General features: G+C 36.3%; 1 protein-coding gene and 2 long non-coding RNA genes across 3 annotated transcripts in view; 1 reads left to right on the top strand and 2 right to left on the bottom strand.

Moving 5' to 3' along the window:
* The window catches only part of LOC128648345 (uncharacterized), a 13970-nt gene extending 867 nt beyond the window's left edge, over positions 1 to 13103 (top strand). The window contains exons 2-6 of the long non-coding RNA XR_008400585.1: positions 9572 to 9741; positions 10775 to 10831; positions 11019 to 11078; positions 11854 to 11925; positions 12699 to 13103. This is a non-coding gene — a long non-coding RNA (uncharacterized LOC128648345). The remainder of the gene's footprint in view (positions 1 to 9571; positions 9742 to 10774; positions 10832 to 11018; positions 11079 to 11853; positions 11926 to 12698) is intronic.
* On the bottom strand, positions 9254 to 12868 carry LOC128648346 (uncharacterized). The gene is made up of 5 exons (XR_008400586.1): positions 12750 to 12868; positions 11817 to 11940; positions 10992 to 11086; positions 10748 to 10839; positions 9254 to 9720 (listed from the first exon to the last, which is right to left on the bottom strand). It is a non-coding gene; the product is annotated as an uncharacterized LOC128648346 (long non-coding RNA).
* Positions 13104 to 54406: 41303 nt separating the features above from the next.
* On the bottom strand, positions 54407 to 256277 carry LOC128650448 (glycosyltransferase family 92 protein F13G3.3-like). The gene is made up of 2 exons (XM_053704392.1): positions 256140 to 256277; positions 54407 to 57345 (listed from the first exon to the last, which is right to left on the bottom strand). The coding sequence occupies exon 2, from the start codon at positions 57322 to 57324 to the stop codon at positions 56053 to 56055; it is 1272 nt and encodes a 423-aa protein (XP_053560367.1). The 5' UTR covers positions 57325 to 57345; positions 256140 to 256277; the 3' UTR covers positions 54407 to 56052.
* Between the last annotated feature and the right edge of the window lie 32081 nt (positions 256278 to 288358).

Raw genomic sequence — 288358 nt, 5'->3', positions numbered from 1 at the left:
TGTTAGAGGACCGCTCATGCTGCAGTCTCACTCTCTAGTATGTGCATGACAGCATCAGACAAACATACCTGTCCTTATAATATAAATATCTTATTGTTAGAGGACCGCTCATGCTGCAGTCTCACTCTCTCTAGTATGTGCATGACAGCATCAGACAAACATACCTGTCCTTATAATATAAATATCTTATTGGTAAAGGACCGCTCATGCTGCAGTCTCACTCTCTAGTATGTGCATGACAGCATCAGACAAACATACCTGTCCTTATAATATAAATATCTTATTGTTACAGCACCGCTCATGCTGCAGTCTCACTCTCTAGTATGTGCATGACAGCATCAGACAAACATACCTGTCCTTATAATATAAATATCTTATTGTTAGAGGACCGCTCATGCTGCAGTCTCACTCTCTCTAGTATGTGCATGACAGCATCAGACAAACATACCTGTCCTTATAATATAAATATCTTATTGTTAGAGGACCCGCTCATGCTGCAGTCTCACTCTCTAGTATGTGCATGACAGCATCAGACAAACATACCTGTCCTTATAATATAAATATCTTATTGTTAGAGGACCGCTCATGCTGCAGTCTCACTCTCTAGTATGTGCATGACAGCATCAGACAAACATACCTGTCCTTATAATATAAATATCTTATTGTTAAAGGACCGCTCATGCTGCAGTCTCACTCTCTCTAGTATGTGCATGACAGCATCAGACAAACATACCTGTCCTTATAATATAAATATCTTATTGTTACAGGACCGCTCATGCTGCAGTCTCACTCTCTCTAGTATGTGCATGACAGCATCAGACAAACATACCTGTCCTTATAATATAAATATCTTATTGTTAGAGGACCGCTCATGCTGCAGTCTCACTCTCTCTAGTATGTGCATGACAGCATCAGACAAACATACCTGTCATAATATAAATATCTTATTGTTAGAGGACCGCTCATGCTGCAGTCTCACTCTCTCTAGTATGTGCATGACAGCATCAGACAAACATACCTGTCATAATATAAATATCTTATTGTTAGAGGACCGCTCATGCTGCAGTCTCACTCTCTCTAGTATGTGCATGACAGCATCAGACAAACATACCTGTCCTTATAATATAAATATCTTATTGTTAAGGACCGCTCATGCTGCAGTCTCACTCTCTAGTATGTGCATGACAGCATCAGACAAACATACCTGTCCTTATAATATAAATATCTTATTGTTAGAGGACCGCTCATGCTGCAGTCTCACTCTCTCTAGTATGTGCATGACAGCATCAGACAAACATACCTGTCCTTATAATATAAATATCTTATTGTTAGAGGACCGCTCATGCTGCAGTCTCACTCTCTCTAGTATGTGCATGACAGCATCAGACAAACATACCTGTCCTTATAATATATATATCTTATTGTTAGAGGACCGCTCATGCTGCAGTCTCACTCTCTCTAGTATGTGCATGACTGCATCAGACAAACATACCTGTCCTTATAATATAAATATCTTATTGTTAGAGGACCGCTCATGCTGCAGTCAGTCTCACTCTCTAGTATGTGCATGACAGCATCAGACAAACATACCTGTCCTTATAATATAAATATCTTATTGTTAGAGGACCGCTCATGCTGCAGTCTCAGTCTCTAGTATGTGCATGACAGCATCAGACAAACATACCTGTCCTTATAATATAAATATCTTATTGTTAGAGGACCGCTCATGCTGCAGTCTCACTCTCTAGTATGTGCATGACAGCATCAGACAAACATACCTGTCCTTATAATATAAATATCTTATTGTTAGAGGACCGCTCATGCTGCAGTCTCACTCTCTAGTATGTGCATGACAGCATCAGACAAACATACCTGTCCTTATAATATAAATATCTTATTGTTAGAGGACCGCTCATGCTGCAGTCTCACTCTCTAGTATGTGCATGACAGCATCAGACAAACATACCTGTCCTTATAATATAAATATCTTATTGTTAGAGGACCGCTCATGCTGTAGTCTCACTCTCTCTAGTATGTGCATGACAGCATCAGACAAACATACCTGTCCTTATAATATAAATATCTTATTGTTAGAGGACCGCTCATGCTGCAGTCTCACTCTCTAGTATGTGCATGACAGCATCAGACAAACATACCTGTCCTTATAATATAAATATCTTATTGTTAGAGGACCGCTCATGCTGCAGTCTCACTCTCTCTAGTATGTGCATGACAGCATCAGCCAAACATACCTGTCCTTATAATATAAATATCTTATTGTTAGAGGACCGCTCATGCTGCAGTCTCACTCTCTCTAGTATGTGCATGACAGCATCAGACAAACATACCTGTCCTTATAATATAAATATCTTATTGTTAGAGGACCGCTCATGCTGCAGTCTCACTCTCTAGTATGTGCATGACAGCATCAGACAAACATACCTGTCCTTATAATATAAATATCTTATTGTTAGAGGACCGCTCATGCTGCAGTCTCACTCTCTCTCTAGTATGTGCATGACAGCATCAGACAAACATACCTGTCCTTATAATATAAATATCTTATTGTTAAAGGACCGCTCATGCTGCAGTCTCACTCTCTAGTATGTGCATGACAGCATCAGACAAACATACCTGTCCTTATAATATAAATATCTTATTGTTAGAGGACCGCTCATGCTGCAGTCTCACTCTCTAGTATGTGCATGACAGCATCAGCCAAACATACCTGTCCTTATAATATAAATATCTTATTGTTAGAGGACCGCTCATGCTGCAGTCTCACTCTCTAGTATGTGCATGACAGCATCAGACAAACATACCTGTCCTTATAATATAAATATCTTATTGTTAAAGGACCGCTCATGCTGCAGTCTCACTCTCTAGTATGTGCATGACAGCATCAGACAAACATACCTGTCCTTATAATATAAATATCTTATTGTTAGAGGACCGCTCATGCTGCAGTCTCACTCTCTAGTATGTGCATGACAGCATCAGACAAACATACCTGTCCTTATAATATAAATATCTTATTGTTAGAGGACCGCTCATGCTGTAGTCTCACTCTCTCTAGTATGTGCATGACAGCATCAGACAAACATACCTGTCCTTATAATATAAATATCTTATTGTTAAAGGACCGCTCATGCTGCAGTCTCACTCTCTAGTATGTGCATGACAGCATCAGACAAACATACCTGTCCTTATAATATAAATATCTTATTGTTAGAGGACCGCTCATGCTGCAGTCTCACTCTCTCTAGTATGTGCATGACAGCATCAGACAAACATACCTGTCCTTATAATATAAATATCTTATTGTTAGAGGACCGCTCATGCTGCAGTCTCACTCTCTAGTATGTGCATGACAGCATCAGACAAACATACCTGTCCTTATAATATAAATATCTTATTGTTAGAGGACCGCTCATGCTGCAGTCTCACTCTCTAGTATGTGCATGACAGCATCAGACAAACATACCTGTCCTTATAATATAAATATCTTATTGTTAGAGGACCGCTCATGCTGCAGTCTCACTCTCTCTAGTATGTGCATGACAGCATCAGACAAACATACCTGTCCTTATAATATAAATATCTTATTGTTAGAGGACCGCTCATGCTGCAGTCTCACTCTCTCTAGTATGTGCATGACAGCATCAGACAAACATACCTGTCCTTATAATATAAATATCTTATTGTTAGAGGACCGCTCATGCTGCAGTCTCACTCTCTCTAGTATGTGCATGACAGCATCAGACAAACATACCTGTCCTTATAATATAAATATCTTATTGTTAGAGGACCGCTCATGCTGCAGTCTCACTCTCTCTAGTATGTGCATGACAGCATCAGACAAACATACCTGTCCTTATAATATAAATATCTTATTGTTAGAGGAGCGCTCATGCTGCAGTCTCACTCTCTCTAGTATGTGCATGACAGCATCAGACAAACATACCTGTCCTTATAATATAAATATCTTATTGTTAGAGGACCGCTCATGCTGCAGTCTCACTCTCTAGTATGTGCATGACAGCATCAGACAAACATACCTGTCCTTATAATATAAATATCTTATTGTTAGAGGACCGCTCATGCTGCAGTCTCACTCTCTAGTATGTGCATGACAGCATCAGACAAACATACCTGTCCTTATAATATAAATATCTTATTGTTAGAGGACCGCTCATGCTGCAGTCTCACTCTCTAGTATGTGCATGACAGCATCAGCTAAACATACCTGTCCTTATAATATAAATATCTTATTGTTAGAGGACCGCTCATGCTGCAGTCTCACTCTCTCTAGTATGTGCATGACAGCATCAGACAAACATACCTGTCCTTATAATATAAATATCTTATTGTTAGAGGACCGCTCATGCTGCAGTCTCACTCTCTCTAGTATGTGCATGACAGCATCAGACAAACATACCTGTCCTTATAATATAAATATCTTATTGTTAGAGGACCGCTCATGCTGCAGTCTCACTCTCTAGTATGTGCATGACAGCATCAGACAAACATACCTGTCCTTATAATATAAATATCTTATTGTTAGAGGACCGCTCATGCTGCAGTCTCACTCTCTAGTATGTGCATGACAGCATCAGACAAACATACCTGTCCTTATAATATAAATATCTTATTGTTAGAGGACCGCTCATGCTGCAGTCTCACTCTCTCTAGTATGTGCATGACAGCATCAGACAAACATACCTGTCCTTATAATATAAATATCTTATTGTTAGAGGACCGCTCATGCTGCAGTCTCACTCTCTAGTATGTGCATGACAGCATCAGACAAACATACCTGTCCTTATAATATAAATATCTTATTGTTAGAGGACCGCTCATGCTGCAGTCTCACTCTCTCTAGTATGTGCATGACAGCATCAGACAAACATACCTGTCCTTATAATATAAATATCTATTGTTAGAGGACCGCTCATGCTGCAGTCTCACTCTCTAGTATGTGCATGACAGCATCAGACAAACATACCTGTCCTTATAATATAAATATCTTATTGTTAGAGGACCGCTCATGCTGCAGTCTCACTCTCTCTCTAGTATGTGCATGACAGCATCAGACAAACATACCTGTCCTTATAATATAAATATCTTATTGTTAGAGGACCGCTCATGCTGCAGTCTCACTCTCTAGTATGTGCATGACAGCATCAGACAAACATACCTGTCCTTATAATATAAATATCTTATTGTTAGAGGACCGCTCATGCTGCAGTCTCACTCTCTCTAGTATGTGCATGACAGCATCAGCTAAACATACCTGTCCTTATAATATAAATATCTTATTGTTAGAGGACCGCTCATGCTGCAGTCTCACTCTCTCTAGTATGTGCATGACAGCATCAGACAAACATACCTGTCCTTATAATATAAATATCTTATTGTTAGAGGACCGCTCATGCTGCAGTCTCACTCTCTCTAGTATGTGCATGACAGCATCAGACAAACATACCTGTCCTTATAATATAAATATCTTATTGTTAGAGGACCGCTCATGCTGCAGTCTCACTCTCTAGTATGTGCATGACAGCATCAGACAAACATACCTGTCCTTATAATATAAATATCTTATTGTTAAAGGACCGCTCATGCTGCAGTCTCACTCTCTCTAGTATGTGCATGACAGCATCAGCCAAACATACCTGTCCTTATAATATAAATATCTTATTGTTAGAGGACCGCTCATGCTGCAGTCTCACTCTCTCTAGTATGTGCATGACAGCATCAGACAAACATACCTGTCCTTATAATATAAATATCTTATTGTTAGAGGACCGCTCATGCTGCAGTCTCACTCTCTAGTATGTGCATGACAGCATCAGACAAACATACCTGTCCTTATAATATAAATATCTTATTGTTAGAGGACCGCTCATGCTGCAGTCTCACTCTCTAGTATGTGCATGACAGCATCAGCTAAACATACCTGTCCTTATAATATAAATATCTTATTGTTAGAGGACTGCTCATGCTGCAGTCTCACTCTCTAGTATGTGCATGACAGCATCAGACAAACATACCTGTCCTTATAATATAAATATCTTATTGTTAGAGGACCGCTCATGCTGCAGTCTCACTCTCTCTAGTATGTGCATGACAGCATCAGACAAACATACCTGTCCTTATAATATAAATATCTTATTGTTAGAGGACCGCTCATGCTGCAGTCTCACTCTCTCTCTAGTATGTGCATGACAGCATCAGACAAACATACCTGTCCTTATAATATAAATATCTTATTGTTAGAGGACCGCTCATGCTGCAGTCTCACTCTCTCTAGTATGTGCATGACAGCATCAGACAAACATACCTGTCCTTATAATATAAATATCTTATTGTTAGAGGACCGCTCATGCTGCAGTCTCACTCTCTCTAGTATGTGCATGACAGCATCAGACAAACATACCTGTCCTTATAATATAAATATCTTATTGTTAGAGGACCGCTCATGCTGCAGTCTCACTCTCTAGTATGTGCATGACAGCATCAGACAAACATACCTGTCCTTATAATATAAATATCTTATTGTTAGAGGACCGCTCATGCTGCAGTCTCACTCTCTAGTATGTGCATGACAGCATCAGACAAACATACCTGTCCTTATAATATAAATATCTTATTGTTAGAGGACCGCTCATGCTGCAGTCTCACTCTCTCTAGTATGTGCATGACAGCATCAGACAAACATACCTGTCCTTATAATATAAATATCTTATTGTTAGAGGACCGCTCATGCTGCAGTCTCACTCTCTAGTATGTGCATGACAGCATCAGACAAACATACCTGTCCTTATAATATAAATATCTTATTGTTAGAGGACCGCTCATGCTGCAGTCTCACTCTCTCTAGTATGTGCATGACAGCATCAGACAAACATACCTGTCCTTATAATATAAATATCTTATTGTTAGAGGACCGCTCATGCTGCAGTCTCACTCTCTAGTATGTGCATGACAGCATCAGACAAACATACCTGTCCTTATAATATAAATATCTTATTGTTAGAGGACCGCTCATGCTGCAGTCTCACTCTCTCTCTAGTATGTGCATGACAGCATCAGACAAACATACCTGTCCTTATAATATAAATATCTTATTGTTAAAGGACCGCTCATGCTGCAGTCTCACTCTCTAGTATGTGCATGACAGCATCAGACAAACATACCTGTCCTTATAATATAAATATCTTATTGTTAGAGGACCGCTCATGCTGCAGTCTCACTCTCTAGTATGTGCATGACAGCATCAGCCAAACATACCTGTCCTTATAATATAAATATCTTATTGTTAGAGGACCGCTCATGCTGCAGTCTCACTCTCTCTCTAGTATGTGCATGACAGCATCAGACAAACATACCTGTCCTTATAATATAAATATCTTATTGTTAGAGGACCGCTCATGCTGCAGTCTCACTCTCTCTAGTATGTGCATGACAGCATCAGACAAACATACCTGTCCTTATAATATAAATATCTTATTGTTAGAGGACCGCTCATGCTGCAGTCTCACTCTCTAGTATGTGCATGACAGCATCAGACAAACATACCTGTCCTTATAATATAAATATCTTATTGTTAGAGGACCGCTCATGCTGCAGTCTCACTCTCTCTAGTATGTGCATGACAGCATCAGCCAAACATACCTGTCCTTATAATATAAATATCTTATTGTTAGAGGAGCGCTCATGCTGCAGTCTCACTCTCTCTAGTATGTGCATGACAGCATCAGACAAACATACCTGTCCTTATAATATAAATATCTTATTGTTAGAGGACCGCTCATGCTGCAGTCTCACTCTCTAGTATGTGCATGACAGCATCAGACAAACATACCTGTCCTTATAATATAAATATCTTATTGTTAGAGGACCGCTCATGCTGCAGTCTCACTCTCTCTAGTATGTGCATGACAGCATCAGCTAAACATTCCTGTCCTTATAATATAAATATCTTATTGTTAGAGGACCGCTCATGCTGCAGTCTCACTCTCTCTAGTATGTGCATGACTGCATCAGACAAACATACCTGTCCTTATAATATAAATATCTTATTGTTAGAGGACCGCTCATGCTGCAGTCTCACTCTCTAGTATGTGCATGACAGCATCAGACAAACATACCTGTCCTTATAATATAAATATCTTATTGTTAGAGGACCGCTCATGCTGTTGAATAAATAACATAATAAAGAAGTAGCTAATAAAAATACAATGCAATTCTAACACTTCATTAAAATGTATAGAATTATTTTTATACCAATTATTTGTTTATGGTCACCTGTGTATGTGACAGATATCATCCAATCACAGACTATGGGGCATATGTTGTATCAAGCTCCGAATGGAGCTTGATGCCCCGTGTTTCTGGCGAGCCTGCAGGCTCACCAGAAACAGCAGTTATGAAGAAGCGGACAAATACAACGCGATCGAGTGCGATCGGGTTGATTGACTTGACACCCCCCTGCTGGCGTCCTATTGTCCGTGAGTCTGCAGGGGGCGGCGTTGCATCAGCGGCTCTTGTGAGCTGCTGGTGCAATGCTGAATAGGTTGAGCGTATTGCTCGCCGTATTCAGCGAGGTCTGTCGGACCTGATCCGCACTGTCGGATCAGGTCCGCCAGACCTTGATAAATATGCCCTATATGTATACCCTGTGAGCTTCTGCACATGCTCAGGAAGTTATTACATAAAAAGACTGTAAATTTATATAAATGAAGTAAATTATTAAATGTAAATACTTAAAAGGACATGAATCAATGTTTCTTCCACGATTCATATAGATAATTCTATTTTAATTAAATAACTTTCAAAATAGCGTATATTATTTGATTATCTTCCTTCTCTTGTTATCATTTGTTGAAATGTTTTTCTAGGCAAGCTTTGGAGCAGCAGAGAAGCTATTTTCTCGCTGTTGATTGGTGGCTGCACATTGCATATACATATATTTCAATTTTGATTGGCTCACCCAGGTGTTTTGTTAGAAATTATTTGTGCATTGCTGTTCCTTCAATAAATGATACCAAGAGAATGAAATAAATTAGAAAATCGAAGTAAATGCAATTTTTTTTTTAAATATCCTCTAACTGAATCAGGCAAAATATTTGGTTTTCTTTTCATGTCCCCTTAACTTTCCAATTATCTGATCTAGCTGATTCTGAATCATAAAACTTTATTTTGACTTTATAGTCCATTTCAATGTATACCAGATAAGCAAACACTGTACTAACTTTACAAAAACAAACAAATTTATTTGTTACATAACTAAATTTTACATTCATATAAAACAGCAATAACCTGTGAATTTATATATATATATTTCTATTAATCTATCCATCTCTATAATATAACTTTTTAAAACTATAAAAATCCATGGTAAAGGTCAGGCACTGTCAGTCATTTCCAATAGCTCCGCTGGTATTCTTTGGATGTATCAGATGCAAAATGTAAGCAATCCTTATTTTCAAATAAAGTCAGTATAGTTTTTCAAATTTTTTTTTTTTATTATTTTCTAACCAAAAATATGTTTTTATTTGATTTATAGGTATTATGATTGCAGGGCCATTGTAAAAAAGAAGCTGTCATTGATACACTCCACAAAGAGAGTGCGTTTCAACAGTTGGGAGATGGAGGTGCGGGACAAGCTTCTTGAAGAGTCTGTTGGTGACGGAAGCTCAAGTAGGAGAGACGAATCTGTCAGGCAAAAGAGAGCTGGTGAGTAAAATTAAATATATGATTACTTTGATTACTTAGCATGGGTGTAGAAATAAAAAAAATTAAAAGGGAATAAAGTGGAAGACAAGACAATCGATTTATCCTTTAGCTATTACAATTTACTTTTTTGTTTTTTTTTGTTTTAAACATATAAAGAAAGACCCATATCTGTAAGGCAAAAATCATGTATGACGGGGGTTGCATTCTAGGCAGCATACATAGTTACATACACATATGACATAACTCAACTTCCATCATCCACATACATTTCTTGTGTATGTGAATTGTGTATGTGAAAGATGGAATATGAATGCATCTGGCATAGTTGTATATGACAGAATCAAAATCACACTTTATATAAGGCCGGTGAGGTAGCTCAATTGGCAAAATGCCCTGACTACAAAAGCCTGTTCAAAGATACAAAGGTTCAAATCCTAGCAGGGCCAACTCAGCCCTTAATCATTCTTATGTCACTCAAATGAGTACCATTAAATTTATTAATAATAACAACTATAACTATTCACCTGCCGTTTTTTTTTAATTTTGAGAGCGAGCGCTAAAAATGCGCTTCAAGAGTTTGAGTCCCACTGTGAGAAAGGCGCTATATAAATACTAATTATTATATATATATCATCCTTCTCCCTCACCATGGCCCTTCTGTTGTGTTCCCCTCACTCCCCTATGCCCCTTCATTTGTTGTTCCCCTATATCCTTTTTCCTCATGTCACCTTTCTTCTCTTTCCCTCCCAAGGCCCTTTTTTTTGTCTTTCCCTACCTCACCAATACCTGAATTTTATACGCTGTGGCCTTTGCATCCTTTTTCTGTAATGTGACTTCAATTATTTAAAATATAAAAAATCGACCATGACATTAAATGCCTATTATGGGCTGTTGACAAGATTTTCTATATATATTTCACTACCTGGCCTGTATCGTTTTTTTTTTTTAAATTATGATTCATTCATCACTAATAACTTTTGTTCGCTAATACACGTGTTAGACTTACCTGTCTCTTATCCTTGATGTTTTCCAGATCACCGAAAATACTCTGCAGGGTGATCAGCCCCAAGCACGCCTCAGCCTAGTTCTGGTAAGTACCTAAATAAGGAATACAAAGTAGGTTTTAGAATAAAAAATGGATTGAAGATTAGATTTCTACTCCAAGAGTATTACATTCAAATAGTACCCTGTCCCAGTTCCCTAGCCCATCACTAATAACTATTGTTCACTAGTACACGTGTTAGACTTACCTGTCTCTTATCCTTGATGTTTTCCAGATCCCTGAAAATACTCTGCAGGGCGATCAGCCCCAAGCACGTCTCAGCCTAGTTCTGGTGGTAAGTACCTAAATAAGGAATACAAACATAGGTTTTAGAAAAAAAAATGAATTGAAGATTAGATTTCTACTCCCAGAGTATTACATTCAAAATGTATCCTGTCCCAGTTCACTATCCCTGTTACCTTTTTCTTGGCAAGTTACTTTCCATGATCAAGTGTTGTGCTTAAAGATATAATGAACCAAACATTTTTCTTTCATGATTTCATACTAGAATCTGCTAGAACAGCAAATTAATCTACTCAATTATTTGATACTCAGTTTTTCTTTGTTCTAATATTATCTTTATTTTACAAACCAATAATGTAAGCCTGGTCCCCGGGTATATTTTTTCTTTCCAACCCATGCATAGTGGCATAGTGCTTGCTTACATTCTTGATTTATAAAATAACAATAATAAGAAGACAACAAAACAAATGTTATGATAGGACTATAAATTTATAAAGCTGCTTTATATTTCCTGCTCTTTCAAAATATTGAAAGTCAAATATTTGTTTTATTATCCATTGTATCGCGATTTTCATCTAATGACTTTCATCAGCCTGATAATGATTCTGCCGGCCATCCACTTGTTGCGACTATCAGCTGACCATTCTCAGCCAAATGTATGGCACAGTATTCACCTTTTCATTAAATTATTGTTTTTTGCTATGCTTTACCATTTAAAAAAAAAAAAATCTAATATTCAAAATAAATATTGATGTCTTCACACAAACGTATTATCTATAATTTAGTATACCTTGGCTTGTGCTGATTTTATTCTATTTATTTAACAGTGTTAGTAACTCGGATTCAGATCCCACCAGTAGCAGCCTCTGGAAGTGGAGAGATGCCCACTACTCCTCCACGTAAGTTATAACAAACTGAAAATATAAACAAACAGGCAATAATTATCTGGACATTTTATGTAATTATGCCTTTACTATAGCAAAAATAATCAGCTACAAATGATTTATTACGCAATTTTTCTACAAATAAATTTGTTAAAGGGATACTAAACCCAATTTTTTTCTTTCATGATTCAGATAGATGAGATTTTAAGCACCTTTCTAATTTACTCCTACTATCAATTTTTCTTTGTTCTCATGCTTTCTTGATTTGAAAAAGCAGTACTGTAAGCTTTAGAGCCGGACCATGTTTTGTTCAGCACCTGGGTAGCACTTGCTGATTTGTGGCTAAATGTAGCAAACCAATCAGCAAGCTCTACCAAGGTGCTGAACTAAAAATGGGCCGGCTCCTAACCTTTTATTACTGCTTTTTCAAATCAAGATAACATGAGAACAAAGAAAAATTGATAATAGGAGTAAATTCGAAAGTTGCTTAAAATTGCATGTTCTATCAGAATCATGAAAAGATGTGGGGTTAGTATCCCTTTAATTTAATATAACTTTTATTTAGATTTGACAGAGAGATAAAATCTGTCTATCCTGGATATTAAAATATATTTGAGCGAATAATGTATAATAAAAGTTTGTGGATAGTCTGTTGCTGTCTTTTTCTTAGATATTATGGAAGAAATCTTTTAGCAAGAGTCTTTTTATGTCTGTACAACATGTCCACAAATACATTGGTTTTCATACAACAAAATAATAACATTTGATTACTGTTTCATCTATTTCAGAACTACGAGGCATGTCTGCAGGGGGAAGCCATAGCAGTCAACTGCATTCACCTGCTCTTAGTGTAGAGGAAAGTCCTGTAGTAATTATTCAACAAACATGCTTCACACCATCGTCACCTGTCAGCGTTGTCCAACCATCAACAGAAGATCATGCCCCCATTGTGGATGAGCAGACAGCCCAGAATCAACCTCCTCAACTGGAACAAGACAAGCCGACAGAACCGGAAACACAACATCGGTATAGCCGGACTGAAGAATTACTTCTGGAAAATTTACTGGCAACAAAAAAATTGACAAAAGCGGTCAACAATATGAGAAAGGATTTACATAGACACATAGACAATAATTTTGGATAACAGTCTCCAAAACTCCCACTAACTAATAAAAAAATTGGCTTAACTCGAACTGTAACTAATGTGTGACAATGCTTACAACAGAAACTTTTCGTGTAACGTGTAAATATGTGTTAACAATTGGAAAATTATGATTAAGGTGCACTTATTAATTATAAACGATTTTAAAAAAAAATGGATACACTAATACAAATGCTTGAACAAGCTTGTTTAGGCTAAATCAAGATATAAAAAAATAACAAAAAATATAAAGAAAGTCAATACAAAGTTGAAATTGTAATAAAATCAACCATCACACCCTTGGGAAGTAAAATCGCTGTGACATAGAAAGTTATTTTTTGCTCGCCATTCAATGACAAATCATCACATAACATTTCAATGTTTATTATGAAATATTTAAGGTTGAAGGTCACATGACGTTACCTTCAAATTACTAATATAAATCAAAATATTGGTATTTTTTGGCCTTAGCTTTTAAGTTTAAATTATTTGGAATTTGTTTTACATTTTTGGATAAAATACCCTGCTGTAGTGGGAATAAAATATATTATGTCTCAAAGAGGGGTAGGAAATATTGAATTTGGGAAGTTACTTGATTGATGACCTCTAGCTAACTACAAAATATCATCAAAATAAGAGATCTTTTGCTTTAGGAACCATGATGATTTGTCATATAATGACAACCAGCAAAGCCGGATTAGCCTAACGGGATACCAGGAAATGTATTGGTGGGCGGCAGCAGCTATGGCTAGAAAAGCTACAATTTAAACTGCTGATTAATGGATGTAATTGGGCTTTACAGTGCATATAGCAAGAATATAGGGAAAAAAATAATTAAAAAATAATAGACTATAATTCTGAAACTAAATATTGTGGGGAAGGAGTATCCCAGTAATATCACCTTTGAGAAAAATTGAATGTGTGCATTATACTGAGTGAACGGAAAATAGGGCTGTTCGCCCAATTTTCCAGGGATGATTTTAATTCCCAGTCCAGTACTGACTGGCACACTGCACAAGTGGGTCAGCAGGAGATTATATCCAATTTTTAATCAGAATCAAAGCTGAGAGCTCGGTAACCCAGCTTTGGAAGATTTATTTTTAAAAATGTCATCTGCTCCAGGAGCTGGGGGGACAACTGTGCACGATGAGGTGAAAGTGTATTTCCTGTGATTGAAAATACACATTCACTGTGGACGCTGGTTGGGGGACAGGAAACTAGCTCTTGGGCTACCACAGACAGGACAGGCCACAAATACCTCTTTTCATCCCAAAATGTCAAGGGATCTGTACTGGGGGGCAGGGGAGGTTGAGATAGGTAAAGCTTAACCATGTCGGCAGCATTGCTCTCTTTCATCGGGGGATCTCTAATGTCTCCAACCAATGTGCCCAGTGTATCAACCCAAATAGTAGCTGCTGTGGTGGGACGAGGACAAGCAGCAGTGCTAGAGCTTTTGGTTTTAGGTGACAGAGTATCACTATCAGACTCCGGCATCTCTTCATCTTCCTCTACAGGTGACATTTTTTATGTCTATCACGCACCCTCTGTATCAATTTGTCCCTCCATGAGGTCAAGCTATTTGTACGGAGTGCTATCTTTCCCTTTACTCTAGGATCACAAAGTGTGGCTAGCATGTAGTGAGGGCTACTGTCGATGCACTCTTTTATGCGCCGATTCAGTTGCTCCTTCAACCTCCTTATAAGGGCAGCAACATCATCATGAAGATTACCACCAGGCAATACTTCCCTATTAGTAAGGAAATTATCTAATAGGTTCGAGAGGTGAGTGAAGAGGGGAATGACTTGTGCCAGGCTAGCGTTCTCTTGACTTAAATTTTCTGTCACCACCCGAAAAGGTGTGAGGACTGCCACTACCTGTTCAATCATGGCCCAGTCATCCCTTCCCAGTGGTCTGTCAATGCCAATGGAATGTTTGTATGCCATTGCATGGATTGCCTTTTGCTGTTCTAATATATGCTCCAGCATATCTAATGTGGAGTTCCATCTAGTACTCACATCTTGTTTGAGCCATCTTGTTTGAGCCGGTGCTCTGCAAGTCCAAAATTTTTCTGTTCCTGCCTAAGGAGATGGCTATCTTTGACACTATGATGGAAGTGGCCAGCTATTTTTTGGCAACACTCCAAAAGTGTTGCCAACCTTCCGGTGTCGTGATCGAGGGCAGCCTTAACAACAAGATGCAGTACATGTGCCCAACAGCTTATACCCACAAACCCACCATCCCGTAGCGCCTTTAGCATATTGGCTGCCGCATCGGTGACAACAAAACCCATTTGTGCCTTAATCCCTGCCTGCTCTCCTAGCCACTGAGCCACCATATTATTCAGTGCATGTCAGATGTTCTGTGAGCTGTGCTGATGATCCATCACCTCAGCATGCAGGAGAAAGGAGCGGTACCCCTTGGCTACTGCACCAGTCACTGAGTCTGAGGTTTTTGAGCCTGAACTTTTGGCTGATATAACTGGTGGTGACACATTTGGCAGCCACCAATGTGCCGTCAAAGACAGGAAGGCATGTTGGCCACTAGGAGCACTCCATAGGTCAGTGGTGAAGTGCACTGACTGTCCAGCAGCCTTTACCAGCTCCTCCTTCAAAACAACAACGCATGATCGGTAAAGTGAGGGAATTACAGATCTACTGAATGTGGTACGAGAAGGAACTTTATAATGGGGTGCAACTGCCTCCATAAGTTGTTTAAAGGGGTCCCCTTCCACCATATTAAAAGGAGCCCCTCCAACCGCTATGAGCTGGCCAATGAGGTGCGTAATTTTTCGCACCTGCTGTCTTGACATCCGACTGGAATGAAATACACCAAATTGCTCCATTGTGGGCTGGGTGGATTTCATGGGAGGTTGGCTGACACTGATAGCAGCTGCACCAGAAGAGGCATGATCACCATGCCCCTTGTGATTCCTACTGGTGGTGACTGTGACACTGCTAGTAGTAGTTCCCCTAGTAGTGCTGGCTGGAGCAGAGACACCACTTTCTTCCCTTAACACCATTGGCTTGTGATGGGTTTCGAAGGTGTTGGTTCATTCCTGAATTGGTCAGATGCCCCAACACTCTACCCCGGCTGACTTCCCTACCACACAATTTGCATTTGGCTTGGCGACCATCACCAATAGCCTCAAAATGCTCCCACACTTGTGCACGACGGGTACCTTTGCCACTGTGCAGTGAAGAATCTTTTGTGACAGTTTCTTTGGCCGCACATGCTGTAGCAACTTCTTTTATTTTTGTTATTTCATGGCCTTCTCTCTATGATGTAACAGGAGGAGGCCTAAACATTGAAGGGATGGAGGAGGTTAGTGGCCTACCAGTAGTGTACAATCTGGCTGGGAGACTCAACACGAGCTATTGGAGAGCTCGGTGACACTCGTGGTGACGATGTTGGAGATGGAGAGGAATACAAATCTATAGAATACTGTGAATGCTGGGTAGGTGAATAGTGAATTTGATCATCTGGTTCAAAATTATAAGATGACGCTGATTCGTCCATGTCAGTAAACATGGATTTATCACTAGCGACATATGTTGGGGAGCCCTCTTCTCCCTGGTGACTACTGGTGCCCTCTTCAGGTATATCAATGGCAGATGGGCTATCAGTAATGTTGGCACTGGCAGTAGCAGTGGTGGTGGCGGCAGTATCAGCATGAGAATTTTTTTCTTCCTCATACTCAAATACTTCACGTTTGGGCTGCTTAAATGAATGTTCACTGGAAAAAGCCTGCGTTGGTACTGTTTGGCTTCTACTGTAAAACATTTTAGTTGGCAACACGGTACTAGAACTGGACATAGCAGAGGTGGTGACACAACTGGCACTAGTGATTGTACTAGTTGTTTTGGGGGGAAGCTCCGGAAAATTAAGCCGCCGCCGAAATGCAGACTGCTTCCTGGTCAGAGGAGGACCTATCAACCCTGCTAGAGGATTGTGAACTTGAATTTTTACTTACAGCCCTTTGAAATTTAGAGGGTGGACTCAGATGACTACTAGTACTACTGCTAGTGAGTCTACGAGTGCTTTGACTACTGCTGCTGCTAGCTCTGCTTGAACCAATAAACTTTACCTGAGGCTGCTTCATTTGCCTCTCCTTTGTAGTATCAGGTCTATTGTGAGACCTAAATGAGGTTTCACGTGTGGAGGGTGGATGACAAATGTCTGTGCCTGGCAATGAGGATGTGGATACTGTGGAAGGATTTGACACAGACAGTAACGGTACACATGTGGTGTCACTGGTGGTTACTGTGTCACTGCTACTGGTTGTTTGAGGAACATGAGGTGGGGGAGGTCTATCCATTACAAATAGTTAGGTAGTTGTCTACTAATTATATATATTTAAAAAATATAAATTGAAAAATTAAATAATACTAATTATTACTATAGATTTAGCCAATAATAGAGATTGGATAATGTGTCTTCTGATGATGCTGATGTGTTTAAAAAAAAAAAAAACCTATGCTAAAGTACAAGTGTGCCTGCTGTAATGTAATATAGGAAGACAGCAAAGCAAATAAAGAACTCTGATAAACAAACAAAAAAAAATAATTAAATTGTGTGTGGATATCTATCAAAAATGATGAATAGTATACATACACACACACAAAAAAAATCCTATGCAAAAACAACAAATGTGCCTGTAATGTTATATACGTTTACAGCGCAGAAAATAAATTAAACTACAGTTAAACAAACAAAAAAAAAATGTTATTAAATTCTGTGTGGGGATATCTATCTGCAATGATGAATAGTATACATACACACACACAACAAATAATAATTAGATTTATCCACAAAGAGTAAATAAGGCTGATGTCTGTGTCTTTTGCTGATGTGTTCAAAAATCAAAAAAATCCTATCATCATTCAGCAACCTGTGTGCCTGTTATCTAAGTTTAAGACAGCACACACACAGCAATAACTAAATCTCTGTCTTAAAGGGACAGTCAAGTATAAATTAAACTTTCATTATTCAGATAGGACTTTTAATTTTAATTGACTTTCCAATTTACTTTTATCACCAAATTTGCTTTTTTCTCTTGGTATTCTTAGTTTAAACTAAACATAGGTAGGCTCATATGCTAATTTCTAAGCCTTTGAGGGCTGCCTCTTATCACATGCTTTTTAAATCTCTTTTCAACACAAAGAGACAGAAAGTACACGTGGGCCATATAGATAACACTGTGTTCAGGCACAGAAAGTTATTTAAGATTTAGCACAAAACAATGCTAAATTTAAGACAATAGATAATAAACAGTCACAGTCATGTGATCAGGGGGCTGGAAGAAGGTTCCTAGATACAAGGTAATCACAAAGGTAAAAAGTACATTAATATAACAGTGCTGGTTATGCCAAACTGGGGAATGAGTAATAAAGGGATTATCAATCTTTTAAAACAATAACAATTCTATGGTTGACTGTCCCTTTAAACAAAAACAAAATAATTGCAGTGAGCTCAGCTCAGCTCATACAGATAGAACTCCAAAAAAGTCACACAAGACAATCAATACAATAGTACACAATTATAATATTTATTTTTAACTAACTACTAACTAACTAGTACTCTAGTGAGAAGTTCAAAATAATAACAATTATTAATGCAAGAACTATAAGATAAAGAAATATATATTTGACTGTTGTAAAAACTTTCTCCTCTCCCTTGAGTCACAATTTCAGCCAAAAATAATAATATAATAAGCAAAAATACGCAGACCAGTAAATCTCTAGGACACTGTGCCTTCTTCTCTTCTTAACTGTTCAACTTCACAACAAGTTCAGGGATTGTCTTCTGCTGCAATGCTGACAGAATGGAAGGCCTAGATTTAGAGTTCGGCGGTAGCCGTCAAAACCAGCGTTAGAGGCTCCTAACGCTGGTTTTGGCCGCCCGCTGGTATTTGGAGTCAGTGATTAAAGGGTCTAACGCTCACTTTACAGCCGCGACTTTTCCATACCGCAGATCCCCCTACGCCATTTGCGTAGCCTATCTTTTCAATGGGATCTTTCTAACGCTGGTATTTAGAGTCGTTTCTGCAGTGAGCGTTAGAGCTCTAACGACAAGATTCCAGCCGCCTGAAAAAAGCAGGAGTTAAGAGCTTTCTGGCTAACGCCGGTTTATAAAGCTCTTAACTACTGTACCCTAAAGTACACTAACACCCATAAACTACCTATGTACCCCTAAACTGAGGTCCCCCCACATCGCCGCCACTCGATTAAAATTTTTAACCCCTAATCTGCCGACCGCCACCTACGTTATACTTATGTACCCCTAATCTGCTGCCCCTAACCCTGCCGACCCCTATATTATATTTATTAACCCCTAACTTGCCCCCCACAACGTCGCCGCAAGCTACTTAAAATAATTAACCCCTAATCTTCCGACCGCAAATCGCCGCCACCTACGTTATCGCTATGTACCCTTAATCTGCTGCCCCTAACATCGCCGACCCCTATGTTATATTTATTAACCCCTAATCTGCCCCCCACAACGTCGCCGACACCTGCCTACACTTATTAACCCCTAATCTGCCGAGCGGACCTGAGCGCTACTATAATAAAGTTATTAACCCCTAATCCGCCTCACTAACCCTATCATAAATAGTATTAACCCCTAATCTGCCCTCCCTAACATCGCCGACACCTACCTTCAATTATTAACCCCTAATCTGCCGACCGGAGCTCACCGCTATTCTAATAAATGTATTAACCCCTAAAGCTAAGTCTAACCCTAACACTAACACCCCCCTAAGTTAAATATAATTTTTATCTAACGAAATAAATTAACTCTTATTAAATAAATGATTCCTATTTAAAGCTAAATACTTACCTGTAAAATAAATCCTAATATAGCTACAATATAAATTACATTTATATTATAGCTATTTTAGGATTAATATTTATTTTACAGGCAACTTTGTAATTATTTTAACCAGGTACAATAGCTATTAAATAGTTAAGAACTATTTAATAGTTACCTAGTTAAAATAATAACAAATTTACCTGTAAAATAAATCCTAACCTAAGATATAATTAAACCTAACACTACCCTATCAATAAAATAATTAAATAAACTACCTACAATTACCTACAATTAACCTAACACTACACTATCAATAAATTAATTAAACACAATTGCTACAAATAAATACAATTAAATAAACTATCTAAAGTACAAAAAATAAAAAAGAACTAAGTTACAGAAAATAAAAAAATATTTACAAACATAAGAAAAATATTACAACAATTTTAAACTAATTACACCTACTCTAAGCCCCCTAATAAAATAACAAAGACCCCCAAAATAAAAAATTCCCTACCCTATTCTAAAATACAAAAATTACAAGCTCTTTTACCTTACCAGCCCTGAACAGGGCCCTTTGCGGGGCATGCCCCAAGAATTTCAGCTCTTTTGCCTGTAAAAAAAAACATACAATACCCCCCCCCCAACATTACAACCCACCACCCACATACCCCTAATCTAACCCAAACCCCCTTAAATAAACCTAACACTAATCCCCTGAAGATCTTCCTACCTTGTCTTCACCATCCAGGTATCACCGATCCGTCCTGGCTCCAAGATCTTCATCCAACCCAAGCGGGGGTTGGCGATCCATAATCCGGTGCTCCAAAGTCTTCCTCCTATCCGGCAAGAAGAGGACATCCGGACCGGCAAACATCTTCTCCAAGCGGCATCTTCTATGTTCTTCCATCCGATGACGACCGGCTCCATCTTGAAGACCTCCAGCGCGGATCCATCCTCTTCTTCCGACGACTAGACGACGAATGACGGTTCCTTTAAGGGACGTCATCCAAGATGGCGTCCCTCGAATTCCGATTGGATGATAGGATTCTATCAGCCAATCGGAATTAAGGTAGGAATTTTCTGATTGGCTGATGGAATCAGCCAATCAGAATCAAGTTCAATCCGATTGGCTGATCCAATCAGCCAATCAGATTGAGCTCGCATTCTATTGGCTGTTCCGATCAGCCAATAGAATGCGAGCTCAATCTGATTGGCTGATTGGATCAGCCAATCGGATTGAACTTGATTCTGATTGGCTGATTCCATCAGCCAATCAGAAAATTCCTACCTTAATTCCGATTGGCTGATAGAATCCTATCATCCAATCGGAATTCGAGGGACGCCATCTTGGATGACGTCCCTTAAAGGAACCGTCATTCGTCGTCTAGTCGTCGGAAGAAGAGGATGGATCCGCGCTGGAGGTCTTCAAGATGGAGCCGGTCGTCATCGGATGGAAGAACATAGAAGATGCCGCTTGGAGAAGATGTTTGCCGGTCCGGATGTCCTCTTCTTGCCGGATAGGAGGAAGACTTTGGAGCACCGGATTATGGATCGCCAACCCCCGCTTGGGTTGGATGAAGATCTTGGAGCCAGGACGGATCGGTGATACCTGGATGGTGAAGACAAGGTAGGAAGATCTTCAGGGGATTAGTGTTAGGTTTATTTAAGGGGGTTTGGGTTAGATTAGGGGTATGTGGGTGGTGGGTTGTAATGTTGGGGGGGGGGTATTGTATGTTTTTTTTTACAGGCAAAAGAGCTGAAATTCTTGGGGCATGCCCCGCAAAGGGCCCTGTTCAGGGCTGGTAAGGTAAAAGAGCTTGTAATTTTTGTATTTTAGAATAGGGTAGGGAATTTTTTATTTTGGGGGTCTTTGTTATTTTATTAGGGGGCTTAGAGTAGGTGTAATTAGTTTAAAATTGTTGTAATATTTTTCTTATGTTTGTAAATATTTTTTTATTTTCTGTAACTTAGTTCTTTTTTATTTTTTGTACTTTAGATAGTTTATTTAATTGTATTTATTTGTAGCAATTGTGTTTAATTAATTTATTGATAGTGTAGTGTTAGGTTAATTGTAGGTAATTGTAGGTAGTTTATTTAATTATTTTATTGATAGGGTAGTGTTAGGTTTAATTATATCTTAGGTTAGGATTTATTTTACAGGTAAATTTGTTATTATTTTAACTAGGTAACTATTAAATAGTTCTTAACTATTTAATAGCTATTGTACCTGGTTAAAATAATTACAAAGTTGCCTGTAAAATAAATATTAATCCTAAAATTGCTATAATATAAATGTAATTTATATTGTAGCTATATTAGGATTTATTTTACAGGTAAGTATTTAGCTTTAAATAGGAATCATTTATTTAATAAGAGTTAATTTATTTCGTTAGATAAAAATTATATTTAACTTAGGGGGGTGTTAGTGTTAGGGTTAGACTTAGCTTTAGGGGTTAATACATTTATTAGAATAGCGGTGAGCTCCGGTCGGCAGATTAGGGGTTAATAATTGAAGGTAGGTGTCGGCGATGTTAGGGAGGGCAGATTAGGGGTTAATACTATTTATGATAGGGTTAGTGAGGCGGATTAGGGGTTAATAACTTTATTATAGTAGCGCTCAGGTCCGCTCGGCAGATTAGGGGTTAATAAGTGTAGGTAGGTGTCGGCGACGTTGTGGGGGGCAGATTAGGGGTTAATAAATATAACATAGGGGTCGGCGATGTTAGGGCAGCAGATTAGGGGTACATAGGGATAACGTAGGTGGCGGCGGTTTACGGAGCGGCAGATTAGGGGTTAAAAGTGTAATGCAGGGGTCAGCGATAGCGGGGGCGGCAGATTAGGGGTTAATAAGTGTAAGGTTAGGGGTGTTTAGACTCGGGGTACATGTTAGAGTGTTAGGTGCAGACGTAGGAAGTGTTTCCCCATAGGAAACAATGGGGCTGCGTTAGGAGCTGAACGCTGCTTTTTTGCAGGTGTTAGGTTTTTTTTCAGCTCAAACAGCCCCATTGTTTCCTATGGGAGAATCGTGCACGAGCACGTTTTTGAGGCCGGCCGCGTCCGTAAGCAACTCTGGTATCGAGAGTTGCATTTGCGGTAAAAATGCTCTACGCTCCTTTTTTGGAGCCTAACGCAGCATTTGTTTGAACTCTCGATACCAGAGTTAAATTTATGGTGCGGCCAGAAAAAAACCCGCGGAGCGTTAACAGCCCTTTTACCGCCAAACTCCAAATCTAGCCGGAAGTCTGATAATGTCTGCCTTCTGCTTAACACAACAGCACAGATAAGCACAGCCCTTGAGGAAAAGCTATAGCACATTGCACTGCATGTGACAGTAATCCAACCCACAACATTTAAATAATATAATTATTGGACCAGAAAACGATCACTGTGACAGTAATCCAACCCCCAAAACAAAAGGAATGATCTGATTGGACAAGAAGATATATGACACTACACTCATTTTAATAAACTAATCAATTCGAATCGATTCGTTGTCACTCGTTATTAGTAGTATACCATGCTAGTCCAAAAACCTAAATAAATATTTTATATTTTCATTTGTTCAATAAATAATTACATAATCATTCAGATCTCACTTTCTTCTAACTATTTTGTGGTTCTTTGGATTTAATAATAAGATTTATTTGAAGAAATCATTTTAAAACTGCGCCACGCGCACGTCCGAATGAAAACTAATATATCGGAACGATTAGAATTTTTCGGAACAAATGCATTCGGATTAGTAGTTACGTCACGTGTAACTAAAATCGAACTGCGCCACACACATCTGAATGAAAAAGAATACGTCCGAACGATTCGAAGATTTCGGAACAAATGCATTCCGATTAGTAGTCACGTCACATGTAAATAAAAAAATCAAAATGCGCCACACACATCCGAATGACAACGAATACGTCCGAACGATTAGAAGATTTCGGAACAAATTCATTCGGATTCGTTTCTTTCGGAAACCATTTCATTCGGATATTCGAATCGGTCCAAAGCTCCGAATTCTACCAAATTCGGACGAATTCGAATTTGGAACGAAACGAATCGCACATATCTAATACATATTAATTAGGCTTGCACCTGTATTTGTTCCTTTAAAAGGAACCTAGTGGCATAGTGATGTTAACTATGATTACGGGAGTTACCTGAAACGCGTCAGTGACGTCATTAGGGCCGAGGTCGTAGCCTCAGATTTTAGTATGGCAGGTTCACTTACTTGATAGTGGTCTATTGCTGTCTATTTTTACTTTTTGGAATAAAGATATACCTTTTATACAGTCACAGTGGAGCCGGTCTGGGTGATTTTTCATTCATCTGTTTGTACCGTTCATTAAGTATAACTGTAAGGCACCTGGAGCTCTGTTTACGGAGTGTTAGCACGCAATCAGCGGTCTGGCTGTGTTGATGAACAGCAAGCTGAATACATCAGGTGAGACGCCGGGGGCACTTTCTGTGGAGCACGGCTTTGAGGAAGAGTACAATTGAATATCATCGTTATTATATGATACTCTGAAACTGTGTTTTATCATGTTTTATATATGATCGTTTGGAATCATTGGCAACATTTGAGCTTCAAAGCATAAAACTAACATTTATTATAGACTGTCATGGTTTCCCCGCCTCATCTCATACCACATATGTGTACGAAGGATAGCTGCTTTCGTGTTTGTGAACTTTTTTAATTCTAATTTTAATATAAAGTTAGGGGGGCATTAGGTTTAGGGGTTACTAGTTTAATTTAGTTTATTGCGATGTGGGGGGGCTTTTGGTTTAGGTGTTAATAGTTTACTTTAGTATATTTCATTGTGGGGGGCATGCGGTATAGGGGTTAATAGGTTTATTATAGTGTCGGCAGTGTAGGGCTTAATAACTTAAGTATAGTGTGAGCGGATGGCAGATTAGGGGTTAATAATATTTAAATAGTGTTTGTGATGCGGTTTAGGGTTAATAACTTTATTATAGTGGTGACTATGTCGGGGAGCAGCAGAATAGGGGTTAATAGTTTTTTTTTAGTAGCGCCGTTGTAGGGAGCAGCAGATTAGGGGTTAATAACTTTAATATAGTATTTGCGATGCGGGAGGGCCTCGTTTAAGGGTTAATAGGTAGTTCATGGGTGTTTAGTGTACTTTGTAGCAATTTAGTTATGAGTTTTATGTAACAGTTTTGTAGCGTAAAACTCATAACTACTGCTTTTAGATTGAGGAACGGATCTTGTCGGTATAGGGTGGAACGCAGGTTTTTTAGCCTCACCGCAAAACTCGTAATGGCAGCGCTATGGAAGTCCCATAAAAAAACGTAATTTTTACGTGTGTGGGACTGACGTTGCGGTACAGGCTAAAAGGTTTGCGGTACAGCTATACCGACAAGACTTGTAATGGCTGCAGTCCGGTTTTAATGCTGAAATGACCATTTTTCAGCGTTAAAACACAAACGCACAACTCGTAATCTAGGTGTTAGCATTATTGTAACATCATATGATCACATATCTTTAGTAAAAATGTATAAGTGAAGCCTTAAAGGGACAGTAAAGGTTGAGAATAATGTTATATAATTCTGCACACAGAATTATATAACATTATTTAAGCGGTAACTTAAAAAATGTAAAAGTATTTTCAGAATTTTCATTGAACATTGGACTCCACTCCAGGATCTACTGAGCAGGTTTTGAATATCCAAAGCACTTCACGGGCTTGCTGGTTAGTCATAGCATGCCCGGTCGCACTATTGGAATAAATTTAGCTTGCTCCCGCTCTGGTCTAGTAGTAAAGAAGTATACTGAATACTCTCCAACAAACTGCCTATTGATATCTGCTAAGGAAAGCTCACTATAGCAAGCTAACCCTTCTCTCTCTCTTCTGCTTTCAGGTATGTGCATTGGGTCTATTGTACTCTGCCTCACTTTCTCTTTTGGTATGTGAATTGGGTCCTGCTTCATCTCCTGCTAAATTCACTGTTCTCTGTGGCTATTGTACTCTGTCTAACTCTCTCTTTGGTCTGTGGCCCCTATTTATCAAGGTCTGGCAGACCTGATCCGACAGTGCGATCAGGTCCGCCAGACCTTGCTGAATACGGCAAGCAATATGCTCGCCGTATTTAGCATTGCACCAGCAGCTCACAAGAGCTGCTGGTGCAACGCCGCCCCCTGCAGACTCGCAGCCAAACGGCCGCCAGCAGGGGGTGTCAATCAACCCAATCGTACTCGATCGGGTTGATTTCCGGCGATGTCTGTCCGCCTGCTCTGAGCAGGAGGACAGGTTATGGAGCAGCGGTCTTTGTGACCGCTGCTCCATAACTGCTGTTTCTGGCGAGCCTGCAGGCTCCATACGGAGCTTGATACATATGCCCCTCTGTCTGTAGTCTGTGAAATATGTTCTGTATTTACTGTCATGATATCCTTATTGTCTTTTTAGCTATGTGATGTTTAAACCTTGTCAATACTTGTTATAATTCCTAAATGTATAAGTTCACTTATGTTATAACCTCAGCCTCCTGCAAATTCTACTGTTTGTTTATGTTATCATATCTTACCCTAAAACAAACTTTCCCAATTGGCCTTTTGACTGTCTTTCATCATGTTATTAAAAATGTAGTGGACTCAGCTGGATGTTCTGTCCTATAAATCTAACACTTCTATGGGGAAGCATTGCTGGGGTGTAGCATTGGTTTAGTTATCATTATAATAATATCATATGTTCCCATCTCTTAAGTGAGACTTTATAAGTGAGGCATTAAAAATAATTTTACAAGAATTAGAACAAGGAGTGAGCAAGGGACAAGGCAGGTACTGTTGCATTACTTTGTTTTATGTGTTTCACTGTTTCCCTTTTTTTTTAAAATGCTCAACATCTTCATGTTCCTTTTTGCTACCTATTGTCTCTATAACAAACTACTCTATTCAATTACTCCTCGCCGTCACCACCTGCACTCTACATTAGCCCATCTCTTTACCATCATCACACTTGTGTTCTCATGAACTTCACACATTCCTAAACTCTCTCTCTCTCTCTCTCTCTCTCTCTCTCTCTCTCTTTTCTGCACCTCATCCTAAAACAGTATCATTACTGTAAATCAGTATTTCATCTTATGTTAATCTCCCTCTTGCTCATACTAGCTTCTGGAGATATATACCCTAATCCTGGTCCCCCACAGCTTCCTAGCCTTGCACATCCAAGTGCGCCTTTCCAAAGACTTAGAAAACAAAACTCTGGTAACCTTACTAAAATTCCTCTTGTCTCTAAAGCCAACACCCCCTTCCCTTGTGCACTCTGGAACTCTCACTCCATTTGTAACAAGCTTACTTCTATCCATCTTTATCTCCCACTCCCTCAACCTTCTGGCTCTCACAGAAATCTGCCTCTCTCTCCTTTAGACACAGCATCCACTGCTGCCCTGTCACATGGGGTCTCTAATTTAGCCACACTTCTATGTCTGGAAATAGACAGGGCGGTATAGTAGGTATTTTACTTTCCTCTTTTTGCACCTTTCAAAAAATAAAACCAATCTCTTCCCTCACATTTTCCTCATTTAAAAACCCACATAATTTGCTTATTCTCTCCCCTCTCCATACATGTTGCAGTCAATGCTACATGCTACATGCTGCACTCAATTTCTAGACAATTGTGCTGCCTGGCTACCTTATGTCCTCTCCTCAGACACCCCTGCCCTTCTTGGGGACTTCAACCTCCCTGTTGATAATCCCCCTGCCTCCTCTGTAAAACAACTTCTGCAACTCACTTCCTCTTTTGATCTGTCAAAATGGACTTACACTCCTACTCACAAAGATTGAAACTCTCTTCATTTGATTTTCAGATATTAATGCACTATCTCAAACTTTACAAACTCCCCTTTTCCTTTATCTGACCATGATCTCCTCACTTGCAATGTTATATTACTCCCTACAGCTTTCCCTCCCTACTACCCCTCACACCAAACTCCACAGAAGCATTAATTCACTAGATCAGCAACAGCTCTTTAGCTCTCTCAAACCTCTCCTCTCTTCCATTGCCTCCTTTTCCTGCCCTGACCAATCTATCTGCTTCTATGGTTCCACCCTTACATCGATCCTTGACAATTTGGCACCTCCTACCATAGCTTGGAAACTCATCCTCAGCCCTAGAATACTCCTCTGACATGCCACCTACTCAGATGTTCCCGTACTGCTAAACGACTCTAGAGTTCAGCTGACTTTTTTCACTACAAGTTCATCTTCAACTTCTACTATTTTGCCCTTAACCTTTCTAAGCAAGATTACTTCTCTACTCTTAACTCTTTCTTCAAACCCAAAATGTCTGTTCTCCACTTTCAATACTCTTCTCTCTCCGCCCTCACTTCCTTATACAACTTCTCTGTCAGATCAAGATTTTGCTAGACACTTCAATAACAAAATTGACTCCAGAAGCAAAATTATCTCTCAACATACTACCAGTCTCCCATCCCCTCACAATCTTTCCATCATCCAAAACCAACAAAGCCATAAAATCAGCTCTTTCACCCCTATCACTGAGGAAGACGTTTCTGCCCTTATAGTGCCCTCTCACCTCACTACCTGTTCCCTCACAGCTACTCCTCTAACTCTCTACTATACTTATACACATTTTCAGCCTCACCCTCAGCACCAGTATATTTCCCTCATCTCTAAAACCTGAACTGCCCAAACCTATCCTCTAAAAAACTTCTCTTGATCCAACCTCTATATCTAACTACTACTCTATTTTCCTCCTCCCCCTTGCCTCAAAGCTTATTAAAAATCTAGTATATGCACATCTACCCCATTCCCTTACATTAAACTCCCTCCTTGACCCACTGCAATCTGGATTTCATCTCCAACACTCCACAGAGACAGCAATCATTAAGGTTACCAATGACCTATTTACAGCAAAATTGAAAGATCTGCTAATCCTCCTTGATCTTTCTGTAGCCTTTGATACTGCTGGCCACCATCTTTTGCTCCAAACCTTCCTTTGGCATTTGTGAAACAGCACTTTGTGGTTTTCTTCCAACCTGTCTAACCAGACCTTTCGTGTAACCTTTTCTGGGGCATCCTCTGCCCCTTTACCACTTTCTGTTAGGGTACCGCAAGACTCTGTCCTTGGTGCCTTTCTCTTCTCAATCTACACATCATCATTAGGTTCCTTAATAAAGTCCCACAGGTTTCAATATCATTTGTATGCTGATGACACCCAAATCTACATCTCTGCACCAGACCTATCTCCTTCCTTGCTAACGTGTGTCACTAACTGTCTTTCTTATATCTCATCCTGGATGTACTCTCACTACCTTAAGCTAAATCTCTCAAAAAAGGAGCTCTTTAATTCCCCCCTTCTTTCAAAATATCCACCCCCCCATTTTTCTATAACTGTCAATAACTCCATCATTACCACTATCCTGCATGACCGATGTCTTGGGGTCACATTTGACTCAGATCTTTCTTTCAATCCTCACATTCAGTCTTTGGTCAATTCCTGCAGCTTTCACCTTAAAAAACATCTCTAAAATTTGACATTTCCTTAGGCAAGAACAACTAAGATTTTAATCCACTCTCTTATCCTTTCCTGCCTTAACTACGTCAACTCCATCCTCTCTTGTCTGTCTAGCTCCTTTACAATCATTAAATGTCTCTGCCAGGCTCATCTTCCTTACACATCACTCCTCATCTGCTGCACCTCTCTGCCAATCCCTTCATTGTCTTCCTCTTGTCTCCCGAATTAATCACAAAATTCTGACTCTGGCATACAAGGCCCTCAACTGCACTGCTCCCCCTATATCTCAGACCTTGTCTTCTGATACATTCCCTTCTGTCCCCTTTATTCTGCTCACTACCTCCTCCTCTCTTGTTACCACCTCACATTCCCCTCTACAATGCTTCTCCAGACTTGCCCCTATCTTGTGGAACTCTCTGCCTCGCTCCACAAAACTCTCCATTAGTTTTGAAAGTTTCAAGCACTCTCTAAAACTCTACTGTTCAGGGATGCATTCAACCTAAACTAAACTTTCCTAACCCCAATTCCTTTCTTCTTTTGTTATCCCTTTGAACCCTCTTAGCATGTAAGCCTATGAACCTTACTGTTTTCAGATCACCTTCATAAAAGCTGTCTACAACAGCACAACGCTCGATAGGGCCTTCTATCCACTTGATCCCTATAAATGTTACTTTGCATGTTAATAACTGATAATAATAATGTCACTCAGATCTACATATGCAAGGACTGAGGATGAGTGTGTGATTTGCAAGCTATGGCACCAGTTGACAAAAATGATGTCTGTGAAACAATGTTACAGATAATAGCTGAATAATGAAAGAGTCCGGAATCCCATCCATAGATAAGTTTTAAAAGTCAAACTTTATTCTTCCATAGAATTAGAAACAAGACAGGTAAGACAGGAGGAATAGTCTAACCTGTCCTGTTTTTAATTCTATTTTAAAACTTATCTATGGATGGGATTCCGGACTTTCATTATTCATATATTATCTCTACAAGGGGACTACGAGGAGTTCCCTTAATCATCGGATCCTATCCAGCTTTCATCTCCTGCTTTTACCCTTACCAAGGTTAACTAACAGCACTGAGGACACCCCCCCCCCCTATTGAGACCAAGTTTGCTGCCTCTTTACCTGAATTGGCTCCTAATAAGTTGGATGTCATCGACTAACCCATGGATTGGGCCTTAGACCAGTGGGGGTGTGGTCATACATGCTTCGCTGTCAGAGGGGATCTAGAGAGTTTTCAATGTAAACGCCAGCATTGAGCAGTGAGCGGTATTTGATATTGAGCAACTCACTTTAGAGGAATGGCTAACCGAAGTATATCAGCCTTTTATCTTGGTCTCAACTTCAGGGTGAGTGACGCTATACTAGTGCTTTCCTTTACAGGTTTCAAGTGTGCAGTGGGTCTTTGTATAATCAAATAAGTCAGTGGGGGGTACACTATGCGCCTGCCTCGATAGACCTTGGCTTTGGAGATTGACTCCTAGTAGTCAACAAAATACTGGTCAGATAAAGTTTGGAAACCAAAGCGCCAAAAAAGGCTGGGTCTGAACAATTGCAAAATCAAATAAAATTACACTTTATTACAAAGCATGCATGGATCCATGTTACAAACATACAATTAAAATATACATAAAAACAAATTGGCTCTGATGAAAGATTAAAATCACAGCCACTATCCTCATTCAGGTGTCAGGTTGGACCGAATTGGACTGATGTCTTAGTAGCTACTAAATAACATGAGCCTCCTGATAGGAGTTAAGTTAGGCTGTTACTTAGATATGGGTGATCGATAGTGATGCTTACTTACACTCTGCTATGTAACCAGAGATGTCTGTTGTGGATAATAGCTTTCTAAGTGCATGAACTATACATATGAGAAAACTATGCAAATAAAAACTTTAGTGAAGAATGTGTAATACGTCAGTGTATGGTTATGTTTGGTTATGTTTCAATCTATAGTGCAAAATTCCTTCCAGGTGAAAAAATTCCTCCCTGGTGAAAATTTTTTGTTTGTGCTTGTGAAGAAATATAAGTGAAAATAGTTCCAAAAAATTCAAATGTGTAAGAGCTGATTCAACTAAAACTGAAAACTGTCTGTCACAAACACAAAAATAAAACAAATACAATATCAACTCCAGCAGGGTTTAAACAAACAAACAAGCGTGTATGTAATGGGAAAAAAACACATATACGTGATAGTCACTAATTGAAGAAAGTCCTCCCAAAAAACGGTGTTATAATCCAAATGTTAGTGTTAAATCCAAACCATCAAAAAATAATCACTTGCAAAAAATCACTTGCAAAAAATCAGTGGCCACTGTTAAAAACAAAACAAGACATGCAGAATTGTGAAAAGACCTACAAATAGATCTTCCTAGTGAAGGTATCCCTTGGAGAGGAAGTGCCTGCAACCACAGCAGGACCGGAGGGTTGTTTTGGGGTGTCACGGTCTCCTCAGAAGCCCGGCAATCCCAAGTAACACCTATAATAATAAAAATAAACACACAATAGTGCAGAGGGTATTGCCCAAGTGGAATGAATGAAAATAAACTCACCAGTCGACGCGTTTCGGTCTATGCTAGACCTTTTTCAAGACCTTGCTGATAGAAAATGATTGGCCACAGGGGCTGTATTTACTTTGCATCTTATATTACTTTTATGCTCCGTAATGCGGTCCCCAATCCGTCTAGTGGACTCGCCAACATAGGCCCATCCACATGGACACTTAATCAAATAAACAACATAATTGGTATTACAAGCATAATAGTCCCTGTATTTGAATTTTTGACCAGTATGAGGATGTACAAAATATTGGCTTTTAATTATAGAGCTACAATTAACACACCCTATAGACATGGAAAACACCCTAAGCTCTTTTTAGTAATATAAACCTGTTGAGGGATCCTGCCAGGGCTGATGTCAGCTTTAATAAGCACATCTCTCAAACTCTTACTACGCTTATATGCTGGCATCGGATACTAATCCACAAAGGGTATTTGGAGGGTGCTCAATGCCAATAAATTAATGAATATGTAAGAAGCACCATGAGGCGCACTCGCTTACAGAATGTACGAATACTGAGTAGGTAAAGTTACATAGATCAGTGGTCACCAACCAATGAGAAGATGTTAGTGGTCCTTGACACCATCAAGAAGGAATTCATCTCCTCTGATTATGTCACCCCTGTTGTGCCACAACTCCCTACAGTGCCTGGCTGGACATCAGTAAAAACCATCTCCCTACGCACGTTGCGTAGTACTGCTAGATTGTATTTTTAACATCTCTCGCCCAGCGCGCTGCTCAGAGGAAGATGTTTCCATTCTAAAGCCAGCAGAGGTTGGTATAGTCTTGACTTGAAATAGTGGAATTAAAGTATATAAAAAAAGAAAATCTTAAAAAAAAATTCTCTCTTGTATTTCATTTATTTTCTTCCCTTTACCTGTCTTTTGTAGTAGTTTTCCTATTTCCTTCAGATGGACGTACATCACTGTTTGTCTTCCTCCCCTCCATCTTCTATTTTTTATTAACTATTAATTATTTTTCATTTTAATAATTATATTCCACCTGAATTCCAGTAATTGCCATCCAGCAGATCAGCCATATCCCACCAGTATTATAGTAATTGCTGTGGTTAGCTCACATCCATTTTGAGAACTTTCTGATATAAACTTAATTTATGACTCCGATGTCTGTCCATGATCAAAAGTAGTTTTGAATAATTCCTAACTGGGGAGGTCACTTGGAAGTCTTGTGGTCCTTTTAAGCATTATTCTTTTTCCCCACTTTCTGCCTCTCTGTTTCCAGTTAAAAAGTTGGCACTCACCCCTCATCTGTCATTTGGAAGTATTCTCTCAGTTCTGTCGTTAAATTAGTTAATTCCAAAAAAATATTCTTAAACATTTGTAAATATATTCATAATGTAAACTTTGCTATGGTTATACTAGTTATGTACAATATGTGTGTGTGTATATATATATATATATATATATATATACACACACACATTATAGAGGTTTGTACCTTTTAAAAAAAAATCATCTTAGTGGTCCACGGGATTCAAAATTGTGAGTTTAGTGGTCCCTGAGGTCCGAAAGGTTGGCGACCCCTGACATAGATAACACCGTAAAAATTAACTTTTATTAATGTTAAAATTAAAAATCCACTCTGTCCCCATTGATATTCACTCTGGTCATGGAACCACTAGTGGAGGCCATTAGGAGTAACTTGGATATACAGGGAGTCGAGATTGAGGGAACTACACAAAAGGTTGCGCTGTTTGCGGATGACCTGACTATTTTCTTAAAAGACCCCGTTCGGTCTCTCCCTATTCTTTTCCAATTACTAAACAACTTTGGGCAAATTAGCTACTATAAGCTGAATTTTAGCAAGACGGACGCTTATACCATTAATATGATGGACAAAGAGCTGGAGAATCTTAAGAAAACATACCCCTTTATTTGGTCCTAACATAGGATTAAGCACCTAGGAGTATACCTTTCGTGCAGCATATCTACCATTATTGAGTCCAACTTTTACCCGTTATTACAGCAGTTCCAGAATAGTGCAGATACATGGAATGTCCCCTGTATCTCTTGGCTGGGTCATGTAGCAGCATTTAAAATGGCACTACTCCCCAAGCTCACATACCTCTTTCATTCACTCCCTATCCCAGTCCCTAAGTCACTCATAGGCAAATTTCAACAAGCTTGGAATAAGTATATCTGGAGAAATACACATTCCAGAGTAGCTATCCGAATAATGCAACAACCACTTTGTAAAGGGGGAGCTGGCGCCCCTAACATAGCTACTTATCATGAGGCCTCGCGGCTAGCACATATCCTTTCTTGGAATGTTACCTCATGTCTTAATAAATGGCAGGCACTGGAGCAAGCTACTTTGCCCAATCCACTTTTATTACCAGATCTTATATGGCTTCCCAAACCCGTCAGATCTACATATAAAATACAAAATACAATTATCCTGCATGTTCTTTGCTTCTGGGATAGATTGCACTCATTAAAGCAAATTGCCCCACATCCTTCCCCTATACACTCCCTATCGGGGCTTCTGGCGGTACTCAGAGACTCGCACCCGCAACTATGGTAAGAGCGGGACATTATTTGTACAGCTGACTTGTTCCCCAGAGGGCGATTTATAGCAACCTCACAATTTGTATCAACTTATAACCCATTACTCCTTCTACAATTCGAATTCTGGAGATTACGTAGCCTCTTAAAATCTTGGGGATTTCTTGGCAGACCATTGCGCGATCCAACTGTATGGGAAAAGAGCTGGGCTGGTGGATTGAGGACGCCGGGGTGCTCTCGGTCTCATATAGAGACCTGCTGAATTCTCCTACCTTTTATAAGTCAGCCTACATTATAGCTTGGGAAAGGGACTTACAATTCTATGCAGAACAAGCGGATTGGTCTAGGGCCGTCACGCAAACTAAGCAAGCGCTTCACTGTGTAACCCAGTTAGAATTATACGTTAAAGTATGTACCCAATAGCACCTTACGCCGCTCAGGCTCTTTAAAATTTCCCACTCTAACTCCCCGCTCTGCTGGAGAGAGTGTGGGTTGGTGGGATTGCCCGCCCTTATATGGTGGGAATGCCCAGTGATACGACCTTTCTGGACTGTGATCCTTAATAAATGTGTAACTCTGGACCCCCCAATTAGCAACTCCCCACAAACTGTTCTATTCCATTTAAATATTAAGACAACCTCCATTCCCACTGACTTCCTGAGTATATATTTGTTTTCAGCGGCCAAATTAGCAATTGCTAGGCTTTGGAAACAAAAGACAATTCCAAGGTGGGGCGACGTAGCTAAAATTATTACCTACTTTGAACACATGGAGAGCCCAATATTCACCCACCAGAATAAGGTGCTCTTACACTTTCAAATCTGGGATATTTAGAAGCAGTTGAATAACCCATTAAGTAGCTCTCCTGGAAGTACTGATTAAGATATGGAACAGTTAGGCATAAGCAGAATGAGGGTCATATTCCAGTGACTTGTGCCCACTTCCCTTACCCCCCTTTTTTTTTCTGATGATTGTCTCTCTCCGTCTCTGCTTCCTCCTTCCGTCCCCTCTTCCTACTCACTTTCTTCTCCCTCCCTTTCTATTCCATATTCTTCTCCCTTCCTTTTGGGTCGCCTGTACAGATAATTATTGAATGACAAACAATATCCTATTTTCATTTGTATCTACTTTTCACAGCTATCCTGAGATTTACAGTATTACTAGAAAATGTTGAGGCCGATTGTTGTAATAGTGTTACCAAGTTGTAAGTTCAGCCATGTAATGTATATGTCGCAATATTATATATTATGAAAATTTTGTTCTATATGTAAATACTGGTTTCACGCTAAATGTATCAGTTTTACCCTGGTGTTAATTGTAACTTTCGACCTCAATAAAATATTATATTTAAAAAAAAATAAAAAATCCGTAAATATGGAAATATATCAACAAGACAAACACACATAAAAGAATAAAAGAAAAGTATAGGACCCGTGTAGGCTGTAGGGTACAAAGAAAGTACTAAATAACCATAGGTTACATCAATTAATAGGACTAAATGCAATCAGGGGAAATCTAGCCCCAATAACAACAGATAGATGTAGTTACTGAACAAAATAATGTTTACATATCAAACAGGGACACGGTCCCAAACATATTTATTATTCCATCAACCTCAGTAACCTAAATTACCATATGTGTTATTCAATTGAATACCGCACAAGTATTTCTAATTAACCATATGTGGAACAATTTTCACACATATATAAGTACAGCTCACACCAGGTTACATTTGCCTGATATGCATTTCGCCTCAGCTTATTCAAAGGCGAACCTGAATGTAATTTCCCCTACTTTTAAATAGTGAATTATAGCCAATCCTGAGGTCATACACACCCTCTCTATAGCCTATCTAACTTAAGAACCCATTATTGGTTGAAACGGGTCATGTGACCAAATCACGTGGTCCAGATGTCATTGACAAATTCTTATCTTACATGCACCTCTACTCCTATTGGATAATGATTGATAACAAGCTAGCCAGAACATAAATATTTACTATGTAGTTCCTCAAACTGTACAGTCAGATACAATTTCTCTTTATTTATTAATCAAATTGCATATTTGATAAGCGGAACTGTTTTCCTATATAAGGTACTCAGTGGGTTTAGTATCCGAAGGATATATCCTTATGAGCAGTATTCTTGGATCTAAAATTACAGATCAGTTTTATAAATTATGTATCAGATCATAATCTGTAATCAATTGATGTGAATCATATATAGCTAGTCACATGTCATGAGAACTGACTATAATCATAGAAAACAGATCTTTTGCGCTTAAACAGCTAGACACTTTAACACTCCTATGCAGCTAAGGCCACAATCAGAGGGCTTCTGATTACTAAACAAGCACATCTCAGGAAGCAAGCTGGCCTTACCCTCTCCCAGGCCCACATCAAATTGAGACAACTAGAAACACAAATTAGGAACACAATAAATAGAGACATTACATCTCAAATCACTGAAGTTAAGAACCAGATTTCTCAGCTTGAACTTCGTAGAACCCAGATTAATCTCACAAAACTAAAACAACTGTTTTACCACAAAAGTAATAAGGCTGATTCCTTACTAGCCAACAAAATAAGAAATAGGGCAGGGGCCTCACAAATTCACTGCATACGAACCTCAAAATCCCTTCTCCAAGTTCCGTCCCAAATTGGGGAGGCATTTGCTGATTACTATACTAAACTATATAATATAGCCACATCAGAATCCAATCGGTCCACACCACGGGAGGTTTTGCGCACTTATCTCGAGACCCTATCACTTCCCACACTCTCCCTTGAACAACGTGACCTTCTTAGTTCCCCCTTTTCGCTCTCTGAGATTCGGTCGATTATTAAAAATGCGAAATCCTTTAAGTCTCCTGGCCCAGATGGTTACCCAGTTCATTTCTATAAAATATTTGCTCGGGAGCTCTCCCCTTTACTGCTGAAGTTTTACAGCTTAGCTAGAAAAGAGGGCCACTTTCAGAAAGAATTCCTGGAAGCCAGTATAGTAACCATTCTAAAACCAAATAAGGACCCAACCCTTTGCGCCAGCTATAGGCCCATTTCTTTAATTAATACGGATATAAAATTTTACTCCAAGATTCTGGCCAATAGGCTTGCTAAGTTTCTCCCCTCACTTATTGACCCTGACCAGGTGGGTTTTGTGCCCCAAAGAGAGGGCCCTCACAACATGAGAAGGCTCCTCAACATTCTGTCTCTCTACTCGGCTCAATAGGCCGCTTTTGGTCATCTCTCTTGATGCCGAGAAGGCCTTTGACCGAGTTACATGGCAATACCTATGGGCGGTCCTTGAACGCTTTCGTCTCCCTAGTAATTTTATAGGTGCATTCAAAGCCCTATATTCGACTCCCACAGCTTCGGTTGGTGGTCTAGGTTTCCGTTCTCCCTCTTTTCCCATTACAAATGGCACTAGGCAGGGTTGCCCCCTGTCGACGCTGCTGTTTGCCCTATCTATCGAGCCCTTGGCAGAACAAATAAGAGCTGACCCTATGTTTCAGGTTGTCACTCTATTTGGCACCTCACACAAAATCGCACTCTTTGCGGATGATGTCACCCTATTTTCGGCTCAGCCCATGCAGAATATTCCTACACTATTAGACACGCTTACCTCTTTCGGTGCTCATTCTTATTATAAATTGAACCTGTCAAAAACGGAATTGTATACACAAGGTTTTACAAGTGCACAATTGGCCTCCCTGAGAAAAAGATTTAACTTCACTTGGACAGATCATTCTGTTTAACACTTAGGAATTAAACTATCTAGTAGTTTCTCCCAAATTATCAAAGATAATTACCTTCCTTTTCTCGCATCACTTTGCTCTTTGAGGAGAGACTGGAACATGCAGCATGTATCCTGGCTAGGTAGAGTTACGGCCCTGAAAATGATGTTCCTCCCTAGACTCACCTACTTGTTCCCCTGCCTTCCCATTAAGATTCCCAAATACCTTCTGCTCCAATTCCAGAGTGGCTTCACAAAATTTATCTGGCAGGACAAACCTCCCAGAGTTGCACATAAACTTCTCCAACTCTCTAGAACTACTGGAGGTATAGCCTCTCCATCGGTTTTCCGATACTATGAGGGTGCCATGCTCACCCATGTGTCTCAATGGGGAGTCAAATCATCTTACTCCAAATGAAGAGCAATCGAGCAAGCCTCCTTACCTCACCACCTCAACTTCAAACCGAATCTTTCTTGCCCGTTAACCGTGTGGGAGTCCACCTGGGATAGGGGGGCCAGGCTCTGTAGGTCCCTTCACCGTACATTACACGCTACTAAGCGGCTCGCAAAGCCCTGAAACACCAGCCCATCTGGCCCGATGGGAGACAGTGCTAAGTATGCGGGTCCCACCTGAAAGGTGGGAGCGCGCCTTTTCCTTGACTCAGAAGGCCATTCACTGTACGACACTGTACGAAGTATACTTTAAACTCCTATCCCACTGGTACTATGTACCTACTAGGTTAGAAAAAATGTTCCCGAGTGCGTCTCCCGAGTGTTGGAGAAAATGCGGACATAGAGGTAATGCGCTTCATATCTGGTGGGAGTGCCCTGTGATTCAGCCTTTGTGGCGGCAATGCTTTGCAGCCCTCTCTCATGTTGGAATTTCCCTTTCTAAGTCGCCTGCCTCAGCCCTCCTTCACTTACACCTCCATGATTTACCCAAACACCTTGCATACATTTCTATGTACCTATTTATGACCATTAAACATGCTATAGCTTGTTTATGGAAAAAGGAGTCGCCCCCTAGCTGGGCTACAGTTTGTAACACTATGGCATATATATATATATATATATATATATATATATACCATGGAGAAGGATATCTTTTATAAATTAAACAACTCTGACCTATTTGAACTGGTTTGGTCAGACTGGAAGGAACAAAATGATACTGACTGGAAGCCTAACACAACCTCTAGTGATGCCTAATTTGGGATCTTGCCCCTGCAGACGATAATGACCTATACAAACTGACCTAGTGGAAGCACTATGCACCCTCCCTTCCTCCCTGCTCCCCTCTACCCCTCTCTACTCCCCCCAACTTTTATGTTCTACCCTTAATATATATTTATGTGAGTCTAAGAGAGAAAGTAAACTCTCTCCTCAAACCCAAGTCACTTTCAAACCCTTCTATTGGAAACTCTGGGGGTTATCCTTGAGCCCTTCTAGTGAGGCCTTATAGATGGCCCTAACAGCCTGATCAACCTCTCTTTGTTATGTAACATGCTTTCATTAACCCTGTGATACACCTGTGCTTGTAAATGTAATTTTTAGTTAACAATGCATAACTTTGCAAATAAACTTTGTTTATAGCATGCTTGTCTCAATAAAAGCTGCTATGTAAATGTTAGATTTAAATGTTAGTATTAACATTGCTATAAAATGTTTGATTAAAAACTATACCAACAGTAAGAAATACATTCTTTCAGAAAGACACTTATAACTTACTATAAATTAAAGATATCTTTTAAATCTTTCATAAATACCCCTATATATATAAAGGAGTATAACCTTACATCTATATCATATTTATAAAGGATGAATATAAATCTTTCATATGCTTATCCTGCAATATTCAAATATATGTTTTAATAAACTTCTTTTACAATATATAATATTTATAACTATGTTTAGTGGAATTAAAACAGTAACAAATGATGTTATATGATTTTCTGTACTGAAACTAAAATGGAGGATTGTTTAACCTTGTATTATAAAATCCTAAAATGGATGCTCATTGCAATAATTACAAGTGCGTATGTCTAAACTCTTGTATAACAGATTTTCAAGGCCACATTGTTGATGTACAAAACTGTTGAAGATAGAAAAAGCTAGACAAGTTTTGTTGATGTTAAAATGATGCTAAAAATACATATAAAAAGAAAACAATAAATGATGACGTCATCCAAATAAAAAACTATAAATACACCTTGTTGTAAACATGAGGCAGGTGACTCTGACAGGATATTATAGAGCATCTCTAAGGATAAGATTTGGTTGCAAAGAAGTCATTTCAAGTGGTATGTAAACAATTGTTATAGAAAGCAAGTTTAACTGATAGTCTTTTAACTCTGAGTGTACTTTGGATTTAAATGAATTTTAATTTTATATTACTTCTGTAAGCTGATTTTTCTGTATAATAAAAATTTATTTTTAAACAATGTTATCCTCTCAAGTACCATTTCTTTATTGTACTCAGTAACTTTCTTTGTAAGAAATGAGACCTGTTTCACTGATATAATATTTCAAGTTCAGTGCTTGGAAATCATATTTCAATATAACTGTGCTTTAAGACCTTATAAGTGAATTAGGTGTGAACCACTACAATTGGCGTCCCTGGGTGTTTTGAGAGATAATATATGTTTTATAATAATTATTATAATTTTACCTAGGTCCTCTTATACGTAAGAGATGGTACTAGAATATCATGGCTAATCAGGATTTGCAGAATCTTTTAAAACTCAATTATGTGTTTAAGATGCAGAATGGTAGAGTCATTGGAAATTATGAGGTTATTGCTTTGGTTTAATGTGTAGTGTGATAGGAGCGCCTAAAGGTGGATTCCTGCTGCTAAAAAAGTTCTTCCCTCAAAGAGAACTAAATGGTGGATAAGAGAAAAAATGGGGTTTATTTAGCAGCGCTAATAGAAGCTTGGAAATGATGATACCAATCTAACTAATGTATTATACAATCTTGTTTATTTAAAAATTCTTATAACACATAAAAACAATAATTCTAGATATGGGAATGATGATTCTGATCTTATATTTTCGTTTTAGTTGAGGTAATTTTAAGTTCGCACGATCTAAATGTATATTATTTAATAAAGGCACTTTAGAATTGAGAAATATATAAGTTGAATTGTATGAATGCTAATAAAGCAGAAATGATAAGTTCTCTTCCTTGTGTATGAAGTAACCAAATAACAACACAGAAACAATCATTACCAACTTAAATAAAGTCCACCTTTACATTGGAAGCCACACAGGTGTTGATAGAAATCAAAAGGAAATGAAGGAACCAATCAAAACACATTCATACCTTTAAAAACCCAGAAGCTAGCAGGATAAGCATTCTTGATAAAGCCCAGAAGGGTGAAACGCGTTGAATGGAACCTGCTACACTCTACTAAACTTCATTTACCACTGTCACAAAGCTGTGTGACCCTGAAACTTTAAACTTTTCTCCTGACCCTGCAAGTTAAAACCTTTGGCAACTTCAGGGAACACGGTGTTACTGCTAAACACTGACCAAAGATTTCTTCAAACCTCAAGAAGTCTGAGGGAACCCAGATGAAAGTAATATTTGGGCTATAAGAAGAAAGGAAAACAAAAAAGGATAACTACATTAACAGAACGGATCATCACCCCTGACCTCTGAATCAAAGAGAAGGTCAGGTGACTTATCAGAAGCACCAGGATCTAACAGTCTGTAAATCCCTCACAGTGAAGAATATCAGCGGTTGCAACCAGGACAGAATAAGGTACCTCCAAACTAATTTGCACTGCGGTTTTTTAAATCACGCAAACTGAACTTTAAAGACATCAAGGTATTCATATGTTAAATTAACCATTTCCATTAACCCCGATTGTTTTGGCCCAAAATTCAGAATAACGGCTGTTTTTTGCCTTTTAACTATCCAGCACACCTGAGCCAATTATATGTCCAAGGAGAGTAACTGTGTAACTTTAAAACTGTATTTGTTACTAAAGAACTGCAAAGCTGTTACGCTAAATTTCTAATCACAGTTGTACCGAAGCCGTTACGCTCACCTTCTAATTACAGTTGAACATTAGCGCTGAATCTATTTGCTTTTAATATATTAAGATTGATACATTTGTGCCTTTTAAATATCTAATTCACCAATTTGTTGCTTGCCATATGTTATCTATAGAATTAATTCCTTTATACATGGAATTCTAGGGTTTATCAATATATGGTTCTAGTCTGTTTTTAAAAGTGTTGAATAAGGGAGACGTCCCTTTATTAATTAGGAATAGCATTTGCTGTTGTTTTTATGTGTTATAAGAATTTTTAAATAAACAAGATTGTATAATACATTAGTTAGATTGGTATCATCATTTCCAAGCTTCTATTAGCGCTGCTAAATAAACCCCATTTTTTCTCTTATTGCTTTGGTTTAATGCATTTAAACTTTGCTAATGCTGCTGGAGTAGTTTTGCAACAACCTATATATCTCACTATAGATGCAGATTTTGATCCTGCAACAAATAGAAATACAAATGTTTCTTATGATGGTATAGTAGAGATTTTAGGCAGACCTCCTGTTATTGCTACAGGAATACAAAGACATTGCCCTAAAAGCTTTAGCCTGAATTGAGATGTGGGGTGCTCCTAGATCTGGTTAGTACAGTCCAGTAAAGGGAAAATAAATAATACCAGCTGCAGAATATGAGCAAGCTGAGAGGGAAAACCTTTTTAATGTGATACAATTTTTAGGTTATATGTAAGCTCAGGTTTTCTGGAGTGTCCGGCATATAGCAAGTTTTTTTGTTTTTCTTTTGCTGAAGCTGCAGGAATTCCTAAATGAAATATAAAAACAACAATTGGAGTGATGCCACGCAATCCGAAGGACATAGCTTTGTGGTTAAATGACAGAGTTCATGCATTAGCTGGAGTTTATCCAACTTATTATCTTCCACAAAATAGAACGTTAGTTAATGCTATTTTATTCTCTGGTTTGTGTGTTTTTATATTTGAGGCAAGGAAGTGGAATTCAGTGATTTATGCATATTATGTAAATACACAAGGTACTTTGGCTTCACTTGCTGATATTTTAGGAATGATGAATATAAATAGTGGCATTGTAGCAGCATATTTATTAGAGCTGAGATTTACAAAGAATAATCACGACATGGTATGGGGTTGTTTAAAGCCAAATGTTAAAGGACAAGGCTTAATTTTGGATATAGAGAGACAAATACTCTCTGTACCTATAGCAGAGAGACCTAAATAAATGCCTGATATATATTAAGACATACTTATACACTTGTAGGTAAGGACCTGACTGGAGATGCACTAGTAACTTCAAATAGCAGAGAAAAGGAAAGAAAAGGAGAAAAGATTTTCCAGCAAAGGAAAAACAGAGCTCAGTTTGTCAAAAAAAGAATGCAAGAGAACAATATCCACAGAAACAAACTAAATTTAACCCTCCACTACCTTACTCCCAAGCACCTCCATCTTACACCAATGAAAATCAGTTTATTACTATTTAGAGCAAATCTTCAGATTTGCCTTATGAGGAGTTTCCTCACAGGACATTGAGACCATTTATAAAAACTCCAGATCGGTATGGATTTGGAAATGGTAGTGTAAGATATAGAGGAAAAGGTACAGGGGGTCAGGATAGATATCAGGAGCGTGAGATTCGTTCTACTGAAAGGGGTGAAATTTCAGTTGCCGCAGCTAATACTAAAAAAGTAGGGCAAATAGAGAAATCACTACCAGACATCCCAGAAGAGTCTGAAGGTGAATGAAGTAAATTAACAGTAGAATATGGGGGAGAGACATATGAGGGGTATTTAGATACACAAGCATAAATATCTGTAGTACAATCAAATATTTTAAATGAAGATGTATTAGCAAATATAACTATACAGACTTTAGAAGGTGAAGGTACTTATCCCTCATGTAATACACAGGTAAAAATAAATGGTAAAAGAGTGCACTTAGAATTAGTTCAGCATCCAAAGCTTGATTCTGATTTTCTTATAGCTTATAAAGATGTAGCACATTTTATTTCATTGCAGCAGGAAGATGAACTTCCTTTAACTACTAGAGTTGTGGAAGAAGCATTTATGAAAATGCAATTAGATCATACTGCAGTATCTGATGTTAGAAACTTAGATTTTTGCTTAAAGAAAAATGTTAATATATTTCAGAAGTGGGAAAATCAGGTTGGACATCGTAAAGGAATCAGTCATCATATTGCTACAGGCACAGTAGTTCCTAAGGAACAGGCACAGTATAAAATCAATGGTGTAGCCATTCCCTATATACAGGGAGTCATTGGTGATTTACTTAAACAAGGAGTACTAAAAGAACAGTACAGTCAAATGAACTCAGCAGTCTACCCTGTTCCCAAACCGGATGGTTCTTGGCGAATGGTATTAGACTATAGAGAAGCTAACAGAGTTACACCACGGGTGGCAACACAAAATACACATGCACCTTCTATTTTACACAATTTGCGAAGGAAAAATTTTAAGACAAAGTTAGACTTGGCAAATGGTTTTTGGAGTCATCCTATTACTCCAGATAGTTACTGGATAACAGGTTTTACTTGGAGAGGCAAAGCTTTGGTATTTACCCGATTACCTCAGGGATTTTTGAATTCGAGTGCGTTATTTACTTCAGATGTAGTCAATTTATTGTCTAAATTTCCAGAAGTGGAGGTGTATGTGGATGACATATATTTTTCACATGATAGCGAGGAAGAACACATAGCAGTGTTGGATCAGGTTTTGACTATATTACATGCTGCAGTTTATGTAGTATCTCTTAAGAAATATCAAATTGCAGGACATACTGTTACTTTCTTGGGATTTGAAATTTCTAAAGGGGGAGAGGATTATCTGATAATTATAAAGAAAAAATAGCAGCTTTAACACATCCACATTCTCTAAAACAATTACGTAGTATAATTGGTTTACTTACTTATGCAATGTTTTTCATACCTGATTTCAATGTGTTAATTGCACCTCTGCATGCTGCAGTCTCAAGGGAGATAAAATCTAAAACAAAAAGACCAAGGATACTTTTTAAATGGACGACTCAGGAAGAGGATGCACTAAATGCATTATTAGAGGCAGTAAATAGAACAGAGTATTTAGCTCAAAGAGATAGTACTAAGGATCTATCAGTTTACATAAATGTATCGCCGAATGCAAGCTATATAAGGTTATATAATGTAAATGAGACAATTCCAATAGCACTTCTATCTTATGTATATTCACAAACAGAGATAAAGTTTACTCTGATAGAGAAGCTTTTGGTAGCTGTTAATATAACACTGTTAAAGTCAAGACAGATTGCACAGGGGAAAGATATATATGTACGTACATCAGTAGCATCACTTGATAACTTACAAAAGCAAACTATACCAGACAAGGAAGCACTAAAGAATAGATGGATAAAATGGTTTCCTATTTTGGAAGACCCACAGATACATTTTATTCATGATAAGAATCTGACACCTCTAGATAATTTACCAGCTCCAAAGCAACCCTCAAGTTGGAATTTACAAACTTATCCAAATGATCGTTATTCTGCTATATTTTATACTGATAGCTCTGCAATAATCTCTAGTAAAGAGAAAGTAAATAAATCTGCTGGAGCAGGAATTGCAAAATATTCTCCCACTCTGACTTTGTTGCGTTCATGGCAAATCCCTTTAAGGGATCATTTAGCTCAATTTGCAGGAATTTCTGCATTAGCATTTGCTATGAAGGAAGCATTGTTAGATAAAGGACCAGTTTTAATTGTAACTGATTCTGCATACCTGGCAAGATCTGTATTCCAGGATTTACGAATCTGGAAATCTAATGTGTTTTTTTTTAACTGCAAAGAAAAACCATTAAAGCATATTGACAAATGGAAAGCAATTGCTGCTTATTTGGATCTAAAGCCTGATATTGAAGTAGTACATGAACCAGCTCATAGAAAGCTAGGTTCTTCTTTGCATACAGAAGGCAATACATTTGCAGATACTCTTGAACAAAGTGTAAGTCAAAAATATGCAGTAAATGCAGTTAAAACTCGAATGACAGCAACCAGTAATCTTGACACAGAGTTAAATGCTTGCTTGGATAAAACCAGACCTAATACACCTGGTTATCCTAAAACATATCTTTATGAATTTAAAGACAAACATTGTATGGTTAAGATTGGAGACAAATAATTGATTATTCCCCCTGTCATAGACAGATGGAACATAACAGAGATGGCCTATTCTAGTATTGGACATCCTCATTTAGGGCGAGATAAAGTCTTATTTACCCTAGAGTAAAAATATTGGTGGCCTAATATGAAGGAAATGGTCATAAGAGTTATAGGGAATTGTAAAGCATGTCTCCTTTTTAATAATCCAAATCACCAGAAACAACCATACATTGTTAAAGAAATTCCTAATTAGCCATTTGATCTGATTTATTTAGATCACATAGGGCCTTTACCTACTTCACATGGGTATAAATATGTGTTAGTATATGTTGATGCTTGTACAAGGTTCATATGGTTATACCCTGTTAAAAGTGCCACGGCTAGTACCACGCTTGATAGTCTCAATTCCTTAGTAAGTATTGGTAAACCTAAAGCCCTACACTCAGATGCTGGACCAGCTTTAACATCTACTCAAGCACAAGAGTGGGCTAAGTCTTTTGATATAAAATGGGAAATCAGTGCACCTTATCATCCCCAAAGTAGTGGGGTTGTTGAAAGGAAAAATGCTGAGGTAAAACGATTGTTAACCAAGTTACTAACTAACCGCCCAAAAACAGTGGTATCCCCTGTTAACTTATGTACAAGTAGGTTTAAACAATATACCTTCTGTTATTTCTGGGAAAACACCTTATGAATTGTTATATGGTATACCTATGAATACAATTTTTAATACTGAGTACCTTTCTGCACCAGGGAGATTAGAGCAATTATCTATTTTACAAGAAATACGTGATTGTTTTGCACAACCTGCTTTTACACCTAACCTTTTATGAGCTTGGACACCACAGGTTGGTCAGTTTGTCCAGGAAAGAGTTCAAGCAGTGAAACCTTTATGGCCAAGGTGGAAACCTACAAAGGTAAAACATGTCATTAACCTAAGGACTTTGATTATACAAGACAAAAAAGACAAAGACAGAATTGTCAGCATTGATAACTTAAAACCTGCTTCTAAATTTGAGTTAGAAGATGACAAACCCTCTGATTTACTCTCAGTGGGTTACTCTGAATGAAGCAAACCGGATTAATAATCAATTTCAAATGATGCCATTTTCTTCAAATCCAGAGACTATAACACCTTTTATTATGATGTTAAAGAAGGAGATCAAATAAATGAAGTAGATTCATTTGATACACCAACACCAGTTACAAGATCTAATCCTGTTTTACCTATCATAAATACTATGCTATCAGCACGGACACTAATACAACAACAAGGACTGAAAATGTTAAAGAACTTGTTCAATTATAAAAACCTTAAAATATTGAGATATACAGTACTGATACTTTTTATTCTTCTCCTTATCTTGATATCAACCTGCATGGTAGTTTTTCGTCTACAGTGGAATAATCTTGCAAAGAGACCTGGAGCTGTTCTGGCATGGAATCAAACAAAAGCTCAAGAGGATGCTGTACCAACGATATCAAGACTAAAAAGAGCTGTACATTACAATCTGCAACCTGTAGAAATAAAGATGAATGGGCTACTGCAAATAATTTATTGGAAACCATTTCCAAAACCTATAATACAAAAACAAAAAGTATTAGGAATATCTCAAGTCATATTGATAGATTCAACAGTAATATCAAAGAAAGCAAAGATCACAACTCAAATGGGAAGAACATTGGTAAAAGATCACATAAATGGGCAAATGGAAATGATACAAGTAAAGACTTTGGAATATGATTTGCCTTTGCAAGAATACTGGAAACAAAAGACATACAGAGAAAAAATGTGTTTTTCAACATTTGCACATTGCTATTATGTGGACTTTCAAGGGACAAGGAGATGGCCTGCAAAATAAATAAAAGCAGATCAAAGTCCATGTCCTGGGATTACAATTGACAAAGTCAAGTATAAAGAATATCCTATTTTTTATCTAAACACAGGACAATTAACTCAAAAAGGCTTCTTTCCTGAAAAAACAAACAGATCCTCGCATTGCATTCTGGGAAAGTGCAAAGGAAGGAGTACAGGATTCCTGGAGGAGTAGAATCCTATAATGGAGCAGTGTTTTGTACTAACACACTTTATTCAGAATGGTGGACACCAGAGTTACATACAGATGAAGGATACCTGCAACTATTTGAGAAGCTTCAGCTTGAAGTAGTGAATCAACAGACAGGAAGACTGCGAGAGTAAGCATTACCTACAGAATGGAATGAGAAAGGAAAAGATGAAATGTTTTTGAATCTAAAAGAATGGGATACATGTACAAAGCCAAGATATGCAGCTTTCTTAAATACAATGTATTACAGTCACTCATGCAAAGAAAAGAACAATCTTTGTAATATAACAGTTGAAGATCTAATTAAAAAGGGCATTTGTGACTTGGAAACAAACTATCAATGTACATCCTGTTGTTTCTACCTTAAGGAATCAAGGACATATTTTTGTTTTTAATCTAAAGACATTGATAAGGGATTCCTACATTATGTAGGTATACCTGGGTTTTGGTGCGTGACAAAACATCACATTATTAACAAAAATTATGTAATATGTTCCCTGTTTCAGAAATGTCTCATAGATAAAATATCCAGTAAATGTAGTAATTGCAAGTATGAAACTACGAATGGATGTAAATATATCAGTTGATGACGTACCATGTAAATATGCTAAATGTTATAAGCAAAATGTGACGGATATGACTTATGATGAAGCTGTTTGGGGAACAAATAATATATTTGATAATGTAACATACATTACAATAGAGAATATAATTCCAGATGATTGTAATACAGAAGAAAAAACAAATAAAAGGCAGTTAATGTCTAATGCTGAAGTTCAGATATTGACAGCGCATTTATTAAAGTGAATGTCAATTTTTAATGTTTGGATGATATAGTTATGTACAGAATCATCCTATATAGCATACCGCCACAATCATTTTTTAATATAAGTTATTATTTCTTTATAATTTTATATCCTAAATATCGTTGATGTACTTTACCCGCTCCTCCCACTCACTGTTTCCTAATTCTCCTCGAAAATACGTAAACAGCGGTCCCACCCGCTGTTTACGTATCGGCATTGCGCGCTCCCATTTAGATTAGCCATTGCGCATGCGTTACTCCTGTTTCCGCTATTTAACCACATAGTATTCATTGAATGAGTGTATTCAATGAAAACTATCGTGGCGAAGGAGCGAAGGACAGGATAGGAAATAGGGGCATAGTTGGTTAGATAGAGAAGAGAAAGTACTTGTATACGGAGCCCTTTCATATCAATTTACCCAGCGATAATAATGTTAGGAAATGACAAGACTCTGTATACATTTCTATAGCGCATGCGCGAAATGTGCACGAGCTTAGAATAGAAGTGGTTTGCAGCGCAATCGAACGCATGCGCAATAAGGAGTTATTACGTCATGGTAAGGGGGTGGGTCCCCCTGTGGTTAGAGCCGTTATTGGCTATGAAGACGTACGTTAGAAACAACAGGAAGGGAGCGCGAATGCGGGGAGGAGGATGATTACAGTGAAAAAGAATATAAAGTATTGAAAATAAAGGTAACAAAGTAAAATGTGAGGAATTGATGAATGAAAGTCAAGTTTTTTATAGACAAATGTTACAAAGATGTTTAGACCGGAGGCTGACTTTACATTCACTTTAAGTGATGCAGTATTAATTGTCAGTGAAATTTCAGATATTAATGATGAAGATTTAAAAAGAGGATTGATGATCTTAAGAGATCACATGATAACTATGCTAACTGCAGCGATGTCTGATTTTACAATGGTAGATGAAGAAATGAAAGCAGTAGCAATACTAAATTATTTAACAGCTATGAGATTAATTTTACAAGAATGACACATTGATATTACACTATTAAATGTTACAGAAATTTCTACACAATTAAGTCTAACGGTAAAACAAACAGAAATTATGCTGCATATTTCAAAATCAATGATTTATAATATAAGAGAATTGAAGCGTAGAATAACAAATAACCCAGAAGATTGTGTATGGGAAATATATATATATTATGAGATGATAATACCTGGAAATGTATACACAACAAATTGGGAGATTGTTAATTTTGGACATATAATTAATTCTCCTGATTATATGGCATTGTTACAAATTCAACAACCATATCAATATGTTTCACAGTATTGTGATAGCTGGAAATATATTGAAACAGAAAACTGTATTGATCTAGGTTATTTAGTATGTGAAAATGTCTAGAAACGAAAACCATATGGTGTTGATAAACAAGACTCTGATTGTATAGTTAGTTACACCTGTAAAATCACCATACACTCACATAGAACCAATTCATAATGGGTCATATGTTGTAATTGCTAGTCAAAATGATTGTAATATCCCTATGTTACAACAATGGTAACAGTAAATGAATCTGTAGAGTATTAAAATACAATTTTAACGCCACCTGTGATTAAAATATACATGCTAGGTCACATTTAACAATGCAGGTACCCCATATTACATTGCAAATTCCATACATGACAGCACTCTGGGCTCATTTACATAACATGCAAGTGAGATTGGGCTCCTCCCATAAAGCAATTGAGAATTTGGTTAAAGGGACACTCAGGTTAAATTTAATTTTCATGATTCAGATACAGCATGAAATTTAAACAACTTTCCAATTTACTTCCATTAAAAAAAAATGTGCACAGTCTTTTATATTTACAATTTTTGAGTCACCAGATCCTACTGAGCATGTGCAAGAATTCACAGACTATACGTATATGCATTTGTGATTGGCTGATTGCTATCACATGGTACAAGGGGAGTGGAAATATACATAACTTTGAAATTTGTTATAAAAAAATCTACTACTCATTTGAAGTTCAGACTAAGTGCTATTGCATTGTCTTGTTATCTTGCATTTGTTGATTTTGCAGATCTAATGTGTTGACTGGTCCTTTAAAAGGGCACATGCAGACCTCTTAAGAATTGACTTGCATGAAGGGGACTTTCCTACCTGGATTAGAACTTTAGGTAAATCATTAATTCCAATAATGCCAGCATTGGTTAATGTTATTTCAAAAATTGGAGAAGGTTTAGCTACAGTGGGGAATGGTATCTTTGGAGACATACTGGGAATATGTACTATGTATTAATAGCCATAGTATTGTGTATCATTTTATTTAGAATTTTTGTCCTTTCTTCCTAGGAGAAAATCTCAGTAAAAAAAAAATAATAAGCAATTATTTGTCAACCTGTTTTCTTTTGAATGAAATACAAGAAAAGAAACGGCAAGCTTATTATCATGTTATGCTATAATTCATATATGCTATATGTATATATCTTGTTAAGCTATAATTTATATGCCAATAACATCTGTAGAAGTAAGGATTTATTATTTTTATTGTAAATGTAACCAGTATAAACTTATTGGTTAGAAACATTAATAATCCTTCTTTATTTTCACAAAGAAAACCTGTGGATTACAATTTATTATCAACCTTTTTATTTTTAATTTTTTTTTTTGCAAGCTTTTTAACTTAAAAGCTAATTGACTTAAAAAACCTTGGATTACAAATTGTAATCAGCGTCTCTGCATTAAAGCAGAATCAAGAATGAGGAATGTGCACGTTTTTTGTTTCTTTTCCTCATTGAAAAGGAAAGTAATAAATTTACTCCTACGACACACATTTTTATGAGGATATTTCTCCAAGCAAGAAATACCATGCTAACTGGACATCTATAACTCATCCACTAATGAATCATACACCAATTAACCAGTTTCTATCAAATGGATATTTTGGAGAATTTATTTACAACATATTCCTAAATGGCAAGTCATCTTCCAATGAGGAGGATTTAACCTTTGTTACCTTGGGATTTACAGTTATTTAACGTTACAATCTTGTAACTTATAAAAGGAATACTAATATGCTTCAACAAAGCTTTATGGAGATTTTTATTTGTATGAATCCGTCATATACTTACATTGGCTGGGATCCAACTGTTTTTCTTGCTGGCGCATGAGTAAAACGTTTCTGTTCAACTAACAGTTTGCTTCAAACTTCCCATAACGGATTACAAACAAAATCCTGATTCTCCAATCCGGAGAAAAGTTTGCTGCAATAATTCCATAACGGATTACAAACAAAATGTTGATTATCTTGTTCAGTGGAAAGTTTGCTATAAAAATTTCCATAACGGAATACAAACATGATGTTCTGTCTGGCTCAACACTTCATGGATTAATTACAGATATACTCCTACTTGAAGAAGATTATGAAAAAGTTCAGTTTCATTCCTGTATCATTAATGTCTGACTTTATTTTGTATGCATTAATAAGGACACTGATTTCATGTCCGTTACTCTGCTGAATCCCGGACATTAATGACGCATTTCTTTTTCTGTGAGAACGAAGGGCTGGACACTTCCTTATCTTTTCCTCAAGAATGTATTGGAGGGGCTGTAACGGGATTTCATTAACCCTGTGATACACCTGTGCTTGTAAATGTAATTTTAAGTTAACAATGCATAACTTTGCAAATAAACTTTGTTTATAGCATGCTTGTCTCAATAAAATCTGCTATGTAAATGTTAGTTTTAAATGTTAGTATTAACATTACTATAAAATGTTTGATTAAAAACTATACCAAAAGTAAGAAATACATTCTTTCAGAAAGACACTTATAACTTACTATAAATGAAAGATATCTTTTAAATCTTTCATAAATACTCCTATATATAAAGGAGTATAACCTTACATCTATATCATATTTATAAAGGATGAATATAAATCTTTCATATGCTTATCCTGCAATATTCAAATATATGTTTTAATAAAGTTCTTTTACAATACAGGCAGTCCTCGGGTTACAGACATCCGACTTAAGTACAACTCGTACTTACATACAGAGAAAATAGAGCTTTATCGACAATCCTTCTTTCCAGGATAATCCAAAATACTGAAAATCCAATTGTCACAAGGACAGAAAGTGATGTGAAATTTTCTGAACAGGGGCTCAGATAGCAAAACAAACTTTATCCTATGCTATCCAAAACAAAAAAAAATGTTTGGCTAGAGTTTCACCTAAAAAAAGTGCCTGTTCCAACTTACATACAAATTCAACTTAAGAACAAACCTAAAGTCCCTATCTTGTACGTAACCCGGGGACTGCCTGTATATAATATTTATAACTATGTTTAGTGGAATTAAAACAGAATTAAAACAGTAACAAATGATGTTATATGATTTTCTGTACTGAAACTAAAATGGAGGATTGTTTAACCTTGTATTATAAAATCCTAAAATGGATGCTCATTGCAATAATTACAAGTGCGTATGTCTAAACTCTTGTATAACAGATTTTCAAGGCCACATTGTTGATGTACAAAACTGTTGAAGATAGAAAAAGCTAGACAAGTTTTGTTGATGTTAAAATGATGCTAAAAATACATATAAAAAGAAAACAATAAATGATGACGTCATCCAAATAAAAAACTATAAATACACCTTGTTGTAAACATGAGGCAGGTGACTCTGACAGGATATTATAGAGCATCTCTAAGGATAAGATTTGGTTGCAAAGAAGTCATTTCAAGTGGTATGTAAACAATTGTTATAGAAATCAAGTTTAACTGATAGTCTTTTAACTCTGTGTGTACTTTGGATTTAAATGAATTTAATTTTATATTACTTCTGTAAGCTGATTTTTCTGTATAATAAAAATTTATTTTTAAACAATGTTATCCTCTCAAGTACCATTTCTTTATTGTACTCAGAAACTTTCTTTGTAAGAAATGAGACCTGTTTCACTGATATAATATTTCAAGTTCAGTGCTTGGAAATCATATTTCAATATAACTGTGCTTTAAGACCTTATAAGTGAATTAGGTGGAACCACTACAGTTACTTACACCTTGTTAGCTTGAGGGACAGGTTGGACACTAGATTATGACGGGTAAAATACACCACGGCCTACCAAGTAATTTTGTTGTTTATTGTATGCCTTATGGGTTTCGAGTGACCTACTTTTGTTTATATATACGTGCTACTGTTCTGTTATTGGAAAAGTTTATTCAGATTTTGTATTGCAATTTTATTATCTTTAATAAAATATTTAAAACCTTTAAAAAAAACAAAAACAAAAAAACACTCCTATTAGGAGAGAACAGTAAATGTCTTATTAAGTGTCTCTTTTTAGATGAGTGTCTTAGAACTCAAAATTTGATAATGTTCCAAGTTAACAGGCTCCAGTCTGATCAGAGTGTGACAGAAAAATCCATAGTACAATTCGATATCAGAGTATCGTCAAGTGTGCACCTTCCCACCGTTCTTCACAGATCATAATCTCTTTATGTCTACCATTGTATGTTGTGACAAATCTCACTTTGTTGTCAAAAGTATCTGTTTTCTTTTTTGGTATCAGTAGGCTCTGTCTATTAGTGTGTACTGCTCGATGGTAAGCCTTCTTAATCACTTACAAGTGTATCCTTTGACTTAAGTCTCTGTTTCAGTTCCTTGGATCTTAAAGACAATGAGTGACATAAGATGAGATACAGATTTGCAGTTTTGAGAGTGTCAATGTGGCACAGAGAGGTGAGAGGGAGTTTAGGAAAATGTGAGGTGAACATAAAAGAGATGGGCTAATAAATGTTTCAGGTGGTGAGGGGAAGTAGTACATGAATAATATAGTTTTTTGTGGAGACAAGATGTAGCAAAAAGGAATATTAGTACTGTATATGGAGCATGGATTACATGTTGATAATAATACTTTGCAGAATTTGATAAGTGAAAAATAGCTCTGAAAATATGATTGTACTCAGTAGAAACAGGACTGGCACATGTAAAATATAGGGCTTATAAAAAATCAAAATGGAAAACATCTCATCGGCAACTGATAGATAGTGCTCAACTTCTTGTACAGAGCGGCTTCTTTTTTATGAACAATACCAGTAAACACAGATGGGGAACAGTATGTACCTATGCAACTGGATTTCTTATAATGTAAAGCCATATGATCATTTCTGGTTAAGAGGAGAATATTAAATAACAAAATCAATGTACTGAGTTGTCCTTAGTGATGAGACAAGATTGTTTTTAGGTGCAGCTGCTGTTATTTTCCATGTATGATGTTAACATTTTAAATCAATAGACTAAAACTATATAGCACTCATGTGTTTAAGTGAATATTATTAATTACACTGTCTACCTTCTCCACTATGAGCGCACGGTATCTCCAGAGAATGTTGTCTTCAAGAAGAGACTCTGGGGAAAACTCTGGTCAGACTGAAACTATATAGATATCATGTGTTTAAGTGAATATTATTAATGACACCATCTACCTTCTCCACCATGAGCGCACGGCATCTCAAGAGAATGTTTTCTTCAAGAAGAGACTCTTGGGCAAGTTTTGGTCATAATGTAACTATATAGATATCATGTGTTTAAGTGAATATTATTAATGACACTATATACCTTCTCCACCATGAGCGCACAGTATCTCCAGAGAATGTTGTCTTCAATAAGAGACTCTGGGGCAAGTTCCGGTCACACTGTAACTATATAGATCTCATGTGTTTAAGTGAGTTTTTTTTTAATGACACCATCTACCTTCTCCACCATGAGTGCATGTATCTCCAGAGAATATTGTCTTCAATAAGAGACTCTGGGGCAAGTTCCGGTCACACTGTAACTATATATATCTTATTTGTTTAAGTGAATATTATTAATGACACCATCCACCTTCTCCACCATGAGTGCACGGTATCTCCAGAGAATGTTGTCTTCAATAAGAGACTCTGGGGCAAGTTCTGGTCGTTCTGTTTTTCTGCAATGAAAAAGAATTCCAACTTCACTGTTAAAATCTGTAGATTTTCCAACATACTTCAAAGCTCTGTGAATTGAGGTCTGAAACATCTTCCTTGGGTTTATTATCATTTTCTGCTTATCAAAAGCTTTGAGGTTTACAGGTTCTCTATAGTTGTGAAGAAACATATTCACCCCAGGAACATTATTCCACTTGTTGTCAATAGTGCCATTAATATGTGCTGGAAAAACATGATTGCTGAAACGGAAGACACTGGTATTTGGATGATTTTTCTGAAGACTTAACAGTAGTAAATTCCAGTCACGATGACTTGTTGGAAGAATAATTTCATCAATGTCATTTAGAAGAATAAACTTACTTTTAAACATGTTTCTATATATACAATCATTTAGTGCTGCAGCTTGACCATAATAACTAATTTGACTGTTTGGATCAGAGGAGTAATTCCACATAGCAGACGTCCGCAGGTATCTGTCTATTGGCCACGTTACAACATCTAGGAATCCTTCCTTAACATAATATTGTAAGACCTTCTCAACATTCTCATGACATCCGTTCTTATAAATTGTTACTCGGTTTGCTCCAAGTAGTTTATACATCTCAAAGCTCTGAATCATCTGTAATACATTATTATACTCTCCATAAAGCGCAGATATACAGACGGTAAAGTTTGCAGAGAATGGTCCAACATCACGGTTTTTTACCTCAAACCTAGGAACATAGTTAGTCATTTCTGTTTTGGACCAATGAACAGACACAAACTCATAAACACAGTTAGGAAGCTCCTCACACAGAAGATCTGCTGTACCATATGGAAATCCGTATCTTTCAATATGAAGGTCTATTTGTGCCACAACAAGAATATTATCCTTGTTTGTGCAATGAAACCTGCAATAAAGCTCCTTCACCGATTCATGGATTATTGCAAGTATTCGCACTGATTCAGTTCTTCGAGAGTCATAATATGCAGATATGATGTAGGTCTTGTTATCTCCAAGTGCTGTTATCGACTTGTTGCTAATATCAACATTATCTCTTCGAGTTACATTCTGTTTAGTTTGTTGGTGATGTAGGTAGAATGAAAGAGTTAAAACAATACAAATCACTAAACAGCACAGGAAGATTGTGAACTTCAGAGTAGACAACATGCTTCCAACAGATGATCAAAGCTGTAAAAAGGAAAGAAAGTGTTATTTTACAGAAAAAGAAATTCCAAAGAAAACAATTTTAGAATATAATATAATTTTACTGACTTTGATAATCCTAGTGCTGTATCCTTAAAAAAAATCCCCAAAACCTTGGTCAAGAGTTTATTATTTAATTTTTAAACTGAAATAGACAAATTCAGTTAAAAAGTATTATATATTAGAGTTGTGCACTGGTGAAAAATTCAGTTTGGCCTAAATCTTTCGGATCCAACATTAAAAAATGTCATGGCCAGATAACAAGTGGAGTGTTATTTAACACTTCTGCTCGAGCGTTAACTGCACTACAAGTAAACTTTTTGTGCATGTCAGGTTGCACTTGTATTATGAGTTGAAGATAAAAATCTATCGCTCACATGATAACCAGATGTGCACAAAAAGCTGAACTTACAGTATCACTTGCAGAATATAGACAAAAACTTATAGTTTTCTGTGCCTCGTGTCAAAACCGCACAAGCTCACTGGAGGTGAATGATAGCCCAACACAATCGTTCCCAATATAAATATACAAAGTGCAAAGTAGGAGCGTCGTATTCATAAGAAGAGTGGCTAAAGTGCGGCATAGAAATGTATTATATATGCAAGTGTAACTTTATATAGAACATGCATACAGTACCTGGCAATATGTCTGACCATGTTCAGTTACAGGATACGCAAATTATAACAGTTATATTCAATTATAAGCAAGAACACGTGCTTGAGAAACTTACGCCTAGATTTAGAGTTTGGCGTTAGCCGTCAAAACCAGCGTTAGAGGCTCCTAATGCTGGTTTTGGGCTACCGCTGGTATTTAGAGTCTTGTAGGTAAGGGTCTAACGCTCACTTTGCAGCCGCGACTTTTCCATACCGCAGATCCCCCTACGCCATTTGCGTATCCTATCTTTTCAATGGGATCTTTCTAACGCCGGTATTTAGAGTCTTGGCTGAAGTGAGCGTTAGAAATCTAACGACAAAACTCCAGCCGCAGAAAAAAGCCAGGAGTTAAGAGCTTTCTGGGCTAACGCCGGTTCATAAAGCTCTTAACTACTGTGCTCTAAAGTACACTAACACCCATAAACTACCTATGTACCCCTAAACCGAGGTCCCCCCACATCGCCGCCACTCTAATAATTTTTTTTAACCCCTAATGTGCCGACCGCACACCGCCGCCACCTACGTTATCCCTATGTACCCCTAATCTGCTGCCCCTAACACCGCCGACCCCTATATTATATTTATTAACCCCTAATCTGCCGCCCCCAACGTCGCTGCTACCTTACCTACAATTATTAAACCCTAATCTGCCGACCGGACCTCACCGCTACTATAATAAAGTTATTAACCCCTAATCCGCCTCACTCCCGCCTCAATAACCCTATAATAAATAGTATTAACCCCTAATCTGCCCTCCCTAACATCGCCGACACCTAACTTCAAGTATTAACCCCTAATCTGCCGACCGGACCTCACCGCTACTATAATAAATTTATTAACCCCTAAAGCTAAGTCTAACCCTAACACTAACACCCCCCTAAGTTAAATATAATTTAAATCTAACGAAATAAATTAACTCTTATTAAATAAATTATTCCTATTTAAAGCTAAATACTTACCTGTAAAATAAACCCTAATATAGCTACAATATAACGAATAATTATATTGTAGCTATTTTAGGATTTATATTTATTTTACAGGCAACTTTGTATCCTCTTCTTCCGACGTCCTAAGTCCGAATGAAGGTTCCTTTAAATGACGTCATCCAAGATTCTATCAGCCAATCGGAATTAAGGTAGGGAAAATCTGATTGGCTGATTGAATCAGCCAATCAGATTGAGCTCGCATTCTATTGGCTGTTCCGATCAGCCAATAGAATGTGAGCTCAATCTGATTGGCTGATTGGATCAGCCAATCGGATTGAACTTGAAGATTTTTCCTACCTTAATTACGATTGGCTGATAGAATCCTATCAGCCAATCGGAATTCGAGGGACGCCATCTTGGATGACGTCATTTAAAGGAACCTTCATTCGGACTTAGGACATCGGAAGAAGAGGATGGATCCGCGCCGGAGGTCTTGAAGATGGAGCCGCTCGTCATCGGATGAAGATAGAAGATGCCGCTTGGATGAAGATGGAAGTCCGGATCTCCTCTTCTGCCCAGATAGGATGAAGACTTTGGAGCCTCTTCTGGACTTCTTCTTGCCGCTTGATAGAAGACTTCAGCCGGATGATGGATCTCCAGCCCCCGCTTGGGCTTGGATGAAGATTTCGGAGCCTGGACGGATCGGTGATACCCGGTGTGGTGAAGATAAGCTAGGAAGATCTTCAGGGGCTTAGTGTTAGGTTTATTTAAGGGGGGTTTGGGTTAGATTAGGGGTGTGTGGGTGGTGGGTTGTAATGTTGGGGGGGTTTGTGTTTTTTTTCCAGGCAAAAGAGCTGAATTCTTTGGGGCATGCCCCGCAAAAGGCCCTTTTAAGGGCTGGTAAGGTAAAAGAGCTTTTCTATTTTAATTTTAGAATAGGGTAGGGCATTTTTTTTATTTTGGGGGGCTTTGTTATTTTATTAGGGGGCTTAGAGTAGGTGTAATTAGCTTAAAATGGTTGTAATATTTTTATTATGTTTGTAATTAATTTTTTTATTTTTTGTAACTTAGCTTTTTTTATTTTTTGTACTTTAGTTAGTTTATTTAATTGTATTTATTTGTAGGTATTTCATGTAATTAATTTATTGATAGTGTAGTGTTAGATTTAATTGTAGGTATTTTATTTAATTAATTTATTGATAGTGTAGTGTTAGGTTTAATTGTAACTTAGGTTAGGATTTATTTTACAGGTAATTTTGTAATTATTTTAACTAGGTAACTATTAAATAGTTATTAACTATTTAATAGCTATTGTACCTAGTTAAAATAATTACAAAGTTGCCTGTAAAATAAATATTAATCCTAAAATTGCTACAATATAATTATAATTTATATTGTAGCTATATTAGGGTTTATTTTGCAGGTAAGTATTTAGCTTTAAATAGGAATAATTTATTTAATAAGAGTTAATTTATTTTGTTAGATTTAAATTATATTTAATTTAGGGGGGTGTTAATGTTAGGGTTAGACTTAGCTTTAGGGGTTAATACATTTATTAGAGTAGCAATGAGGTCTGGTCGGCAGATTAGGGGTTAATACTTGAAGTTAGGTGTCAGCGATGTTAGGGAGGGCAGATTAGGGGTTAATACTATTTATTATAGGGTTAGTGAGGCGGATTAGGGGTTAATACATTTATTATAGTAGCGGTGAGGTCCGGTCGGCAGATTAGGGGTTAATTATTGTAGGTAGCTGGCGGCGACGTTGTGGGGGGCAGATTAGGGGTTAATAAATATAATATAGGGGTCGGCGGTGTTAGGGGCAGCAGATTAGGGGTACATAGGGATAATGTAGGTTGCGGCGGTGTACGGAGCGGCAGATTAGGGGTTAAAAAAAATATGCAGGGGTCAGCGATAGCGGGGTCGGCAGATTAGGGGTTTATAAGTGTAAGGTTAGGGGTTTTTAGACTCGGGGTACATGTTAGGGTGTTAGGTGCAGACATAGGAAGTGTTTCCCCATAGGAAACAATGGGGCTGCGTTAGGAGCTGAACGCTGCTTTTTTGCAGGTGTTAGGTTTTTTTTCAGCTCAAACTGTCCCATTGTTTCCTATGGGGGAATCGTGCACGAGCACGTTTTTGAAGCTGGCCGCGTCCGTAAGCACCGCTGGTATTGAGAGTTGTAGTGGCGGTAAATATGCTCTACGCTACCTTTTTGGAGCCTAAAGCAGCCATTCTGTGAACTCTAAATGCCAGCGGTATTTAAAAGGTGCGGGGGGAAAAAAAGCCAGCGTTAGCTACGTGGGTCGTTACCGACAAAACTCTAAATCTAGCCGTTAAGAATTAAACAATAGAGAAATAAATCATAAAGGCTTGCGTGCGATCGTGCACAGTGTGCTAGAAATAAGTGGTTTGTGAAATAAATGTCAAAACAATATAGCTACTTGTATATAAAAAAGTAACATAGATAAAAAGGAAAGAAAAAGAGTGCCTAAGGGCTACTTTGTAGCAATGTGAAAAATGCAACACTGTCTATTGTAGATCACTGCATGTGCTAACAAACTTTCAGCGTTAAGGCTCTTTTTCACTACCGCTGGTATTACGAGTCTTACAGGTATATCTGTACCGCACACCTTTTTGGCCGTAACGCAACGTAACTACAGCAGCTTTCAAAAAGTCCTTTTTCAATGGGACTTCCATAACACCAGTATTACGAGTTTGCCTGTCTCCCAAAAAGTGAGCGGTACAGCCTATACCTACAAGATCCATACCGTAAACTGAAAGTCAGTAGTTATGGGTTTTATGTTACAAATCTGTACCATAAAACTCATAACTTAAGTGTTACAAAGTACACTAACACCCATAAACTACCTATTAACCCCTAAACTGAGGCCCTCCCGCATCACAAATACTAAAATAAATTTATTAACCCCTAATCTGCCGCTCCCGAAATTGCCGCCACTATAATACATATTTACCTCTAAACCGCCGTACTCCCGCATCCTAAACACTAGTTAAATATTATTAACCCCTAAGCCTAACCCTAACACCCACTAACTTTAATATAATTAATAAATAAAAATTACAATCATGAACTAAATAATTCCTATTTAAAACTAAATACCTATAAAATAAACCCTAAGCTAACTACAATATAACTAATAGTTACATTGTATCTATCTTATGTTTTATTTTTATTTCACAGCTAAGCTTCAAAAACTGTAAGTGGATCTTCGGGGGTTAGCGTTAGGGTTTATTGGGTGGGTTTTATTTTTAGCTTAGGGTTTTGGCTGAAAAAGAGCTAAATGCCCTTTTATGGGCAATGCCCATCCAAATGCCCTTTTCAGGGCAATGGGGAGCTTAGGTTTTTTAGTTAGCTTTTTATTTGGGGGGTTTGGTTGTGTGGGTGGTGGGTTTTACTGTTGGGGGTTGTTTGTATTTTTTTTTACAGGTAAAAGAGCTGATTTCTTTTGGGCAATGCCCCGCAAAAGGCCCTTTTTAGGGCTATTGGCAGTTTAGTGTAGGCTAGGGGTTTTTTTTGTTTTTTTTGGGGGGGTTATTTTGATAAAGCTATTAGAGTAGGTGTAATTAGTTTAAATATTTGATCATTTATTTTTTATTTTGTGTAATTTAGTGTTTGTTTTTTTTGTAATTTATATTTAATTAATGTAATTTATTTTAACTAATCTAACTAGTTAAAATAAATACAAACTTGCCTGTAAAATAAAAATAAAACCTAAGATAGCTACAATGCTACTATTAGTTAGGTTGTAGCTAGCTTAGGTTTTATTTTATAGGTAAGTATTTAGTTTCAAATAGGAATTATTTAGGTATTAATTGTAATTTTTATTTAGATTTATTTTAATTATGTTAAAGTTAGGGGTGTTAGTGTTAGGGTTAGGTTTAGAGGTTAATAACTTTAGTATAGTGGCGGCAATGGTGGGGGCGGCAGATTAGGGGTTAATAAGTGTAGGTAGGTGGCGGCGACATTGGAGGCGGCAGATTAGGGGTTAATAAGTGTAGGTAGGCAGTGGCGACATTGGGGCAGCATATTAGGAGTTAATAAGTGTATGTAGGTAGCGGCGATGTTGGGGACGGCAGATTAGGGGTTAATAAGTGTAGGTAGGTGGTGGTGATGTTAGGGGCAGCAGATTAGGGGTTAATAACTGTAATGTAGGCGTCGGCGATGTCGGGGGCAGCAGATTAGGGGTTAATAAGTATAATGTAGGTGGCGGCGATGTCGCTGCTACTATATTAAATGTATTAACCCCTAAACCTAAGTCTAACCCTAACCCTAACACCCCCCTAACTTAAATCTATTTTTAATAAATCTAAATAAAATTACTATAATTAAATAAATTATTCCTATTTAAAACTAAATACTTTCCTATAAAATAAATAATATAGCTACTATATAACTAATAATTACATTGTAGCTATTTTAGGATTTATTTTTATTTTACAGGCAACTTTGTATTTATTTTAACTAGGCACAATAGTTATTAAATAGTTATTAACTATTTAATAACTACCTAGCTACAATAAATACAAAAGTACCTGTAAAATAAAACCTAACCTAAGTTACAATTACACCTAACACTACTCTATAATTAAGTTAATTACCTAAACTACCTACAATTAAATACAATTAAATTAAATAAACTAAATTACGAAAAAAACAAACACTAAATTACAGAAAATAAAAAAGAAATTACAATATTTTAAACTAATTACACCTAATCTAATCCCCCTAATAAAATAAAAAAGCACCCCAAAATAATAAAATTCCCTACCCTACACTAAATTACAAATAGCCCTTAAAAGGGCCTTTTGCGGGGCATTGCCCCAAAGTAATCAGCTCTTTTACCAGCCCTTAAAAGGGCTTTTTGCGGGGCATTGCCCCAAAGTAATCAGCTCTTTTACCTGTAAAAAAAGAAATACAATACCCCCCCCAACATTACAACCCACCACCCACACACCCGTACTCTAAAACCCACCTGATCCCCCCTTAAAAAAAACTAACACTACCCCATTGAAGATCACCCTACCTTGAGCCGTCTTCACCCAGCTGGGCACCAGTGGTCATCAGATGCTGCATAAGAGGACATCCGGACCAGCAGAAGACTTCATCCTATCCGGGCAGAAGAGGACATCCGGACCGGCAGACATCTTCATCCAAGCAGCATCTTCTATCTTCATCCATCCGACAAGGAACCGCTCCATCTTGAAGACCTCCAGCAAAGAACATCCTTCTAGGCCGACGACTACCCGACGAATGGCTGGTCCTTTAAATGACGTCATCCAAGATGGCGTCCCTTGAATTCTGATTGGCTGATAGGATTCTATCAGCCAATCGGAATTAAGGTAGGAAAAATCTGATTGGTTGATTTAATCAGCCAATCAGATTGAAGTTCAATCCGATGGGCTGATTGGATCAGCCAATAGAATTGACCTCGCATTCTATTGGCTGATCCAATCAGCCAATCGGATTGAATTTAAATCCGATTGGCTGATTAAATCAACCAATCGGATTTTTCCTACCTTAATTCCGATTGGCTGATAGAATCCTATCAGCCAATCGGAATTCGAGGGACGCCATCTTGGATGATGTCATTTAAAGGACCAGCCATTCATCGGGTAGTCGTCGGCCTAGAAGGATGTTCCGCGTCAGAGGTCTTCAAGATGGAGCTGTTCCTCGTCGGATGGATGAAGATAGAAGATTCCGCTTGGATGAAGACGTCTGCCAGTCCAGATGCCCTCTTCTGCCCGGATAGGATGAAGACTTCTGCCGGTCCGGATGTCCTCTTCTGCCCCATCGGATGACCACTGGTGCCTGGCTGGGTGAAGACGGCTCAAGGTAGGGTGATCTTCAATGGGGTAGTGTTAGTTTTTTTTAAAGGGACATAATACTCATATGCTAAATCACTTGAAACTAATGCAGTATAACTGTAAAAAGCTGACAGGAAAATATCACCTGAGCATCTCTATGTAAAAAAGGAAGATATTTTACCTCACAATCTCCTCAGCTCAGCAGAGAAAGTTCTGTGTAAAAAGTTATACTCAGCTGCTCCCAGCTGCAGGTAAAAATATAAAAAAATGAAGAAATGAACAGCAGCCAATCAGCATCAGCAGTGCTGAGGTCATGAACTCTTACCGTGATCTCATGAGATTTGACTTAACTCTCATGAGATTTCATAGTAAGCTTCCTTTACCTGATTGGTGAAATAATATGAGAGTGCACGAGGCTCATCCCTTCAGCTGTCCTAGGACATACATACTAAAATGCTGCTTAGAAATCCTTTACAATGGGAGGTGGCTACTGAGGAACTTTTGAGGTAAAATCTTTCTTTTTTACATAGAGATGTTCAGGAGATATTTTCTAGTCAGCTTTTTACAGCTATGCTGTATCACTTTCAAGTGTTTAAACATTTGGGTATCATGGCCCTTTAAGTGGGGATCGGGTGGGTTTTATAGTAGGGGTGTGTGGGTGGTGGGTTGTAATGTTGGGGGGGTATTGTATTTCTTTTTTTACAGGTAAAAGAGCTGATTACTTTGGGGCAATGCCCCGCAAAAAGCCCTTTTAAGGGCTGGTAAAAGAGCTGATTACTTTGGGGCAATGCCCCGCAAAAGGCCCTTTTAAGGGCTATTTGTAATTTAGTGTAGGGTTATGAATTTTATTATTTTGGGGGGCTTTTTTATTTTATTAGGGGGATTAGATTAGGTGTAATTAGTTTAAAATATTGTAATTTCTTTTTTATTTTCTGTAATTTAGTGTTTGTTGTTTTTCGTACTTTAGTTTATTTAATTTTATTTTATTTAATTGTAGGTAATTTAGTAAATTAATGTAATAATAGTGTAGTATAAGGTGTAATTGTAATTTAGGTTAGGATTTATTTTACAGGTAAATTTGAACTTATTTTAACTAGGTAGCTATTAAATAGTTAATAACTATTTAATAACTATTGTACCTAGTTAAAATAAAAACAAAGTTGCCTGTAAAATAAAAATAAATCCTAAAGTAGCTACAATGTAACTATTAGTTATATTGTAGCTATATTAGGGTTTATTTTATAGGTAAGTATTTAGTTTTAAATAGGAATAATTTATTTAATTATAGTAATTTTATTTAGATTTATTAAAAAAAGATTTGTTAGGTGGGTGTTAGGGTTAGGGTTAGACTTAGGTTTAGGGGTTAATACATTTAATATAGTAGCGGCAATGTTGGGGTGGCAGATTAGGGGTTAATAAATATAATGTAGGTGTCGGCGATGTTAGGGGCAGCAGATTAGGGGTTCATAGGTATAATGTAGGTTGCGGCGGTGTCCGGAGCAGCAGATTAAGGGTTAATAATATAATGCAGGTGGCGAGGATGTCGAGGGCAGCAGATTAGGGGTTAATAAGTGTAAGGTTAGGGGTGTTTAGACTCGGGGTACATGTTAGGGTGTTAGGTGTAGACTTAGAAAGTATTTTCCCATAGGAAACAATGGGGCTGCGTTAGGAGCTGAGCGCTGCTTTTTTGCAGGTGTTAGGTTTTTTTTCAGCCAGCTCAGCCCCATTGTTTCCTATGGGGAAATAGTGCACAAGCACGTTTTGCCATCTTACCGCTACCGTAAGCAACGCTGGTATTACAGGGAGAAGTGACGCTAAATTTGCTCAACGCTCACTTTTCTGAGGCTAACGCAGCCATTCAGAAAACTTGTAATACCAGCGTTGTTTAAAGTGAGCAGTGGAAAAAAAAGGCTTGTTAGCAACGCAAGTTTTTACCGACAAAACTCGTAATCTAGCCGAAAATGTTATAGGAAATATAATGTTATAAGAAATATAATGTTATAGGAAATATAATGTTATAAGAAATATAATGTTATAGGAAATATAATATTATAAGAAATATAATGTTATAGGAAATATAATGTTATAGGAAATATAAAGTTATAGGAAATATAAAGTTATAGGAAATATAATGTTATACGGAATATAATGTTATAGGAAATATAATGTTATAGGAAATATAAAGTTATAGGAAAAATAATGTTATAGGAAATATAAAGTTATAGGAAATATAATGTTATACGAAATATAATGTTATAAGAAATATAATGTTATTAGTGATGTCGCGAATAGTTCGCCGGCGAATAGTTCCCGGCGAACATAGCATGTTCGCGTTCGCCACGGCGGGTGAACATATGCGATGTTTGATCCGTCCCCTATTCGTCATCATTGAGTAAACTTTGACCCTGTACCTCACAGTCAGCAGACACATTACAGCCAATCAGCGGCAGACCCTCCCTCCCAGACCCTCCCACCTCCTGGACAGCATCCATTTTAGATTCATTTGGAAGCTGCATTCTTAGTGAGAGGAGGGACAGTGTAGCTGCTGCTGATTTAATAGGGAAATCGATAGCTAGGCTAGTGTATTCAGTGTCCACTACAGTCCTGAAGGACTCATCTGATCTCTGCTGTAAGGACAGCACCCCAAAAAGCCCTTTTTAGGGCTAGAACATGTCTGCTTTTTTTTTTTTTTTCCTGTGTAATCTAATTGCAGTTGCCTGCCTGCCAGAGTGTATGTCAGGCTCACAGCGTATACTGTTTAAGGGGAGTTATTTGAGAAAAACAATGCGCTAGATAAGATCAAAGCTACACATAAAAAGCAGGCAATCCCTAAGCCTGAAAACAATCAGAGGACAAAATGAGGATATATGTGAGCGCCACTAAGTGTTAAACACAAATGGCAATAGATCTTTTTGATAATGGCTTCTGTAACACAATCTATTTTATTAAATTTAATTGAAGTAAGAGGGTCCAAAGAATAATTGTAATATGAACAATAAAAAGACTATAGATAATAAATAATTATTTTATTGGTAAAATTTAATTATTAATTCATAAAAAGATTAAAGTTTATAGAAAAGGTAGAGTATACACAAAAGCAATATTAATAAATCTCCCTATTGGTACCAATCATATATCTAAACTAATAATGATGCTAGTATAAAAAAGAAATTATATATAAACAATCTAAAACAACTTTAAAATGTAATCCTGTGTTTAAAAGTTATAACAGTCAGTAATGCTAACAATCTGATTCTAAGCTTATACTTAGTAATCCTCTCCTGTTAACTCTTAAGTCTATGCAAACAGGGTTTCAAATTGTTACCACAGTAAGCCAGCAGGTGACAGTGAAAATAAAAACTCCAGTTGTCCGTTTGGAAAACTATTTGCAAAATACCTTTTCAATATATTGATTCCACAAAAGGCACTTCTATTCAAAACAGTTTCAAAACCGAAACTGGTTTCACAGCGAAATCCGCTGCCAATGCTCGTCAGTTTAGGGAAGACGCCAAACACATAATCCCGTGTCGGTTCCTTGGACACGCCCACAAGTGCGGGAAATGACGTCAGCGGTTTGGTTCCTGACTCCCTTGGCAGCGTCCTTAGTAACGTCCTTGCTCGTGTATCCTCAGTGTATCATCCGTGTATTGGTAACGCGTTTCAGCTCCTTGGAGCCTTTGTCAAACCATACCGGATGGTACTGTTAGGATCCTTTTATACCTCTGGAATCAATACTAATTTAGTCTGTTATCAATTAAGACATTATACATGTTGTTAGCGCTGGCTACAGAATATCCATTACTTTTTCGATTTCATACTTTTTGTACATAATATATTGTTTGTATAAAAACAGCTTTCCACATAAAACATTAGCGGCTAGATTTAGAGTTTGGTGTTAGCCGTCAAAACCAGCGTTAGAGGCTCCTAACGCTGGTTTTGGGCTACCGCTGGTATTTAGAGTCGTGTAGGTAAGGGTCTAACGCTCACTTTCCAGCCGCGACTTTTCCATACCGCAGATCCCCCTACGCCATTTGCGTATCCTATCTTTTCAATGGGATCTTTCTAACGCCGGTATTTAGAGTCTTGGCTGAAGTGAGCGTTAGAAATCTAACGACAAAACTCCAGCCGCAGAAAAAAGCCAGGAGTTAAGAGCTTTCTGGGCTAACTCCGGTTCATAAAGCTCTTAACTACTGTGCTCTAAAGTACACTAACACCCATAAACTACCTATGTACCCCTAAACCGAGGTCCCCCCACATCGCCGCCACTCTATTAAATTTTTTTAACCCCTAATCTGCCGACCGCACCCGCCGCCACCTACATTAACCCTATGTACCCCTAATCTGCTGCCCCTAACACTGCCGACCCCTATATTATATTTATTAACCCCTAATCTGCCGCCCCCAACGTCGCCGCCACCTACCTACAATTATTAACCCCTAATCTGCCGACCGCACCTCACCGCTACTATAATAAAGTTATTAACCCCTAATCCGCCTCACTCCCGCCTCAATAACCCTATAATAAATAGTATTAACCCCTAATCTGCCCTCCCTAACATCGCCGACACCTAACTTCAATTATTAACCCCTAATCTGCCGACCGGATCTCGCCGCTACTCTAATAAATGGATTAACCCCTAAAGCTAAGTCTAACCCTAACACTAACACCCCCCTAAGTTAAATATAATTTAAATCTAACGAAATAAATTAACTCTTATTAAATAAATTATTCCTATTTAAAGCTAAATACTTACCTGTAAAATAAACCCTAATATAGCTACAATATAACGAATAATTATATTGTAGCTATTTTAGGATTAATATTTATTTTACAGGCAACTTTGTATTTATTTTAACTAGGTACAATAGCTATTAAATAGTTAAGAACTATTTAATAGCTAAAATAGTTAAAATAATTACAAAATTACCTGTAAAATAAATCCTAACCTAAGTTACAATTAAACCTAACACTACACTATCAATAAATTAATTAAATACAATACCTACAAATAACTACAATTAAATAACTAACTAAAGTACAAAAAATAAAAAAGAACTAAGTTACAAAAAATATTTTTTTTTTTACAAACATTAGAAAAATATTACAATTTTAAACTAATTACACCTACTCTAAGCCCCCTAATAAAATAACAAAGACCCCCAAAATAAAAAAATGCCCTACCCTATTCTAAATTTAAAAAGTTCAAAGCTCTTTTACCTTACCAGCCCTGAAAAGGGCCATTTGCGGGGCATGCCCCAAATAATTCAGCTCTTTTGCCTGTAAAAAAAAACATACAATACCCCCCCAACATTACAACCCACCACCCACATACCCCTAATCTAACCCAAACCCCCCTTAAATAAACCTAACACTAAGCCCCTGAAGATCTTCCTACCTTATCTTCACCATGCCAGGTTCACCGATCCATCCTCCGAAGTCTTGATCCAAGCCTCCGAAGTCTTCATCCAAGCCCAAGCGGGGGCTGGCGATCCATAATCCGGCTGAAGTCTTCTATCAAGTGGCGGCTGAAGAGGTCCAGAAGAGGCTCCAAAGTCTTCATCCTATCCGGGAAGAAGAGGAGATCCGGACTGGCAACCATCTTGATCCAAGCGGCATCTTCTATCTTCATCCGATGACGAACGGCTCCATCTTGAAGACCTCCGGCGCGGATCCATCCTCTTCTTCCGACGTCCAACTGAAGAATGAAGGTTCCTTTAAGGGACGTCATCCAAGATGGCGTCCCTCGAATTCCGATTGGCTGATAGGATTCTATCAGCCAATCGGAATTAAGGTAGGAAAATTCTGATTGGCTGATGGAATCAGCCAATCAGATTCAAGTTCAATCCGATTGGCTGATTGGATCAGCCAATCAGATTGAGCTCACATTCTATTGGCTGTTCCGATAGTAGCGGTGAGGTGTGTTCGGCAGATTAGGGGTTAATTATTGTAGGTAGCTGGCGGCGACATTGTGGGGGGCAGATTAGGGGTTAATAAATATAATATAGGGGTCGGCAGTGTTAGGGGCAGCAGATTAGGGGTTCATAGGGATAACGTAGGTTGCGGCGGTGTACGGAGCGGCAGATTAGGGGTTAATAATAAAATGCAGGGGTCAGCGATAGCGGGGGGCGGCAGAATAGGGGTTAATAAGTGTAAGGTTAGGGGTGTTTAGACTCGGGGTACATGTTAGGGTGTTAGGTGCAGACATAGGAAGTGTTTCCCCATAGGAAACAATGGGGCTGCGTTAGGCGCTGAACGCTGCTTTTTTGCAGGTGTTAGGTTTTTTTTTCAGCTCAAACTGTCCCATTGTTTCCTATGGGGGAATCGTGCACGAGCACGTTTTTTAAGCTGGCCGCGTCCGTAAGCACCGCTGGTATTGAGAGTTGCAGTTGCGGTAAATATGCTATACGTGAGGACTTCCGGTGGGCGCGCACTACAGGAGGACGCAGGGTTGCTGAGCTCCGTGTATATGAGCTGGCAAACTTGCAGTATTCTCCCCAAAGTGCCCGGTAACACTGCAAACCTTGGCAGGGAAACATTTCTACACCTGCCCGGTCACCATAAAGTGAGGAGCTCGTCATTCTGCTCCCCCATCGGCAGCCAATTTAAAACACCAGCTGGGACAAGATCGCGGCGGCGATCAGAGAGACCGGACCTTCCCCTATAACTGATAACGGTCAATTGGAGAAAAATAAAGCGCTGAAATCAAAGATTAGGTGAGGAAGAAAACCAGATCCCTAATAAGACACAGACCGATGAATCGGATCCTGCTGCTGGTGAGTTGCGCAGCAAACTTACGGCGGCCATATTGGAGACAGGCCCTAGTGTTCACAAGCAAGTGCTGGGAGTCACAACGCCCCTGAATCACCTCGATCTTGCTAACTCTCTCTCTCTGGGACTTAACTCTTCATCTGCTAGAGAGGGGAAATAGGCTGCGCTACATACAAGGAACTCACAGTAAGTAACTGCCATATTTCAGACTTGGAAGGAGAGCAGGCAGCTATACACGTGGGCTACGCATCACAGCTCAATCTACAGAACTCTTAACACAGACCCTGACAAATTTAAAAAAAAAAAAAGGTTGTCGCTGAGGCAGTAACTGTTCCCATACAAAAAAAGGGATAAAAACCTGAGACACTGGGAGGTATTGTGGGAACTGACAAACGCAGCAGCGGTACTGCAAGGGCTCAATTGCAGGTCCCCGCAAATAATAAGAATAAAGAGGTGGCACCCATATGTCTAGTTGTTAACCCTGCAATAACATTAATCATATTAGGCCAGTGACTGCAGAGATAAGGGGCTAACTTGTTGACCCAGATAATCCTGGGCAAAGAACTTCTTCCCTTTTTTATATACTTTTGATGATGGTCATGGAGATGGAGTAGAGGCACCTGGTCTCCCTCCCCCTGTAAGCCCCCCCTGGCTTCACCTCCCCCCTCAAAATCGCATATCCTCGGCCAGGGTTTCTGAATCAAAGTGGAGTGAAAGGATGACAGCTTATTAAACATATCCTGAAAAACATCTGGAAAACACGGTTATCATTGGTCGCTATCTCAACGGCCTACAGGAGCAATCGATATCAGAGTAGTCAAGGCAGGAGAGGTTCGCCTCCTTTTTTCTTCTTTAATCCTACCGCACCACTAGCCCTGCTGTGTTGGTGGGTGCTGGGGCGGGCTTAGTACTGCATGCAAAGATACTATACTTTATACAATAAAAGAACTGACAAGATGGCAAGCAAGCAACGTCAGAATGATAGAAGACTTAAAAGTCAGGCGGAGGTTCACTCGCCACCAGCAGCAGCATCTGAACTAATGGAAACATCTCAACAGGAAACACACCCAATTGTATCACAACTCTCAGCGCTGTTCCTTCCCAAAATAGAGCAACTGCAGACAGGGCTGGACACGATCACAACAGATCTGAAGGCATTCTCATCTAGACTCACTACAGTCGAGCAAAGAGTCTCTGATGCTGAAACTCAACAGAGAGAATCCACACTAAATGTTGCACAGCTCCAAAGACAAAATAAGCTCCTCCAGGAGAAGTTAGATGACCTAGAAAATAGGTCGAGGCGGAACAACATTCGAGTGGTGGGCCTCCCCGAGACCATCCCAGGCTTGGATCTCGTTGACTTTGCAGAACAAATACTTCCCAAGTTACTGGGCCTGACAAATGCTGCAATTCCCTGTGTAGTTGAAAGAGCTCACAGGATTGGTCCTCAGCAACAAAAAGGGCAAAACACGCAGCCCAGGCAAGTTATGATTAAATACCTCAACTTTAAGGACAAGACTTTGCTCCTTAAGGCATATAGGCAAACATCGGACTTGACCCATGAGGGTAGCAGAATTCATCTATTCCAAGACTACTCCGCTGAAGTATCAAAAAAGAGGAGAGAATTTACACCATATTGCAAAGAACTACTGGAAAGCGGGGAATCTATTGCTCTCTTATACCCAGCCCGCCTTAGGATACAAACAGCACAGGGTCCGAAAATATTTGAAAATGTTACACAACTTAAAGTCTTCATGAGGACCCACAAACAAAAGAGAAACGCCCACCTGGAGGAGGAAGCTAACGAAATTGAGGAAGATGACGACTAATGGAACTGTGTCCAGATAAATTCAAACTTACTATGAAACTCTTGCAAGACTCTTGTTCGAGGAAAGGAAATGACTTGCAAAGGCCGATAATAGACCTTTCTGTTCTTACTTAGAGTTGACCAGGCCTGATATGGCCTCGGTTCTATATCCTTTTCATGAGGGGTACGGGGGGGGGGGGCGGGGGTGGGTGGGAGGGGGACTTTTGAATGTTCTTACTGTTACATTGTTTTGTTGTATCTGTTTGCATTGCTCTGCCATATCTGTTTGTATTTATTTTGTTCTGTTTTACTTGTTTGATATCATTTCTAGCAGGGTCTTATTGAAGTAGTAGTTGGTCTTGTTGCTGCCTCTGTTTTACCAAGCCGAATTTGTCAGAGAGTTGGAGTTAATACTCCACCCACATCCTGCAGTCAGGTAATTTTCCGGGGTGTCCGCTCAAGCATATTTCTCCTATAGGACGACAGTACAAATCTTACATACAGAGAGGGAGTTGAGGCACACTGCAATCATGGGAGTTCATATTGTATCCTGTAATGTGGGTGGCATCACATCACCCATAAAGCGGAAAGCTATCCTTAAATATCTTAAATCCAGAAAGACAGACATAGCCATATTAGAGGAAACTCACCTAAAGCCTAGTGAGCATCAGAAACTCAAGCAGCAATGGGTAGGAGAAGTAATATACACTCTGTACGAAAATAGCAGAGCTAAAGGAGTTGCTTTCTTATTCAGAAAGGGCTTAGATTATAAGATCACCCAAACCCTTTTGGACCCCTTGGGACGCTTTGTCCTTCTTAAAATAACCCTGGAGGGACTCTCTTTGATACTAGGGGGCATATATGGGCCACACACTCATAAAAAAGAATTCTGGGGTGATTTGGGAACACGCATTTTGAAGATAGCGGATGCACCAGTGATTTTGGGAGGGGACTATAATATTGCACCACAGGTACCTGCAGATAGGTATAGAAATCCACAGCGGACTCTAACTGGCCCCAGCAGGCTGAGCAATGTGAGAAGAGACTCCATAATCTTAAAGAAATTTAAAAAAGCTCTCCAAATCATAGATGTTTGGAGGGAGAGGAATCCTGAAACAAAAAGCTATACTTGCATTACACCCACTAAAGATACTCTCTCCCGTATAGACCTCTTTTTGACGTCCCCAACTTTAAATGCTAGGATCCTAGAGACAGACATAGATAACCCGACTATCTCAGATCATGCCCCAATTTCACTCACATTAAAAACGGACATGACTCAAATACAGAGAGACAGATGGACCTTCCCAAGGTATCTGATGCACGATGCGAACTTAAAAAATCACCTAGTTTGTAAATGTTTAGACTACTGTAACTTAAATACTAGGCATAGCAATAACTCGCTCCTCTTCTGGGAGGCAGGTAAGGCAGTGCTAAGGGGAGTGGTTACCTCCTATGTGATTGCCTCTAAGAGGCAAAAACGTATGAGAGAGGATCTGTTACTAAAACAACTTCTCAACTCGAGGAATCGATATCTGCGTAATCCCACGGAAACAAATAGACTTAAATATAGGTCGGTTAAGGATCAGAGAGACTCATTCCTTTTACAAAATGCAGCCAGAGACATGACAAAGGCAAGTGCCAGATTCTACAGACATGGGAATAAAATAGGAAAGATGCTAGCTAGAGTAACCAAGTTAACCAGAACCCCAAACATCATAACAGCAATTAAAGATCAAAGTAACATAGTAACAGATACGAAGAGTATACAGCAAATATTCCAGAGATATTTCACTGAGATATACAAAATCCAAGAAGTAGATCCCTTGTGTAGAAGTAATTTTTGGGAGAACATTACACTCCCCCAGATATCAGAGAGTCAGCGTCGATCAATAAATACCTGTATCTCGGTTGAGGAAATCGAGAGAGCTATAGATAACTTATCCCTGGAGAAAGCACCGGGTCCTGATGGACTCCCGGGGGAGTTCTACAAGCTGCTCCGAAACGAAGTGGCAGGAACCCTGGCCAAACTCTTTAACCACATCTTGGAGGGCAAGGTAACACTTCCAGGGAGATTTACTGAGGCCAACGTGAGTTTAATACCCAAACCAGGTAAAGACCCACTTAGTCCAGCTTCGTACAGGCCAATCTCACTCATGAACTCAGATTACAAGGTCCTTACAAAAATCTTAGCAGATAGGTTGGCACTGATCTTGCCAGATATAATACACGACAATCAGACAGGATTCATTAAGGGTAGGTCAGCAGTAAAGAATGTTAGAACACTCCAGATTATCCTGAATCACTATTGGAACATGCGAGCACAGAAGCATACAACAGGGATAAATGAGGCCTGCGTTCTACTTGTAGACGCGGAAAAGGCTTTTGACAAGGTCCTATGGGACCATTTATTTTTTACTATCACTAAGTTCGGGTTTGAGGGACCCTTTGTCGAAGCGTTGCACATGATATACTCCAACCCACAGGCAGCAATTGTAGTCAACGGGGCTCTTTCACAACCTTTCACCTTGGAAAGAGGCACAAGGCAGGGCTGCCCTCTATCACCCCTCCTCTTTGACCTAGCTCTTGAGCCCTTGGCTACAGTAATTAGAGCCCGAACTGAGGGACTTAAAATGGGCACAACCACTCTCCATCTGTCGCTGTTCGCAGACGACATGGTTCTCTACGTGCAAAATCCCCAAACCAACATCCCTAAATTAATGGACATTATTAACGACTTTAGTCAAATATCCGGTTATAAAATGAATACAGACAAAACCGAACTTATCTGGCTAACGGATAATAAAAATATACCCACCTTTCAATATAATTTCAAACTTGCAGGGAACACTTTTAGGTATCTAGGAGTGGAACTTTCATTGAACCCCACTGACTGGTATAGGGTCAACTATGCCCCACTTAAAAGAGAAGCCACAGACCTAATAATTCATTGGACAAGACTCCCACTCTCTATTTCTGGTAGGATAGGCCTTGTTAAAATGATTTTGTTCCCCAAAATCCTGTATAAACTGCAAATGCTACCAATGGTGCTTAGTAAGGTAGATTTGAAATTTTGGAACTCCCTCTTTCTCTCTTTCATATGGGCCAACAAAAAACATAGAATCAAATCAAGCAGAATGACAAGTAATGTCGAATCTGGAGGTATGGGAGTACCAGACATCGAGCTATATAGCTTGGTGACCCAGGTTAAATATGTGATGGACTGGCTGACAGGGGGGAATCACTTCACAGTTCCTGATTTGGAGTGCCAGCTCGCACACCCATGGACTCTGGCCATGTTGCCACACTTACATTACCTGAAGGCTGATAAGCAGTTCTCACAATTTCCCCTAATACAACAACCTCTATATGCGTGGAGGAGAGTATGTAACAAACTGAAATTTAACCATGAGGTATCCAATTATATACCATTGCAAGGGAACCCTAACTTCATCCCCGGGATGACTACACAAGTTTTCAAAGACTGGGAAATTAGAGGGTTAAGGGCGACATCTCAGTTGATGGAGGGAGATGGAAAGACACTACACACATTTGCATACTTACAGGACAAGTACACCCTGCCAAGATCCCACCACTTCGCTTAACTGCAAGCTAAACACTATGTGGCAGAACTGGTGAGATCCGAGGCCTCTTGGGGGAAAGACCATATCATCTACCAGTTGTGTACCTTGTATGCTCAAGGGAACACATCAATCACTCCAATATACAAATCACTGACAAAATCAATCAATGAAAATACATTAAATCACGTTAGAGACAGATGGTCCATGTTACTAGGTATGGAGATTACAACGGTCCAAGTTAAAAACAGCATTCTTAGGGTACAACAAGCCTCGTTGTCAATGGACCACAGGGAATCACACACTAAACTTTTTTTTTTTTTTCAAAAGAATTTTATTCATTTTCAAACTTGTAGAAGTAACAATGAGGGACACGCAGGTCCCAAACACAAACATCAATGGCATACAGGAGTATATGATTACGGATCAAACCAGGGGACCCAAAGATAAGAAATAATACAGTAGTGATAAGATTAGATGGACTCCCCTGGTGGAGAGATGACATCTCACATCAGTCTGAGAACAAATGGGATATCTGAAAAGGAACCTATACAACACAACGCATGTCTTGAAATCAGAACAAAGTCTAGGGGGGGGGGGGGGGGGAAGGGGGGGGGGGGGGAAAGGAGGGGGGGGGAGCAGAGAAGAGGAGAGGGAAGAAATGGAGGAAGATGGTAGATAGATCAAGGAGAGTCAGGCTGTAGGCTTTAGGACATGACAGGAGGGCTCCAGGAAGTATCAAACTTGTCTTTCCAATCGGCCCAAGCAAGTTCAAATATATCTAGTTTGTTTAAGTCGAAATATATAGTCTTTTCCATGGTGTATAAGAAGGCCATGATTTTTTCAATCTCGTTCCATGAAGGGGGTTTTTCTTTTTTCCAGGACCTAGCCAAATTAGTCTTAATAGAGGCTAATAAGTAGGTACTGAAGATACCTTGATGCTTAGGTAAGTCCTGTAAGCCCAGGTGGAGCAAAGCAGTAGGCGGGCCAGGCGGAATTCTGATTCCGAAATCAGTAAGGGCGCGGAAACCTTGAGACCATAAGGAAGTGATTTTAGGGCATTCCCACCAGATGTGGAGCATGGTGCCCTGCAGACCACAGTTCCTCCAGCAAAGAGGCGACACTCCTGGGTACATCCTTGCCAGCCGTGTGGGGACCAGATACCAGTGAGAAATCACCTTGTAATAGGTTTCGAACATAGTGATACAGTGGAGGGTTTTCTTTGTCAAAAGGATGGCCCTTTGCCAGGCGTCCACCGAGATTTGAGAGTTCAGTAAAGCATGAGAAACAGGGATCGGTACAGCGCCAGAGGCCAAGGGACAAATATACAAAACTGCCGATACGTTTAAAAATGTGGATTTATTACAATCAGATAAAATAATAAATTGTACAATAAGATAAAACCAAGTTAAGTAGTGGCAAAATTTGCCAAACAAGTATTAAAACATATGTAAAACCATAGGACGGTAAGTGGATTTAAAAAGCTATAAATTCAGAAATAACTTGGCATTCATGTAATTAATGTAGAAGTCTAGGGTACATAAAAAGGTTGGTAGCGCTGTCTGAGAATTCAATGGGTATAATGTGGTGGGTTCGTGGAGTGGGTTATGGATCCATATATAGTGTACACTGTGGTGAAGTGTGGGAGGTGCGTGCACAGTGGTGCAAAATTTTGAGAAGAACCCTTTTAAGAGTAGACCTGGATGTGGATGCTTGAGAGCTACCAGAGAGCGAATACAATGTAGCAAAATATAACACAGTAAAATAGGTTACAGGTGGAATGTGAGAGAGTGCAACACAGTCAAAATAATAAAACTGGATGTAAAATCACAAATGAAAAATACACATGATTCAATATCAAATGGGAACTAGGACTCCGACATAAAAACAAAGGATATCCAATCAAAAATAGTGAGGGGTCCTAAAAAAACAAATAGGATGAAAAAATGAAAGTCAAATAAATAGTCAATGAAAAATCCAAAAATTGATGCTCAACAAAGGTGGGATGAAGAACAAAGTCAGTGCAAAAATCGGTGAAAAAAGACAAAAAGAAGGCAGGCATAAAAAGTTAATCCATTTGTTATCCAAATTGTGACCAATAGGTGATCCAAATATATCGCAAGGGTGATAAAAAATGTAAAGTCTAATCACAACAAAAGCCAGGTGAAAAAAAGAATATAAAACAAAGTGTAATGGGTGAGACAAGATAAATTCCAGGGATCCCAATGAACTTTAGGCAATCAGCGGCTCAATATTGTCGTCCCTAGTAGATTCCTGCAACCCAAAATAACAACATAGCGTAATACAGTAAGAAATAGTAATAATCAAGTTGAAAAGATGCTTACCAAAGGGTCTACGCGTTTCGGTCCTAAAAAGACCTTTTTCAAGACTGATCCTGTGGTAAGCAAAGCATCTTTAAATAGGGGTTTACTGGAATACCCGGATGTGGCTTACAGAACATTCCACTTCCGGTTCCGCTCGGTTTTTGGATATAAATTGCTTTAATTTGTTAGATATATGGATTATTTGTCAATATATTTGTCATATAAGGGGTTTTTCAGTGAACGTGCTAATGGCAACATTATTGCATGTATTTGGATGTATCAAAAAACGGAAAGCGAAAGTCGTGACTTCACTTCCGGTTTACGGACCAGACTGGCATGCCTCTGTATCCTCACCTGATTAAACAACTGTTGCAGCATGCTAACCAATTAGCGGCGATAACCCCAGACCCCCTGCCTTTTGGGTACTTGCAAAAAGAAACACAATTGTCAGTTGGAGATGCCATATGTATCTCTTAAATGTATTTTGCAGCACTTATAGTAATCGAAAGTAACTAAAAATAAAAATAACTAAAAATAAAAATAACTAAAAATAAAAATAAAATAAACTATAATACAGAGCACGGTCACTGTTTAGACCATCTTTGTATATTGGAGGTTTCGAGTGCCCTATTTTGGACTCAACGGATCTTGATGTATATTCATACATGTGTACAGTATATGACATTATCATAATATCATGGCCCAATTTCTTATTAGGCAGGGTATTTTGGTCAAATAACAGTACATCTTGTTATCCACGTTTTGAAAAGTGGATTGATATGATGCCTTGGGTTATCGTGAACTGGTACTAGGCAGTGGTTTTGCTATAATTTTTGTATGGTATAGAGACCGATCGTTCATAGGTGGTGCCTATGATCAGATTGCTTATTGGTAATATTGAGGAGCCGTTTTTCGCTATAGAACAAAAATCTATTGGATGTGGTATATCATTTACTTAAGAAGATAGCAATTAGGGTTGGCAATGGGTACTCAAATATATTTTTTATTTTAGTATTTGTTAAGTGTGAGGTTAATTTTAGGTGTATCTTAGCGATATATTTTTGTGAGGTTAATTTTAGGTGTATCTTAGCGATATATTTTTGCGATATATTGTCTATCAAGAGGCAATAACTTAGAGAAATAGGAGCAGACTAGATTTTGAGGTCAAAATTGGGGATATTCTATATTTAGTTGTTACTTTAATGAGAAGATAATATCGGATGTAAATTACATATAGGGAGAACTGATGAATGTGTATGAGCAGGGATTGATGAACCCAACGTTTTAACATTGGACCCGACGAGGGTATTTGTATACATTGCATTTATGTAGAGGGAACTTCTATTATGTAATCGTAGGGTAATATACCATTAGTCCTGTTATATCTAGGAGTGCATGTAGTAATTCTTTTAGGAGGGAAGGTTTTCCTAACTCACTTTCTAAGGTTCAGATGAGTTTAAGTAAGATGTTTTTATGTATGTGGAAGGAAAGTTGGTGAGACCTAACGTTTGATTTGAATCATAGGTGGGCATAGGAGTGGATTCTCATTATTGATTAAAGAGGTGGGCCAGGTCCTCTTTATTGTTTAGACCTTTTGGGTGTAGGCAGTCCAGAAGGAAAATCCATTTCGACTCTGCCCTGAGAAGGATTTTGTCAAAGTCCCCTCCCCTCCAATTTTTCATTATTTTTTGTATGCCCATGAATCTCATCTCCTGTATTCTGCCATTGTGTTTATCTGAAAAATGTTTATATAGTATGGTGTCCTTATTTTGTTTTTCGATCAGTAATATATGCTCTCTCAGCCTATCTCTGAGGCTTCTTGAAGTCTGGCCGACATACTGGAGGCCACAGGAACACTCGATAAGATAGATGACCCCTGTGTCTTTGCATCTGATAAGGTCTTTAATTGTAAATTCTTCTCCAGTTTGGAATGAATGGACTTGTTTAGTCTTAATCCCTCTCTTGCAGGCTTTACAAGAGTGGCATGGGAAATACCCTTTCAGTGGTTTTCCCTGTAAGTCGTGTGTTTTTGTTTTTTTCTTTCGAGGCAAGCTTGGAGCTAATACGTTTTTTAGGTTACTTGTTTTTTTATATACAAAGCTGGGTCGATCAGGGAGTAAGTTCCCAATGATCTCGTCGTCCTTCAGCAGATGCCAGTGTTTTTTAAAAATTTTTTCCAGAATATATCTGTTACTGCTGTACTCTGTGATTATTGGTACATTGAGTCTTCCTTCTGTCCCGTATCCTTTCTTTTCTTTGTACTTTGTTAGGTCTTTCCTTTCCACCTTTCTTACTTCCTCTATCTTGAGGTTTAGATCTTCTTCCTTATAGCCTCGTTCTACAAACTTTTCTTTTAGACGGGTCACTTGTTTCTCCCAAGTTTGGATGTCCGAACAGTTTTTTCGGACTCTTAAAAATTGACTTTTGGGGATGTTGTTTATCCATTTTTCATGATGGCAACTGTTATAATGCACATAGTTGTTACTATCAACTGTTTTGAAGTGCGTGGACGTTTCCCATTTGCTATTGTGGACTTCTATTTTTAAGTCCAGGAAGACTATTTCTTTTGGGCTCCAAATATGGGTAAATTTTAGATTTAGAACATTTTTGTTCATAATCTCAATAGTATATATGAGGTCTTGTGTTGTACCTTTCCAGATGATAAGAATATCATCGATATATCTGCGGTAGAGGACCAGGTCCGCGCTCGCTGGGCAGGAGTCCCAGAATATACTCTCCCATTTGCCCATATATAAGTTGGCGTAGCTGGGCGCGAACCTGGTCCCCATAGCTGTACCGCAGATTTGTTGGTAGTATATTCCTTCATTGCAGAAGTAGTTGTGCTGTAGAATGTGTTGAATACTGTTCAATATAAACTTGGCCTGATCTTCCAACATCAAGGGATCTTTATCCAAGAACCATTTTATTGCTTCAAGTCCCTCTTTGTGGGGTATGCTGGTATATAGGGCGGCTACATCACAGGTGGCCATGATGTAGCCTTCCTCCCACGGGATCTCTTCCAGGATGTTTAGAACCTGTGTGGAATCTTTTAAGTATGATGGGAGGGCCTTTACGTACTTCTGAAGATGTTGGTCGACGTATTCGGACAAGTTACTTGTGAGTGACCCGATTCCAGAAATAATCGGACGTCCGGGAGGGTCTATCAGGGTTTTGTGTATCTTGGGTAAATGGTATATTATAGGTGTCATCGGATGTTTTATGTCTAGATATCTATGCTCTTTTTCGTTCAAAATGCCGGAATTTTTAGCTGTTTTGAGAAGTTCCTTGAGTTCTTCTTGATATTGTTTCACAGGATTATTCCTAAGCTTTAGATATGTTTTTTGGTCGTCGAGAAGACGTTGGTTCTCTGCATTGTATTTCTCCCTTTCGAGAATGACGATGCCTCCGCCTTTATCGGCTGGCTTAATCGTTAGTTGGTTGTTCGCCTCAAGTTTCCTGATGGTCTCTGTATGTTGTTTGGTTAGGTTGTGTTTAATCTTTTTCAAACTTTTTTGTTTGACATCTCTAATATCTTTGGTGACCATGATTTCAAATGCGTCAATGGCATTTCCTTTAGCATGGGTGTCAACCCCTTATATGACAAATATATTGACAAATAATCCATATATCTAACAAATTAAAGCAATTTATATCCAAAAACCGAGCGGAACCGGAAGTGGAATGTTCTGTAAGCCACATCCGGGTATTCCAGTAAACCCCTATTTAAAGATGCTTTGCTTACCACAGGATCAGTCTTGAAAAAGGTCTTTTTAGGACCGAAACGCGTAGACCCTTTGGTAAGCATCTTTTCAACTTGATTATTACTATTTCTTACTGTATTACGCTATGTTGTTATTTTGGGTTGCAGGAATCTACTAGGGACGACAATATTGAGCCGCTGATTGCCTAAAGTTCATTGGGATCCCTGGAATTTATCTTGTCTCACCCATTACACTTTGTTTTATATTCTTTTTTTCACCTGGCTTTTGTTGTGATTAGACTTTACATTTTTTATCACCCTTGCGATATATTTGGATCACCTATTGGTCACAATTTGGATAACAAATGGATTAACTTTTTATGCCTGCCTTCTTTTTGTCTTTTTTCACCGATTTTTGCACTGACTTTGTTCTTCATCCCACCTTTGTTGAGCATCAATTTTTGGATTTTTCATTGACTATTTATTTGACTTTCATTTTTTCATCCTATTTGTTTTTTTAGGACCCCTCACTATTTTTGATTGGATATCCTTTGTTTTTATGTCGGAGTCCTAGTTCCCATTTGATATTGAATCATGTGTATTTTTCATTTGTGATTTTACATCCAGTTTTATTATTTTGACTGTGTTGCACTCTCTCACATTCCACCTGTAACCTATTTTACTGTGTTATATTTTGCTACATTGTATTCGCTCTCTGGTAGCTCTCAAGCATCCACATCCAGGTCTACTCTTAAAAGGGTTCTTCTCAAAATTTTGCACCACTGTGCACGCACCTCCCACACTTCACCACAGTGTACACTATATATGGATCCATAACCCACTCCACGAACCCACCACATTATACCCATTGAATTCTCAGACAGCGCTACCAACCTTTTTATGTACCCTAGACTTCTACATTAATTACATGAATGCCAAGTTATTTCTGAATTTATAGCTTTTTAAATCCACTTACCGTCCTATGGTTTTACATATGTTTTAATACTTGTTTGGCAAATTTTGCCACTACTTAACTTGGTTTTATCTTATTGTACAATTTATTATTTTATCTGATTGTAATAAATCCACATTTTTAAACGTATCGGCAGTTTTGTATATTTGTCCCTTGGCCTCTGGCGCTGTACCGATCCCTGTTTCTCAGTAATATTTTTTTCTGGGGGAGGTTAGACCCCATTTTTCGGTCACAGCTTAGGGCATTCTTAGCGCTGGAATACCACCACTATTTCTATTGATTCTCTTTTCTAACCGGCATCCTAGCAGCTTTGAATATACCAACTGCCAATACTATGGATACTCTGTTGTCAATTAGACAAGATATTGATTTTGACACATCGTATTTAGAAAAAGGAGAAGATGACTGTTTAGATGTCCAGACTATTTTTAAGAATCTAGAGAAATTATTAGTATCAGAGGTGAAGTATAAGGCAGACATATCATTCTTACGAAAATGCATTGAACTTAACATTATACCTAAGGGCTTAATGGTCACTAAAGATTGTGCCTTTCCAATACACAAACCCAAATATTCCTCTAGATGGGCAGAGGCTTTAGCCACTGCCTCAGTCACCCTAATGAACATCATCATAGATTATAGGGATGAACTATTAAATGACACGGACATTGAAATCAAGGAGGATGAGCAGATATTGATGAACTTAGAAAGTTCTGGCATTGACATTTCAGAAAAGAAATTAAATTTAGTTAAAAAAGTAACTAAAATAAGAGAGGATGTCATCACAAAGAAGACCAAAAAATTAAAGAGAGAACTAGACGAAAAAAGAGCTAGTGATAACGAATTAATTGAAACCACAGATCACACACAAAACATTGACCATATGGGAGGGAGTACATCGGTAAAACCTGACGATAATAGGGCATATGACAGACAACCAGAAGTTATGAATCAGAATATACAGCAACCGGGGCAGAATAGGTTTCGCCCACAAAAAACACATGTGAACAGATTTCAGAAAGATAGGCTACATTCAGAATATAGTCCTACCAGACCAGAATGGCATAGAACAAACCATAGAGAAAATTCTAATTATAGAAAGGAGGAACAGAGGTACTGGGTACCACAACACTATAGATCCGAACCTTACTATGGGCACTATGAGAGCCCCCAAAGGCCATGGGAAAGGGCTCCCTATCAGAAAGCCTTTAGACATAACTACAGAGATAGAGAACACTACGGCCAAACGAATTATTCATCATGGAACTACAGAAGAGGCCCAAGACGCCACTATAGAGATGATAGGGGAAATTATCCCCAAAACTATTATGATGTCCAAAAACATGGAGGAGATCAAAACAATGACTACATCACTAGTTCGAGGCATGGGAATTGGGCAAATTCTGACATGCCAAGAAGAGATGGAACACATGGAGAATATGGAAAAAGTTCTTATAAACCACATGATATGACGAACTGTAGAAAACCTGATATGTCTGACAGACAGAACGAACATCCCAATAGAAGCCTGTCGAATGCCGACACAAACTCAGGAACGATTTTAAACCAAATCACCTCATCTTCACATTTTTTAGAAATGAATCAACCAGCAGTAAAGGACAAGAGAAAGAATTAGAGGAGGAGACCTCTGAACCACTAAGGAGACAAAAAAAGAAGACAAGAGGCAAACGTGGGGGAAATAAAACAAAGAGAAATAAGACCCCAATAACAAGCGATGGGGCAATTGATAATAAGGATCTTACACAAATACCTACATCATCTCGTGGATCCGACAAGAGGGCCACTGAAGATGGAATCTTCAACCTTAGTTCATATGAAATAAAAAAAGAAGAGAAGGAAGTTCTGAAGTATGGCCTCTCTTTTGCCCCAGCAAGGAGCATGGATAAATTCCAAACATTTATGAGTACCAAGGATTTCATAAGGAAATTAACCTTAAAAAGGTACTTCCAAAAAACTGCTCTTGATACAACGATACCCAGAAGCTACACCTCAGCTGATGCTGAAGATCCATATATCCACACGGGACTCAAACCAAAGTCCAGCTTCTATCCCACCCATGCTAAAGGAAATGCCATTGACGCATTTGAAATCATGGTCACCAAAGATATTAGAGATGTCAAACAAAAAAGTTTGAAAAAGATTAAACACAACCTAACCAAACAACATACAGAGACCATCAGGAAACTTGAGGCGAACAACCAACTAACGATTAAGCCAGCCGATAAAGGCGGAGGCATCGTCATTCTCGACAGGGAGAAATACAATGCAGAGAACCAACGTCTTCTCGACGACCAAAAAACATATCTAAAGCTTAGGAATAATCCTGTGAAACAATATCAAGAAGAACTCAAGGAACTTCTCAAAACAGCTAAAAATTCCGGCATTTTGAACGAAAAAGAGCATAGATATCTAGACATAAAACATCCGATGACACCTATAATATACCATTTACCCAAGATACACAAAACCCTGATAGACCCTCCCGGACGTCCGATTATTTCTGGAATCGGGTCACTCACAAGTAACTTGTCCGAATACGTCGACCAACATCTTCAGAAGTACGTAAAGGCCCTCCCATCATACTTAAAAGATTCCACACAGGTTCTAAACATCCTGGAAGAGATCCCGTGGGAGGAAGGCTACATCATGGCCACCTGTGATGTAGCCGCCCTATATACCAGCATACCCCACAAAGAGGGACTTGAAGCAATAAAATGGTTCTTGGATAAAGATCCCTTGATGTTGGAAGATCAGGCCAAGTTTATATTGAACAGTATTCAACACATTCTACAGCACAACTACTTCTGCAATGAAGGAATATACTACCAACAAATCTGCGGTACAGCTATGGGGACCAGGTTCGCGCCCAGCTACGCCAACTTATATATGGGCAAATGGGAGAGTATATTCTGGGACTCCTGCCCAGCGAGCGCGGACCTGGTCCTCTACCGCAGATATATCGATGATATTCTTATCATCTGGAAAGGTACAACACAAGACCTCATATATACTATTGAGATTATGAACAAAAATGTTCTAAATCTAAAATTTACCCATATTTGGAGCCCAAAAGAAATAGTCTTCCTGGACTTAAAAATAGAAGTCCACAATAGCAAATGGGAAACGTCCACGCACTTCAAAACAGTTGATAGTAACAACTATGTGCATTATAACAGTTGCCATCATGAAAAATGGATAAACAACATCCCCAAAAGTCAATTTTTAAGAGTCCGAAAAAACTGTTCGGACATCCAAACTTGGGAGAAACAAGTGACCCGTCTAAAAGAAAAGTTTGTAGAACGAGGCTATAAGGAAGAAGATCTAAACCTCAAGATAGAGGAAGTAAGAAAGGTGGAAAGGAAAGACCTAACAAAGTACAAAGAAAAGAAAGGATACGGGACAGAAGGAAGACTCAATGTACCAATAATCACAGAGTACAGCAGTAACAGATATATTCTGGAAAAAATTTTTAAAAAACACTGGCATCTGCTGAAGGACGACGAGATCATTGGGAACTTACTCCCTGATCGACCCAGCTTTGTATATAAAAAAACAAGTAACCTAAAAAACGTATTAGCTCCAAGCTTGCCTCGAAAGAAAAAAACAAAAACACACGACTTACAGGGAAAACCACTGAAAGGGTATTTCCCATGCCACTCTTGTAAAGCCTGCAAGAGAGGGATTAAGACTAAACAAGTCCATTCATTCCAAACTGGAGAAGAATTTACAATTAAAGACCTTATCAGATGCAAAGACACAGGGGTCATCTATCTTATCGAGTGTTCCTGTGGCCTCCAGTATGTCGGCCAGACTTCAAGAAGCCTCAGAGATAGGCTGAGAGAGCATATATTACTGATCGAAAAACAAAATAAGGACACCATACTATATAAACATTTTTCAGATAAACACAATGGCAGAATACAGGAGATGAGATTCATGGGCATACAAAAAATAATGAAAAATTGGAGGGGAGGGGACTTTGACAAAATCCTTCTCAGGGCAGAGTCGAAATGGATTTTCCTTCTGGACTGCCTACACCCAAAAGGTCTAAACAATAAAGAGGACCTGGCCCACCTCTTTAATCAATAATGAGAATCCACTCCTATGCCCACCTATGATTCAAATCAAACGTTAGGTCTCACCAACTTTCCTTCCACATACATAAAAACATCTTACTTAAACTCATCTGAACCTTAGAAAGTGAGTTAGGAAAACCTTCCCTCCTAAAAGAATTACTACATGCACTCCTAGATATAACAGGACTAATGGTATATTACCCTACGATTACATAATAGAAGTTCCCTCTACATAAATGCAATGTATACAAATACCCTCGTCGGGTCCAATGTTAAAACGTTGGGTTCATCAATCCCTGCTCATACACATTCATCAGTTCTCCCTATATGTAATTTACATCCGATATTATCTTCTCATTAAAGTAACAACTAAATATAGAATATCCCCAATTTTGACCTCAAAATCTAGTCTGCTCCTATTTCTCTAAGTTATTGCCTCTTGATAGACAATATATCGCAAAAATATATCGCTAAGATACACCTAAAATTAACCTCACAAAAATATATCGCTAAGATACACCTAAAATTAACCTCACACTTAACAAATACTAAAATAAAAAATATATTTGAGTACCCATTGCCAACCCTAATTGCTATCTTCTTAAGTAAATGATATACCACATCCAATAGATTTTTGTTCTATAGCGAAAAACGGCTCCTCAATATTACCAATAAGCAATCTGATCATAGGCACCACCTATGAACGATCGGTCTCTATACCATACAAAAATTATAGCAAAACCACTGCCTAGTACCAGTTCACGATAACCCAAGGCATCATATCAATCCACTTTTCAAAACGTGGATAACAAGATGTACTGTTATTTGACCAAAATACCCTGCCTAATAAGAAATTGGGCCATGATATTATGATAATGTCATATACTGTACACATGTATGAATATACATCAAGATCCGTTGAGTCCAAAATAGGGCACTCGAAACCTCCAATATACAAAGATGGTCTAAACAGTGACCGTGCTCTGTATTATAGTTTATTTTATTTTTATTTTTAGTTATTTTTATTTTTAGTTATTTTTATTTTTAGTTACTTTCGATTACTATAAGTGCTGCAAAATACATTTAAGAGATACATATGGCATCTCCAACTGACAATTGTGTTTCTTTTTGCAAGTACCCAAAAGGCAGGGGGTCTGGGGTTATCGCCGCTAATTGGTTAGCATGCTGCAACAGTTGTTTAATCAGGTGAGGATACAGAGGCATGCCAGTCTGGTCCGTAAACCGGAAGTGAAGTCACGACTTTCGCTTTCCGTTTTTTGATACATCCAAATACATGCAATAATGTTGCCATTAGCACGTTCACTGAAAAACCCCTTATATGACAAATATATTGACAAATAATCCATATATCTAACAAATTAAAGCAATTTATATCCAAAAACCGAGCGGAACCGGAAGTGGAATGTTCTGTAAGCCACATCCGGGTATTCCAGTAAACCCCTATTTAAAGATGCTTTGCTTACCACAGGATCAGTCTTGAAAAAGGTCTTTTTAGGACCGAAACGCGTAGACCCTTTGGTAAGCATCTTTTCAACTTGATTATTACTATTTCTTACTGTATTACGCTATGTTGTTATTTTGGGTTGCAGGAATCTACTAGGGACGACAATATTGAGCCGCTGATTGCCTAAAGTTCATTGGGATCCCTGGAATTTATCTTGTCTCACCCATTACACTTTGTTTTATATTCTTTTTTTCACCTGGCTTTTGTTGTGATTAGACTTTACATTTTTTATCACCCTTGCGATATATTTGGATCACCTATTGGTCACAATTTGGATAACAAATGGATTAACTTTTTATGCCTGCCTTCTTTTTGTCTTTTTTCACCGATTTTTGCACTGACTTTGTTCTTCATCCCACCTTTGTTGAGCATCAATTTTTGGATTTTTCATTGACTATTTATTTGACTTTCATTTTTTCATCCTATTTGTTTTTTTAGGACCCCTCACTATTTTTGATTGGATATCCTTTGTTTTTATGTCGGAGTCCTAGTTCCCATTTGATATTGAATCATGTGTATTTTTCATTTGTGATTTTACATCCAGTTTTATTATTTTGACTGTGTTGCACTCTCTCACATTCCACCTGTAACCTATTTTACTGTGTTATATTTTGCTACATTGTATTCGCTCTCTGGTAGCTCTCAAGCATCCACATCCAGGTCTACTCTTAAAAGGGTTCTTCTCAAAATTTTGCACCACTGTGCACGCACCTCCCACACTTCACCACAGTGTACACTATATATGGATCCATAACCCACTCCACGAACCCACCACATTATACCCATTGAATTCTCAGACAGCGCTACCAACCTTTTTATGTACCCTAGACTTCTACATTAATTACATGAATGCCAAGTTATTTCTGAATTTATAGCTTTTTAAATCCACTTACCGTCCTATGGTTTTACATATGTTTTAATACTTGTTTGGCAAATTTTGCCACTACTTAACTTGGTTTTATCTTATTGTACAATTTATTATTTTATCTGATTGTAATAAATCCACATTTTTAAACGTATCGGCAGTTTTGTATATTTGTCCCTTGGCCTCTGGCGCTGTACCGATCCCTGTTTCTCAGTAATATTTTTTTCTGGGGGAGGTTAGACCCCATTTTTCGGTCACAGCTTAGGGCATTCTTAGCGCTGGAATACCACCACTAGTTCAGTAAAGCATCCCAGATCTGCAAATGCGGGGCAGTTTCAGGCGGGACAGTACCATCGAGAGTCCCATAGTGGAACGATAATGGTCGGATAAGTCTGTGACCCGTCTTCCAGACAGACTCCCACGGGGTGGACTGTCGAGAGGTGGTGGGGAGAAAACCCCAGCTTCTCAAGAGGCTCTTAATCCTAATGGTCTCAAAAAAGAGGACCGGAGGAATATCCCCAGGGGAACCCAGGAGAGTTGGGTCTATAAAGCCATCGGGCTGTGATGCGGACCAAAAGTCCGAGACCCGCCGAATCCCTAGCCTGGCCCATATATTCGGGTGGGTATCCGCCAGTCCAGAAAGCAGACCAGCCACCGAAGTGATAGGGGAAGGGTGGGGGGCAATTAGTTGGCGGTGCCGGATCTTGTCCCAGACCTGAAGGCATTCTGTGATAACTAAATTGCTGATACCTAGAATTCTGCGGCTGTGTGGAGGGGTCCAAATAATATCCTTGAGCAGGACATTATGGGGTAGAGAGGCCTGTTCAATCTCGCGCCATTTATCACGGGACTAAAGAACTCCCCACTGGGAGATGTGGGTAAGCATGGCCCCCTCGTAGTATTTTACCACAGAAGGGGAAGCCAGGCCTCCTAGGTGTATAGGAAATTTCAGATTTTTTTGTGCTATCCTGGGGGTCGAGCCCTTCCAAATAAATTTTGTTATTTCACTCTGAAACTGTAGCAAGAGTGGCATAGGGACTCTGATGGGGAGGCACCTAAACAAGTAGGTGAGCTTAGGGAGGAAAGACATTTTAATAGAGGCTATACGCCCCATCCATGAGATGGACTTGTGATCCCAAGCGTTTTTTAAGGATCTCAGTTCTGACAACAAGGGGATGTAATTGTCCTTGACCATTTTTGAGGCGTTGTTAGATATTCTAACCCCCAAATGTGTGACCTGCTCCTGCGACCATTTGAAGTTATAGCTTTTCTTTAAACTATTAATGTAATTGTGAGGGTATCCCCACCAATATATCTCTGCCTTTTGAGTGTTCAATTTATAAAATGAGAGGTCGCCAAAGGTCTGTAGAACATCCAACAGTCTGGGGACAGCTCTACCGGGGTCCGCAGTGAAGATTGTGATATCATCTGCGAATAATGCAATTTTTTGCAGAGTGCCTGAAAGCATTATCCCTGGAATGGACGCATCATCGCGGATATGGGCAGCCAAGGGCTCGATTGCCAGGGCAAACAACAGCGGAGATAGGGGGCACCCCTGTCTAGTGCCATTGGAGATGCTGAAAGGATCAGACTGAAAGCCAAGACCCCTGACAGCAGCCGACGGGGCAGAATATAGCGCCTGAATAGCCCTGCATGTCGACTGGGGGAAGTTAAAGGTTCTGAGGGTTTCCCACAAGTAGGACCAGCGGATTCGGTCAAAAGCCTTCTCGGCATCCAAAGAGATAACCGAGAAAGGCTTCTGCATTCTGGTAGATTCACACACAATATTAACAAGACGCCTAGTATTGTCCGGCCCCTCGCGCTTGTGAATGAACCCTACTTGATCCGGACCTATAAGGTGCGGGAGAAGCCTGCTGATACGATTGGCAAGAATTTTAGAGTAGACCTTCACGTCTACGTTAATTAAAGAAATTGGCCTATAGCTTGCACAGGAGGAAGGGTCCTTATCTGGTTTTGGCAGGGTGACTGGCTGCTTTTAAGAATTCCTCCCTCAGGGAGCCTTCTTCACTTGCTAAGGTAAAAAACCTCTGCAAGTAGGGGGATAGTTCATTGACAAATACCTTATAAAACTGGGCAGAGAAGCCATCAGGCCCTGGAGCCTTAAAGGGTTTTAGATTTTTTATCGTTAGCTTAATCTCCGCCAAAGATAAAGGGGCTGTGAGGGAGTCTTGTTGCTCTGTAGTAAGAGTGGGGAGGTTAGCGGAGGTCAGAAAGTCTCTGATATCCTGACTAGTAGTTGGGGTGAGAGTCTCCGAATTTTCAATATTGTAAAGTTTGGAGTAAAAGTCAGCAAAGCATTCTCCAATCTGAGAGGGCCTCTTATGCAATTTACCATTATAATTAATCTGGGAAATGCGGGAATTACTATGCTTATGCCTGAGCCTATTAGCAAGCATAGTGTCAGGTCTATTACCTTTGTAATAGTATAATTGTTTTAGTTTGCTGAGATTAGTTTGTGTACGGCGGAGCTCTAGGAGGTTGATATGCTCCTTAACTGTAGCAATCTGCGCTGCCACATCAAGGCTAATGGAAGCGCGATTGAGGGACTCCAAGGATCTGAGTTTTGCGTGTGCCTGTGCAAGGGTAAGGCCTGCTCGCTTTCTCAGTGCTCCTTGTTTGCGAATGATAAGGCCCCTGATAGTTGCTTTTATCGCGCCCCAGAGAATATCGTCTGAGGTCTGGCCGTTGTCATTACAAACTAACAGTTCAGTCAGGTCCCGTCTTAATTCCTCCCTGAACGGAATATCGGCCAAAATGTGTCTAGGAAGGCACCAATTGGATTTACTAGGTGCTTTATCTGAGGGGAATAGATCTGCCGTTACAAGGTCATGGTCCGACCAGGAACAGAGTGGGATACTGGAGCAGGAGACTGAGTCCAAAGACCCAGCCTGACAGAAGATATAGTCCAGTCGGGAGTAAGTTTTGTGGGGGATAGAGAAATGAGTAAAGTCCCTATCGTTAGGATGTAGACTTCTCCAAATGTCGAAGTATCCATATTGCGACATTACTGCCCTAAATTGGGCAGAGACATATGTCTCTTGCGAATGTTTACTGCCCGCTTGAAGCTGTTTGCGGTCGAGAGTTGGCTCCCATGTCATGTTGAAGTCTCCCGCGATCAAAACCCTCCCTTGCCTAATCGTATCAAGTGTCTGCAAAATAGTACGGAGAGATGCAGGCTGACGGGAGTTGGGAAGATAAATGGAGACCAATGTATGAAGAACATGATCCAGTTTACAAACCAGAATTGTATATCTGGCTTGGGGATCAGTAAGTGCATAAATTTGCTCGTAGGCGATCCTGTTGTGAAGCAGGATGGCCGTCCCTCTAGCTTTTTTGGAGAAGGGTGAGTGTTCCAGGACTTTATAGGAACGAGAGTGAAAATATTGAGGGGCGCCCGACTGCCAGTGAGTCTCCTGCAGGAAGACTACGTCAGGATTGTGGAATCTAAGTTCACGAGACAAAAGACTCCTTTTAAAGGGGGAGTTAAGCCCCCTGACATTATGTGTGAGCACCTTTAAAGAGTGCGCCATCTCACTACCGTGGCCTGGGGACAGGGGATAGGATGGAAATCGAAGAAAGGGGGTTAGAGGGGGAAATTAGGACAGGAAGTCAGTTCTGAGGTGTTGTAATAGGAAATGAGGTGAAAATAGTTCACCTAAGTGGAACCCTGGCGTTGGTCTACCTATGTGGGGGGGGAGCTAGGAATAGGTACAGGGAGAGAGCCGAGACTATCGGCCCCTCACTGTGCACAAGGGAAGGAAACAAATAAATCTATAAACATATATTAAACCTGTGAAAACAGTAATGGATATGTACGTACAACAACAACAAACCTGAGTAAGGTACGAAGCATCCAGATTAGGTAAATAGAAAATCAGTCATAACATGTTGAGGAAAAAACGGTACTTGTGCTATCTAAAGGGTGGAGGTAATACTATGCCTATTCATTTAGAGATGAATGACCTGTGCTGGGTTGACCACATAAAGTATTAGAAAGCATGTATAAACCCTGGTAATGCAAATATGCACACAAATTACAAGAAGGAAAAAATAATAATATTGACTGTAACTTTAGACCCGACATGGGCCGCTAAGAGTCCAGTACAAGCTAAGTACCGCTGTCGCTGTAGGGCCATCCATAAAGAATGGACCCTATGTTAGAACATGATGACAGATTAAAGTTGTTGTTGACCAATGGTGCCCTGCATTCAGGAGGAGGGATCTTGGGGACCCCGGGAGTCCTGTGCCTGCTGTGTTTTTTGCCTTTTGGAGCGCTGATCCTTAGCGGTCCATTCTGGGGCAGTAGCCCTCAATTTTGCCTTGATGGGAATAGGTTCCGTCGTGTCCCCTTTGGTAAGACCCCACTGTTCCAGCAATACAGTGCCCTGTGCTAGTGAAGAAATTATGTGGGTTTGATTGTCCCTTGTAATCAACAACTTAGACGGATATCCCCATCTGTAACGGATGCCAGCATTTCTGAGAGCCAGTGTGACTGGTTGGTACTGCCTTCTGAATTGTAGGGTGTGAGCCGACAAATCGGGAAGAAGCTGGATGGTTTGAAACTTTTCCGGCAACTGAGGCTTACGGGAGGCGGCCTGCATCAGCTTGTCTTTAAAGAGGAAACTGTGAAAACAGGCTATAACGTCTCTTGGCTTTTCTTGTGAGACGGACCTGGGGCGTAGAGCTCTGTGCACTCTTTCAATAGTGGTAGTTAGGCCCTCCATAGGACCCAACAGGCTACCGAAGAGCTCTTGGAGAAAACCTTGCAGATCTGTTGGTGTAATGTCCTCCGGTATACCCCGAAATCTTATATTATTTCTGCGGGCCCGATCCTCGACATCCGCCAGCTTAAACTCAAGCTGACTCAGCTGGTCAGCCAAAGATTCAGAGTAGGCCAAAAGGTTTGATTGATCCGTAACGATATCATCTTGCCGCCTTTCCAGGGAGTCCACCCTTTCACCTATTTCCGAAATATCTTTTTTGAGCTCAGCATGATTTTTTTGAATTTCTTTGGTGATGGAGCGGGTTTGGTTAGCGAGCATCTTCTGAAGGGTATCCTCAGTAATGAAGTGCTGAGACCTGGGGTTTAACAGGGCATCATGTTGGGAACCATCACCTAGAGGCTCTGACCCACTCAGGCCGTCATTGGAGTCATCTTCCAGCTCCTTGCGTGGTAGGGAGAAGTGGTCTATCACCGTTTTTTTCACTGATCCAGGTGTTTTAGTGGTTCGTCTGATCGTATGAGGCATTTTGAATTTGTGGCAAAAAGAGAGTCAATGAGACAAAGGCGGACACAGGACAGGTAGAGCGGTGGTGGCACCAGAGGTTAGATTCACAGGGGGTTACAAAAATAAGAGCATGAGCAAGTAATCACATTATGCAGTACACAGAGAGGGGCCCAGACGGCCTCCCCGACCCCTACCCCTCCATGACGGCCACCCTGCTAAGGATTAAATGACCACAGGTCTAGTTTGTAAAAAAGGATAGGCCGCCACCGGGGGGCGAGGGCCAGCGAGACCCCCCAGACACAGGTCAAGGGCAAATTCACTCCAAAAGTTATGGATAAAATTGTGGTAAGTCCCCTTCTGGCCCGGGAATAGGGGGTACGACCTTACGGAAGGGAAAAGGGGAGAGGGAAGTGACCAGCCCAGACAAGCAGGGCCGGAAAGGGGGGGCCAGTTGGGGTTCACCTGTTAAATGAAAACCAATACAATGCAATACAATAATGGTCAGAGTGGACCTCAGCAAATATTCTAGTGTTTCTTTTAAGCCACGTGGGTGAAGGATGAGGCAAGCTACGTTCTGTGTTAATGAAAGTGCAGTATGGTGTAGCCTAAGTGTGCGTGATGAGTGTGTGTCAGTATATAGAAGGTTAAAGAGGTAAGTTCTATGTGGCTGTGCAATAAAGGAGAGTGTTCTAGGTCTAGGCTGGCTTAGGTGTGTTAGCCAGGGGTATGCTGTGTTGGCGTGATAGGTAAACCTGAGAGGTAGTCAGTGTGTTATACCAATCCTGAGAGGTATCTTGGTGTCTAGAAAAGGCAAAGGTAATCAGTGTGACTATCCCATATGATCAGTACTCATAAACCAAAGAGCAACACACACCAGTAGCAACACAGTAAAAATAAATGCACTCACTCTGTTTGCAACAGAGAACATTTGGCTGACGCAGCAGCTAAATAGAAAACAGAGGGTAAAGCACCTAGTATCCTAAGTTGTTACTCAGAGCATGGAATTGAGGTGTTTAAGGCTAATTTGTAATGGAGTAAACCTGCAGAAAAGGTTATTGATGAACCTGTATGATTAAAGACCACTGAGGGGATCAGACGGGGCTCCTGGTATATGATAAGGTCCAGTTCTGTCTTATAGTGGGTGCTTCCAAACCCCAAGAAAATTGAGAGCCCAACTTATTTCTATCATCCACTTAGACCTGTGGGCAGATGGGGGTAGTAGCTGTGGCAGTCTCTGGGACACAAATAGGCTATAGTCCGGTGTATTTCAAGGTTAGCAGTGCTGGGATGTGTACTGAGATATGTTAAGGCTAGTTCTATTTTCTCCTCAGGCTAGATGCTTGTGTAAAGGAGGCTACCCAGAGATGCCAGCATGAAATAGTGGCAGATTATATGGGCCTAGCAGATATATGAAAAGGCCTTCCGGATTCCCAGTGTTATATCTGTCCTGAAATTATGAGGCTTCAGAGATAATGGGGGGAGACCAAATATGTAGGTGGCCCACACAAATAAACCCCAAACAGTGTGTCCCCTCAGTGTGTCAGACTTGCCCTCCTTATCTTACCCCACCTCAGGCCGGATGTGGAGGCCTGCGCTTCGGATGTGTAGGTCATGGTTCATGTGCCTCAGCAGTCGGAGAGAAATCGAGAGGCAGCTTCAGCTTGTTCAGCAGGCTTCAATCAGGCAGAAGCCGCAGGCGGCAGAGCTCACCGGACTTCCTCCTCTCACAAAACAAGGCCGCACCGCTCCGTGTTAGGAGGGCCTCCAGCAAGATGGCCGAACTTCGCGCCAAAAGTGTTAGAGGTGCGTGAGGTCCCGGGATCGCCAGGAAAGAAGGTAGGAGCCCGCTTGCTTGAGATTGTGCTGGGTACTGTGGCCACTCGGGATGGCAGGCTATGTGGCCATATGCGATGCTTCAGCGGGGAGGTGGGACTCAGGCGGAGTGGGGTTAGAGGGTGTGGGAACAAAGTCCCCAGACGAATATGCAGGAGGCAAACCAACCTCTTAACTTATAGAGAGGCAGTGATCTTCTGCTCCGGAGCGGATCCCCGACCCTCCGGAGCACTTGCAGGGCCCTACAGAGAGGCCGAGTGACAGCCAAGTGGCAGCCAAGTCTTTACAGGCGTCCGGGGTCAAAAAGTAGTTGCAAAACTCCCTTTTCTTAGTTTATCAGTGAAGGGTTACTACCTTAGAAGGATGTCCAGTAAAATTGCCCCAAAATATAGGCAGTTAATATGCTGAAAATGCACTTTTGTACCCAAAATGACGAGAGCTTCCCTTCTGCACATCTGCTCTTGATGGCAGTTAGCTCCGCCCCCCTCACACACTAAACTTTTAGAGATGGCCTATATCACACCCAGGTTGTACAAAACCTGGGAGACAGGATCCTCTGGGGTCTGTCCGAAATGTGCTCAACCCAATGCAGACTTAACACACATGATCTGGGCTTGCCCGAGGTTAACAAAGTTTTGGGGGATGACTCAATATTGGTTACGAGCCATTAACATTCAGCTTCCTTCGCTAACGATGGAATCTGTAGTATTTCTAAACTGTCGAAATCTAAATAAGACAAACATACAATTTACACACATGGTGATCTTACAGGCAAGAAAGGCAGTGTTTAGAAACTGGCTAAAACAGGAGGCGCCCACATTAAATCAACTGAAAAGAGAGGTACACCAACAAATGCTTTATGAACAGGCAGACACCTTGGGAGATGCGCAAAAACGCACAAAACGATTTATGACTAAATGGGAAGTTTACCTGCATACATTAGAACAGAAACAGCAGATGCAAGTGCTATACCCAATCCGCAATACCAACTACATTCTTGAGGCTCAGTTGAGAGGCGAGTGGCAGTTGGATTTTGATGCATATACCCAGTGATCAGGTCCTAGGTTCCAGTATACTCAGTAAGCACTTAGGCGAAAAATTTTAGCGACACCCCGGGTAGAAGATAGAAAGTGGAAGGGAAGGTAATAGTGGAGAGGATAGAATGGAAAAAGGAAAAAGAGGGCGTATGTGGGTTCAGTTCATTGCATTTTTCCAAAAATAATATGTTCTCACTACAAGTATTGTACTTTTGAAAATATATTGTTGTCTGCATGGTATCATTGTTAATTTGTAATATTGATTTATTTATGTGCCAGATGGACTGGACTTGATGTATGCTCTTTGAATAAATAAAGTTTTTTAAAAAAAAAAATATGCTATACGCTCCTTTTTTGGAGCCTAACACAGCCCTTCTGTGAACTCTAAATACCAGCGTTGTTTAAAAGGTGCGGCCAGAAAAAAGCACGCGTAGCTAACGCACCCCTTTGGCCGCAAAACTCCAAATCTAGGCCTATGTATTTAAAAGAAAAAAGAAAGAAAAAGAATAAAGGCCATAGGATTAAAATTTCGAAAAGTGCATAATTTTGAATGAATTAATAATTAGTAAAATTAATAAAATTAAAGGAACTTGTTTGTTTAAGAAAAATAAATATACGGGTGTTTCTATCTCAAAAGTTAATTATAATAGATATATTTAAAATCATATTAGAAACATATTACTATTCATAATGGACCTAAAAACAGTTGAAATCATAATTATAACTGCAAAAATTTATAAATTTAATACATACATAGACGCAAATAAATTTATCAGATCTCTAACATTGAAGAGATATTTTGCAAAAAATGCTTTAGAGAGGGAAGTACAACAACCTATAAAAATTATTCCTAACACCAATGGTTTATACATTCCGGTTTAAAGAATAAATCCTCATTCTACCCCAAACATGAAAAGGGGCCAATACTAGAGACCTTTGAAAAATTAATTATAAATGATATAAAAAATATACCGGAAAAGAAAATAAATAATGTTAAATATAATTTGTCAAAGAAACAAGAAAATTTGATTAGAGAATTAGAAAATAATAACGAAATAATTTTTAAAAGTGCAGATAAGGGGGGCGGGATTGTTATTTTAGATAAAATACACTACATGAGAATCTGTGATAACTTACTCAAAGATGCAAATACCTATAAAAAGAGTAAAATTAACCCCACTACGTTTTATACTTGGGAATTAAAATCACTATTAAATAAATATAAAACTTTTGAAATCATAAACGAAAGAGAATATGATTTCCTTTATAAAAAAAACACCAAGAATCCCTGTTTTCTACATCTTACCTAAGATACACAAGTCCCTTACGGACCCACCGGGCAGGCCAATAATATCAGGCATAGATTCAGTTACTGCCAACCTATCACAATATGTGGATAGATATCTACAAAAGTATGTAGTATCTCTTGATTCATATTTAAAAGATTCAACAGAAGTAATAAAACTTTTAGAAGATGTAACATGGACAGATGAAATGTGGCTAGTAAGTTGCGATGTAACATCACTCTATACAATAATTGAAAACTCAAAAGGTTTAGAGGCGGTTAAGTATTTCTTAAGCAATGACTCCACAATTAAAAAGGAACAAAGAGAATTTATTTTGGATAGCATAGACTTTATTTTGAACCATAACTATTTTCAATTTGATGATTCATATTATTTACAAATATGTGGGACTGCTATGGGAACTAGGTTCGCACCCAGTTACGTGAATCTTTTCATGGGTCTATGGGAACAACAATTTATAGCTACCCAAGAACTGGGTGCGAGCCTAGTCCTCTTTAAAAGATACATAGATGATGTAATTATTATTTGGAGAGGGACATCAGAATCTTTAGAGAATTTCTTTAATAATATGAATAATAATAACCATAACATCAGATTCACTAAAGAAATGAGTAAGGAATATTTAAATTTTCTAGACTTACAAATGTATGTAGAGCAGGGAAAACTGAATACAAGAACATATTTTAAACCGGTTGACAGCAACAACTTCATACATTCAACCAGCTGTCACCACTGTTTATGGAAAAATAATATCCCTAAGGGTCAGATGATGAGGGTTAGAATAAATTGCAATAAGAAGGATGATTATCTAACTCAAGATATATATAAGATATAGAAAAAATAGATAGAAGATCCCTACTAATAAAGAAACAAAAAGAACCAGATGCTGTCCAAATCAACACAATCAAAGTACCATTTGTCACAGAATATAATGCCAATCATAAAATAACAGAAAAAATTATGAATAAACACTGGCATGTTTTGAAGCAAGACAAAATATTAGGACCTCTAATTAATGAAAGACCCCATTTTGTTTATAGAAGAGCAAACAACCTGAAAAATAGGTTGGCCCCCACCACTATAAAGAAAAAACGTAATAACGATAGGGACCTAAAAGGAAACAAAATAAAAGGCTTTTTTCCTTGCTTTATCTGCAAATCTTGCAGACACTCACAAAAAAGAAAAACAGTTATTTCCAATATAAATAAAAAGGAATTTAAAATCCATGATTGTATAAGGTGTACAGATAATAATACGGTGTATGTAATCCAATGTAAATGTGGCCAACACTACGTAGGAGAGTCGGAAAGACCCCTACGGGAAAGAATTAGAGAACACATCCTATCAATCAAAAATATGGATAAAGAAAGAAATAAAGATCTACCGGTCCCTAAACATTTTTAAACAATGTAATGGAGGAAATTTAAAATGTTTCCAATATATGGGGGTAGCCAAACTGCCCAAACAAACAAGAGGAGGGGATACACATAATAAACTTTTGCAGTTAGAGAGTAAATGGATTTTTAATCTGGACGCACTACACCCTCAGGGTCTTAATCTAGAAATTGAACTAGGGAGCTTTTTTAAATAATAATTTTTTAAATAATTTTTTTAATAATTTTTTTCTAAATAAATAAAAAATCATCTAGTTTTTTAACAATAGCTTATTTTTTTTATAAAATTGCTTTTTTAAACTAATTAAATGCCTTGAATATATATTTAAAATTCCCTACATTTGTATCCCCTTACGAACACGCTTTCCTTATAAATAGATATTGACTAAATATCTAAAATATAAACAGTTATAATTATGATTTCAACTGTTTTTAGTTCCATTATGAATAGTAATATGTTTCTAATATGATTTTAAATATATCTATTATAATTAACTTTTGAGATAGAAACACCCGTATATTTTTTTTTCTTAAACAAACAAGTTCCTTTCATTTTATTAATTTTACTAATTATTAATTCATTCAAAATTATGCACTTTTCAAAATTTTAATCCTATGGCCTTTATTCTTTTTCTTTCTTTTTTCTTTTAAATACATAATGTTTTATGTGGAAAGCTGTTTTTATACAAACAATATATTATGTACAAAAAGTATGAAATCGAAAAAGTAATGGATATTCTGTAGCCAGCGCTAACAACATGTATAATGTCTTAATTGATAACAGACTAAATTAGTATTGATTCCAGAGGTATAAAAGGATCCTAACAGTACCATCCGGTATGGTTTGACAAAGGCTCCAAGGAGCTGAAACGCGTTACCAATACACGGATGATACACTGAGGATACACGAGCAAGGACGTTACTAAGGACGCTGCCAAGGGAGTCAGGAACCAAACCGCTGACGTCATTTCCCGCACTTGTGGGCGTGTCCAAGGAACCGACACGGGATTATGTGTTTGGCGTCTTCCCTAAACTGACGAGCATTGGCAGCGGATTTCGCTGTGAAACCAGTTTCGGTTTTGAAACTGTTTTGAATAGAAGTGCCTTTTGTGGAATCAATATATTGAAAAGGTATTTTGCAAATAGTTTTCCAAACGGACAACTGGAGTTTTTATTTTCACTGTCACCTGCTGGCTTACTGTGGTAACAATTTGAAACCCTGTTTGCATAGACTTAAGAGTTAACAGGAGAGGATTACTAAGTATAAGCTTAGAATCAGATTGTTAGCATTACTGACTGTTATAACTTTTAAACACAGGATTACATTTTAAAGTTGTTTTAGATTGTTTATATATAATTTCTTTTTTATACTAGCATCATTATTAGTTTAGATATATGATTGGTACCAATAGGGAGATTTATTAATCACAGCGTATACTGTGCCCACTTGCCCAGTGCCACCACTCATATCTGGTGTAACAGTAGTGTACATTTAAAAAACAACAACACTTTTTTGACTGTGAAATAATAGCAGACAGCTGCCAGTACCCAAGATGGCCGCCAATAAGGCAGATGGGGAGGGTTAGAGAACTGTTTTGGGGGGGATCAGGGAGGTTGGGGGCTAAGGGGGGGATGCTACACCATTGCATATGTAAATATGCTAAACAAAATTAAAAATTGTTTTTAAAAACCTTTTATATTAGTACTGGCAGACTTTCTGCCAGTACTTAAGATGGCGGGGACAATTGTGGGGTGGGGGAGGGAAGGGAGCTGTTTGGGAGGGATCAGGGGTCTGATGTGTCAGGTGGGAGGCTGATCTCTACACTAAAGCTAAAATTAACGCTGCAAGCTCCCTACAAACTACCTAATTAACCCCTTCACTGCTAACCATAAAACACGTGTGATGCACAGCAGCATTTAGCGGCCTTCTAATAATCAGAAAGCAATGCCAAAGTCATATATGTCTGCTATTTCTGAACAAAGGGGATCCCAGAGAAGCATTTACAACCATTTGTGCCATAATTGCACAAGCTGTTTGTAAATGATTTCAGTGAGAAACCTAAAATTGTGAAAAATGTAAAGTTTTTTTTAATTTGATCGCATTTTGCGGTGAAATGGTGGCATGAAATATACCAAAATGGGCCTATATCAATACTTTGGGTTGTCTACTACACTACACTTAAGCTAAAATTAACTCTACAAGCTGCCTACATGCTCCCTAATTAACCCCTTCACTGCTGGGCATAAAACACGGGTGGTGCGCAGTGGCATTTAGCAGCCTTCTAATTACCAAAAAGCAATGCCAAAGCCATATAAGTCTGCTATTTCTGAACAAAGGGGATCCCAGAGAAGCATTTACAACCATTTATGCCATAATTGCATAAGTTGTTTGTAAATAATTTCTGTGAGAAACCTAAAGTTTGTGAAAAAGTGAACAATTTTTTTTTATTTGATCGCATTTGGCGGTGAAATGGTGGCATGAAATATACCAAAATGGGCTTAGATCAATACTTTGGGATGTCTTCTAAAAAAAAAATATATACATGTCAAGGGATATTCAGGTATTCCTGACAGATATCAGGGTTCCAATGTAACTAGCGCTCATTTTGAAAAAAAGTGGTTTTGAAATAGCAAAGTGATACTTGTATTTATTTCCCTATAACTTGCAAAAAAAGCAAAGAAAATGTTAACATTGGGTATTTCTAAACTCAGGACAAAATTTAGAAACTATTTATCATGGTTATTTTTTGGTGGTTGTATGTAGATGTGTAACAGATTTTTCAGGGCCTGCCAGGGCACAGTGTCACACCAGTGCAACTCATATGTGGTGTAACAGTAGTGTACATTAAAAAAAAATACAATTTTGACTGTAATAGATTGAATAGCAGTTAGTTGTCTGCAAGCGTGTGTGTCAGGCCTACAGCGTCTACTCTGCCAACTTCTGCCAGTGCACAGTGCCACTCATATCTGTTGTCACAGTAGCTTGCTTGCATGCATAGTACTACTAATGGAAAAAAAAATGACAGGAAGAGGCAGGCCACCCCGCAGGGGCCGTCGTGGTCGTGGTGCTGTGATTCCCTTTGGCCCTAGAATAATGCCCAGTGTTCATAGGCCACATACCCTGAACTCGAAAAGTTCTGAGGACATAGTTGACTGGCTAACACAGGACACCCAATCTTCTACAGCTTCCGCTCGGAACCTTGACGCACCATCCTCCTCCAGCTTAGCTTCGGGCACCTCTGAAGTTACCACTCGCCCGCCTGCCGCCAACACCAACACTAGCACCACAGCCGTTTCACTTGATCTGTCAGAGGAGTTATTTACACATCAATTGGAAGAAATGAGTGATGCGCAACCATTATTGCCAGAGGATGTAGATAACAGGGATATGTCTCAGTCAGGCAGCATTACACACATGGACGTACAGTGTGATGATGATGATGTTGTACCCGCTGCGGGAGTATGGTCTGTCACTGTGAAGTGGGCGTAACCCTTACACTACCTGATCGATACAACATCATACCTGATGTTTTAAAGCACGTTATTCCAAACAATTTAGGAATGTTAGGTGATTTATGCCCTTTATGGATTAAAACCAGACTCTGCATCAACTATGTAATTTTCCATGTGAGTTTTGCCATGGATCCCCCTCCGGCATGCCACAGTCCAGGTGTTAGTCCCCTTGAAACAACTTTTAAATCACTATTGTGGCCAGAAAGAGTCCCTGTGGGTTTTAAAATTTGCCTGCCCATTGAAGTCTATGGCGGTTCGGCCGGTTCGCCGGTTCGTGAACTTTTGAGGAGGTTTGCGTTCGCTGTTCGCGAACCCAAATTTTTATGTTCGCGACATCACTAAATGTTATAGGAAATATAATGTTATAAGAAATATAATGTTATAGGAAATATAATGTTATAAGAAATATAATGTTATAGGAAATATAATGTTATAGTAAATATAATGTTATAGGAAATATAATGTTATAGGAAATATAATGTTATAGGAAATATAATGTTATAAGAAATATAATGTTATAGGAAATATAATGTTATAAGAAATATAATGTTATAGGAAATATAATGTTATAAGAAATATAATGTTATAGGAAATATAATGTTATAGTAAATATAATGTTATAGGAAATATAATGTTATAGGAAATATAATGTTATAAGAAATATAATGTTATAGGAAATATAATGTTAAAGTAAATATAATGTTATAGGAAATATAATGTTATAGGAAATATAATGTTATAAGAAATATAATGTTATAGGAAATATAATGTTAAAGTAAATATAATGTTATAGTAAATATAATGTTATAGGAAATATAATGTTATAAGAAATATAATATTATAGGAAATATAAAGTTATAGGAAATATAATGTTATAGGAAATATAATGTTATAGGAAATATAATGTTATAGGAAATATAATGTTATAAGAAATATAATGTTATAGGAAATATAATGTTATAGGAAATATAATGTTATAGGAAATATAATGTTATAGGAAATATAATGTTATAAGAAATATAATGTTATAGGAAATATAATGTTAAAGTAAATATAATGTTATAGGAAATATAATGTTATAGGAAATATAATGTTATACGAAATAAAATGTTATAAGAAATATAATGTTATAGGAAATATAATGTTATTAGAAACATACCGCTAGATTTAGAGTTTTGTCGGTAAAAAGCTGCGTGGCAAGACCAGAGCAGACGTGAATCCATTGAGCTCCTGCATTGCTATAGTAAACTTTAGATTTAAAAGCCTTTTTTTTTTCTTATTTTTTTTTCTCATTTACCCTAAGTCTTAATGAGCTGATAAGACTAGCTTGCCAATAGCTGTTTGTGGGACCTTTACTGACTGTAACGAGGGGCGCTTGCTAGTAACCCCTGTTGGAGGCTCCTGGAGGAGTAATTTACCGCCCTGAAAAGCTGCCTCACCACACGGACTAGCTCATCTCTTCAGGGGTGCTCCGATCGCTGAGGACAGCACCCGGATCCCAAGCATAATTGGTGGTGAATGGACATAGTACCCACATTACCTGTACATCCGTGGGGACTCAGAAGTTAAAAGGCGCGAAGACCGCCATTCTGGAGTGACGTCATCAGGCGGCGGCGGGGAAGACAGTGGCAGCTCAACCTGTGGAGTGATAGCGGTGCCGTGATTTGAGACACTTGCGGAGGCTCTTCTGCTGGGACACTGCTGGGCAGGTTGGTGGACACTGTGGGGGAGTAGAGGAGACCAGGAGGGGTAATTGACTCTAGCGCATTGTGTTCAGGAGGGTCGGGGCTCCGCTCCGGAACGCTCACCCACGTGACTCCTGAGCTCTGAGCCCATAATAACCTGCTTATAAATCAGCCTTACTCACCAGCCTAATCTGCTTAAGTTTACCGCAGCCATAACACCGGTCACAGTTTCAGAGACCTACACAGATCCCTACTTGCAGGCATTGGGGGTGGGCTCACGGGACTCGGCTCTGCTGCCACCCTAGCTTTTGCAGCGACTGAAGTACAGCCTCAGTGTTGAACCCCACTATAACCCTGGCTGCATTCATTACCAGTGGACGCCCTGAACCCAAACTTAACTCCTGCTGCCCCAGATACCACACCTAATCACTATATCTGGAGTCATCTATTCACTAACACTGAGGGATCTACAAAGAGTAGCAGGGCAGGCCTTTTCTCTCTCAGGCTCCTCCACCTCAACTTTTGATATAAGCCTGAGTGGCAGCAGCACACTGACAGCTTTGAAAGCCATCCATCTCTTACCTTAAGTCAGGAATATTTCTGTGTGCTTTGTGCAACTACCTGCAATCTACAGTATGTTTCCCCATTAAAATAACTGCAGATATTGAAGCCCTATCTATCACACCTGCACCACTCCCAGTGGCCACCCCCTCCACCCAGAAATAGGAGTTTTCTGTCTATACCCACAACAGCTCGTGGGCTCAGGGAATCACTGCTACATCCCACATCACTCTGAACTTCCTGACTTGCCACAATTTAAAAGCCAAGATCCCTATCTACATCCCAGATTGACACAGCTCTATAGTGTCTCTCCTCCTCCTTTCCCGCTCTGCTTCCCAGGGCGGGTCATAACCTACATCCCTTTCCCGGCTGTGCCCAGTGGAGGCATTTTTTCCCCTGAGGAGAGACACGCTCTGCCAAGGTTCGCTGCTCCCAGGAGCCATCTGACCTCTGCACTGCTGCCTGCTTGCCCTGCAGTCAACCGCTGAAGCAGCTTTGTAAAAGGTACTTCTCCTTACTACCTGACATACGCAACATAGCCATGATGTGCTAAACCCTTTGACGCCCCTCCCTGCCGGTGTAAACCAGCTGAACCTACCAGGTTTCCCTCCCGAGACCCTTTCCCTGCAAACGCCTCTTAACACATCACCCACTATCTGCTACAGTCTCTGGTATACAATGTCACAGCAAGCCAAGAGGAAGTCAAAAGGACTGCACCCTTCAAAGCATACAGTCCGGGACCATTTTCAGCCTATCAGGGACCCACTGCCGGACATCTCGGATGATGATAGATCTGTCTCGCCTCCTCTATCAGAGGGGAGGGCTAGTGTGAGGAGCTCACCACCCTCCCACAGGCATGCTGAAATGATCACCATGGATTCCATGAAACTATTACTGGATCAGCAGACTCAGTCATTCACGAAAAGATTTGACAAACTGGAGAGGTCCTTCGATGACCTCAGAAAGGACATTGTCACAGTTAATGAACGAACGGACATAATAGAACGCAAACAGGAAGACCTGTTAGTGGACCATACAAACTGGGTCAGCTATACACAAAATTTGGCAGATCAGGTGTCCTCCTTGGAGGCGAAATTAGCAGACCTAGAAGACCGTTCCAGACGGAACAACATTAGAATCTGGGGAATCCCAGAGTCTGTGGGTCCTCAGGAACTAGAAAAATTTGCCCAAGCACTATTTAGATCTATCATAGGACCATCAGGGGAACAAGATGCGAGAATCGACAGAATCCACAGGGCTGCTAGGCCGCAAAACCTCCCTATGGATAAACCCAGAGATACCATAGCCAGGTTACATTATTTCTCCTTCAAAGATAGACTCTTGAAAGTCACCTTAAGACAACCCCAACTCCCGGACCAATTTAAAGACATCTCACTATATCCTGATCTGTCCTCATTCACGCTTCAACAAAGAAGAAGTTTCAACGAAACCACTAGAGCTCTGAGGGCCCACCAAATTCGATACAGATGGGGATTTCCTACTAAATTAATCATCACCAAAGATGGTGCCCAGCACACTGCTCTTACTCCACGTCAGGCGCAGGACCTGCTGAGAGTCTGGAACTTACCATCTGTAAATGGAAATGAAGATCCTCCCCGACCACAGAGAGCAGGGCCCCTGCTGAGAGTGGGGGCCCAAGCCTGGAACCCGGACAGACAAGAGGCACCTCGACAAGATCCTGGTCGATGACCCATAACTCCCTACACCACCTGCAGTGGCCTCATGATTACCTACCTGCCCCTCTGGGGGTGTTGTGTAGATTCCCTATTATTGCCCAACCTCCAAAAGGCTTGTGACATCTCCTGGCACCATAGCGGTGCTGAAGAACTGGTAATGTACAACTGACTGACCCTCTTGTATATTACTCCTTGCTCCATGTTTCCTTTTTTCCTTTCCCCAACCACAAGTTGCTTGAGTCCTGCTTATTTTGTTCCCACACCTCCAGAAGACTGAGATATGGAACGCCTTTAATAGACCATTTCTCCATGAGGACTGTTATTACTACCGAGACCTGGAGGTAGCCAGGGAACTGGCAACGTACATGTGAAAGATCATCTAGTTCAAGTTAAAATGTTTGCTGTTAATATGAGTTAAATTCGCAATGTTTGTTTTATACGATGTCTCACCTATGATGCCAAATTAATGTTTTACATAGTGGTGCCTCTGATGACTATGTTGTCTCCTCCCGACTCTCCTCATCTCTATCATCTTTCCCTCTACCCTCCCCTCTCCCCATACCCTGCTCCTCCCACTACCCTCCCGACTCTATCACCTTTCCTACTACCCTATTCCCTCTTTCCCCTAACATTCCTCCCTTCCCACCTGGAATGTTGATACCCCCTACCAACCGCATACACCCACTCCCTTCCCCTCTACTCTTCCCATCTCCCTAATCCTGCTGCCTCACTCCTTCTTTCCTCTCTCCCCTTTCCCCTCCTCCCTTCGCCTGAGCCTTTCTCCGCTCAACTCTCCCATTTTTGCCAATGTTGTTTGTCCAACCCACTATCGCTTCCTCTAGACTTGAGAGAGGACTGCCCTAGTGGGGGGTGCTGGGGAAGAGATATGTTATATGGGCAATGTTAAATGCCGAGAACAGTTTGTATTTAAAGTCTATATGAGTTTAACTTGCACTGTTAGTCTTGTATAATGCTCCACCGGCGATTTCAGGTTAATGTTTTACATAAAGGTGCTTTTGATGGTTATGTTTTCTCCTTCCATCTCTCTTCATCTCTATCATCTTCCCCCATCTCTCCCCTTCTCCCTGTACCCTGCTCCTCTCACTACCCTCCCCAGCTCCAATATCTTCCTCACTATCATATTGCCTCCTCTCCCCCATCTCTCCCTCCTCCCCTGGACTGTTGATGGCCCCCGCCATCCGCCTATCCCCTCCCTTTCCCTCTGCTCGCTCCTCCTTTTCTCTCTCCCCTTCCCCTCCTCCCTTCCCCTCAGCCTTTCTCCGCTCAACTCTCCCATTCTTGCCAGTGTTGTTGTTCAACCCATTATCGCTTCCTCTGGACTTGAGAGAGGACTACCCTAGTGGGGGGTGCCGAGGAAGAGATATGTTTTATGGGCAATGTTAAAAGCCGAGAACAGATTGTATTTAAAGTCTCTATGAGTTTAACTTGCACTGTTAGTCTTGTATAATGCTCCACCGATGATTTCAGGTTAATGTTTTACAGAATGGTGCTTTTGATGATTATGTTTTCTCCTTCCATCTCTCCTCATCTCTATCATCTTCCCCTCCGCTCTCCCCTTCTCCCTGTACCCCGCTCTTCACACTACCTTTCCCAGCTCCAATATCTCTCCCACAATCATATTACCTCCTCCCCCCCATTTCTCCCTTCTCCCCTGGATTGTTGATAGCCCCCTGCCATCCGCCTATCCCTCCCCTCTCCTTCTGCTCTCTCCTATCTCCCTAACCCTACTCCCTCTCCCCTCCCACTGCTCTGCCCCTTTGGTTCTCTTTTTTAACCTCTCTCTGTCCAACCTCCCTGTTTCTTTACCAGTGTTGTTTGCTCAGTCCATCATCATTCCCCCTGGACTTAAGGGAGGATTTCCCTGGTGGGAAGTGCTGGGGAGGAGATCTGCCATATGGGTATTGTCAAGAGTTGGGAACATATTGTTTTTCAGGTGTATTCTGATTTATTACATCATCTGTTTCCCTCTAGGTATTGCTTCATCGCACCCTACCTCCTCTCACCCACCTTTTTGCTCCCTGATCTCCCCCCAACCTTATCATCAGAATCCGCTCCACCTCACTTGTCCCTTCTAGGTACTCTTACTCTGTGCCCATCTCGGGCCTATTCATTACCTTTTACCTCTCGGTGATATTACAAATCATGTGTTACAATGGCAGCTGTCTATATACATGCTTGTACCTACCCTTTCTTTAAGACCTACATGAGCTACCTGACCCCTGACACAGGCCTTCAGCAACCTTTAGACTCTCCACCCCTTCCAACTACCTATGGTCCGAAATATAACATAGGTGCATTGCTCTCTCCTAATCTGCCTAGACTCTCTGCCACCTTCCCTCCCCCCTCCTTCTCCATTGCATTTTCCCATTGTCCCTTCTCCACTTCGCCCTTAAGGTTACCTGGCCACAGGTTCCTATGTAGGATGATTAGTGATAATATAACGCACACCGGTGGTGGAGGGGAGCCTCCAAGTTCTCTCCTCCTTCACTACCTCTCCCCCCCCCCCCCACAGGGGTTGTATTCTCGGTGCGGTTAGGGATTATTTATTCTATCCTCCGCACTCCCTATTTGGCAGAGTGTAGTAGCTGCTGCCCAGCCCGGAGAACCTGGTGGAATCTAGTGTGTACCCTCCCTTAGCTCCCATAGTCTTTGCCTTGCACCCCCTTCTCCCCCCCCCCCCTTTTTTTTTTTTTCCCTTCACAATGAAAGTGGGCACGCTGAACGTTAGAGGCCTGAATTCCCCCACAAAGAGAAGTTTACTCCTCAAATTTTTGAAAACCCAACGTCTCGACATTGTGTACATACAGGAGACCCACTGGACGGAGTCTCGGGCCGCCATGTTCCACCCCAGAGATTTCCCGGTTCGCTTGTCCTCAGCGTTCCACAAAAAAGCCAGGGGAGTTACTGTCCTAATTGGTAGACATGTCTCCTACGAGCCCATCTACCTTGAAACGGACCCTTCTGGCCGTTATATAATATGTGTCTGCCGATTGGATAACAATCTGGTCACGCTAGTCGCTCTGTATTCCCCCAATGTCAACCAGACTCGCTTCCTCGGCAACCTGCTAGGTAAGGTAGGCCGACTTAAACAGGGCCATGTTATTATAGGTGGTGACTGTAATCTAGTGTGGGACCCGCGCAGGGATAGAAAGTCACAAAGAAAGGGACCTCCACACCGAGGAGAGGAACATTACTCTCACCTCTTTAGGAATGTTGTCTCACAACACTCATATCACGATGTCTGGAGGGCCCTACACCCTGATGTCGACGACTACACCTGTTATTCGTCCCCCTCTCGGTCTTTTTCTCGGCTCGATTATTTTTTTTGTCACTCATGGACACTGCAGACGGTTGCGGCGGCCAGGATCGTACCTTGTGTATGGTCAGATCACGATGCAGTAGTTGTAGATATCACTTTCTCTCACTCTAGGGAGGGTGGACACTCTTGGCGTCTACCAGAACACCTCCTCGCGGACCCTCAAGTCCCACTTTGGATACGGGAAATAGAGGGGTTTCTGAGCATAAATGACACGGGATCTACATCTGCGCTGACCCTGTGGGCGACGCTTAAGGCCTACCTCTGCGGGCTCTTCATGCAGAAGTCCTCAGAGATTAGACGACACAAAGGAGCCAGCTTAGCCCAACTATATCATGACTACTCTATCTCTAGGACTCAGCTTAGAGGAGCTAGAACAGACTCCCTGGTCAGGAGGGTCCAGACTCTCAAAAAGCAGATCGAAACTTGTGAACTAGAGAGAGTTCAGAGGGGACTTTATCTTCTGAAACAGAGATACTACCACAAAGGGGATAGGGCGGACCGACTCCTGGCCCACAAACTCCAACAGAAAACCTTACTAAACAAGATAGCTTATATCAAAAGAGATAGCAGAAAAATTTATTCTCCTAGTGATATAGGAGATGTCTTTGCAGACTACTACAGTGGTTTATACCAGATATCTGCTGACCCCTGTTCCCACTATGGGCCGGCACACGCTATCCCCAAGTTCCTAGACAAACTTCAACTGCCGCAGGTTCCAGATGATATGAGGGATCTTCTCACTGTCCCTATCACAGTGGAGGAGATTGAGAAGACGATTAAGAGTCTTAAGGCACATAAATCTCCAGGGCCGGACGGCTTCGATGCCATGTTTTATAAAAAATTTGTTACCCCACTATGTCCTCTTCTTACTCGTGTGTTTGGTGAGGCCATGGATGCTGGTAGCTTCCCCCGGGAATTCTTAGAGGCATCAATCATAACTATACCCAAACCTGGGAAGAGCCCCGAGCTCTGTGAGAGCTACCGCCCAATATCTCTCATCAATGGAGATGTAAAGCTATACGCAAAAATTCTAGCCTCAAGGCTAAATAAAATCCTTCCGGGTCTGATCCACCAGGATCAGGTGGGATTTACCCCGGGACGCCAAGGCTCAGACAATACCAGGCGTCTGTTGAATATCTTTTCTGAGACAGCCGCACTTAAGATCCCACTGGTTACCCTGTCGTTAGATGCTGAGAAAGCATTTGACAGGGTCCGGTGGGAATACATGATCGAGGTTCTGCGCTCTTTTGGATTCCCTCCTGCTTTTATCACGGCGGTAATGGCCCTATACTCAGGCCCATCCGCTAGAGTCAGAGGACTGGGGTTTGTATCTAGAGCTTTTGAGATCAAGAATGGCACGAGACAGGGGTGTCCCCTGTCGCCACTTCTTTTTGCTCTCATGATGGAACCGCTGGCAACGAGACTCCGGGCATCCCCCTCTATCCAACCCCTGGTGTTGCATGATATCCCGCAAGTCCTAGCGCTATTCGCGGATGACTTGACAATCTTTTTAGCAGACCCAGAAGAGTCGCTTCCTGAATTGTTCAGGATCTTGACCGAGTTTGCTAACCTAACATATTACAAGCTCAATTATACCAAGACTGAAGCCTACGCTATTGGTCTAGACGAGACCACTCTGGAGACCCTAAGGAGAACATATCCATTTAAATGGTCAACCGAAGGACTGAAACATCTGGGGGTAATGCTCTCTCATGACCCTAAACGAATAGTGACCGCAAACTACGGGTCACTGCTCAAGGAGTTCCAACAGACTGTCTCTAGTTGGAGGGTGCCGGAGGTCTCTTGGACGGGTAGAGTTGCGGCTGTAAAGATGCTCTTACTCCCAAAGTTGATCTATTTCTTTCGGTGCCTCCCGGTTCCTGTTCCGGCATATCTTCTCAACCACTTTCAATCTATCTTTACGAAATACGTGTGGAAAGGGCGCCACGTACGGCTACCCCTGACCCAACTACAAAAGCCAAAACGATGCGGAGGCCTGTCGATGCCAAACATTACATTATACTACAAGGCTGCTATGCTCTCGCATATTACCGCCTGGGGGGTGAAGGATTGCTCTGCAGGGTGGTACCAAATAGAGCAGGGCTCGCTGCCCGCTGAAGTGGACTTGGCCACTCTTATATGGATCCCAGATCATGCAGAGGTGCTGAGCGGAATACATTGCCGCACAATCAAGACCTGCCTGAAGCTTTGGAGAGAGCTACGGCCTCTTGACTCGGTGGCCCCGCACCCCTCCCCTATACACTCTATCAAGGCTTTACTACAGTGCCTTCCTGAATCGCACCCCAGGAAATGGGAAGCCTTAGAGATCAGACTACTCTCAGACCTATATAGGGGAGACGTCCTGGCTATTCCACCCCAAGCTTATCCGACGGACAACTTCCCTAGAGAGTTGCAATTCGAATACCTCCGCCTAGTTTCGCTCCTTTTATCCTGGGGATTTCAGAAAGCTAACATGAGAGTTCTCACCAACTGGGAGAGGAGGTGGTTGGCTGGTAGACCTCTACGGGGCTCCCTATCGTTCCATTACAGAATTCTCCTTAACTCCCCTCACTTCTTAAAAACCAGGTCCACAGAGGACTGGGAGAGAGACTTGGGGGTAGTGACATCAGATGGTAAATGGCAGCGTGCTCTCCAGGATGTCAGCGCAGCGGTGCGCTGTTCCAACCTCTTCGAATTATATCTTAAAATCCTACTTCGGTGGCATTGGGTCCCGACCAGGTTGCACAGAATATATCCCTCCAGGTCAGCGGACTGTTGGAGAGGATGCGCCCAGCGAGGTACCCACCTCCATATCTGGTGGGAATGCCCCAAATTGAACCAATTTTGGACTCAGGTAGCGAGGCTACTTCTGAGGTTGGGTCTTGTCGACGACCTCACAGGAGATACGGCGCTCTTTCATCTTGGACTGCAGGGCCTCCCAAAGTCATCCCGCCTACTAGGTGTTGTCATCCTCTTAGCGGCAAAACTCGTTATAGCTAGGCAGTGGATGAAACAAACCCCTGTTACGCTTACCCCAGTCCTTGAGTCCTTGGATTACATTCAAAACATGGAAGAATACGCGTTATGGGTCGAAGGTCGTTTTGACTTCTATTGCTCTATATGGTTGACATGGGAGGAGTTTAGGAGACCTGACGATGCCGGCGTTTTGGTAGGCGAACAGATAGTTGTGCAGCCCTAGAGACTGGGCTGTGACCCTGGCGGCCCGATCACTCCTCCAACTTTCAGTGGCCCTTCTCTCTTTTTTTTTTTTTTTTTTTTTTTTGTCCCATTACCTCTTTCCTTCTCCCACCTTTCCCTTCCCCCCACCTCCTGACCATGGTTCTCTGGGATATACCCCTTCCCCTTAACCATAAGTTATCCTCCAGTTGTTTCCCGCATCAGAATTTAACAATTATCACAATGTTTGTCTTAAGATGATGGCAATTACTTAAAACTTAGGCCTAGATTTGGAGTTCGGCGGTAGCCGTCAAAACCAGCGTTAGAGGCTCCTAACGCTGGTTTTGGCCGCCCGCTGGTATTTGGAGTCAGTGATTAAAGGGTCTAACGCTCACTTTTCAGCCGCGACTTTTCCATACCGCAGATCCCCCTACGCCATTTGCGTATACTATCTTTTCAATGGGATCTTTCTAACGCCGGTATTTAGAGTCGTTTCTGAAGTGAGCGTTAGAGCTCTAACGACAAAATTCCAGCCGCCTGAAAATAGCAGGAGTTAAGAGCTTTCTGGCTAACGCCGGTTCATAAAGCTCTTAACTACTGTACCCTAAAGTACACTAACACCCATAAACTACCTATGTACCCCTAAATCGAGGTCCCCCCACATCGCCGCCACTCGATTAAAATTTTTAACCCCTAATCTGCCGACCGCCACCTACGTTATACTTATGTACCCCTAATCTGCTGCCCCTAACCCCACCGACCCCTATATTATATTTATTAACCCCTAATCTGCCCCCCACAACATCGCCGCCAGCTACTTAAAATAATTAACCCCTAATCTTCCGACCGCAAAGCGCCGCCACCTACGTTATCCCTATGTACCCCTAATCTGCTACCCCTAACACCGCCGACCCCTATATTATATTTATTAACCCCTAATCTGCCCCCCTCAACGTCGCCGACACCTGCCTACACTTATTAACCCCTAATCTGCCGAGCGGACCTGAGCGCTACTATAATAAAGTTATTAACCCCTAATCCGCCTCACTAACCCTATCATAAATAGTATTAACCCCTAATCTGCCCTCCCTAACATCGCCGACACCTAACTTCAATTATTAACCCCTAAACTTCCGATCGGAGCTCACCGCTATTCTAATAAATGTATTAACCCCTAAAGCTAAGTCTAACCCTAACACTAACACCCCCCTAACTTAAATATAATTTACATCTAACGAAATAAATTAACTCTTATTAAATAAATTATTCCTATTTAAAGCTAAATACTTACCTGTAAAATAAATCCTAATATAGCTACAATATAAATTATAATTATATTATAGCTATTTTAGGATTAATATTTATTTTACAGGCAACTTTGTATTTATTTTAACCAGGTACAATAGCTATTAAATAGTTAAGAACTATTTAATAGTTACCTAGTTAAAATAATAACAAATTTACCTGTAAAATAAATCCTAACCTAAGATATAATTAAACCTAACACTACCCTATCAATAAAATAATTAAATAAACTACCTACAATTACCTACAATTAACCTAACACTACACTATCAATAAATTAATTAAACACAATTGCTACAAATAAATACAATTAAATAAACTAGCTAAAGTACAAAAAATAAAAAAGAACTAAGTTACAGAAAATAAAAAAATATTTACAAACATAAGAAAAATATTACAACAATTTTAAACTAATTACACCTACTCTAAGCCCCCTAATAAAATAACAAAGCCCCCCAAAATAAAAAATTCCCTACCCTATTCTAAATTAAAAAAGTTACAAGCTCTTTTACCTTACCAGCCCTGAACAGGGCCCTTTGCGGGGCATGCCCCAAGAAGTTCAGCTCTTTTGCCTGTAAAAAAAAACATACAATACCCCCCCCCCAACATTACAACCCACCACCCACATACCCCTAATCTAACCCAAACCCCCCTTAAATAAACCTAACACTAATCCCCTGAAGATCTTCCTACCTTGTCTTCACCATCCAGGTATCACCGATCCGTCCTGGCTCCAAGATCTTCATCCAACCCAAGCGGGGGTTGGCGATCCATAATCCGGTGCTGAAGAGGTCCAGAAGAGGCTCCAAAGTCTTCCTCCTATCCGGCAAGAAGAGGACATCCGGACCGGCAAACATCTTCTCCAAGCGGCATCTTCGATCTTCTTCCATCCGGTGCGGAGCGGGTCCATCTTGAAGCAGGCGACGCGGATCCATCCTCTTCTTCCGATGTCTCCCGACTAATGACGGTTCCTTTAAGGGACGTCATCCAAGATGGCGTCCCTCGACTTCCGATTGGCTGATAGGATTCTATCAGCCAATCGGAATTAAGGTAGGAATTTTCTGATTGGCTGATGGAATCAGCCAATCAGAATCTAGTTCAATCCGATTGGCCGATCCAATCAGCCAATCAGATTGAGCTCGCATTCTATTGGCTGATCGGAACAGCCAATAGAATGCGAGCTCAATCTGATTGGCTGATTGGATCAGCCAATCGGATTGAACTTGATTCTGATTGGCTGATTCCATCAGCCAATCAGAAAATTCCTACCTTAATTCCGATTGGCTGATAGAATCCTATCAGCCAATCGGAATTCGAGGGACGCCATCTTGGATGACGTCCCTTAAAGGAACCGTCATTAGTCGGGAGACATCGGAAGAAGAGGATGGATCCGCGTCGCCTGCTTCAAGATGGACCCGCTCCGCACCGGATGGAAGAAGATCGAAGATGCCGCTTGGAGAAGATGTTTGCCGGTCCGGATGTCCTCTTCTTGCCGGATAGGAGGAAGACTTTGGAGCCTCTTCTGGACCTCTTCAGCACCGGATTATGGATCGCCAACCCCCGCTTGGGTTGGATGAAGATCTTGGAGCCAGGACGGATCGGTGATACCTGGATGGTGAAGACAAGGTAGGAAGATCTTCAGGGGATTAGTGTTAGGTTTATTTAAGGGGGGTTTGGGTTAGATTAGGGGTATGTGGGTGGTGGGTTGTAATGTTGGGGGGGGGTATGGTATGTTTTTTTTTACAGGCAAAAGAGCTGAAATTCTTGGGGCATGCCCCGCAAAGGGCCCTGTTCAGGGCTGGTAAGGTAAAAGAGCTTGTAACTTTTTTAATTTAGAATAGGGTAGGGAATTTTTTATTTTGGGGGGCTTTGTTATTTTATTAGGGGGCTTAGAGTAGGTGTAATTAGTTTAAAATTGTTGTAATATTTTTCTTATGTTTGTAAATATTTTTTTATTTTCTGTAACTTAGTTCTTTTTTATTTTTGTACTTTAGCTAGTTTATTTAATTGTATTTATTTGTAGCAATTGTGTTTAATTAATTTATTGATAGTGTAGTGTTAGGTTAATTGTAGGTAATTGTAGGTAGTTTATTTAATTATTTTATTGATAGGGTAGTGTTAGGTTTATTTGTAACTTAGGTTAGGATTTATTTTACAGGTAAATTTGTTATTATTTTAACTAGGTAGCTATTAAATAGTTCTTAACTATTTAATAGCTATTGTACCTGGTTAAAATAAATACAAAGTTGCCTGTAAAATAAATATTAATCCTAAAATAGCTATAATATAATTATAATTTATATTGTAGCTATATTAGGATTTATTTTACAGGTAAGTATTTAGCTTTAAATAGGAATAATTTATTTAATAAGAGTTAATTTATTTCGTTAGATGTAAATTATATTTAAGTTAGGGGGGTGTTAGTGTTAGGGTTAGACTTAGCTTTAGGGGTTAATACATTTATTAGAATAGCGGTGAGCTCCGATCGGAAGATTAGGGGTTAATAATTGAAGGTAGGTGTCGGCGATGTTAGGGAGGGCAGATTAGGGGTTAATACTATTTATTATAGGGTTAGTGAGGCGGATTAGGGGTTAATAACTTTATTATAGTAGCGCTCAGGTCCGCTCGGCAGATTAGGGGTTAATAAATGTAGGCAGGTGTCGGCGACGTTGTGGGGGGCAGATTAGGGGTTAATAAATATAACATAGGGGTCGGCGATGTTAGGGCAGCAGATTAGGGGTACATAGGGATAACGTAGGTTGCGGCGGTTTACGGAGCGGCAGATTAGGGGTTAAAAGTGTAATGCAGGGGTCAGCGATAGCGGGGGCGGCAGATTAGGGGTTAATAAGTGTAAGGCTAGGGGTGTTTAGACTCGGGGTTCATGTTAGAGTGTTAGGTGCAGACGTAGGAAGTGTTTCCCCATAGGAAACAATGGGGCTGCGTTAGGAGCTGAACGCTGCTTTTTTGCAGGTGTTAGGTTTTTTTTCAGCTCAAACAGCCCCATTGTTTTCTATGGGGGAATCGTGCACGAGCACGTTTTTGAGGCTGGCCGCGTCCGTAAGCAACTCTGGTATCGAGAGTTGCATTTGCGGTAAAAATGCTCTACGCTCCTTTTTTGGAGCCTAACGCAGCATTTGTTTTAACTCTCGATACCAGAGTTAAATTTATGGTGCGGCCAGAAAAAAGCCCGCGGAGCGTTAACAGCCCTTTTACCGCCAAACTCCAAATCTAGGCCTTAGTTTCTTCTCTATATGATCTATATTGTGAATCCTTAATCCTGAGAGTTCTGTCTCCCGATGAGTACCAGTTTACAGGTCCCATAAGTGGACCTAATATACACTGTTGACGCTTGCATGTTATGTTAATTTATTATAAGAAAAGAGGCATTATTAAGGTCAATACCACGCTCCCATTATTGCTCAGTGTATCTATGTTCGAAAGAAGGAATTACTGTCATGTAATACTGTTTGAGATATTGTCCTTTATACTGTGTTTGTACTCTGACTTGTTTCATTGCCTCAATAAAAATAAAATTTATAAAAAAAAAAAAAAAAAGCTGCGTGGCTAACGCTGCTTTTTTTGCCAACGCACCCTTCCAACAACGCTGGTATTTAGAGTTGTCTGAGGGGCTGTGTTAGGCTCAAAAAAAGGGTGCGTTGAGCTTAACTTAGCTCCACTTCAACCCTCAATACCAGCGTTGCTTATGGTAGCGGTAAGCAGCTAAAACATGCTCATGCACGATATCCCCATAGGAAACAATGGGGCAGCGTTCAGCTCCTAACGCAGCCCCATTGTTTCCTATGGGGAAAAACTCTCTAAGTCTGCACCTAACACCCTAACATGTACCCCGAGTCTAAACACCCCTAATCTTACACTTATTAACCCCTAATCTGCCGCCCCCGCTATTGCTGACACCTGAATTATACTATTAACCCCTAATCTGCCGCTCCGTAGAATGCCGCAACCTACATTATCCCTATGAACCCCTAATCTGCTGCCCCTAACACCGCCGACCCCTATATTATATTTATTAACCCCTAATCTGCCCCCCAATGTCGCCGCTACCTTACCTACACTTATTAACCCCTAATCTGCCTCCTAAACACTAGAATAAATAGTATTAACCCCTAATCTGCCCTCCCTAACATCGCCGCCACCTACCTACAATTATTAACCTCTAATCTCCTGCCCGCACCGTCGCCGCTATTATAATTAATTTATTAACCCCTAAACCTATTTCTAACCCTAACACCCCCCTAACATAAATATAATTTAAATTAAACGAAATAATATTCCTAAAATTAACTAAATTAATCCTATTTAAAACGAAATACTTACCTAGAAAATAAACCCTAATATAGCTACAATATAAATAATAATTACATTGTAGCTATTTTAGGATTTATATTTATTTTACAGGCAACTTTGTATTTATTTTATTAATTATAGTAGCGGCGACGGTGCGGCCCGGGAGATTAGGGGTTAATAATTGTAGGTAGATGGTGGCAGATTAGGGGTTAATACTATTTATTCTAGTGTTTGCTAGGTGGGAGTGCGGCAGTTTAGGGGTTAATACATTTATTATAGTGGTGGCGATGTCCGAACAGGCAGATTAGGGGTTAATAAGTGTAGGTAAGGTAGCGGCGACATTGGAGGGGCAGATTAGGGGTTAATAAATATAATATAGAGGTTGGCGGTGTTAGGGGCAGCAGATTAGGGGTTCATAGGTATAATGTAGGTGGCGGCGGTGTCCGGTCGGCAGATTAGTGGTTAAAAAAATTTATTAGAGTGGCGGCGATGTGGGGGGGGGCCTCGGTTTAGGTGTACATAGGTAGTTTATGGGTGTTAGTGTACTTTAGAGCACAGTAGTTAAGAGCTTTATATTCACGCGTTAGCCCATAAAGCTCTTAACTACTGACTTTTTTTGTTGTTAGGAGTCTTGTCAGAAGATGCTCTACCGCTCACTTCTCCCAAGACTCCAAATACCGGCGTTAGGCAGATCCCATTGAAAAGATAGGATACGCAAATGGCGTAAGGGGACCTGCGGTAGCCTGGAATCGTGGTAGGGAAGTGAGCGGTAGACCCTTTCCTGCCTGACTCTAAATACCAGCGGGCGGTAAAAAGCAGCGTTAGGACCCCTGAACGCTGCTTTTGATGGCTAACAAAGAACTCTAAATCTAGGTGATAATGTTATAAGAAATATAATATTATAGGAAATATAAAGTTATAAGAAATATAATGTTATAAGAAATATACGCCTAGATTTAGAGTTTTGCGGCCAAAGGGGTGCGTTAGCTACACGTGCTTTTTTCTGGCCGCACCTTTTAAATACTGCTGGTATTTAGAGTTTACAGAATGGCTGGGTTTTCAGTGCGTTAGGCTCCAAAAAGGGAGCGTAGAGCATAATTTAACGCCACTGCAACTCTCGATACAAGCGGTGCTTACGGACGCGGCCAGCTTCAAAAACGTGCTCGTGCACGATTCCCCCATAGGAAACAATGGGGCTGTTTGAGCTGAAAAAAAACCTAACACCTGCAAAAAAGCCGCGTTCAGCTCCTAACGCAGCCCCATTGTTTCCTAAGGGGAAACACTTCCTACGTCTGCACCTAACACTCTAACATGTACCCCGAATCTAAACACCCCTAACCTTACACTTATTAACCCCTAATCTGCCGCCCCCGCTATCGCTGACCCCTGCATATAATTTTTAACCCCTAATCTGCAGCTCCGTACACCCCCGCCACCTACGTTATCCCTATGTACCCCTAATCTGCTGCCCTAACATCGCCGACCCCTATATTATATTTATTAACCCCTAATCTGCCGCCCCCAACGTCGCCTCCACCTAACTACACTTATTAACCCCTAATCTGCCGACCGGACCTGATAAATGTATTAACCCCTAATCCGCCTCACTCCCGCCTCAATAACCCTATAATAAATAGTATTAACCCCTAATCTGCCCTCCCTAACATTGCCGACACCTAACTTCAAGTATTAACCCCTAATCTGCCGACAGGAGCTCACCGCTACTCTAATAAATTTATTAACCCCTAAAGCTAAGTCTAACTTTAACCCTAACACCCCCCTAAATTAAATATAATTTAAATCTAACGAAATAAATTAACTCTTATTAAATAAATCATTCCTATTTAAAGCTAAATACTTACCTGTAAAATAAACCCTAATATAGCTACAATATAAATTATAATTATATTGTAGCTATTTTAGGATTAATATTTATTTTACAGGGAACTTTGTAATTATATTAACCAAGTACAATAGCTATTAAATAGTTAATAACTATTTAATAGTTACCTAGTTAAAATAATTACAAAATTACCTGTAAAATAAATCCTAACCTAAGTTACAATTAAACCTAACACTACACTATCAATAAATAAATTAAATAAACTACCTACAATTATCTACAATTAAACCTAACACTACACTATCAATAAATAAATTAAATACAATTCCTACAAATAAATACAATTAAATAAACTAACTAAAGTACAAAAAATAAAAAAGAACTAAGTTACAAAAAATAAAGAAATATTTACAAACATTAGAAAAAAATTACAACAATTTTAAACTAATTACACCTACTCTAAGCCCCCTAATAAAATAACAAAGACCCCCAAAATAAAAAAATGCCCTACCCTATTCTAAATTACAAAAGTTCAAAGCTCTTTTACCTTACAAGGGCCCTTTGCGGGGCATGCCCCAAAGAATTCAGCTCTTTTGCCTGTAAAAAAAAAAACATACAATACCCCCCCCCCCAACATTACAACCCACCACCCACATACCCCTAATCTAACCCAAACCCCCCTTAAATAAACCTAACACTAAGCCCCTGAAGATCTTCCTACCTTGTCTTCACCTCGCCGGGTTCACCGATCGGTCCAGAAGAGGGTCCGAAGTCTTGATCCAAGCCCAAGCGGGGGGCTGAAGAGTGACGTCCATCCTCGGGCTGAAGTCTGGATCCAAGCGGCGGCTGAAGAAATCCATCATCGGGATGAAGTCGGAAGTCCATTATCGGGATGAAGTCGGAAGTCCATCATCGGGATGAAGTCTTCTATCAAGCCGCATCTTCAATCTTCTTTCTTCCGGAGCGGAGCGGAGCCATCTTCTTCCCAGCCGTCGCGGATCCAACCTCTTCAAGCGACGCCTACTAGCCGAATGACGGTTCCTTTAAATGACATCATCCAAGATGGCGTCCCTCGAATTCCGATTGGCTGATAGGATTCTATCAGCCAATCGGAATTAAAGTAGGAAAATTCTGATTGGCTGATGGAATCAGCCAATCAGAATCAAGTTCAATCCGATTGGCTGATCCAATCAGCCAATCAGATTGAGCTCGCATTCTATTGGCTGTTCCGATCAGCCAATAGAATGTGAGCTCAATCTGATTGGCTGATCGGATCAGCCAATCGGATTTAACTTGATTCTGATTGGCTGATTCCATCAGCCAATCAGAATTTTCCTACCTTAATTCCGATTGGCTGATAGAATCCTATCAGCCAATCAGAATTCGAGGGACGCCATCTTGGATGACGTCCCTTAAAGGAACCGTCATTCGTCGGGAAGTCGTCGGAAGAAGAAGATGGGTCCGCGGTGGAGGTCTTCAAGATGGAGCCGGTCGTCATCGGATGAAGATAGAAGATGCCGCTTGGATCAAGATATTTGCTGGACCGGATCGCCTCTTCTTCCCGGATAGGATGAAGACTTTGGAGCCTCTTCTGGACCTCTTCAGCCGCCGGATGATGGATGTCTAGCCCCCGCTTGGGCTTGGATGAAGATTTCGGAGCCTGGAACGATCGGTGATACCTGGCATGGTGAAGACAAGGTAGGAAGATCTTCAGGGGCTTAGTGTTAGGTTTATTTAAGGGGGGTTTGGGTTAGATTAGGGGTATGTGGGTGGTGGGTTGTAATGTTGGGGGGGGTATTGTATGTTTTTTTTTACAGGCAAAAGAGCTGAATTCTTTGGGGCATGCCCCACAAAAGGTCCTTTTAAGGGCTGGTAAGGTAAAAGAGCTTTGAACTTTTGTAATTTAGAATAGGGTAGGGCATTTTTTTATTTTGGGGGTCTTTGTTATTTTATTAGGGGGCTTAGAGTAGGTGTAATTAGTTTAAAATTGTTGTAATTTTTTTCTAATGTTTGTAAATATTTTTTTATTTTTTGTAACTTAGTTCTTTTTTATTTTTTGTACTTTAGTTAGTTTATTTAATTGTATTTATTTTGTAGGAATTGTATTTAATTTATTTATTGATAGTGTAGTGTTAGGTTTAATTGTAGATAATTGTAGGTAGTTTATTTAATTTATTTATTGATAGTGTAGTGTTAGGTTTAATTGTAACTTAGGTTATGATTTATTTTACAGGTAATTTTGTAATTATTTTAACTAGGTAACTATTAAATAGTTATTAACTATTTAATAGCTATTGTACCTGGTTAAAATAATTACAAAGTTACCTGTAAAATAAATATTAATCCTAAAATAGCTACAATATAATTATAATTTATATTGTAGCTATATTAGGATTTATTTTACAGGTAAGTATTTAGCTTTAAATAGGAATAATTTATTTAATAAGAGTTAATTTATTTTGTTAGAATAAAATTATATTTAACTTAGGGGGGTGTTAGGGTTAGGGTTAGAATTAGCTTTAGGGGTTAAAAAATTTATTAGAATAGCGATGAGCTCCGGTCGGCAGATTAGGGGTTAATGTTTGAAGTTAGGTGTCGGCGATGTTAGGGAGGGCAGATTAGGGGTTAATACTATTTATTATAGGGTTATTGAGGCGGGAGTGAGGCGGATTAGGGGTTAATAACTTTATTATAGTAGCGGTGCGGTCCGCTCGGCAGATTAGGGGTTAATAAGTGTAGGTAGGTGGCGGCGATGTTGTGGGGGCAGATTAGGGGTTAATAAATATAATATAGGGGTCGGCGGTGTTAGGGGCAGCAGATTAGGGGTACATAAGTATAACGTAGGTGGCGGTGCTTTGCGGTCAGCAGATTAGGGGTTAATTATTGTAGGTAGCTGGCGGCGACGTTGTGGGGGGCAGATTAGAGGTTAATAAATATAATATAGGGGTCGGCGGTGTTAGGGGCAGCAGATTAGGGGTACATAAGTATAACATAGGTGGCGGTTGGCAGATTAGGGGTTAAAAATATTTAATCGAGTGGCGGCGAAGTTAAAGTTAAAAGCTCTTTTACCTTACCAGCCCTGAACAGGGCCCTTTGCGGGGCATGCCCCAAGAAGTTCAGCTCTTTTGCCTGTAAAAAAAAACATACAATACCCCCCCCCAACATTACAACCCACCACCCACATACCCCTAATCTAACCCAAACCCCCCTTAAAAAACCTAACACTCAGCCCCTGAAGATTTTCCTACCTTGTCTTCACCACGCCGGGTATCACCGATCCGTCCAGAAGAGGGTCCGAAGTCTTCATCCTATCCGGCAAGACGAGGTCCAGAAGAGGCTCCGAAGTCTTCATCCTATCTGGCAAGAAGAGGAGATCCGGACCGGCAAACATCTTCATCCAAGAGGCATCTTCTATCTTCATCCATCTGACGAGGAGCGGCTCCATCTTCAAGACCTCCGGCGCGGAACATCCTCTTTTCCCGACGACTAGACGACAAATGAGGTTCCTTTAAGGGACATCATCCAAGATGGCGTCCCTCGAATTCCGATTGGCTGATAGGATTCTATCAACCAATCAGAATTAAGGTAGGAAAAATATGATTGGCTGATTGAATCAGCCAATCAGATTCAAGTTCAATCCGATTGGCTGATCCAATCAGCCAATCAGATTGAGCTTGCATTCTATTGGCTGATCGGAAGATTTTTCCTACCTTAATTCTGATTGGCTGATAGAATCCTATCAGCCAATCGGAATTCAAGGGACGCCATCTTGGATGACATCCCTTAAAGGAACTTTCATTTGTCATCTAGTCATCAGGAGAAGAGGATGTTCCGCGCCGGAGGTCTTGAAGATGGAGCCGCTCCTCGTCGGATGGATGAAGATAGAAGATGCCGCTTGGATGAAGATGTTTGCCGGTCCGGATCTCCTCTTCTTGCCGGATAGGATGAAGACCTCGGAGCCTCTTCTGGACCTCTTCTTGCCGGATAGGATGAAGACTTCGGACCCTCTTCTGGATGGATCGGTGATACCCGGCGTGGTGAAGACAAGGTAGGAAGATCTTCAGGGGCTTAGTGTTAGGTTTTTTAAGGGGGGTTTGAGTTAGATTAGGGGTATGTGGGTGGTGGGTTGTAATGTTGGGGGGGGTATTGTATGTTTTTTAAATGCAAAAGGCCCTTTTAAGGGCTGGTAAGGTAAAAGAGCTGTAAACTTTTTATTTTAGATTAGGGTAGGGCATTTTTTTATTTTGGGGGGCTTTGTTATTTTTTTAGGGGGCTTAGAGTAGATGTAATTAGTTTAAAATTCTTGTAATCTTTTTTTATTTTTTGTAATTTAGTATTTGTTTTTTTTGTAATTTAGTTTAGTTGATTTAATTGTAGATAATTGTAGGTAGTTTATTTAATTAATTTATTGATAGTGTAGTGTTAGGTTTAATTGTAACTTAGGTTAGGATTTATTTCACAGGTAATTTTGTAATTATTTTAACTAGGTAGCTATTAAATAGTTATTAACTATTTAATAGCTATTGTAACTAGTTAAAATAAATACAAAGTTGCCTGTAAAATAAATATAAATCCTAAAATAGCTACAATATAATTATTAGTTATATTGTAGCTATATTAGGGTTTATTTTACAGGTAAGTATTTAGCTTTAAATAGGAATAATTTATTTAATAAGATTTAATTTATTTCGTTAGATTAAAATTATATTTAATTTAGGGAGATGTTAGGGTTAGACTTAGCTTTAGGGGTTAATACATTTATTAGAGTAGCGGGGAGGTCCGGTCGGCAGATTAGGGGTTAATACTTAAAGTTAGGGGTCGGCGATGTTAGAGAGGGCAGATTAGGGGTTAATACTATTTATTATAGGGTTTTTGAGGCAGGAGTGAGGCGGTTTAGGGGTTAATACATTTATTATAGTGGCGGAGAGGTCCGGTCAGCAGATTAGGGGTTAATAAGTGTAGGTAGGTAGCGGCGACATTGGGGGGGCAGATTAGGGGTTAATAAATATTATGTAGGTGTTGGCGATGTTAGGGGCAGCAGATTAGGGGTACATAGGGATAATGTAGGTTGCGGCGGTGTGCGGTCGGAAGATTAAGGGTTAAAAAATTGTATTAGAGTGGCGGCGATGTGGGGGGACCTCGGTTTAGGGGTACATAGGTACTTTATGGGTTTAGTGTACTTTAGAGCACAGTAGTTAAGAGCTTTATGAACCGGCGTAAGCCCAGAAAGCTCTTAACTCCTGGCTTTTTTCTGCGGCTAGAGTCTTGTCGTTAGAGTTCTAACGCTCACTTCAGCCAAGACTCTGAATACCAGCGTTAGAAAGATCCCATTAAAAAGATAGGATACGCTATTGACGTAAGGGGATCTGCGGTATGGAAAAGTTGCGGCTGGAAAGTGAGCGTTAGACCCTTACCTACAAGACTCTAAACAACAGCGGTAGGCCAAAACAAGCGTTAGGACCCCCTAACGCTGGTTTGGACGGCTAACGCAGAACTCTAAATCTAGGCGTATGTATGCTCACTATAGATACTGTTTATAATATAATAATGTATGCTCACTATAGATACTGTCTATAATATAATAATGTATGCTCACTATAGATACTGTCTATAATATAATAATGTATGCTCACTATAGATACTGTCTATAATATAATAATGTATGCTCACTATAGATACTGTCTATAATATAATAATGTATGCTCACTATAGATACTGTCTATAATATAATAATGTATGCTCACTATAGATACTGTCTATAATAATATAATAATGTATGCTCACTATAGATACTGTCTATAATATAATAATGTATGCTCACTATAGATACTGTCTATAATATAATAATGTATGCTCACTATAGATACTGTCTATAATATAATAATGTATGCTCACTATATAGATACTGTCTATAATATAATAATGTATGCTCACTATAGATACTGTCTATAATATAATTATGTATGCTCACTATAGATACTGTTTATAATATAATAATGTATGCTCACTATAGATACTGTTTATAATATAATAATGTATGCTCACTATAGATACTGTCTATAATATAATAATGTATGCTCACTATAGATACTGCCTATAATATAATAATGTATGCTCACTATAGATACTGTTTATAATATAATAATGTATGCTCACTATAGATACTGTCTATAATATAATAATGTATGCTCACTATAGATACTGTCTATAATATAATAATGTATGCGAACTATAGATACTGTCTATAATATAATAATGTATGCTCACTATAGATACTGCCTATAATATAATAATGTATGCTCACTATAGATACTGTCTATAATATAACAATGTATGCTCACTATAGATACTGTGTATTATATAATGATGTATGCTCACTATAGATACTGTCTATAATATAATAATGTATGCTCACTATAGATACTGTCTATAATATAATAATGTATGATCGCTATAGATACTGTCTATATTATAATAATGTATGCTCACTATAGATACTGTCTAACTATAATATAATAATGTATGCTCACTATAGATACTGTCTATAATATAATAATGTATGCTCACTATAGATACTGTCTATAATATAATAATGTATGCTCACTATAGATACTGTCTATAATATAATAATGTATGCTCACTATAGATACTGTCTATAATATAATAATGTATGCTCACTATAGATACTGTCTATAATATAATAATGTATGCTCACTATAGATACTGTCTATAATATAATAATGTATGCTCACTATAGATACTGTCTATAATATAATAATGTATGCTCACTATAGATACTGTCTATAATATAATAATGTATGCTCACTATAGATACTGTCTATAATATAATAATGTATGCTCACTATAGATACTGTCTATAATATAATAATGTATGCTCACTATAGATACTGTCTATAATATAATAATGTATGCTCACTATAGATACTGTCTATAATATAATAATGTATGATCGCTATAGATACTGTCTATATTATAATAATGTATGCTCACTATAGATACTGTCTAACTATAATATAATAATGTATGCTCACTATAGATACTGTCTATAATATAATAATGTATGCTCACTATAGATACTGTCTATAATATAATAATGTATGCTCACTATAGATACTGTCTATAATTTAATAATGTATGCTCACTATAGATACTGTCTATAATATAATAATGTATGCTCACTATAGATACTGTCTATAATATAATAATGTATGCTCACTATAGATACTGTCTATAATATAATAATGTATGCTCACTATAGATACTGTCTATAATATAATAATGTATGCTCACTATAGATACTGTCTATAATATAATAATGTATGCTCACTATAGATACTGCCTATAATATAATAATGTATGCTCACTATAGATACTGTTTATAATATAATAATGTATGCTCACTATAGATACTCTATAATATAATAATGTATGCTCACAATAGATACTGTCTATAATATAATAATGTATGCTCACTATAGATACTGTCTATAATATAATAATGTATGCTCACTATAGATACTGTCTATAATATAATAATGTATGCTCACTATAGATACTGTCTATAATATAATAATGTATGCTCACTATAGATACTGTCTATAATATAATAATGTATGCTCACTATAGATACTGTCTATAATATAATAATGTATGCTCACTGTAGATACTGTCTATATTATAATAATGTATGCTCACTATAGATACTGTCTATAATATAATAATGTATGCTCACTATAGATACTGTCTATAATATAATAATGTATGCTCACTATAGATACTGTCTATAATATAATAATGTATGCTCACTATAGATACTGTCTATAATAATATAATAATGTATGCTCACTATAGATACTGTCTATAATATAATAATGTATGCTCACTGTAGATACTGTCTATAATATAATAATGTATGCTCACTATAGATACTGTCTATAATATAATAATGTATGCTCACTATAGATACTGTCTATAATATAATAATGTATGCTCACTATAGATACTGTCTATAATAATATAATAATGTATGCTCACTATAGATACTGTCTATAATATAATAATGTATGCTCACTATAGATACTGTCTATAATATAATAATGTATGCTCACTATAGATACTGTCTATAATATAATAATGTATGCTCACTATATAGATACTGTCTATAATATAATAATGTATGCTCACTATAGATACCGTTTATAATATAATAATGTATGCTCACTATAGATACTGTCTATAATATAATAATGTATGCTCACTATAGATACTGCCTATAATATAATAATGTATGCTCACTATAGATACTGTTTATAATATAATAATGTATGCTCACTATAGATACTGTCTATAATATAATAATGTATGCTCACTATAGATACTGTCTATAATATAATAATGTATGCGAACTATAGATACTGTCTATAATATAATAATGTATGCTCACTATAGATACTGCCTATAATATAATAATGTATGCTCACTATAGATACTGTCTATAATATAACAATGTATGCTCACTATAGATACTGTGTATAATATAATGATGTATGCTCACTATAGATACTGTCTATAATATAATAATGTATGCTCACTATAGATACTGTCTATAATATAATAATGTATGATCGCTATAGATACTGTCTATATTATAATAATGTATGCTCACTATAGATACTGTCTAACTATAATATAATAATGTATGCTCACTATAGATACTGTCTATAATATAATAATGTATGCTCACTATAGATACTGTCTATAATATAATAATGTATGCTCACTATAGATACTGTCTATAATTTAATAATGTATGCTCACTATAGATACTGTCTATAACATAATAATGTATGCTCACTATAGATACTGTCTATAATATAATAATGTATGCTCACTATAGATACTGTCTATAATATAATAATGTATGCTCACTATAGATACTGTCTATAATATAATAATGTATGCTCACTATAGATACTGTCTATATTATAATAATGTATGCTCACTATAGATACTGTCTAACTATATATAATAATGTATGCTCACTATAGATACTGTCTATAATATAATAATGTATGCTCACTATAGATACTGTCTATAATATAATAATGTATGCTCACTATAGATACTGTCTATAATATAATAATGTATGCTCACTATAGATACTGTCTATAATATAATAATGTATGCTCACTATAGATACTGTCTATAATATAACAATGTATGCTCACTATAGATACTGTCTATAATATAATAATGTATGCTCACTATAGATACTGTCTATAATATAATAATGTATGCTCACTATAGATACTGTCTATAATATAATAATGTATGCTCACTATAGATACTGTCTATAATATAATAATGTATGCTCACTATAGATACTGTCTATAATATAATAATGTATGCTCACTATAGATACTGTCTATAATATAATAATGTATGCTCACTATAGATACTGTCTATAATATAATAATGTATGCTCACTATAGATACTGTCTATAATATAATAATGTATGCTCACTATAGATACTGCCTATAATATAATAATGTATGCTCACTATAGATACTGTCTATAATATAATAATGTATGCTCACTATAGATACTGTCTATAATATAATAATGTATGCTCACTATAGATACTGTCTATAATATAATAATGTATGCTCACTATAGATACTGTCTATAATATAATAATGTATGCTCACTATAGATACTGTCTATAATATAATAATGTATGCTCACTATAGATACTGTCTATATTATAATAATGTATGCTCACTATAGATACTGTCTATAATATAATAATGTATGCTCACTATAGATACTGTTTATAATATAATAATGTATGCTCACTATAGATACTGTCTATAATATAATAATGTATGCTCACTATAGATACTGTCTATAATATAATAATGTATGCTCACTATAGATACTGTCTATAATATAATAATGTATGCTCACTATAGATACTGTCTATAATATAATAATGTATGCTCACTATAGATACTGTCTATAATATAATAATGTATGCTCACTATAGATACTGTCTATAATATAATAATGTATGCTCACTATAGATACTGTCTATAATATAATAATGTATGCTCACTGTAGATACTGTCTATAATAAAATAATGTATGCTCACTATAGATACTGTCTATAATATAATAATGTATGCTCACTATAGATACTGTCTATAATATAATAATGTATGCTCACTATAGATACTGTCTATAATATAATAATGTATGCTCACTGTAGATACTGTCTATAATATAATAATGTATGCTCACTATAGATACTGTCTATATTATAATAATGTATGCTCACTATAGATACTGTCTAACTATAATATAATAATGTATGCTCACTATAGATACTGTCTAACTATAATATAATTATGTATGCTCACTATAGATACTGTCTAACTATAATATAATAATGTATGCTTACTATAGGTACTGTCTATAATATAATAATGTATGCTCACTATAGATACTGTCTATAATATAATAATGTATGCTCACTATAGATACTGTCTATAATATAATAATGTATGCTCACTATAGATACTGTCTATAATATAATAATGTATGCTCACTATAGATACTGTCTATAATATAATAATGTATGCTCACTATAGATACTGCCTATAATATAATAATGTATGCTCACTATAGATACTGTTATAATATAATAATGTATGCTCACTATAGATACTGTCTATAATATAATAATGTATGCTCACTATAGATACTGTCTATAATATAATAATGTATGCTCACTATAGATACTGCCTATAATATAATAATGTATGCTCACTATAGATACTGTCTATAATATAATAATGTATGCTCACTATAGATACTGTCTATAATATAATAATGTATGCTCACTGTAGATACTGTCTATATTATAATAATGTATGCTCACTATAGATACTGTCTATAATATAATAATGTATGCACACTATAGATACTGTCTATAATATAACAATGTATGCTCACTATAGATACTGTCTATAATATAATAATGTATGCTCACTATAGATACTGTCTATAATATAATAATGTATGCTCACTATAGATACTGTCTATAATATAATAATGTATGCTCACTATAGATACTGTTTATAATATAACAATGTATGCTCACTATAGATACTGTTTATAATATAATAATGTATGCTCACTATAGATACTGTCTATAATATAACAATGTATGCTCACTATATAGATACTGTCTATAATATAATAATGTATGCTCACTATAGATACTGTCTATAATATAACAATGTATGCTCACTATAGATACTTTCTATAATATAATAATGTATACTCACGATAGATATTGTCTATAATATAATAATGTATGCTCACTATTGATACTGCCTATAATATAATAATGTATGCTCACGATAGATACTGTCTATAATATAATAATGTATGCTCACTATAGATACTGTCTATAATATAATAATGTATGCTAACTATAGATACTGTCTATAATATAATAATGTATGCTCACTATAGATACTGTCTATAATATAATAATGTATACTCACTATATATACTGTCTATAATATAATAATGTATGCTCACTATAGATACTGTTTATAACATAATAATGTATGCTCACTATAGATACTGTTTATAACATAATAATGTATGCTCACTATAGATACTGGTTATAATATAATAATGTATGCTCACTATAGATACTGTCTATAATATAATAATGTATGCTCACTATAGATACTGTCTATAATATAATAATGTATGCTCACTATAGATACTGTCTATAATATAATAATGTATGCTCACTATAGATACTGTCTATAATATAATAATGTATGCTCACTATAGATACTGTCTATAATATAATAATGTATGCTCACTATAGATACTGTCTATAATATAATAATGTATGCTCACTATAGATACTGGTTATAATATAATAATGTATGCTCACTATAGATACTGTCTATAATATAATAATGTATGCTCACTATAGATACTGTATATAATATAATAATGTATGCTCACTATATAGATACTGTCTATAATATAATAATGTATGCTCACTATAGATACTGTCTATAATATAATAATGTATGCTCACTATAGATACTGTCTATAATATAATAATGTATGCTCACTATAGATACTGTCTATAATATAATAATGCATGCTCACTATAGATACTGTCTATAATATAATAATGTATGCTCACTATAGATACTGTCTATAATATAATAATGTATGCTCACTATAGATACTGTCTATAATATAATAATGTATGCTCACTATATAGATACTGTCTATAATATAATAATGTATGCTCACTATAGATACTGTCTATAATATAATAATGTATGCTCACTATATAGATACTGTCTATAATATAATAATGTATGCTCACTATAGATACTGTCTATAATATAATAATGTATGCTCACTATAGATACTGTCTATAATATAATAATGTATGCTCACTATAGATACTGTCTATAATAAAATAATGTATGCTCACTATAGATACTGTCTATAATATAATAATGTATGCTCACTATAGATACTGTCTATAATATAATAATGTATGCTCACTATAGATACTGTCTATAATATAATAATGTATGCTCACTATAGATACTGTCTATAATATAATAATGTCTGCTCACTATAGATACTGTCTATAATATAATAATGTATGCTCACTATAGATACTGTCTATAATATAATAATGTATGCTCACTATAGATACTGTTTATAATATAATAATGTATGCTCACTATAGATACTGTCTATAATATAATAATGTATGCTCACTATAGATACTGTCTATAATATAATAATGTATGCTCACTATAGATACTGTCTATAATATAATAATGTATGCTCACTATAGATACTGTCTATAATATAATAATGTATGCTCACTATAGATACTGTCTATAATATAACAATGTATGCTCACTATAGATACTGTCTATAATATAATAATGTATGCTCACTATAGATACTGTCTATAATATAATAATGTATGCTCACTATAGATACTGTCTATAATATAATAATGTATGCTCACTATAGATACTGTCTATAATATAATAATGTATGCTCACTATAGATACTGTCTATAATATAATAATGTATGCTCACTATAGATACTGTCTATAATATAATAATGTATGCTCACTATAGATACTGTCTATAATATAATAATGTATGCTCACTATAGATACTGTCTATAATATAATAATGTATGCTCACTATAGATGCTGTCTATAATATAATAATGTATGCTCACTATAGATACTGTCTATAATATAATAATGTATGCTCACTATAGATACTGTCTATAATATAATAATGTATGCTCACGATAGATACTGTCTATAATATAATAATGTATGCTCACTATAGATACTGTTTATAATATAATAATGTATGCTCACTATAGATACTGTCTATAATATAATAATGTATGCTCACTATAGATACTGTCTATAATATAATAATGTATGCTCACTATAGATACTGTCTATAATATAATAATGTATGCTCACTATAGATACTGTCTATAATATAATAATGTATGCTCACTATAGATACTGTCTATAATATAATAATGTATGCTCACTATAGATACTGTCTATAATATAATAATGTATGCTCACTATAGATACTGTCTATAATATAATAATGTATGCTCACTATAGATACTGTCTATAATATAACAATGTATGCTCACTATAGATACTGTCTATAATATAATAATGTATGCTTACTATAGATACTGTTTATAATATAATAATGTATGCTCACTATAGATACTGTCTATAATATAATAATGTATGCTCACTATAGATAATGTGTCTATAATATAATAATGTATGCACACTATAGATACTGTCTATAATATAATAATGTATGCTCACTATAGATACTGTGTATAATATAATGATGTATGCTCACGATAGATACTGTCTATAATATAATAATGTATGCTCACTATAGATACTGTCTATAATATAATAATGTATGCTCACTATAGATACTGTCTATAATATAATAATGTATGCTCACTATAGATACTGTGTATAAAATAATAATGTATGCTCACTATAGATACTGTCTATAATAATATAATAATGTATGCTCACTATAGAAATTGTCTATAATATAATAATGTATGCTCACTATAGATAATGTGTCTATAATATAATAATGTATGCACACTATAGATACTGTCTATAATATAATAATGTATGCTCACTATAGATACTGTCTATAATATAACAATGTATGCTCACTATAGATACTGTCTATAATATAATAATGTATGCTTACTATAGATACTGTTTATAATATAATAATGTATGCTCACTATAGATACTGTCTATAATATAATAATGTATGCTCACTATAGATAATGTGTCTATAATATAATAATGTATGCACACTATAGATACTGTCTATAATATAATAATGTATGCTCACTATAGATACTGTGTATAATATAATGATGTATGCTCACGATAGATACTGTCTATAATATAATAATGTATGCTCACTATAGATACTGTCTATAATATAATAATGTATGCTCACTATAGATACTGTCTATAATATAATAATGTATGCTCACTATAGATACTGTGTATAAAATAATAATGTATGCTCACTATAGATACTGTCTATAATAATATAATAATGTATGCTCACTATAGATACTGTTTATAATATAATAATGTATGCTCACTATAGATACTGTCTATAATATAATAATGTATGCTCACTATAGATACTGTCTATAATATAATAATGTATGCTCACTATAGATACTGTCTATAATATAATAATGTATGCTCACTATAGATACTGTCTATAATATAATAATGTATGCTCACTATAGATACTGTCTATAATATAATAATGTATGCTCACTATATATACTGTCTATAATATAATAATGTATGCTCACTATAGATACTGTCTATAATATAATAATGTATGTTTACTATAGATACTGTTTATAATATAATAATGTATGCTCACTATAGATACTGTCTATAATATAACAATGTATGCTCACTATAGATACTGTCTATAATATAATAATGTATGCTCACTATAGATACTGTCTATAATATATTGATGTATGCTCACTATAGATACTGTCTATAATATAACAATGTATTTTCACTATGGACACTGTCTATAATATAATAATGTATGCTCACTATAGATACTGTCTATAATATAATAATGTATGCTCACGTTAGATACTGTTTATAATATAATAATGTATGCTCACTATAGATACTGACTATAATATAACAATGTATGCTCACTATAGATACTGTCTATAATATAATAATGTATGCTCACTATAGATACTTTCTATAATATAATAATGTATGCTCACTATAGATACTGTCTATAATATAATAATGTATGCTCACTATAGATACTGTCTATAATATAATAATGTATGCTCACGTTAGATACTGTTTATAATATAATAATGTATGTTTACTATAGATACTGTCTATAATATAATAATGTATGCTCACTATAGATACTGTCTATAATATAATAATGTATGCTCACTATAGATACTGTCTATAATATAATAATGTATGCTCACTATAGATACTGTTTATAATATAATAATGTATGCTCACTATAGATACTGTCTATAATATAATAATGTATGCTCACTATAGATACTGTCTATAATATAACAATGTATGCTCACTATAGATACTGTTTATAATATAATAATGTATGCTCACTATAGATACTGTTTATAATATAATAATGTATGCTCACTATAGATACTGTCTATAATATAACAATGTATGATCACTATAGATACTGTCTATAATATAATAATGTATGCTCACTATAGATACTGTTTATAATATAATAATGTATGCTCACTATAGATACTGTTTATAATATAATAATGTATGCTCACTATAGATACTGTTTATAATATAATAATGTATGCTCACTATAGATACTGTTTATAATATAATAATGTATGCTCACTATAGATACTGTCTATAATATAATAATCTATGCTCACTATAGATACTGTCTATAATATAACAATGTATGCTCACTATAGATACTGTCTATAATATAATAATGTATGCTTACTATAGATACTGTTTATAATATAATAATGTATGCTCACTATAGATACTGTCTATAATATAATAATGTATGCTCACTATAGATACTGTCTATAATATAATAATGTATGCTCACTATAGATACTGTCTATAATATAATAATGTATGCTCACTATAGATAATGTGTCTATAATATAATAATGTATGCACACTATAGATACTGTCTATAATATAATAATGTATGCTCACTATAGATACTGTGTATAATATAATGATGTATGCTCACGATAGATACTGTCTATAATATAATAATGTATGCTCACTATAGATACTGTCTATAATATAATAATGTATGCTCACTATAGATACTGTCTATAATATAATAATGTATGCTCACTATAGATACTGTGTATAATATAATAATGTATGCTCACTATAGATACTGTCTATAATAATATAATAATGTATGCTCACTATAGATACTGTCTATAATATAATAATGTATGCTCACTATAGATACTGTTTATAATATAATAATGTATGCTCACTATAGATACTGTCTATAATATAATAATGTATGCTCACTATAGATACTGTTTATAATATAATAATATATGCTCACTATAGATACTGTCTATAATATAATAATGTATGCTCACTATAGATACTGTCTATAATATAATAATGTATGCTCACTATAGATACTGTCTATAATATAATAATGTATGCTCACTATAGATACTGTCTATAATATAATAATGTATGCTCACTATAGATACTGTCTATAATATAATAATGTATGCTCACTATAGATACTGTCTATAATATAATAATGTATGCTCACTATAGATACTGTCTATAATATAATAATGTATGCTCACTATAGATACTGTCTATAATATAATAATGTATGCTCACTATAGATACTGTCTATAATATAATAATGTATGCTCACTATAGATACTGTCTATAATATAATAATGTATGCTCACTATATATACTGTCTATAATATAATAATGTATGCTCACTATAGATACTGTCTATAATATAATAATGTATGTTTACTATAGATACTGTTTATAATATAATAATGTATGCTCACTATAGATACTGTCTATAATATAACAATGTATGCTCACTATAGATACTGTCTATAATATAATAATGTATGCTCACTATAGATACTGTCTATAATATAATAATGTATGCTCACTATAGATACTGTCTATAATATAATAATGTATGCTCACTATAGATACTGTCTATAATATAACAATGTATTTTCACTATGGACACTGTCTATAATATAATAATGTATGCTCACTATAGATACTGTCTATAATATAATAATGTATGCTCACGTTAGATACTGTTTATAATATAATAATGTATGCTCACTATAGATACTGACTATAATATAACAATGTATGCTCACTATAGATACTGTCTATAATATAATAATGTATGCTCACTATAGATACTTTCTATAATATAATAATGTATGCTCACTATAGATACTGTCTATAATATAATAATGTATGCTCACTATAGATACTGTTTATAATATAATAATATATGCTCACTATAGATACTGTCTATAATATAATAATGTATGCTCACTATAGATACTGTCTATAATATAATAATGTATGCTCACTATAGATACTGTCTATCATATAATAATGTATGCTCACTATAGATACTGTCTATAATATAATAATGTATGTTTACTATAGATACTGTCTATAATATAATAATGTATGCTCACTATAGATACTGTCTATAATATAATAATGTATGATCACTATAGATACTGTCTATAATATAATAATGTATGCTCACTATAGATACTGTCTATAATATATTAATGTATGCTCACTATAGATACTGTCTATAATATAACAATGTATGCTCACTATAGATACTGTCTATAATATAACAATGTATTTTCACTATGGACACTGTCTATAATATAATAATGTATGCTCACTATAGATACTGTCTATAATATAATAATGTATGCTCACGTTAGATACAGTTTATAATATAATAATGTATGTTTACTATAGATACTGTCTATAATATAATAATGTATGCTCACTATAGATACTGTCTATAATATAATAATGCATGCTCACTATAGATACTGTCTATAATATAATAATGTATGCTCACTATAGATACTGTTTATAATATAATAATGTATGCTCACTATAGATACTGTCTATAATATAATTATGTATGCTCACTATAGATTCTGTCTATAATATAATAATGTATGCTCACTATAGATACTGTCTATAATAAAATAATGTATGCTCACTATAGATACTGTTTATAATATAATACTGTATGCTCACTATATAGATACTGTCTATAATATAATAATGTATGCTCACTATAGATACTGTTTATAATATAATAATGCATGCTCACTATAGATACTGTCTATAATATAATAATGTATGCTCACTATAGATACTGTTTATAATATAATAATGTATGCTCACTATAGATACTGTCTATAATATAATTATGTATGCTCACTATAGATTCTGTCTATAATATAATAATGTATGCTCACTATAGATACTGTCTATAATAAAATAATGTATGCTCACTATAGATACTGTTTATAATATAATAATGTATGCTCACTATAGATACTGTCTATAATATAATAATGTATGCTCACTATAGATACTGTCTATAATAAAATAATGTATGCTCACTATAGATACTGTTTATAATATAATAATGTATGCTCACTATAGATTCTGTCTATAATATAATAATGTATGCTCACTATAGATACTGTCTATAATATAATAATGTATGCTCACTATAGATACTGTCTATAATATATTAATGTATGCTCACTATAGATAATGTCTATAATATAATATTGTATGCTCCCTATAGATACTGTCTATAATATAATAATGTATGCTCACTATAGATACTGTCTATAATATAATAATGTATGCTCACTCTAGATACTGTCTATAATATAATAATGTATGCTCACTATAGATACTGTCTATAATATAATAATGTATGCTCACTATAGATACTGTTTATAATATAATAATGTATGCTCACTATAGATACTGTCTATAATATAATAATGTATGCTCACTATAGATACTGTTTATAACATAATAATGTATGCTCACTATAGATACTGTCTATAATATAACAATGTATGCTCACTATAGATACTGTTTATAATATAATAATGTATGCTCACTATAGATACTGCCTATAATATAATAATGTATGCTCACTATAGATACTGTTTATAATATAATAATGTATGCTCACTATAGATACTGTCTATAATATAATAATGTATGCTCACTATAGATACTGTTTATAATATAATAATGTATGCTCACTATAGATACTGTCTATAATATAATAATGTATGCTCACTATAGATACTGTCTATAATATAATAATGTATGCTCACTATAGATACTGTCTATAATGTAATAATGTATGCTCACTATAGATACTGTCTATAATATAATAATGTATGCTCACTATACATACTGTCTATAATATAATAATGTATGCTCACTATAGATACTGTCTAAAATAATATAATAATATATGGTCACTATAGATACTGTCTATAATAATACAATAATGTATGCTCACTGTAGATACTGTCTATATTATAATAATGTATGCTCACTATAGATACTGTCTATAATATAATAATGTATGCTCACTATAGATACTGTCTATAATGTAATAATGTATGCTCACTATAGATACTGTCTATAATATAATAATGTATGCTCACTATAGATACTGTCTATAATATAATAATGTATGCTCACTATAGATACTGTCTATAATATAATAATGTATGCTCACTATAGATACTGTCTATAATATAATAATGTATGCTCACTATAGATACTGTCTATAATATAATAATGTATGCTCACTATAGATACTGTCTATAATATAATAATGTATGCTCACTATAGATACTGTCTATAATATAATAATGTATGCTCACTATACATACTGTCTATAATATAATAATGTATGCTCACTGTAGATACTGTCTATAATATTATAATGTATGCTCACTATAGATACTGTCTATAATATAATAATGTGTGCTCACTATATATACTGTCTATAATATAACAATGTATGCTCTCTATAGATACTGTCTATAATATAATAATGTATGTATGCTCACTATAGATACTGTCTATAATTTAACAATGTATGCTCACTATAGATACTGTCTATAATATAATAATGTATGCTCACTATAGATACTGTCTATAATATTATAATGTATGCTCACTATAGATACTGTCTATAATATAATAATTAGCTGCGGTGATGGTAGGTGGCGCAAATAAATGCTGATTCCCTGTGGTGAAGCGTTAATATTTCAATGTTTATTGTTAGTTACGTGAATTCCGTGGTGAATTCTATTAGCTATGTTTGAATTATGATAGTGTCAATTTCTATTATTATTATGGATTTCAATTAATAATATACTCCTTATATAAATATAAATAAAATTAAAATTGCCTTTAGGTTGGTAAATAAAAAACAATTTATTTTCACAAATGTTTAAAATGTATATACTTTATGCGCTATTGACACCGGTGTCTACGGTTACTATAAAAGATACTAAAATTGGACAAGCTAAAAATAAAACAAAATACAATTTAAAATGATATAATTCCAAGTCTACAATGATACTTTTACGTTGAGTATTGTTACACTTTGCTAATTTCCACAGTGTGGCCTAATTTCAACGGTATGTTACAATATTTCTGACATTCATATGCTTTAGCAGTGGACTGTTATTAGTCCCAGTCTTTTGACGAAATGACCTTATAATATCGGCCAGGTATAGGTGATAGTACACTATATTCTAGTAGTGCTGGTTGTGCTGTTTTAACATTGCTCTAAAGTACCTTCAAATGTATCCGTCTGTTGTTGCTGTATCCGTTGGGGAATGTTGCGGTTAAATATATGCCGCTACTTGGTTCCCTTCAGTGTGTCTGTTTAATGACACGTCTTAAGTATACTGCGGTTAAATAAATGCCGCTGTTTGAAATGACTGGATTCGATGGGTGAGTAGAGATGTTAAGTCTCTCATGCGGTTAAATATATGCCGCTGCGGTGACTTTGTTGCAGTATAAGCTCTGCCTGCAGTAAAAAGGTGTGGATGTTGTTATACCCACTGACGTGAGTGTTTCTTGTGGCCGCTCGAAGTGTTGTCGGTCAGTGACCGATCAGGTTCCTTCAAGGGTGATGGTTCCGTCGGGTGTGAGATCTTTATCACTTCGGTTGTTGAGACTTCTGCTTCCGTTCACCGTCGGTCAGTGACCGATCTGCCTGTTGTGCTTGGATGTTTAGATGGAAGCGCTCTTCTGATGTCCTGTGGTCTTGCAAATCTGTGTGAGGTTGCTCGGGTATCAACGCGTTTCGGCTTCAAAGCCTTTCTCAAGATACCAGATAGGTGGATTTGCCTGCTATTTATACCTGTTTCGGTTAACTGTTAAACTGCCGGTATGGTGTTATTCCAGTTTTCACTTTGGGTTAGTTCGTGGTTTCGTGGATGTTAGCATTCAACATGACTTATTTTTCTTATTTGCTTTCTGATAATCTTGCTTTTTGATGTTCTTGTTTTACATATTGATTGTAAATAATCATTTCTTATTTTGCATATTTTTGCAACAAGGCTATAAGGAGTATGTATTAATCATATAGCAAAAAATATAATAATATAACAAAATTTAATTTTGGGTATTTTTCTTAAATTTATATTAGTCGTGTGTGAATGTTCATTTATTATTGTTTTTTGTTGTGCATATTTTGGTGTGTGTTGTTACGTTACCCTGATATTGCGCTCATTCGCATCTAGGTTTTGGAACCATAATTGGCTAGACCAGATTATAGGTGAAATTAATATGCAATTTATAATATCAATATTGCTTGGAAATTGATCGGGGTTTACTTGATTTTCTAATATAGGTTTTATATAACCCTATTTTTGTAGGTTGGAGTTGCCATACATATGAATTTGAATTCCCAGGTTTGTTACTTTTTATACATCGTTGACGGGTTTAATCATGTGTGTATTTCTAAAAAACGTTCTCTAAATTTGGGTGGGTACAACATTAACTCCTGATAAGGAGTATAACGGTGTACTACTATTTCTTTGACTTTGCGTCTTGGTTATTAAGGAGTGTCTTACAAGTTATTTTGTGTGTCCAATAGATTATAATATTGATTTTAAGTGATATCTATGTGGTTTTTAGTGTGATGAAAGTCTATATACAATTTTGGTTTGGAGTATACTACAGGATGGAGTTTAGGTCCATTTCACTGTTTAGACCTTTTGGGTATAGAGTTCCCATTTCAAATATTAGTCTGGCTTCTTGGTGTAGAAGTTTTTTCCCTAGATTGCCTCCTCTGCTGTCAGGTATAATCTTTCTAATGCCCCAAAATAGCATTTCATTTGGATTCCCTTTATGACATGTTTTAAAGTGTGCGTATAGTTTTGTATTGTCTTTTTCTTTTTCAATATTTAGGATGTGCTCTCTCATCCTGTCCTTCAACTTTCTGCTAGTTTGGCCTAAGTATTGAAGTTTGCAATTGCATTCTATTAGATATATGATATTGGTATCCGTGCATCTGATAATGTCATTAATTTTTACTTCTTTATTTGTCACAGTTGATCTGACTGATTTAGATTTGGTACTGTGTTTACAAGATTTACACTCGTGGCATGGGAAAAAACCAGATATGCTTTCATTGTTAAGGTTTCGTTGGGCGGTGTGGTTTTTTTGTTGTTTGTACTCGCTAGGTGCTAGGATATTTTTCAGATTTGTGGCCTTTCGAAATATAATATCTGGATGTTGTTTTAGTCGTTTCCCCAGGATGGGGTCACTTTTTGCAAGATGCCAGTGTTGCTTAATGATTTTTTCTATTTGTTTGTGTTGGCTGGAATATGCAGTGATGAATGGAATGTGATAGGGGTCTCTATCTTCCTGTTTTTTCATGTTAATCTTTTCCTCCAGAAGGACCTTTCTATCTATTGCTCTGACTTGTTTTTTTGTGTCTACTAGAGTCTTGGGGTGATATCCCTTTTCGGCAAATCTCTTGTCTAGAATTTCAGCTTGTGTGTCATAGTCAGTTACTTTGGTACAGTTCCTTCTTATTCTCGAATACTGTCCTTTAGGTATATTATTTTTCCATTTTGTATGGTGGCAACTTTTATAGTCAATGTAGCTATTTGCAAAATAATATACCTAAAGGACAGTATTCGAGAATAAGAAGGAACTGTACCAAAGTAACTGACTATGACACACAAGCTGAAATTCTAGACAAGAGATTTGCCGAAAAGGGATATCACCCCAAGACTCTAGTAGACACAAAAAAACAAGTCAGAGCAATAGATAGAAAGGTCCTTCTGGAGGAAAAGATTAACATGAAAAAACAGGAAGATAGAGACCCCTATCACATTCCATTCATCACTGCATATTCCAGCCAACACAAACAAATAGAAAAAATCATTAAGCAACACTGGCATCTTGCAAAAAGTGACCCCATCCTGGGGAAACGACTAAAACAACATCCAGATATTATATTTCGAAAGGCCACAAATCTGAAAAATATCCTAGCACCTAGCGAGTACAAACAACAAAAAAACCACACCGCCCAACGAAACCTTAACAATGAAAGCATATCTGGTTTTTTCCCATGCCACGAGTGTAAATCTTGTAAACACAGTACCAAATCTAAATCAGTCAGATCAACTGTGACAAATAAAGAAGTAAAAATTAATGACATTATCAGATGCACGGATACCAATATCATATATCTAATAGAATGCAATTGCAAACTTCAATACTTAGGCCAAACTAGCAGAAAGTTGAAGGACAGGATGAGAGAGCACATCCTAAATATTGAAAAAGAAAAAGACAATACAAAACTATACGCACACTTTAAAACATGTCATAAAGGGAATCCAAATGAAATGCTATTTTGGGGCATTAGAAAGATTATACCTGACAGCAGAGGAGGCAATCTAGGGAAAAAACTTCTACACCAAGAAGCCAGACTAATATTTGAAATGGGAACTCTATACCCAAAAGGTCTAAACAGTGAAATGGACCTAAACTCCATCCTGTAGTATACTCCAAACCAAAATTGTATATAGACTTTCATCACACTAAAAACCACATAGATATCACTTAAAATCAATATTATAATCTATTGGACACACAAAATAACTTGTAAGACACTCCTTAATAACCAAGACGCAAAGTCAAAGAAATAGTAGTACACCGTTATACTCCTTATCAGGAGTTAATGTTGTACCCACCCAAATTTAGAGAACGTTTTTTAGAAATACACACATGATTAAACCCGTCAACGATGTATAAAAAGTAACAAACCTGGGAATTCAAATTCATATGTATGGCAACTCCAACCTACAAAAATAGGGTTATATAAAACCTATATTAGAAAATCAAGTAAACCCCGATCAATTTCCAAGCAATATTGATATTATAAATTGCATATTAATTTCACCTATAATCTGGTCTAGCCAATTATGGTTCCAAAACCTAGATGCGAATGAGCGCAATATCAGGGTAACGTAACAACACACACCAAAATATGCACAACAAAAAACAATAATAAATGAACATTCACACACGACTAATATAAATTTAAGAAAAATACCCAAAATTAAATTTTGTTATATTATTATATTTTTTGCTATATGATTAATACATACTCCTTATAGCCTTGTTGCAAAAATATGCAAAATAAGAAATGATTATTTACAATCAATATGTAAAACAAGAACATCAAAAAGCAAGATTATCAGAAAGCAAATAAGAAAAATAAGTCATGTTGAATGCTAACATCCACGAAACCACGAACTAACCCAAAGTGAAAACTGGAATAACACCATACCGGCAGTTTAACAGTTAACCGAAACAGGTATAAATAGCAGGCAAATCCACCTATCTGGTATCTTGAGAAAGGCTTTGAAGCCGAAACGCGTTGATACCCGAGCAACCTCACACAGATTTGCAAGACCACAGGACATCAGAAGAGCGCTTCCATCTAAACATCCAAGCACAACAGGCAGATCGGTCACTGACCGACGGTGAACGGAAGCAGAAGTCTCAACAACCGAAGTGATAAAGATCTCACACCCGACGGAACCATCACCCTTGAAGGAACCTGATCGGTCACTGACCGACAACACTTCGAGCGGCCACAAGAAACACTCACGTCAGTGGGTATAACAACATCCACACCTTTTTACTGCAGGCAGAGCTTATACTGCAACAAAGTCACCGCAGCGGCATATATTTAACCGCATGAGAGACTTAACATCTCTACTCACCCATCGAATCCAGTCATTTCAAACAGCGGCATTTATTTAACCGCAGTATACTTAAGACGTGTCATTAAACAGACACACTGAAGGGAACCAAGTAGCGGCATATATTTAACCGCAACATTCCCCAACGGATACAGCAACAACAGACGGATACATTTGAAGGTACTTTAGAGCAATGTTAAAACAGCACAACCAGCACTACTAGAATATAGTGTACTATCACCTATACCTGGCCGATATTATAAGGTCATTTCGTCAAAAGACTGGGACTAATAACAGTCCACTGCTAAAGCATATGAATGTCAGAAATATTGTAACATACCGTTGAAATTAGGCCACACTGTGGAAATTAGCAAAGTGTAACAATACTCAACGTAAAAGTATCATTGTAGACTTGGAATTATATCATTTTAAATTGTATTTTGTTTTATTTTTAGCTTGTCCAATTTTAGTATCTTTTATAGTAACCGTAGACACCGGTGTCAATAGCGCATAAAGTATATACATTTTAAACATTTGTGAAAATAAATTGTTTTTTATTTACCAACCTAAAGGCAATTTTAATTTTATTTATATTTATATAAGGAGTATATTATTAATTGAAATCCATAATAATAATAGAAATTGACACTATCATAATTCAAACATAGCTAATAGAATTCACCACGGAATTCACGTAACTAACAATAAACATTGAAATATTAACGCTTCACCACAGGGAATCAGCATTTATTTGCGCCACCTACCATCACCGCAGCTAATTTGTATAAAACATTGGGATAAAGTTTTATAAGGTGTGCACTATTCCCGCCTTAGTATCAGTCCAACCACTATCAAAAACGCACATATAATATAATAATGTATGCTCACTATAGATACTGTCTATAATATAACAATGTATGCTCACTATAGATACTGTCTATAATATAATAATGTATGCTCACTATAGATACTGTCTATAATATAATAATGTATACTCACTATAGATACTGTCTATAATATAATAATGTATGCTCACTATAGATACTGTCTATAATATAATAATGTATGCTCACTATAGATACTGTCTATAATATAATAATGTATGCTCACTATATATACTGTCTATAATATAATAATGTATGCTCACTATAGATACTGTCTATAATATAATAATGTATGCTCACTATAGATACTGTCTATAATATAATAATGTATGCTCTTTATAGATACTGTCTACAATATAATAATGTATGTTTACTATAGATACTGTTTATAATATAATAATGTATGCTCACTATAGATACTGTCTATAATATAATAATGTATGATCACTATAGATACTGTCTATAATATAATAATGTATGCTCACTATAGATACTGTCTATAATATAATAATGTATGATCACTATAGATACTGTCTATAATATAATAATGTATGCTCACTATAGATACTGTCTATAATATAACAATGTATTCTCACTATAGATACTGTCTATAATATAATAATGTATACTCACTATAGATACTGTCTATAATATAATAATGTATGCTCACTATAGATACTGTCTATAATATATTAATGTATGCTCACTATAGATACTGTCTATAATATAATAATGTATGCTCACTATAGATACTGTCTATAATATAATAATGTATGCTCACTATAGATACTGTCTATAATATATTAATGTATGCTCACTATAGATACTGTCTATAATATAACAATGTATGCTCACTATAGATACTGTCTATAATAAAACAAAGTATTTTCACTATGGACACTGTCTATAATATAATAATGTATGCTCACTATAGATACTGTCTATAATATAATAATGTATGCTCACTATAGATACTGTTTATAATAAAATAATGTATGCTCACTATAGATACTGTCTATAATATAATTATGTATGCTCACTATAGATACTGTCTATGATAATATAATAATGTATGCTCACTATAGATACTGTCTATAATAATACAATAATGTATGCTCACTGTAGATACTGTCTATAATATAATAATGTATACTCACTATAGATACTGTCTATAATAATACAATAATGTATGCTCACTATAGATACTGTCTATAATATAATAATGTATGCTCACTATAGATACTGTCTATATTATAATAATGTATGCTCACTATAGATACTGTCTATATTATAATAATGTATGCTCACTATAGATACTGTCTATAAAATAATAATGTATGCTCACTATAGATACTGTCTATAATAATATAATAATGTATGCTCACTATAGATACTGTCTATAATATAATAATGTATGCTCACTATAGATACTGTCTATAATATAATAATGTATGCTCACTATAGATACTGTTTACAATATAATAATGTATGCTCACTATAGATACTGTCTATAATATAATAATGTATGCTCACTATAGATACTGTCTATAATATAATAATGTATGCTCACTATAGATACTGTCTATAATATAATAATGTATGCTCACTATAGATACTGTCTATATTATAATAATGTATGCTCACTATAGATACTGTCTATCATATAATAATGTATGCTCACAATAGATACTGTCTATAATGTAATAATGTATGCTCACTATAGATACTGTTTACAATATAATAATGTATGCTCACTATAGATACTGTCCATAATATAATAATGTATGCTCACTATAGATACTGTTTATAATATAATAATGTATGCTCACTATAGATACTGTCTATAATATAATAATGTATGCTCACTATAGATACTGTCTATAATATAATAATGTATGCTCACTATAGATACTGTCTATAATATAACAATGTATTCTCACTATAGATACTGTCTATAATATAATAATGTATACTCACTATAGATACTGTCTATAATATAATAATGTATGCTCACTATAGATACTGTCTATAATATATTAATGTATGCTCACTATAGATACTGTCTATAATATAATAATGTATGCTCACTATAGATACTGTCTATAATATAATAATGTATGCTCACTATAGATACTGTCTATAATATAATAATGTATGCTCACTATAGATACTGTCTATAATATATTAATGTATGCTCACTATAGATACTGTCTATAATATAACAATGTATGCTCACTATAGATACTGTCTATAATAAAACAAAGTATTTTCACTATGGACACTGTCTATAATATAATAATGTATGCTCACTATAGATACTGTCTATAATATAATAATGTATGCTCACTATAGATACTGTTTATAATAAAATAATGTATGCTCACTATAGATACTGTCTATAATATAATTATGTATGCTCACTATAGATACTGTCTATGATAATATAATAATGTATGCTCACTATAGATACTGTCTATAATATAATTATGTATGCTCACTATAGATACTGTCTATGATAATATAATAATGTATGCTCACTATAGATACTGTCTATAATAATACAATAATGTATGCTCACTGTAGATACTGTCTATAATATAATAATGTATGCTCACTATAGATACTGTCTATAATATAATAATGTATGCTCACTATAGATACTATCTATATTATAATAATGTATGCTCACTATAGATACTGTCTATAATATAATAATGTATGCTCACTATAGATACTGTCTATAATATAATAATGTATGATCACTATAGATACTGTCTATAATATAATAATGTATGCTCACTATAGATACTGTCTATAATATAATAATGTATGATCACTATAGATACTGTCTATAATATAATAATGTATGCTCACTATAGATACTGTCTATAATATAACAATGTATTCTCACTATAGATACTGTCTATAATATAATAATGTATACTCACTATAGATACTGTCTATAATATAATAATGTATGCTCACTATAGATACTGTCTATAATATATTAATGTATGCTCACTATAGATACTGTCTATAATATAATAATGTATGCTCACTATAGATACTGTCTATAATATAATAATGTATGCTCACTATAGATACTGTCTATAATATATTAATGTATGCTCACTATAGATACTGTCTATAATATAACAATGTATGCTCACTATAGATACTGTCTATAATATAACAATGTATGCTCACTATAGATACTGTCTATAATATAACAATGTATGCTCACTATAGATACTGTCTATAATATAACAATGTATGCTCACTATAGATACTGTCTATAATAAAACAAAGTATTTTCACTATGGACACTGTCTATAATATAATAATGTATGCTCACTATAGATACTGTCTATAATATAATAATGTATGCTCACTATAGATACTGTTTATAATAAAATAATGTATGCTCACTATAGATACTGTCTATAATATAATTATGTATGCTCACTATAGATACTGTCTATGATAATATAATAATGTATGCTCACTATAGATACTGTCTATAATAATACAATAATGTATGCTCACTATAGATACTGTCTATAATATAATAATGTATGCTCACTATAGATACTGTCTATAATATAATAATGTATGCTCACTGTAGATACTGTCTATAATATAATAATGTATGCTCACTATAGATACTGTCTATAATATAATAATGTATGCTCACTATAGATACTGTCTATATTATAATAATGTATGCTCACTATAGATACTGTCTATATTATAATAATGTATGCTCACTATAGATACTGTCTATAAAATAATAATGTATGCTCACAATAGATACTGTCTATAATGTAATAATGTATGCTCACTATAGATACTGTCTATAATATAATAATGTATGCTCACTATAGATACTGTCTATAATATAATAATGTATGCTCACTATAGATACTGTTTACAATATAATAATGTATGCTCACTATAGATACTGTCTATAATATAATAATGTATGCTCACTATAGATACTGTTTATAATATAATAATGTATGCTCACTATAGATACTGTCTATAATATAATAATGTATGCTCACTATAGATACTGTCTATATTATAATAATGTATGCTCACTATAGATACTGTCTATCATATAATAATGTATGCTCACAATAGATACTGTCTATAATGTAATAATGTATGCTCACTATAGATACTGTTTACAATATAATAATGTATGCTCACTATAGATACTGTCCATAATATAATAATGTATGCTCACTATAGATACTGTTTATAATATAATAATGTATGCTCACTATAGATACTGTCTATAATATAATAATGTATGCTCACTATAGATACTGTCTATAATATATTAATGTATGCTCACTATAGATACTGTCTATAATATATTAATGTATGCTCACTATAGATACTGTCTATAATATAATAATGTATGCTCACTATAGATACTGTCCATAATATATTAATGTATGCTCACTATAGATACTGTCTATAATATAATAATGTATGCTCACTATAGATACTGTCTATAATATAATAATGTATGCTCACTATAGATACTGTCCATAATATAACAATGTATGCTCACTATAGATACTGTTTATAATATAATAATGTATGCTCACTATAGATACTGTCTATAATATAATAATGTATGCTCACTATAGATACTGTCTATAATATATTAATGTATGCTCACTATAGATACTGTCTATAATATATTAATGTATGCTCACTATAGATACTGTCTATAATATAATAATGTATGCTCACTATAGATACTGTCTATAATATATTAATGTATGCTCACTATAGATACTGTCTATAATATAATAATGTATGCTCACTATAGATACTGTCTATAATATAATAATGTATGCTCACTATAGATACTGTCTATAATATAACAATGTATTCTCACTATAGATACTGTCTATAATATAATAATGTATACTCACTATAGATACTGTCTATAATATAATAATGTATGCTCACTATAGATACTGTCTATAATATATTAATGTATGCTCACTATAGATACTGTCTATAATATAATAATGTATGCTCACTATAGATACTGTCTATAATTATAATAATGTATGCTCACTATAGATACTGTCTATAATATAATAATGTATGCTCACTATAGATACTGTCTATAATATATTAATGTATGCTCACTATAGATACTGTCTATAATATAACAATGTATGCTCACTATAGATACTGTCTATAATAAAACAAAGTATTTTCACTATGGACACTGTCTATAATATAATAATGTATGCTCACTATAGATACTGTCTATAATATAATAATGTATGCTCACTATAGATACTGTTTATAATAAAATAATGTATGCTCACTATAGATACTGTCTATAATATAATTATGTATGCTCACTATAGATACTGTCTATGATAATATAATAATGTATGCTCACTATAGATACTGTCTATAATAATACAATAATGTATGCTCACTGTAGATACTGTCTATAATATAATAATGTATGCTCACTATAGATACTGTCTATAATATAATAATGTATGCTCACTATAGATACTGTCTATATTATAATAATGTATGCTCACTATAGATACTGTCTATAATATAATAATGTATGCTCACTATAGATACTGTCTATAATATAATAATGTATGCTCTTTATAGATACTGTCTACAATATAATAATGTATGTTTACTATAGATACTGTTTATAATATAATAATGTATGCTCACTATAGATACTGTCTATAATATAATAATGTATGATCACTATAGATACTGTCTATAATATAATAATGTATGCTCACTATAGATACTGTCTATAATATAATAATGTATGATCACTATAGATACTGTCTATAATATAATAATGTATGCTCACTATAGATACTGTCTATATATAACAATGTATTCTCACTATAGATACTGTCTATAATATAATAATGTATACTCACTATAGATACTGTCTATAATATAATAATGTATGCTCACTATAGATACTGTCTATAATATATTAATGTATGCTCACTATAGATACTGTCTATAATATAATAATGTATGCTCACTATAGATACTGTCTATAATATAATAATGTATGCTCACTATAGATACTGTCTATAATATAATAATGTATGCTCACTATAGATACTGTCTATAATATAATAATGTATGCTCACTATAGATACTGTCTATAATATAATAATGTATGCTCACTATAGATACTGTCTATAATATAATAATGTATGCTCACTATAGATACTGTCTATAACATAATAATGTATGCTCACTATAGATACTGTCTATAACATAATAATGTATTCTCACTATAGATACTGTCTATAATATAATAATGTATGCTCACTATAGATACTGTCTATAATATAATAATGTATGCTCACTATAGATACTGTCTATAATATAATTAATGTATGCTCACTATAGATACTGTCTATAATATAACAATGTATGCTCACTATAGATACTGTCTATAATAAAACAAAGTATTTTCACTATGGACACTGTCTATAATATAATACTGTATGCTCACTATAGATACTGTCTATAATATAATAATGTATGCTCACTATAGATACTGTCTATAATATAATAATGTATGCTCACTATAGATACTGTTTATAATAAAATAATGTATGCTCACTATAGATACTGTCTATAATATAATTATGTATGCTCACTATAGATACTGTCTATGATAATATAATAATGTATGCTCACTATAGATACTGTCTATAATAATACAATAATGTATGCTCACTGTAGATACTGTCTATAATATAATTATGTATGCTCACTATAGATACTGTCTATGATAATATAATAATGTATGCTCACTATAGATACTGTCTATAATATAATAATGTATGCTCACTGTACATACTGTCTATAATATAATAATGTATGCTCACTATAGATACTGTTTATAATATAATAATGTATGCTCACTATAGATACTGTCTATAATATAATAATGTATGCTCACTGTAGATACTGTCTATAATATAATAATGTATGCTCACTATAGATACTGTCTATATTATAATAATGTATGCTCACTATAGATACTGTCTATAATATAATAATGTATGCTCACAATAGATACTGTCTATAATGTAATAATGTATGCTCACTATAGATACTGTTTACAATATAATAATGTATGCTCACTATAGATACTGTCCATAATATAATAATGTATGCTCACTATAGATACTGTTTATAATATAATAATGTATGCTCACTATAGATACTGTCTATAATATAATAATGTATGCTCACTATAGATACTGTCTATAATATAATAATGTATGCTCACTATAGATACTGTCTATAATATAACAATGTATTCTCACTATAGATACTGTCTATAATATAATAATGTATACTCACTATAGATACTGTCTATAATATAATAATGTATGCTCACTATAGATACTGTCTATAATATATTAATGTATGCTCACTATAGATACTGTCTATAATATAATAATGTATGCTCACTATAGATACTGTCTATAATATAATAATGTATGCTCACTATAGATACTGTCTATAATATATTAATGTATGCTCACTATAGATACTGTCTATAATATAACAATGTATGCTCACTATAGATACTGTCTATAATAAAACAAAGTATTTTCACTATGGACACTGTCTATAATATAATAATGTATGCTCACTATAGATACTGTCTATAATATAATAATGTATGCTCACTATAGATACTGTTTATAATAAAATAATGTATGCTCACTATAGATACTGTCTATAATATAATTATGTATGCTCACTATAGATACTGTCTATGATAATATAATAATGTATGCTCACTATAGATACTGTCTATAATAATACAATAATGTATGCTCACTGTAGATACTGTCTATAATATAATAATGTATGCTCACTATAGATACTGTCTATAAAATAATAATGTATGCTCACTATAGATACTGTCTATAATATAATAATGTATGCTCACTATAGATACTGTCTATAATATAATAATGTATGCTCACTATAGATACTGTCTATAATATAATAATGTATGCTCACTATAGATACTGTCTATAATATAATAATGTATGCTCACTATAGATACTGTCTATAATATAATAATGTATGCTCACTATAGATACTGTTTATAATATAATAATGTATGCTCACTATAGATACTGTCTATAATATAATAATGTATGCTCACTATAGATACTGTCTATAATATAATAATCTATGCTCACTATATATACTGTCTATAATATAACAATGTATGCTCACTATAGATACTGTCTATAATATAATAATGTATGCTCACTATAGATACTGTCTATAATATAATAATGTATGCTCACTATAGATACTGTCTATAATATAATAATGTATGCTCACTATATATACTGTCTATAATATAATAATGTATGCTCACTATAGATACTGTCTATAATATAATAATGTATGCTCACTATAGATACTGTCTATAATATAATAATGTATGCACACTATAGATACTGTCTACAATATAATAATGTATGTTTACTATAGATACTGTTTATAATATAATAATGTATGCTCACTATAGATACTGTCTATAATATAACAATGTATTCTCACTATAGATACTTTCTATAATATAATAATGTATGCTCACTATAGATACTGTCTATAATATAATAATGTATGCTCACTATAGATACTGTCTATAATATATTAATGTATGCTCACTATAGATACTGTCTATACTATAACAATGTATGCTCACTATAGATACTGTCTATAATATAATAATGTATGCTCACTATAGATACTGTTTATAATATAATAATGTATGCTCACTATAGATACTGTCTATAATATACTAATGTATGCTCACTATAGATACTGTCTATAATAATATAATAATGTATGCTCACTATAGATACTATCTATAATAATACAATAATGTATGCTCACTATAGATACTGTCTATAATATAATAATGTATGCTCACTATAGATACTGTCTATAATATAATAATGTATGCTCACAATAGATACTGTCTATAATGTATAAATGTATGCTCACTATAGATACTGTTTACAATATAATAATGTATGCTCACTATAGATACTGTCTATAATATAATAATGTATGCTCACTATAGATACTGTCTATAATATAATAATGTATGCTCACTATAGATACTGTCTATAATATAATAATGTATGCTCACTATAGATACTGTCTATATTATAATAATGTATGCTCACTATAGATACTATCTATAATATAATAATGTATGCTCACAATAGATACTGTCTATAATGTAATAATGTATGCTCACTATAGATACTGTTTACAATATAATAATGTATGCTCACTATAGATACTGTCCATAATATAATAATGTATGCTCACTATAGATACTGTCTATAATATAATAATGTATGCTCACTATAGATACTGTCTATAATATAATAATGGTATGCTCACTATAGATACTGTCTATAATATAATAATGTATGCTCACTATAGATACTGTCTATAATATAATAATGTATGCTCACTATAGATACTGTCTATAATATAATAATGTATGCTCACTATAGATACTGTCTATAATATAATAATGTATGCTCACTATAGATACTGTTTATAATATAATAATGTATGCTCACTATAGATACTGTCTATAATATAATAATGTATGCTCACTATAGATACTGTCTATAATATAATAATGTATGTCTCACTATAGATACTGTCTATAATATAATAATGTATGCTCACTATAGATACTGTATATAATATAATAATGTATACTCACTATATATACTGTCTATAATATAATAATGTATGCTCACTATAGATACTGTCTATAATATAATAATGTATGCTCACTATATATACTGTCTATAATATAATAATGTATGCTCACTATAGATACTGTCTATAATATAATAATGTATGCTCACTATAGATACTGTCTATAATATAATAATGTATGCACACTATAGATACTGTCTACAATATAATAATGTATGTTTACTATAGATACTGTTTATAATATAATAATGTATGCTCACTATAGATACTGTCTATAATATAACAATGTATTCTCACTATAGATACTTTCTATAATATAATAATGTATGCTCACTATAGATACTGTCTATAATATAATAATGTATGCTCACTATAGATACTGTCTATAATATATTAATGTATGCTCACTATAGATACTGTCTATAATATAACAATGTATGCTCACTATAGATACTGTCTATAATATAATAATGTATGCTCACTATAGATACTGTTTATAATATAATAATGTATGCTCACTATAGATACTGTCTATAATATACTAATGTATGCTCACTATAGATTACTGTCTATAATAATATAATAATGTATGCTCACTGTAGATACTGTCTATATTATAATAATGTATGCTCACTATAGATACTGTCTATATTATATTAATGTATGCTCACTATAAATACTGTCTATAATGTAATAATGTATGCTCACTATAGATACTGTTTACAATATAATAATGTATGCTCACTATAGATACTGTCCTATAATATAATAATGTAGTGCTCACTATAGATACTGTTTATAATATAATAATGTATGCTCACTATAGATACTGTCTATAATATAAAAATGTATGCTCACTATAGATACTGTCTATAATATAATAATGTATGCTCACTATAGATACTGTCTATAATATAATAATGTATGCTTCACTATAGATACTGTCTATAATATAATAATGTATTGCTCACTATAGATTCTGTCTATAATATAATAATGTATGCTCACTATATATATTGTCTATAATATAACAATGTATTGCTCACTATAGATACTGTCTATAATATAATAATGTATGCTCACTATATGATACTGTCTATAATATAATAATGTATGCCCACTATAGATACTGTATATAATATAATAATGTATGCTCACTATAGATACTGTCCTATAATATAACAATGTATTCCTCACTATAGATACTGTCTATAATATAATAATGTATGCTCACTATAGATACTGTCTATAATATAATAATGTATGCTCACTATAGATACCTGTCTATAATATATTAATGTATGCTCACTATAGATAATGTCTAATACTATAACAATGTATGCTCACTATAGATACTGTCTATAATATAATAATGTATGCTCACTATAGATACTGTTTATAATATAATAATGTATGCTCACTATAGATACTGTCTATAATATACTAATGTATGCTCACTATAGATACTGTCTATAATAATATAATAAGTGTATGGCTCACTATAGATACTATCTATAATAATACAAATAATGTATGCTTAACTGTAGAGTACTGTCTATATTATAATAATGTATGCTCACTATAGATACTGTCTATAATATAATAATGTATTGCTCACTATTAAATACTGTCTATAATGTAATAATGTATGCTCACTATAGATACTGTTACAATATAATAATGTATGCTCACTATAGATACTGTCTATATATAATAATGTATCTCACATATAGATACTGTTTATAATATATATAATGTATGCTCACTATAGATACTGTCTACAGGGAGTGCAGAATTATTAGGCAAATTAGTATTTTGACCACATCATCCTCTTTATGCATGTTGGTCTTACTCCAAGCTGGATAGGCTCGAAAGCCTACTACCAATTAAGCATATTAGGGTGATGTGCATCTCTGTAATGAGAAGGGGTGTGGTCTAATGACATCCACACCCTATATCAGGTGTGCATAATTATTAGGCAACTTCCTTTCCTTTGGCAAAATGGGTCAAAAGAAGAACTTGACAGGCTCAGAAAAGTCAAAAATAGTGAGATATCTTTCAGAGGGATGCAGCACTCTTAAAATTGCAAAGCTTCTGAAGCGTGATCATCGAACAATCAAGCGTTTCATTCAAAATAGTCAACAGGTCGCAGAGAAGCGTGTGGAAAAACCAAGGGCGCAAAATAACTGCCCATGAACTGAGAAAAGTCAGAGCGTGCAGCTGCCAAGATGCCACTTGCCACCAGTTTGGCCATATTTCAGAGCTGCAACTCACTGGAGTGCCCAAAAGCACAAGGTGTGCAATACTCAGAGACATGGCCAAGGTAAGAAAGGCTGAAAGGACGACCACCACTGAACAAGACACACAAGCTGAAATGTCAAGACTAGGGGCCAAGAAATATCTCAAGATAAGGTTTTATGGACTGATGAAATGAGAGGTGAAGTCTTGATGGGCCAGATGGATGGGCCCGTGCTGGATTGGTAAAGGGGGCAGAGAGCTCCAGGTCCCGACTCAGACGCCAGCAAGGTGGAGGGTGGAGTACTGTTTGGGCTGGTATCATCAAAGATGAGCTTGTGGGGTCCTTTTCGGGTTGAGGATGGAGTCAAGCTCAACTCCCAGTCCTACTATCATTTCTGGAAGACAACCTTCTTCAATGCAGTGGTACAGGAAGAAGTCTGCATCCTTCAAGAAAAACATGATTTTCATGCAGGACAATGCTCCATCACACGCGGTCCAAGTACTCCACAGCGTGCTGGCAAGAAAGGGTATAAAAGAAGAAAATCTAATGACATGGCCCTCCTTGTTCACATGATTCTGAACCCCATTTGAGAACCTGTGGTCCATCATCAAATGTTGAGATTTACAAGGAGGGAAAACAGTACACCTCTCTGAACAGGTGTCTGGGAGGCTGTGGTTGTGCTGCTGCAGCGCAATGTTGATGGTGAAACAGATCAAAACACTGACAGAATCCATGGATGGCAGGCTTTTGAGTGTCCTTTGGCAAAGAAAGGTGGCTATATTGGTCACTGATTTGTTTTTGTTTTGTTTTTGAATGTCAGAAATGTATATTTGTGGAATGTTGAGATGTTATATGGTTTCACTGTAAAAATAAATAATTGAAATGGGTATATATTTGTTTTTTGTAAGTTGCCTAATAATTATGCACAGTAATAGTCACCTGCACACACAGATATCCCCTAAAAATAGCTAAAACTAAAAACTAAGCTAAAAACTACTTCCAAAAATATTCAGCTTTGATATTAATGAGTTTTTGGTTCATTGAGAACATGGTTGTTGTTCAATAATAAATTAATCCTTAAAAATACAACTTGCCTAATAATTCTGCACTCCCTGTATAATATAATAATGTATGCTCACTATAGATACTGTCTATAATATAATAATGTATGCTCACTATAGATACTGTCTATAATATAATAATGTATGCTTACTATAGATACCTGTCTATAATATAATAATGTATGCTCACTATAGATACTGTCTATAATATAATAATGTATGCTCACTATATATATTGTCTATAATATAACAATGTATGCTCACTATAGATACTGTCTATAAATATAATAATGTATGCTCACTATAGATACTGTCCTATAATATAATAATGTATTCACCACTATAGATACTGTCTATAATATAATAATGTATGCTCACTATAGATACTGTCTATAATATAAAATGTATTGCTCACTATAGATACTGTCTATAATATAATAATGTATGCTCACTATAGATACTGTCTATAATATAATAATGTATGCTCACTATAGATACTGTCTATAATATAATAATGTATGCTCACTATAGATACTGTCTATAATATAATAATGTATGCTCACTATAGATACTGTCTATAATATAATAATGTATGCTCACTATAGATACTGTCTATAATATAATAATGTATGCTCACTATAGATACTGTCTATAATATAATAATGTATGCTCACTATAGATACTGTTCTATAATATAATAATGTATGCTCACTATAGATACTGTCTATAATATAATAATGTATGCTCACTATAGATACTGTCTATATTATAATAATGTATGCTCACTATAGATACTGTCTATAATATAAAAATGTATGCTCACTATAGATACTGTCTATAATATAATAAATGTATGCTCACTATAGACTACTGTCTATAATATAATTATGTATTGCTCACTATAGATACTGTCTATAATATAATAATGTATGCTCACTATAGATACTGTCTACAATATAATAATGTGATGCTCACTATAGATACTGTCTATAATATAATAATGTATGACTCACTATAGATACTGTCTATAATATAATAATTTATGCTCACTATAGATACTGTCTATAATATACTAATGTATGCTCACTATAGATACTGTCTATAATATAACAATGTATGGCTCACTATAGATACTGTCTATAATATAATATTGTATGCTCAACTATAGATACTGTCTATAATATAATATGTTATGCTACTAAATACTATAGATACTGTCTATAATATAATAATGCTATGCCTCAACTATAGCTAACTGTATATAATATAATAATGTATGCTCACTATAGATACTGTCTATAATATAATAATGTATGCTCACTATAGATACTGTCTATAATATAATAATGTATGCTCACTATAGATACTGTCTATAATATAATAATGATATGCTCACTATAGATACTGTCTATAATATAATAATGTATGCTCACTATAGATACTGTTTATAATATAATAATGTATGCTCACTATAGATACTGTCTATAATATAATAATGTATGCTCACTATAGATACTGTTCTATAATATAATAATGTATGCTCACTATAGATACTGTCTCTATAATTATAAAATGTATGCTCACTATAGATACTGTCTATAATATAATAATGTATGCTCACTATAGATACTGTCTATAATATAATAATGTATGCTCACTATAGATACTTGTCTATAATATATAATGTATGCTCACTTATAGATACTGTCTATAATATAATAATGTATGCTCACTATAGATACTGTCTATAATATAATAATGTATGCTCACTATAGATACTGTCTATAATATAATAATGTATGCTCACTATAGATACTGTCTATAATATAATAATGTATGTTCACTATAGATACTGTCTATAATATAATAATGTATGCTCACTATAGATACTGTCTATAATACAATAATGTATGCTCACTATAGATACTGTCTATAATATAATAATGTATGCTCACTATAGATACTGTCTATAATATAATAATGTATGTTCATTATAGATACTGTCTATAATATAATAATGTATGCTCACTATAGATACTGTCTATAATACAATAATGTATGCTCACTATAGATACTGTCTATAATATAACAATGTATGCTCACGATAGATACTGTCTATAATATAATAATGTATGTTCATTATAGATACTGTCTATAATATAATAATGTATGTTCACTATAGATACTGTCTATAATATAATAATGTATGCTCACTATAGATACTGTCTATAATACAATAATGTATGCTCACGATAGATACTGTCTATAATATAATAATGTATGCTCACTGTAGATACTGTCTATAATATTATAAATGTATGCTCACTATAGATACTGTCTATAATATAATAATGTGTGCTCACTATATATACTGTCCTATAATATAACAATGTATGCTCTCTATAGATACTGTCTATAATATAATAATGTATGTATGCTCACTATAGATACTGTCTATAATTTAACAATGTATGCTCACTATAGATACTGTCTATAATATAATAATGTATGCTCACTATAGATACTGTCTATAATATTATAATGTATGCTCACTATAGATACTGTCTATAATATAATAATTAGCTGCGGTGATGGTAGGTGGCGCAAATAAATGCTGATTCCCTGTGGTGAAGCGTTAATATTTCAATGTTTATTGTTAGTTACGTGAATTCCGTGGTGAATTCTATTAGCTATGTTTGAATTATGATAGTGTCAATTTCTATTATTATTATGGATTTCAATTAATAATATACTCCTTATATAAATATAAATAAAATTAAAATTGCCTTTAGGTTGGTAAATAAAAAAACAATTTATTTTCACAAATGTTTAAAATGTATATACTTTATGGCCTATTGACACCGGTGTCTACGGTTACTATAAAAGATACTAAAATTGGACAAGCTAAAAATAAAACAAAATACAATTTAAAAATGATATAATTCCAAGTCTACAATGATACTTTTACGTTGAGTATGTTACACTTTGCTAATTTCCACAGTGTGGCCTAATTTCAACGGTATGTTACAATATTTCTGACATTCATATGCTTTAGCAGTGGACTGTTATTAGTCCCCAGTCTTTTGACGAAATGACCTTATAATATCGGCCAGGTATAGGTGATAGTACACTATATTCTAGTAGTGCTGGTTGTGCTGTTTTAACATTGCTCTAAAGTACCTTCAAATGTATCCGTCTGTTGTTGCTGTATCCGTTGGGGAATGTTGCGGTTAAATATATGCCGCTACTTGGTTCCCTTCAGTGTGTCTGTTTAATGACACAGTCTTAAGTATACTGCGGTTAAATAAATGCCGCTGTTTGAAATGACTGGATTCGATGGGTGAGTAGAGATGTTAAGTCTCTCATGCGGTTAAATATATGCCGCTGCGGTGACTTTGTTGCAGTATAAGCTCTGCCTGCAGTAAAAAGGTGTGGATGTTGTTATACCCACTGACGTGAGTGTTTCTTGTGGCCGCTCGAAGTGTTGTCGGTCAGTGACCGATCAGGTTCCTTCAAGGGTGATGGTTCCGTCGGGTTGTGAGATCTTTATCACTTCGGTTGTTGAGACTTCTGCTTCCGTTCACCGTCGGTCAGTGACCGATCTGCCTGTTGTGCTTGGATGTTTAGATGGAAGCGCTCTTCTGATGTCCTGTGGTCTTGCAAATCTGTGTGAGGTTGCTCGGGTATCAACGCGTTTCGGCTTCAAAGCCTTTCTCAAGATACCAGATAGGTGGATTTGCCTGCTATTTATACCTGTTTCGGTTAACTGTTAAACTGCCGGTATGGTGTTATTCCAGTTTTCCACTTTGGGTTAGTTCGTGGTTTCGTGGATGTTAGCATTCAACATGACTTATTTTTCTTATTTGCTTTCTGATAATCTTGCTTTTTGATGTTCTTGTTTTACATATTGATTGTAAATAATCATTTCTTATTTTGCATATTTTTGCAACAAGGCTATAAGGAGTATGTATTAATCATATAGCAAAAAATATAATAATATAACAAAATTTAATTTTGGGTATTTTTCTTAAATTTATATTAGTCCGTGTGTGAATGTTCATTTATTATTGTTTTTTGTTGTGCATATTTTGGTGTGTGTTGTTACGTTACCCTGATATTGCGCTCATTCGCATCTAGGTTTTGGAACCATAATTGGCTAGACCAGATTATAGGTGAAATTAATATGCAATTTATAATATCAATATTGCTTGGAAATTGATCGGGGTTTACTTGATTTTCTAATATAGGTTTTATATAACCCTATTTTTGTAGGTTGGAGTTGCCATACATATGAATTTGAATTCCCAGGTTTGTTACTTTTTATACATCGTTGACGGGTTTAATCATGTGTGTATTTCTAAAAAACGTTCTCTAAATTTGGGTGGGTACAACATTAACTCCTGATAAGGAGTATAACGGTGTACTACTATTTCTTTGACTTTGCGTCTTGGTTATTAAGGAGTGTCTTACAAGTTATTTTGTGTGTCCAATAGATTATAATATTGATTTTAAGTGATATCTATGTGGTTTTTAGTGTGATGAAAGTCTATATACAATTTTGGTTTGGAGTATACTACAGGATGGAGTTTAGGTCCATTTCACTGTTTAGACCTTTTGGGTATAGAGTTCCCATTTCAAATATTAGTCTGGCTTCTTGGTGTAGAAGTTTTTTTCCCCTAGATTGCCTCCTCTGCTGTCAGGTATAATCTTTCTAATGCCCCAAAATAGCATTTCATTTGGATTCCCTTTATGACATGTTTTAAAGTGTGCGTATAGTTTTGTATTGTCTTTTTCTTTTTCAATATTTAGGATGTGCTCTCTCATCCTGTCCTTCAACTTTCTGCTAGTTTGGCCTAAGTATTGAAGTTTGCAATTGCATTCTATTAGATATATGATATTGGTATCCGTGCATCTGATAATGTCATTAATTTTTACTTCTTTATTTGTCACAGTTGATCTGACTGATTTAGATTTGGTACTGTGTTTACAAGATTTACACTCGTGGCATGGGAAAAAACCAGATATGCTTTCATTGTTAAGGTTTCGTTGGGCGGTGTGGTTTTTTTGTTGTTTGTACTCGCTAGGTGCTAGGATATTTTTCAGATTTGTGGCCTTTCGAAATATAATATCTGGATGTTGTTTTAGTCGTTTCCCCAGGATGGGGTCACTTTTTGCAAGATGCCAGTGTTGCTTAATGATTTTTTCTATTTGTTTGTGTTGGCTGGAATATGCAGTGATGAATGGAATGTGATAGGGGTCTCTATCTTCCTGTTTTTTCATGTTAATCTTTTCCTCCAGAAGGACCTTTCTATCTATTGCTCTGACTTGTTTTTTTGTGTCTACTAGAGTCTTGGGGTGATATCCCTTTTCGGCAAATCTCTTGTCTAGAATTTCAGCTTGTGTGTCATAGTCAGTTACTTTGGTACAGTTCCTTCTTATTCTCGAATACTGTCCTTTAGGTATATTATTTTTCCATTTTGTATGGTGGCAACTTTTATAGTCAATGTAGCTATTTGCAAAATAATATACCTAAAGGACAGTATTCGAGAATAAGAAGGAACTGTACAAAGTAACTGACTATGACACACAAGCTGAAATTCTAGACAAGAGATTTGCCGAAAAGGGATATCACCCCAAGACTCTAGTAGACACAAAAAAACCAAGTCAGAGCAATAGATAGAAAGGTCCTTCTGGAGGAAAAGATTAACATGAAAAAACAGGAAGATAGAGACCCCTATCACATTCCATTCATCACTGCATATTCCAGCCAACACAAACAAATAGAAAAAATCATTAAGCAACACTGGCATCTTGCAAAAAGTGACCCCATCCTGGGGGAAACGACTAAAACAACATCCAGATATTATATTTCGAAAGGCCACAAATCTGAAAAATATCCTAGCACCTAGCGAGTACAAACAACAAAAAAACCACACCGCCCAACGAAACCTTAACAATGAAAGCATATCTGGTTTTTTCCCATGCCACGAGTGTAAATCTTGTAAACACAGTACCAAATCTAAATCAGTCAGATCAACTGTGACAAATAAAGAAGTAAAAATTAATGACATTATCAGATGCACGGATACCAAATATCATATATCTAATAGAATGCAATTGCAAACTTCAATACTTAGGCCAAACTAGCAGAAAGTTGAAGGACAGGATGAGAGAGCACATCCTAAATATTGAAAAAGAAAAAGACAATACAAAACTATACGCACACTTTAAAACATGTCATAAAGGGGAATCCAAATGAAATGCTATTTTGGGGCATTAGAAAGATTATACCTGACAGCAGAGGAGGCAATCTAGGGAAAAAACTTCTACACCAAGAAGCCAGACTAATATTTGAAATGGGAACTCTATACCCAAAAGGTCTAAACAGTGAAATGGACCTAAACTCCATCCTGTAGTATACTCCAAACCAAAATTGTATATAGACTTTCATCACACTAAAAACCACATAGATATCACTTAAAATCAATATTATAATCTATTGGACACACAAAATAACTTGTAAGACACTCCTTAATAACCAAGACGCAAAGTCAAAGAAATAGTAGTACACCGTTATACTCCTTATCAGGAGTTAATGTTGTACCCACCCAAATTTAGAGAACGTTTTTTAGAAATACACACATGATTAAACCCGTCAACGATGTATAAAAAGTAACAAACCTGGGAATTCAAATTCATATGTATGGCAACTCCAACCTACAAAAATAGGGTTATATAAAACCTATATTAGAAAATCAAGTAAACCCCGATCAATTTCCAAGCAATATTGATATTATAAATTGCATATTAATTTCACCTATAATCTGGTCTAGCCAATTATGGTTCCAAAACCTAGATGCGAATGAGCGCAATATCAGGGTAACGTAACAACACACACCAAAATATGCACAACAAAAAACAATAATAAATGAACATTCACACACGACTAATATAAATTTAAGAAAAATACCCAAAATTAAATTTTGTTATATTATTATATTTTTTGCTATATGATTAATACATACTCCTTATAGCCTTGTTGCAAAAATATGCAAAATAAGAAATGATTATTTACAATCAATATGTAAAACAAGAACATCAAAAAGCAAGATTATCAGAAAGCAAATAAGAAAAATAAGTCATGTTGAATGCTAACATCCACGAAACCACGAACTAACCCAAAGTGAAAACTGGAATAACACCATACCGGCAGTTTAACAGTTAACCGAAACAGGTATAAATAGCAGGCAAATCCACCTATCTGGTATCATGAGAAAGGCTTTGAAGCCGAAACGCGTTGATACCCGAGCAACCTCACACAGATTTGCAAGACCACAGGACATCAGAAGAGCGCTTCCATCTAAACATCCAAGCACAACAGGCAGATCGGTCACTGACCGACGGTGAACGGAAGCAGAAGTCTCAACAACCGAAGTGATAAAGATCTCACACCCGACGGAACCATCACCCTTGAAGGAACCCTGATCGGTCACTGACCGACAACACTTCGAGCGGCCACAAGAAACACTCACGTCAGTGGGTATAACAACATCCACACTTTTTACTGCAGGCAGAGCTTATACTGCAACAAAGTCACCGCAGCGGCATATATTTAACCGCATGAGAGACTTAACATCTCTACTCACCCATCCGAATCCAGTCATTTCAAACAGCGGCATTTATTTAACCGCAGTATACTTAAGACGTGTCATTAAACAGACACACTGAAGGGAACCAAGTAGCGGCATATATTTAACCGCAACATTCCCCAACGGATACAGCAACAACAGACGGATACATTTGAAGGTACTTTAGAGCAATGTTAAAACAGCACAACCAGCACTACTAGAATATAGTGTACTATCACCTATACCTGGCCGATATTATAAGGTCATTTCGTCAAAAGACTGGGACTAATAACAGTCCACTGCTAAAGCATATGAATGTCAGAAATATTGTAACATACCGTTGAAATTAGGCCACACTGTGGAAATTAGCAAAGTGTAACAATACTCAACGTAAAAGTATCATTGTAGACTTGGAATTATATCATTTTAAATTGTATTTTGTTTTATTTTTAGCTTGTCCAATTTTAGTATCTTTTATAGTAACCGTAGACACCGGTGTCAATAGCGCATAAAGTATATACATTTTAAACATTTGTGAAAATAAATTGTTTTTTATTTACCAACCTAAAGGCAATTTTAATTTTATTTATATTTATATAAGGAGTATATTATTAATTGAAATCCATAATAATAATAGAAATTGACACTATCATAATTCAAACATAGCTAATAGAATTCACCACGGAATTCACGTAACTAACAATAAACATTGAAATATTAACGCTTCACCACAGGGAATCAGCATTTATTTGCGCCACCCTACCATCACCGCAGCTAATTTGTATAAAACATTGGGATAAAGTTTTATAAGGTGTGCACTATTCCCGCCTTAGTATCAGTCCAACCACTATCAAAAACGCACATATAATATAATAATGTATGCTCACTATAGATACTGTCTATAATATAACAATGTATGCTCACTATAGATACTGTCTATAATATAATAATGTATGCTCACTATAGATACTGTCTATAATATAATAATGTATGCTCACTATAGATACTGTCTATAATATAATAATGTATGCTCACTATAGATACTGTCTATAATATAATAATGTATGCTCACTATAGATACTGTCTATAATATAATAATGTATGCTCACTATATATACTGTCTATAATATAATAATGTATGCTCACTATAGATACTGTCTATAATATAATAATGTATGTCACTATAGATACTGTCTATAATATAATAATGTATGCCTCTTTATAGATACTGTCTACAATATAATAATGTATGTCTTACTATAGATACTGTTTTATAATATAATAATGTTATGCTCACTATAGATACTGTCTATAATATAATAATGTATGATCATATAGATACTGTCTATAATATAATAATGTATGCACTATAGATACTGTCTATAAATATAATAATGTATGATCACTATAGATACTGTCTATAATATAATAATGTATGCTCACTATAGATACTGTCTATATATAACACATGTTTTCCTCACTATAGATACTGTCTATAATATAATAATGTATACTCACTATAGATACTCGTCTATAATATAATAATGTATGCTCACTATAGATACTTTCTATAATATATTAATGTATGCTCACTATAGATACTGTCTATAATATAATAATGTATGCTCACTATAGATACTGTCTATAATATAATAATGTATGCTCACTATAGATACTGTCTATAATATATTAATGTATGCTCACTATAGATATGTCTATAATATAACAATGTATGCCCACTATAGATATGTCTATAATAAACACAAGTATTTTCACTATGGACACTGTCTATAAATATAATAATGTATGCTCACTATAGATACTGTCTATAATATAATAATGTATGCTCACTATAGATACTGTTTATAATAAAATAATGTATGCTCACTATAGATACCTGTCTATAATATAATTATGTATGCTCACTATAGATACTGTCTATGATATTATAATAATGTATGCTCATATAGATACTGTCTATAATAATACAATAATGTATGCTCACTGTAGATACTGTCTATAATATAATAATGTATACTAACTATAGATTACTGTCTATAATAATACAATAATGTATGCTCACTATAGATACCTGTCTATAATATAATAATGTATGCCTCACTATAGATACTGTCTATATTATAATAATGTATGACTCACTATAGATACTGTCTATATTATAATAATGTATGCTCACTATAGATACTGTCTATAAAATAATAACTGTAATGCTCACTATAGATACTGTCTATAATAATATAATAATGTATGCTCACTATAGATACTGTCTATAATATAATAATGTATGCTCACCTATAGATACTGTCTATAATATAATATGTATGCTCACTATAGATTACTGTTTACAATATAATAATGTATGCTCACTATAGATACTGTCTATAATATTAATAATGTAATGCTCACTATAGATACTGTCTATAATATAATAATGTATGCTCACTATAGATACTGTCTATAATATAACTAATGTATGCTCACTATAGATACTGTTTATATTATAATAATGTATGCTCACTATAGATACTGTCTATCATATAATAATGTATGCTCACAATAGATACTGTCTATAATGTAATAATGTATGCTCACTATAGATACTGTTTACAATATAATAATGTATGCTCACTATGCTCACTATAGATACTGTCTATTATATAATAATGTATGCTCACTATAGATACTGTTTATAATATAATAATGTATGCTCACTATAGATACTGTCTATAATATAATAATGTGATGCTCACTATAGATACTGTCCTATTAATATAATAATGTATGCTCACTATAGATACTGTCCTATAATATAACAATGTATTCTCACTTATAGATACTGTCCTATAATATAATAATGTATACCTCACTATAGATACTGTCTATAATATAATAATGTATGCTCACTATAGATACTGTCTATAATATATTAATGTATGCTCACTATAGATACTGTCTATAATATAATAATGTATGCTCACTATAGATACTGGTCTATAATATAATAATGTATGCTCACTATAGATACTGTCTTATATAATAATGTATGCTCCACTATAGATACTGTCTATAATATATTAATGTATGCTCACTATAGATTACTGTCTATAATATAACAATGTATGCTCACTATAGATACTGTCTATAATAAAACAAAGTATTTTCACTATGGACACTGTCTATAATATAATAATGTATGCTCACTATAGATACTGTCTATAATATTAATTAATGTATGCTCACTATAGATACCTGTTTATAATAAAATAATGTCATGCTCACTATAGATACTGTCTATAATATAATTATGTATGCTCACTATAGATACTGTCTATGATAATATAATAATGTATGCTCACTATAGATACCTGTCTATAATATAATTATGTATGCTCACTATAGATACTGTCTATGATAATATAATAATGTATGCTCACTATAGATACTGTCTATAATAATACACATAATGTATGCTCACTGTAGATACTGTCTATAATATAATAATGTATGCTCACTATAGATACTGTCTATACATATAATAATGTATGCTCACTATAGATACTATTCTATATTATAATAATGTATGCTCCACTATAGATACTGTCTATAATATAATAATGTATGCTCACTATAGATACTGTCTATAATATAATAATGTATGATCACTATAGATACCTGTCCTATAATATAATAATGTATGCTCACTATAGCTTACTGTCTATAATATAATAATGTATGAGTTCCACCGACTAGATACTGTCTATAATATATTAATGTATGCTCACTATAGATACTGTCTATAATCTAACAATGTATTTCCTCACTATAGATACTGTCTATAATATAATAATGTATACTCACTATAGATACTGTCTATAATATAATAATGTATGCTCATACTAAGATACTGTCTATAATATATTTATGTATGCTCACTATAGATACTGTCTATAATATAATAATGTATGCTCCACTATAGATACTGTCTATAATAATAATAATGTATGCCTCACTATAGATCACTGTCTATAATATATTAATGTTGCTCACTATAGATACTGTCTATAATATAACAATGTATGCTCACTATCAGATACTGTCTATAATATAACAATGTATGCTCACTATAGATACTGTCTATAATATAACAATGTATGCTCACTATAGATACTGTCTATAATATAACAATGTATGCTCACTATAGATACTGTCTATAATAAAACAAAGTATTTTCACTATGGACACTGTCTATAATATATAATGTATGCTCACTATAGATACTGTCTATAATATAATAATGTATGCTCACTATAGATACTGTTTTATAATAAAATAATGTATGCCACACTATAGATACTGTCTATATTATAATTATGTATGCTCACTATAGATACTGTCTATGATAATATAATAATGTATGCTCACTATAGATACTGTCTATAATAATACAATAATGTATGCTCACTATAGATACTGTCTATAATATAATAATGTATGCTCACTATAGATACTGTCTATAATATAATAATGTATGCTCACTGTAGATACTGTCTATAATATAATAATGTATGCTCACTATAGATACTGTCTATAATATAATAATGTATGCTCACTATAGATACTGTCTATATTATAATAATGTATGCTCACTATAGATACTGTCTATATTATAATAATGTATGCTCACTATAGATACTGTCTATAAAATAATAATGTATGCTCACAATAGATACTGTCTATAATGTAATAATGTATGCTCACTATAGATACTGTCTATAATATAATAATGTATGCTCACTATAGATACTGTCTATAATATAATAATGTATGCTCACTATAGATACTGTTTACAATATAATAATGTATGCTCACTATAGATACTGTCTATAATATAATAATGTATGCTCACTATAGATACTGTTTATAATATAATAATGTATGCTCACTATAGATACTGTCTATAATATAATAATGTATGCTCACTATAGATACTGTCTATAATTATAATAATGTATGCTCACTATAGATACTGTCTATCATATAATAATGTATGCTCACAATAGATACTGTCTATAATGTAATAATGTATGCTCACTATAGATACTGTTTACAATATAATAATGTATGCTCACTATAGATACTGTCCATAATATAATAATGTATGCTCACTATAGATACTGTTTATAATATAATAATGTATGCTCACTATAGATACTGTCTATAATATAATAATGTATGCTCACTATAGATACTGTCTATAATATATTAATGTATGCTCACTATAGATACTGTCTATAATATATTAATGTATGCTCACTATAGATACTGTCTATAATATAATAATGTATGCTCACTATAGATACTGTCCATAATATATTAATGTATGCTCACTATAGATACTGTCTATAATATAATAATGTATGCTCACTATAGATACTGTCTATAATATAATAATGTATGCTCACTATAGATACTGTCCATAATATAACAATGTATGCTCACTATAGATACTGTTTATAATATAATAATGTATGCTCACTATAGATACTGTCTATAATATAATAATGTATGCTCACTATAGATACTGTCTATAATATATTAATGTATGCTCACTATAGATACTGTCTATAATATATTAATGTATGCTCACTATAGATACTGTCTATAATATAATAATGTATGCTCACTATAGATACTGTCTATAATATATTAATGTATGCTCACTATAGATACTGTCTATAATATAATAATGTATGCTCACTATAGATACTGTCTATAATATAATAATGTATGCTCACTATAGATACTGTCTATAATATAACAATGTATTCTCACTATAGATACTGTCTATAATATAATAATGTTACTCTCAATATAGATACTGTCTATAATATAATAATGTATGCTCACTATAGATACTGTCTATAATATATTAATGTATGCTCACTATAGATACTGTCTATAATATAATAATGTATGCTCACTATAGATACGTCTATAATATACATAATGTATGCTCACTATAGATACTGTCTATAATATAATAATGTATGCTCACTATAGATACTGTCTATAATATAATAATGTATGCTCACTATAGATACTGTCTATATTATAACAATGTATGCTCACATATAGATACTGTCTATAATAAAACAAAGTATTTTCACTAGGGACACTGTCTATAATATAATAATGTATGCTCACTATAGATACTGTCTATAATATAATAATGTAGGCTCACTATAGATACTGTTTATAATAAAATAATGTATGCTCACTATAGATACTGTCTATAATATAATTATGTATGCTCACTATAGATACTGTCTATGATAATATAATAATGTATGCTCACTATAGATACTGTCTATAATAATACAATAATGTATGCTCACTGATAGATACTGTCTATAATATAATAATGTATGCTCACTATAGATACTGTCTATAATATAATAATGTATGCTCACTATAGATACTGTCTATATTATAATAATGTATGCTCACTATAGATACTGTCTATAATATAAATAATGTATGCTCACTATAGATACTGTCTATAATATAATAATGTATGCTCTCTATAGATACTGTCTACAATATAATAATGTATGTCTCACTATAGATACTGTCTATAATATAATAATGTATGCTCACTATAGATACTGTCTATAATATAATAATGTATGATCACTATAGATACTGTCTATAATATAATAATGTATGCTCACTATAGATACTGTCTATAATATAATAATGTATGATCACTATAGATACTGTCTATAATATAATAATGTATGCTCACTATAGATACTGTCTATAATATAATAATGTATTCTCACTATAGATACTGTCTATAATATAATAATGTATACTCACTATAGATACTGTCTATAATATAATAATGTATGCTCACTATAGATACTGTCTATAATATATTAATGTATGCTCACTATAGATACTGTCTATAATATAATAATGTATGCTCACTATAGATACTGTCTATAATATAATAATGTATGCTCACTATAGATACTGTCTATAATATAATAATGTATGCTCACTATAGATACTGTCTATAATATAATAATGTATGCTCACTATAGATACTGTCTATAATATAATAATGTATGCTCACTATAGATACTGTCTATAATATAATAATGTATGCTCACTATAGATACTGTCTATAATATAATAATGTATGCTCACTATAGATACTGTCTATAATATAATAATGTATTCTCACTATAGATACTGTCTATAATATAATAATGTATGCTCACTATAGATACTGTCCTATAATATAATAATGTATGCTCACTATAGATACTGTCTATAATATAATAATGTATGCTCACTATAGATACTGTCTATAATATAATAATGTATGCTCACTATAGATACTGTCTATAATAATACAATAATGTATGCTCACTATAGATACTGTCTATAATATAATAATGTATGCTCACTATAGATACTGTCTATAATATAATAATGTATGCTCACTATAGATACTGTCTATAATATAATAATGTATGCTCACTATAGATACTGTCTATAATAAAATAATGTATGCTCACTATAGATACTGTCTATAATATAATAATGTATGCTCACTATAGATACTGTCTATATTATAATAATGTATGCTCACTATAGATACTGTCTATATAATAATAATGTATGCTCACTATAGATACTGTCTATAATATAATAATGTATGCTCACTATAGATACTGTTATGAAATATAATAATGTATGCTCACTATAGATACTGTCTATAATATAATAATGTATGCTCACTATAGATACTGTCTATAATATAATAATGTATGCTCACTATAGATACTGTCTATAATAATAATAATGTATGCTCACTATAGATACTGTCTATAATACTAATAATGTATGCTCACTATAGACTACTGTCTATAATATAATAATGTATGCTCACTATAGATACTGTCTATAATATAATAATGTATGCTCACTATAGATTACTGTCCTATAATATAATAATGTATGCTCACTATAGATACTGTCTATTAATATAATAATGTATGCTCACTATAGATACTGTCTATAATATAATAATGTATGCTCACTTTAGATACTGTCATAATATAATAATGTATGCTCACTATAGATACTGTTATAATATAATAATGTAATGCTCACTATAGATACTGTCTATAATATAATAATGTATTCTCACTATAGATACTGTCTATAATATAATAATGTATGCTCACTATAGATACTGTCTATAATATAATAATGTATGCTCACTATAGATACTGTCTATAATATAATAATGTATGCTCACTATAGATACTGTCTATAATATAATAATGTATGCTCACTATAGATACTGTCTATAATATATTAATGTATGCTCACTATAGATACTGTCTATAATAGCGCGTTCCTCCATGTATGCTCACTATAGATACTGTCTATAATATAACAATGTATGCTCACTATAGATACTGTCTATAATATAACAATGTATGCTCACTATAGATACTGTCTATAATATAACAATGTATGCTCACTATAGATACTGTCTATAATATAACAATGTATGCTCACTATAGATACTGTCTATAAAAGTTCACTAATAACGCTATTAAAATAATAATGTATGCTCACTATAGATACTGTCTATAATATAATAATGGTATGCTCACTATAGATACTGTTTATAATAAAATAATGTATGCTCACTATAGATACTGTCTATAATATAATTATGTATGCTCACTATAGATACTGTCTATGATAATATAATAATGTATGCTCACTATAGATACTGTCTATAATAATACAATAATGTATGCTCACTGTAGATACTGTCTATAATATAATAATGTATGCTCACTATAGATACTGTCTATAATATAATAATGTATGCTCACTATAGATACTGTCTATAATATAATAATGTATGCTCACTATAGATACTGTCTATAATATAATAATGTATGCTCACTATAGATACTGTCTATAATATAATAATGTATGCTCACTATAGATACTGTCTATAATATAATAATGTATGCTCACTATAGATACTGTCTATAATATAATAATGTATGCTCACTATAGATACTGTCTATAATATAATAATGTTATGCTCACTATAGATACTGTCTATAATATAATAATGTATGCTCACTATAGATACTGTCTATAATATAATAATGTATGCTCACTATATATACTGTCTATAATATAACAATGTATGCTCACTATAGATACTGTCTATAATATAATAATGTATGCTCACTATAGATACTTTCTATAATATAATAATGTATGCTCACTATAGATACTGTCTATAATATAATAATGTATGCTCACTATATATACTGTCTATAATATAATAATGTATGCTCACTATAGATACTGTCTATAATATAATAATGTATGCTCACTATAGATACTGTCTATAATATAATAATGTATGCACACTATAGATACTGTCTACAATATAATAATGTATGTTTACTATAGATACTGTTTATAATATAATAATGTATGCTCACTATAGATACTGTCTATAATATAACAATGTATTCTCACTATAGATACTTTCTATAATATAATAATGTATGCTCACTATAGATACTGTCTATAATATAATAATGTATGCTCACTATAGATACTGTCTATAATATATTAATGTATGCTCACTATAGATACTGTCTATACTATAACAATGTATGCTCACTATAGATACTGTCTATAATATAATAATGTATGCTCACTATAGATACTGTTTATAATATAATAATGTATGCTCACTATAGATACTGTCTATAATATACTAATGTATGCTCACTATAGATACTGTCTATAATAATATAATAATGTATGCTCACTATAGATACTATCTATAATAATACAATAATGTATGCTCACTGTAGATACTGTCTATATTATAATAATGTATGCTCACTATAGATACTGTCTATAAAATAATAATGTATGCTCACAATAGATACTGTCTATAATGTAATAATGTATGCTCACTATAGATACTGTTTACAATATAATAATGTATGCTCACTATAGATACTGTCTATAATATAATAATGTATGCTCACTATAGATACTGTTTATAATATAATAATGTATGCTCACTATAGATACTGTCTATAATATAATAATGTATGCTCACTATAGATACTGTCTATATTATAATAATGTATGCTCACTATAGATACTATCTATAATATAATAATGTATGCTCACAATAGATACTGTCTATAATGTAATAATGTATGCTCACTATAGATACTGTTTACAATATAATAATGTATGCTCACTATAGATACTGTCCATAATATAATAATGTATGCTCACTATAGATACTGTTTATAATATAATAATGTATGCTCACTATAGATACTGTCTATAATATAATAATGTATGCTCACTATAGATACTGTCTATAATATAATAATGTATGCTCACTATAGATACTGTCTATAATATAATAATGTATGCTCACTATAGATACTGTCTATAATATAATAATGTATGCTCACTATAGATACTGTCTATAATATAATAATGTATGCTCACTATAGATACTGTTTATAATATAATAATGTATGCTCACTATAGATACTGTCTATAATATAATAATGTATGCTCACTATAGATACTGTCTATAATATAATAATGTATGCTCACTATAGATACTGTCTATAATATAATAATGTATGCTCACTATAGATACTGTATATAATATAATAATGTATACTCACTATATATACTGTCTATAATATAATAATGTATGCTCACTATAGATACTGTCTATAATATAATAATGTATGCTCACTATATATACTGTCTATAATATAATAATGTATGCTCACTATAGATACTGTCTATAATATAATAATGTATGCTCACTATAGATACTGTCTATAATATAATAATGTATGCACACTATAGATACTGTCTACAATATAATAATGTATGTTTACTATAGATACTGTTTATAATATAATAATGTATGCTCACTATAGATACTGTCTATAATATAACAATGTATTCTCACTATAGATACTTTCTATAATATAATAATGTATGCTCACTATAGATACTGTCTATAATATAATAATGTATGCTCACTATAGATACTGTCTATAATATATTAATGTATGCTCACTATAGATACTGTCTATACTATAACAATGTATGCTCACTATAGATACTGTCTATAATATAATAATGTATGCTCACTATAGATACTGTTTATAATATAATAATGTATGCTCACTATAGATACTGTCTATAATATACTAATGTATGCTCACTATAGATACTGTCTATAATAATATAATAATGTATGCTCACTGTAGATACTGTCTATATTATAATAATGTATGCTCACTATAGATACTGTCTATAATATAATAATGTATGCTCACTATAAATACTGTCTATAATGTAATAATGTATGCTCACTATAGATACTGTTTACAATATAATAATGTATGCTCACTATAGATACTGTCTATAATATAATAATGTATGCTCACTATAGATACTGTTTATAATATAATAATGTATGCTCACTATAGATACTGTCTATAATATAATAATGTATGCTCACTATAGATACTGTCTATAATATAATAATGTATGCTCACTATAGATACTGTCTATAATATAATAATGTATGCTTACTATAGATACTGTCTATAATATAATAATGTATGCTCACTATAGATTCTGTCTATAATATAATAATGTATGCTCACTATATATATTGTCTATAATATAACAATGTATGCTCACTATAGATACTGTCTATAATATAATAATGTATGCTCACTATAGATACTGTCTATAATATAATAATGTATGCCCACTATAGATACTGTTTATAATATAATAATGTATGCTCACTATAGATACTGTCTATAATATAACAATGTATTCTCACTATAGATACTTTCTATAATATAATAATGTATGCTCACTATAGATACTGTCTATAATATAATAATGTATGCTCACTATAGATACTGTCTATAATATATTAATGTATGCTCACTATAGATACTGTCTATACTATAACAATGTATGCTCACTATAGATACTGTCTATAATATAATAATGTATGCTCACTATAGATACTGTTTATAATATAATAATGTATGCTCACTATAGATACTGTCTATAATATACTAATGTATGCTCACTATAGATACTGTCTATAATAATATAATAATGTATGCTCACTATAGATACTATCTATAATAATACAATAATGTATGCTAACTGTAGATACTGTCTATATTATAATAATGTATGCTCACTATAGATACTGTCTATAATATAATAATGTATGCTCACTATAAATACTGTCTATAATGTAATAATGTATGCTCACTATAGATACTGTTTACAATATAATAATGTATGCTCACTATAGATACTGTCTATTATATAATAATGTATGCTCACTATAGATACTGTTTATAATATAATAATGTATGCTCACTATAGATACTGTCTACAGGGAGTGCAGAATTATTAGGCAAATTAGTATTTTGACCACATCATCCTCTTTATGCATGTTGTCTTACTCCAAGCTGTATAGGCTCGAAAGCCTACTACCAATTAAGCATATTAGGTGATGTGCATCTCTGTAATGAGAAGGGGTGTGGTCTAATGACATCAACACCCTATATCAGGTGTGCATAATTATTAGGCAACTTCCTTTCCTTTGGCAAAATGGGTCAAAAGAAGAACTTGACAGGCTCAGAAAAGTCAAAAATAGTGAGATATCTTTCAGAGGGATGCAGCACTCTTAAAATTGCAAAGCTTCTGAAGCGTGATCATCGAACAATCAAGCGTTTCATTCAAAATAGTCAACAGGGTCGCAAGAAGCGTGTGGAAAAACCAAGGCGCAAAATAACTGCCCATGAACTGAGAAAAGTCAAGCGTGCAGCTGCCAAGATGCCACTTGCCACCAGTTTGGCCATATTTCAGAGCTGCAACATCACTGGAGTGCCCAAAAGCACAAGGTGTGCAATACTCAGAGACATGGCCAAGGTAAGAAAGGCTGAAAGACGACCACCACTGAACAAGACACACAAGCTGAAATGTCAAGACTGGGCCAAGAAATATCTCAAGATAAGGTTTTATGGACTGATGAAATGAGAGTGAGTCTTGATGGGCCAGATGGATGGGCCCGTGGCTGGATTGGTAAAGGGCAGAGAGCTCCAGTCCGACTCAGACGCCAGCAAGGTGGAGGTGGAGTACTGGTTTGGGCTGGTATCATCAAAGATGAGCTTGTGGGGCCTTTTCGGGTTGAGGATGGAGTCAAGCTCAACTCCCAGTCCTACTGCCAGTTTCTGGAAGACACCTTCTTCAAGCAGTGGTACAGGAAGAAGTCTGCATCCTTCAAGAAAAACATGATTTTCATGCAGGACAATGCTCCATCACACGCGTCCAAGTACTCCACAGCGTGGCTGGCAAGAAAGGGTATAAAAGAAGAAAATCTAATGACATGGCCTCCTTGTTCACATGATCTGAACCCCATTGAGAACCTGTGGTCCATCATCAAATGTGAGATTTACAAGGAGGGAAAACAGTACACCTCTCTGAACAGTGTCTGGGAGGCTGTGGTTGCTGCTGCACGCAATGTTGATGGTGAACAGATCAAAACACTGACAGAATCCATGGATGGCAGGCTTTTGAGTGTCCTTGCAAAGAAAGGTGGCTATATTGGTCACTGATTTGTTTTTGTTTTGTTTTTGAATGTCAGAAATGTATATTTGTGAATGTTGAGATGTTATATTGGTTTCACTGGTAAAAATAAATAATTGAAATGGGTATATATTTGTTTTTTGTTAAGTTGCCTAATAATTATGCACAGTAATAGTCACCTGCACACACAGATATCCCCCTAAAATAGCTAAAACTAAAAACAAACTAAAAACTACTTCCAAAAATATTCAGCTTTGATATTAATGAGTTTTTTGGGTTCATTGAGAACATGGTTGTTGTTCAATAATAAAATTAATCCTTAAAAATACAACTTGCCTAATAATTCTGCACTCCCTGTATAATATAATAATGTATGCTCACTATAGATACTGTCTATAATATAATAATGTATGCTCACTATAGATACTGTCTATAATATAATAATGTATGCTTACTATAGATACTGTCTATAATATAATAATGTATGCTCACTATAGATACTGTCTATAATATAATAATGTATGCTCACTATATATATTGTCTATAATATAACAATGTATGCTCACTATAGATACTGTCTATAATATAATAATGTATGCTCACTATAGATACTGTCTATAATATAATAATGTATGCCCACTATAGATACTGTCTATAATATAATAATGTATGCTCACTATAGATACTGTCTATAATATAATAATGTATGCTCACTATAGATACTGTCTATAATATAATAATGTATGCTCACTATATAGATACTGTTTATAATATAATAATGTATGCTCACTATAGATACTGTCTATAATATAATAATGTATGCTCACTATAGATACTGTCTATAATATAATAATGTATGCTCACTATAGATACTGTCTATAATATAATAATGTATGCTCACTATAGATATTGTCTATAATATAATAATGTATGCTCACTATATATACTGTCTATAATATAATAATGTATGCTCACTATAGATACTGTCTATAATATAATAATGTATGCTCACTATAGATACTGTCTATAATATAATAATGTATGCTCACTATAGATACTGTCTATAATATAATAATGTATGCTCACTATAGACACTGTCTATAATATAATAATGTATGCTCACTATAGATACTGTCTATAATATAATAATGTATGCTCACTATAGATACTGTCTACAATATAATAATGTATGCTCACTATAGATACTGTCTATAATATAATAATGTATGCTCACTATAGATACTGTCTATAATATAATAATGTATGCTCACTATAGATACTGTCTATAATATATTAATGTATGCTCACTATAGATACTGTCTATAATATAACAATGTATGCTCACTATAGATACTGTCTATAATATAATAATGTATGCTCACTATAGATACTTTCTATAATATAATAATTTATGCTAACTATATAACTATAGATACTGTCTATAATATAATAATCTATGCTCACTATAGATACTGTTTATAACATAATAATGTATGCTCACTATAGATACTGTTTATAATATAATAATGTATGCTCACTATAGATACTGTCTATAATATAATAATGTATGCTCACTATAGATACTGTCTATAATATAATAATGTATGCTCACTATATAGATACTGTCTATAATATAATAATGTATGCTCACTATAGATACTGTCTATAATACAATAATGTATGCTCACGATAGATACTGTCTATAATATAATAATGTATGCTCACTATAGATACTGTCTATAATATAATAATGTATGCTCACTATAGATACTGTCTATAATATAACAATGTATGCTCACTATAGATACTGTCTATAATATAATAATGTATGCTCACTATAGATACTGTCTATAATATAATAATGTATGCTCACTATAGATACTGTCTATAATATAATAATGTATGCTCACTATAGATACTGTTTATAACATAATAATGTATGCTCACTATAGATACTGTCTATAATATAATAATGTATGCTCACTATAGATACTGTCTATAATATAATAATGTATGCTCACTATAGATACTGTCTATAATATAATAATGTATGTTCATTATAGATACTGTCTATAATATAATAATGTATGCTCACTATAGATACTGTCTATAATACAATAATGTATGCTCACTATAGATACTGTCTATAATATAATAATGTATGCTCACTATAGATACTGTCTATAATATAATAATGTATGTTCATTATAGATACTGTCTATAATATAATAATGTATGCTCACTATAGATACTGTCTATAATACAATAATGTATGCTCACTATAGATACTGTCTATAATATAACAATGTATGCTCACGATAGATACTGTCTATAATATAATAATGTATGTTCATTATAGATACTGTCTATAATATAATAATGTATGTTCATTATAGATACTGTCTATAATATAATAATGTATGCTCACTATAGATACTGTCTATAATACAATAATGTATGCTCACGATAGATACTGTCTATAATATAATAATGTATGCTCACTATAGATACTGTCTATAATATAATAATGTATGCTCACTATAGATACTGTCTATAATATAATAATGTATGTTCATTATAGATACTGTCTATAATATAATAATGTATGCTCACTATAGATACTGTCTATAATATAATAATGTATGCTCACTATAGATACTGTTTATAATATAATAATGTATGCTCACTATAGATACTGTCTATAATATAATAATGTATGCTCACTATAGATACTGTCTATAATATAATAATGTATGCTCACTATATAGTTATTATATAGTTATTATAGGACGTCGTACAAGCAAAACAGCATTGCTTGACCTGGTAACCCTAGAGTTTGAGAGGCCTATTGTTGTCTAGTGGCCACAGACATTTTGCCTGATATGTGATAAGAAAAAGTTTGAACCTTTATTTGTGAGGTTTTAAAGAGTATTCTGCCTAAGTGTTTTGTTTCTTAACTTTTAATTTTTGCTTACAGTAATGCAATTTTAGATTAATATCTGAACACTTAGGAAGCAGTGCTTAAGCATAGGGAAAACTTTATTTACAACAAAAGGGCTATCTCTGCTATGAGAGCAGGATAGTCCAAAAAGAATGCTTGTTTGCACTTGAATTAAATTATTTAGTTTAGTTCGGTCGGTTACTGGAACTTGAGACAGAAAAATATGCCCAATTTTAAAATATAACCTTTATTAGTTGATTTCATAAAAAAGACAGCATGAAGTATGTGTGTATGCTGCCCTTCGAAATGTTAAAAACACTCTCTCTGTTGCAATTATTTAATGCTTAGCCATCACAGTATCTAATATATAGGATACTTAGTAATTCAATTATAAGACCTTGATAGTGTTACGGGTGTAAATAACGGTTAATCTAACCTGTGGCTATATGGCCTTATATATGGCCAATCTATTAGATTACCACAAAGGGATATTGGTATTTTATATACCCATTACAATTGGATACTGAGGTCTTAGTAGGTAAATTTGCTCTCAAGTTATGACAAATTGAAATATGTGTATCACAACTCAGGAATTTGGATTATTTATAGCTTAAATCAAAGTTCTAGTTAGATGTGTCTAAACAAGAAAACTGAACCCAATACTCACGAGTTTAAGCTTCACATAACTGAATATTGATCTATGTATATATCACTTATTCATATGAGTTATCACTTAGTGGGTTACTGCAGTATACAACTAAAACTATGTTACTTAGTTGTCTTGACCCCTCTGAGGATGCGTTAAGTGAAACGCTGCGTCAGGGGTCCTCGTTTTTTTAATTGCCTCTCTGTTTGAAAAACTATATATGCTACTTTAGCTTAAAAATTATTACTTAAAAAAACCATACTTAGTAATTTGTGGCTGTTTATAGTCACAAGCAGGTATATTCTGGTGCTCTCTTTAGCGTAAAAAAACTGGGTAACTTTCAGGTCTTTAGAGCTTAATACTAACGTTGGTATAACAGCTTAAATAAGATTTATTAAGTTTCTAGCTAATAATTGGGCAGCAATACGAAATATATATTACAGAGGGGGAGAGAATAGCAATATACTTGAAATCTGATACTTTGTACTTAGTACATGGCATTATACTAGATATTTTGGGTTAGCTACTAGAAGCTAACAGTCTGTAACGCTGCAGCAAAACTTAAACACAGGCAGTGTGACAAGATACAATATTTCACACTGGAATAAAAGCTGGATTAATTAAGAATAATACAAGTATATATTTGGCACAGATTTTGTAAGCTTGTTGAACTTTACATATTTTATTATAATGTTAAATGACTATTACTAAATACTATAGCGTACAGTATCAGTAAATGCTGACTATAGCCAATCAAAACTAGTATATGCCTGGCGACCCCCCTCATAATTGTAGACGGACTATTACATAGAAACCAATCCAAACTCGACCGAATTACAAGACAACTAAGTAACATAGTTTTAGTTGTATACTGCAGTAACCCACTAAGTGATAACTCATATGAATAAGTGATATATACATAGATCAATATTCAGTTATGTGAAGCTTAAACTCGTGAGTATTGGGTTCAGTTTTCTTGTTTAGACACATCTAACTAGAACTTTGATTTAAGCTATAAATAATCCAAATTCCTGAGTTGTGATACACATATTTCAATTTGTCATAACTTGAGAGCAAATTTACCTACTAAGACCTCAGTATCCAATTGTAATGGGTATATAAAATACCAATATCCCTTTGTGGTAATCTAATAGATTGGCCATATATAAGGCCATATAGCCACAGGTTAGATTAACCGTTATTTACACCCGTAACACTATCAAGGTCTTATAATTGAATTACTAAGTATCCTATATATTAGATACTGTGATGGCTAAGCATTAAATAATTGCAACAGAGAGAGTGTTTTTAACATTTCGAAGGGCAGCATACACACATACTTCATGCTGTCTTTTTTATGAAATCAACTAATAAAGGTTATATTTTAAAATTGGGCATATTTTTCTGTCTCAAGTTCCAGTAACCGACCGAACTAAACTAAATAATTTAATTCAAGTGCAAACAAGCATTTTGCCTGATATATAACCTTAAAAGTAATCGCTTACTCAGCCAAGGCATAAGTATGTAATAACGGATTATTGTCTGGGTATATCTAGTCTGACATAAATCGCAGAGGGTGAAGAGTGTTAGAAATTGTATGTGGGACTCAATTGGCATATGGGTTTCCTGCCTGGTCTAGGAAACATATGTCTGAGGTCTAACAGGATAAGTCCCTCAGTCGTTATGTGCAGTGAAGCAACCCAGTGAATTGGGACTATTATTAAAAGCAGGGGCAAAGCAAGTCTGGTATACTTTAGAAGGGTGAAGATCAGAGGGATAAGGCTGAAATCTGGAGGGTATATACATATGCTCAGAAGAGGAACTTGGTGTTCTCAGCCCTGCCTCCCCTATATAAAGTCCATGCCAAAGTTACCAGTGAAGTATTCCCTAGCTTCCAGCTGATATTGTTAAAATTGGTGAAATGCGAGAAAGTTGGTCTCCTTAAAGGCATAGCATTTCATTAAGCCTCATCCTGTGTTGTCCTCATATTGTCTCTGAAAAAGTTAAACTTAAGGTCCAATAGGTTTCGAGGCTATTTCCAATGCTTCAAAATCTATCATAATAGCCTTTCTGTCTGGATAAATACTTCTTTGATGAATGCCAAGTTTATAAAGCAGTTATGGAGAAAATCTGGGACTATTAGCCTTCCTTCTATCTTCAAAGTGTATAGTAAATATTTGGCTGCAGAACTGCCTTAAGATATGTTTCTTTTGCTCATAGATGTATGACATTTACAAATGGACAGTAAATTCTACCTTCTTGGAAATTTGAGTAGCCTTCAGGACTCTCTAAAGTGGCAACAATAGTATATGCTGATATATATGTTCTATCTATCTATTAGTTGTATACTAAATGCTGAAAAATGTTGTTAAGGGTTAAACTATCTTGGCAAGCATATCTTGTGTAATGCATATCCAGTTATAATTCTCTGGTGCTTAGGCATTTAAAGTGAGTGCTATAGCAATACAGACGTGTACTTTGTTAGTATATAGACAAAGTTAACTGAATATGTAAATTTTGAAATGTTTTGATAGTTATTACTAATAAGGTATAAAAATCGCTGCATAGCCTCTTAAGATTTAAGATGTGTTGAAAATAATCACCTTTATCTCGCATGTACCTAGGTGGCAAATATTAAATCACATTAAAGTGTAGGGGTTAGAATTGTATAGTAATAGGCACGATCTGAATAGTACCTGCTGACCTGCACTAAATATGTTTAGGCTAAATGTAATAATAGCACACGAAGATTTGCATTGTATATAATTGTGCTAATTGTGTTAAAATCCTGTAGGATTGAAGTTGCTCTGAGAATCCTGGCTGAACTTAGGGATTTAGAGTTGTATACGGGCAGGATTGGAAAGAAGCCCATAGACAAATTTAACCAGAATGTGTTAATCAAGAAATGTTCTTATATTTTTCACTAGATAGGTAAAGTAAGTGTGGCACAACCTGTTAAGAATCAAGTTTTGTGGGGAATAAGTACGTTTTTCTTTTTATATAGTTAGATAGCAGTGGCATAATTTATCAGACCTTAAAGATCTGTTTAATAAAACTCACATATAGAATATAGGGGTATAAGGGTACTTAAGCAGTCTGATCCAAACTTTATTTGGACGTATGAGGGTTGTAGAAATAGAGTAAGCTAAAAAATTGTGAAAAGACGAGAGGAAGAGAAAGAGAGAGGAAAGGGAGTTAGGCACATTAGATTTTTATAGGAAATAGGAAACAGATTCACTATTTAGATGGCTTGCGCATAGGTGGCGTGATTTGTACAGCTGAGTGGTTTTTTTTTTCTTTTTTTTGTTTTTTTTGGGGGTTTTCTTGAGACAGCAACTTATTACATATGGAGAAATTTGTCCATTCTGTTAAAGCTAAATCGCCAGTAATGGCACCAAAAAAAGACAGAAAGGGTAAAATAAGTACTGCCTTGCAGGAGAGCATTGTGGAAGAAATTAGTGTAGCCAAAATGGATACTGACTCTCAAGCACTGGTCAAAGCCATCTATGATGCAATGACTCCACAATTTGAGCAGATACGACAGGATATGCTTTCTCTCACGAATGAGATTCACTCCTTTAATAATAGGATTGAAGCAGCTGAATTACGTATATCAGATATTGAAGATAGAATGCACATAGCCGAACAAGACACAAGTTTTTACAGGACCACTTTAAAAAAACTACAGGATAGGATAGACGACTTGGAGGATATAACCAGGAGGAATAACCTCAGAATCATCGGTGTACCTGAAACAGTAGAGTATACAGACTTAAAAAAGTTTTTTATGGAAAAACTCCCCCAGCTTTTAGAATTGCCCGGCCCAAAACGCTTGTTGGTAGTTGAAAGAATTCACAGAATAGGACAGGAGAGATTGAGGCCAGACGGTAGTAAGATCGCAAGGCCTATAATCGCCAAATTGCTTAACTTCCAAGACAAAGTTGATTTACTAAATGCATACCGCAAAAAGAAAGAGGTAGAGTTAGAAGGAGGCAAATTACTTCTTTTTCAGGACTATTCTATAGAAACTACTAATCGCCGTAAGGTAATGGCCCCTCTTTGTACCCGAATCATTAAGAAAGGCTATGAAGCCTTCCTATTATACCCTGCCAGGATTAAGGTGCTCAAAGATAATAAGTGGCACATATTAAATACACAACAGGAAGCGTATAAGTTCTTAGATGAAAATGAATAAGAAGTATATAATAGTCTTAAGATGTAGAAGGCTATAAAGTTTACAAAGTTAATGGATTATATATTAGGTGAAGGTTTTTATCTTGGTGGTGCGTTGAGTGGAAATTGTTTTTTTCTTTTTTTTTTTTCTTCTCCCCCCTGCTGGTCCCCAACCTCCCCCCGATGGATGCTCCGAGCATGCATAAGCACGGTATTAGAGCAGTAATGGATCTTTTAGGCAGCGAGTCTATTTTGCTACTATGACAGATAAAGTTAATATAGATCTTATTTCATGGAACGTTAGAGGCATTACCTCCCCAATTAAAAGAAAAATGATTATGAAAAATCTTAAAAAATTTAGATGTAATATTGCATTCCTTCAGGAAACCTATATAGTTCAAAATGAAGCAAATAAACTAAGAACAGGCTGGGTGGGTGAAGTTATTGCTTCATCAGGTAACGCCAGGAAACGCGGGGTAGCTATCCTTTTGCATAAAAACTTACAGTACAGGATTATACAGTCCGAGATAGACCCAGATGGTCGGTTTATAATTGTGCAGTTGGAGATAAGAGGTCAAAATTATGTTTTATGTAATGTGTATGGCCCGAATAATCATATACGGGAATTCTGGGATAGACTACAGGGTAAATTATCTCAATTCATAGAGAGCAAGCTGATTGTAGCAGGGGATTTCAATTTGATTGCTCAATATCCTTTGGATAGATGGCCCCAGAGAAAGAAGGCGGTTAGTAGAGAGAAACAGGATATTACCCTATTTCGAAAGTTTAGAAATGCCTTAAATTTAAAGGATGTCTGGCGTATGCATAATCCCGAGACAAAGGGTTTCACTTGTAAGTCAAATACTTTTAAGACGCTGTCTCTGATAGATTATATTCTCATTAATGAAAAATTAATGGGGATAGCAGTAGCAGATATAAGCAAAATTATCATTTCGGATCATGCACCTATTTCACTTACGTTACCAGTGGCGGGGCCCTCAAAAAGAAATTCTGCTTATCCCTTCCCAAAATATTTTTATGCGAATTGTAAATTTAAGAATTGGCTGATTGAAGCTTGGAAGAAATTCGAATATACTAACGTCGGGTCTGTATCCAGTCCGGAAACATATTGGGAAGCCTCAAAGGCGGTATTACGCGGAGAAGTAAAAGGTTATCTACATAAAGTATGGAAAAAAAATCAGATTCGGGACGTCCAGCTGTCAAATCAGCTATCTAACGCTTACAGTACGTATATACAAGAGGCATCCCCAACTAACTGGCAAAAATATTTGCAATCTAAAAAAGAAAGAGAGATCTTTCTTCAGCAAAAAGCGGCAAGTGATCTTACTCGGTCTCATGCTCGGATGTATAAATATGGGGGTAAGATAGGCAAGAATCTAGCTAATTTAGTGAGACAAAATCGGGGTCCTAATTACATTCCAGTGATAGCGACTAAGGACAGAAGGCTTACTAATACTAAAGATATTAGCGCTGAATTTCTCGAATATTATAAACAAATCTTTCTTGCACGAGATACCAACAAAATTAATAAAACAGCATTTTGGAATACCTGTAAGGTACCATCTATAGAACCCGAGGCAGCTGGAGCCCTGCAGGCTCCAATCGATAAAGAAGAAATTAGCCAGGCGATCAATGAATGTAGTCTTAATAAAGTGGCGGGCTCTGATACTTTGCCAGCAGAATACTATAAAATCTTGTCAGATCAAGTGATAGAGCCCCTACAGGCTCTATTTTATGCATACTTTGTTCAGGATCAGCCAATATCGGTTAATTTTAGCGCTTCATTAATTGTTCTAGTGCCGAAAAAGGGCAAGAATGTAGAAAAAGTAGATTCATATCGTCCTATTTCGTTATTGAATACGGACTATAAGCTTCTATCCAGTATCTTGGCAACAAGACTTCAGAAAGTTCTTCCTAGTTTAATTCACACGGATCAAACAGGCTTTTTAAAAGGCAGATCGTCATTCTTAAATCTGCGGAAATTATTGCTGACGGTGGAGTACTATAACGCAAAAAAGAAATTAAATGTATTAGAATCTGAGGATAAGGCAATTATTGCCTTAGATGCTGAAAAGGCCTTTGATGCTATTAGCTGGGCACATTTAAGTTTTACCCTGGAACAATTTGGCCTTAAAGGCCCCTTTTTATCTTTTATCCAGGCCCTATATAAGAATCCGAGATCCGCACTAATAGTTAACGGAGAATGTACAGAGTTTTTCCAATAATTTAGAGGCACGCGTCAAGGATGTCCGTTGTCCCCGCTCTTGTTTAATCTTTGTATTGAGCCCCTTGCAATTGCCCTTCGCAAGACCATTAAGGGGATTAAAGTGGGGAACTCAACCGTCCAAATTTCTCTCTACGCGGACGATCTACTTGTATTTCTTTCTAATACGGGGGAAAATGTACCGGTATTATTGAAATTGTTGGATATGTCGGAAATTCTATGGTTAAATCGCACCAGTGACTCCTACGCGGCTTCGCTTTTTAAAGAAGTCAAAAATATAAAATATCTAGGTATATTTGTTTCAACCTCCCCTGAGGAGTGGTATGAGACAAATTATTCTGGAGTAATTAAAAAAATTCTACAGGATATGTCCAAATGGTCACTTTTTCCATTAACACTTGCGGCCAAAATAAATTTAATTAAAATTATTGCATTACCTAAATTGTTATATGTCATGCAAAATATCCCACTTTTCTTAAAATAAGGGGACATGAAACAGCTAAATACAGCCCTCAGTTGCTTTTTATGGGGGAATACTAAATCAAAACTCTCATTAAAAAGACTTAGCCAGCCGAAAGAGCAGGCTGGATTAAGTCTTCCATCAATACAAAAGTATAATATTGCATGTCTCTTAAAGATCGTCCCAGACTGGTTAACGGATAAATGGGCATTAGCACTGCGGGACATAGAAGCTGACTTTTTCAAACCTTGTTCACTTAAGGCACTTGTACATATGAATTATAAAGACTGGCCTCTACTGCTCAAAAAAATGTATACCTTTAAAAACCCGATAATAGCATGGCAAAAATTTTGCCGGTTTCAAAATATTAATTACCACTGCTCTAAATTTCAGCCTATACAAAACAATCCGGAATTTCCCGCAGGGACTGACTCAGAAATTTTTAAAAGATGGAAATTTAAGGGATTGGAATTTTTTTTTATCAATGTCTAGACTTAGATAGGAATCTCATTCACTCTTTCAGTACCTTAAAGGAAAAGTTCGATCTTCCTAATAGAGATATGTTTGGTTACTTTCAAATTAGACACTTCCTGAATGCTCAATCATTAATTGATTATCATAAGAATTGGGAAAGAGTTTATGCTGGTATGGGTATTTTCCTTCAGGGTAAAACCTCTATATCCCAATGGTATAATTTGTCATTATTTAAAGAAGGACATATGGCCATGGAACGTTTATGTGAAAAATGGTCTACTGATATCCCTAGTATAGGAATTAAGATAATAGAAAAAAGTGTTTCTAGAGCATGGGCAGCTACCCCGCAACTTTCGTGGAGGGAATCCCACATAAAGCTAATTAATAGAGTATATATTTCTCCAGCGGATTTAGCCAGATGGAGTAAGGGTCAAATTTATGTATGCTCTCGGTGTAATGCTCCTAATGCGAATTTGATACATTGCATATGGGCTTGTCCCAAGGTAAATCAATTTTGGCGTAAAGTAAGATTCTGGATCTCCAAAGTTTTAAAGCATGAAGTGGTTTTGGACATAGTAGATATTGTCTTCTTGAAAAAATATGACAGGGGTGAGAATACCGAGTTTATTAATTTCATAATACTGTGTGCTAGAAATGTAATATTCTCTTCTTGGAAATCCAAGAAGAGACCGGCGCTAGTGGCGTTACTAAATATGTTAGATAATAAATTAATCCTGGAACAGTATGATATTCCATCAGGGTCTGAAAATGAGATTGAACGTTTTTTTAATAAGTGGTACGATTATATATTTTCAAAATCAATAGAGCTGCAAAGGAGACTTATCTCACCTTTTAAGAATTCTCTATGGATCCAAAATGCTGTTTTGAGAGGGGAAATTCACGGAATTATCTTGGATAATAGCTAATGAGCTCCGCTCAGGGGACTGCCGGGGTTGCGGGGGGGGACTCCCCTCCTTTTTTGTTTCACGAATCTTCCCTTATTATTATTTTTTTTTGTTTGATTTTTTTTTTTTTGTTTGTTTGTTTGTGTTTCTGCAGGTTTGTTTTGTACTGTCTTGTCGTCCCCTTTTCTATGTCTATTATTTAGTTATTCTGTTATTTGGTGTTTGATGGACTGGCCCAGGAATGATATATATTTGGAAATACTTTAAGGTGTTTGCCCGGGCCATATCGGTATTTATACATTCTTGCCTCTGTGCAAAAGGCTACTATATCATTTGAATTGTGTAACGTCTTTGTACTGTCTTGTTCTTTAGACATGACTACTGTTTCATTAATCAGATGTTTTGCATGTTTGTATAAAAATAATAAATAAAAATTAAAAAAAATATAGATACTGTCTATAATATAATAATGTATGCTCACTATAGATACTGTCTATAATATAATAATGTATGCTTACTATAGATACTGTCTATAATATAATAATGTAAGCTCACTATAGATACTGTCTATAATATAATAATGTATGCTCACTATAGATACTGTCTATAATATAATAATGTATGCTCACTATAGATACTGTCTATAATATAATAATGTATGCTCACTATAGATACTGTCTATAATATAATAATGTATTCTCACTATAGATACTGTCTATAATATAATAATGTATGCTTACTATAGATACTGTCTATAATATAATAATGTAAGCTCACTATAGATACTGTCTATAATATAATAATGTATGCTCACTATAGATACTGTCTATAATATAATAATGTATGCTCACTATATATACTGTCTATAATATAATAATGTATGCTCACTATAGATACTGTGTATAATATAATGATGTATGCTCACTATAGATACTGTCTATAATATAATAATCTATGCTCACTATAGATACTGTCTATAATATAATAATGTATGCTCACTATAGATACTGTCTATAATATAATAATGTATGCTCACTATAGATACTGTCTATAATATAATAATGTATGCTCACTATAGATACTGACTATAATATAATAATGTATGCTCACTATAGATACTTTCTATAATATAATAATGTATGCTCACTATAGATACTGTCTATAATAATATAATAATGTATGCTCACTATAGTTAGATACTGTCTATAATATAATAATGTATGCTCACTATAGATACTGTCTATAATATATTAATGTATGCTCACTATAGATACTGTCTATAATATAATAATGTATGCTCACTATAGATACTGTCTATAATATAATAATGTATGCTCACTATAGATCCTATCTATAATATAATAATGTATGCTCACTATAGATACTGTCTATAATATAATAATGTATGCTCACTATAGATACTGTTTATAATATAATAATATATGCTCACTATAGATACTATCTATAATATAATGATGTATGCTCACTATAGATACTGTCTATAATATAACAATGTATGCTCACTATAGATACTGTCTATAATATAATAATGTATGCTCACTATAGATACTATCTATAATATAATAATGTATGCTTACTATAGATACTGTCTATAATATAATAATGTATGCTCACTATAGATACTGTCTATAATTTAATAATGTATGCTCACTATAGACACTGTCTATAATATAATAATGTATGCTCACTATAGATACTGTCTATAATATAATAATGTATGCTCACTGTAGATACTGTCTATATTATAATAATGTATGCTCACTATAGATACTGTCTATAATATAATAATGTATGCTCACTATAGATACTGTCTATAATATAATAATGTATGCTCACTATAGATACTGTCTATAATATAATAATGTATTCTCACTATAGATACTGTCTATAATATAATAATGTATGCTCACTGTAGATACTGTCTATAATATAATAATGTATGCTCACTATAGATATTGTCTATAATATAATAATGTATGCTCACTATAGATACTGTCTATAATATAATAATGTATTCTCACTATAGATACTGTCTATATTATAATAATGTATTCTCACTATAGATACTGTCTATAATATAATAATGTATTCTCACTATAGATACTGTTTATATTATAATAATGTATTCTCACTATAGATACTGTCTATAATATAATAATGTATTCTCACTATAGATACTGTCTATAATATAATAATGTATTCTCACTATAGATACTGTCTATAATATAATAATGTATGCTCACTATAGATACTGTTTATATTATAATAATGTATGCTCACTATAGATACTGTCTATAATATAATAATGTATTCTCACTATAGATACTGTCTATAATATAATAATGTATGCTCACTATAGATACTGTCTATAATATAATAATGTATTCTCACTATAGATACTGTCTATAATATAATAATGTATGCTCACTATAGATACTGTCTATAATATAATAATGTATGCTCACTATAGATACTGTTTATAACATAATAGTGTATGCTCACTATAGATACTGTTTATAATATAATAATGTATGCTCACTATAGATACTGTCTATAATATAATAATGTATGCTCACTATAGATACTGCCTATAATATAATAATGTATGCTCACTATAGATACTGTCTATAATATAATAATGTATGCTCACTATAGATACTGTCTATAATATAATAATGTATGCTTTCTATAGATACTGTCTATAATATAACAATGTATGCTCACTATAGATACTGTCTATAATATAATAATGTATGCTCACTATAGATACTGTCTATAATATAACAATGTATGCTCACTATAGATACTGTCTATAATATAATAATGTATGCTCACTGTTGATACTGTCTATAATATAACAATGTATGCTCACTATAGATACTGTCTATAATATAATAATGTATGCTCACTGTACATACTGTCTATAATATAATAATGTATGCTCACTATAGATACTGTCTATAATATAATAATGTATGCTCACTATAGATACTGTCTATAATATAATAATGTATGCTCACTGTAGATACTGTCTATAATATAATAATGTATGCTCACTATAGATACTGTCTATAATATAATAATGTATGCTCACTATAGATACTGTCTATAATATAATAATGTATGCTCACTATAGATACTGTCTATAACATAATAATGTATTCTCACTATAGATACTGTCTATAATATAATAATGTATGCTCACTATAGATACTGTCTATAATATAATAATGTATGCTCACTATAGATACTGTCTATAATATAATAATGTATGCTCACTATAGATACTGTCTATAATATAATAATGTATGCTCACTATAGATACTGTCTATAATATAATAATGTATGCTCACTATAGATACTGTTTATAATATAATAATGTATGCTCACTATAGATACTGTCTATAATATAATAATGTATGCTCACTATAGATACTGTTTATAATATATTAATGTATGCTCACTATAGATACTGTCTATATTTTAATAATGTATGCTCACTATAGATACTGTCTATAATATAATAATGTATGCTCACTATAGATACTGTCTATAATATAACAATGTATGCTCACTATAGATACTGTCTATAATATAATAATGTATGCTCACTATAGATACTGTCTATAATATAACAATGTATGCTCTCTATAGATACTCTATAATATAATAATGTATGCTCACTATAGATAATGTCTATAATATAATAATGTATGCTCACTATAGATACTGTCTATAATATAATACTGTATGCTCACTATAGATACTGCCTATAATATAATAATGTATGCTCACTATAGTTACTGTTTATAATATAATAATGTATGCTCACTATAGATACTATCTATAATATAATAATGTATGCTCACTATAGATACTGTCTATAATATAATAATGTATGCTCACTATAGATACTGTCTATAATATAATAATGTATGCTCACTATAGATACTGTCTATAATATAATAATGTATACTCACTATAGATACTGTCTATAATATAACAATGTATGCTCACTATATAGATACTGTCTATAATATAATAATGTATGCTCACTATAGATACTATCTATAATATAATAATGTATGCTCACTATAGATACTGTCTATAATATAATAATGTATGCTCACTATAGATACTGTCTATAATATAATAATATATGCTCACTATAGATACTGTCTATAATTTAATAATGTATGCTCACTATGGATACTGTCTATTAGTGATGTCGGGAACTGTTCGCTGGAGAACAGTTCCCGGCGAACATAGCTTGTTTGCGTTTGCCGCTGCGGGCGAACATATGCGATGTTCGATCCGCCCCCTATTTGTCATCATTGAAGAAACTTTGACCCTGTATGTCACAGCCTTCTGACACATTTGAGCCAATTAGCAGCAGACACTCCCTCACAGACCCTCCCAGCTCCTGGGCAGCAGCCATTTTAGATTCATTAAGATCTTGCTTTCTTAGTGAGAGGAGCTTTAGTGTTGCTGCTGCTGACATTATAGGGACATAGATAGCTAGGCTAGTGTATTTAGTGTCCACTACAGTCCTGAAGGACTCATCTCATCTCTGCTGTAAGGACAGCACCCCAAAAAGCCATTTTTAGGGCTATATGTTTTTTGTTTTTTTTTTGTAATTTTATTTGCATTTGCCTGGCTTTCAGCCTGTGTGTGAGGCTCACAGCATATACTGTGATTAGCGCCAACACTGATATCTGCTTAACATTAGTGTAAATTTAAACAACAAAACTTTTAAATCATTTTGCTAGTGTAATCTAATTTCATTTTCTATCAGGCCTGTGTATTTCTGGCTTACACAGCATACTGTGGTTAATTTCTGCCCTAGCAGCCACCACTCATATCTGCTTAACATTATTTTAAATTTCAAAAACAAAACTTTTAAATCATTTTGCTAGTGTAATCTAATTTCATTTTCTATCAGGCCTGTGTCTCAGGCTTACACAGCATACTGTGGTTAATTGTTGTGCCAGCAGCCACCACTCATATCTGCTTAACATTATTTTAAATTTAAAAAAAAAACCTTTTAAATAATTTTGCTAGTGTAATCTAATTTCATTTTCTATCAGGCCTGTGTGTCAGGCTTACACACCACTCATATCTGCTTAAAATTATTTTAAATTTTTTAAAAAAACTTTTAAATCATTTTGCTAGTGTAATCTAATTTCATTTTCTATAAGGCCTGCGTGTCAGGCTTACACAGCATAATGTTGTTAATTGCTGTGCCAGCAGCCACCACTCATATCTGCTTAACATTATTTTAAATTTAAAAAACAAAACTTTTAAATCATTTTGCTAGTGTAATCTAATTTCATTTTCTATCAGGCCTGTGTGTCAAGCTTACACAGCATACAACATTGTTTAATTGCTGTGCCAGCAGCCACCACTCATATGTGCTTAACATTATTTTAATTTTAAAAAACAAAACTTTTAAATAATTTTGCTAGTATAATCTAATTTCATTTTCTATCAGGCCTGTATGTCAGGCTTACACAGCATACAACGTTGTTTAATTGCTGTGCCAGCAGCCACCACTCATATCTGCTTAACATTATTTTAAATTTTAAAAAAAAAACTTTTAAATCATTTTGCTAGTTTAATCTAATTTCATTTTCTATCAGGCCTGTGTGTCAAGCTTACACAGCATACACTGTGGTTAATAGCTGTGCCAGCAGCCACCACTCATATCTGCCTAACATTAGTGTAAATTTAAACAACCAAACTTTTAAATCATTTTGCTAGTGTAATCTAATTTCATTTTCTATCAGGCCTGTGTGTCAGGCTTACACAGCATACACTGTGGTTAATAGCTGTGCGAGCAGCCACCACTCATATCTGCTTAACATTAGTGTAAATTTAAACAAAAAAACATTTAAATCATTTTGCTAGTGTAATCTAATTTCATTTTCTATCAGGCCTGTGTGTCAGGCTTACACAGCATACACTGTGGTTAATAGCTGTGCCAGCAGCCACCACTCATATCTGCTTAACATTATTGTAAATTTAAAAAAAAAACGTTTAAATCATTTTGCTAGTGTAATCTAATTTCATTTTCTATCAGGCCTGTGTCTCAGGCTCACACAGCATATACTGTGGTTAATTGCTCTGTGCCAGCAGCCACCACTCATATCTGCTTAACATTAGTGTAAATTTAAACAACCAAACTTTTAAATCATTTTGCTAGTGTAATCTAATTTCATTTTCTATCAGGCCTGTGTGTCAAGCTTACACAGCATATACTGTGGTTAATTGCTGTGCCAGCAGCCACCACTCATATCTGCTTAACATTATTGTAAATTTAAAAAACAAAACTTTTAAATCATTTTGCTAGTGTAATTTTATTTCATTTTCTATCAGGCCTGTGTCTCAGGCTCACACAGCATATACTGTGGTTAATTGCTGTGCCAGCCACCACAACAGCCACCACTCATAAACATTATTGTAAATAAAAAATAAAAAAATTAAATCATTTTGTTAGTGTAATCTAATTTCATTTTCCATCAGGCCTGTCTGTCAGGCCCACATCATATAGTGTGATTAATAGCTCTTTTTTCCACCACTTATATCTGGTGTAACATTAGTGTAAATTTTTTTAAAATTTTTTTTTTGCATCAGTCCTCTTCTAGTGTTATTTAATATTAGCCAGCCTGGCTGCCATTAGTGCCAGCCTGTGTGTCAGGCTGCCAGCATATACTGTGCCTACTTCCATCCTCAGTGCCAGTCCACCACTCCTATCTGGTGTAACATTAGTTTAAATTTTGTAAAAAAAACCTTTTACATCAGTCTTCTAGTGTTATTTAATTGTAGTTGCCAGGCCAGCCTGCCACTAGTGCCAGCCTGTGTGTCAGGCTGCCAGCACATACTGTGCCTACTTCTATCCTGAGTGCCATCACTCCTATCTGTTGTAACATTAGTGTAACTTTAAAAAAAAAAAAAAAAACTTTTACATCAGTCTGCTATTGTTATTTAATTGCAGTTGCCTGTCTGCCAGGGTGTGTGCCAGGCCCACTTTCCAACTAGTGCCACGAATCATATTTGTTATAACAGTAGTGTAAATATTTAAAATAAAAACCTTTTTGACTGTGAATCATCAGTCTGCTAGTGCAATTGAATTGCAGTTGCCTGCTTGCCAGCGTGTGTGCCAGGCCCACTTGCCAACTAGTGCCACCAATCATATTTGTTATAACAGTAGTGTAAATATTTTAAAAATATATTTTTTGACTGTGAAAGATCAGTCTGCTAGTGTAATCTAATTGAAGTTGCCTGCCTGCCAGGTGTGTGCCAGGCCCACTTGCTGCCAACTATTGCCACCAATCATATTTGTTGGAACAGTTTTGAAAATATTTAAAATCAAAACTCTTTTGACTGTGAATCATCAGTCTGCTAGTGCAATTGAATTGCAGTTGCCTGTCTGTCTGCCAGCGTGTGTGCCAGGCCCACTTGCCAACTAGTTACACCAATCATATTTGTTCTAACAGTATTGTAAATATTTAAAGTAAAAAATTCTTAGACTGTGAATCATCAGTCTGCTAGTGCAATTGAATTGCAGTTTCCTGCCTGCCAGCGTGTGTGCCAGGCCCACTAGCCAACTAGTGCCACCAATCATATTTGTTGTAACAGTATTGTAAATATTTAAAATAAAAACTTTTTTGACTGTGAATCATCAGTCTGCTAGTGCCATTGAATTGCAGTTGCCTGCCTGCCAGCGTGTGTGCCAGGCCCACTTGCTGCTAACTAGTGCCACCAATCATATTTGTTATAACAGTATTGTAAATATTTAAAATAAAAACTTTTTTGACTGTGAAACATCAGTCATCTAGTGTAATCTAATTTCAGTTGCCTTCCTCCCAGCGTGTGTGCCAGGCCCACTTGCCAAGCCAACTAGTGCCACCAATCATATTTGTTCTAACAGGTTTGAAAATATTTAAAATAAAAACATTTTTTACTGTGAATCATCAGTCTGCTAGTGCCATTGAATTGCAGTTGCCTGCCTGCCAGCGTGTGTGCCAGGCCAACTTGCCATTTCCAACTAGTGCCACCAATCATATTTGTTCTAACAGTATTGTAAAAAAAATTTAAAAAAACTTTTTGGACTGTGAAGCATCAGTCAGCTAGTGTAATCTAATTGCAGTTGCCTTCCTCCCAGCGTGTGTGCCAGCCAGGCCCACTTGCCAACTAGTGCCACCAATCATATTTGTTGTCACAGTACTTTTTATATTTAAAAAATAAACATTTTTGACTTTGAAACATCAGTCTGTTTTTTGGTGTCAGGCTCACAGCATATACTGTACCCACTTGCCTAGTGCCACCACTCATAATTTGTTTAATAGTATTGTAAGTGTACATTTTAAAAAAAATGACAGGCAGAGGCAGGCCACCCCGCAGGTGCCGTCGTGGTCGTGGTGCTGTGATTCCTTTAGACCCTACAAATATGCACATTGTTCAGAGGCCAGGTGCCAGTGGGGACGTGTAAAGTTCTGAGGAGGACCTAGTTGAATGGCTAACACAGGACATCCAATCTTCTACAGCTTCCGCTCCTAGTCCTCCTAACCTTGACGCACCATCCACCTCCAGCTGTGCTTTGGGCACCTCTCAAGTGACCAGTGCCACTCACCTGCCTGTCGCCACCACCAACACTAGCACCACAGCCGCTTCACTTGATCTGTCAGAGGAGTTATTGACACATCAGTTGGAAGAAATGAGTGATGCGCAACCATCATTGACAGAGGATGTAGATAACAGTGATATGTCTCAGTCAGGCAGCATTACAGACATGGAGGTACGGTATGATGATGATGATGATGTTGTACCCGCTGCTGCTTCCTTTGTTGATGTGTCAGATACAAGTGAAGCGGTTGATGATGATGTGTCGCTGGATGTCACGTGGGTGCCTGCTAGAAGAGAAGAAGAAGAGGGGGAAAGTTCAGATGGGGAGACAGAGAGGAGGAGACAAGTTGGAAGCAGGGGGAGGTCGTCGCAAGGAGCTAGTGGCACAGTCAGACAGCATGCATTGGCACCCGGGGTCAGCCAGACAGCACGCCGACGCCAATCAACGCATGCTGTTGCCACCACCAGAATGCCATCATCGCAGAGCTCAGCAGTGTGGCATTTTTTTTGTGTGTCTGCCTCTGACAACAGTGATGCCATTTGCAACCTGTGCCAAAAGAAACTGAGTCGTGGGAAGTCCAACACCCACCTAGGTACAACTGCTTTGCGAAGGCACATGGTCTCACATCACAAACGCCGATGGGAAGAACACATGAGTAGAAGCAGCACACAAACTCAAAGCCACCATCTTCCTCCTGCTCCAGCATCTTCAGCCACGTCAACCACTGCTGTCCTCCTTGCCCCCTCTCAACCATCCTCCACTGATTCTCTCTTACGTAGCAGTTCCTGCTCATCTGCCCACAGTCAGGTGTCTGTCAAGGACATGTTTGAGCGTAAGAAGCCAATTTCCCAAAGTCACCCCCTTGCCCGGCGTCTGACAGCTGGCTTGTCTGAACTCTTAGCCCGCCAGCTTTTACCATACAAGCTGGTGGAGTCTGATGGTTTCAAAAAATTTGTATCTATTGGGAAACCGCAGTGGAAGGTACCTGGCAGAAATTTCTTTTCACAAAAGGCAATCCCAAACCTGTACTCGATTGTGCGAAAGGAAGTAATGGCATGTCTGGCACACAGCGTTGGGGCAAAGGTCCATATGACCACTGATAGCTGGTCTGCCAAGCATGGTCAGGGCAGGTATATCACCTACACTGCGCATTGGGTAAACCTGCTGACGTCTGACAAGCATGGAATGCGTGGCTCTGCAGAGGAGTTGGTGACACCACCACGACTTGCAGGCAGGCCTGCTGCTACCTCCTCTACTCCTCCTACTCCATCCTCTTCCATAACCTCTTCCTAGGCTGAGTCCTCTTCTGCTTCTGCGTCTTGCTCCACATCAAGGGCACAAGCAATGTGAAAAAGTGAAGTTAAGCGCTCAAAGCACGGGTGTATCTAGGAGATGTGTATTTAAATAAAGGGACCAGTGTCCAGTATGTAATCAGCGAAAAAATATATTCATCAAAGTATTTATATGTAATAATATATAGGAAGGAATATATATATATGTACCAGAACAGAGACAGAGGCGTAAATATAGTTCAAATGGAAAATTTCCAAGGCAATTTATTATACTAATAAAACAGAGGTGTCAAGATGTCTAAAATGATACAAAATGATACAATGTAAAACAAAGGGACGTCTCCCTTAATAAATGTATAGATACATAAAATAAGCATAAAAGAACAATAAGAAAAAGTACTTGCGCTTTAGCGAAAAATGTACTGATGTCCCAAGATATTGACTTGCCAAGTAACAAGAAAGTAACTGTCCAGTTGTAGGCTTAAATTGCCTGTATATGGTGGTTGGCGTTACTGGATGAGAGAAAAGGGCGCCTTTTTGTGTAAAGGTGACGTGACGTCACGTTTTAAAATGGTAGGTGATGTTGCCGTGGCAACCCCTATTCCTAAATCTGTAAGGAAATCCTGGGGGATCTAAAGATAATCTTTGCACTCACGAAAGATGATAGCTTTGTTATCGTGAGGAAAGACTAGCAGGATCTTGAAATTTAGAAATGGGTCTTTGCGGTCGCTAGTAGCGACTAGTTTATCCTTTGTTGAGGGACTTGGCGGTCGCAAACAGCGACTAGGAGAAATATACAGATCCTTCCAGTTGAAGATAAGGTGGTCGTTAGTAACGACTTGAGGATCTTTTAAGAAGTGTAGGTTGGTCTTTGCGGTCGCCGGTAGCGACTGGTGTATCCTTTGTTGAAGAACTTGGCGGTCGCAAACAGCGACTAGGAGAAATATACAGATCCTTCCAGTTGAAGATAAGGTGGTCGTTAGTAACGACTTGAGGATCTTTTAAGAAGTGTAGGTTGGTCTTTGCAGTCGCCGGTAGCGACTGGTGTATCCTTTGTTGAAGAACTTGGCGGTCGCAAGTAGCGACTAAGGAATTCTTTGGTTTAGGATGAGGTGGTCGTTAGTAACGACTCGCGGATCTTTTAGGATAAGTAAGATGGTCTTTGCAGTCGCTGGTAGCGACTGGGTTATCCTTTGTTGAGGAACTTGGCGGTCGCAGGGAGCGACTAGGAAATTCTTAGGAGACAGTCGGTTTTGTGGTCGCTAGTAGCGACTAGGAGTTTCTTTGTAGCAAGGTTGGTGCCAAACGGCACAGCAGTTGGTGGAGTTAGTTGTCAGTTGGTGCCAGCATGCACATAGAAATTCAAATGGAAATTCCTTATACTGAAGAGCATTAAATATAGGGCTGCAGCAAACAAAGAACCTGACTCCCTGCAGTCCAGAGCCAAAGAATACAGCATCTGTTAAAGTGATCCTTTTAAGTTCAGCTCTTAGAATGGAATGAGCTGTCTTCTTTGTCCGATGTCACCTTTTAGAAGAAAATGCCTCCAAAATAAGACAAGCAGTGTAACTGTTTATGCTGATCTTGAAGCCGCGCTGTAAACCCCAGCTACAAACACTTCTGTCTCTTGCTCAGTTATCACCTATACCGGTTAGGGCACTGATTAGCTTAGTATTATGGGAGTGTCTGGTTTGAGCTGTGGGGTGCCGGCTCTACAGCTGATCCTTTGTTTTCTTCCTCTTGATGCACACTAGGAGATCCGCAACGCGTTTCCGCTGAAATTACTTCAGCCTTTGTCAAGGCATTTTCTTCTAAAAGGTGACATCGGACAAAGAAGACAGCTCATTCCATTCTAAGAGCTGAACTTAAAAGGATCACTTTAACAGATGCTGTATTCTTTGGCTCTGGACTGCAGGGAGTCAGGTTCTTTGTTTGCTGCAGCCCTATATTTAATGCTCTTCAGTATAAGGAATTTCCATTTGAATTTCTATGTGCATGCTGGCACCAACTGACAACTAACTCCACCAACTGCTGTGCCGTTTGGCACCAACCTTGCTACAAAGAAACTCCTAGTCGCTACTAGCGACCACAAAACCGACTGTCTCCTAAGAATTTCCTAGTCGCTCCCTGCGACCGCCAAGTTCCTCAACAAAGGATAACCCAGTCGCTACCAGCGACCGCAAAGACCATCTTACTTATCCTAAAAGATCCGCGAGTCGTTACTAACGACCACCTCATCCTAAACCAAAGAATTCCTTAGTCGCTACTTGCGACCGCCAAGTTCTTCAACAAAGGATACACCAGTCGCTACCGGCGACTGCAAAGACCAACCTACACTTCTTAAAAGATCCTCAAGTCGTTACTAACGACCACCTTATCTTCAACTGGAAGGATCTGTATATTTCTCCTAGTCGCTGTTTGCGACCGCCAAGTTCTTCAACAAAGGATACACCAGTCGCTACCGGCGACCGCAAAGACCAACCTACACTTCTTAAAAGATCCTCAAGTCGTTACTAACGACCACCTTATCTTCAACTGGAAGGATCTGTATATTTCTCCTAGTCGCTGTTTGCGACCGCCAAGTCCCTCAACAAAGGATAAACTAGTCGCTACTAGCGACCGCAAAGACCCATTTCTAAATTTCAAGATCCTGCTAGTCTTTCCTCACGATAACAAAGCTATCATCTTTCGTGAGTGCAAAGATTATCTTTAGATCCCCCAGGATTTCCTTACAGATTTAGGAATAGGGGTTGCCACGGCAACATCACCTACCATTTTAAAACGTGACGTCACCTCACCTTTACACAAAAAGGCGCCCTTTTCTCTCATCCAGTAACGCCAACCACCATATACAGGCAATTTAAGCCTACAACTGGACAGTTACTTTCTTGTTACTTGGCAAGTCAATATCTTGGGACATCAGTACATTTTTCGCTAAAGCGCAAGTACTTTTTCTTATTGTTCTTTTATGCTTATTTTATGTATCTATACATTTATTAAGGGAGACGTCCCTTTGTTTTACATTGTATCATTTTGTATCATTTTAGACATCTTGACACCTCTGTTTTATTAGTATAATAAATTGCCTTGGAAATTTTCCATTTGAACTATATTTACGCCTCTGTCTCTGTTCTGGTACATATATATATATTCCTTCCTATATATTATTACATATAAATACTTTGATGAATATATTTTTTCGCTGATTACATACTGGACACTGGTCCCTTTATTTAAATACACATCTCCTAGATACACCCATGCTTTGAGCGCTTAACTTCACTTTTTCACATTGCTTTTGCCACTTTGTATTCTTGGAGGGGAATTCACTAGTTAAGCTGGGTACTGTCCTTTAGCGCCTATAATTTCCTTTTTTCCACATCAACGGCACCCCAGCTCCCCAGGTACTATTCAACATCCCAGATACGGCAGTGTCACGCCGTCTTGGGGTTGACTTGCCTGAAACTGGAGAGTCACACCGGACCAGCACTCCTGTCCACCCTGAACGCACAGATGGATCAGTGGCTGACTCCGCACCAACTGGAGATTGGCAAGGTTGTTTCTGACAATGGAAGTAATTTGGTGGCGGCATTGAAATTGGGCAAGTTGACACATGTGCCGTGCATGGCACATGTGTGTAATCTGATTGTACAATGCTTTGTGCATAAGTACCCAGGCTTACAGGACGTCCTGAAGCAGGCCAGGAAGGTGTGTGGCCATTTCAGGCATTCCTACATGGCCATGGCCAGCATCAAAACAACCTGCCAGTGAGGCGCTTGATTTGCAACAGCCCGTCACGGTGGAATTCAACACTCCTAATGTTCGACCGCCTGCTCCAACAAGAAAAAGCTGTTAATGAGTATTTGTATGACCGGGGTGCTAGGACAGCCTCTGGGGAGCTGGGGATTTTTTTGCCAAATTACTGGACGCTCATGCACAATGCCTGTAGGCTCATGCGTCCTTTTGAGGAGGTGACAAACCTTGTCAGTCGCACCGAAGGCACCATCAGTGACATCATACCATTTGTTTTCTTCCTGGAGCGTGCCCTGCAAAGAGTGCTCAATCAGGCCGTAGATGAGCGTGAAGAGGAAGAGGAAGAGTTGTGGTGTCCATCACCACCAGAAACAGCCTTATCAGCATCGCTTTCTGGACCTGCGGCAACGCAGGAAGAGGATTGTGAGGAAGAGGAGTCAGAGGAGGAATGTGGCTTTGAGGAGGAGGAAGACCAAGCACAACAGGCATCCCAGGGTGCTCGTTGTTGTCACCTATCTGGTACCCGTGGTGTTGTACGTGGCTGGGGGGAAGAAGATACCCTCAGTGACATCAGTGAGGACGAGGAGTGGGACATGATTAGCTCGGCATCCAACCTTGTGCAAATGGGGTCTTTCATGCTGTCGTGCCTTTTGAGGGACCCTCGTATAAAAATGCTGAAGGAGAACGACCTGTACTGGGTGTCCACGCTACTAGACCCCCGGTATAAGCATAAAGTGCCTGAAATGTTACCAAATTCCCGCAAGTCGGAAAGGATGGAGCATTTCAAAAATAAATTAAAAACTATGCTTTACACAGCGTATAAGGGTGATGTCACAGCACAACGGGAATCTAACAGGGGAAGAGATGAAAGTAATCCTCCTCCTCCCACGACCACGGCTGCAAGGACAGGACGCTTTCCTGACGTCTTGTTGATGGAGGACATGCGGACCTTTTTAACTCCTATGCATTGCCAGAGCCTTTCGGGATCCAGCCTAAGAGAAAGATTCAACCGACAGGTAGCAGACTACCGCGCATTAACTGCGGATCTCAACACTCTGAGGAGCGATGGACCCCTTGACTACTGGGTGTGCAGACTTGACCTGTGGCCTGAGCTATCCCAATTTGCAATCGAACTTCTGGCCTGCCCCGCTTCAAGTGTCCTGTCAGAAAGGACCTTCAGTGCAGCAGGAGGTTTTGTCACTGAGAAGAGAAGTCGCCTAGGTCAAAAAAGTCTTGATTATCTCACCTTTATTAAAATGAATGAGGGATGGATCCCAAAGGGACTGAGATTGGGCGATACATTTAAGTAAAAAAGGCCTGATGATGAGATGAGCAGCCTTGGGCTACAAATGGTACACACGCTGGCTTTTTTTTTTCTTAGAATGCAGGATGACTTTCATGACTTATCCGCCAACAATTAGTGTTCAAGCCGCAAGGTTTTAGGGCACTTTCTAACTGTTTTACAAAAATTAATTTTTCTGGCCGCTGCTACAGCAGCGGCTGCAACAATACCGAATTTTTCAGGCATTTCTACATGCCTAATTTTTCTGGCCTCTGGTGCTGCACTGTGGCTACAAAACACAAAAAAAAAGGCACATAACAGTGATTAAACTGTTAAGAATAGTACTACTTAACACACCACTCATATCTGGTGGCACAGTACATTGCACGCGCAGTGCCCCAAATTTGAAGTAGGAGGACCGACCAAGCATCTTTTTCCATCTCACGGTTCCGAAAAATTATCTCCGGGTTCCATCAATGCCATACCTGTACTCTATTGTTCTAAAGGATGGCATATGTGGTGTTTCATGCTGTTATACCTGTTGAGGGTCATGGGCCATCGTATAAAAAGGCTGAAGGAGAACGACCTGTACTGGGTGTCCAAGCACGTTTTTTGTTCAATATTCCCGGTTCCTCTAAATTATCTCCGGGTTCCTCAAATCAATGCCATATCTGTAATCTATTGTGCAAAAGGATGGCATATGTGGTGTTTCATGATGTTGTGCCTGTTGAGGGTCGTGGGCCATCGTATAAAAAGGCTGAAGGAGAACGACCTGTACTGGGTGTCCAAGCACGTTTTTTGTTCAATATTCCCGGTTCCTCTAAATTATCTCCGGGTTCCTCAACTCAATGCCATATCTGTAATCTATTGTGCAAAAGGATGGAATATGTGGTGTTTCATGCTGTTGTGCCTGTTGAGGGTCGTGGGCCATCGTATAAAAAGGCTGAAGGAGAACGACCTGTACTGGGTGTCCAAGCACGTTTTTTGTTCAATATTCCCGGTTCCTCTAAATTATCTCCGGGTTCCTCAAATCAATGCCATACCTATAATCTATTGTGCAAAAGGATGGCATATGTGGTGTTTCATGCTGTTGTGCCTGTTGAGGGTTGTGGGCCATCGTATAAAAAGGCTGAAGGAGAACGACCTGTACTGGGTGTCCAAGCACGTTTTTTGTTCAATATTCCCGGTTCCTCTAAATTATCTCCGGGTTCCTCAAATCAATGCCATACCTGTAATCTATTGTGCAAAAGGATGGCATATGTTGTGTTTCACGCTGTTGTGCCTGTTGAGGGTCGTGGGCCATCGTATAAAAAGGCTGAAGGAGAACGACCTGTACTGGGTGTCCAAGCACGTTTTTTGTTCAATATTCCCGGTTCCTCTAAATTATCTCCGGGTTCCTCAAATCAATGCCATACCTGTACTCTATTGTGCAAAAGGATGGCATAAGTGGTGTTTCATGCTGTTGTGCCTGTTGAGGGTCGTGGGCCATCGTATAAAAAGGTTGAAGGAGAACGACCTGTACTGGGTGTCCAAGCACGTTTTTTGTTCAATATTCCCGGTTCCTCTAAATTATCTCCGGGTTCCTCAAATCAATGCCATACCTGTACTCTATTGTGCAAAAGGATGGCATATGTGGTGTTTCATGCTGTTGTGCCTGTTGAGGGTCGTGGGCCATCGTATAAAAAGGCTGAAGGAGAACGACCTGTACTGGGTGTCCAAGCACGTTTTTTGTTCAATATTCCCGGTTCCTCTAAATTATCTCCGGGTTCCTCAAATCAATGCCATATCTGTAATCTATTGTGCAAAAGGATGGCATATGTGGTGTTTCATGCTGTTGTGCCTGTTGAGGGTCGTGGGCCATCGTATAAAAAGGCTGAAGGAGAACAACCTGTACTGGGTGTCCTAGCACATTTTTTGTTCAATTTCCCGGTTCTTAAAATTATCTACGGGTTCCTAAAATCCATGCCATATCTATTGTGCAAAAGGATGGCATATGTGGTGTTTCCTGCTGTTGTTTCTGTTGAGAGTCTGGGACTCTCGTGTAAAAAAGGCTGAAGGAGAACAAAGTGTACTGGTTGTCCAAGCATCTTTTTCCATCTCCCGGTTCCTAAAAATTAACTCTGGGTTTCTAAAATGGATGCCATACCTGTACTCTACTGTGCAAAAGGATGGCATATGTGGTGTTTCCTGCTGTTGTTTCTGTTGAGGGTCCTGGACCCTCTTATAAAAAGGCTGAAGGAGAACAACCTGTACTGGGTGTCCAAGCATGGTTTTTTGTTCAATTTCCCGGTTCCTAAAATTTATCTCCGGGATCCTAAAATCGATGCCATACCTGTACTCTATTGTTCAAAAAGATGGCATGTGTGGTGTTTAGTGCTGTTGTTTCTGTTGAGGGTCCTGGACCCTCTTATAAAAAGTCTGAAGGAGAACGACCTGTACTGGGTGTACTGTCCAAGCATCTTTTTCCATCTCCCGGTTCCTAAAAATTATCCCCGGGATTCTAAAATTGATGCCATACCTGTACTGGATTGTGCAAAAGGATGGCATATGTGGTGTTTCCTGCTGTTGTTTCTGTTGAGGGTCCTGGACCCTCTTATAAAAAGGCTGAAGGAGAATGACCTGTACTGGGTGTCCAAGCATGGTTTTTTGTTCAATTTCCCGGTTCCTAAAATTTATCTCCAGGTTTCTAAAATGGATGCCATACCTGTACTCTATTGTTCCAAAGGATGGTGTATGTGGTGTTTACTGCTGTTGTTTCTGTTGAGGGTCCTGGACCCTCTTATACAAAATCTGAAGGAGAACGACCTGTACTGGGTGTACTGTCCAAGCATCTTTTTCCATCTCCCGGTTCCTAAAAATTATCTCTGGTTTATAAAATCAATGCCATACCTGTACTGGATTATTCAAAAGGATGGAATATGTGGTGTTTCCTGCTGTTGTTTCTGTTGAGGGTCCGGGACCCTCGTATAAAAAGGCTGAAGGAGAACGAAGTGTACAGGGTGTCCAATCATGTTTTTTTTTAAATTTCCCGGTTCCTAAAAATTATATCCGGGTTCCTAAAATCGATGCCATACCTGTACTGGATTATTCTCTCTTATAAAAAATCTGAAGGAGAACGACCAGTACTGGGTGTACTGTCCAAGCATCTTTTTCCATCTCTCGGTTCCTAAAAATTATCTCTGGGTTTATAAAATCAATGCCATACCTGTACTGGATTATTCAAAAGGATGGAATATGTGGTGTTTCCTGCTGTTGTTTCTTTTGAGGGTCCGGGACCCTCGTATAAAAAGGCTGAAGGAGAACGAAGTGTACTGGTTGTCCAAGCATCTTTTTCCATCTCCCAGTTCCTATAAATTATCTCCGGGTTCCTAAAATGGATGCCATACCTGTACTGGATTGTTCAAAAGGATGGCATATGTGGTGTTTCCTGCTGTTGTTTCTGTTGAGGGTCTGGGACCCTCGTATAAAAAGGCTGAAGGAGAACGAAGTGTACTGGGTGTCCAATCATTTTTTTTCTTCAATTTCCCGGTTCCTTAAAATTATCTCCGGGTTTCTAAAATCAATGCCATACCTGTACTCTATTGTTCAAAAGGATGGCATATGTGCTGTTTCCTGCTGTTGTTTCTGTTGAGGGTCCTGGACCCTCGCCTAAAAAGGCTGAAGGAGAATGACCTGTACTGGGTGTACTGTCCAAGCATCTTTTTCCATCTCCCGGTTCCTAAAAATTATCTCCAGGTTTCTAAAATCAATGCCATACCTGTACTGGATTGTGCAAAAGGATGGCATATGTGGTGTTTCCTGCTGTTGTTTCTGTTGAGGGTCCTGGACCCTCTTATAAAAAGGCTGAAGGAGAACGACCTGTACTGGGTGTCCAAGCATGGTTTTTTGTTCAATTTCCCGGTTCCTAAAATTTATCTCCGGGATCCTAAAATCGATGCCATACCTGTACTCTGTTGTTCAAAAGGATGGCATATGTGGTGTTTCCTGCTGTTGTTTCTATTGAGGGTCCGGGACCCTCTTATAAAAAGGCTGAAGGAGAACGAAGTGTACTGGGTGTCCAATCATGTTTTTTTTTTAAATTTCCCGGTTCCTAAAAATTATCTCCGGGTTCCTAAAATCGATGCCATACCTGTACTCTATCGTGCAAAAGGATGGCATAGGTGGTATTTCCTGCTGTTATGTCTGTTGAGGGTCCTGGAACCTCGTCTACAAAGGCGGAAGGAGAACGACCTGTACTGGATGTCAAAGCATCTTTTTCCATCTCCCGGTTTCTAAAAATTATCTCTGGGTTCCAAAAATGTGCAAAAGGATGGCATATGTGGTGTTTCATGCTGTTGTGCCTGGTGAGGGTCGTGGGCCTTCGTATAAAAAGGCTGAAGGAGAACGACCTGTACTGCCTTGCTGCTCCTTTCAGGCAGGCCAGCTCTTTGCATACAGGCCCACAGACTCTGTAACAGATCCCTCTTTTAGGGAGAGGTGCAACCATAATGCAGGGTCAGAACCTCTGTCTGCGCCTGACCGCACGTCTTGTTGTTATATTTGGTGAGGGTAATCAGGCAGGCCATATAGACCTCCCCCGATAGGGGGAGTAAAAGGGATTAAAGTGCTAATAATAGTACAATTTAACACAACCTAGTTACCATGGGTCCCAGACTGCATGTCTTGTTGTTATATTTGGTGAGGGTAATCAGGCAAGCCGTATAGACCTCCCCCGATAGGGGGAGTTACAGGGATTAGAGTGCTAAGAATAGTACTAATATAAACACAACATAGTTACCATGGGTCCCTGACCGCATGTCTTGTTGTTATATTTTGTAGAGGGTAATCATGCAGGCCATATAGACCTCCCCCGATAGAGGGATTAACAGGGATTAAAGTGCTAAGAATAGTACTACTTAACACAACCTAGTTAACATGGGTCCCAGACCGCATGTCTTATTATTATATTTTGGTAGGGTAATCATGCAGGCCATATAGACCTCCCCCGATAGGGGGAGTAACAGGGATTAAAGTGCTAAGAATAGTACTACTTAAAACACAACCTAGTTACCATGGGTCCCAGACCGCATGTCTTATTATTACATTTTGGTAGGGTAATCATGCAGGCCATATAGACCTCTCCCGATAGGGTGAGTAACAGGTATTAAATTAATAATAACAGAACTACTTAACACAACCTAGTTACCATGGGTCCCAGACCGCATATCTTGTGGTTATATTTGGTGAGGGTAATCAGGCAGGCCGTATAGACCTCCCCCGATAGGGGGAGTTACAGGGATTAAAGTGCTAAGAATAGTACAACTTAACACAACCTAGTTACCATGGGTCCCAGACCGCATGTCTTGTTGTTATATTTGGTGAGGGTAATCAGGCAGGCCGTATAGACCTCCCCCGATAGGGGGAGTAAAAGGGATTAAAGTGCTAAGAATAGTACTAATATAAACACAACCTAGTTAACATGGGTCCCAGACCGCATGTCTTGTTGTTATATTTGGTCAGGGTAATCAGGCAGGCCGTATAGACCTCCCCCGATAGGGTGAGTAACAGGTATTAAACTAATAAGAACAGTACTACTTAACACAACCTAGTTACCATGGGTCCCAGACCGCATGTCTTGTGGTTATATTTGGTGAGGGTAATCATGCAGGCCATATAGACCTCCCCTGATAGGGGGAGTTACAGGGATTAGAGTGCTAAGAATAGTACTAATATAAACACAACCTAGTTACCATGGGTCCCAGACCGCATGTCTTATTATTATATTTTGTCAGGGTAATCATGCAGGCCATATAGACCTCCCCCGATAGGGGGAGTAACAGGGATTAAAATGCAAAGAATAGTACTACTTAAAACACAACCTAGTTACCATGGGTCCCAGACCGCATGTCTTATTATTACATTTTGGTAGGGTAATCATGCAGGCCATATAGACCTCTCCCGATAGGGTGAGTAACAGGTATTAAATTAATAATAACAGAACTACTTAACACAACCTAGTTACCATGGGTCCCAGACCGCATATCTTGTGGTTATATTTGGTGAGGGTAATCAGGCAGGCCGTATAGACCTCCCCCGATAGGGGGAGTTACAGGGATTAAAGTGCTAAGAATAGTACAACTTAACACAACCTAGTTACCATGGGTCCCAGACCGCATGTCTTGTTGTTATATTTGGTGAGGGTAATCAGGCAGGCCGTATAGACCTCCCCCGATAGGGGGAGTAAAAGGGATTAAAGTGCTAAGAATAGTACTAATATAAACACAACCTAGTTAACATGGGTCCCAGACCGCATGTCTTGTTGTTATATTTGGTCAGGGTAATCAGGCAGGCCGTATAGACCTCCCCCGATAGGGTGAGTAACAGGTATTAAACTAATAAGAACAGTACTACTTAACACAACCTAGTTACCATGGGTCCCAGACCGCATGTCTTGTGGTTATATTTGGTGAGGGTAATCAGGCAGGCCTAATAGACGTCCCCTGATAGGGGGAGTTACAGTGATTAGAGTGCTAAGAATAGTACTAATATAAACACAACCTAGTTACCATGGGTCTCAGACCGCATGTCTTATTATTATATTTTGTCAGGGTAATCATGCAGGCCATATAGACCTCCCCCGATAGGGGGAGTAACAGGGATTAAAATGCAAAGAATAGTACTACTTAACACAACCTAGTTACCATGGGTCCCAGACCGCATGTCTTATTATTATATTTTGGTAGGGTAATCATGCAGGCCATATAGACCTCCCCCGATAGGGGGAGTAACAGGGATTTAAGTGCTAAGAATAGTACTAATATAAACACAACATAGTTACCATGGGTCCCTGACCGCATGTCTTGTTGTTATATTTTGTAGAGGGTAATCATGCAGGCCATATAGACCTCCCCCGATAGAGGGATTAACAGGGATTAAAGTGCTAAGAATAGTACTACTTAACACAACCTAGTTAACATGGGTCCCAGACCGCATGTCTTATTATTATATTTTGGTAGGGTAATCATGCAGGCCATATAGACCTCCCCCGATAGGGGGAGTAACAGGGATTAAAGTGCTAAGAATAGTACTACTTAAAACACAACCTAGTTACCATGGGTCCCAGACCGCATGTCTTATTATTACATTTTGGTAGGGTAATCATGCAGGCCATATAGACCTCTCCCGATAGGGTGAGTAACAGGTATTAAATTAATAATAACAGAACTACTTAACACAACCTAGTTACCATGGGTCCCAGACCGCATATCTTGTGGTTATATTTGGTGAGGGTAATCAGGCAGGCCGTATAGACCTCCCCCGATAGGGGGAGTTACAGGGATTAAAGTGCTAAGAATAGTACAACTTAACACAACCTAGTTACCATGGGTCCCAGACCGCATGTCTTGTTGTTATATTTGGTGAGGGTAATCAGGCAGGCCGTATAGACCTCCCCCGATAGGGGGAGTAAAAGGGATTAAAGTGCTAAGAATAGTACTAATATAAACACAACCTAGTTAACATGGGTCCCAGACCGCATGTCTTGTTGTTATATTTGGTCAGGGTAATCAGGCAGGCCGTATAGACCTCCCCCGATAGGGTGAGTAACAGGTATTAAACTAATAAGAACAGTACTACTTAACACAACCTAGTTACCATGGGTCCCAGACCGCATGTCTTGTGGTTATATTTGGTGAGGGTAATCAGGCAGGCCGTATAGACCTCCCCTGATAGGGGGAGTTACAGGGATTAGAGTGCTAAGAATAGTACTAATATAAACACAACCTAGTTACCATGGGTCCCAGACCGCATGTCTTATTATTATATTTTGTCAGGGTAATCATGCAGGCCATATAGACCTCCCCCGATAGGGGGAGTAACAGGGATTAAAATGCAAAGAATAGTACTACTTAAAACACAACCTAGTTACCATGGGTCCCAGACCGCATGTCTTATTATTACATTTTGGTAGGGTAATCATGCAGGCCATATAGACCTCTCCCGATAGGGTGAGTAACAGGTATTAAATTAATAATAACAGAACTACTTAACACAACCTAGTTACCATGGGTCCCAGACCGCATATCTTGTGGTTATATTTGGTGAGGGTAATCAGGCAGGCCGTATAGACCTCCCCCGATAGGGGGAGTTACAGGGATTAAAGTGCTAAGAATAGTACAACTTAACACAACCTAGTTACCATGGGTCCCAGACCGCATGTCTTGTTGTTATATTTGGTGAGGGTAATCAGGCAGGCCGTATAGACCTCCCCCGATAGGGGGAGTAAAAGGGATTAAAGTGCTAAGAATAGTACTAATATAAACACAACCTAGTTAACATGGGTCCCAGACCGCATGTCTTGTTGTTATATTTGGTCAGGGTAATCAGGCAGGCCGTATAGACCTCCCCCGATAGGGTGAGTAACAGGTATTAAACTAATAAGAACAGTACTACTTAACACAACCTAGTTACCATGGGTCCCAGACCGCATGTCTTGTGGTTATATTTGGTGAGGGTAATCAGGCAGGCCTAATAGACGTCCCCTGATAGGGGGAGTTACAGTGATTAGAGTGCTAAGAATAGTACTAATATAAACACAACCTAGTTACCATGGGTCTCAGACCGCATGTCTTATTATTATATTTTGTCAGGGTAATCATGCAGGCCATATAGACCTCCCCCGATAGGGGGAGTAACAGGGATTAAAATGCAAAGAATAGTACTACTTAACACAACCTAGTTACCATGGGTCCCAGACCGCATGTCTTATTATTATATTTTGGTAGGGTAATCATGCAGGCCATATAGACCTCCCCCGATAGGGGGAGTAACAGGGATTTAAGTGCTAAGAATAGTACTACTTAAAACACAACCTAGTTACCATGGGTCCCAGACCGCATGTCTTGTTGTTATATTTTGGTGAGGGTAATCATGCAGGCCATATAGACCTCCCCCGATAGGGGGAGTAACAGGGATTAAAGTGCTAAGAATAGTACTACTTAAAACACAACCTAGTTACCATGGGTCCCAGACCGCATTTCTTATTATTATATTTTGGTAGGGTAATCATGCAGGCCATATAGACCTCTCCCGATAGGGTGAGTAACAGGTATTAAATTAATAATAACAGTACTACTTAACACAACCTAGTTACCATGGGTCCCAGACCGCATATCTTGTGGTTATATTTGGTGAGGGTAATCAGGCAGGCCGTATAGACCTCCCCCGATAGGGGGAGTTACAGGGATTAAAGTGCTAAGAATAGTACAACTTAACACAACCTAGTTACCATGGGTCCCAGACCGCATGTCTTGTTGTTATATTTGGTGAGGGTAATCAGGCAGGCCGTATAGACCTCCCCCGATAGGGGGAGTAAAAGGGATTAAAGTGCTAAGAATAGTACTAATATAAACACAACCTAGTTAACATGGGTCCCAGACCGCATGTCTTGTTGTTATATTTGGTCAGGGTAATCAGGCAGGCCGTATAGACCTCCCCCGATAGGGTGAGTAACAGGTATTAAACTAATAAGAACAGTACTACTTAACACAACCTACCATGGGTCCCAGAACGCATGTCTTGTGGTTATATTTGGTGAGGGTAATCAGGCAGGCCTAATAGACCTCCCCTGATAGGGGGAGTTACAGTGATTAGAGTGCTAAGAATAGTACTAATATAAACACAACCTAGTTACCATGGGTCCCTGACCGCATGTCTTGTTGTTATATTTTGGTGAGGGTAATCATGCAGGCCATATAGACCTCCCCCGATAGGGGGAGTAACAGGGATTAAAGTGCTAAGAATAGTACTGCTTAACACAACCTAGTTACCATGGGTCCCAGACCGCATGTCTTATTATTATATTTTGTCAGGGTAATCATGCAGGCCATATAGACCTCCCCCGATAGGGGAAGTTACAGGGATTAAAATGCAAAGAATAGTACTACTTAACACAACCTAGTTACCATGGGTCCAAGACCGCATGTCTTATTATTATATTTTGGTAGGGTAATCATGCAGGCCATATAGACCTCCCCCGATAGGGGGAGTAACAGGGATTAAAGTGCTAAGAATAGTACTACTTAAAACACAACCTAGTTACCATGGGTCCCAGACCGCATGTCTTGTTGTTATATTTTGGTGAGGGTAATCATGCAGGCCATATAGACCTCCCCCGATAGGGGGAGTAACAGGGATTAAAGTGCTAAGAATAGTACTACTTAAAACACAACCTAGTTAGCATGGGTCCAAGACCGCATGTCTTATTATTATATTTTGGTAGGGTAATCATGCAGGCCATATAGACCTCCCCCGATAGGGTGAGTAACAGGTATTAAACTAATAAGAACAGTACTACTTAACACAACCTAGTTACCATGGGTCCCAGACCGCATGTCTTGTTGTTATATTTGGTGAGGGTAATCAGGCAGGCCGTATACACCTCCCCCGATAGGGGGAGTAAAAGGGATTAAAGTGCTAAGAATAGTACTAATATAAACACAACCTAGTTAACATGGGTCCCAGACCGCATGTCTTGTTGTTATATTTGGTCAGGGTAATCAGGCAGGCCGTATAGACCTCCCCCGATAGGGTGAGTAACAGGTATTAAACTAATAAGAACAGTACTACTTAACACAACCTACCATGGGTCCCAGAACGCATGTCTTGTGGTTATATTTGGTGAGGGTAATCAGGCAGGCCTAATAGACCTCCCCTGATAGGGGGAGTTACAGTGATTAGAGTGCTAAGAATAGTACTAATATAAACACAACCTAGTTACCATGGGTCCCTGACCGCATGTCTTGTTGTTATATTTTGGTGAGGGTAATCATGCAGGCCATATAGACCTCCCCCGATAGGGGGAGTAACAGGGATTAAAGTGCTAAGAATAGTACTGCTTAACACAACCTAGTTACCATGGGTCCCAGACCGCATGTCTTATTATTATATTTTGTCAGGGTAATCATGCAGGCCATATAGACCTCCCCCGATAGGGTGAGTAACAGGTATTAAACTAATAAGAACAGTACTACTTAACACAACCTAGTTACCATGGGTCCCAGACCGCATGTCTTGTTGTTATATTTGGTGAGGGTAATCAGGCAGGCCGTATACACCTCCCCCGATAGGGGGAGTAAAAGGGATTAAAGTGCTAAGAATAGTACTAATATAAACAAAACCTAGTTACCATGGGTCTCAGACCGCATGTCTTGTTATTATACTTTGTAAGGGTAATCATGCAGGCCATATAGACCTCCCCCGATAAGGGGAGTAAAAGGGATTAAAGTGCTAAGAATAGTACTACTAAATACAACCTAATTACCATGGGTCCCAGACCGCATGTCTTGTTGTTATACTTTCTCAGGGTAATCATGCAGGCCATATAGACCTACACAGATAGGGGGAGTAACATGGATTAAAGTGCTAAGAATAGTACTAATATAAACAAAACCTATTTACCATGGGTCCCAGCCCGCATTACTTGTTGTGATACTTTGTCAGGGTAATCGTGTAGGCCATATAGACCTCCCCCAATAGGGGGAGTTACAGGGATTAAAGTGATAAGAATAGTACTACTTAACACAACCTAGTTACCATGGGTCCCAGACCGCATGTTTAATTATTATACTTTGTCAGGGTAATAATATATCTAACAAATCTATCTATTTATCTTCTATCGATTCTATCTAACTATCAATCTATGTATATCTATCTATCAAATCTATCTATCTCGTGTCCGGACTGTTTTGAGACAGCCACTTGTGTTTTTGACAAATTTGAAGTAGGAGGACAGACCAATCACAGGGATTAAACTGCTAAGAATAGTACTACTTAAGACAACCTAGTTATAACAGTACCACAATGGGTCCCAGACCGCATGTTTGGTTGTTATACTTTGTCAGGGTAATGATGCAGGCCATATAGACCTCCCCCGATAGGGGTAGTTACAGGGATTAAAGTGCTAAGAATAGTACAACTTAACACAACCTAGCTACCATGGGTCCCAGACCGCATGTCTTGTTGTTATATTTGGTGAGGGTAATCAGGCAGGCCGTATAGACCTCCCCCGATAGGGGGAGTAAAAGGGATTAAAGTGCTAAGAATAGTACTAATATAAACACAACCTAGTTAACATGGGTCCCAGACCGCATGTCTTGTTGTTATATTTGGTCAGGGTAATCAGGCAGGCCGTATAGATCTCCCCCGATAGGGTGAGTAACAGGTATTAAACTAATAAGAACAGTACTACTTAACACAACCTAGTTACCATGGGTCCCAGAACGCATGTCTTGTGGTTATATTTGGTGAGGGTAATCAGGCAGGCCTAATAGACCTCCCCTGATAGGGGGAGTTACAGTGATTAGAGTGCTAAGAATAGTACTAATATAAACACAACCTAGTTACCATGGGTCCCTGACCGCATGTCTTGTTGTTATATTTTGGTGAGGGTAATCATGCAGGCCATATAGACCTCCCCCGATAGGGGGAGTAACAGGGATTAAAGTGCTAAGAATAGTACTGCTTAACACAACCTAGTTACCATGGGTCCCAGACCGCATGTCTTATTATTATATTTTGTCAGGGTAATCATGCAGGCCATATAGACACAGATAGGGGGAGTAACATGGATTAAAGTGCTAAGAATAGTACTAATATAAACAAAACCTATTTACCATGGGTCCCAGCCCGCATTACTTGTTGTGATACTTTGTCAGGGTAATCGTGTAGGCCATATAGACCTCCCCCAATAGGGGGAGTTACAGGGATTAAAGTGATAAGAATAGTACTACTTAACACAACCTAGTTACCATGGGTCCCAGACCGCATGTTTAATTATTATACTTTGTCAGGGTAATAATATATCTAACAAATCTATCTATTTATCTTCTATCGATTCTATCTAACTATCAATCTATGTATATCTATCTATCAAATCTATCTATCTCGTGTCCGGACTGTTTTGAGACAGCCACTTGTGTTTTTGACAAATTTGAAGTAGGAGGACAGACCAATCACAGGGATTAAACTGCTAAGAATAGTACTACTTAAGACAACCTAGTTATAACAGTACCACAATGGGTCCCAGACCGCATGTTTGGTTGTTATACTTTGTCAGGGTAATGATGCAGGCCATATAGACCTCCCCCGATAGGGGGAGTTACAGGGATTAAAGTGCTAAGAATAGTACAACTTAACACAACCTAGTTACCATGGGTCCCAGACAGCATGTCTTGTTGTTATATTTGGTGAGGGTAATCAGGCAGGCCGTATAGACCTCCCCCGATAGGGGGAGTAAAAGGGATTAAAGTGCTAAGAATAGTACTAATATAAACACAACCTAGTTAACATGGGTCCCAGACCGCATGTCTTGTTGTTATATTTGGTCAGGGTAATCAGGCAGGCCGTATAGACCTCCCCCGATAGGGTGAGTAACAGGTATTAAACTAATAAGAACAGTACTACTTAACACAACCTAGTTACCATGGGTCCCAGAACACATGTCTTGTGGTTATATTTGGTGAGGGTAATCAGGCAGGCCTAATAGACCTCCCCTGATAGGGGGAGTTACAGTGATTAGAGTGCTAAGAATAGTACTAATATAAACACAACCTAGTTACCATGGGTCCCTGACCGCATGTCTTGTTGTTATATTTTGGTGAGGGTAATCATGCAGGCCATATAGACCTCCCCCGATAGGGGGAGTAACAGGGATTAAAGTGCTAAGAATAGTACTGCTTAACACAACCTAGTTACCATGGGTCCCAGACCGCATGTCTTATTATTATATTTTGTCAGGGTAATCATGCAGGCCATATAGACACAGATAGGGGGAGTAACATGGATTAAAGTGCTAAGAATAGTACTAATATAAACAAAACCTATTTACCATGGGTCCCAGCCCGCATTACTTGTTGTGATACTTTGTCAGGGTAATCGTGTAGGCCATATAGACCTCCCCCAATAGGGGGAGTTACAGGGATTAAAGTGATAAGAATAGTACTACTTAACACAACCTAGTTACCATGGGTCCCAGACCGCATGTTTAATTATTATACTTTGTCAGGGTAATAATATATCTAACAAATCTATCTATTTATCTTCTATCGATTCTATCTAACTATCAATCTATGTATATCTATCTATCAAATCTATCTATCTCGTGTCCGGACTGTTTTGAGACAGCCACTTGTGTTTTTGACAAATTTGAAGTAGGAGGACAGACCAATCACAGGGATTAAACTGCTAAGAATAGTACTACTTAAGACAACCTAGTTATAACAGTACCACAATGGGTCCCAGACCGCATGTTTGGTTGTTATACTTTGTCAGGGTAATGATGCAGGCCATATAGACCTCCCCCGATAGGGGGAGTTACAGGGATTAAAGTGCTAAGAATAGTACAACTTAACACAACCTAGTTACCATGGGTCCCAGACAGCATGTCTTGTTGTTATATTTGGTGAGGGTAATCAGGCAGGCCGTATAGACCTCCCCCGATAGGGGGAGTAAAAGGGATTAAAGTGCTAAGAATAGTACTAATATAAACACAACCTAGTTAACATGGGTCCTAGACCGCATGTCTTGTTGTTATATTTGGTCAGGGTAATCAGGCAGGCCGTATAGACCTCCCCCGATAGGGTGAGTAACAGGTATTAAACTAATAAGAACAGTACTACTTAACACAACCTAGTTACCATGGGTCCGAGAACACATGTCTTGTGGTTATATTTGGTGAGGGTAATCAGGCAGGCCTAATAGACCTCCCCTGATAGGGGGAGTTACAGTGATTAGAGTGCTAAGAATAGTACTAATATAAACACAACCTAGTTACCATGGGTCCCTGACCGCATGTCTTGTTGTTATATTTTGGTGAGGGTAATCATGCAGGCCATATAGACCTCCCCCGATAGGGGGAGTAACAGGGATTAAAGTGCTAAGAATAGTACTGCTTAACACAACCTAGTTACCATGGGTCCCAGACCGCATGTCTTATTATTATATTTTGTCAGGGTAATTATGCAGGCCATATAGACACAGATAGGGGGAGTAACATGGATTAACATGGATTAAAATCTATCTATTTATCTTCTATCGATTCTATCTAACTATCAATCTATGTATATCTATCTATCAAATCTATCTATCTCGTGTCCGGACTGTTTTGAGACAGCCACTTGTGTTTTTGACAAATTTGAAGTAGGAGGACAGACCAATCACAGGGATTAAACTGCTAAGAATAGTACTACTTAAGACAACCTAGTTATAACAGTACCACAATGGGTCCCAGACCGCATGTTTGGTTGTTATACTTTGTCAGGGTAATGATGCAGGCCATATAGACCTCCCCCGATAGGGGGAGTTACAGGGATTAAAGTGCTAAGAATAGTACAACTTAACACAACCTAGTTACCATGGGTCCCAGACCGCATGTCTTGTTGTTATATTTGGTGAGGGTAATCAGGCAGGCCGTATAGACCTCCCCCGATAGGGGGAGTAAAAGGGATTAAAGTGCTAAGAATAGTACTAATATAAACACAACCTAGTTAACATGGGTCCCAGACCGCATGTCTTGTTGTTATATTTGGTCAGGGTAATCAGGCAGGCCGTATAGACCTCCCCCGATAGGGTGAGTAACAGGTATTAAACTAATAAGAACAGTACTACTTAACACAACCTAGTTACCATGGGTCCCAGAACACATGTCTTGTGGTTATATTTGGTGAGGGTAATCAGGCAGGCCTAATAGACCTCCCCTGATAGGGGGAGTTACAGTGATTAGAGTGCTAAGAATAGTACTAATATAAACACAACCTAGTTACCATGGGTCCCAGACCGCATGTCTTGTTGTTATATTTTGGTGAGGGTAATCATGCAGGCCATATAGACCTCCCCCGATAGGGGGAGTAACAGGGATTAAAGTGCTAAGAATAGTACTACTTAACACAACCTAGTTACCATGGGTCCAAGACCGCATGTCTTATTATTATATTTTGGTAGTGTAATCATGCAGGCCATATAGACCTCCCCCGATAGGGGGAGTAACAGGGATTAAAGTGCTAAGAATAGTACTACTTAAAACAAAACCTAGTTACCATGGGTCCCAGACTGCATGTCTTGTTGTTATATTTTGGTGAGGGTAATCATGCAGGCCATATAGACCTCCCCCGATAGGGGGAGTAACAGGGATTAAAGTGCTAAGTATAGTACTACTTAAAACACAACCTAGTTACCATGGGTCCCAGACCGCATGTCTTATTATTATATTTTGGTAGGGTAATCATGCAGGCCATATAGACCTTCCCCGATAGGGTGAGTAACAGGTATTAAACTAATAAGAACAGTACTACTTAACACAACCTAGTTACCATGGGTCCCAGACCGCATGTCTTGTTGTTATATTTGGTGAGGGTAATAAGGCAGGCCGTATAGACCTCCCCCGATAGGGGGAGTAAAAGGGATTAAAGTGCTAAGAATAGTACTAATATAAACAAAACCTAGTTACCATGGGACTCAGACCGCATGTCTTGTTATTATACTTTGTAAGGGTAATCATGCAGGCCATATAGACCTCCCCCGATAAGGGGAGTAAAAGGGATGCAAACAATGTTTGCTCACTATAGATATTGTCTATAATATAATAATGTATGCTCACTATAGATACTGTCTATAATATAATAATGTATGCTCACTATAGATACTGTCTATAATATAATGATGTATGCTCACTATAGCTACTGTCTAAAATATAATAATGTATGCTCACTATAGATACTGTCTATAATATAATAATGTATGCTCACTATATATACTGTCTATAATATAATAATGTATGCTCACTATAGATACTGTCTATAATATAATAATGTATGCTCACTATAGATATTGTCTATAATATAATAATGTATGCTCACTATAGATACTGTATATAATATAATACTGTATGCTCACTATAGATACTGTCTACAATATAATAATGTATGCTCACTATAGATACTGTCTATAATATAATAATGTATGCTCACTATAGATACTGTCTATAATATAATAATGTATGCTTACTATAGATACTGTCTATAATATAATAATGTATGCTCACTATAGATACTGTCTATAATATAACAATGTATGCTCACTATAGATACTGTCTATAATATAACAATGTATGCTCACTATAGATACTGTCTATTATATAATAATGTATGCTCACTATAGATACTGTCTATTATATAATAATGTATGCTCACTATAGATACTGTCTATAATATAATAATGTATGCTTACTATAGATACTGTCTATAATATAATAATGTATGCTCACTATAGATACTGTCTATAATATAATACTGTATGCTCACTATAGATACTGTCTACAATATAATAATGTATGCTCACTATAGATACTGTCTACAATATAATAATGTATGCTTACTATAGATACTGTCTATAATATAATAATGTATGCTCACTATAGATACTGTCTATAATATAATAATGTATGCTTACTATAGATACTGTCTATAATATAATAATGTATGCTCACTATAGATACTGTCTATAATATAACAATGTATGCTCACTATAGATACTGTCTATAATATAACAATGTATGCTCACTATAGATACTGTCTATTATATAATAATGTATGCTCACTATAGATACTGTCTATTATATAATAATGTATGCTCACTATAGATACTGTCTATAATATAATAATGTATGCTCACTATAGATACTGTCTATAATATAATAATGTATGCTCACTATAGATACTGTCTATAATAATGTATGCTCACTATAGATACTGTCTAACTATAATATAATAATGTATGCTCACTATAGATACTGTCTATAATATAATAATGTATGCTCACTATAGATACTGTCTATAATATAATAATGTATGCTCACTATAGATACTGTCTATAATATAACAATGTATGCTCACTATAGATACTGTCTATAATATAATAATGTATGCTCACTATAGATACTGTCTATAATATAATAATGTATGCTCACTATAGATACTGTCTATAATATAATAATGTATGCTCACTATAGATACTGTCTATAATATAATAATGTATGCTCACTATAGATACTGTCTATAATATAATAATGTATGCTCACTATAGATACTGTCTATAATATAATAATGTATGCTCACTATAGATACTGTCTATAATATAATAATGTATGCTCACTATAGATACTGTCTATAATATAATAATGTATGCTCACTATAGATACTGTCTATAATATAATAACGTATGCTCACTATAGATACTGTCTATAATATAATAATGTATGCTCACTATAGATACTGTCTATAATATAATAATGTATGCTCACTATAGATACTTTTTATAATATAATAATGTATGCTCACTATAGATACTGTCTATAATATAATAATGTATGCTCACTATAGATACTATTTATAATATAATAATGTATGCTCACTATAGATACTGTCTATAATATAATAATGTATGCTCACTATAGATACTGTCTATAATATAATAATGTATGCTCACTATAGATACTGTCTATAATATAATAATGTATGCTCACTATAGATACTGTCTATAATATAATAACGTATGCTCACTATAGATACTGTCTATAATATGATAATGTATGCTCACTATAGATACTGTCTATAATATAATAATGTATGCTCACTATAGATACTATTTATAATATAATAATGTATGCTAACTATAGATACTGTCTATAATATAATAATGTATGCTCACTATAGATACTATTTATAATATAATAATGTATGCTCACTATAGATACTGTCTATAATATAATAATGTATGCTCACTATAGATACTGTCTATAATATAATAATGTATGCTCACTATAGATACTGTCTATAATATAATAATGTATGCTCACTATAGATACTGTCTATAATATAATAATGTATGCTCACTATAGATACTGTGTATAATATAATAATGTATGCTCACTATATATACTGTCTATAATATAACTATGTATGCTCACTATATATACTGTCTATAATATAATAATGTATGCTCACTATAGATACTGTGTATAATATAATGATGTATGCTCACTATAGATACTGTCTATAATATAATAATGTATGCTCACTGTAGATACTGTCTATAATATAATAATGTATGCTCACTATAGATACTGTCTATAATATAATAATGTATGCTGACTATAGATACTGCCTATAATATAATAATGTATGCTCACTATAGATACTGTCTATAATATAATAATGTATGCTCACTCTAGATACTGTCTATAATATAATAATGTATGCTCACTATAGATACTGTCTATAATATAATAATGTATGCTCACTATAGATACTGTCTATAACATAATAATGTATGCTCACTATAGATACTGTCTATAATATAATAATGTATTCTCACTATAGATACTGTCTATAATATAATAATGTATGCTTACTATAGATACTGTCTATAATATAATAATGTATGCTCACTATAGATACTGTCTATAATATAATAATGTATGCTCACTATAGATACTGTTTATAATATAATAATGTATGCTCACTATAGATACTGTTTATAATATAATAATGTATGCTCACTATAGATACTGTCTATAATATAATAATGTATGCTCACTATAGTTAGATACTGTCTATAATATAATAATGTATGCTCACTATAGATACTGTCTATAATATATTAATGTATGCTCACTATAGATACTGTCTATAATATAATAATGTATGCTCACTATAGATACTGCCTATAATATAATAATGTATGCTCACTATAGATACTGTCTATAATATAATAATGTATGCTCACTATAGATACTGTCTATAATATAATAATGTATGCTCACTATAGATACTGTCTATAATATAATAATGTATGCTCACTGTAGATACTGTCTATTATATAATAATGTATGCTCACTATAGATACTGTCTATAATATAATAATGTATGCTCACTATAGATACTGTCTATAATATAATAATGTATGCTCACTATAGATACTGTCTATAAAATAATAATGTATGCTCACTATAGATACTGTCTATAATATAATAATGTATGCTCACTATAGATACTGTCTATAATATAATAATGTATGCTCACTATAGATACTATCTATAATATAATAATGTATGCTCACTATAGATACTGTCTATAATATAATAATGTATGCTCACTATAGATACTGTCTATAATATAATAATGTATGCTCACTATAGATACTGTCTATAATATAACAATGTATGCTCACTATAGATACTGTCTATAATATAATAATGTATGCTCACTATAGATATTGTCTATAATATAATACTGTATGCTCACAATAGATATTGTCTATAAATATATAATAATGTATGCTAACTATAGATACTGTCTATAATATAATAATGTATGCTCACTATAGATATTGTCTATAATATAATACTGTATGCTCACAATAGATATTGTCTATAAATATATAATAATGTATGCTAACTATAGATACTGTCTATAATATAACAATGTATGCTCACTATAGATACTGTCTATAATATAACAATGTATGATCACTATAGATACTGTCTATAATATAATAATGTATGCTCACTATAGATACTGTTTATAATATAATAATGTATGCTCACTATAGATACTGTCTATAATATAATAATGTATGCTCACTATAGATACTGTCTATAATATAATAATGTATGCTCACTATAGATACTGTCTATAATATAATAATGTATGCTCACTATAGATACTGCCTATATTATAAAAATGTATGCTCACTATAGATACTGTCTATAATATAATAATGTATGCTCACTATAGATACTGTCTATAATATAATAATGTATGCTCACTATAGATACTGTCTATAATATAATAATGTATGCTCACTATAGATACTGTCAATAATATAATAATGTATGCTCACTATAGATACTGTCTATAATATAATAATGTATGCTCACTATAGATACTGTCTATAATATAATAATGTATGCTCACTATAGATACTGTCTATAATATAATAATGTATACTCACTATAGATACTGTCTATAATATAATAATGTATGCTCACTATAGATACTGTCTATAATATAATAATGTATGCTCACTATATAGATGCTGTCTATAATATAATAATGTATGCTCACTATAGATACTGTCTATAATATAATAATGTATGCTCACTATAGATACTGTCTATAATATAATAATGTATGCTCACTGTAGATACTGTCTATAAGATAATAATGTATGCTCACTATAGATACTGTCTATAATTTAATAATGTATGCTCACTATAGATACTGTCTATAACATAATAATGTATTCTCACTATAGATACTGTCTATAATATAATAATGTATGCTCACTATAGATACTGTCTATAATATAATAATGTATGCTCACTATAGATACTGTCTATAATATAATAATGTATGCTCACTATAGATACTGTCTATAATATAATAATGTATGCTTACTATAGATACTGTCTATAATATAATAATGTATGCTTACTATAGATACTGTCTATAATATAATAATGTATGCTCACTATAGATACTGTTTATAATATAATAATGTATGCTCACTGTAGATACTGTCTATTATATAATAATGTATGCTCACTATAGATACTGTCTATAATATAATAATGTATGCTCACTATAGATACTGTCTATAATATAATAATGTATGCTCACTATAGATACTGTCTATAATATAATAATGTATGCTCACTATAGATACTGTCTATAATATAATAATGTATGCTCACTATAGATACTGTCTATAATATAATAATGTATGCTCACTATAGTTAGATACTGTCTATAATATAATAATGTATGCTCACTATAGATATTGTCTATAATATAATACTGTATGCTCACAATAGATATTGTCTATAAATATATAATAATGTATGCTCACTATAGATACTGTCTATAATATAATAATGTATGCTCACTATAGATACTGTCTATAATATAATAATGTATGCTCACTATATAGATGCTGTCTATAATATAATAATGTATGCTCACTATAGATACTGTCTATAATATAATAATGTATGCTCACTATAGATACTGTCTATAATATAACAATGTATGCTCACTATAGATACTGTCTATAATATAATAATGTATGCTCACTATAGATACTGTCTATAATATAATAATGTATGCTCACTATAGATACTGTCTATAATATAATAATGTATGCTCACTATAGATACTGTCTATAATATAATACTGTATGCTCACTATAGATATTGTCTATAAATATATAATAATGTATGCTCACTATAGATACTGTCTATAATATAATAATGTATGCTCACTATAGATACTGTCTATAATATAACAATGTATGCTCACTATAGATACTGTCTATAATATAACAATGTATGATCACTATAGATACTGTCTATAATATAATAATGTATGCTCACTATAGATACTGTTTATAATATAATAATGTATGCTCACTATAGATACTGTCTATAATATAATAATGTATGCTCACTATAGATACTGTCTATAATATAATAATGTATGCTCACTATAGATACTGTCTATAATATAATAATGTATGCTCACTATAGATACACGCCTATAATATAATAATGTATGCTCACTATAGATACTGTCCTATAATATAATAATGTATGCTCACTATAGATACTGTCTATAATATAATAATGTATGCTCACTATAGATACTGTCTATAATATAATAATGTATGCTCACTATAGATACTGTCAATAATATAATAATGTATGCTCACTATAGATACTGTCTATAATATAATAATGTATGCTCACTATAGATACTGTCTATAATATAATAATGTATGCTCACTATAGATACTGTCTATAATATAATAATGTATGCTCACTATAGATACTGTCTATAATATAATAATGTATGCTCACTATAGATACTGTCTATAATATAATAATGTATGCTCACTATAGATACTGTCCTATAATATATTAATGTATACTCACTATAGAATACTGGTTTATAATATAATAATGTATGCTCACTATAGATACTGTTTATAATATAATAATGTATGCTCACTATAGATACTGTCTATAATATAATAATGTATGCTCACTGTAGATACTGTCTATAACATAATAATGTATGCTCACTATAGATACTGTCTATAATTTAATAATGTATGCTCACTATAGATACTGTCTATAACATAATAATGTATTCTCACTATAGATACTGTCTATAATATAATAATGTATGCTCACTATAGATACTGTCTATAATATAATAATGTATGCTCACTATAGATACTGTCTATAATATAATAATGTATGCTCACTGTAGATACTGTCTATAAGATAATAATGTATGCTCACTATAGATACTGTCTATAATTTAATAATGTATGCTCACTATAGATACTGTCTATAACATAATAATGTATTCTCACTATAGATACTGTCTATAATATAATAATGTATGCTCACTATAGATACTGTCTATAATATAATAATGTATGCTCACTATAGATACTGTCTATAATATAATAATGTATGCTCACTATAAATACTGTCTATAATATAATAATGTATGCTCACTATAGATACTGTCTATAATAATGTATGCTCACTATAGATACTGTCTAACTATAATATAATAATGTATGCTCACTATAGATACTGTCTATAATATAATAATGTATGCTCACTATAGATACTGTCTATAATATAACAATGTATGCTCACTATAGATACTGTCTATAATATAATAATGTATGCTCACTATAGATACTGTCTATAATATAATAATGTATGCTCACTATAGATACTGTCTATAATATAATAGTGTATGCTCACTATAGATACTGTCTATAATATAATAATGTATGCTCACTATAGATACTGTCTATAATATAATAATGTATGCTCACTATAGATACTGTCTATAATATAATAATGTATGCTCACTATAGATACTGTCTATAATATAATAATGTATGCTCACTATAGATACTGTGTATAATATAATAATGTATGCTCACTATATATACTGTCTATAATATAACTATGTATGCTCACTATATATACTGTCTATAATATAATAATGTATGCTCACTATAGATACTGTCTATAAGATAATAATGTATGCTAACTATAGATACTGTCTATAATATAATAATGTATGCTCACTATAGATACTGTCTATAATATAATAATGTATGCTCACTATAGATACTGTCTATAATATAATAATGTATGCTCACTATAGATACTGTCTATAATATAATAATGTATGCTCACTATAGATACTGTCTATAATATAATAATGTATGCTCACTATAGATACTGTCTATAATATAATAATGTATGCTCACTATAGATACTGTCTATAATATAATAATGTATGCTCACTATAGATACTGTCTATAATATAATAATGTAAGCTCACTATAGATACTGTCTATAATATAATAATGTATGCTCACTATAGATACTGTCTATAATATAATAATGTATGCTCACTATAGATACTGTCTATAATATAATAATGTATGCTGACTATAGATACTGCCTATAATATAATAATGTATGCTCACTATAGATACTGTCTATAATATAATAATGTATGCTCACTATAGATACTGCCTATAATATAATAATGTATGCTCACTATAGATACTGTTTATAATATAATAATGTATGCTCACTATAGATACTGTCTATAATATAATAATGTATGCTCACTATAGATACTGCCTATAATATAATAATGTATGCTCACTATAGATACTGTTTATAATATAATAATGTATGCTCACTATAGATACTGTCTATAATATAATAATGTATGCTCACTGTAGATACTGTCTGTTATATAATAATGTATGCTCACTATAGATACTGTCTATAATATAATAATGTAAGCTCACTATAGATACTGTCTATAATATAATAATGTATGCTCACTATAGATACTGTTTATAATATAATAATGTATGCTCACTATAGATACTGTCTATAATATAACAATGTATACTCACTATAGATACTGTCTATAATATAATAATGTATGCTCACTATAGATACTGTCTATAATATAATAATGTATGCTCACTATAGATACTGTCTATAATATAATAATGTATGCTCACTATAGATACTGTCTATAATATAATAATGTATGCTCACTATAGATACTGTCTATAATATAATAATGTATGCTCACTATAGATACTGTCTATAATATAATAATGTATGCTCACTATAGATACTGTCTATAATATAATAATGTATGCTCACTATAGATACTGTCTATAATATAATAATGTATGCTCACTATAGATACTGTCTATAATATATTAATGTATACTCACTATAGATACTGTTTATAATATAATAATGTATGCTCACTATAGATACTGTTTATAATATAATAATGTATGCTCACTATAGATACTGTCTATAATATAATAATGTATGCTCACTGTAGATACTGTCTATAAGATAATAATGTATGCTCACTATAGATACTGTCTATAATATAATAATGTATGCTCACTATAGATACTGTCTATAATTTAATAATGTATGCTCACTATAGATACTGTCTATAACATAATAATGTATTCTCACTATAGATACTGTCTATAATATAATAATGTATGCTCACTATAGATACTGTCTATAATATAATAATGTATGCTCACTATAGATACTGTCTATAATATAATAATGTATGCTTACTATAGATACTGTCTATAATATAATAATGTATGCTCACTGTAGATACTGTCTATAATATAATAATGTATGCTCACTATAGATACTGTCTATAATTTAATAATGTATGCTCACTATAGATACTGTCTATAACATAATAATGTATTCTCACTATAGATACTGTCTATAATATAATAATGTATGCTCACTATAGATACTGTCTATAATATAATAATGTATGCTCACTATAGATACTGTCTATAATATAATAATGTATGCTCACTATAGATACTGTCTATAATATAATAATGTATGCTCACTATAAATACTGTCTATAATATAATAATGTATGCTCACTATAGATACTGTCTATAATAATGTATGCTCACTATAGATACTGTCTAACTATAATATAATAATGTATGCTCACTATAGATACTGTCTATAATATAATAATGTATGCTCACTATAGATACTGTCTATAATATAACAATGTATGCTCACTATAGATACTGTCTATAATATAATAATGTATGCTCACTATAGATACTGTCTATAATATAATAATGTATGCTCACTATAGATACTGTCTATAATATAATAGTGTATGCTCACTATAGATACTGTCTATAATATAATAATGTATGCTCACTATAGATACTGTCTATAATATAATAATGTATGCTCACTATAGATACTGTGTATAATATAATAATGTATGCTCACTATATATACTGTCTATAATATAACTATGTATGCTCACTATATATACTGTCTATAATATAATAATGTATGCTCACTATAGATACTGTCTATAAGATAATAATGTATGCTAACTATAGATTACTGTCTATAATATAATAATGTATGCTCACTATAGATACTGTCTATAATATAATAATGTATGCTCACTATAGATACTGTCTATAATATAATAATGTATGCTCACTATAGATACTGTCTATAATATAATAATGTATGCTCACTATAGATACTGTCTATAATATAATTATGTATGCTCACTATAGATACTGTCTATAATATAATAATGTATGCTCACTATAGATACTGTCTATAATATAATAATGTATGCTCACTATAGATACTGTCTATAATATAATAATGTAAGCTCACTATAGATACTGTCTATAATATAATAATGTATGCTCACTATAGATACTGTCTATAATATAATAATGTATGCTCACTATAGATACTGTCTATAATATAATAATGTATGCTGACTATAGATACTGCCTATAATATAATAATGTATGCTCACTATAGATACTGTCTATAATATAATAATGTATGCTCACTATAGATACTGCCTATAATATAATAATGTATGCTCACTATAGATACTGTCTATAATATAATAATGTATGCTAACTATAGATACTGCCTATAATATAACAATGTATGCTCACTATAGATACTGTCTATAATATAATAATGTATGCTCACTATAGATACTCTATAATATAATAATGTATGCTCACTATAGATACTGTCTATAATATAATAATGTATGCTCACTATAGATACTGCCTATAATATAACAATGTATGCTCACTATAGATACTGTCTATAATATAATAATGTATGCTCACTATAGATACTGTCTATAATATAATAATGTATGCTCACTATAGATACTGTCTATAATATAATAATGTATGCTCACTATAGATACTGTCTATAATATATTAATGTATGCTCACTATAGATACTGTCTATAATATAATAATTGTATGCTCACTATAGATACTGTCTATAATATAATAATGTATGCTCACTATAGATACTGTCTATAATATAATAATGTATGCTCACTATAGATACTGTTTATAATATAACAATGTATGCTCACTATAGATACTGTCTATAATATAATAATGTATGCTCACTATAGATACTGTCTATAATATAATAATGTATGCTCACTATAGATACTGTCTATAATATAATAATGTATGCTCACTATAGATACTGTTTATAATGTAATAATGTATGCTCACTATAGATACTGTCTATAATATAATAATGTATGCTCACTATAGATACTGTCTATAATATAACTATGTATGCTCACTATATATACTGTCTATAATATAATAATGTATGCTCACTATAGATACTGTCTATAATATAACTATGTATGCTCACTATATATACTGTCTATAATATAATAATGTATGCTCACTATAGATACTGTCTATAATATAACTATGTATGCTCACTATATATACTGTCTATAATATAATAATGTATGCTCACTATAGATACTGTCTATAATATAACTATGTATGCTCACTATATATACTGTCTATAATATAATAATGTATGCTCACTATAGATACTATCTATAATATAATAATGTATGCTCACTATAGATACTGTTTATAATATAATAATGTATGCTCACTATAGATACTGTCTATAATATAATAATGTATGCTCACTATAGATACTGTCTATAATATAATAATGTATGCTCACTATAGATACTGTCTATAATATAACAATGTATGCTCACTATAGATACTGTCTATAATATAATAATGTATGCTCACTATAGATACTCTTTATAATATAACAATGTATGCTCACTATAGATACTGTTTATAATATAATAATGTATGCTCACTATAGATACTGTCTATAATATAATAATGTATTCTCACTATAGATACTGTCTATAATATAATAATGTATGCTCACTATAGATACTGTCTATAATATAATAATGTATACTCACTATAGATACTGTCTATAATATAATAATGTATGCTCACTATAGATACTGTCTATAATATAATAATGTATGCTCACTATAGATACTGTCTATAATATAATAATGTATGCTCACTATAGATACTGTCTATAATATAATAATGTATGCTCACTATAGATACTGTCTATAATATAATAATGTATGCTCACTATAGATACTGTCTATAATATAATAATGTATGCTCACTATAGATACTGTCTATAATATAATAATGTATGCTCACTATAGATACCGTTTATAATATAATAATGTATGTTTACTATAGATACTGTCTATAATATAAAAATGTATGCTCACTATAGATACTGTCTATAATATAATAATGTATGCTCACTATAGATACTGTCTATAATATAATAATGTATGCTCACTATAGATACTGTCTATAATATAATAATGTATGCTCACTATAGATACTGTCTATAATATAATAATGTATGCTCACTATAGATACTGTCTATAATATAATATTGTATGCTCCCTATAGATACTGTCTATAATATAACAATGTTTGCTCACTATAGATATTGTCTATAATATAATAATGTATGCTCACTATAGATACTGTCTATAATATAACAATGTATGCTCACTATAGATACTGTCTATAATATAATGATGTATGCTCACTATAGCTACTGTCTAAAATATAATAATGTATGCTCACTATAGATACTGTATATAATATAATACTGTATGCTCACTATAGATACTGTTGTCTATAATATAATAATGTATGCTCACTATAGATACTGTCTAACTATGATATAATAATGTATGCTCACTATAGATACTGTCTAACTATGATATAATAATGTATGCTCACTATAGATACTGTCTATAATATAATAATGTATGCTCACTATAGATACTGTCTATAATATAACAATGTATGCTCACTATAGATACTGTCTATAATATAATAATGTATGCTCACTATAGATACTGTCTATAATATAATAATGTATGCTCACTATAGATACTGTCTATAATATAATAATGTATGCTCACTATAGATACTGTCTATAATATAATAATGTATGCTCACTATAGATACTGTCTATAATATAATAATGTATGCTCACTATAGATACTATATATAATATAATAATGTATGCTCACTATAGATTCTGTCTATAATATAATAATGTATGCTCACTATAGATAATGTCTATAATATAATAATGTATGCTCACTATAGATACTGTCTATAATATAATAATGTATGCTCACTATAGATACTGTTTATAATATAATAATGTATGCTCACTATAGATACTGTCTATAATATAACAATGTATGCTCACTATAGATACTGTCTATAATATAATAATGTATGCTCACTATAGATACTGTCTATAATATAATAATGTATGCTCACTATAGATATTGTCTATAATATAATACTGTATGCTCACTATAGATACTGTCTATAATATAATAATGTATGCTCACTATAGATACTATCTATAATATAATAGTGTATGCTCACTATAGATACTGTCTATAATATAATAATGTATGCTCACTATAGATACTTTCTATAATATAATAATGTATGCTCACTATAGATACTGTCTATAATATAATAATGTATGCTCACTATAGATACTGTCTATAATATAATAATGTATGCTCACTATAGATATTGTCTATAATATAATACTGTATGCTCACAATAGATATTGTCTATAAATATATAATAATGTATGCTAACTATAGATACTGTCTATAATATAACAATGTATGCTCACTATAGATACTGTCTATAATATAATAATGTATGCTCACTATAGATACTGTCTATAATAATGTATGCTCACTATAGATACTGTCTAACTATAATATAATAATGTATGCTCACTATAGATACTGTCTATAATATAATAATGTATGCTCACTATAGATACTGTCTATAATATAACAATGTATGCTCACTATAGATACTGTCTATAATATAATAATGTATGCTCACTATAGATACTGTCTATAATATAATAATGTATGCTCACTATAGATACTGTCCTATAATATAATAATGTATGCTCACTATAGATACTGTCTATAATATAATAATGTATGCTCACTATAGATACTGTCTATAATATAATAATGTATGCTCACTATAGATACTGTGTATAATATAATAATGTATGCTCACTATATATACTGTCTATAATATAACTATGTATGCTCACTATATATACTGTCTATAATATAATGATGTATGCTCACTATAGCTACTGTCTATAATATAATAATGTATGCTCACTATAGATACTGTCTATAATATAATAGTGTATGCTCACTATAGATACTGTCTATAATATAATAATGTATGCTCACTATAGATACTGTCTATAATATAATAATGTATGCTCACTATAGATACTGTGTATAATATAATAATGTATGCTCACTATATATACTGTCTATAATATAACTATGTATGCTCACTATATATACTGTCTATAATATAATAATGTATGCTCACTATAGATACTGTGTATAATATAATGATGTATGCTCACTATAGATACTGTCTATAATATAATAATGTATGCTTACTGTAGATACTGTCTATAAGATAATAATGTATGCTAACTATAGATACTGTCTATAATATAATAATGTATGCTCACTATAGATACTGTCTATAATATAATAATGTATGCTCACTATAGATACTGTCTATAATATAATAATGTATGCTCACTATAGATACTGTCTATAATATAATAATGTATGCTCACTATAGATACTGTCTATAATATAATAATGTATGCTCACTATAGATACTGTCTATAATATAATAATGTATGCTCACTATAGATACTGTCTATAATATAATAATGTAAGCTCACTATAGATACTGTCTATAATATATTAATGTATGCTCACTATAGATACTGTCTATAATATAATAATGTATGCTCACTATAGATACTGTCTATAATATAATAATGTATGCTCACTATAGATACTGTCTATAATATAATAATGTATGCTCACTATAGATACTGTCTATAATATTATAATGTATGCTCACTATAGATACTGTCTATAATATAATAATGTGTGCTCACTATATATACTGTCTATAATATAACAATGTATGCTCACTATAGATACTGTCTATAATATAATAATGTATGCTCACTATAGATACTGTCTATAATATAATAATGTATGCTCACTATAGATACTGTCTATAATATAATAATGTATGCTGACTATAGATACTGCCTATAATAATATAATAATGTATGCTCACTATAGATACTGTCTATAATATAATAATGTATGCTGACTATAGATACTGCCTATAATATAATAATGTATGCTCACTATAGATACTGTCTATAATATAATAATGTATGCTCACTATAGATACTGCCTATAATATAATAATGTATGCTCACTATAGATACTGTTTATAATATAATAATGTATGCTCACTATAGATACTGTTTATAATATAATAATGTATGCTCACTATAGATACTGTTTATAATATAATAATGTATGCTCACTATAGATACTGTCTATAATATAATAATGTATGCTCACTATAGATACTGTCTATACTATAACAATGTATGCTCACTATAGATACTGTCTATAATATAATAATGTATGCTCACTATAGATACTCTTTATAATATAACAATGTATGCTCACTATAGATACTGTCTATAATATAATAATGTATTCTCACTATAGATACTGTCTATAATATAATAATGTATGCTCACTATAGATACTGTCTATAATATAATAATGTATACTCACTATAGATACTGTCTATAATATAATAATGTATGCTCACTATAGATACTGTCTATAATATAATAATGTATTCTCACTATAGATACTGTCTATAATATAATAATGTATGCTCACTATTGATACTGTCTATAATATAATAATGTATACTCACTATAGATACTGTCTATAATATAATAATGTATGCTCACTATAGATACTGTCTATAATATAATAATGTATGCTCACTATAGATACTGTCTATAATATAATAATGTATGCTCACTATAGATACTGTCTATAATATAATAATGTATGCTCACTATAGATACTGTCTATAATATAATAATGTATGCTCACTATAGATACTGTCTATAATATAATAATGTATGCTCACTATAGATACTGTCTATAATATAATAATGTATGCTCACTATAGATACTGTCTATAATATAATAATGTATGCTCACTATAGATACCGTTTATAATATAATAATGTATGTTTACTATAGATACTGTCTATAATATAAAAATGTATGCTCACTATAGATACTGTCTATAATATAATATTGTATGCTCCCTATAGATACTGTCTATAATATAACAATGTTTGCTCACTATAGATATTGTCTATAATATAATAATGTATGCTCACTATAGATACTGTCTATAATATAACAATGTATGCTCACTATAGATACTGTCTATAATATAATGATGTATGCTCACTATAGCTACTGTCTAAAATATAATAATGTATGCTCACTATAGATACTGTATATAATATAATACTGTATGCTCACTATAGATACTGTTGTCTATAATATAATAATGTATGCTCACTATAGATACTGTCTAACTATGATATAATAATGTATGCTCACTATAGATACTGTCTAACTATGATATAATAATGTATGCTCACTATAGATACTGTCTATAATATAATAATGTATGCTCACTATAGATACTGTCTATAATATAACAATGTATGCTCACTATAGATACTCTCTATAATATAATAATGTATGCTCACTATAGATACTGTCTATAATATAATAATGTATGCTCACTATAGATACTGTCTATAATATAATAATGTATGCTCACTATAGATGCTGTCTATAATATAATAATGTATGCTCACTATAGATACTGTCTATAATATATTAATGTATGCTCACTATAGATACTATCTATAATATAATAATGTATGCTCACTATAGATACTGTCTATAATATAATAATGTATGCTCACTATAGATTCTGTCTATAATATAATAATGTATGCTCACTATAGATAATGTCTATAATATAATAATGTATGCTCACTATAGATACTGTCTATAATATAATAATGTATGCTCACTATAGATACTGTTTATAATATAATAATGTATGCTCACTATAGATACTGTCTATAATATAACAATGTATGCTCACTATAGATACTGTCTATAATATAATAATGTATGCTCACTATAGATACTGTCTATAATATAATAATGTATGCTCACTATAGATACTGTCTATAATATAATAATGTATGCTCACTATAGATACTGTCTATAATATAATAATGTATGCTCACTATAGATATTGTCTATAATATAATACTGTATGCTCACAATAGATATTGTCTATAAATATATAATAATGTATGCTAACTATAGATACTGTCTATAATATAACAATGTATGCTCACTATAGATACTGTCTATAATATAATAATGTATGCTCACTATATAGATACTGTCTATAATATAATAATGTATGCTCACTATAGATACTGTCTATAATATAATAATGTATGCTCACTATAGATACTGTCTATAATATAATAATGTATGCTCACTATAGATAGACTTCCCATTGGTTACGTTAGAATATCTGGATGTATAAATATGCACATGTGAGGTCTCACTGCTCGAACATAGTAATAACTAAACTGTATATAGAATTTGCAGATCATTATCGGACTTGATCAATTGTAGCCCACTGGAAATAAGAGTTTACTCCGATACCATAACTAATAGGAATATCCTCCAATCACACACATAGCTCACGCACAATAATTTAACTAACAGGAATATCCTCCAATCACGCACACAGCTCACGCACAATAATTTAACTAACAGGAATATCCTCCAATCACGCACATAGCTCACGCACAATAATTTAACTAACAGGAATATCCTCCAATCACGCACATAGCTCACGCACAATAATTTAACTAACCGGAATATCCTCAAATCACGCACACAGCTCACGCACAATAATTTAACTAATAGGAATATACTGCAATCAAGCACACAGCTCACGCACAATAATTTGACTAATAGGAATATCCTCTAATCACGCACACAGCTCACGCCCACTGGAAATAAGAGTTTATTCTGATACCATAATAGCACAATCATTTAAATAATAGGAATATCCACCAATCACACACATAGCTCACGCACAATAATTTAACTAATAGGAATATCCTCCAATCACGCACAGAGCTCACGCACAATAATTTAACTAATAGGAATATCCTCCAATCACGCACACAGCTCACGCACAATAATTTAACTAATAGGAATATCCTCCAATCACGCACATAGCTCACGCACAATAATTTAACTACTAATAGGAATATCCTCCAATCATGCACACAGCTCACGCACAATAATTTAACTAATAGGAATATCCTCCAATCACGCACACAGCTCACGCACAATAATTTAACTAATAGGAATATCCTCCAATCACGCACATAGCTCACCCACAATAATTTAACTAATAGGAATAACCTCCAATCACGCACACAGCTCACGCACAATAATTTAACTAATAGGAATATCCTCCAATCACGCACATAGCTCACGCCCATTATAGACATTGCTTGATTTCGGATTGCGCATGCACTATATACGCCCACTGTTTATCGATCAGCACCTTTTGCGAACAGACCGGAGCACATTGAATACAACTGAGCTTGTGTGCAGTTAACCTGTGCTCTATCGGCTAATAATAACTTTACGTTGTTCCCGTACATACGGGTTATTTTCACACTGAACATGTGCTCTATCGGCTAATAATAACTTTACGTTGTTACCGTACATACGGGTTATTTTCACACTGAACCTTTGCTCTATCGGCTAATAATAACTTTACGTTGTTACCGTACATACGGGTTATTTTCACACTGAACATGTGCTCTATCAGCTAATAATAACTTTACGTTGTTACCGTACATACGGGTTATTTTCACACTGAACATGTGCTCTATCGGCTAATAATAACTTTACGTTGTTACCGTACATACGGGTTATTTTCACACTGAACATGTGCTCTATCGGCTAATAATAACTTTATGTTGTTACCGTACATACGGGTTATTTTCACACTGAACATATGCTCTATCGGCTAATAATAACTTTATGTTGTTACCGTACATACGGGTTATTTTCACACTGAACCTGTGCTCTATCGGCTAATAATAACTTTACGTTGTTACCGTACATACGGGTTATTTTCACACTGAACCTGTGCTCTATCGGCTAATAATAACTTTATGTTGTTACCGTACATACGGGTTATTTTCACACTGAACATGTGCTCTATCAGCTAAAAATAACTTTATGTTGTTACCGTACATACGGGTTATTTTCACACTGAACATGTGCTCTATCGGCTAATAATAACTTTACGTTGTTAACGTACATACGGGTTATTTTCACACTGAACATGTGCTCTATCGGCTAATAATAACTTTACGTTGTTACCGTACATACGGGTTATTTTCACACTGAACATGTACTCTATCGGCTAATAATAACTTTACGTTGTTACCGTACATACGGGTTATTTTCACACTGAACATGTGCTCTATCGGCTAATAATAACTTTACGTTGTTACCGTACATACGGGTTATTTTCACACTAAACATGTGCTCTATCGGCTAATAATAACTTTACGTTGTTACCGTACATACGGGTTATTTTCACACTGAACATGTGCTCTATCGGCTAATTATAACTTTACATTGTTACTGTACATACGGGTTATTTTCACACTGAACATGTGCTCTATCGGCTAATAATAACTTTACGTTGTTACCGTACATACGGGTTATTTTCACACTGAACATGTGCTCTATCAGCTAATAATAACTTTACGTTGTTACCGTACATACGGGTTATTTTCACACTGAACATGTGCTCTATCGGCTAATAATAACTTTACGTTGTTACCGTACATACGGGTTATTTTCACACTGAACATGTGCTCTATCGGCTAATAATAACTTTACGTTGTTACCGTACATACGGGTTATTTTCACACTAAACATGTGCTCTATCGGCTAATAATAACTTTACGTTGTTACCGTACATACGGGTTATTTTCACACTGAACATGTGCTCTATCGGCTAATAATAACTTTACGTTGTTACCGTACATACGGGTTATTTTCACACTGAACATGTGCTCTATCGGCTAATAATAACTTTACGTTGTTACCGTACATACGGGTTATTTTCACACTGAACATGTGCTCTATCGGCTAATTATAACTTTACGTTGTTCCCGTACATACGGGTTATTTTCACACTGAACATGTGCTCTATCGGCTAATAATAACTTTACGTTGTTACCGTACATACGGGTTATTTTCACACTGAACCTGTGCTCTATCAGCTAATAATAACTTTACGTTGTTACCGTACATACGGGTTATTTTCACACTGAACCTTTGCTCTATCGGCTAATAATAACTTTACGTTGTTACCGTACATACGGGTTATTTTCACACTGAACATGTGCTCTATCAGCTAATAATAACTTTACGTTGTTACCGTACATACGGGTTATTTTCACACTGAACATGTGCTCTATCAGCTAATAATAACTTTATGTTGTTACCGTACATACGGGTTATTTTCACACTGAACATGTGCTCTATCAGCTAATAATAACTTTACGTTGTTACCGTACATACGGGTTATTTTCACACTGAACATGTGCTCTATCGGCTAATAATAACTTTACGTTGTTACCGTACATACGGGTTATTTTCACACTGAACATGTGCTCTATCGGCTAATAATAACTTTACGTTGTTACTGTACATACGGGTTATTTTCACACTGAACATGTGCTCTATCGTCTAATAATAACTTTATGTTGTTACCGTACATACGGGTTATTTTCACACTGAATATGTGCACTATCAGCTAATAATAACTTTACGTTGTTACCATACATACGGGTTATTTTCACACTGAACATGTGCTCTATCGGCTAATAATAACTTTACGTTGTTACCGTACATACGGGTTATTTTCACACTGAACATGTGCACTATCAGCTAATAATAACTTTACGTTGTTACCGTACATACGGGTTATTTTCACACTGAACATGTGCTCTATCGGCTAATAATAACTTTATGTTGTTACCGTACATACGGGTTATTTTCACACTGAACATGTGCTCTATCGGCTAATAATAACTTTACGTTGTTACCGTACATACGGGTTATTTTCACACTGAACATGTGCTCTATCGGCTAATAATAACTTTACGTTGTTACCGTACATACGGGTTATTTTCACACTGAACATGTGCTCTATCGGCTAATAATAACTTTACGTTGTTACCGTACATACGGGTTATTTTCACACTGAACCTGTGCTCTATCGGCTAATAATAACTTTATGTTGTTACCGTACATACGGGTTATTTTCACACTGAACATGTGCTCTATCGGCTAATAATAACTTTATGTTGTTACCGTACATACGGGTTATTTTAACACTGAATATGTGCTCTATCGGCTAATAATAACTTTATGTTGTTACCGTACATACGGGTTATTTTCATACTGAACATGTGCTCTATCGGCTAATAATAACTTTATGTTGTTACCGTACATACGGGTTATTTTAACACTGAACATGTGCTCTATCGGCTAATAATAACTTTATGTTGTTACCGTACATACGGGTTATTTTCATACTGAACATGTGCTCTATCGGCTAATAATAACTTTACGTTGTTACCGTACATACAGGTTATTTTCACACTGAACATGTGCTCTATCGGCTAATAATAACTTTACGTTGTTACCGTACATACGGGTTATTTTCATACTGAACATGTGCTCTATCGGCTAATAATAACTTTATGTTGTTACCGTACATACGGGATATTTTCACACTGAACATGTGCTCTATCGGCTAATAATAACTTTATGTTGTTACCGTACATACGGGTTATTTTCACACTGAACATGTGCTCTATCGGCTAATAATAACTTTACGTTGTTACCGTACATACGGGTTATTTTCACACTGAACATGTGCTCTATCGGCTAATAATAACTTTATGTTGTTACCGTACATACGGGATATTTTCACACTGAACATGTGCTCTATCGGCTAATAATAACTTTACGTTGTTACCGTACATACGGGTTATTTTCACACTGAACATGTGCTCTATCGGCTAATAATAACTTTACGTTGTTACCGTATATACGGGTTATTTTCACACTGAACCTGTGCTCTATCGGCTAATAATAACTTTATGTTGTTACCGTACATACGGGTTATTTTCACACTGAACCTGTGCTCTATCGGCTAATAATAACTTTACGTTGTTACCGTACATACGGGTTATTTTCACACTGAACATGTGCTCTATCGGCTAATAATAACTTTATGTTGTTACCGTACATACTGGTTATTTTCACACTGAACATGTACTCTATCGGCTAATAATAACTTTACGTTGTTACCGTACATACGGGTTATTTTCACACTGAGCCTGTGCTCTATCGGCTAATAATAACTTTACGTTGTTACCGTACATACGGGTTATTTTCACACGGAACATGTGCTCTATCAGCTAATAATAACTTTATGTTGTTACCGTACATACGGGTTATTTTCACACTGAACATGTGCTCTATCCGCTAATAATAACATTACGTTGTTACCGTACATACAGGTTATTTTCACACTGAACATGTGCTCTATCGGCTAATAATAACTTTACGTTGTTACCGTATATACGGGTTATTTTCACACTGAACATGTGCTCTATCGGCTAATAATAACTTTACGTTGTTACCGTACATACGGGTTATTTTCACACTGAACATGTGCTCTATCGGCTAATAAGAACTTTATGTTGTTACCGTACATACGGGTTATTTTCACACTGAACATGTGCTCTATCAGCTAATAATAACTTTACATTGTTACCGTACATACGGGTTATTTTCACACTGAACATGTGCTCTATCGGCTAATAATAACATTACGTTGTTACCGTACATACAGGTTATTTTCACACTGAACATGTGCTCTATCGGCTAATAATAACTTTACGTTGTTACCGTACATACGGGTTATTTTCACACTGAACATGTGCTCTATCGGCTAATAAGAACTTTATGTTGTTACCGTACATACGGGTTATTTTCACACTGAACATGTGCTCTATCGGCTAATAAGAACTTTATGTTGTTACCGTACATACGGGTTATTTTCACACTGAACATGTGCTCTATCAGCTAATAATAACTTTACGTTGTTACCGTACATACAGGTTATTTTCATACTGAACATATGCTCTATCGGCTAATAATAACTTTACGTTGTTCCCGTACATACGGGTTATTTTCACACTGAACATGTGCTCTATCGGCTAATAATAACTTTATGTTGTTACCGTACATACGGGTTATTTTCATACTGAACATGTGCTCTATCGGCTAATAATAACTTTACGTTGTTACCGTACATACGGGTTATTTTCACACTGAACATGTGCTCTATCGGCTAATAATAACTTTACGTTGTTACCGTACATACGGGTTATTTTCACACTGAACATGTGCTCTATCGGCTAATAATAACTTTACGTTGTTACCGTACATAACGGGTTATTTTCACACTGAACATGTGCTCTATCGGCTAATAATAACTTTACGTTGTTACCGTACATACGGGTTATTTTCACACTGAACATGTGCTCTATCGGCTAATAATAACTTTACGTTGTTACCGTACATACGGGTTATTTTCACACTGAACATGTGCTCTATCTGCTAATAATAACTTTATGTTGTTACCGTACATACGGGTTATTTTCACACTGAACATGTGCTCTATCGGCTAATAATAACTTTACGTTGTTACCGTACATACGGGTTATTTTCACACTGAACATGTGCTCTATCGGCTAATAATAACTTTATGTTGTTACCGTACATACGGGTTATTTTCACACTGAACATGTGCTCTATCGGCTAATAATAACTTTACGTTGTTACCGTACATACGGGTTATTTTCACACTAAACATGTGCTCTATCGGCTAATAATAACTTTATGTTGTTACCGTACATACGGGTTATTTTCACACTGAACATGTGCTCTATCGGCTAATAATAACTTTACGTTGTTACCGTACATACGGGTTATTTTCACACTGAACCTGTGCTCTATCGGCTAATAATAACTTTATGTTGTTACCGTACATACGGGTTATTTTCACACTGAACATGTGCTCTATCGGCTAATTATAACTTTACGTTGTTACCGTACATACGGGTTATTTTCACACTGAACATGTGCTCTATCGGCTAATAATAACTTTACGTTGTTACCGTACATACGGGTTATTTTCACACTGAACATGTGCTCTATCGGCTAATAATAACTTTACGTTGTTACCGTACATACGGGTTATTTTCACACTGAACCTGTGATCTATCGGCTAATAATAACTTTACGTTGTTACCGTACATACGGGTTATTTTCACACTGAACATGTGCTCTATCGGCTAATAATAACTTTACGTTGTTACCGTACATACAGGTTATTTTCACACTGAACCTGTGATCTATCGGCTAATAATAACTTTACGTTGTTACCGTACATACGGGTTATTTTCACACTGAACATGTGCTCTATCGGCTAATAATAACTTTATGTTGTTACCGTACATACGGGTTATTTTCACACTGAACATGTGCTCTATCGGCTAATAATAACTTTATGTTGTTACCGTATATACGGGTTATTTTCACACTGAACCTGTGCTCTATCGGCTAATAATAACTTTACGTTGTTACCGTACATACGGGTTATTTTCACACTGAACATGTGCTCTATCGGCTAATAATAACTTTATGTTGTTACCGTACATACGGGTTATTTTCACACTGAACCTGTGCTCTATCGGCTAATAATAACTTTACGTTGTTACCGTACATACGGGTTATTTTCACACTGAACATGTGCTCTATCGGCTAATAATAACTTTACGTTGTTACCGTACATACGGGTTATTTTCACACTGAACATGTGCTCTATCGGCTAATAATAACTTTACGTTGTTACCGTACATACGGGTTATTTTAACACTGAATATGTGCTCTATCGGCTAATAATAACTTTACGTTGCTACCGTACATACAGGTTATTTTCACACTGAACATGTGCTCTATCGGCTAATAATAACTTTACGTTGTTACCGTACATACGGGTTATTTTTCACACTGAACCTGTGCTCTATCGGCTAATAATAACTTTACGTTGTTACCGTACATACTGGTTATTTTCACACTGAACATGTGCTCTATCGGCTAATAATAACTTTACGTTGTTACCGTACATGCGGGTTATTTTCACACTGAACATGTGCTCTATCGGCTAATAATAACTTTACGTTGTTACCGTACATACGGGTTATTTTCATACTGAACATGTGCTCTATCGGCTAATAATAACTTTACGTTGTTACCGTACATACGGGTTATTTTCATACTGAACATGTGCTCTATCGGCTAATAATAACTTTACGTTGTTACGGTACATACGGCTTATTTTCACACTGAACATGTGCTCTATCGGCTAATAATAACTTTATGTTGTTACCGTACATGCGGGTTATTTTCACACTGAACATGTGCTCTATCGGCTAATAATAACTTTACGTTGTTACCGTACATACGGGTTATTTTCACACTGAACATGTGCTCTATCGGCTAATAATAACTTTACGTTGTTACCGTACATACGGGTTATTTTCATACTAAACATGTGCTCTATCGGCTAATAATAACTTTACGTTGTTACCGTACATACGGCTTATTTTCACACTGAACATGTGCTCTATCGGCTAATAATAACTTTATGTTGTTACCGTACATACGGTTCATTTTCACACTGAACATGTGCTCTATAGGCTAATAATAACTTTATGTTGTTACCGTACATACGGGTTATTTTCACACTGAACCTGTGCTCTATCGGCTAATAATAACTTTACGTTGTTACCGTACCTACGGGTTATTTTCACAATGACACGCCTAAGGGCGTCTGTTAGATACAACTTATGAAGGTATTAATAATACAAATCATATTAATCTCTAACAATACAAGACATCAGATCATATTATAAGAGTGGTACAAGCCATCCTAGAGAGTAAATAGCTTTACAGGCTGTTCTGTGAATATGCACGCATTACACACTCTCACACGCCTCTGGGCATATCATTTCACCCACATTTGGAATAATAAGCTAAACTCTAGCAATCTAATAAGAAAGGTTTAATTTTATGTTATATTGAGACCCTTTATAAATGGGTCCCTAGATGTGTTTTTTATTAAACTTATTATGTTTTTATTATACTTTTAAAGGGACAGTATACACTCATTTTCATATAACTGCATGTAACAGACACTACTATACAGAATATGTACAGATACTGATATAAATATACAGTATACACTAATTGTCATATAACTGCATGTAATAGACACTACTATACAGAATATGTACAGATACTGATATAAATATACAGTATACACTAATTGTCATATAACTGCATGTAATAGACACTACTATACAGAATATGTACAGATACTGATATAAGTATACAGTATACACTAATTGTCATATAACTGCATGTAATAGACACTACTATACAGAATATGTACAGATACTGATATAAATATACAGTATATACTAATTGTCATATAACTGCATGTAACAGACACTACTATACAGAATATGTACAGATACTGATATAAATATACAGTATATACTAATTGTCATATAACTGCATGTAATAGACACTACTATACAGACTATGTACAGATACTGATATAAATATACAGTATACACTAATTGTCATATAACTGCATGTAATAGACACTACTATACAGAATATGTACAGATACTGATATAAATATACAGTATACACTAATTGTCATATAACTGCATGTAACAGACACTACTATACAGAATATGTACAGATACTGATATAAATATACAGTATACACTAATTGTCATATAACTGTATGTAATAGACACTACTATACAGAATATGTACAGTACTGATATAAATATACAGTATACACTAATTGTCATATAACTGCATGTAATAGACACTACTATACAGAAAATGTACAGATACTGATATAAATATACAGTATACATTAATTACATATAACTGCATGTAACAGACACTACTATACAGAATATGTACAGTATGAATAAATATACATTACATATTGATTTGCATGTATACCACCAGAAACCCCCCCCCCCCCCCCCTATATAAATATACAAATTTCTATAACTGCATGTAATAGACACTTCTATTAGAATATGTACAGATACTGATATAAATATACAGTATACACTAATTGTCATATAACTGCATGTAATAGACACTACTATACAGGATATGTACAGATACTGATATAAATATACAGTATACACTAATTACATATAACTGCATGTAACAGACACTACTATACAGAATATGTACAGATACTGATATAAATATACAGTATACACTAATTGTCATATAACTGCATGTAATAGACACTACTATACAGAATATGTACAGATACTGATATAAATATACAGTATACACTAATTGTCATATAACTGCATGTAATAGACACTACTATACAGAATACGTACAGATACTGATATAAATATACAGTATACACTAATTGTCATATAACTGCATGTAATAGACACTACTATACAGAATACGTACAGATACTGATATAAATATACAGTATACACTAATTGTCATATAACTGCATGTAATAGACACTACTATACAGAATATGTACAGATACTGATATAAATATACAGTATACACTAATTGTCATATAACTGCATGTAATAGACACTACTATACAGAATATGTACAGATACTGATATAAATATACAGTATACACTAATTGTCATATAACTGCATGTAATAGACACTACTATACAGAATATGTACAGATACTGATATTAATATACAGTATACACTAATTGTCATATAACTGCATGTAATAGACACTACTATACAGAATATGTACAGATACTGATATAAATATACAGTATACACTAATTGTCATATAACTGTATGTAATAGACACTACTATACAGAATATGTACAGATACTGATATAAATATACAGTATACACTAATTGTCATATAACTGCATGTAACAGACACTACTATACAGGATATGTACAGATACTGATATAAATATACAGTATACACTAATTACATTTAACTGCATGTAACAGACACTACTATACAGAATATGTACAGATACTGATATAAATATACAGTATACACTAATTGTCATATAACTGCATGTAATAGACACTACTATACAGAATATGTACAGATACTGATATATATATACAGTATACACTAATTGTCATATAACTGCATGTAATAGACACTACTATACAGAATATGTACAGATACTGATATAATTATACAGTATACACTAATTGTCATATAACTGCATGTAATAGACACTACTATAAAGAATAAGATGCACAGATACTGATATAAAAATCCAGTATAAAACTGTTTAAAAACTTACTTAGAAGCTTTCAGTTTAGCTCTGTTGAAAAGGTAGGTGGAAAGCCCACTGCAAGTGGGAAATAAGACACTCCCCCCCTCCCCTTTTGCATATGAAAAGACCCTTTACACAAACGGGAGCAAGCTGGAGTAGGTATCTGACGGTATTCACATAAAACTTTGGGGCTTGGTTAGGAGTCTGAAAATCAGAGCAATGTTATTTAAAAATAAGCAAAATTATACATTTTTAAAAAAAATAAAACTTTATAAATAGATCATCTACAAAACATTTATGCAAAGAAAAAATGAGTGTATAATGTCCCTTTAATGTTACTGTTTGTAACACACCACTCCTGTGAGGTCATGTGACCTGGAGGGGGGTGATTTTAGCAGCCATTCCATTGGTTGTATATCTTTACCTAATGTCTGTACTATCAGCCTGAGGAAATAGTAGTAATACGTTGCTGTGCATTTTTGTGTTTCAATCACTTGTTTTTATGCTATTTTTACCTTATTTGGGTGATCCTTTTCCAGCATTGGATGGTATTTAGCAGAGATAAGTTTTGGCTAAGTATCATCTACTGTGAGTGAATAGGCACCTTGCAATCCTGTGCTTCCTGCACCTAGAGGAGAGTTTCACCAGACAACTCTGAGGATCCAGTCTGTCCAGTTTGCTCTACGTCACAGTGCTACACCTAATGTGAGTGTATATTATCCAATATCGGTTATTTGATATACCCTGCAGTATCACACTATATTGTGGTTGTACCAGCTTTTTAAGAGCTTATGTTTATTCTACCTACTAATTAATGCCTTGGATAAGTATAAGACTATCCTACATACTAATTAATGCCTTGGATAAGTATAAGACTATCCTACATACTAATTAATGACTGGGATAAGTATAAGACTAGCATACATACTAATTAATGCCTAGGATTAGCATAAGGTTATCTTATGTACTAATTAATGCCTGGGATAAGCATAAGGCTATCATATGTACTAATTAATGCTTGGGATAAGCATAATACTATCATATGTACTAATTCATGTCTGTGATAAGCATAAGGCTATCATATGTACTAATTAATGCCTGGGATAAGTAAATGACTAGCATACATACTAATTAATGCCTGGGATAAGCATAATGCTATCATATGTACTAATTAATGCCTGGGATAAGCATAAGGCTATCATATGTACTAATTAATGTCTGTGATAAGCATAAGGCTATCATATGTACTAATTAATGCCTGGGATAAGCATAATGCTATCATATGTACTAATTAATGTCTGTGATAAGCATCAGGACTATCCCACATACTAACTAATACCTTAAATAAGCATAAGGCTATCATATGTACTAATTAATGACTGGGATAAGCATAAGGCTATCATATGTACTAATTAATGTCTGTGATAAGCATAAGGCTAACATATGTACTAATTAATGCCTGGGATAAGCATAAGGCTATCCCACATACTAACTAATACCTTAAATAAGCATAAGGCTATACTAAATACTTATTAATGCCTGGGATAAGCATAAGCCTATCCTGCGTACTAAATAATGTCTGAGAAAAGCATAAGGCTATTCTACGTACTAATTATTAATGCCTGGGATAAGAAAGGTTTTCCTACATACTAATTATTAATGTCTGGGATAATCATAAGAATATCTTATGTACTAATTACTGCATGAGATAAGCATAAGGCTATCCTACGTACTAATTAATGCCTAGGATTAGCAGAAGGTTATTTTATGTACTAATTAATGTCTGGGATAAGCATGAGGCTATTCAATGTACTAATTAATGCCTGGGATAAGCATAAGGCTATCCTACATACTAATTAAAGGGACACTGAACCCATATTTTTTCTTTTGTGATTCAGATAGAGCATGCCATTTTAAGCAACTTTCTATTTTACTCCTATTATCAATTTTTCTTTGTTCTCTTGCTATCTTTATTTGAAAAAGAAGGTATTTAATCTATTTTTGGTTCAGGACCATGGACAGCACTTGCTGATTGGTCGGTTAAATTAATCCACCAATAAGCATGAACAACCCAGGTTGTTCACCAAAAATGGGCCGGCATCTAAATTTACATTCTTGCTTTTCAAATAAAAATACCAAGAGAATGAAGAAAATTTGATAGTATGAGTAAATTAGAAAGTTGCTTAAAATGACATGCTCTATCTGAACCATGAAAGAAAAAAATTGGGTTCAGTGTCCCTTTAATGCCTGGGATAAGCATAAGTATATCCTACCTACTAATTAATGCCTGAAATAAGCAAACGGCTTTAATACATACTAATTAATGCCTGGGATAAGCATAAGGTTATCTTACATATTATTTAAAGCCTTGAATAAGCATAAGGCTATCCTACACACTAATTATTGCCTGGGATAAGCATAAGACTTTCCTACATACTAATGTATGCCTGGGATAAGCATGAGGCTATACTACATACTAATTAATGCCTGGGATAAGCATAAGGCTATCCTACACACTAATTATTGCCTGGGATAAGCATAAGACTTTCCTACATACTAATGTATGCCTGGGATAAGCATGAGGCTATACTACATACTAATTAATGCCTGGGATAAGCATAAGGCTATCCTACATACTAATCAAGGCCTGGAATAAGCATAAGGCTATTCTACATACTAATTAATGCCTGGGATTAGCATAAGGCTATCGTACGTACTAATTAATGCATGGGATAAGCATGAGGCTATACTACGTACTAATTAATGCCTAGGATAAGCATAAGGCTATCGTACATAATAATTAATGCATGGGATAAGCATGAGGCTATACTATATACTAATTAATGCATGTGAAAAGCATAAAGCTATCCTACGTACTAATTAATGCATGGGATAAGCATGAGGCTATACTACGTACTAATTAATGCCTAGGATAAGCATAAGGCTATCGTACGTACTAATTAATGCATGGGATAAGCATGAGGCTATCCTACATACTAATTAATGCCTGGGGTAAGCATAAGGCTATCCTACATAATAATTAATGCATGGGATAAGCATGAGGCTATACAACATACTAATTAATGCCTAGGGTAAGCATAAGGCTATACTACATACTAATTAATGCATGGGATAAGCATGAGGCTATACTACTTACTAATTAATGCCTAGGATAAGCATAAGGCTATCGTACGTAATAATTAATGCATGGGATAAGCATGAGGCTATACTATGTACTAATTTTCCACAACTATGGCAGAAATAAATACAGACACAGATGGTTTAAGTAATTTTCCTATGGACAATAAACCTAATGAGGACAATGGACCCATTCCCTGTGATACACAGGACATATTTGATATAGGTGTCAGAAGGGAATTTTTTAACAAAATCTTTGCTAAAGAGGATGTTGAACCTGATAGCAATGAATTGAGAATGAACTTTAGGCTGTTACAGCAATAACTTATAACTGATGTGCGACTTATGTGGGATATAGTAGCTTTCAATAAATATCTAGAAGCACAAAGGATCCCTAGGGGATTGAGGATCAAAAAATATCCGTACTTTGAATTTGAAGATCAAACAGATCAAGATGATTGGAATATAATACTCATGGAGTGCTCACTCAAACTTATTAATATACTAGTTAGAGTAAAGGAGAAGAAAAGAATGAAACTTAAAGAGGCAGTGAATACTATTAATAATGAAATCAGACCATTACAAACAAACCCCAAATATCTAACTCATAAAAAGAAAATGGATGATGCACTAAGAAAATGTGACCATGAACAAGCTACCCTTAAGGGGAATAAATTTAATAGAGATAAGGAGGATTATGAACAAAATAAAGTGTATAATTGGATGGTTGTTCGCCAACAGCAGCGAGCAAATAAAAACAAATATGGGAAAAAGAAACAACAACAGAAACAGCATGATACCTCCAAAATAGGACCGAAGTCCATCTTTAAAAAGAAAGATACAAAGAGAGTTGCATTTAGTGCATCAGAGGGTGACACCTCAGACTCTGGGGCTAATACCACAGCTCCTTTTCATCTCTTTCATCTCTTTGCTCCTCCTCTCCTTCTACCTCTCCTCCCTCTTCTCCACTCTCTTGTGTTTTTTTACAGAAACCCTTGAGAGAGGACATGGATCCAGTACTACAAGTGAAAAGAAAAGACACAGAAGAAGATGGAGAAAAAAGAGGGGGAAAATTGAACAAAAAGAAGGGACAGAGTTAACGAATACAGATCCTGAACTATCTGATGGACTTAGTATCTTTAATATATCTCATTATAGTCTCTCTAAGGATGAACAGGCTCTACTCTCAAAGGGATTAGGTTTTGCCCCCAACAATAGGTTTTCTAGCTTTAATACCTTATTGGACATTAACAAATTTATTTGCAAACTTTGCCTTAACCGATAAGGATCAAGAATAGGGGATGGAAAGAGAGACAGCGATTGCTAAGGACATCGAGACGGAAAATGCTCACATTAATTTTACTCCGCATCTACCTTTTCAAGATGCATGTGCTGTTGTCACTCTTGATGCCCTTTACAACCCAGACGAAGATTATGATAGGGATGCCCCATTAGATGTATTACACCAACCTAAAAGAAATAGGTCTTCGTTCTATCCTGTAAACTTTAGGGGCCCTATGATTAACGCCTACCAGAAAGCTGTCCAAGAGGATATTTTGAAGCTTGAGCAAGATGTGGGGACTAAAAAACATGGGAATGCTGCCGTCCTTAATTTGAATCACACTGAAGGTGTAGCTCTTAAATCTCTACAAGATAATAGAGATATTGTTGTTAGAGATTCGGATAAGGGTGGCAGCATCGTAGTGATGGATAAGACCTTTTATCTGCAGGAAGCACATAGGCAGCTCTCTGATTCCACTGTTTATTGTAAACTCCCAAGTAATCCTACTTTACCTTTCAAAAGGGAGATGACAAAATTAATTGAAGATGGTATTATGCTTGGCATTTTTACAACCAAAGATCGTGAATCTTTAATTCCTGACTACCCCATCACACCCATATATCACCATGTACCCAAAATCCACAAAAGCACCTCTTGTCCACCTGGTAGTAGTGATGTCGCGAACAGTTCTGCCGCGAATAGTTCGCAGCGAACATAGCATGTTCGCATTCGCAGCGGACGGCGAACATATGCGATGTTCGATCCGCCCCCTATTCGTCATCATTGAGTAAACTTTGACCCTGTAGTTCACAGTCACAAGACACATTCCAGCCAATCAGCAGCAGACCCTCCCTCCCAGACCCTCCCACCTCCTGGACAGCATCCATTTTAGATTCATTCGGAAGCTGCATTCTTAGTGAGAGGAGGGACAGTGTAGCTGCTGCTGATTTAATAGGGAAATCGATAGCTGGGCTAGTGTATTCAGTGTCCACTACAGTCCTGAAGGACTCATCTGATCTCTGCTGTAAGGACAGCACCCCAAAAAGCCCTTTTTAGGGCTAGAACATGTCTGCTTTTTTTTTTTTCCCTGTGTAATCTAATTGCAGTTGCCTGCCTGCCAGCATGTGTGTCAGGCTCACAGCGTATACTGTGCCAATTTGCCCAGTGCCACCACTCATATCTGGTGTAACAGTAGTGTACATTTAAAAAAACAAAAAAACTTTTTTTTATTTGAAATAATAGCAGTCATTTTCCTTCACACGTGTGCATTTGAGGTCCTGCCAGGGCACAGTGTGACACCAGTGCAAGTCATATCTACTAAAACAGTAGTGTACATTTAAAAAAAACAAAAACCTTTTTTTACTGTGAAATAATAGCAGTCAGTTTCCTTCACACGTATACGTTTCAGTGCCTGCCTGCCAGGGCACAGTGTCACCCCAGTGCAACTCATATCTGGTGTAACAGTAGTGTACATTTAAAAAAAACAAAAACCTTTTTTTACTGTGAAATAATAGCAGTCAGTTTCCTTCACACATGTGCGTTCCAGGTCCTGGCAGGGCACAGTGTCACACCAGTGCAAGTCATATCTGCTAAAACAGTAGTGTACATACATTTTAAAAAAAAACTTTTTTATTTTGAAATAATAGCAGTCAGTTTCCCTCACACGTGTGCGCTCCAGGTCCTGCCAGGGCACAGTGTCACACCAGTGCAAGTCATATCTACTAAAACAGTAGTGTACATACATTTAAAAAACAAACAAACTTTTTTTACTGTGAAATAATAGCAGTCAGTTTCCCTTAAAAATGTGCGTTCCAGGTCCTGCCAGGGCACAGTGTCACACCAGTGCAAGTCATCTGCTAAAACAGTAGTGTACATAAAAAAAAAAAACCCTTACACTACCTGAACGATACAACATCATACCTGATGTTTTAAAGTACGTTATTCCAAACAATTTAGGAATGTTAGGTGATTTATGCCCTTTATGGATTAAAACCATACTCTGCATCAACTATGTAATTTTCCATGGGAGTTTGCCATGGATCCCCCTCCGGCATGCCACAGTCCAGGTGTTAGTCTCCTTGAAACAACTTTTCCATCACTATCCTCCAGCCCATTGCTACTATGCAATTGAGCTACCTGAAAGATACATCCCATCTTTTAGCCATGTTGGATACTATCAGATGGCAGGAGGATTTTTGGTGGATTACTGCAGACATTACATCTCTTTATACGAGTATTCCACAGCATCTTGGTATTAAAGCTGTTGACTTCTTTTTAGATAAAGACTGTAACCTTGATAATCCAGTAAGGCATTACATAGGTGATGTTTTGAGGTTTCTATTGACTCACAATTTTTTTACTTTTGACGAAGAGTTCTATCTGCAAATACAAAATTTGCCCCGGCTTTTGCAAATATTTTTGTTGCCTGGTGGGAGCTAATGTACGTTTACTCCCCCACTAATCCCTGGCAGGAGCAGATAGTACTCTTCGTCAGATACATAGATGATTTGATTTTAGTGGTGCGTAATAATAAAGATCCAAGATTTTTACATGACTTGCTACTCTATTTCAGCACCAATGAATTGGGCTTAAGTTTTACCGGTGAATTGAATGATAAGGAAATTCATTTTTTGGATCTTACATTATACACCACTGATAACCTCATCATGACTAAGACTTATAGAAAAACAACTGCTGGAAACACCATTTTGCATGCCAGCTCCCAACACCCGGGCCATTTAATTAAAGCCATACCTAGAGGTAGTGATGTCGCGAAACTTAAAATTTCGGTTCGCGAACGGCGGACTCGAACTTCCGCAACTGTTCGCGTACCTGCGAACCGCCATTGACTTCAATAGGCAGGCGAACTTTAAAACCCACAAGGACTCTTTCTGGCCACAATAGTGATGGAAAAGTTGTTTCAAGAGGACTAACACCTGGACTGTGGCATGCTGGAGGGGGATCCAAGGCAAAACTCCCATGGAAAATTACATAGTTGATGCAGAGTCTGGTTTTAAGCCATAAAGTGCATTAATCACCTAAAATTCCTAAACATTTTTTGAATAACGTGCTTTAAAACATCAGGTATGATGTAGTATTGATCAGGTAGTGTAAGGGTTACGCCCGCTTCACAGTGACAGACCAAACTCCCCGTGTAACGCACCGCAAACAACCGCAAACAGTCCATTTGCACAACCACGAGTTAGATAGATTTGATAGTTAGATACATACATTACATAGATCAATAGATGCAATATACATATGATAGATACAAATTACATAGATCAATCGATGCAATATACATTTGATAGATACGAATTGCATAGATCAAAAGATGCAATATACATTTGATATATACGAATTACATCGATCAATAGATGCAATTTATATTTGATAGATACGATTGATAGTTAGATAGATTTGATAGATAAATAGATAGATTTGATAGATATATGATTTCCCTTACAGAGTATAACAATAAGACATGCGGTCTGGGACCCGTGGTGTGTTAAGTAGTATTATTCTTAGCAGTTTACTACCTGTTACTCCCCCTATCAGGGGAGGTCTATATGGTCTATATGGGCTGCATTTTTGGAACAGGGAGATGGAAGAAGATGATTGGTCTGTCCTCCTACTTCAAATTTGGCCTAAACACAAGTGGCTGTCTCAAATCAGTCCGGCCACGAGATAGATAGATTTGATAGATAGATATACATAGATTGATAATTAGATAGAATCGATAGAAGATAAATAGATAGATTTGATAGATATATAATTACCCTGACAAAGTATAATAATAAAACATACGGTCTGGGAGCCATGGTAACTAGGTTGTACTAGTACTATTCTTAGCACTTTAATCACTGTAACTCCCCTTATCGGGGGAGGTCTATATGGCCTGCATGATAACCCTGACAAATTATAACAACAAGACATGCGGTCTGGGACCCATGGTAACTAGGTTTATTTTATATTAGTACTATTCTTAGCACTTTAATCCCTGTTACTCCCCCTATCTGTGTAGGTCTATACAGCCTGCATGATTACCCTGAAAAAGTATAACAACAAGACATGCGGTCTGGGACCCATGGTAACTAGGTTGTGTTAAGTAGTACTATTCTTAGCACTTTAATACCTGTTAGTCCCGATAACGGGGGAGGTCTATATGGCCTGCATGATTACCCTGACAAAGTATAATAATAAAACATGCGGTCTGGGAGCCATGGTAACTATGTTGTGTTAAGTAGTACTATTGTTAGCACTTTAATCCCTGTTACTCCCCCTATCGGGGGAGGTCTATATGGCCTGCATTATTACCCTGACAAAATATAACAATAAGACATGCGGTCTGGGAGCCATGGTAACTAGGTTGTGTTAAGTAGTAGTATTCTTAGCACTTAAATCCCTTTTACTCCCCCTATTGGGGGAGGTCTATATGGCCTGCCTGATTACCCTGACAAAGTATCACAACAAGACATGCGGTCTGTGACCCATGGTAACTAGGTTGTGTTAAGTAGTACTGTTCTTAGCAGTTTAATACCTGTTACTCCCCTTATCGAGGGAGGTCTATATGGCCTGCCTGATTACCCTGACAAAGTATCACAACAAGACATGCGGTCTGGGACCCATGGTAACTAGGTTGTGTTAAGTAGTACTGTTTTTAGCAGTTTAATACCTGTTACTGCCCATATCGGGGGAGGTCTATATGGCCTGCCTGATTACCCTGACAAAGTATCACAACAAGACATGCTGTCTGGGACCCATGGTAACTAGGTTGTGTTAAGTAGTACTGTTCTTAGCAGTTTAATAGTACCTGTTACTCCCCATATCGGGGGAGGTCTATATGGCCTGCCTGATTACCCTGACAAAGCATCACAACAAGACATGCGGTCTGTGACCCATGGTAACTAGGTTGTGTTAAGTAGTACTGTTCTTAGCAGTTTAATACCTGTTACTCCCCATATCGGGGTCGGTCTATATGGCCTGCATGATTACCCTGATAAAGTATAATAATAAAACATGGAGTCTGGGACCCATCATAATTAGGTTGTGTTTAGTAGTACTATTCTTAGCACTTTAATCCCTGTAACTCCCCCTATCGGGGGAGGTCTATATGGCCTGCATGATTACCCTGACAAAATATAACAACAAGACATGCGGTCTGGTACCCATGGTAACTAGGTTGTGTTAAGTAGTACTATTCTAGCACTTTAATACCTGTTACTCCCCTATCTGGGGAGGTCTATATGGCCTGCATGATTACCCTGACAAAATATAACAATAAGACATGCGGTCTGAGACCCATGGTAAGGTTGCGTTAAGTAGTACTATTTTTAGCACTTTAATCCCTGTAACTCCACCTATCTGGGGAGGTCTATATGGCCTGCATGATTACCCTGACAACATATAACAATAAGACTTGCGTCTGGGACCCATGGTAAGGTTGTGTTAAGTAGTACTATTCTTAGCACTTTAATCCCTGTAACTCCCCCTATCTGGGGAGGTCTATATGGCCTGCATGATTACCCTGACAAAAAATAACAATAAGACATGCGGTCTGTGACCCATGTAAAGGTTGTGTTAAGTAGTACTATTCTTAGCACTTTAATCCCTGTAACTCCCCATATCGGGGGAGGTCTATACGGCCTGCCTGATTACCCTGACCAAATATAACAACAAGACATGCGGTCTGGGACCCATGGTAACTAGGTTGTGTTTATATTAGTACTATTCTTAGCACTTTAATCCCTTTTACTCCCCCTATCGGGGGAGGTCTATACGGCCTGCCTGATTACCCTCACCAAATATAACAACAAGACATGCGGTTTGGGACCCATGGTAACTAGGTTGTGTTAAGTAGTACTATTATTAGCACTTTAATCCCTGTAACTCCCCCTATCGGGGTAGGTCTATAAGGCCTGCATGATTACCCTCACCAAATATAACAACAAGACATGCGGTCTGGGACCCATGGTAACTAGGTTGTGTTTATATTAGTACTATTCGTAGCACTTTAATCCCTTTTACTCCCCCTATCGGGGGTGGTCTATACGGCCTGCCTGATTACCCTCACCAAATATAACAACAAGACATGTGGTCTGGGACCCATGGTAACTAGGTTGTGTTAAGTAATACTGTTCTTATTAGTTTAATACCTGTTACTCCCCCTATCGGGGGAGGTCTATATGGCCTGCATGATTACCCTGACAAAATATAATAATAAGACATGCGGGCTGGGACCCATGGTAACTCGGTTGTGTTAAGTAGTACTATTCTTAGCACTTTAATCCCTGTTACTCCCCCTATCGGGGGAGGTCTATATGGCCTGCATGATTACCCTGACAAAATATAATAATAAGACATGCGGTCTGGGACCCATGGTAACTAGGTTGTGTTTTAAGTAGTACTATTCTTAGGACTTTAATCCCTGTTACTCCCCCTGTCGGGGGAGGTCTATATGGCCTGCATGATTACCCTGACAAAATATAATAATAAGACATGCAGCCTGGGACCCATGGTAACTAGGTTGTGTTAAGTAGTGCTATTCTTAGCACTTTAATCCCTGTAACTCCCCCTATCGGGGGAGGTCTATACGGCCTGCCTGATTACCCTGACCAAATATAACAACAAGACATGCGGTCTGGGACCCATGGTAACTAGGTTGTGTTAAAGGGCCACTGTAAGTAAATATTTTCTATGCCTGTTACTAACTAACTACCCCAAATACGCTTTTTATCAATAGCGTTTCATTAACATATCTCTACCGTATATCAGAAATCTTGTCTGCAAATTTAATTGTTTTCCAAACCCACTCCATGGGTATCCTTTGCTCTGTACCAATCCGTTTACAATACCTAGGTTTCAAAATGGCACTTTAAACACAAAGTTATTGGTTTAAGTATTTTGAACATGCAGTGCTGAAAATAGTGGGCAGGATAACGTGACATCATCGGTGAATAAAAGATATAACTTTTAGAACGTTATGAAACTTCGTTTTGGAGAAAATATAGGTCAGTAGGTTTTAATTAATGTTTATTAACTTTAATATGTTAGTTGTTTAGCTTAAAAATTATAACAGAAAGTAATCCTTTAAGTTGTACTATTCTTAGCACTTTAATCCCTGTAACTCCCCCTATCGGGGTGGGTCTATACGGCCTGCCTGATTACCCGCACCAAATATAACAACAAGACATGCGGTCTGGGAACCATGGTAACTATGTTGTGTTTATATTAGTACTATTCTTAGCACTTTAATCCCTTTTACTCCCCCTATCGGGGCGGTCTATACGGCCTTCCTGATTACCCTCACCAAATATAACAACAAGACATGCGGTCTGGGACCCATGGTAACTAGGTTGTAGTACTGTACAGTACTGTACTGTAGTACTGTACTACTGTTCTTATTAGTTTAATACCTGTTACTCCCCCTATCGGGGGAGGTCTATATGGCCTGCATGATTACCCTGACAAAATATAATAATAAGACATGCGGTCTGGGACCCATGGTAACTTGGTTGTGTTAAGTAGTACTATTCTTAGCACTTTAATCCCTGTTACTCCCCCTATCGGGGGAGGTCTATATGGCCTGCCTGATTACCCTGACAAAATATAATAATAAGACATGCGGTCTGGGACCCATGGTAACTAGGTTGTGTTTTAAGTAGTACTATTCTTAGCACTTTAATCCCTGTTACTCCCCCTATCGGGGGAGGTCTATATGGCCTGCATGATTACCCTGACAAAATATAATAATAAGACATGCGGTCTGGGACCCATGGTAACTAGGTTGTGTTAAGTAGTACTATTCTTAGCACTTTAATCCCTGTAACTCCCCCTATTGGGGAAGGTCTACACGGCCTGCCTGATTACCCTGACCAAATATAACAACAAGACATGCGGTCTGGGACCCATGGTAACTAGGTTGTGTTAAGTAGTACTATTCTTAGCACTTTAATCCCTGTAACTCCCCCTATCGGGGGAGGTCTATACGGCCTGCATGATTACCCTGACCAAATATAACAACAAGACATGCGGCTGGGACCCATGGTAACTAGGTTGTGTTTATATTAGTACTATTCTTAGCACTTTAATCCCTTTTACTCCCCCTATCGGGGGAGGTCTATACGGCCTGCCTGATTACCCTCACCAAATATAACAACAAGACATGCGGGTTGGGACCCATGGTAAGGTTACTTCCTTTTGCACAATAGAGTACAGGTATGGCATCGATTTTAGGAACCCGGAGATAATTTTTAGGAACCGGGAGATGGAAAAAAATGCTTGGACACCCAGTACAGGTCGTTCTCCTTCAGCCTTTTTATAAGAGGGTCCAGGACCCTCAACAGAAACAACAGCATGAAACACCACATATGCCATCCTTTTGCACAATAGAGTACAGGTATGGCATCAATTTTAGGAACCCGGAGATAATTGTTAGGAACCGGGAGATGGAAAAACATGCTTGGACAACCAGTACACTTCGTTCTCCTTCAGCATTTTTAGACGAGGGTCCAGGACCCTCAACAGAAACAACAGCATAAAACACCACATATGCCATCCTTTTGAACAATTCAGTACAGGTATGGCATCGATTTTAAGAACCCGGAGATAATTTTTAGGAACCGGGAGATGGAAAAAGATGCTTGGACACCCAGTACAGCTCGTTCTCCTTGAGCCTTTTTAGACGAGGGTCCAGGACCCTCAACAGAAACAACAGCAGGAAACACCACATATGCCATCCTTTTGAACAATCCAGTACAGGTATGGCATCGATTTTAGGAACCCAGAGATAATTTTTAGCAACCGGGAGATGGAAAAAGATGCTTGGACAACCAGTACACTTCGTTCTCCTTCAGCCTTTTTAGACGAGGGTCCAGGACCCTCAACAGAAACAACAGCATTAAACACCACATATGCCATCCTTTTGAACAATAGAGTACAGGTATGGCATCAATTTTAGGAACCCGGAGATAATTTTTAGGAACCGGGAGATGGAAAAAAATGCTTGGACAACCAGTACATTTCGTTCTCCTTCAGCCTTTTTATACGAGGGTCCCGGACCCTCAACAGAAACAACAGCAGGAAACACCACATATGCCATCCTTTTGAACAATAGAGTACAGGTATGGCATCGATTTTAGGAACCCGGAGATAATTTTTAGGAAACGGGAAATGGAAAAAGATGCTTGGACACCCAGTACAGCTCGATCTCCTTCAGCCTTTTTAGACGAGGGTCCAGGACCCTCAACAGAAACAACAGCATGAAACACCACATATGCCAACCTTTTGAACAATCCAGTACAGGTATGGCATCGATTTTAGGAACCCAGAGATAATTTTTAGGAACCGGGAGATGGAAAAAGATGCTTGGACACCCAGTACAGCTCGTTCTCCTTCAGCCTTTTTAGACGAGGGTCCAGGACCCTCAACAGAAACAACAGCATGAAACACCACATATGCCATCCTTTTGAACAATAGAGTACAGGTATGGCATCCATTTTACGAACCCGGAGATAATTTTTAGGAACCGGGAGATGGAAAAAGATGCTTGGACACCCAGTACAGGTCGTTCTCCTTTAGCCTTTTTAGACGAGGGTCCAGGACCCTCAACAGAAACAACAGCATGAAACACCACATATGCCATCCTTTTGAACAATAGAGTACAGGTATGGCATCCATTTTAGGAACCCGGAGATAATTTTTAGGAACCGGGAGATGAGAAAAAGATGCTTGGACACCCAGTACAGCTCGTTCTCCTTCAGCCTTTTTGGACGAGGGTCCAGGACCCTCAACAGAAACAACAGCATGAAACACCACATATGCCATCCTTTTGCACAATAGATTACAGATATGGCATTGATTTTAGTAACCCGGAGATAATTTTTAGGAACCGGGAAATTGAACAAAAAAACATGCTTGGACACCCAGTACAGGTCGTTCTCCTTCAGCCTTTTTATACGATGGTCCACGACCCTCAACAGGTACAACAGCATGAAACACCACATATGACATCCTTTTGCACAATCAAGTACAGGTTTGGCATCGTTTTTAGGAACCCATAGATAATTTTTCGGAACCGTGAGATGGAAAAAGATGCTTGGTCGGTCCTCCTACTTAAAATCTGGGGCACTGCGCGTGCAATCTACTGTGCCACCAGATATGAGTGGTGTGTTAATGACTGAGTATTATTCTTAACAGTTTCATCACTGTTATGTGCCTTTTTTGGTTTGGGTTTTGTAGCCACAGTGCAGCACCAGAGGCCAGAAAAATTAGGCATGTCCAAATGCCTGAAAAATTCGGTATTGTTGCAGCCGCTGCTGTAGCAGCGGCCAGAAAAATTGATGTTTGTAAAACAGTTAGAAAGTGCCCTAAAACCTTGCGGCTTGAACACTAGTTGTTGGCGGATAAGTCATGCAAGTCATCCTGCAATATAAGAAAAAAAAAGCCAGCGTGTGTACCATTTGTAGCCCAAGGCAGCTCATCTCATCATCAGGCCTTTTTTACTCAAATGTATCGCCCAATGTCAGTCCCTTCGGGATCCATCCCTCATTCATTTTAATAAAGGTGAGATAATCAAGACTTTTTTGACCTAGGCGACTTCTCTTCTCAGTGACAAAACCTCCTGCTGCACTGAAAGTCCTTTCTGACAGGACACTTGAAGCGGGGCAGGCCAGAAGTTCGATTGCATATTGGGATAGCTCAGGCCACAGGTCAAGCCTGCACACCCAGTAGTCAAGGGGTCCATCGCTCCTCAGAGTGTCGAGATCCGCAGTTAATGCTAGGTAGTCTGCTACCTGTCGGTTGAGTCTTTGTCTGAGGCTGCATCCCGAAAGGCTCTGGCGATGCATAGGAGTTAAAAAGGTCTGCATGTCCTCCATCAACAAGACGTCAGGAAAGCGTCCTGTCCTTGCAGCCGTGGTCGTGGGAGGAGGAGGATTACTTTCATCTCTTCCCCTGTTAATTTATTTTTGAACTGCTCCATCCTTTCCGACTTGCGGGAATTTGGTAACATTTCAGTCACTTTATGCTTATACCGGGGGTCTAGTAGCGTGGACACCTAGTACAAGTCGTTCTCCTTCAGCTTTTTTATACGAGGTTCCCTCAAAAGGCACAACAGCATGAAAGACCCCATTTGCACAAGGTTGGATGCCGAGCTAATCATGCCCGTTCTTCGTCCTCACTGATGTCACTGAAGGTATCTTCTTCCCCCCAGCCATGTACAACACCACGGGTACCAGATGACAACAACGAGCACCCTGGGATGCCTGTTGTGCTTGGTCTTCCTCTTCCTCCTCCTCAAAGCCACATTCCTAAACTGACTCCTCTTCCTCACAATCCTCTTCCTGCGTTGCCGCAGGTCCAGCAAGCGATGCTGATAAGGCTGTTTCTGGTGGTGATGGACATCACAACTCTTCCTCTTCACGCTCATCTACGGCCTGATCCAGCACTCTTCGCAGGGCACACTCCAGGAAGAAAACAAATGGTATGATGTCGCTGATGGTGCCTTCGGTGCAACTGACAAGGTTTGTCACCTCCTCAAAAGGACGCATGAGCCTACAGGCATTGCGCATGAGCGTCCAGTAATTTGGCAAAAAAATCCCCAGCTCCCCAGAGGCTGTCCTAGCACCCCGGTCATACAAATACTCGTTAACAGCTTTTTCTTGTTGGAGCAGGTGGTCGAACATTAGGAGTGTTGAATTCCAATGTGTCGGGATGTCCCAAAATAAAGCGCCTCACTGGTAGGTTGTTTCGACGCTGGATATCAGACAAGTGCGCCATGGCCATGTAGGAACGTCTGAAATGGCCACACACCTTCCTGGCCTGCTTCAGGACGTCCTCTAAGCCTGGGTACTTATGCACAAAGCGTTGTACAATCAGATTACACACATGTGCCATGCACGGCACATGTGTCAACTTGCCCAATTTCAATGCCGCCACCAAATTACTTCCATTGTCAGAAACAACCTTGCCAATCTCCAGTTGGTGCAGAGTCAGCCACTGATCCACCTGTGCATTCAGGGCGGACAGGAGTGCTGGTGCGGTGTGACTCTCGGGCTTTCAGGCAAGTCAACCCCAAGACGGCGTGACACTGCCGTATCCGGGATGTTGAATAGTACCTGGGGAGCTGGGGGGGTGCCGTTGATGTGGAGCAAGACGCAGCAGCAGAAGAGGACTCAGCCGAGGAAGAGGTTATGGAAGAGGATGGAGTAGGAGGAGTAGAGGAGGTAGCAGCAGGCCTGCCTGCAAGTCGTGGCGGTGTCACCAACTCCTCTGCAGAGCCACGCATTCCATACTTGGCAGACGTCAGCAGGTTTACCCAATGCGCAGTGTAGGTGATATACCTGCCCTGACCATGCTTTGCAGACCACCTATCAGTGGTCAGATGGACCCTTACCCCAACACTGTGTGCAAGACATGACATTACTTCCTTTCGCACAATCGAGTATAGGTTTGGGATTGCCTTTTGTGAAAAGAAATTTCGGCCAGGTACCTTCCACTGCGGTGTCCCAATAGATACAAATTTTTTGAAAGCCTCAAACTCCACCAGCTTGTATGGTAAAAGCTGGCGGGCTAAGAGTTCAGACAAGCCAGCTGTCAGACGCCAGGCAAGGGGGTGACTTTGGGAAATTGGCTTCTTACGCTCAAACATGTCCTTGACAGACACCTGACTGTGGGCAGATGACCAGGAACTGCTACGTAAGAGAGACTGAGTGGAGGATGGTTGAGAGGGGGCAAGGAGGACAGCAGTGGTTGACGTGGCTGAAGATGCTGGACCAGGAGGAGGAAGGCGGCTTTGAGTTTGTGTGCTGCTTCTACTCATGTGTTCTTCCCATCGGCGTTTGTGATGTGAGACCATGTGCCTTCGCAAAGCAGTTGTACCTAGGTGGGTGTTGGACTTCCCACGACTCAGTTTCTTTTGGCACAGGTTGCAAATGGCATCGCTGTTGTCAGAGGCAGACACACAAAAAAATGGCACACTGCTGAGCTCTGCGATGACGGCATTCTGGTGGTGTCAACACCATGCGTTGATTGGCGTTGGCGTTCTATCTGGCTGACCCCGGGTGCCGATGCATGCTGTCTGACTGTGCCACTAGCTCCTTGGACGACCTCCCCTTGCTTCCAACTTGTCTACTCCTCCTCCTCTCTGTCTCCCCATCTGAAATTTCCCCCTCTTCTTCTTCTCTTCTAGCAGGCACCCACGTGACATCCACGGACACATCATCATCAACCACTTCACTTATATCTGACACATCAACAAAGGAAGCAGCAGCGGGTACAACATCATCATCACACTGTACCTACATGTCTGTAATGCTGCCTGACTGAGGCATATCACTGTTATCAACATCCTCTGTCAATGATGGTTGCGCATCACTCATTTCTTCCAACTGATGTGTCAATAACTCCTCTGACAGATCAAGGGAAGCGGCTGTGGTGCTAGTGTTGGTGGTGGCGACAGGCGGGCGAGTGGCACTGGTCACTTGAGAGGTGCCCAAAGCACAGCTGGAGGTGGATGGTGCGTCAAGGTTAGGACTAGGAGCGGAAGCTGTAGAAGATTGGGTGTCCTGTGTTAAATATTTACACTACTGTGATAAAAAATATGATTCGTGGCACTAGTTGGAAAGTGGGCCTGGCACACACGCTGGCAGACAGGCAACTGCAATTAAATATCAATAGCAGACTGATGTAAAAGGTTTTTTTTTAAAAAAGTTACACTAATGTTACAACAGATAGGAGTGATGGCACTCAGGATAGAAGTAGGCACAGTATGTGCTGGCAGCCTGACACAAAGGCTGGCACTAGTGGCAGGCTGGCCTGGCAATTAAAATTAAAGAACACTAGAAGACTGATGTAAAAGTTTTTTTTAAAAATGTTTAAACTAATGTTACACCAGATAGGAGTGGTGGACTGGCACTGAGGATGGAAGTAGGCACAGTATATGCTGGCAGCCTGACACACAGGCTGGCACTAATGGCAGCCAGGCTGGCCTGGCAACTAAAATTAAATAACACTAGAAGAGGACTGATGTAAAAATAAATTTTTAAAAAAATTTACACTAATGTTAAACCAGATATAAGTGGTGGAAAAAAGAGCTATTAATCACACTATATGATGTGGACCTGACACACAGGCCTGATGGAAAATCAAATTAGATTACACTAGCAAAATGATTTTAATTTTTTTTTTTAAATTTACAATAATGTTAAGTAGTGATGTCGCAAACTTAAAAATTTCGGTTCGCGAACGGCGGACTCGAACTTCCGCTATCGTTCGTGAACCGGGCGAACCGCCATTGACTTCAATAGGCTGGCGTACTTTAAAACCCACAAGGACTCTTTCTGGCCACAATAGTGATGGAAAAGTTGTTTCAAGGGTACTAACACCTGGACTGTGGCATGCTGGAGGGGGATCCATGGCAAAACTCCCATGGAAAATTACATAGTTGATGCAGAGTCTGGTTTTAACCCATAAAGGGCCTAAATCACCTAACATTCCTAAATTGTTTAGAATAACGTGCTTTAAAACATCAGGTATGATGTTGTATCGATCAGGTAGTGTAAGGGTTACGCCCGCTTCACAGTGACAGACCAAACTCCCCGTGTAACGCACCGCAAACAACCGCAAACAGTTCATTTGCACAACCACGAGATAGATAGATTTGATAGTTAGATACATAGATTACATAGCTCAATAGATGCAATATACATATGATAGATACAAATTACATAGATCAATAGATGCAATATACATTTGATACATACGAATTACATAGATCAATAGATGCAATATACATTTGATAGATACGAATTACATAGATCAAAAGATGCAATATACATTTGATAGATACGAATTACATAGATCAATAGATGCAATATACATTTGATAGATACGATTGATAGTTAGATAGATTCGATAGATAAATAGATAGATTTGAAAGATATATAATTTCCCTGACACAGTATAACAATAAGACATGCGGTCTCGGACCCGTGGTGTGTTAAGTAGTACTATTCTTAGCAGTTTACTACTACCTGTTACTCCCCCTATCGGGGGAGGTCTATATGGCCTGCATTTTTGGAACAGGGAGATGTAAGAAGATGATTGGTCTGTCCTCCTACTTCAAATTTGTCCTAAACACAAGTGGCTGTCTCAAAACAGTCCGGCCACGAGATAGATAGATTTGATAGATAGATATACATAGATTGATAGTTAGATAGAATCAATAGAAGATAAATAGATAGATTTGATAGATATATAATTACCCTGACAAAGTATAATAATAAAACATGCGGTCTGACACCCATGGTAACTAGGTTGTGTTAAGTAGTACTGTTCTTAGCACTTTAATCCCTGTTACTCCCCCTATCAGGGGAGGTCTATATGGCGTGCATGATTACCCTGACAAAGTATAACAACAAGACATGCGGTCTGGGACCCATGGTAACTAGGTTGTGTTAAGTAGTACTGTTCTTAGCAGTTTAATCCCTCTTACTCCCCCTATCGTGGGAGGTTTATATGGCCTGTATGATTACCCTGACAAAGTATAACAACAAAACATGCGGTCTGGGACCCATGGTAACTAGGTTGTGTTAAGTAGTACTATTCTTAGCAGTTTAATCCCTGTGATTGGTCTGTCCTACTACTTCAAATTTGGCCTAAACACAAGTGGCTGTCTCAAAACAGTCCGGACACGAGATAGATAGATTTGATAGATAGATATACATAGATTGATAGTTAGATAGAATCGATAGAAGATAAATAGATAGTTTTGATAGATATATAATTACCCTGACAAAGTATAATAATTAAACATGCGGTCTGGAACCCATGGTAACTAGGTTGTGTTAAGTAGTACTATTCTTAGCACTTTCATCCCTGTTACTCCCCCTATCGGGGGAGGTCTATATGGCCTGCATGATTACCCTGACAAAGTATAATAACAAGACATGCGGTCTGGGACCCATGGTAACTAGGTTGTGTTAAGTAGTACTATTCTTAGCACTTTCATCCCTGTTACTCCCACCTATCGGGGGAGGTCTATATGGCCATCATGATTAGACAAAGTACAACAATAAAACATGCGGTCTGGGACCCATGGTTACTAGGTTTATTTCAGTAGTACTGTTCTTATTAGTTTAATACCTGTTACTACCCCTATCGGGGGAGGTCTATATGGCCTGCATGATTACCCTGACCAAATAAAACAACAAGATATGCGGTCTGGGACTGGGACCCATGGGTAACTAGGTTGTGTTAAGTAGTACTATTCTTAGCAGTTTAATCCCTGTGATTGGTCTGTCCTACTACTTCAAATTTGGCCTAAACACAAGTGGCTGTCTCAAAACAGTCCGGACAAGAGATAGATAGATTTGATAGATAGATATACATAGAGTGATAGTTAGATAGAATCGATAGAAGATAAATAGATAGATTTGATAGATATATAATTACCCTCACAAAGTATAAAAATAAAACATGTGGTCTGGGACCCATGGTAACTAGGTTGTGTTAAGTAGTACTATTCTTAGCACTTCCATCCCTGCTACTCCCCCTATTGGTGGAGGTCTATATGGCCTGCATGATATATAATTACCCTTACAAAGTATAACAATAAGACATGCGGTCTGGGACCCATGGTAAGGTTGTGTTAAGTAGTACTATTCTTAGCAGTTTAATACCAGTTACTCCCCCTATCGGGGGAGGTGTATATGGCTGGCATGATATATAATTAGCCTAACAAAGTACAACAATCTGACATGTGGTCAGGGACCTACGGTAACAAGGTTGTGTTAAGTAGTACTATTCTTAGCAGTTTAATCCCTCTTACTCCCCCTATCGGGGGAGGACTATATGGCCTGCATGATTACCCTTAAAAAATATAATAATAAAACATGCACCTGGGACCCATGGTAAGGTTGTGTTAAGTAGTACTATTCTTAGCACTTTCATCCCTGTTACTCCCACCTATCGGGGGAGGTCTATATGGCCATCATGATCTATAATTATACTAACAAAGTACAACAATAGTACATACATGTGGTCTGGGACCGTCTGATTCTTTCAGGTATACCAGTTGCAGTGGTTCTGACCCTGCATTCTTGCTGCAACTCTACCTACAAGAGAGATCTGTTACAGAATCTGTGGGCTGGTATGCAAAGAGCTGGCCTGCCTGAAAGGAGCATCGATTTTAGGAACCCGGAGATAATTTTTAGGAACCGGGAGATGGAAAAAGATGCTTGGACACCCAGTACAGGTCGTTCTCCTTCAGCCTTTTTATACGAGGGACACGGTCCACGGACCCTCAACAGAAACAACTGAATGAAACACCACATATGCCATCCTTTAGCACAATAGAGTACAGGTATGGCATCGATTATTGGAACCCGGGGATAATTTTTAGGAACCGGGAGATGGAAAAAGATGCTTTGACAACCAGTACAGGTCGTTCTCCTTCCGCCTTTTTATACGAGGGCCCAGGACCCTCAACAGGCACAACAGCATGAAAGACCCCATATGCCATCCTTTTGCACAATAGAGTACAGGTATGGCATCGATTATAGGAACCCGGAGATAATTTTTAGGAACCGGGAGATGGAAAAAGATGCTTTGACATCCAGTACAGGTCGTTCTCCTTCCACCTTTTTATACGAGGGTCCAGGACCCTCAACAGGCACAACAGCATGAAACACCATATATGCCATCCTTTTGCACAATAGAGTACAGGTATGGCATCGATTATAGGAACCAGGAGATAATTTTTAGGAACCGGGAGATGGAAAAAGATGCTTTGACATCCAGTACAGGTCGTTCTCCTTCATCCTTTTTATACGAGTGTCCCGGACCCTCAACAGAATGAAACACCACATATGCCATCCTTTAGCACAATAGAGTAGAGGTATGGCATCGATTATTGGAACCCGGGGATAATTTTTAGGAACCGGGAGATGGAAAAAGATGCTTTGACATCCATTACAGGTCGTTCTCCTTCCACATTTTTATACGAGGGTCCAGGACCCTTAACAGGCACAACAGCATGAAAGACCCCATATGCCATCCTTTTGCACAATCGAGTACAGGTATGGCATCGATTATAGGAACCCGGAGATAATTTTTAGGAACCGGGAGATGGAAAAAGATGCTTTTACATCCAGTACAGGTCTTTCTCCTTCCACCTTTTTATACGAGGGTCCAGGACCCTCAACAGGCACAACATCATGAAACACCACATATGCCATCCTTTTGCACAATAGAGTACAGGTATGGCATTGATTATAGGAATCCGGAGATAATTTTTAGGAACCGGGAGATGGAAAAAGATGCTTTGACATCCAGTACAGGTCGTTCTCCTTCCGCATTTTTATACGAGGGTCCCGGACTCTCAACAGGCACAACAGCATGAAACAACACATATGCCATCTTTTTGCACAATAGAGTACAGGTATTGCATCGATTATAGGAACCCAGAGATAATTTTTAGGAACCGGGAGATGGAAAAAGATGCTTTGACATCCAGTACAGGTTGTTCTCCTTCCGCCTTTTTATACAAGGGTCCAGGACCCTCAACAGGCACAACAGCATGAAACACCACCTATGCCATCCTTTTGCACAATAGAGTACAGGTATGGCATCGATTATAGGAACCCGGAGATAATTTTTAGGAACCGGGAGATGGAAAAAGATGCTTTGACATCCAGTACAGGTCGTTCTCCTTCCGCCTTTTTATACGAGGGTCCAGGACCCTCAACAGGCACAACAGCATGAAACACCACCTATGCCATCCTTTTGCACAATCGAGTACAGGTATGGCATCAATTATAGGAACCCGGAGATAATTTTTAGGAACCTGGAGATGGAAAAGGTGCTTGGACAACCAGTACAGGTCATTCTCCTTCAGCCTTTTTATACGAGGGTCAAGTACCCTCAACAGGCACAACAGCATGAAAGACCCCATATGCCATCCTTTTGCACAATCGAGTACAGGTATGGCATCGATTATAGGAACCTGGAGATAATTTTTAAGAACCGGGAGATGGAAAAAGATGCTTGGACAACCAGTACAGGTCGTTCTCCTTCAGCCTTTTTATACGAGGGTCAAGGACCCTCAACAGGCACAACAGCATGAAAGACCCTGTATGCCATCCTTTTGCACAATCGAGTACAGGTATGGCATCGATTATAGGAACCCGGAGATAACTTTTAGGAACCGGGAGATGGAAAAAGATGCTTGGACACCCAGTACAGGTCGTTCTCCTTCAGCCTTTTTATATGAGGGTCAAGAACCCTCAACAGGCACAACAGCATGAAAGACCCCATATGCCATCACTTGCTTTTGCACAATCGAGTACAGGTATGGCATTGTTTTTAGGAACCCAGAGATAATTTTTAGGAACCGGGAGATGGAAAAAGATGTTTGTTTGGTCCACCTACTTCAAATTTGGGGCACTGCATGTGCAATCTAATGTGCTACCAGATATGAGTGGTGTGTTAATGAGTACTATTCTTAACAGTTTAATCACTGTTATGTGCCTTTTTCTTTGGTTTTGTTTTTGTAGCCACAGTGCATCACCAGAGGCCAGAAAAATTAGGCATGTCCAAATGCCTGAAAAATAAGGTATTGTGGCAGCCGTAAGCTTTAGCAGCGGCAAGAAAAATTGATGTTTGTAGAACAGTTTGAAAGTGCACTAAAAACTTGAGGCTTGAAGACTAGTTGTTGGCGGATAAGTCACACAAGTCATCCGCCATTCGAAGATAAAATACAGCAGCATGTGTACCATTTGTAGCCCAAGGCAGCTCATCTCATCAGGCCTTTTTTACTCAAATGTATCGCCCAATGTCAGTCCCTTCGGGATCCATCCCTCATTCATTTTAATAAAGGTGAGATAATCAAGACTTTTTTGACCTAGGCGACTTTTCTTCTCAGTGATAAAACCTCCTGCTGCACTGAAGGTCCTTTCTGAAAGGACACTTGAAGCGGGGCAGGCCAGAAGTTCAATTGCAAATTGGGATAGCTCAGGCCACAGGTCAAGCCTGCACACCCAGTAGTCAAGGGGTCCATCGCTCCTAAGAGTGTCGAGATCCGCAGTTAATGCTAGGTAGTCTGATACCTGTCGGTTGAGTCTTTCTCTGAGGCTGGATCCCGAAGGGCTGTGGCGATGCATAGGAGTTAAAAAGGTCCGCATGTCCTCCATCAACAACACGTCTGGAAAGCGTGCTGTCCTTGCCGGCGTGGTCGTAGGAGGAGGAGTATTAATTTCATCTCTTCCCCTGTTAGATTCCCATTGTGCTGCTGTGACATCACCCTTATATGCTGTGTTAAGCATAGTTTTTAGTTTATTTTTGAACTGCTCCATCCTTTCCGACTTGCAGGAAATTGGTAACATTTCAGTTACTTTATGCTTATACCGGGGGTCTAGTAGCGTGGACAGCCAGTACAGGTCATTCTCCTTAAGCTTTTTTATAAGAGGGTCCCTCAACAGGCACGACAGCATAAAAGACCCCATTTGCACAAGGTTGGATGCCGAGCTAATCATGTCCCGTTCCTCGTCCTCACTGATCTCACTGAAGGTATCTTCTTCCCCCCAGCCATGTACAACACCACGGGTACCAGATAGGTGAAAACAACGAGCACCCTGGGATGCCTGTTGTGCTTGGTCTTCCTCCTTCTCCTCAAAGCCACATACCTCCTCTGACTCCTCTTCCTCACAATCCTCTTCCTGCGTTGCCGCTGTTCCAGCAAGCGATGCTGCTAAGGCTGATTCTGGTGGTGATGGAGACCACAACTCTTCCTCTTTCTCTTCATGCTCATCTATGGCCTGATCAAGCACTCTTTGCAGGGCACGCTCCAGGAAGAAAACAAATGGTATGATGTCGCTGATGGTACCTTCGGTGCGACTGACAACGTTTGTCACCTCCTCAAAAGGACGCATGAGCCTACAGGCATTGCGCATGAGCATCCAGTAACATGGAAAAAAAAATCCCCAGCTCCCCAGAGGCTGTCCTAGCACCCCGGTCATACAAATACTCGTTAACAGCTCTTTCTTGTTGGAGCAGGCGATCGAACATTAGGAGTGTTGAATTCCAACGTATCGGGCTGTCGCAAATTAAGCGCCTTACTGGCAGGTTTTTTCGACGCTGGATATCGGACAAGTGCGCCATGGCCGTGTAGGAACACCTGAAATGGCCACACACCTTCCTGGCCTGCTTCAGGATGTCCTGTAAGCCTGGGTACTTAAGCACAAAGCGTTGTACAATCAGATTACACACATGTGCCATGCACGGCACATGTGTCAACTTGCCCAATTTCAATGCCGTCACCAAATTACTTCCATTGTCAGAAACAACCTTGCCAATCTCCAGTTGGTGCAGAGTCAGCCACTGATCCACCTGTGCATTCAGGGCGGACAGGAGTGCTGGTGCGGTGTGACTCTCTGCTTTGAAGCAAGTCAACCCCAAGATGGCGTGACACTGCCATAACCGGGATGTTGAATAGTACCTGGGGAGCTGGGGGGGTGCCGTTGATGTGGAGCAAGACGCCGCAGCAGAAGAGCAATCAGCCGAGGAAGAGGTTATGGAAGAGGATGGAGTAGGAGGAGTAGAGGAGGTAGCAGCAGACCTGCCTGCAAGTTGTGGCGGTGTCACCAACTCCTCTGCAGAGCCACGCATTCCATGCTTATCAGCCGCCAGCAGGTTTACCCAATGAGCAGTGTAGGTGATATACCTGCCCTTACCATGCTTTGCAGACCAGCTATCAGTGGTCATATGGACCCTTGCCCCAACGCTGTGTGCCAGACATGACATTACTTCCTTTCGCACAATCAAATACAGGTTGGGGATTGCCTTTTGAGAAAAAAAAATTCTGCCGGGTACCTTCCACTGCGGTGTCCCAATAGATACAGATTTTTTGAACGCCTCAGACTCCACCAGCTTGTATGGTAAAAGCTGGCGGGCTAAGAGTTCTGACAAGCCTGCTGTCAGACGCCGGGCAAGGGGGTGGCTTTGGGACATTGGCTTCTTACGCTCAAACATGTCCTTGACAGACACCTGACTGTGGGCAGATGAGCAGGAACTGCTACGTAAGAGAGACTGAGTGGCGGATGTTTGAGAGGGGGCAAGGAGGACAGCAGTGGTTGACGTGGATGAAGATGCTGGAGCAGGAGGAGGATGGCGGCTTTGAGTTTGTTTGCTGCTTCTACTCATGTGTTCATCCCATCAGCGTTTGTGATGTGAGATGATGTGCCTTCACAAAGCAGTTGTACCTGGGTGGGTGTTGGACTTCCCACGACTCAGTTTCTCTTGGCACAGGTTGCAAATGGCATCGCTGTTGTCAGAGGCAGACACACAAAAAAAATGCCACACTGCTGAGCTCTGCGATGATGGCATTCTGGTGGTGGCAACAGCATGCATTGATTGGCGTGCTGTCTGGCTGACCCCGGGGGCCAATGCATGCTGTCTCACTGTGCCACTATCTCCTTGCGACGACCTCCCCATGCTTCCAAATCGTCTCCTCCTCCTCTCTGTCTCCCCATCTGAACTTTCCCCCTCTTCTTCTCTTCTAGCAGGCACCCACGTGACATCCACCGACACATCATCATCAACCGCTTCACTTGTATCTGACACATCAAGAAAGGAAGCAGCAGCGGGTACAACATCATCATCATCATCACACCGTACGTCCACGTCTGTAATGCTGCCTGACTGAGACATATCACTGTTATCTACATCCTCTGTCAATGATGGTTGTGCATCACTCATTTCTTCCAACTGATGTGTCAATAACTCCTCTGACAGATCAAGTGAAGCGGCTGTGGTGCTAATGTTGAAGGTGGCGGCAGGCGGGCGAGTGGCACTGGTCACAAGTTGAGAGGTGCCCGAAGCTATGCTGGAGGTGGATGGTGCGTGAAGGTTACGAGCGGAAGCTGTAGCAGATTGGGTGTCCTGTGTTATAAAGTCAACTATTTCATCAGAACTTTTCGGGTTCATGGTACGTGCCCTAACACTGGGCATTATTCTATGGCCAAAGGGAATAACAGCACCACGACCACGACGGCCCCTGCGGGGTGGCCTGCCTCTGCCTGTCATTTTTTTTATGTAGACTTACACTACTATTAAACAAAATATGAGTGGTGCCACTGGGCAAGTGGGCACAGTATACGCTGTGAGTCTGAAACAAAAAAGCAGACTGATGTTTCACAATCCAAAAAGTTTATTTTTTTAAATTTACACTTACACTACTATTAAAAAAGATATGAGTGTTGGCACTGGGCAAGTGGGCACAGTATACGCTGTGAGCCTGAAACAAAAAAGCAGACTGATGTTTCACAATCCAAAAAGTTTTTTTTTTTTTAAATGTACACTTACACTACTATTAAAGAAGAAGATATGAGTGGTGGCACTGAGGATGGAAGTAGGCACAGTATATGCTGGGAGCCTGACACACAGGCTGGCACTAGTGGCAGGCTGGCCTGGAAACTAAAATTAAAAAAACACTAGCAGACTGATGTAATTTTTTTTTTTTTTAAAGTTACACTAATGTTACAACAGATATAAGTGGTGGCACTGGGGATGGAAGTAGGCACAGTTTATGCTGGGAGCCTGACACACAGCCTGGCACTAGTTGCAGGCTGGCCTGGAAACTAAAATTACAAAAAAATTAGCAGATTGATGTAAAAGCTTTTTTTTTTAAAGTTACACTAATGTTACAACAGATATAAGTGGTGGCACTGGGGATGGAAGTAGGCACAGTATATGCTGGGAGCCTGACACACAGGCAGGCTGGCCTGGCTACTAAAATAAAATAACACTAACAGACTGATGTAAAAAAATGTTTTTGTAAAATTTACACTAATGTTACAACAGATATGAGTGGTGGCACAGAGCAATTCATCACAGTATATGCTGTGTGCCTGAGAGACCCAGGCCTGGTGGAAAATGAAATTAGATTATACTAACAAACTAATGTAAAAAAATTTTTTTAAATTGACAATAATGTTACACCATCAGATATGAGTGGTGGCACAGAGGAATTAATCGCAGTATATGCTTGCTGTGGGCCTGGCACACAGGCCTGATGGAAAATGAAATTAGATTAAACTTGCAATTAGCAAACTAATGTAAACGTTTTGTTTTTTTAAATTTAAAATAATGCTACACCAGATATGAGTGGTGGCACAGAGCAATTAATAACAGTATATGCTTGCTGTGGGCCTGGCACACAGGCCTGATGGAAAATGAAATTAGATTAAACTTGCAATTAGCAAACTAATGTAAAAGTTTTTTTTTTAAAATTTAAAATAATGTTACACCAGATATGAGTGGTGGCACAGAGTAATTAATAACAGTATATGCTGTGTGCCTGAGAGTCCCAGGCCTGATGGAAAATGAAATTAGATTACACTAACAAACTAATGTAAATTTGTTTTTCTTTAAATTTACAATAATGTTCGGTTACACCACCAGATATGAGTGGTAGCACAGAGGAATTAATCACAGTATATGCTTACTGAGGGCCTGGCACACAGGCCTGATGGAAAATGAAATTAGATTAAACTTGCAATTAGCAAACTAATGTAAAAGTTTTGTTTTTTAAATTTAAAATAATGTTATACCAGATATGAGTGGTGGCACAGAGCAATTAATAACAGTATATGCTGTGTGCCTGAGAGACCCAGGCCTGATGGAAAATTAAATTAGATTACACTAAGAAACTAATGTAAATTAGTTTTTTTTTTAAATTTACAATAATGTTCGGTTACACCCCCAGATATGAGTGGTAGCACAGAGGAATTAATCACAGTATATGCTTGCTATGGGCCTGGAACACAGGCCTGATGGAAAATGAAATTAGATTAAACTTGCAATTAGCAAACTAATGTAAAAGTTTTTTTTTTTTAATTTAAAATAATGTTACACCAGATATGAGTGGTGGCCCAGAGCAATTAATAACAGTATTGATGGGTATATATATGTGTATATATGTGTATATATATATATATATATATATATATATGTGTGTGTATATATATATAATATATATTATGTTAGATGGGTAATTTGAATCTCACATATTAAGCATATTGAGGGTAACTTTAAATCTTGTATCAAATGTTTATAAAGCAGCATTCCACACGTTTCTTTTTGTATAAGTTGTAACATATGGTTCCAATATATGATCCTCTCTACAAATGGTTATATGGGCATATTCTGTTATGTGCTATAACAACATTCTTATTTCCTGTGGGCCCCTTATGCAGATGTGAAGTTAACTACGTTTTTTATATATTTCCTGTGACCTCATGTATGACGTATACATCACTATAAATTCTTTGTGTGTTCTTCAATAAAGTGGGACTCTTGTGAAAACACTCAGTTGCATGTGTGTGTGATTTCAGTGGTCACCCCAGGGCCCTGAAGAAAACGTGTGCCGCACCCTTATCAGCCAGAGCAGAGCTAAGGAACAAAAGAAGTAACCCTACAAACTGGTGTCAGACACGTGGGATGAAACAGGGAACTCTCGGAAGGTAAGTTGAACAAAGAGTCCTTTTTATTCTGACCTTTTTTCTCTTACCACGAGACCCCTTAAGTTTAATTTTACATAGGAATAGTTGGGAAATATATATGTGAATCTTTGGTAGATTCTAAAAGAGGAATAGTAGATTTCTTTGGTAGAAATCAGGTTAAATATATATAGGAATCTTTGGTAGATTCTAATCAAATCTTTGATAAAAAAAAATAAAATAAAAAGGGAATAATAGATTTCTTTGGTAGAAATCAGGTTATATTAAGTCTGGCTGAAGGGTTAAACCACACATTTTCTTGCTGCTTGCATTTGAAATACGCTGTATGGCTAACATTGCTTTAAAGTTATAAGATAAATACTGCATTGTTTATATGAATTCTTATGCTGCTTGCTTTTTAAATATGCTGTATAGCAAAATACTGTTTATTTGTATAAAGTGTTAAGGAAGTAAAATACTGCTTATTGTTTAAAGTATTAAGAAAGTAAACTGTTGCTTATATGTATTGCTGTTTCTGAATGTTAGTTAAAACGCTACATTTTTTCTGGTGAAGGGTGACCTTTGACCTAGAGATAATTAATGCCAGAAACTACTGAAAGAAACTAGCATAGTGATATTTTTTTCTCTCTCTCTTGTTGTAAACCTAAGCATTAAGCACAATAACTGGTAACGGAGTACAACCATTCTAGTTAATGTGGTTTTTGCAAAAAGATTCAATAATTAATTGCTCTTAAAGGTAAAGGTATTGTATTTTTTTATTTTTATTATTTTTTATTATTTTTTTATTTTTTTGTGTTGTATTGTATTTTGTTGTAAAAGTTTTTAAAGATAAGTTAGGAGTTGAGAATGGGCAAATCCCAGTCTAAACAATTTCCATCACCTAGACCAGGAGAAAAATGTAAAGATTATGTGGGAAGGGTGTCGCCCGATGGGTTTATGTATATTATTCCTTGGGTTCAGAATATGGCAGATTGGACAGAAGCTATGAGAAGCTCTGATCCATTCCCCAGAGAGGGGGATAATGATAAATTTCATATGAATATGGTAAAAGGGTTGTGTCTAGGTGATGAAGAGGCATTTCCATGGTATAAAGGTGATCCAAGATGGAATATGGATTATATGAAAAAGGGTGGGGAAAATTGGCTGACTGTTGCTCCATACTGGCAATATATTGATATAGATGGGAATAAAAAGAAGGGTAAAAGTGAGAAGCAAAGACAGACAGCATATTCACCCCCCCGCCCCATATAATGCCCCTCAACTACCTTTGCCATCATATAACAGACTATATCCTAGCCTCCCATCCGCTAGTGACATAGATCTAGAGACTATTGCTAGTGCCCCTGCTTTAGGACTACCTGATTATTGTAAACCATTTCACTTGTATGCAGGGGACAATTGTAAAACCATGGCTGCTGTCTGTGCCCAAGAGCATGGTGGAGGCAATATGCGTCCCGTAGCTTTCTTTTCCAAAGTAGTTCCAATACCGGTACAAGGGATGCCGGCGTGTCTCCGAGCATTGGCGGCTTGCGCCATGGCTGTAGAGATGGTTAAAAGAATCACATTAGGCCATCCAATAGTACTACACACTAGTCACCAAGTTTTACATCTTGTAAAAAATGTCACTACCCAACACATGACTTCTCAAAGACTTTCTGGTTATGAATGTATATTACTGAATAATACAAATCTGACTATTAAATATAGTAGTGTATCCTCAGGGCCAACTCAAATACTTAGTGCCTTACTTACAGGATCACCAGACTTTCCAACAGATCATGATTGTATAGAGGTAATACACCACATTACCACACCAAGACCTGACTTGATGGATAAACCTTTTGACCATGCTGATAATGTGTTTTTTGATGGTTCTTGTTCCCGACCTAGTGATGGTATTTATAAGACAGGCTATGCCGTTGTGCAACTACCAGACATTGTTCTAGATGCAGGCCCCATTCCTTATCCTTCTGCACAAGCTGCAGAATTAATAGCACTTACAAAAGCATGTAAATTGTTTGAAAATAAATCTGTTAACATTTACACTGTCTATGCTTTTGGGGTTGTGCATGATTTTGGTATGATATGGAAACAACGTGGTTTTGTTTCAGCAGATGGCAAGACCATCTCTCATACAGACCTGATTAATGACCTTTTAGAGGCCATACAACTCCCAAAGGACATAGCGATCATACATTGCCGTGCACATACATACAAGTCTGACCCTATTTCCTTGGGTAATGCACTTGCAGATAAAATTGCTAAAGAGGCTGCTTATATTTCTCATACACCCAGATCCACCATCCGTATGTATGCTGTTTTAGCCCCACCTTCATGTCCTACAGACCATATGCTTCTTGAACTCCAGGGACATGCCACTCCTAGTGACATATCTTTCTGGACTACTAATGGGTTAACTTTAGATGAGAATGGTTTGTTTTCTAAAGAGGGGAAGGTGGGCATACCGGAAAGCAGTGCACCACTCTTTATAGCACAAGCCCATGGTGTTGGACACCTAGGTATAAAACCAACATTACAGACCAATGCAACCATCCCCAATAAAGCCCAGCATGACCACTTACCCCCACCTACAGCCCCATTCACACATCTACAAATTGATTTTACACATATTCCAAAAACTGGCACTAAACAATTATATCTGCTTGTAATAGTTGACCAATTTTCTAAGTGGCCAGAAGCTTTTGTTACCCAGAGGGAAGATGCAAAAACAGTCGCTAAAATTTTTAGCCACTGAAATAATTCCCAGATTTGGTTGTCAGCTTCAGATTAATTCTGATAA

The sequence above is a fragment of the Bombina bombina genome, chromosome 2 (assembly GCF_027579735.1).
Source record: "Bombina bombina isolate aBomBom1 chromosome 2, aBomBom1.pri, whole genome shotgun sequence".
Taxonomy (NCBI): domain Eukaryota; kingdom Metazoa; phylum Chordata; class Amphibia; order Anura; family Bombinatoridae; genus Bombina; species Bombina bombina.
The sequence above is the reverse complement of the archived record's forward strand: the minus strand, read 5'-3'. Positions and strand labels throughout refer to the sequence as shown.

Excerpts from the sequence above, each read along its gene's own strand:
- LOC128650448 (XM_053704392.1), bottom strand. The coding sequence starts at position 57,324 with ATGTTGTCTACTCTGAAGTTCACAATCTTCCTGTGCTGTTTAGTGATT.